Source organism: Stegostoma tigrinum, chromosome 13 (assembly GCF_030684315.1).
Source record: "Stegostoma tigrinum isolate sSteTig4 chromosome 13, sSteTig4.hap1, whole genome shotgun sequence".
NCBI classification, from domain to species: domain Eukaryota; kingdom Metazoa; phylum Chordata; class Chondrichthyes; order Orectolobiformes; family Stegostomatidae; genus Stegostoma; species Stegostoma tigrinum.
This window is the reverse complement of record NC_081366.1, coordinates 24,196,631-24,484,988: the sequence shown is the minus strand read 5'-3', so window position 1 is coordinate 24,484,988 and position 288,358 is coordinate 24,196,631.

Here is a 288,358-nt window from a genome sequence, read left to right as displayed (position 1 = left end):
ACGCTGGTTCTACTAATTTTTTTTTAAATGTTGCTACGAAAATTTGTTTGGTATTGTTCCTATAAAGCGTCTTGCAATATTTCACTTTCAGAAAGGCATTACGTAAATACAATTGCTGTCGTTTGGTAATTTTTAAAAAAATTCTCTTCTTAAAAGGTGTTTGATTCACCTTTATGATACATTGCTCAACGTACTTGAATGGACTGGTGGGATGTCCGTCTTCATATTGTTGTTTTCACACGGCACGTGATGATATATTTTAGACAGCAACTTCTGCCTGGCAGTGTTTCACTGCACTCTTCTGCAGTTGCTGTGAGCTTTCAGCAGAAATCATTACAGTTATTTTTACAATCAACTCTCTCCCAGTGATTGCCTTAAGCCATTATACACTTAACAGGTGTTCTGTCTATTTTCAGTATTGTCAAGGATTTGCTTAGTCTGTAAAACAAATGTGAACAAACTATCTGACCATCCTCTACCGTTACTAGGTAGCAAACCTTTTGAACCAACTGTTATTATTCTTTTGTGCAGCTTGGATGTTACTTGCATTTAATACTCATCCCTAATTGCCCTTGAACTGGGGTCTTATTAGATCATTACAGAGGGCAGTTAAGAATCAGCCCCATTACCGTGGATCTGGAATATGGGTCTGACCAAACAAGGATAACAGATTTCCTCATTAAAAGAACATTGGTGTAGCAGATGTATTCATTCAATAGCAAAGGTGGTCACCAATGAAACTCACTTTCAGTTCTAAATTTTAAGAATTAACTTTAAATTCCACAAGTTTCCACAATCTAATCTAAACCCATGTCCCCAGAGCATTAGCCAAGACCAATGAATTATTTGTCCACTGACATTATCACTATACCACCATTTCCCACTCTGAAACACCATCTCCCAACATAAGTCTAGCATCTTTAATTTTCTTCAGCTTTTGATACAAGCATTCAGTTCAATAATGATTACTTTATTTTATACATAGTTTTGCTAGTTATTGCCTAGCTTAGTTTATTATTCTCTTGATTTCTGGTGTTACAGTCCAATCCCTGGCCAGTGGCCATTCTCCCATTTCCATAATGTAATTGAATGATAGAATAGGCTTGAAGGGCTGAATAGTTTTTTCTTGTCTGTCCTGACTCAACTTCCAATTCCATTCCATAACAAGTTACAAACAAATTGAAGACTGTCCTTGAACGGCTAACTTCTAATTTCCCCTTCCTATCTTAGCAGGTGTTCTTTGGCTGCTCTCAGTCAGATTAACAGAAATCAAGCATTCAACACAAATGAAGGAACTTGTATCCAATCGTGTCATTTCTTTGTCTTGAGATATATTGTTGCATAACTGCTTTAAATCAAAAGCACTTTCCTTTGATTAAGTCTAAAATACATGTCGAGATTGAATTTCCTTTTAGCGTATAATTCGTTATCTGACAAATGATGATCAAGTTTATGTCAATTATGAAAAAAGTTTTTGTTCTGACCTGAATTTCCATTTAAAATGTATTTGCATATCATTGAACACAAAGTTAAACCTAAATTCAACATGACTCAACAGTACTTTAATATACCATTTTCAAAAAAAAAATTTCTCCTGTTTTAAAAGGTGTAAGTTGGTGCAGTAAGAATAAGTTATGCAAAGGTATCATTAGGGAGCAGGAGTAGACCTTTTGGGCCATACCTGCCACGATATTCAATATGATCATGATCATGACACACTCCAACATCCAACAATAACTTTCACTTCCTCACTTAGCTTGAATCTATCTAGCTCTGCCTATAAAGTATTCAAGGATTCTGCTTCCACCACTTTCCGAACAAGAGAATTCTAAAGACTCACTAACCTCTCTGGCTTAACTGGGTGATGCTTTATTTTTAAACAGTGCTTGCAAGTTCTATATTGACCCATAAGTATTCAAGATGTGGTATCACCAATGCCCTGTATAACCGAAAAATCTTCTCACCTTTGTATTCAATTTACTTCAAAGTAATAACATTCTCTCAGCTTTCCTAATTGCTTGTGCTATTTTCATATTGGCATTTACAATTCCTGAAACTGCACACCCAGACCCCTCTACATCTGAGAGTTCTACAATTACTCAACATTGGGACATAGAACATAAAACAGTACAGCACAGTACAGGCCCTTTGGCCCACGATGTTGGGCCGAACCTTTACCCTAATCCAAAGGTCTAGCTAACCTCCACCCCTACCTTATACTATCATCCATATGTCTATCTAATAGCCGTTTAAATTCCCCTAATGAGGCTGACTCCACTATCCTCTCCGGAAATGCAATCCACACCCCTACTAATCTCTGAGTAAAGAACCTATCTCTGACATCTCCCCTATATTTACCTCCACTCACTTTAAAACTATGCCCCCTCGTAATAGCTACCTCCACCTTAGGAAAAAGTCTCTGGCTGTCTACTCTATCTATACCTCTGATCATTTTGTACAGTTCTATCAAGTCACCTCTCATCCTTTGTCATTCTAAAGAGAAAAGCCCTAGCTCTCTCAACCTTTCCTCATAAGACCTTCCCTCCATTCCAGGCAACATCCTGGTAAATCTCCTCAGCAACTTTTCAAACGATTCCACATTTTTGCTGTAATGAGGCAACCAGAACGGAACACAATACTTCAGATGTAGCCAAGCCAGGCTTTTGTATAGCTGGAGCATAACTTCATGGCTCTTGAACTCAAACCCTCTATTGATGAAAGCTAACACATCATTCACCTTCTTAACAACTCTACCCACCTGGGTGGCAGCTTTCAGGGAACTGTGGACATGAACCCCAAGATCCCTCCGCTCCTCCATACTGCCAAGAATCTCTCCGTTAATTTGCTTTCAAATTTGTCCTTTCAAAATGAATCACCTCACACTTTTCAGGGTTAAACTCCATCTGCGACTTCTTAGCCCAGCTCTACATCTTATCAATGTCCCTTTATAACCTCGAACAGCTCTCTGCACTATCTGCAATTTGACCCACCTTTGTATCTGCTGAAAATTTACTAATTCACCCTTCCACTCCTACAGTCAAATAATTTACAAAAATCACAATTAGAAGAGGATCCAGAACAAATCCTAGTAGTACACCACTCATAACTGAGTACCATGTAGAATGCTTTCCATCCACTATCACCCTTTTACTTCTAAGGGTCAGCCAATTCTGAATCCAATCTGCCACGTTTCCCCCTACCCCATGCCTCCTTACTTTCTGTATGAGCCTACCATGGGGAACCTTAGCAAACACCTTACTTAAATCTATGTACACCACATCCACTGCTCTACCTTCATCCACGTGTTTGGTCACCTCTTCAAAGAATTAAGTAAGGTTTGTGAAGCATGGCCTATCCCTCACAAATCAAACTGTGCCTATCTAATTGATCATAAATCCTGTCTCTTAGAGCCCTTTCCAATAATTTGCCCATCACTGACATAAAACTAACTGGGCTGTAATTTCTGAAGGTTTCCTTATTCCCTTTTTGAACAAGGGAATGATGTTTACCTCTCTCCAATCTTCTGGCACTATTCCCATGGACAGTGAGGACAAAAGGTCATTGCCAAAGGCCCTTCGATCTCTTCCCTCTCCTATTTCTTTAGGCTCCGTGCACAAATTCCGCTTACAATCTTTGATTGGCCCTACCCTTTCTCTGGTCATTCTCTTATTCCTCACGTATGTGTAAAAAGCCTTGGAGTTTTCCTTGATCCTACCTGCCAAAATTTTCTCATTCCCCCTTATAGCTCTCCTAAGCCTTTTCTTCCGCTCCTTCCTGGCTAACTTGTATCCCTCTGGAGCCGTTTCTGATCCTTGTTTCCTAAACCTTATATAAGCATCCTTCTTCCTCTTAACCAACCTCTCTTGAAAACCAAGGCTCCCTCACTCGACCGTATCTTCCCTGCTAGCTAGGGACAAACATATCGAGCACGCACGGCATGCATTCATTAAACAATCTCCACATTTCTATAATGCTCTTCCCTGACAGCATCTGTTCCCATTTTATGTTTCCCGGTTCTTGCCTAACAGAATAGTGATTACCTTTCTCTCTATTATGAACCTTACCCTGCTGTATGTACCTATCCTTTTCCATGATGATTCTAAAGAAACAGAGTTATGATCACTACTGCCAAAATGCTCTCCTACACATGGCGCCATTCATTGCTAAGCACCAAACCCAAAGTGGCCTCTCCTCGTGTTGGTCTATCTCCATACTGTGTCAGGAATCCTTCCTGAATGCATTGGATAAAATCTGCTCCGTCCAAACAATTACAACTAAAATGTTTCCAATCAATATTTGGAAAGTTGAAGCCACCCACAACTACAACCCTGTGACTTCTGCACCTTTCCAGAGTCTGTCTCCCAATCCACTCCTCCACTTGTCTACAACTATTAGAGGATCTGTAATATAACCCCAACAAAGTGACTGCTCCTTTCTTATTCTGGACCTCAACCCAAACTGATTCTGTAGACATATCATTCACGAACTGCCTTTAAGTCACTGCTATACTAGCCCTGACTAGCAATTTCATCCCCTGTCTCTTTTACATCCCTCCTTATTTCTTTTAAAGCATCTAAACCCCAGAATTTCCAACAGCCATTCTTGTCCCTGAGTTACCCAAGTTTCTGTAATGGCCACAGCATTGTAGTTGCAAGTACTGACCCATGCTCTAAATTCATCCGCCTTATTTCCAATAATTCTAGCATTGAAGTATACACACCTCAAACCAACCCTGTGTCCGCAATTACGCTCCATCAACCGGATTTCTTTATTAACAACCTCATTCCCTGTTGTGTCTGTTGGAAAGCTGAATACCTCATCCTCTGAATTACAAATCCGGTTCCCCACCCCCTACCAATCTAGTTTAAACCGTCCCCTATAGCTCGAGCAAACCTCCATCACAGGATATTTGTGCCCTTCTGGTTCAGTGCAACCTGTCCTTCCTGTACAGGTCCCACTTTCCCCAGAATGTGCTCCAATTATCCACATAATGGAAGCCCTCCGTCCTACACCACAATATGATGCTTCTTTTTAATTCTTCCTGTCAAAATGGACAATATTTCACTATCCCGCTTAATACTCCTCTGGCTAGATTTTGGCACATTAATTTAACCTTTCTACATTCCTTTGAAACCTTATATACTCTTCACAACTCACTTTCCAACCTAACTGTATACCATCAGCAAATTTAATGATGATACGTTCAATCCCTTCATTCAGTCATTTATAATAATTGAGGCTCCCAGCACTGATCTTTGTGGCACAGATCTTGCCAATCTGAAAAGCCATTTATGTCTACTCCCTGCATCCTGTTCATGAGCCAATCTTCTTCCCATGCCAATAAGTAATTTTCTACACCATTAGTTTTAATTTTCTCAATGAAATTCGTTTTTGTTACCTGCTTTAGTTTCAAATATCTGTAGAAAATTACTACTAATTTTGATATTTATCACTAGTTTTTCCTCGTTTTCTAATTTTTCACCACCTTCTCAAGTTTTTTTTTCAGGGCTGACTTTTATCAGAAATTGCCTAAACATCAATATTGCCAAATTTCGTGGAGAGTTTCTATCTCTGCGTATTAGTGAAACTTCTCATGCAAACTCCCCAAACTTGTCCCTTAACTTATGCTCCCTGTCTATATGGCACTCTGCTCAGGGTATCCTCCCTCTTACCACAGACAGAGCACTCATCACTACCAGGAATAATCTTGTAAGGCCTCTGCACCGTTTACTCACTAACTCGGGGCACCTTTTACTCAACTCCACCAGCATTGACAATTTTGCAGGTCACTTTTAGCTGACCTAATCTCTCCCCTTGTTCCGAATCGTGGAGAAATCTGAGACGGATGGTGGAATGCCCAATGTTTGACTCCTCACCCCTTTAGAGGAGAGATCATGGTCCTGACTATTCATCTGATCCCAAAACATCCATGTACAAGAAAGAATTATTGTCTGTAGCTGTGCTACTCTCCCATTAACTTGACTGCAAATGTAACACAAATGCAACACAAAGTGAAACACATACTTCATATACTCCAGGCGCTGAGGCAGCCATTTTCACCAGGAGACAGCCAGGAGGAGACAGCCACACTGAGCCCTGCCGCATCTTCACCATCCCCCCAGACCTTCCACTGACTGAGGACGAACGGTCAGTCCTTAGTAAGGGGCTCACCTTTGTCCCCCTACAACCACACATCAACGAATACCAGTCACGGTTGGACATAGAGATAATGGGAACTGCAGATGCTGGAGAATCCAAGACAACAAAATGTGAGGCTGGATGAACACAGCAGGCCAAGCAGCATCTCAGGAGCACAAAAGCTGACGTTTCGGGCCTAGACCCTCTGATGAAGGGTCTAGGCCCGAAACGTCAGCTTTTGTGCTCCTGAGATGCTGCTTGGCCTGCTGTGTTCATCCAGCCTCACATTTTGTTGTCACGGTTGGACATAGAGCAGTTTTTCCGCCGTCTTCGCCTCCATGCCTACTTCTTCAACCGGGAACCTAGCCCTCCCTCCACTGACCCCTTCAACCGCTTCCAACACAAGTCCTCCTCCTGGACACCACCCCCAGGCCTCCTACCCTCCCTCGGCCTCTTCATCTCCAACTGCCGTCGAGACATTAACCGCCTCAACCTCTCCACCCCTCTCACCCACTCCAACCTCTCCCCCGCAGAACGGGCAGCCCTACGCTCCCTCCACTCCAACCCCAACCTCACCATCAAACCTGCAGACAAGGTTGGCGCAGTGGTAGTATGGCGCACTGACCTCTACATCGCTGAGGCCAGACGCCAACTCTCTGACACCACCTCCTACCGCCCCCTCGATCATGACCCCACACCCGAGCACCAAACCATCATCTCCAACACCATTCATGACCTCATCACCTCAGGGGACCTCCCACCCACAGCCTCCAACCTCAATGTTCCCCAACCCCGCACGGCCCGTTTCTATCTCCTTCCCAAAATCCACAAACCTGCCTGCCCTGGTTGACCCATCGTCTCAGCCTGCTCCTGCCCCACCGAACTCATCTCCACCTATCTGGACTCCATTTTCTCCCCTTTGGTCCAGGAACTCCCCACCTACATCCGTGACACCACCCACGCCCTCCACCTCCTCCAGGACTTCCAATTCCCTGGCCCCCAACACCTCATATTCACCATGGACGTCCAGTCCCTATACACCTGCATTCCACATGCAGATGGCCTCAAGGCCCTCCGCTTCTTCCTGTCCCGCAGGCCCGACCAGTCCCCCTCCACCGACACCCTCATCCGTCTAGCTGAACTCGTCCTCACCATCAACAACTTCTCTTTTGATTCCACCCACTTCCTACAGGCGAAGGGGGTGGCCATGGGCACCCGCATGGGCCCCAGCTATGCCTGCCTCTTTGTAGGTTACGTGGAACAGTCCCTCTTCCGCACCAACACAGGCCCCAAACCCCATCTCTTCCTCCGGTACATTGATGACTGTATCGGCGCCGCCTCTTGCTCCCCAGAGGAGCTCAAACAGTTCAGCCACTTCACCAACACCTTCCACCCCAACCTTCAGTTCAGCTGGGCCATCTCCAGCACATCCCTCACCTTCCTGGACCTCTCAGTCTCCATCTCAGGCAACCAGCTTGTAACTGATGTCCATTTCAAGCCCACCGACTCCCACAGCTACCTAGAATACACCTCCTCCCACCCAGCCTCCTGCAAAAATTCCATCCTCTATTCCCAATTCCTCCGCCTCCGCCGCATTTGCTCCCACGATAAGACATTCCACTCCCGCGCATCCCAGATGTCCAAGTTCTCGAAGGACCGCAACTTTCCCCCCACAGTGATCGAGAACGCCCTTGACCGCGTCTCCCGTATTTCCCGCAACACATCCCTCACACCCCGCCCCCGCCACAACCGCCCTAAGAGGATCCCCCTCGTTCTCACACACCACCCTACCAACCTCCGGATACAACGCATCATCCTCCGACACTTCCGCCATTTACAATCCGACCCCACCACCCAAGACATTTTTCCATCCCCACCCCTGTCTGCTTTCCGGAGAGACCACTCTCTCCATGACTCCCTTGTTCGCTCCACACTGCCCTCCAACCCCACCACACCCGGCACCTTCCCCTGCAACCGCAGGAAATGCTACACTTGCCCCCACACCTCCTCCCTCACCGCTATCCCAGGCCCCAAGATGACATTCCACATTAAGCAGAGGTTCACCTGCACATCTACCAATGTGGTATACTGCATCCACTGTACCCGGTGTGGCCTCCTCTACATTGGGGAAACCAAGCAGAGGCTTGGGGACCGCTTTGCAGAACACCTCCGCTCAGTTTGCAACAAACAACTGCACCTCTCTGTCGCAAACCATTTCCACTCCCCCTCCCATTCTCTAGATGACATGCCCATCATGGGCCTCCTGCAGTGCCACAATGATGCCACCCGAAGGTTGCAGGAACAGCAACTCATATTCCGCCTGCGAACCATGCAGCCTAATGGTATCAATGTGGACTTCACCAGTTTCAGAATCTCCCCTTCCCCTACTGCATCCCTAAACCAGCCCAGTTCGTCCCCTCCCCCCACTGCACCACACAACCAGCCCAGCTCTTCCCCCCCACCCACTGCATCCCAAAACCAGTCCAACCTGTCTCTGCCTCCCTAACCAGTACTTCCTCTCACCCATCCCTTCCTCCCACCCCAAGCCGCACCCCCATCTACCTACTAATCTCACCCCTCCTCCTTGACCTGTCCGTCTTCCCTGGACTGACCTATCCCCTCCCTACCTCCCCACCTACACTCTCTCCACCTATCTTCTTTACTCTCCATCTTCGGTCCACCTCCCCCTCTCTCCCTATTTATTCCAGTTCCCTCTGCCCATCCCTGTCTCTGATGAAGGGTCTAGGCCCGAAACGTCAGCTTTTGTGCTCCTGAGATGCTGCTTGGCCTGCTGTGTTCATCCAGCCTCACATTTTAGTATCTTGGAATTCTCTAGCATCTGCAGTTCCCATTATCTCTGATACCATTTTCACCATTGATCTGTTTCTACTGGTATCACGATGGGAGGAAACAGTGATTGTTCCTCACCCAGTGAGTCATGTAGTCAGCCTCTCAATCTAGATGACACCGCTCCCTTCAAAGCATCATGCTCCCTTCTTGCCAACTGCATCTGTCAACCCCATCAGCTTTGATCCTTGTCTCTTTTCCACCCAACCCATTTCTTCAACAGTTAGTCTCCAAACCTTGACTTCTGAGCCTCAAGCTCATCAGCTTGTCATGCCATGCATTTCAATGCATCAATCCTCCATTAAACTGGCAAACATTCCAATTTACCCTTCCCCAGCATGCTGTATTGTCTCCCTCCTTATATGCCCCTCCCCCTCTGTGGTGCTTATAACAAGGTCAGCCAGATGGGCATCGTAGAAAATGATTTCTCTGGAGCTTTTAGTACGTTCTAACTGGGGCCCCTGGCTGACAGATACAAACAGGAGTGTCAGACATCCTTTTTACCTGAGAGCTGGCTCAAATGGACTGGCTCAGTGTCAAGCAATCTCCAAGTGTCAACAAAAGGTAACTTGGTGACAGGATACTGGCCCCTGTGGAGCTATTTCACCCTCCACTGTTTTAATTGTCGTTCCTTGAATCCCGGTTCACTGCCTCTTATCCCCAAAATTGAGCTCCCAGCTTGCCTCTTGAAACAGTGGTCCCTGATAGATCCTCTGACATTTTGCGAACAGTGCTCCCATCACTGACTGTGATGCACTCACCTAATCAGCCCCTTCACAAACCTGGGCCGGCAAGTCTGACTGTGATTTTGAGACATGGCCATTTGGTTAATGCACATGTAATGTGTTTGCTGCATAGACTGTTGGCATATGGTTCGGGTGTGAGCTTGACTTAGCACAATGACTTTGAGCAACATGTCCACCCCCTTGACTTCACACCGCTGGCAATTACGACAAGCTGTCTGGCTTTGTGTCTACACTAAACAACAAGGTAAGGCAGATGTACTGTGAGCCCTTACATTCTGAATGAGCAGAAAATATGAAAAGGCAAAGCAGCAATGCTGTGAGTGCCTTAGTAGGCCCAAAGTGAATGACCGCTTAAAAAAAAACAATTGAGGAGCCCTGAGATGAACCCTAATTTGATCCATGAGCTCAATGCCCGACCCACCTTGAAAATCGTCCTGGCAACTTCATTGTATTGGAAGATGCCGATACCCCCCAAAGTGCAGCATTAAGGTTCACAGTCATTCTGTAAGCTGGCTAGAGATGTGCTGTGAGAATGTGGTGAGGTTAGTATGTGTCTGATGTCAATATCTATGGGTGGCGTGGGGTAGGGTACATGAAGTTGCTGCCTACAAGGCATGCTCCAAGACACCGGTGACTGATGTCCACCATGGTGGTCCGGAAGAGCAAAGAGAGAGGTGGAGTTAGCAGGTAACCGCCCTGGCTTCCATGTTGGTAAATGTTGATGTCTCAATGCTATCCAGCAGGAAGGAGAATGAGAAACTGCATATAAATGAGCTGAGATTAACTAATAATCAGAAGTAAATTCATGCAAATCAATGCCAATGATTTTCTCACCAGTCATTAATGAGATTTGACTTCTGTAGTTCAACACTTAATTGGGAAATTTGACTTAGACTCTTGACCTCAAGAATTTCCTGACCGCCAATCTTATCCTATTTTCCCAAATTTCTTACCAAGGCCCATTCAGTTGATGCAATGATTCGACGCTTAGTCACTCCTTGTTTTTGTTTACATGTTCTGTCCAATGTAATGATCTGCCATTCATTTTTGTACAATTGTGTATTTTTTTTAAATTAACATTGATAATGCCATATACTATTTTAGTCATCACAGATGGTCAACTCTCTCTGTTTGGAATGTACACACTCTGTAGACTCTGAAATATCTCCTAAAATGTCTTCCACTGCACCTGTGTTGTCCTATCCCATAGCTAAATTTGTGAGTTCACTTTAGCTAACTCTGTCTTCATGTGCTTGTAATTCACACATTTTTTTGAAAATGCTCGTCTTCACTTACATTCAATTTGAACAAGAGAAGGGTAAAATTCAAACATATTCTGATTGCTGTTTCCGAGAAGCACCTTTATTATGAGGTTATGCATTAATCTGGCCTTATTGTACAATACCAGGTCCAGCATAGCCTGCTCATTGGCTGGCTCCACAAAATACACTTCAAAAACATTTCTTGAAAACATTTCCTGAACTTTTCACCTAGGCTACCTTTGTCCTTCTGATCTTTCAGATTAAAATTCCCCATGTTTATTACTATGCTTTTCTGACAAGTTTCCATTGTTTCTTCCCTTATACTCAACGTTACCTACCATGTGCTTAGAGAACTTGTACACCACTCCCATAAATGGCTTCTTGCCTTTACCATTTCTTATCTCTACTCAAACAATGATTACATACTTGTTTCCTGAATTTTTGTCCTCTCTCTGTAATATTAATAACATTTTCCAGGCTTCCTGTTCTTCTTAAGTATTGATATTCAGATTTCAATCTATATCATCTAAGTCTCTGTAATGACCATCAAATCATATTTATTTTTGTTTGTATTACCATTCAATCTGTGTTGTTCTCAACACTATGTGCATTATACACAGACCCTATAGTTATTTTTACTTTAATTATTCTTGTAAACTTTGCTTTGTCTGTTAATGTACTCTTAGATTTGTACTCTCCATTTTCTGCTTCATGATCTGTTTATTATTTCCTGTTTAAAATGTTTTTTATGAAGCTTGGATTCTGCTCTTTGACCACATGTCCTAATTTGCCAGGTCTGAGGAAGGATCACCTGACCCGAAAAGTGAATTCTGTTTTCTCCTCCACAGATGCTGCCAGACCAGCTGAGCTTTTCAGCAACTTTGTTTTCATTCCTGATTTACAGCATCCGCAGTTCTTTTGGTTTTTATTTCCGAAATTGCTCCCTTGTTCCCGCTATTTTGTTTAAAGCCCTCTACCTCCCAGGTTATTTAGCACACCAAAATACTAGTCTTAGCACTAGCATCTGTGGTAGACCATTCTAATGGTACAACCTCCATTTGCCCCAGTCCTGCCACCAGTGCCCCATTCAACAGAACCCACTTGTACTGCACTAGTTTGTAGAGCCACAGAGTCATACAGCATGGAAACAGCAAACAAATAGATGTATATTCATTACATGAAAAAGATATTTCAGTCACAGTACCAATCCAATATTTGTGAACAACTTAATTGTAGGTCACTGCAATTACCTTATTAAATCTATGCAAAACTATTTCCTTATTAATTTGGGATGCAGTAGTCAGTTACCTGGTAAGTTGAAACATGTTTCAAACATATCTTCTAGGGCCCTCACAGTCAAAAAATCCAGCTTAAGATTTAAAGCCAAAAGGGTCTGCAGGCAAGCACAATTAACAGGAGCTCCCAATGATAATCAATTCATCCTAGGGCTGTTAACAATTGTATGGCTCAAGCCTGCTTCCAGCACAGCTTATTTACAGCAGACATAAAAACACTGCAGAAACAGAAAATTGTGCTCGACACCAATTGCACATAAAATTGTACACTATTTAATCATGAACTGTTGATTTTCACAGAACAGCACGGCAAAGACCAGAGCAATCAAACAGAAGCTCTGGGCCATATGTGCTCGAATGAGTGTAGAACATCTAAGTATCAGAGGGCACAACTTAATCTTAATTGGTTATTGATGAATAATTTGGCATAATATTGACCAAAGATAGGGTAGCAGCACCACAAAGTAATTCTAAAGGAATTATTATTTTCTCTTGACCTAACAGAAGAAGGTCCCGCCATGGACAGGACCAGTGTCATCTACAAAGATCCCCCGCAGAAACTGTGAGAAACACTACTTCGGACAAACAGTCAGGAAACTAACAAGAGTACATGAACACCAACTTGCTACAAAAAGACACGACCAATAGTGACTCATCTCAATCCACATGGACAAGGAGAACCACCATTTCAACTGGGACACCACCAAGATCCTGGGACAGGCTAGGCAGAGACAAGCATGAGAATTCCTGGAAGCATGGTACTCCATAAAGCATGTCATTAGCAAACACATAGAACTCGATCCCATATACATTCTACTACGGAGGAAGCCCGGAAGTGAGGCAATCCATCACAATGGACCCGAGAGTTTAAAAGCCAGGTGGGAAAACACACCGACGCCTCATCAGAGGCTGCACTGAGGATGTTACCAAGCATGGTAACGAAACGTCTACGGAACAACAAACCAGCTCGGCAAGCCAACCAACCCCAAGAAGAAGGTAAAATAGGAAAACCTAACTCTGTGGATGTTAACTATTGGAACATCATTGTTCTGATGGATTTATCAGCCATGATTGAATAGCAGAGCAGATTCCAAATTCCGAATGGCCTAATTTCTGCTCCTATGTCTTAAGGTCTTAACAAGCATTACCCGAACATCACCAGAGAAGAACTACCATACTTTCATAATTCTGCTTTTCAATTGCTAGGAAGAGATTTTCTGCCTGGCCTTTAAACATATCCATGCAGAAGCTCAATATGTAATAAATCATTGACATTCACTTAGCGACAGGCCTGCTGATGTTTTTAGCAGATGGTGTATGAATCAGCAGGATATGTTGTCAATCAAAAAAGCAGGCAGAATAAATTCTGTGCTGAAACGTTAATTTTAGAATTTATATTTTGTGAAGGAACAGAGATTAGAGGAGAGCTTTTACACAGCAGGTGAGCTACAGCCAAGTGACAGAGGGCACAACAGGTCAGGTTCTTAGGTGACGTTAACTTTGTTTACACAGTGTTGGGATCCATGCAGTACTGCAGAATCTCATAGGAGATAATAGGAAAAATAGTTACAAACCTGACAAATATGAGCAAAATGATACTAAGAGATGAATTGACCATAAAAAAAGTTCATTTTAAAGGGCTACAGCATGAGCAACAGTGCATAAACTTTAAATAGAACAGCAGGAATGGAATTTTCTTTTATTTTGGTTGTCACTGAAAGCACTGCCGTCAAATAGCTTTTTCATAATGAATGATATGTGAAAGAAAACTCAACTTTGAACTTCCTCACAAGGTGAGGTAAAGGCAAAGATTAATTCCACAATTTACATAAGCCTTTTGGTTAACTTATAAAAAACAATATGATCTTGAGATGTCACCTGAACTCTTAGCAACTTAGTAGTAGAAATTCTACTTTTTGAACACTGGTGCTTTAGGCATTGTAAGTTATTTTATAATATAGCAGGGGGTCCAAGAGGAAGACATGGATACAGCTGTGCATTATGTACACCAATGGTAAATCTACCCCACCAGATGCAACTGATGGGGAACACTAGTGTGTGAGGAGCTTTGGAATCAAGAGGAGGCTATGACAAAGATATGCTATCTAACCCATGATGATGCTAATGGGCAGTTAAGTATTGCCACACCCACAGTCCCAAAGTACAATAGTTTAGTTGTTTCCAAAAGCAACCACCCATCTCTGCAGTCAACAGGTCGTGCCTGGGATGGAGAGAGATAATGGGAACTGCAGATGCTGGAGAATCCAAGATAATAAAGTGTGAAGCTGGATGAGCACAGCAGGCCAAGCAGCATCTCAGGAGCACAAAAGCTGATGTTTCGGGCCTAGACCCTTCATCTGATGAAGGGTCTAGGCCCGAAACGTCAGCTTTTGTGCTCCTGAGATGCTGCTTGGCCTGCTGTGCTCATCCAGCTTCACACTTTATTATCTTGTGCCTGGGATGGAATTCACTTTCGCATTGAGCATCATCAGGTGAGACTGCAGAGGGTTAGAAGAGAAAGTGACTGCCCCTTTTGCAATGGGCACAGTTGAATAGCATTGGTCTGAAGTTGACTTGCATTTATTTTCAGAGCATTTAAACAAGTTAGGCTTGTATTCATTAGAATTTGGAAGAATAAGGGATGATCTTATTAAAACGTACAACAAATTTCTCTATCTCCAAAATCACACATTGCGAATTCAACTAACATGCCAAGAAAGGAGTAAAAACAAATTCAACAGCCACTGGCAAAAGTTTTGTATTTGTGATTTTCAACCTATTTTTAATGAGTTCCATGCTTACAAATTTCACAATTGGCAGGCGTACTCAGGAACAGAACCCTTGCAACTACAGAGGAATAACTGTGCAACATTTTGAGGTGATTTGAAAGGGTAAATCTTGAGATGCTTTCACCAATAAGTGGATCTCAAATTAAGGAACAAACTTACAGAATAAAGGAACACTCATTTAAAATTGAGATGGAAAGGCATTTCTTCTCCTAGAGGGTATTGAGTGTTTGGAATTCTCTATCACCAAGCAATGTGGAGACAAAAATCACTGAAAATATTTAAAAAGGAGACATATGGATTTTTGAAAGTTTTTTTTAAGAGAATGGAGTCATGGAGTTGTATATCACAGAAACAGATCTTTCAGTCCAACTCATCAACTTGGATATTCCTTCTCTTTTGCATAACCTTTCACCGACAAACCACTTCAACTCTCTTGATAGACAACTTTTCTCCAGAAATAATGGCCAGTTATTTACTGCCAGTCACAATTCTTGTGATTAGATGGCTCAGGATAATTCTGTTTCAGTTCATTGCTCCCCCAGCAAATAATATCAGTTAGCCTCTGTTCACTGCCTCCCTAAATAGTATGTCCTTTGATCAAAAACTAGTAATTGGAATGTGTATTGTATGACTATCATCCTGCTGCTTTGTGTGCCTGTGCTTATTTCAAAATTTTGTTCCTGTCAATCATTGCAATGCCAGACTAGAATTATTAAACTTGCTGATCACTGTTTGTCACAAATCCAATTTAGGTCTGAACCTCTAAGTCTGATAGTTATTTGGTTTCTTAATTCTGTACATTGCTAATATTCCATGGTGTTTCTGCAACAAGCTGAGGCAAGGAGAGGTATGCTGGGGCCGTTAGGAAGGTCATTAAACATGGCAAAATCTCCCATTGGGTGAGTCAAGCATATTTACGTACAAAAATAACTTGAATCATATGTTTACTATCATATAAACTGACAAAGAGATGACGAACCCCAAATCAATTCATGGATTTCATAAAACATCAATGTACCCAAAAACTGAAGATCTGAAAGGAAACAAAGAGATTTGTCTTGACAGCTGCCGGATATTAAAGAGAACTGATGTAGGCAATTCTCTAACACAGTTACTGAGGGAATTGAGAAGACTTGGCAGTATAGATAAGAAAACAGACATAACTATCTGCCACAGACAGAGATGGATCACAAGCAGGCATGTTTAGAGCTGATATTGATGCAAAAAGTTAACTTAGTGGTTTCCTGCTTGGTAGGAGCTTGGCGGGGGCCAGTTAAAATAGAATAGGGCCTTACCCACGATGCCTTCACATCAGTTCACTTGAGGTGACAAGGATGGCCCTTTTTATAAAATGTGTGGGTCAGGCTCTAATTATGTTACTAAGGCCTTGGTTCTCTTTTTTCCTGAGAACTAAACTGGTAAACATTAGTTTTTTTACCGGCAAGTCAAAGGTGCAGTTCTGAAGTAGAGTTATGGACTTAAAATGTTAACTCTGCTTTCTACCCACAGGTACAGCCAGACCTGCTGAGTTTCTCTTGTAATGTCTGTTTTTGTTAGTTTCAAAGGTGTTGGTGTTGCATGTGGCTTTGAATGGATGTCCAGAGGTTTAAAGAAAAAGCACAGTTAAAAATTCTAATACTTGGAAATGGACACATTGGTAATCTTGGACCTCCAAACTGAAGTGAATAGAACTGGTCAGACCATTGTATGTCATTTGAAAATTTTATTAGATTTCCCTATGGGTCTGTAAAGGTTAATAATGAGGAGCGTCATAAGTACCACCCATTCTAATGATGGTGTATGGATTTATGGGGAGAAAAGCTTAGCATCTGAAAGGGGTGAGACTTATCATTTAGTCCTCCTCTTGGACTCTCTGAAAATGGGCCGACATACCAGGGAAAAACCTGCCCTGCAGCCATTATGTACATCTGTCTTTCTCTGGGGTGGGTATCCCAGCCCCTGGAGCTGGTGGCCTATCTGATTGGTGGGCTGCTCCAACTATTCCTGCAGCACCAGAAGTCATAGTGGTTGCTGCTGGCAGTGCAAGCAGGCCGCAAAGGGGGTTCAGTAAATTACTGAGTGAGTTAAGTCAAGGGTATTAGAGGAATGTGTTTCCTTTTCACATTAGGAAAGGAGGTGAGAGGGTTGAACTGCTGGAATTTGAAGTATTGGTAGTTCAGAAAGAAGGAGGATTCTATCTTCTTGGAGTGTCACAATGGGCAAAGGGTGCCCTCTAAAGAAAGTACCTCCCCCTCTTTCCTTCTGTTGCAAAAGCATCAGGTTGAGTGCTCCCGGTTGGCTGCCATCTATATTATGACATGGTTGTGGTAACACTGGGGCCAATTGATGTTTCTACGAGCTTAATTGACACTTAATATTTATTTATATTTTGTGCTTGGACTGCTGATTACAGTGCCTGACCCATATTATGCGTGAGCTCAGGCTGGTTAGGAAAACAGTGGTCTAGCCACATGGTCTGTTTCACATTTTCACATTGAAAACTCACCAAAAACAGGGTTTCTTAAAATCTAGCCGAATGTTTATCAGATGTAACCTACAATTAGTTGCTAACATTTAATAAAGTAGATCTTGTCAACTATTAGAGACCCTCTTAGTTAGACCAGAATGTGGTTTTGCTTGATCACACTATACCAAACAGGCTTTGTAGTTTTCTACATTTAAATTTTGACAGCCAACTCCAGGATGAATATCAACTCATACAATGCAGGGTTAGAATGGGCCACGAAAGAGATGGTAGCTGTGGTCTTAGAAAACCTTAAAGTAATTGGGAAATATCAGCATGCGTCAGTTCAAAGAGAATTTGTGCTTAACCAATTGGAATTATTTGAAGGAATAGTGTGTGCTGTGGATAAATTGAATGAGAACATAAATTCTTCTAAATGGTTAATTTGGGAAACATGAAGTTGTTTACTCTGTCCAGAAGAATGAAAAAGCATATTATTACTTAAATGGAGAACAACCGCAGAATTCCAATGCGCAGAGGAAATAAGTGTAAGGGGACATGAATCATAAAAGGTTACTGCCAAGGTAACAACAATTAATCAAGAATGTGGAATAAGATGCTATCCTGTATAACAAGAGGGATTGAACAAAAAGGGATGTTATTTTTCAGACACACAGGGCATTGGTGAGACTACATCTGAAATATCGTGTCCAGTTTTGGTCTCCTTACATACAGAAAGATGTGAATATGTTGGAGGTTGTTCAGAGGAAGCTTACAAGATTAATGATTAGGATAAATGGGATTTTTAAAAATTCATTCACAGGATGAGTGTGTCAATGGTTAGTTCAGCATTTATTGTCAATTCCTAACTGTCCAGAAGGCAATTAAGAGTCAGCCGCATTGTTTTGCGTCTGGAGTCACATGTAGGCCAGAACAGGCAAAGATGGCAATTCCCTTCCCTAAAGGACATTAGGGAACTAAATGAGTTTTTCCAACAATGGACAATGGGTTCATGGTCATCATTTCAAGTTTTAATGTCATATTTATTGAATTAAAATTCCACCATCTACCATGGTGAGACTTGAACCCAGGATCCCAGAACACTACCTGAGTCTCTGGGTTAACAGCCCAGCATTAATACATCTAGGCCATTGCCTCCCCATCATTGTCCAATGAGAATAGGTTGGATAGGTTTGGTTTATTTTCACTTAAATTTAGAAGACCAAGTGATGACTTGATTGAAGTGTCTAAGATCTGAATGGTGTTAATGAGGTAAATCTGGAAAGATATTTTCTCTTGTGGTTCAGCCTAGAAATAGGGAGCATCGCTTTATAATAAGAATTGCCCCTTTCAGGTTCGATATGAGGAAACATTGTTGCTGCCTGGGAATTGTTTAACTTTGAAACTCTGCATCACAGAATATAGTGGAGACATGGGCCATTGAACATTTTAAAGAAAGAGGTGGATACATTCTTGTTTGGTAAGTGAAACAAGTGTTATGGGAGCAGACAGGAATGTGGAAACATAACCAGATTTACCATAATCTTATTGAATGACAGGGAAGGCTTAAGGGCAAAGTAGTTTATTTCTGCCTTTATTCTGTACGCTTATAAACACATGAAACATGTAATATAGATTTGATATGCCTGTACATGGTGCAGAGTGAGCAGCAACATGAGATTTTCAGACTCAGTTTGAAGTGACCTTCTCAGACGCCAAAATCCAAAGCAGGGAAGAGATGAAGATTTAAGAAGAAAACTTCATGGCAATCTTCGACAAGGAAGAGTACTCTATTGAATTGTGAAAGCACTTCAGACCTGATACAAAATGCTTTGCAACAGACCCAATGCCCACTAATTCAAGCTACCACAAAGAAGAAAATGTCTTTCAGCTGGAAAGCTGTCCATTACAAAGGAAATACAAAAATTAAAGGTTCTCTATTTTAAAGAAACCTGTGAACCTCAATTATCAGAGAGCATAATACTCAATGTTCTTTTAACCCAGAACGCTCTCAGTCTTCCAAGTCTGAAGGAAGCACCTGCTGAGTGAATGGTGAAACCTTCAAATCACCTGAATTTGTAAATTCAGAGAGTTGGGGTTGAGGGTGGAGATGTGATAGTAACAAATGTAAGTATGTATACAAATGTGCAACAATGAGGAAAACAACAGCTTGGAGCAAGATATTGCAACTGAACCATAAAGACACTAGAGGTTTAATGCTCAGGAGTGCCATAAGCACCGCCTATTATGTTGATACTATTTGGACTTGTAGGGAAAATAGCCTAGGACCCTAAAAGACTGGACTTAACAAGTGGTTCTTGAAATTAGTACAACAATATCTACTATTACAATGTAACCTGTAACTAAGTGCTAACATACAGTAAACTAATTGTGTTCTCTACTCGGTAGACCAAAAAGTTGTTTTATCTCTCCAACACTAGATCAAGCAGGTCCTGTAGTTTCTTAGAGAATATGCGTTTTAAAAAAGGTGAGGAAAGCAACCTTTATCATTAGCAGCAGCTTATTAGCAGCACAGTGAGCAGGCATGTTCACTCAATAGCCTGGAGCTGCATTGAAGGTAAGAAATGGTCCAACATTAATCTTTAACATTTATTTAAAGTCTCCTTGTGGGCCAAGAGTAATAGAAATTGCTTTCTCTCCTCTATATCCCCTCTGATCCACATAATATCCCTTGTTCCAGAATTGGAAGTCTTAGCTGTGACTTCCAAGAAACCCAATTTTAATGACCAGGAATCCGTTTCCAACCAGCAGCTCAAGTTTTTTTTTGTGAAGTTGGCAAGTGGTCTGCTAATGACGCTCAGCTTTTAAAATCAACTGACCCTCCTGGCAAAATCAGCTGAGCCCCCCCGCTATCACTGACATCTCATTAGACTGGTTCCCACCTGCGAGAGAAAATCAACGACAAACATTACAAATCTTGTGAATAAACTCTGATAGATACCAATCAATAAACATTAGAACATTATAGGTAATAGCAAAAACCTGAAAAAGTTCAGTTAACTAAAGCAAACATTCCTGTAATAATTAAAAGCTGCTTGTTAAATTTCATAAAGCATATCCTATTCAATTCCTTATTAAAAATAAAGCAATGTTATTATTCTGATTGCTTCCTTGTTTTCCATGCCATCAGGCCATTATACAGCATGTTTTTGCTGTTCATTCCAATGACATGCTTTAATTTTTAGAAAAGAAACATAATCAGTTTGCTGAAAAAAATAAATCATTGACATAGCTATTGAAAAATGCCTAGTTCACATATTCCACGAATCCCTTTACTGGCAGCACATGGTTCCTTTCAAATTGTTCTTCTTAGAGCAGAGATTTATTGGGCTTATGCAAAATTTCGACATGTTTGATAGAATAAATATAGTGTAACTATTTCGGGAAGGTCAGTCATGAGAAGATGCAGATTGAAGATAATTGGCCACACAATTAGAGGGACAAAAAAAAGAATTATTTTAACAGCAAGATGTTATGAATGGGATCTGAGAACTTAACCTGAAACAATGGTGAAAGTAAATTCAGTAATATTCAAAACAGAATTGAAAATAGTCTGTAAAATGTAAAAATTCGGAGCTATAAGGAAATAATGGAGAGACAGGGACTAATTGTATCACAATTTGAAAGCATCAGAACAGCCACACTGGCCTGTTTCTGAGCTGTATGATTCTTTGTCTCGATGATAAAACAGTCGCAAGCCATTCAGTTCCACTGGCTGGTAGGCAACTCACTGAGTCAAGTACTGCTCCTTACTTATCTGCTGCTTCCCCACAGTACACTGCTGTAATCTTCATCCAAGACAGGTTGTACACTATTTTCCATGAACCTTAGCACATTTCTGTTTTTTTAAAAATCTGGGTTTTATGCCAATCATAATTCTAATAGATATGCAATTGAATACTCCATCAAATTCTGATGCAAATAAATTCTACTCCTTCAGCCAATGTAGTCTATTTTCCACTGGAGTAAAAGCACGGTAAAGCCCCTTGAAATTTTGTGGCCATGACTTTGAATCTCACAATAATCTAATCACACATTGTAGTTTTTGAATGATCAAAATGGAACTCCTGCAAGAGAGTACAAAGCGGGACAAGGTGTAAAAATCTTTTTTGGCTCCAATCCATTGATTTAATGGAACTGTTCATCTTAATGCAAAGAACTATATTGTGATATTCAATTTCCTTGGTTTAAAGGAATAGTTGAAAGAGCACTGTAAATTGCCACATAATTCTTAGTACTTCAAAGCAACTTATCTGTGCAGTTTAATTGTGTTTCTCAATTTCCTAATACTTAGAGTTGATGTTTTGAGGCGACCTAGAACACTCCTGTCTGCATGAGGTTTGCTTTTCCATCCATGAGTGATAGATAGAGACATAAAAGATTTTCTAGTAAGTGATCGAGCAGAGGGGTGAAGGAATTGAGAAACGAATGAGACATTATGGAAATGAATGATCGATCAAAATTTATCAGATTAAAAGTCTCACAACCTTTCTTGCTGCTAAGAAGTCCACAGTGCATTTAACTATAAATTGATTTCACTGGCCATCATGATTTCCTGAGTCCAAAGAAAATACCTCATATTTTCTCCTAAAATCGAAGGAAATTTCAACACTCACTTTTAATGCAATGCATTTATTTTATATTACCTGAAGTTAGGTTATCAGAGGCAACACTTACTGATGAAGAAAGGAAAAAATCTAAATAACTGTACAAGACCGTCAATAAATATCTACAGGTAATCAAGAATATAGCCTGAAATCAATCCTGTAAATGAAAAACATATGCCTGTTTATTGCTTGGCACAAAGGAAGATGGTTGTTTTTATTGGAGATCAGTCACCTCAGCTCCTGGAGCTCATTCTATCCTAGGCCTACCTTCAGTAGGTCAAAGGTCACCTTTATTTTAAGGTCAGAATTGAAAACGTTTGCTGATGGCTGCAGAATACTCAAGACCATTCATGATTCCTCGGATGCTGAAGGAGTCCATGTCCAAATGCAGCAAGAACTAGGCAATAGGTCAACTCGACCAGGACTGACAAATAACAAATAGCATTCATATCTAACAAGTGCCAGGTAATCTTCAGGAATAGAGAATCCATTTTTGACATTGAATGGTATCACCTTCACTAAATCTCATCCTCAGTGTTACCATTGATCTGAAATTGAACTGGACTAGCCATTTAAACACTGTGACCACAAACACAAAACTGGGAATCCTATTTCCTGACTCCTGAAAACAATGCCCACTATCTCAAGGCACAAGTCAAGAGTGTAGTTGAGTACTGCTATTTGCCCAGATAAGGGCAGTGCTAAACCAGCCTTGACAGCATTCAGGTCAAAGCAAGCAACTTGATTGGTAACACATCCACAAACATTTAATGACACATGACACTCAGTAGCAGCAGTGTGTACCATCTACAAGATGCTTGACAAACAATCACCAAGGGCCCTTATAAGATAACAAAATTTGAAGCTGGATGAACACAGCAGGCAAATCAGCATCTCAGGAGCACAAAAGCTGACGTTTCGGCCCTAGACCCTTCATCAGAGACGGGGATGGGGAGAGGGTTCTGGAATAAATAGGGAGAGAGGGGGAGGCGGACCGAAGATGGGGAGAAAAGAAGATAGGTGGAGAGGAGAGTATAAGTGGGGAGGTAGGGAGGGGATAGGTCAGTCCGTGGAGGACGGAGAGGTCAAGGAGGCGGGATGAGGTGGTAGGTAGGAAATGGAGGTGCGGCTTTAGGTGGGAGGAAGGGATGGGTGAGAGGAAGAACAGGTTAGGGAGGCAGGGGCAGACTGGGCTGGTTGTGGAATGCAGTGGTGGGATGGAATGAGCTGGGTTGGTTTTGGGATGCCATGGGGGAAGGGGAGATTTTGAAGATTGTGAAGTCCACATTTACACCATTGGGCTGCAGGGTTCCCAAGCAGAATATGAGTTGCTGTTCCTGCAACCTTCGGATGACATCATTGTGGCACTGCAGGAGGTCCATGATGGACATGTTGTCTAAGGAATGGGAGGGGGAGTTAAAATGGTCTGCGACTGGGAGGTGCCGTTGTTTATTGTGAACCGAGCGGAGGTGTTCTGCAAAGCGGTCCCCAAGCCTCCGCTTGGTTACCCCAATGTAGAGGAAGCTACACCAGGTACAGTGGATACAGTATACCACATTGGCAGATGTGCAGGTGAACATCTGCTTAATATGGAAAGTTATCTTGGGGCCTGGGATAGGGGTGAGGGAGGAGGTGTGGGGGCAAGTGTAGCATTTCCTGCGGTTGCAGGGGAAGGTGCCGGGTGTGGTGGGGTTGGAGGGCAGTGTGGAGCGAACAAGGGAGTCACGGAGACAGTGGACTCTCCGGAAGGCAGACAGGTGTGGGGATGGAAAAATATCTTGGGTGGTAGAGTCGGATTGTAGATGGCGGAAGTGTCGGAGGATGATGCGTTGTATCCAGAGGTTGGTGGGGTGGTATGTGAGAACGAGGGGAATCCTCTTAGGGCGGTTGTGGCGGGGGCAGGGTGTGAGGGATGTGTTGCGGGAAATGCGGGAGACACGGTCAAGGGCGTTCTTGACCACTGCGGGGGGAAATTTGCGGTCCTTGAAGAACGCGGACATCTGGGATGTGCGGGAGTGGAATGCCTCCCAAAAACCCACAAACCCGCCTGCCCTGGTCGACCTATTGTCTCAGTTGCTCCTGACCACCGAACTCATCTCCACCTATCTGGACTCCATTTTCTCCCTTTTGGTCCAGGAAATCCCCACGTACGTCCGTGACACTACCCACGCCCTCCACCTCCTCCAGAACTTCCAATTTCCTGATCCCCAACACCTCATTTTCACCATGGACATCCAGTCCCTCTACACCTCTATTCTTCATGCAGATGGCCTCAAGGCCCTCCACTTCGTCCTGTCCCACAGGCCTGACCAGTCACCCTCCACCAACGCCCTCATCTGCCTAGCCGAACCCATCCTCACACTCAACAACTTCTCTTTCACTTCCTGCCACTTCCTACAGACAAAGAGGGAGGCCATGTGTACCCGCATGGGCCCAAGCTACGCCTGCCTCTTTGTAGGTTACGTGGAGCAGTCCCTCTTCTGCACCTACACAGGCCCCAAACCCCACCACTTCCTCCGTTACATTGATGACTGTATCGGCGCCGCCTCTTGCTCCCCAGAGGAGCTCGAGCAGTTCACCCACTTCATCAACACCTTCCACCCCAACCTCAAGTTCACCTGGGCCATCTCCAACACATCCCTCACCTTCCTAGACCTCTCTGTCTCCATCTCAGGTAACCAGCTAGAAACTGATGTCCATTTCAAGCCCACCGACTCCCACAGCTACCTAGAATACACCTCCTCCCACCCACCCTCCTGCAAAAATTCCATCCCCTATTCCCAATTCCTCTGCCTCCGCCGCATCTGCTCCCACGATGAGGCATTCCACTCCCGCACATCCCAGATGTCCACGTTCTTCAAGGACCGCAACTTTCCCCCCGCAGTAGTCGAGAACGCCCTTGATCGCGTCTCCCGCATGTCCTGCAACACATCCCTCACCCGCCACAACTGCCCTAAGAGGATTCCCCCTTGTTCTCACGTACCACCCCACTAACCTCCGGATACAACGCATCATCCTCCGACACTTCTACCATTTACAATCTGACCCCACCACCCAAGCCATTTTTCCAACCCCACCCTTGTCTGCCTTCCGGAGAGACCACTCTCTCCGTGACTCCCTTGTCCGCTCCACACTCCCCTCCAAGCCCACCACTCCCGGCACCTTCACCTGCAACCGCAGGAAGTGCTACACTTGCCCCCATGCCTCCTCCCTCACTCCCATCCCAGGCCCCAAGATAGCTTTCCATATTAAGCAGATGTTCACCTGCACATCTCCCAATGTGGTATACTGTATCCACTGTACCTGGTGTCGCTTCCTCGACATTGGGGAAATCAAGCGGAGGCTTGGGGACCGCTTTGCAGAACACCTCCGCTCGGTTCGCAACAAACAACTGCACCTCCCAGTCGCAAACCATTTTAACTCCCCTTCCCATTCCTTAGACGACATGTCCATCATGGGCCTCCTGCAGTGCCACAATGATGCCACCCAAAGGTTGCAGGAACAGCAACTCATTTTCTGCTTGGGAACCCTGCAGCCCAATGGTATCAATATGGACTTCACAAGCTTCAAAATCGCCCCTTCCCCTACTGCATCCCAAAACCAGCCCAGCTCGTCCACTTCCCCCCATTGCATCCCAAAACCAGCCCAACCTGTCTCTGCCTCCCTAACCTGTTCTTCCTCTCACTCATCCCTTCCTCCGACCCCAAGCCGCACCTCCATCTCCTACCTACTAACCTCATCCCACCTCCTTGACCTGCCCGTCTTCCCTGGACTGACCTATCCCCTCCCTACCTCCCCACCTATACTCTCCTCTCCACCTATCTTCTTTACTCTCCATCTTCAGTCTGCCTCCCCGTCTCTCCCTATTTATTCCAGAACCCTCTCCCCATCCCCCTCTCTGATGAAGGGTCTAGGCCCGAAACGTCAGCTTTTGTGCTCCTGAGATGCTGCTTGGCCTGCTGTGTTCATCCAGCTCCACACTTTGTTATCTTGGATTCTCCAGCATCTGCAGTTCCCATTATCTCTGATCACCAAGGGCCCTTAGACAGCTCCTCCCTAACACATGACCACTGCCATCAAGAATGATAAGGTCATGTTACATGGGAACATCACCACTTGTAAGTTTCCCTAATTATCCAGACTTGGAAGCCATTCCTTCAGTGTTTCTGGATAGTTCCCTCCTTTCTTAATAACACTGTGGATCTACCTACAAAAAGTGAACATTAGCTCACTACCTCCTTCTCAACAGTTTCGAGGGATGGTCAATAAATGATGGTCCAGCTAGCAACACCGAAATAATATAAAAAAACAAATTTTTAAAACAATGTATATCTGTGCAAGAAAGCAAAATTGAAAACTAACCAGAAAGATAGGCAAGGCGCAGAGCTAGATAGAATAGAAGATAGAAGATTGAAGAAAAAGAGGGGAAAAAAAGAGAGTGGAAATAAAGAATGACCATGGACCGGAAAGCAAAGACACGAAAAAGAGAATTGAAAACAATGATGACAATAAAATGATGCGACTATACTCACTGGAGTTTAGAAGGATAGGTCTTGTTTGAGTATTGAAACATGTAAGATTTGAAAGGGATCTGACAGAGTAGATGCTGGAGGGGATGATGCCTTTCGTGGGGAATCTAAAACAAGGAGGTCCAGTTTCAAAATAAGATAAAGATTTGAAACATACGAGATAGAAGATATTTTCTTTGAGATTGTTATTCTTTGGAATTTTCTACCTTATAGAGTAGTAAGGTTTTGGCCTTTAAATATATTCATGGCCAAATTAGATAGATTTTAGATCTGCAAAGAGGTGAAATTTATAGGTACAAGGAAGAAAGTTGAGTCAAGGGCACAATCAGATCACTCCTGAACTCCCCGTCTACATTGTGGAGATAGGCATATCCTAGACTGCAGAATTGTCATGTTTTAAAATATTGAGGCTCATGGTACCTCAGGAATATAGTATTCCATAGTCTGCATGAGTGAACCATGAAAGGTAGGTGTAAAATGTCATACCCATGCCCATCATGCCAGGCTCTGCACCTACAAAAAAAAAATCCCTTTGCTCCTTTTGCCTTATTCAGTATTCTTGGCTGAGAGGTCAGGAATCCATTACAGTGTTAAATCATTTGGATCTTGCTTGCTTGAAGTCTCTGACTGTTATTTCCTATCAATTTCACAATATAAGTGCTTGCACATTCTGCAATTGGCGCTTTGAAGGATCTAAATATTTGACACATTTGTAGGGCAGTAGTGAAAAGCAGCTTCTTTTATCAACATGAAAAATAATGAATTAATTCATTTTTTTACATATATTACTATCACTCACATTCTTTGCTTCTATAAATAGGCATGGAAATTCTATTGCTTAAAATGGAGGATCTGAGGGTTGAAGGGAGATGTCTCTGGGACACTGCCAGGCATGAGAGGGGCGGCACATGGGGTGGAAAAGATGAGCAGTAGACAGTGCATGGACAGTGGCAGCTGAGAGATAGAGAATATTTATGCTTCAGAGCAAAATCCAAAATGGCACCCAACAACCTCTGTGGATACCTTTGAACTTTTTCCCAGGTCAACTGCCCCAATTGCAGCTACTCTCTCAGACACAAAAATTACATCTGTGTAGGCATTTACCTCCAAGGTAGGTGGACTGATCCAAGAATTTTTCTGACTCTCACTGCTTGCCTCGAGGATTAAAATCCAGGACAAAAAATCTACAATGATATCTCACTAGGTTAAGTAGTGTGCAAAAGTAATGACAGATAATATGGGATCATGTGAATATGTCCTCTTTTAAAGAAAGAATAGAAAAGCCCAATTTTACTAAAATAGAGTCAGATTACAACACAGAGGGATCAGGGTGTCCTGGTACATGATTCACAACACTTCAGTAGAAAGAAATTATTTTTAAAAATTGAATGTTGGTAGTTAGTACAAGAAGAGTGGAATATGAAAAGTTTTGCTACAAGGATATAGAAGATTTGTGAGATCTCATTTAGAGTACTCTATATGACTTTTGTTAACTTTCTTGAGAAAGAATGCAATAGCACGAAAGACAGAATTCAGAAAAGCTTCGTTCAATTGATTCCTGCAATGAAGAAAGTTTTGTATAAGGAAAGTTCAAATAGAATGGTGCTGTATACATGAATAATCCCTTATAAATTAGAAGTTAAGAGATATATTTTCACTCAGCGGGTCCTTGAAATTCTCTTCACCAGAGAGCAGTGGAACCAAGATCACAGAATACTTTTAAGACTAAATTTAACAGATTCTCTTTGACAAAAGAATTAAAGGGTTTAGGAGGCAAATTGGAATGAAGAGTTAAAACCACCAATGGATTAGTCATGATCTTAATCTCATGAGCATGTGGGCAAACATATAATATGTGCAGTATACCATGGCTAAATGTGAAATTATTTCAGAGTAAAAGGCAGAGTATTATTTAAATGGTGATACAGCAGGAAATGTGGAGAGGTGAAGTGTTCAGTGTGTCCTTCCACGCCAGTCAATGAAAGTAGACAGAAAGGTACAGCAGGCAATTTAGAAGGCAATGGTATATTGGCCTTCATTGCAAGTGGATTTGAGTTTCAAGGTAGGGATATCTTAATGCAGTTACACATGGCCCTGTGACACCACATCTGGATTATTTTGTGCAGGTTTGGTCTCCCTAACTAAGAAAAGATATGCTTGCCATAGAGGGATAGCAGCAAAGCTTCATTAGGCTGATACTGGGAATGGCAAGACTCAAGGTGAGGTTGGTTTGATTGAGTCTGCATTCATTAGAATTTAGAACAACAAAAGGGGACCTCATTTAACCATATCAAATTCTAACAGGGCTGAATAGACTAGATGTAGGAAGAATGTTTCAGGATCATAATCTCAGGATACAGGGTAGGCTATTTAGGACTGAATGAGGAAACATTTCTTCACTCAAAGGATAGTCAACAGTGGAGTCCACTGCCATAGAGTACTGTTGAGGTCACTAAGTATATTCAAAAAAGAGATTGATTTCTTTCAGGTATTAAAGGCATCAAGATGTATGAGGAGAAAGCAAGAATATAGTTTGGAGTTAGAGGATCTGATGTGATCATATTGAACGGCACAGCAAGTTTGAAGGACTGAGTGGCCTACTTCTGATATTTGTTCCTATGTTAACGAATGATGAAGCTGGCTCGAGGCACCAAAGGCCCTCTCCAGCTGCTAATTCATATGTTTGTATGTATGCTCATGCAACATTCGTCACTGTCATAGAACCAGAGCTCTGGACTTCGAAGAGGTAATTTACACAAAAATCAACTAATGCTTAAAAAAAATTCTTCACAACAAGAGTGGATAGCTGGTAGAATTATTGTTGAATCATGGTCTAAGATAACTTTCAAAGAGGTTTAGCTGGATTCTTCAAAACAGTCAATTTGGAGAATTGAGAGCACAAAGAGTGAGATTAGATTACATGGCTCAGACAGAGAAAGTGTTTTGTTATGATCCCAGACCAGACTGCAAAACTTAAGTTGTGTTCTGGCTATGAACAATAATTTATATTTTGAAAGCAGACAAAATGTGAAATCCAGGAGTCTGACTGACAGAATAGAATCAAAGATGTCATGATTCTAAACAAACAATAATAAACTTGATTACACAACTTTAGAATGGGAATACAATCTACAACACAAATGCAACTTATTTCTAACAGTCAGAATTGATATGTGAGAAATATGAGTAACACACTGTGATCAAATACCCAACACCATTCATCGAGCTGTGAATACAAACAAGGAAAATCCCACAAATTTTTTTTCAGCAATTCCCACTAGACGTTGGGGACACACTTGGAGTACTGTGTACAGTTTTTTGTCTCCTTACTTGAGAAGAGATATACTAGCACTGGAGGGGATGCAAAGGAGATTCACTCAGTTGATTCCAGAGTTAAGAGGGTTGGATTATGAGGAGAAACTGAGAAAACTGGAATTATACTCATTGGAATTCAGAAGAATGAGGGGAGATCTTATAGAAACATATAAGCTTATGAAGGGAATAGATAAGGTGGAGGCAGGGAGGTTGTTTCCGCTAGCAGGTAAAATTAGGACTAGGGGGCTTCACCTCAAAATAAAAGGAAGCAGATGTAGGACTGGGATCAGAGGAACTTCTTTACCCAAAGGGTTGTGCATCTGTGAAATTCCCTGCCCAGAGAAGCTACCTTGCTGAATGTTTTTAAAGCAAGGCTAGATAAATTTTTGAACAGTAAAGGAATTAAGGGTTATGGTGAGCGGGCAGGTAATTGGAGCTGAGTCTCAAAGATCAGTCATGATCCTATTAAATGGCGGGGCAGGCTTGAGGGGGCCAGATGGCCTACTCCTGCTCCTAGTTCTTATGTTCCAATATTAAAGTCATGGTTGGTCATCAAAAACTCATTAAACTTCAGAATGAATCACAATTATTCATTTTTACCAATCTAGTGTTGAAATGCTCTCTCAAGAGCTGCTCCATCATGGTCAGATTCAATGATTGCATCCAATCAGGTTGATCACCCTTGTTTCCTGAGCCTAATTTCCCCTGGACTGAGAAACAGCATTGCAACCCTCAGTAATAAATATAACTCCTGCTCCTCAGCTTCACTGTAATCTTGCTACATAGCATTTAAAAATACCTCATGAGCTTGTCAATCCCTACTCTCTTTAGCTGTGTTAAGATGTTAGTGCTTACTGGCTTTCTCTGCCCCCTCATGGATTCCCCCAACACAGACCATGTGGCCTTCCCATTTCACTACATCTCTAGACTCCTTCTGATTCTGACACTTATCTGGTAAACAATTTCCAGAAATTTTTCTGAGTTTCAAGAACATATAGTCATCCAATTGACTCTCCATCACATCAACTACACAGAATCTGATTAGTTCATTTGCCGTGCCAACACTACAGTCAACTGCAGCAAAATAACATAGAGTTATGTCTCTCTTTCTTTCATCCTCACTCACTGTAATTTTTCTTTTCCTCTTAAGTGACCCTGAATTCACCTGAGTGATCTGTTGAAACCTTGCAACACCCATGCCCGCTCAGCCTGCCCCCATTATTGCTGGACAGAACTGAATTTGCCACCTAGCAATTCCTGAGAGTGAGTGCACTTTGCAATTCACAGACAGCTGGCCTCCCAAGTATAATTGGATTCAGCAGGAGCTGTATTTGTCACAACTTGCACAGACATAATATATTCATTGATTTATTTTTGCACAATAATGTTCAATATTCCTATCCTTCTTTAGTCCTGATTTGATTTTGTATTGAGACTACTGACTAGCACTGGGTACTTTTCAAACAAAGTAATGTAGAGCCCGGGAGTAATTGGTATTTTCCAACAGAGAGTGTGAGACAGATGCTGCTTCGTGACAACTACCAGATTCTACAATGTTTCAGTTGTTGAATCTATTCCGTAGAGATGGAAGATTGAAAGAGTTGAACACCATAATTGAAACTGTTGCCAATTTTGGCCTGATATAGTATCTTAAGCTATACCATTTGCATTAGAAAATTTATTTTACATGTTTATACAACTAAAAATAAAATTTTCTTGATCTCATCTCTTGCAATTATTATGTCATCCACATTTTGGAAATCTGACTCAAAAGGGTGACCATTCAATAATGCATTTAATGTAGCAGCGTAGTAATCCTTCTATATTGAAACTATTCTTGATAAATACCAGCGGTTAAAATGCTGATTAAGTAGCGTCCAGTCAAATACCTCTTGAATCATAGAGTCTTATAGCACTGAAGATGCTCTATGGCCCATTGAGTCTCATTGTATTTTCAGGTCATAGTTTTACTTCTGGTTCGCACAAAGCACAAACTCCAAACCACTGATTACTTATTCCCCTAACACCCAGTAAAGTGCTCACCCATGCATCCTTTAAATGCCATTTAATTATCAACAGTTCCCTACTTACTTTTTGTTCCAGACATCCCTGCTAGAGCATGCTGGATGTTAACAATTATGCCCTCAATTTGGGCAGAATACTCAGTTTTTCAGTCTAAGCTCATCTTCAGGCGAGCATCATGTCTGCTCAGGGACAGATTGGCTTCTCCTGCACAATTATGTGGTTCCTAGCTCATTGCATAGTGCAAGTAGCTAAAAAGATCTTGTGGTCAAGACGGGAGGGAAGTCCTTCTCCTCACCACTGTCGCTCAGGTTTGAATGTTCTGCCGCCACATTTAAAAGGCCAGAAATCCATTCACCCAGTCTAAAGTAAGAGCGTGAGTTCAGCCTATGTTACTTGCACTGTATCCCCAGTCCCACAGGTAAAAGAAGTGGCCCCCACTTTTCAATGATGCTTCACTGCAGCAAAGCTAGCAGAAGTGCAGCAATCACTTGTCCCAGCTTCATTTTACACTCGAGGTAAGAGTTATGAAGAACTGACAGGGATCAACCTTTTCAGCACCTTCTTTGCATCTCTCTCCATTCCTGATGCAGACAACAACAGATCCCTTCCCTGCGGCTGCTATCATTGCTGGGATCTCAAAGTCCTGAAACCTTTAAGTCATGCAGTATAATGGCTGAGGATGGTTCTCACGCGCTGCGTTTAGTACAATATGGGTCTTTAGATGGTCAATTGGGCACTTACACTGACTCCTCCTACACACAAATACATTCCTAAATCGATTGATCCTTATTGGTTAGAAACTTCTCTGAGCTCGAAAAGGTAAAATTATGAACATCATAGTAAGAAGAAAATCCTCTGCCTGCTTCCCAACCCTGGCACCCACCAACTTCATTCTATTATTCGCGACTGGCACTGTATTAATATCAAGCTCCTTTCTGTCAGCCTTGAGCCTCCCATCCCCATTATACTGGACCCATACAATGGTCATCCACATCCCCGACCAGCCTACTGAATCCAAAACCATCATCATTTCTGTGCCCGTCCTGACTCTTAGCCCACCCGTTATGAATGCCATTTTCTCCTTCACGTTCAGAAACTTTCCCATCTGGAAACAACCATATTCTTACCTGGCATCCTGAAACTCCCACCCTGCTGTGCCCCAGTCTACTCTAATAATGTTACTATTCCAACTACTTCCCAGTGCTCTCAAATTAATCCCCAGATTCCACTTTTGGTAATACCAGCCTGACTCTTTAGGAGCAATATTTGACACAACTCTGCTGATGATATCATTTCCAGCTGAAATGTATCCTCATATATCTCTTCCACCTTCTCTGGTGAGGATTTCATCCTTAGCCAGTCTTATTCTCTCAAACCCATTTCACTTCAGCCTCCCTACATTGTTCAGCTTTTGTGTTCTGACCAACTTAAACTATTATTATCAATCACCAACAATCAAGGCATGGTCATGGATAAACGCTCCCTGGAGAGTTCAAAGCAGCAGTTACTCACTCCAAAGTCCTGGAAGATTACTATCTCTTATGGTGCACGTTTCAGCTACATAGTTGTGAACATGTAGGCCGATAATTCTAGTTTATGCAGAACTAAATTTGGAAAGGGAAACTAATTTCGGCATGTTGACCTTTCAAGGAACATGCATGAAATGCAAATGCAGGTAAAAGGCCTCCCATACACTTGCCATTGGTAAGCCTGACAAAGCATTAAAATTCCAAGAATTTAAATTCATTCTAGTAACCAGATCGTGAATTTTGGCTGCCTGAATAATAACCCCACCTCAACCTGCCCTCTTTGATACCTGAATGAGAGCAGCACAAGACTACGCTCCTTGACCTAATTGGTCACTTGATCACTTTGTCTACATATAGTGTTCAAACCGTGCCTATCTATCCTCCCTTCAATATGATTTCTCTAACAACTGCTGGAGGAGCCCACTCCTTCCTTGCTTTGAAAATTTTATATTTATGATCCTGTACTATCAGATTTTATGTGCTTCAGCTTTCTATACTTCTATATGTGACCATATTTTCTTGGATCATCAATAAATTCTGAAAGAAAATGACTCTTTGCTAGATGCTAAAGGTGAATACTCCAGAGGCAAATTCATTTAAAAAAAAGGAATACACAGTATCTATGGCATGTACCTGATATAAACAAGCTGTTGTTCCATCCAGGGACCTCTTGTTAGAAAAAAGTTGCTTGCAAAGCATTGTAAGAAAATTGACCATCAGTCATTTCTTTTTTCTGCCTCTTCCAGTGATGTTTTATTCGATCACTTTGTTTTAAACACTTCCTGCCAAGAATACCTTCAGGGAAACTGACCTCACTAGCTCAACTGTAAATGTCTTTGAGAGCGAAACAAATAGCAGTTCATATCATCAATAAGCCAGAATACCTCAACTTTAATTGTGTTTATGCTGAAATGATGTGTCAAAGACAATAACAGTAACTCAGAAAGCTCTATAAGGGAGAAAAGTGGATTTGGTCCTGAGTAAAGTTGAGAATGACGAAAGGCACAATCAAAGTGAGAGCTATTTGAATCAAGGAGAAAGGCAGCAATGCACAATTAATTAATTGATTGATTAATTAATTAAGTAGTTTCCATAAGTTAGATAGATATGGAATAAATTGGTTTGATGTGTTGGAGTAGAAGGAACACAAAACTGGTGTACCCAAGTACTTACGGACAAACTTACAAATTATAAACATGATAATGCCTTTTGGCCTATTCTGGCATTCAATAGGATCATGGCCGATCTGATTGCAGCATTAATTCCATTTTCCTTACTATAGGCCATTACTGTTAACTTCCTTACTATTCAAAGATCCAGCAAATAGCCAATTACCCTCCCTCTACTACAGGCTGGTGAAGAGAGCTCCAAAAACTCAAGACCATTTTCGAGGAAGAAATGGTCCTTATCTTCAGCTTAAATAGGTCACCCCTTGGTTTTAAACTGTGTCCCTATGTTCTAGGCACCCCCACAAAATGAAGCATCCTTTTAGAATCTACCCACTCAAGTCCCCTCAGGTTGTATTATATTTCTATAAAATCACCACTAATTATTTTAAATTTCCAATGGATGCATACCAAACTAACCAACCTTTCTTTGGGAATTATAGCCAGACCATTCAGGAAAAATAAGATGAAGCATTTCTACAGAAAAGGATGGTAGATGTTTGAAAATCTTTTTCAAAATAGCAATGGATGCAGAATCAGTTGTTGGTTTTAAATCTAAGACAGATTTTTTTTTGTAATCAAAGGCAATACGAGATATGGGCCAAAGGCAGGCATATGGAGTTATGCCACAAGTTAGTCATGATCTCACTGGATGGTGGAACAGTTTCCAGGGCTAAGTGGCCTGCTCCTGTTCCTATATTCCTATGAGATCAAAACTGTACACAGCATTCCAGTTGTGACCTCAACAACACTTAATTCAAGAGTACAAAATATTCCTACTTTTACATTCAATTTCCTTTGCAATAAATAATAACAAGTAGATTTCTAAAGATCTGGTGGATAATAGAGGACTGTGAAATGGGAGGATTTAATTTGATTCCTGTAGCACATGAAACATGTGATGCAGAAATCATGGGTGCCTTTGGAAATGAACTTCACCCCAAAATCGTGGACTGGCTGAAATTACCAAAAAGAATTTTCCTACATATCAAACTGAATGGCAGAAACTTATTGGAGCCTAAGAGCCTGTGAGCTGTAGTGCAGTTAGTAGCAGAATAGAGTAAGAAGTCTGCTGAGACTTAGTTCAATGTCAGGACCAGCCCATTACACTTTTTATATATTTGCTGACCAGCAAAGCGAGCTTCCAATTGCACATTTACCACTTAATTTGATTTGATTTGCTGTTGTCATGTGCACCTGAGTACAGTGAAAAGCTTTGTTTGTGAGCAGTGAGGCATACAGGTGACACTGCACAGGAGTTGTGCGAAGCACAATCAACATTAACATGATCAACATTATTTGAAGTTTAAGAGCCATTCATCAGTCTAATAACAGCAGGGAAGAAACTGTTCTTGAACCCGTTGGCACATATGTTCAAGCCTCTGTATCTTCCTGATGTAAGAGGTTGTGGGAGAACATTATCGAGGTGGGAGGGTCCTTTGATAATGTTGGCAGCCTTTTGGCGGCAATTAGAAAAGTAAATAGAGTTCAATGGATGGGAGGTTGGCTTCCATGATGATCTGGGCTGTGCACTCAACCTTCTGTGGTTTCTTATGGTCCTGGGCAGAGCAGTTGTCATACCAGGCTGTTACGCACCTGGATAGGATGCTTTCTATGGATCACATGGAAAAGCAGGTGGGCATCCTTATGGACATTCTGAAATTCCTGAACCTCCTGAGGAAGAAGAGGCATACTGTGCCTTCTTGACCATTGCATCCACGTGTGAAGTCCAGGGCAGGTTGTCAGTTATCGTCACTCCTCGGAGTTTAATGGTCTCAATCCTCTCAGCTGCCACTTCATTAATGTAAATGTGGGCTATTTAAAGAGGATTACAACTTGTTAAACGGCATTTCAATTCTGCAATTCACCTTATAATATTCAGCTTCTATCTTACTGAATGTGCCAAATAAGTTTGAAATCAACAATTCTTGACATGGAAGACATCATGCTGCATGGAACACTCAGATATCAACAACACCTTCAGCCAGTGCCAGAAACCTGTGCAGCAATCATCCTGCACATTTACCCAACTAAATGGGCATGCTGTCTGTCAGGATACTACAAAACTGTCAACCGCATGCAGAGTTCAGGGAGTTGGCCACAGTCAATTGACCGCTTAGGCCACTGATGGTCAGGAATCAGTTTGAATACTGTCTGGGCAGTGCACAATGGTTAATCCATAGAGCCAACAACAACAGTCCAGTTGGAGAGCTGTGAACACTGCAGTCAGAGGCCTTGGTAGTCATGTCTCAATGCTACTTATTGAGGTCAACGGTCTGGGGCATACATATTCTTGGAGTCTATCCATGGATTATTAAGCAGGGTTGGGGGTTTGGGTTCACTGCCACAAGTCATGTGGGAGTCAAGGCTGGAGGGAGAAAGCAGAAGTATTTGCAGAATGAAAACTATAACAGTGATGTTAGGAAGCTAAAAGTGCATAGGGAGTAAGCAGAACAGTATTAGATGACAGAGTAAGATTTGGGAGGTGGGATTATTGTCATTGACAAGCACCATGGCCTTCGCATAGATGACCAGAGTGTGCACCATTAAAATAAAATGTTAGGGCTCAAAATATGGAGAGATGGTTGGAGGCAATGTTCAATGTGGTGAGTCACGACATAAGGGAAAAGGGTGGAATAGATTGTTGAGGTAATGCTGAGTAAAAAGACACATGGAGGCTCACAGCAATTACCTTGTAACTAGGCAGAGCGCAGTAATGATGGTGCCGACTGTGACTAGCATTCCCTGCCATCATTTGTCATTTCTTAGATGTGAAATGTGACAGGAAAATGGCTGGTAAATCAGTCAGGTGGGCAGACTGAAAGCACAGAATCCATATATGCTGGATATTAGGGCATTGAAGGGGCAAATGCAAGAAGCATGAGTTTACAATCTCCATCTGCATTTAATTTGCAATCATTTCATCACCCGTTTGCATTGCATACAGAGTGAACACACTCAGAGCTTCAAATGCTGGTCAAAGATGATTTTTTTTCAATGCGAGTCGTCCTTGCAAATTGAACATAGCCGTTCTATTGTTACAGGAGTTAGCAACAATGACTTAAAAGAGTAGAATGCTGCTCAAAGGTGACTCATCACTTTTGTAACTTCCAACTGTGCTGAGGAAGGCAGTGAACATTGCTTCATCAACTGTTATTTTAAGTTTAATGATGGTTAGTACTGAATGCAATGAAAAGTTGAATGGTTGATGTGTGTCTGGGTTGGAAAGGGGGTCAGAGCACAGTAGCCATTCCCTTTATGATGTGATGGATTGGGGCACTACATGCTTCATTACATCAAGGAGTGTGTATAGCCTTCACCTGTAGAGTGTGCCACCACTGATTCTTCTGAGACCTAAAACCTCTTTTGTTGCTACTGTGCCATTACATCACAAACAAAGAGTGATATCAGATTATCAATACTTGTCTGGGGACATAGCAATCTTTCAAAGTCAGCACTAGGGACAAAAATGCTGGTCTTTCTGCCGATATTAGATGAGTGGCAATTTGTTCTGTGAATGGCATGAGGTAAAGTGGGGATTAAATCTGACTTGGGGGATACCATGGGCACAGAATACATAGTTAATAAAGAATGTTTGAAATACCAATTGAGAAAGGTCTCGTTGATAGGTCTCGCTGTGAAGAAGACTCCACGAACCTCAACATAATTCAAAATTAGCCAAAAAAATTTAAGAACCAACCCAGTGGGTCTCATCCATTTCCCAATGGTATGAGCATTTCCTTTATCAAAGCATCAAGAAGTTGTTCCACAGTCTGTTAATTTTCTGTGGTACACCTCCAAACATCAAATCTAATTACAATGATACTTGCTATTCTGCATCTCTGTTTGCAAGCATGTTCATTAATCTAATTTACAAAGCTATGAAATCCCTGAGAGTTATTATTTCCAGATTTTTATAGAAGTCTGCTTACTTTCATTAAGTCTTCAACAATGCTTTAATATTCAGTTATTGGCAATTTGATGAATCTCCTGTGACTTTGTATAAATGATCTTTTCTGTTGTACCCAGACATTGACGATGAGAAAAAAATTAAAATATACTTATGCCAGAACATTTGAGATTTGGCCCAATACACAATGTCAAGTTGTTTGAGATAACAAGGTGTAAAGCTGGATGGGCACAGCAGGCCAAGCAGCATCAGAGGAGCAGGAAAGCTAACATTTTGCATCTAGACCCTTCTTCAGAAATGGGGGAGGAGAAGGGGATTCTGAAATAAATAGGATGAGAGGGGGAGGTGGATAGAAGATGGATAGAGGAGAAGGTAGGTGGAGAGGAGACAGACAGGTTAAAGAGGTGGAGATGGAGCCAGTCAAGGTGAGTGTAGGTGGAGAGTTAGGGGGGAATGGGTCAGTCCAGGGAGGATGGACAGGTCAAAGGGGTGGGATAAGGTTAGTAGGTAGGAGATGGCGGTGGGGTTTGAGGTGGGAGGAGGAGGTAGGTGGGAGGAAGGACAGGTTAGGGAGGCGGGGACAAGCTGAGCTGGTTTGGGATGCGGTCAGGGGAGGGGAGATTTTGAAGCTTGTGCAGTCCACATTGCAGCCCAATGTGGTCAATGAATAGTATCTGAATAACTTCAGATGAGTTTGGTGATCTTGGGTGGAGATGATTGGGAGACCCCGATGAGGGGCTCTGAGACATGGGGAGTCTGGCTAGAGGGGCCAGAGGGAAGGAATAAAGGAAGTGCACCATCTTGATAGAACTCCCTCGAGGGGCACAAAGGGCTAAAGGTGATACCTCCATCTTCCTACCCATAAATGCTTATGCAATGAAAGCTGCCAGCTGTTCTCCATGACACCACCTTCCCCCACGGACTGAAAAATTGCAGAGAAGAAAAATATGAGCCCAATAAGTTCCTTAAAGGTGTGAATAGGTCTGAGAGCAGATGAGTTGCTTTACTTGACCCTCATTATTTGGACCGAGAATTGTCATAATGTATAAGAGCTTTTCTTCAGTTCTTTAAATGTGTTATTTGCACCACTACAAATGGCTTATTGCGATGACCTATAAGCGTCTATTTTAAATGTAGTAATGTCTAAGGAATTTGGTGCCACATTCATAGAATTAAAAAAGCAGTGTCCCACATATTGAATAATGATTGATTTTTCAATTTCATCCCCATTTTCACCGCCTCTATCAAAGAATTGAGTAATTGTGTCTTACAGCTTTAGTCTTCCAGCTAATGTTTCCTGTCTTGCCTATATGGTTGTGTTCGATGTACGAATCGGACAGTGAGCATCAGAAGTCTATTCAACCACTAAAAGTCCATCACAAGCAATGATCCATTACAGTCTATGTAGGCTGTGTAGCATCACTTGAAAAGACATTATCTAACAAATCACTACCTCTCATGTACAATGTCTTAATGATTAAAAAGTCCCAGCAGAAAAGCCTTTGATATAAAAGTAACAATGAGGCTATCCATGCTCATTGCTACTTTCAAACAACTTCGGCAGTAACTTCTAGCAGCCACACGTGTGCAATTAAACATAGAAATCTAGCAGTTACTGCATCATATACCCTGCATGCAAGCCATCTAACTCACCACTCAGATGTGTATTGGGTAGTGTGTAGTTCATACACTTAGCTCATGGGTGCATTTACTATAAATTATATATTATTATCATATTGATTTTAGCGATATACTATGCTTGCCTTTTTCACACAAATCCCAGATGCCCAGTAGAGGACAGCACACTTTTTGAGTGACTGGGTGACAGAAACTTGCCATGCAAGACGTCAAAGAAAGTCTATGAGCAAACATAAGTGTAATGAATGTCACAGCTAACACATTTCTTCCTCAGAATAAAAAAGGTCATGATGTCACAATTGTATTCAAGGAACCAACAATTTATTTAATCAGAAATGCCTGTCCAACTATTTGCACTACAGCGAGATTGGATTTTCATGTCAGCTTTTATTGGTGTTTTACCCATTTCTAATTAATAGTTAGAACTTAGACCTATCAGTTAAACTGACTTAATCCAATATAACATCTGTAATGCAACTGTAGTTCAGCTTGCTGCAGGAATTTTGTCTGCAACTCTTCTTTGTGGGAGAGATCTAATTGAAAAGGAAAATCTGCCAGTTTCATCTTACAAGTACAATTCTGCTCAGCATGTTTGTATTTCTTTTAGTCAAGCTCCAAAATTGAATTAAGTAGCACAACTGCAAGCAAGAATTCAATATCCTGTGGACTTAGGATCTTTCTTTGGTTTCTAAATTATAAAATGTGATTGTTTGCGACGCCTGTACAGAAATTCAATCCAACTCTCATTGTTGACACATGAACATCCTGAGACCACTAAGTAGACAAATATTCTGTGCTTTTGGACAAGGAGTCAGATAAATTTCTTCCAAACCCTGTCAAAATTTTACGAGTCTTCAGTAGGTCACCAAAGAATGAAATGTCCATTTAACTAATATTCCATCTAAATCCTTGAGTTAGCAATTATCATCACACACTCCATCCGTTGAACTTAGTGAGTAATTTTGTAATTCTTATATTCATTTATGGGATGTGGCTGTCATTGGCTAGACCAGCAATTATCATCCATTCCTAAATGTCCAGACACACATTGCTGTAGGTCTGGATTCACAAGTAGGCCCAGAGGACAGCAGTTCTTTCTCTCAAGGACATTAACGGCTAAAACCTTTACTTACTTTAGACAATGACGGTGTTAACTTCTAAAAATATGACACAAATACCTATTATGTTCTTGATGTGGAGGTGCTGGTATATGAGGGAGAGATTAATGTGTGTGAATATATGTGGGGGTAGAGAGAGAGAGTGAGTGAGTGTGTGTGAGAGTGAGTTTGTGTGTGTGTGTGTGTGTGTGTGTGTGTGTGTGCCCCCCACAATTACACAGACACTCACTCACTCTCTCTCTCTCTTTCTCCCTCACACACACCTCCACACAGACACACACACACAGACACACACACACACACACACACACAGAGACACACACACATAACCCCTCTCCTACCCACACAGACACAAACACACACTCTCTCTCCCACACACACACACACACACACACACACACACACATGAAAATCTATTGGGTTAATTTGTACACAGAACATAGAAAAATACAGCGCAGAACAGGCCCTTCAGCCCTCGAAGTTGTGCCGACCTGTGAACTAATCTAAGCCCGTGCCCCTACACCATCCGAACATCATCCATCTGCTTATCCAACGACTGTTTAAATGTCCCTAATGTGGCTGAGTTAACTACATTGGCAGGCAGGGCGTTCCACGCCCTTACCACTCTCTGAGTAAAGAACCTGCCTCTTACATCTGTCTTAAATCTATCACCCCTCAATTTGTAGCTATGCCCCCTTGTACAAGCTGACGTCATCATCCTCGGAAAAAGACTCTCACTGTCCACCCTATCTAATCCTCTGATCATCTTGTATGTCTCTATTAAATCCCCTCTTAGACTTCTTCTCTCCAATGAGAACAGACCCAAGCCCCTCAGCCTTTCTTCATAAGACCTTCGCTCCACACCAGGTAACACCCTGGTAAATCTTGTCTGCACCTTTTCCAATGCTTCCACATCATTCCTGTAATGGGACGACCAGAACTGCTCACAATATTCCAAGTGAGGCTGCACTAGCGTTTTGCACAGTTGTAGCATGGCATCACGGCTCCGGAACTCAATCCGTCTACCAATAAAACCTAACACACCGTAAGTCTTCTTAACAGCACTATCAACCTGAGTGGCAACTTTCAGGGATTTATGTACATGGACACCAAGATCCCTCTGCACATCCACACTACCAAGAATCTTTCCATTGACCCAGTATTCTGCCTTTCTATTATTCCTCCCAAAGTGAATTACCTCACATTTTTCCGCATTGAACTCCATTTGCCACCTTTCAGCCCAATTCTGCGGTTTATCCAAGTCTCCCTGCAACCTGCAACATTCTTCCACACTGTCCACTACTCCATTGACTTTAGTGTCATCTGCAAACTTACTAACCCATCCACCTATGCCTGCGTCCAAGTCACTTATAAAAATGACAAACAGCAGTGTTCCCAAAACAGATCCTTGAGGCACACCACTAGTAACTGGACTCCAGGCTGAATATTTTCCATCAACCACCACTCGTTGCCTTCTTACAGAAAGTCAGTTTCTAATCCAAACTGCTAAATCTCCCTCAATCCCATGCCTCCGTATTTTCTCCAATTTGCAGATATGTTCTATTTTGTTCAAAAAGCACACACAAAATTTATGGACAGTCAGTCAATGTGCCATTTTATAAATTCCTTTAGAAATAAAACTGGTCTCACTCCAAACCAAAACACAGATTCTAAACAAGGCATCACATCTAATGTGCGTTGTCTGACCTGAAATGTCACACCTTTTTTACACTGATAAAACCTTTTCTGTTCTAGGACTGTGAATTCAAAGGAATTTGGGGATTTACATATACACATTAATCAATTAAAACATTCTAACTGGAGAAAGATTTTACAGCATCTTACCTTTGTTAAGTACATTGTCATCAGTGGTCTGACCCTTTGATTGTTTACTTCTAAATTCTGTTCCTGTTACTACCTCTTTCACTAACACCTGAAGAAGGAACAAAACTCCAAAAACTTGTGTTTTCCAGTAAACCTGTTGGACTATAATGTGGTAACAAAGTGTGAAGCTGGATGAACACAGCAGGCCAAGCAGCATCTCAGGAGCACAAAAGCTGATGTTTCGGGCCTAGACACTTCATCAGAGAGGGGGATGGGGAGAGGGTTCTGGAATAAATAGGGAGAGAGGGGGAGGCGGACAGAAGATGGAGAGAAGAGAAGATAGGTAGAGAGGAGAGTATAGGTGAGGAGGTAGGGAGGGGATATTTCAGTGCAGGGAAGACGGACAGGTCAAGGAGGCGGGATGAGGTGGTAGGTAGGAAATAGAGGTGCAGCTTCAGGTGGGAGGAAGGAATGGGTGAGAGGAAGAACAGGTTGGGACCACTGTCAGCCTTTTACTATATAACGCAACAGGATCATTTTAATCCCACCCTTTGGAAATGGTGGGAGAGATGGGATAGCAGTCAGCATATGTAGGAGACCTAACCAGAAGCATCTTGCCCCAGCCCTACTGACAGCAAAAAATTCACACAATAGTGTGAATACAACTGAGAGAAGCTGATAAGTTCCCTGTGCACAAATGTTGATCAGCTTGAGTAATGCAATCTGTCTAATGGTAATAGTAACCCGCAGGTCTTCGTGGTGAAGTTGTAGTGACTTTATTGTCATATCAACAATGTTGGAAAGTGACTCCAGTACCTAATTTATTGTTTACTTTTAATATGTAATGGGGGGGGGGGAGCGGTGTATTCCTCAGTTGGCTGGAGGCAGTTTGCCATACAAAGTGAAGCAATCAGCAGAGTTCAATTTGCGCACTGGCTGTGCTTATCATGAAGTAGTCTTCTTCTCAACTTCTCCCTTTAGCTGAGGAGTAGCGACCCTCAGGGTAAACCGCCACTAGTTGTCTGTCTCTAATGGTAGAAAATTTGATCTCTTGATTTAAGAAGGGAGATCTTTTCTTGAAGGTGACAATATGATTTGTTTTCACTCTCTCCAAAGTAACTCATTGTGCTTGCCATTATTCTCGCCAGGTCAGACAAGGAAAATGTATGCCACGTGTTCATCATCGACAAGACATAATGGCACTCACCTACCCCTCCCTCTCGCTTCCAGTTTTCCCCAAACCTGCGACCCCAGTCGAATCTCTGTATTGTCATCTTTGGCTGACCCATTTCTGGTCAAATCTGGTTTATACATTCCTGTGTTTCCCTCATCTGCAATTCCAGTCCGACTACCCCAATTTTCTTCAATCACCCCACAATCTCTCTCAGTTTAGGATCCACGCCTCCTTACAGTTTCACCAAAGTTGGAGCAGAGCAGCTCATATTGTTGAAGGTCAAAAGCAATAGGAGTTGAATGGCACTCTCAGCTGATGTGGGGATTCCCTCTGGGGGTCAGCTCAGCCAGTGGGAGGCAGTTAAATGGTGGAACAGGTGAGGTGGTAAGCCAGTGGTACCAGTAGGGTTATGTGACGGGTGGTAGAGAGGGGAAGATGAGCCACACAGGAGATGCGAGGGATGTGATGAGTGGTACTGAGGACTTTGGGGATGAGGGGACAGGAATGAAAAGCTGCTCAAAAATCAGCATGAAAACAATTAGAGATAATGGGAACTGCAGATGCTGGAGAATCCGAGATAAGAGCAGGCCAAGCCACATCTTAGGAGCACAAAAGCTGACGTTTCGGGCCTCGGCCCTTCATGAGAAAGGGGGGTTGGGGAAAGAGTTCTGAAATAAATAGGGAGAGAGGGGGAGGCGGACGGAAGATGGACAGAGGAAAAGATAGGTGAGGAAGTAGGGTGGGGATAGCTCAGTCCGAGGAGGACGGACAGGTCAAGGGGGCGGGATGAGGTTAGTAGCTAGGAAATAGAGGTACGACTTGAGGTGGGAGGAGGGGATAGGTGAGAGGAAGAACAGGTTAGGGAGGCAGGAAAGAGCTGGACTGGTTTTTGGAGGCAGTGGGGGGACGGGAGCTCGAACAGTTCATCCACTTCACCAACACCTTCCACTCTAACCTCAAGTTCACCTGGACCATCTCCAACACACCCCTCACCTTCCTGGACCTCCCTGTCCCCATCTCAGGCAACCACCTCGAAACCGATGTCCATTTCAAGCCCACTAACTCCCACAGCTACCTCGAATACACCTCCTTCCACCCACCTTCCTGCAAAAATTCCATCCCCTATTCTTAATTCCTTCGCCTCCGCCGCATCTGCTCCCAGGATGAGTCGTTTTGCTCCTGCACATCCCAGATGTCCTCGTTCTTCAAGGACCACAACTTCCCACCCATATTGGTCGAGAACTCCCTCGACTGAGTCCCCGCATTTCCCACAACTCATCCCTCACACCCTGCCCTTGCAATAACAGCCCAAAGAGGATCCCCCTGGTCCTCACATACCACCCCACCAACCTCCGGATACAACGCATCATCCTCCAACCCCTCCACCATCTACAATCCGACCCCACTACCAAAGACACTTTTCCATCCTCACCCTTGTCTGCCTTCTAGAGAGATCACGCTGTCCGTGACTCCCTTGTCCATTCCACACACCCCTCCAACCGCACCACACCCAGCACTTTCCCCTACAACCGCAGGAAGTGCTACATTTGCCCCCACACCTCCTCCCTCACTCCCATCCCAGGCTGCAAGATGATTTTCCACATCAAGCAGATGTTCACCTGCATATCTGCCAATGTGGTACACTGCATCCACTGTACCCGTTGTGGCTTCCTCTACATTGGCGAAACCAAGCGGAGGCTTGGGGACTGCTTTGCAGAACACCTTCACTCGGTTCACAATAAACAACTGCAACTCCCAGTCGCATACCATTTTAACTCCCCCTCCCATTCCTCAGACGAAATGCCCATCCTGGGCCTCCTGCAGTGCCATAATGATGCCACCCGAAGGTTGCAGGAACAGCAACTCATATTCCGCTTGGGAACCCTGCAGCCCAATGGTATCAATGTGGAATTCACAAGCTTCAAAATCTCCCCTCCCCCCAGAGCATCCCAAAACCAGCCCAGGTCGTCCCCGCCACCCTAACCTGTTCTCCCTCTCACCTATCCCCTCCTCCCACCTCAAGCCGCACCTCCATTTCCTACCTACAAATCTCATCCAGACCCCTTGACCTGTCCGTCCTCCCCAGTCTGATCTATCCCCATCCTACCTCCCCACCTACACTCTCCTCTCCACCATCTTTGGTCCACCTCCCCCTCTCTCCCTATTTCTTTCAGAACCCTCTCCCCATCCCCCTTTTCTGATGAAGGATCTAGGCCCAAAACGTCAGCTTTTGTACTCCTAAAGATGCTGCTTGGCCTGCTGTGTTCATCCAGCCCCACACTTTGTTATCTTGAAAACAATTGGAATCTTGAACTAGTCAGACCTCAAGTGGAATGCACACAATTCATGGTTTCACTGTAACTTTGCCATTCGGCTTCACATTTCTCCACATCAACTAATCCATGATGCAGTCAAGAACTTAAGTTCCCACTTCATTGATGAAAAAGTTAAGAATGCATAGACACAATGCTGTTCAGTCTGTACCATCAAAGACAAGAAGGTCCAGGCCATTATTTTGTAAATTTGAGCAACTACAGCTGTGAGTACACAGTACTAAGCTCTCTCACTCCGACATCAGAATCTGACTGATGTTAATGAATTGAAATATATTATCTTCAGCTGAATCTAAGAGAAATAATTTTTAGAAGTTTCAGTTTCATTTTTTTTGTAACTATGGATTCAAAGCGCAGAGCTGCTCAAAATTCAACACAGCTTTGTCATGTCAGTCAGAAGGACCACAACTTGGAACTAAAAATGCCGTGCAGGTGTACTATAAGGCACCCTCCTGTGGACACAGAGGGGAGAGAAATTGCCTGGAATTAATTTGCGCGCTACCTGAACTGTTAGTGTTCCTGCAGCACTGGCTACAAAATTGGACAAAAAGATAATCAACTTCATTGGATATCCTTCTTCATTCAGGACAATTTGCTAGACAGGAAGCAACGATAATGGTGACTGCCACTAAGAATTAATGAAATCTGATTCATCACTACGATCCAATATTACAGAGTTTCAATTATGTAGAGATGACATGGCGCCAAACTGGAATCCTGAAGAATGAAAAGGAGGGAATAATTGCCTACAGCTAGTGAAATAAACTGTTTCTTTCCTTTGTGACAAGGGCCGGAACAAAAGTTAGAAAGGAAGAAATATATTACAGTGAATTAGGTTCTCCTTTTTGTCTACCATATATTTGGTGGAAAACATTTGGAAAAACAGCACAAATGGCATTAGCAGGTATTTCCCAAGCAATGATCAGCTCTTCAGTGAAATCATAGCAAATAATTTGAAGAATTCCCATAACATTTCTCCCAAGTGTTCTTTTGACACAAAATTTCTCCTAAAATAATTATCTTAATCCCAACACTAAATAGAAAGAAAATGAATTTGTTCTCGTCGGTTTTGTAGCACCCTTGATCCAGCATATAAAGTATCAATGTAATAGTTCTTAACTGGAAAAGAATAGATTGCTTCACTACAGGCTATGATGACTAAGATAAGATTAGAATTTGCTGCGTATGACGAGAGAACATCAACATCTGTCATACATTTACATAGTTTTGTGCATTTATACAATAACTGTCACCGGACTACTGGTTTAAAATTGAAATGAAGACTGGCAATTAACTGTCAATCATCATTTATTCTCCATTCTCAATGCCAAAACCTCTATCAGTCAGAGGATAAATGTTGGTTGTCTTCTTAAATGGGTTTACTTGCAAAATGTTCTGACATGTATGGAACAAGCCGCTACAGGAAGTGGCAGAGACTGGTACAGTAACAACATTTAAAAGACATCTGGATGGGTATATAAATAGGAAGGATTTAGAGAGATATGGGACAAATGTTGGAAAATGGGACTTGGCCAGATTGGCATGTTGGGTTGGCTAGGACAGGTTAAACCGAAGGGTCTTTTCCCATCTTGTACAATTTTATCAGAGATAATGGGAACTGCAGATGCTGGAGAATCCAAAGATAACAAAGTGTGGAGCTGGATGAACACAGCAGGCCAAGCAGCATCTCAGGAGCACAAAAGCTGACATTTCGGGCCTAGCCCCTTCATCAGAGATTCCTGCTTGGCCTCCTGTGTTCATCCAGCTTCACACTTTGTTATCATGCACAAATTTATGACTCTTTGAAAAGCTCAAAATGTATCTATTTTCAGCAATAGTCAATTTCTGCACTAACAAATGTTTATTCTTCTGTTTCTTCTCCCACTCCGAAGATGAATCCGAAATCTACAGCGATTCAGGTAAACAAATAATAAAGAGATTTTTCTTCAATGTATAAGTAAGGTGTTACAGGGAGTTTCATTGAAAAATAATATATTGTACAAAGCGAATTATTCAAGTTATTACATTGAAGTACAAGAACAACTCTGGATTTCAAAAATAAATTAGTAGCAAAAATGTTCAGTCAATGATTAATGACATTTTGCAATACTCTATGAAGCATAGTGTAAAGACCACTTTTCATTTTTCCTTTGTTCTGGATTGTGGCATGAAGTAGGAAAAGGAACTGTTTTCACTACAAATACCATGGAAAGCATTCGAGTTGTAGAGTCATAGAAACATACAGTACACAAACACATCCTTCAGTCCAACTCATCTATACTGAGCAGATATCCTAAAAAATCTATTCGCCTTTGCTAGCATTTGGCCCTTATCCCTCTAAACTCCTCCTATTGATATACCCATCCAGATGCCTTTTAAATGCTATTATTCCACTAACCTCCACCACATCCTCAGGCAACTCATTCCACACGCACACTATCGTCTGTGTGAAAAAGTTGCTCTCTAGGCCCCTTTTAAATCTTTCCCCTCTCACCTTAAACCTGTGCCCTCTATTTTAGGACTCATCCACTACAGAGAAAAGACCTTGCCTATTTACCCTACCCATGTCCCTCATGATTTTATAAACCTCTATAAATCACTCCTCAGCCTCCATCACTCCAGGGAAAATAGCCCCAGTCTAATCAGCCTCTCCCTAAAGCTCAAACCTTCCAACATTGGCAATATCCTCAAAGATCTTTAATGAATTCTTTCAAGTTCCGCAACATCCTTCCTATAGCAGGCAGATCAAAACTGATTGCAATATTCTAACAGTGACCAAATCGATATCCTGCTCAGCCGCAACATGATCTCCCAACTCCAATGCTCAATGTACTGACCAATAAAGGCAAGCGTACCAAATATCTTCACTTGCCTATCTATCTGTGACTCTACTTTCAAGGAACTATGAACCTGCATCCTAAGGACTCTTTGTTCAGCAACACTCCCCAGGACCTTACCATTAAGTATATTAAGTACTCTGATTTGCCTTTCCAAAATACAGCACCTCATATTCATCTAAATTAAACTCTATCTCCCACTGCTTGCCCCGTTGACCCATCTGATCAAGGCCCAGTTGTACTCTGAGGAGTTGCTGCACTTTAAAAGTTACAGGAAATCATATAAGTTGTGTTTGCATTGCTACCTTGCAAGCAGTTCAATCAGAGAGACAAAGAGACCACAGCACCTGGGTATGTGTGCAGAATGAAATTCACCCAGCAGCAGATTGCTGAATGGTTTGTGCAATTGTAACCGGTTATGGATGCCGGAAGTGACCATCTTGGGATCATCTCGCTGATTGGCTCCTGAGTAGGTGAATGCTTAGGTGTTTACAATAAAGGGAAGAAGCATGTGGAATACTGAAGGAGTAAGTTCTGTGCGTCTATCTCTGCACAAATGAAAACAAAGGAAGGCTGAAGAAATGTGATACTTTCTCCTACAAGTTACTGTGGCCTTTAACCAGAAACTGAGAGACTTTTTGATAGTGTATCAAGCACCTTGTGGCTCTTGCAAAGTAGTGAAAGGGAACTGGAGAACAGAGGTTCTGAGGAATCAAAAGGAAAATCTGATCAAGTCTGTAGACTGCTGCGATTGAATTGCTTCCCCGATGGTTTCTCCTTCCACCCATAACACTAATGTGTTTTGTTTTGTCTGTTTCTGTCTGTAAAAGGTTTAAATAGGGATTAAAGTTTCGATGAGTAGAGTTACATATTAATACTTAATTGTTTTGTTTACAAAATCATAAATTGCTGGAAACACTCAGCAAGTCAAGTAGCATCCGTGGAGAGAACGCAGATTTAGCATTTCAGGTCATGTGACCTCTCTTCAAAACTGTTAGGTTTCTTTATCTGTGGTTAGAAATTGTTTATTTGTAACAGTTCTTGCTAAGTTTTCTGTCAGCCTGATTCCATTAGTCAATAAAATTGCAGGCTTTGCAAATTTGGTTAAATAATGAACTTTTAAGGTGACTCCAGGAGTGGTGTAACTCGAGAATCAGTGCACCAGGAGAGGGTTAGTGTTGTGACTGATGAAGTAAGAGGCCATCCTATCCTAGTGGTTGTCAAGGTGACAGCTGTATTGATTTTTTATTTGACAAGGAGTCACGGGGGTCTTGTGTGAGATCAATCAATCATCCACAACTGTATCAAAGTTGCTACTGCTGCCATTTGTGCCAGATCATAACATGTCATCTCATTTCTCTGTGACAAAGTCAGTGCTGTAGTCTTAACAGACGCATTCAAAACATACTGACTTCCCTTAAATGCAGAGCATGATAGGCTGTGTACACGTCACATAAAGAGGGCCACATCGTAACATGAATTCATCAATAGAAAAAGGTTCCATTCCATCAGTGATTATCAATATCACATCTTAGAAGTTTGCATCAGGTACCAGGGAGCTGCCACGATGTCTATATCTTTGAACTCTCATGTTCCTGTTGTGTTGGAGAGTCCAGGCGCCTTGAAAAATGGTTATTGTAGAGCAAAGATTCTGTGGCCATGGCTAATGACTCCTTTACACAAGCCCCTGATTGAGGAGGTACACAGATAACATGCAGCTCACTCTTCAATTTCAGCCAGCTTGGAGCAGACAATAGGCCTCTTGAAGGTGGGAGACCTTGGGTACACTCCAGACAGAATGTACCATAAAATCCCAGCATACTGTGCCCTGCACATTGGGAGCAGGCATAGAGGAGGTGTGTTAAATGCTGGGAGAGCAGGAGCATCTTCCCAGGAGAAAGATGAGGACGTTGAAGAGAAGGAACTTCAGCAATATAGATTAGAGCAGTATTGTGTGCTACAAGCCAGGCGTGACAGAAATGGCATTCAGTTCCTATAGATGAGAGCTGGGTGCAGTGATTATTCATTGGCAATAAAACTGTCCATTAACAACATGCAAGCAGTTTGTTTCTGTACCCAGTGGCAGATGCAGCTTCAGTGTATTTGATTTCCATCTCTTTTTGCTGGTAGTGAATAAAGTTGAATATTTGAAACTGTTTGGAAACCTCCCTGTTTGTAATGATCTCATATTGAACATTGAGAAGTTGCTAGGCTACAGTGGGCACTGGGGAAAGAGTAATAGAGGCATAGAGAGTTGTAAGAGGTGATGTGGCTTAAGGACAGGTAGTTGTATGGCTTGGTCATTAAACTGTGATTGGTATATACACATACATACATACATACACACACAGAAGCATAAGCAGTGCCACTTCTGTGCCATGAGATACTCCAGAACATCAGCATTAGGACAGGTGCATGGCTGGGAATCAAAGATACCCTTAGTGCCTGGGCTTCTGGGATATCCCAGTAATGATGAGTATTTGTACCAATGCCCAGTGGAAGAATTGGCTGAGGTGTGTGATGCCTACTTAAAGAGACAAGTTTAAATGATCATGCAAGAAAACTCACTAGGCCTGATGAAGTCAAACTATCCATGAGCCTCGACAAAACTGAAACTTAGCCAATTACTAAATAAAAGTGGTTGAGTTGATTGGGGTTACTTGTTAACCTTTGGAAAAACACTTTGGGCATTCATATCATATTCACAAAATAACATGCAACAATTAGGGGCCAATTGTTTAACCTGGGCAAGCAATCATTTGTGGCAGAAAGAGAGACTGGATATTAATTGCAGGAAATTAAATCTGTTGATGCAATTCACATTTTTGTTGTTTCTTCATTGTTTGTAAGCATCACAGATGACTTGTAAAGAGTGTTATTCTTGATCCGATGCCAAATTAGAGCAGGCCAGCTCTTGAAAGCCCATAAAAATGGGCAGCTGCCAGCAAGGTGAAAAGTAAGTACTGTCTCTTCTCCATTAACTGACTGCAAAACTCAGAAATAGATAAATATATTCAAAAATTGATTGCGCCATTAATAGACTGGAATTATCAATTAGCCTATTTTGTTCAGTACGCTGAAAATCTGTATGGACACATAAGAAATTTAAATGCACTAACTGCATCTGCAAGAATCAAACTCAAAGAATACAGCTTTAATATTTGTACAGAAAATAGAGTTCGATGCATTGATGTTGAACTTTATTATGTTTTTCAACATTTCATCAGTGAACAGATAGCACTCCAGTCCTGCCTTTCATAGGCAGCAAACATTCTGAGCTCTCACAAATGTAAGTTCTTTGATAAAAGTGTTTTACCACCTTTCTCTCTACAGCATATTGTTAACCCTGTTACAATCTTGTTCCGTAAAATTTCAGAGAAAGTTAAGGCCAGCCAAATACCTTAAGCCTTCATAATGTATGTTTCCTTTCCTTTGCTGCTCAGCAAAAAGAATTGCAATAATCTGTCTCATAGATTTGTTAATTGCAGATTTGCAGTTGAGACACAATTGCTCGAAGATCAAAATAAAGTGCACCAGACTCGCAATCACTTATAATTGCAAGTGCAAGGAGGAAACAGATGCAATCGAAGAAAAGCTGATTTTTGTTTGTTCTTTAAATAGATAGGAGGTTTCATCCAGCCTTGTGACATTTTAAGGCAGAGATTGAGTGTGTCATAATGGAAATAGGGAAGAGGAAATGTCTTAATTGAATATCAAGTAGAGCTTCCTATAATAAATTACAGATTATTTCTCTTTGAATCTGCAGCAATAATGTCACATTAGTTAATTCTCTTGTGTATTCATCACACCGGTGTCTTTGACTACATTATTTTAATGCTGAAATCAACAATTAAAGAATTATCTTCTCAGTTGAAAAATGAACATTTATAGAATTGAATGGCAGTTCAGTAACAGCTACAAATAGTGCTAGCTTAATTTTTCTGGTTTATTAATATCTGAAGGCTTTGTTTAAATAACAACCCACATTACACACACACACACACACACACACACACACACACACACACACACACACACACACACACACACACACACACACACCTTACTGCTTTGATGACCCAGAGGAAGATTTTGATGCAAAAATGTAAAACTTTGATAATAACAAGTTGTATGGAAAATTAGGTCATTAGTTTCATGCAAAGCACAGGGAAAAAAGTACACAGTAGTCCCATATAATCCTAATGCATCTTTATTTATTTAAGTATCTTGCTGCCATACTACCAGCCTTCCATGCCTCATCTCACAGTAAGACATGAAGGAAATATTAGGCTAAAATTTGATGAATTGTCATGGATCTTAGCTATCAGCTGGAGAGCAAGCAAGAAACTTTTGCTACCTCTGATAAGGATGGTCTACATAATCACATTGCCTTTGATCTTTGATAGAAGGAGTGACCACGGTCACTTCTCAAACCACTGGAAAGTCGTTTGCAGGCTTCAGCCATTGTATTGCTGCATTGATTGCTGTGGCACTCCACTAGTTATGGGTTGCCATCATGAAAACGCTCCCTTTATCGCAAAGTTCTGTTTTCTATTAGTTAACCAATCTTCTATTCATGTTAATAGACTTCTTCCAATATCATAAGCTCATATCTCCTTAATCTGTGGTATGTTATCAAATGCCTTCTGAAAGTCCAAATATATCCATTGCTTCTACTTTATTGAGTCTCCTCATTACTTTGTCGGTGAATTCTAATACATTTGTCAGACATGATTTCCATTTTGTGAAGATGTGCTGGCTCTGGCTGATTACCATATATGTTTATAAATGTTTTTCTATTACATCCTTTAGAACAGGCTTTAATATTTTCCTAGTAGCTGCCAACTACTTGACAATTATAATAAATCCACTGTATCGGCGAAATCAATGTCTGTAGGTAAAATTCACGTATCCGCAATATTTAACCTAATCTTAATGAAATCCGCACTCTCAAATTTTATCATTCATGGTAGTTCTCAGGAATAGAACCCTTGTGGAGACAGAGGAACGACAATACCTGTTTCTTGGCTCCTTCCATTTTAAAATAAAGATATTACACTGACAGTTTTCCAGTCACCTGAGATTTTCTCAATATCTAAGGATTCCTGGAAAATTACTACCAGCCCATCTATTATTTCTGCAGCTACTCCATTTATTATCTTAGGTACATCCCATCGGGTCCAAGGAATGTATTGGCCCTTAGCCCCATTATTTTAATTAGCACGTTTTCTCTGGTGATGGTTACAGATTTTTTTTAACTCCCCTCTTTTTGCTCCTTGATGACTTGGTAATTTTGGAAAACTGATAGTTTCTTCTACTGTGAAGACTGACGGAAAAGTATTTAACTCCTCTGTCTTTTCATTGTTCTTCATTAGTGTTCCCCAAACCTCATTATTGAAGGATCTGTGATAATGGGAACCGCAGATGCTGGAGAATCCGCGATAACAAGGTGTGGAGCTGGATGAACACAGCAGGTCAAGCAGCATCTTAGGAGCACAAGGGCCTAGGCCTGAAACGTCAGCTTTTGTGCTCCTGAGATGCTGCTTGATCTGCTGTGTTCATCCAGCTCCACACTTTGTTATCTAAGGATCTGTGTTGATTATAGCCTCTCTCTTCCGTTTTGTATATTTAAAGAATCTCTTACGATCTGCCTTGACATTTTTTGCAAGTTTACCCTCAAAGTTTATCTTCTCCCTCATTTATGTCTGGTTATCTTTTATTGGTTTTTAAAACTTTCCAAATCCTCTGGCTTACCATGAATCTTTGGCACATTGTGTATTTCTTTTTCATTCAACTTTTATGCTAGCCTGAACATCTCTAGTTAACTATGGCTGGCTTATCCCCTCCTAGAATTCTTCTGTCTCAATGGAATATATCTTTGCTGTGAACAATGAACTAGTTCATAAATATTTGCCATTTTTCTCAACTGTCTTTGCTGCTAAGCTGTTTTCCCAGTCCACTCCACCCAAGTTTGACCTCATTCCTTTTCGATGCATCTATTTAAGTGAAGCAATTGTTTCCAACCCAAGTTCCTCCGTCTCAAATGAATGCTAAATAATTCCCTGTTATGGTCACTATTTCCTAGGAGGTTGCACAGAGAGACGGGTAATATGGGCTCCAAATCGCTGGAGGGCAATGTCACACACTGGTTCTGCTGCAAAGGATTCAGGTGAGGAATTCACGATGTCAGGCTTCAATAAGAAGCTAATACGTTTGCATGACCAAATGTTTGGTGCAATGGAAATCCTACCTGAAAACCTATGCTTAATACTGGACTCTAACACAAGCTTGACTCAGAATTTTTACACAACTTGGAATCCATCCTTCTCAACTTGGGAGACTAATCACCTGCATAAACACAACTGTAGACTATGACATGATGCATGCTTGTGGTAGTTGAGATTACTCATAACTCTTGAATTACTTGACAATCTATGCCCTTCACAAATAACTCTTAAAATTACAGCATAGTATTAGCTTCATGCTGCTCTTTTCCATTTTTTCCCTCTTTCCTCCTTCACTATCAACGTCCATGGACTAGAGACTTAACTGGACCAGTCATATAAACAATGTTATTACAGTCCCCACAAAGACAGATTTTCTTCAAAGAGATATCTGAATCTGCAGTGTTTCAGAGATGGTAGGAACTGCAGATGCTGGAGAATCTGAGATAACAAGGTGTAGAGCTAGATGAACACAGCAGGTCAAGCAGCATCATAGGAGCAGGAAAGCTTGACGTTTCAAGGTCATTTCTGCAGAAGGGCCAAAGCCCAAAACTTTAAGCTTTCCTGCTCCTATGAGGCTGCTTGGCCTGCTGTGTTCATCCAGCTTCACACCATGTTATCTCTGAATCTGCAGTGACTGACTTCTAAAAACTGCATGACATGCAATTGAGTTTTAAGATTTTTTTTATGTAACAAAGAAATTAAATGTCACATAAGCTGAACATTACTTTGTAGGCAACTAATACATTACACCAGAGAAATGATAACATCTATTGACTTCTTAATGTGACAAATATGCCATGCTGCATATACAGTATGATTTTCATAGCATTAGTCTTTAAGAAACATCCCATGATTACTTCCAGTTTCCTGTGAGATCACATCTCCAAGTCATCAAGTCATAACATTATGTCAGTGTTGAAAGGTATTTTCCTAAATTTGGGAGAATTCCCAAACTGACAATCAGTAGAAACTTCCACCTGACAATTCCATCTCCCAACCACTGCAGTATTAATTTTCCAGTGTATTTAAATAAACATGGGATGTATTTCTTCAATGAGATACTCCCTTCTGGGATTGAAGTATAAAAGTAGGGAAATCTTATTGCAACTGTACAAGGTGATTGTGAGGCCACATCTGGAGTACTGTCAGTAGCCTTTGTCCCCTTATTTAAGGAAAGATATCATTTCATTGGAGACAGTTCAGAGAAGGTTTACTAAGGTGATCTTTGGTATGGAGATTGTCTTGTGAGCAAAGGCTAAACAGGTTGGGATTCTACTCACAATAGTTCAGAAGAATGAGAGATGATCTCTTTGAAACATACAGGATTCTTAAGGAATTTGACAGATAAATATTGAGAGGATGTTTGCACTCATGGAAGAGCCTAAGACCAGAGGGTATAGATGAGAATAAAGGAGTTGAGATGAGGAAGGATTACTCACCTCAGAGTGTTGAGAGTCTTTGGAACTCCTTGCCATAGAGAGCTTTGGGAGATAAAGTACTTGTGTATATTTGTGGCTAGTTACAGAGGTAGTTAGATTCTTGACCACTAGGGGAATCAAGAGTTCCAGGGAAAATGCAAACCAATGAACATCAAGAATACAAAGTGTGAAGTCAAGAATGCCAGGTTAGCCATGATTCTATTGAATGGCAGAGCAAGATCAAGGGGTTAGACTGGGAGAGAGTATACTCTATTCCTATTTCTCACGGTCATAGATTCTGACAGGCTGATCACTATTGACTATATCATCCCTGAATCCTTTTGTCTCTGAGGCCATTCTCTCACTATCCAAAAACTCAGACGGAAGGTTTATCAACATTCAGCACTCACTTTTGTCTTCCATGTGAACATTTTGCACCATGCTAAATGTAACTTCCAATCTGGTCTCTGTGATAATTGACCTGCAGATGCTTGTTAATAGGTGGAATACTTAGTAAATTAAATGATACTCAATTTTATATTTTAAAGATGGTTTAAAATGTAACCATCTTGCCTTTGTGACTCTCTGGCTACAAGAGTAGATCAAAGGCTGAGAATTCCTGTGATAACTAACTCACCTCATGGTTTCCAAATCCTGTTCACCATCCACAAGGTACAAGTCAGGAATATGAGGACATATTCTCCATTTCACTGGATGAGGGCAGTTCCAATAGCACTCCAGAAGCTTAACGCTATGCTGGACAAAGCAGTCTATTCAATTTGGCGCCCTTAGCACCATCTTGCTCACTGAGTCCCTCCTCTACTGGTATCAAATATGTACCGCATACAAAATGCTCTGTCATTACTTACCAAGTTTTCTTTGACAGTACCTTCTAAATTCACAACTTCTATTATCTGGAAAAGCAAAAACAATAGGTGCATGGGAATGTAACTGCATTCAGGTTCCTGCCGGAGTTACATGCCATTCTGACTTGGAACTATATTATTGGTTCTTCATCGTTGCTTGGTAAAAAACATAAAAGTTTCTCTCTGATAGCAGTGCAAGTACATCTGCCCCCAAATGGACTACAGAGGAACAAGAAGGAAGTTCAGCACAATCTTCTGAAGAGCAGTAGACCCTGCATCCAGGAAAACCTAAATTAAGAATGTGCGACAAATGATGAGCTGTTAGCATTGCTCACAATACAAGAATAAATAAAACCAAAATTACCACTAAAAAGGCAATGGTAAGTTTGCTACAGGCACAACAACTCACCAGGAATTATGATCTGTTGCTCACGATAAACGTTGCTGATATCATCCTGTTTCATGTAGGAAACAATAGAGCCTGCTTGGCCTCATGTGGGAGAGGAAAACCACATTGTTTTTGCCTCATTTGAAGTAATGTACTGGAAATCAAGCCCCACTTGACAGCAATAGTTAAAGGTTTTATTAAAGTTACCAAAAATTCCCTGACGAACTTGTTTATTTAGATCAACAAACAGAAAGATCTGACCAAGTTTCTGTACTCAGAAAGAGTTACTATTCATTACAAATTAAAAACTTCTCACTGCAGGTGAATGGTTATGAACTGTTAGTATATAACTCTACTCAGTTAAATCTCTAACACGCTTAGGAATCCACCCTCCCACACACATACACAGTCAGAAATGTTGAGACAAAAGAAAAGGCGTTAACAGGCAAGGGAAAAACGTAATGTTAAGGTAACTCAATGGCTCATATCCACCGGATTCACTGAGATCATCCTTTTGCTTGCCAGGATTTGTTGTTCTCAATCTCTCATCTCGAGGTAGTTTTCTCTTCCTTGCAGAAGTGCAAGGTAACTGGCTTACAAATGAAAGTCTCTGAATTGTGGGTAAAAACAACTGCTTACAGAAACTAGTAAGAGAAATGGTTGCCTTACTTTAGGCTTCAGATTGCATTTTCATGTGGGAAGAAACATATCATCTCTTCTTCTAGAAGTCCAACAGCTTTTGGCCATTTGTTCTCGAACCATTCAGCTAACTAGGAGCGACCCATATAGTTGCATCCAGAGCTGTTCACAACTCCACAAATCAGATACTTATTACCAGCTGCCCTCTTTGTAAGCCCCTGATGCCAGGCCATCTGCAACAAACACCCTTCATTTGTTAAACAAAGATTAAAACAAAGTGGTGTAAACACCACCTACAATGAGTTTGGCAAATTGCTTTTAAAGTGTCCAGTATTTCATTCCATAATTCTTGATTTTAAAACTTTTTTTGTCATTTCAGTCCACAAAGGAAAATATAGAAAAATCAAATGATATGGTCTTTACTTTGGTCAGAAGTCACACTTACAGTTAATCAATTTAGTTTATTACATGTTGGTAACTAGCCATACGTTACAATGATATACATTGTTACAGAGGCTTTGAGGAGGGCTGAAAATAAGACCTCACTGCTTTGAGTTCCTAAGCTGTGCTGACCACAAGTCTGGAACATCATTATAATGGGTAAGCCTTATTGGACTCTGCAGTAGTAATCCTTTCAGATACATATACAACACTGAATAGTGATATGAGTAAAGGTTAGCTCTTGGTAATGGCAAGGTTGTGCAGCAGACAGAAAGCTAACACAAATCTTGATACCTGCTCAACATTTTGTGGTGAGGTACTTCCAGAATGAATCGGTCAACATGATGCTGAAAGTACACTGTATAATATTTCTTGCAGCAGAATGGTTCTCATTTTAGGCTTCACATTTATATGTCAAGGAAGGTTGACAGAGCTTACACAGAGTTCATATAAAGCAATGAGTATGGTGTCAGTAGACCCTTTCCATATTAAGCAGAGGTTCACCTGCACATCTGCCAATGTGGTATACTGTATCCATTGTACCCAGTGAGGCTTCCTCTACATTGGGGAAACCAAGCGGAGGCTTGGGGACCGCTTTGCAGAACACCTCCGCTTGGTTCGCAATAAAAAACTGCACCTCCCAGTCACGAACCATTTCAAATCCCCCTCCCATTCTTTAGATGACATGCCCATCATGGGCCTCCTGCAGTGCCACAGTGATGCCACCTGAAGGTTGCAAGAACAGCAACTCATATTCCGCTTGGGAACCCTGCAGCCCAATGGTATCAATGTGGACTTCACCAGCTTCAAAATCTCCCCTTCCCCCACTGCATCCCATAACCAGCCCAGTTCATCCCCTCCCCCCACTGCATCACACATCCAGCCCAGCTCTTCCCCTCCACCCACTGCATCCCAAAACCAGCCCAGCCTGTCTCTGCCTCCCTAACCTGTTCTTCCTCTCACCCATCCCTTCCTCCCACCCCAAGCCACACCTCCATCTCCTACCTGCTAACCTCATCCCACCTCCTTGACCTGTCCGTCTTCCCTGGACTGACCTATCCCCCCACCCTCCCCATCTAAGCTCTCCTCTCCACCTATCTTCTTTTCTCTCCATCTTCTGTCCGCCTCCCCCATCTCCCTATTTATTCCAGAACATTCACCCCATCCCCCTCTCTGATGAAGGGTCTAGGCCCGAAACGTCAGCTTTTGTGCTCCTGAGATGCTGCTTGGCCTGCTGTGTTCATCCAGCTTCACACTTTATTATCCAGGAAAACCTAAATTTCCAAGTATACCCTTGTGCCTGCTATCTCTACTTCATAGAATCCCTACAGTGTGGAAACAGACCCTTTGGCCCAACAAATCCACACTGACTCTCAGAGCATCCCATTATCCCTCAGCACAATGGGCAAATTTTTGCAGCCAATCCACCTAACCTGCAAATTTTTGGACTGTGTGAGGAAACCAGAGTACCGGAAGGAAGCCCACACAGACACAGGGAGAATGTTCACATAGACAGTTGCCCAAGGGTGGAATTGAACCTGGGTTCCTGGCGCTGTGAGGCAGCAGTGCTGAGCCACTTAGCCACTGAGCCACCCCCTTGTCTCAGAAAAGAGGGAATGAGATGAAGATGTATTTTTTCAGAGATTCAGTGACCTCTATTATACTGTGTACTGAAAATAACTCTGATACGTCAATTAAATCTCCAGCAGCAGTGTGGAAGGAGTCAGAAATATAAAGATTCAGAACCATAGACATCTTGACAACGAAGTTGGAATTGCGTCAGTAACAGTTGGCATATTCCAGTCACAGCCTCTTTGGTGAAGTGCAGACAACTGAAACATTGGCTCCTCTTGAAGCTGAGGTGAGATAGTGTTCTGCACTGACTCTCCATGGATATGTTTTCCTTCTGAGAGGCCTTTACAACCCCTGCCTCCCATCTTTCCAAGCAAATTAACTTGATCTGTCTTTCAAAGCAATAGAGTTTATGCCTGGGACTTTATACCACCAAATCATTTCTCAACACCAATCATATAACTCCTTGTAAGCTATTTTTAAATCAACTTGGAAAGAATTCTGAAAGACGCAGCATGACACCCAACATTCAAAAGAAATAACCTAGCCACTAATCCGGACATAGTTCATGATTTCATTCAATATTATGCTCAACGGCACAAAGTTGACGAAGAGGGTTTTCTGGAGCATGGATCTCCAATGGAAATACTGGCATCAAATTCATTGTAAGGGGAATTTGTGCATGGAGCCTAATGAGATAAGAGAGGTCCTTAATGAATACTTTTCTTTGGTATTCACAACTGAGAGAGACCTAGTTGTAGGGGAGGACAGTGTGAAACAGGTTGGTCAGCCAAAGGAGATCGATGTTAGTAAGGAAGATGTGCTAGGAATTTTGAGAAAGTTGAAGATAGATAAGTCCTTCGGGCCTGATGGGGTTTATCCAAAGGATTCTGTGGGAAGCGAAAGAAGAGATTGCAGGGCCGATGGCAATGATCTTTACACCCTCACTGTCTATAGGTATAGTGCTGGAAGATTGGAGAGATGCAAATGTCATTCCCTTGTTCAAAAAAGGGAATAGGGATAACACCAGATATTACAGCCCAGTTAGTCTTACATCAGTGATGGGCAAATTATTGGAAAGGGCTCTGAGAGACAGGATTTATGATCACTTGGAAAGGCACAGTTTGATTTGTGATAGTCAGCATGGATTTGAGAGGGGTAGATTATGCCTCACAAACCTTATTGAATTCTTTGAAGAGGTGACCATACACGTGGATTAATGTAGAACAGTGGATGTGGTATACATGGATTTAAGAAAGGCGTTTGATAAGGTTCCCCATGGTAGGCTCACACAGAAGGTAAAGAGGCATGGGATAGGGGGAAATGTGGCAGATCGGATTCAGAATTGGCTGACCCTTAGAAGGCAAAGGGTGATAGTGAATGGAAAATATTCAACATGGTGCTCAGTTACGAGTGGTGTTCCACAAGAATCTGTTCTGGTCCCTCTTCTATTTGCAATTTTTGTAAATGATTTGGATGAAGGAGTGGAAGGGTGGGATATTAAGTTCATAGACGATATAAGGTGGGTTTCCTTGTGAACAGTGTAGAGGGCTGTCCTAGGTTACAAAGGGACATTAATAAGATGCAGAGCTGGGCTGAGAAGTGGCAGATGGAGTTTAACCCTGAAAAGTGTGAGGTGATTCATTTTAGAAGGACAAACTTGAAAGCAGAATACAGGGTTAACGGAAAGATTCTTGGCAGTGTGCAGGAGCAGAGGGATCTTGGGATTCATGTCCACAGTTCCCTGAAAGCTGCCACCCAGGTGGATAGAGTTGTTAAGAAGGCATATGATGTGTTAGCTTTCATTAATAGAGAGATTGAGTTCAAAAGCCATGAAGTTATGCTCCAGCTATACAAAACCCTGTTTCGGCCACATCTGGAGTATTGTGTCCAGTTCTGGTCACTTCGTTACAGCAAAGATGTGAAGGCATTGGAAAAGGTGCAGAGGAGATTTACCAGGATGTTGCCTGGAATGGAGGGAAGGTCTTATGAGGAAAGGTAGAGAGAGCTAGGGCTTTTCTCTTTAGAATGAGGAAAGATGAGAAGTGACTTGGTAGAGGTGCACAAGATAATCAGAGCTATAGTTATAGTAGACAGCCAGAGACTTTTTCCTATGGTGGAGGCAGCTATTACAAGGGGGCATAGATTTAAAGTGAGTGGAGGTAGGTACAAGTGAGGCATCAGAGGTAAGTTCCTTACTCCGAGAGTAGTAGGGGCATGGAATGCATTGCTGGAGAGGGTGGTGGAGTCGGCCTCATTGGGGCATGTAAGCGGCTATTAGATAGGCATATGGATGATAGTATAAGGTAGGGGTGGATAGATTAGGATTAGGGTAAAAGTTTGGCACAACATCATGGGCCAAAGGGCCTGTACCATGCTGTACTGTTCTATGTTCTATGCTCAATATTTTTACTAATTGAAAAGCATATGCTGTGGTTGTTTAAAGCACAATCCTGAATAAATAAGACACTTGGCACTAGTATTGTCATTGCATTCATATTGTCATTGCATTCATATTGCATCGCATTCATATTGTCATTGCATTCATATTGTCTATGTGATTTACAAATCTCAGGAGGTGCTTCTCACAGCACCCATTGGAAAAAATTTCCCTTTGCTACGTTTGTTGGCAGTTTTTACTTTAACATCCTATGCAGTGATATTGACATGATTACATAATTCAAAATTGTAGTAATTCAAATTATTTAGTGCCAGTAAACAGTGGATTTGGTTCTAAAATAATGCAAATTGGTAACCTCTGACTTGCTTATTTCGTAAGCGGAAACTTATAATATTTGAGTCACAGAGGCAACTCACTCCCAGTGATCCATTATTTATAAGGTAAAGATAAATTTCCCTCGGTCCAACTGGTATAAGAATCTGCTCTGACATTAGAAAGAGATGACTGGTGGTGGTTTAACCAGATGGCCACATCTTGTGAGATGTTCAGAAGGAGAGCCCTTCATGGTAATTTTAGCTATTGATGGAATTGAATTCATATCGTTGGCATTACATGACTGCAAACCACCCAATCCAGCCAACTGAGCTAACTGACCACTATTTCACAAATAAACCAAATGTACACACTAATTCCTCACCCTATCTTCCAATCCACAGGTGATTTATTTGCTTCTACTATTTGTAATGTGTGATGGTCAAGTGCAAAGTGACAGAGAAGGAGAATTGAAGGGAATTTAAATTCCAAATCAACCATAATTTAACCATTCTATATTTAGTTGAATCTTCAACATCTGAGAAATTTGAAGCTTTGAACAACTTATATATGATATCATCTCAAGTCAGAAATTTGGCACTTTAACAATTTATGAAAATAAAGTTATACGTTACACATTTGCATGTCATTGCATGTACCTCTACAGATCCATTTTTTTGTGGTTTAGCAGATTCTTTATTTACAACTCCACAGAGAGCAAGGGGGCTCCTAATGTTTCTAATATGGCTTGTAATCAGACACAGACTTTATGACATATTGGATTTTACTAACTTTGGTCACTTACATTTTTATTTTATTCTCACGGTAAAATTGTCTGAACAGTCAGCTGTAGTACTCAGAAAAGATTATTGCCAAAAATACAGAATGAGAATTTAATGGACCAGGAGCTGAGCTACTTTCTCCAAAAGTATCCAAGCACTATTATTATTACAGCCATTGTCTTGATATGGTTGATTACGTTAATCTACTGGTCAATGATGACTGCTAAGATACTGTGTTGAAGGATATCATGGAGGCAGTGCCATTCTTATTTGAGGATTATTTTGTTTTCCCTTATTTGAGCTTGCGATTGCCTAACCAAAATGTCACCTATTTGTTATCCACATGAATTTGGATATTATCCAAGTCTTGCTCCAGACAGATATGGCCTATTTCACTTTTTAGAGGAATTCATAGTGTGGGGTTATTATTGCACAAACATTTATGATAAATTAAGCCACAGAAGCTATTAGACCAAAATGTCTTAAGTTGATGAGAACAAAGACAATTTGGTTTCTTTCTTTATTTTAATTCCTTCCTCAGCCTATGCAAGCCCATTCTAGCAGGTAAATATCTCCAACAATGGACAAGTTTCATTAAACACTATTAATGTTGTACCTTCAAACAATAACATGTATGGTTTCCATAAGGATTCTTAGCTTATCAATTGATAGCTGACCTTGTTTAACCTTACGTCACAAGACTACATAGAGTATGAAGTCAAAGTTGAAGGGTGCCCATTACACAAGGTGTTACTGCTCCTTGGGTGATGTAACTGATTAATTCCTCCTTTCATTAGTTCTATGTTGCTTCTGCGTCAATTTCAATGTAACAGTAGCAGACAAAGGCAGTTGGTAAATCAATCTTCTGTAGTCCTGTTTCCAACTTCTTTAAGCATGGATAGTGTGTGCTGCACTTAAGTATGTACCTCACGTTGGATGCAATGTAATTTCCAGACCATTTGATGCTGAGTTGTTGGCTTTTTCTGGGCATTTTTTATACTTGTGTAATTGTTTTATGTTCTTATATGAATCTAAAATCAATGAGATGCTCATAATTTTTCCCAATCCATCCCAGGCAACCTATTAACATTTACAATATAGGCCATGAAAATACTGATTTAATTTAATTTACCATAATTTGATTCCATTTCATTTTATGAAGATAATTTGAAGAACGAAAAAAAACAGTTGTACATTTACTTTTTTTTGTGCTGCCACACATTGTCATCATTGTCAATTTGCCCTAAAGGTCAGAGTTGTGGATGCCACGGAATTTCAAATTGCCAAAGTTAGCATTAATATTTTTGGAGTTTTGATTAATAAATGAATGTTTCTTCGATTACAATATTATGAATAAACAAAAATTATAACAGAATTTGTCATTGCAAATGTTTAAAACATTTCTTCCTGCAAGTAATATACTGTACTGAAAGGTCATGGTTCAACACCTCAGAATATCTAGTTAAAATCATTGACTCATTTATCAGGTGCAGATCTGGATAAACACAGCAGGCCAAGCAGCATCAGAGGAGCAGGAAGGCTAACATTTATGAAGAAGAGACTAGGCCTGAAACGTCAGCCTTCCTGCTCCTCTGATGCTGCTTGGCCTGCTATGTTCATCCAGCTCTACGCCTTGTACATCTCAGATTCTCCAGCATCTGCAGTTCCTACTATCTCTGACTCATTCATCATCATCTGTTTTCACAGCTGACATGCCTGGTAAGCCTGTTAAAGAAACACCAATGAACAAACACTTTGAGGACAGCATGATGATACTTATCACAAAATCTATGCACACACTTCATCGGAATTGAAAAGCCACTTGTGTGTATATTAACAGCATTTGTGTTTAAGGTATGGAATAGCAGGGAAAACATTTCAAACATTTTCTCTGTAACTAGTCACCAAGACGCATAGAACATAGAACTGTGCAATATAGGAACAGGCCCTTCGGCCCATGATGTTATGCTGAATATGATGCCAAAGGAAACTAATTCCTTCTGCGTGCCTTTGGTCCATACCACTCCATTCCTTGCATATTCATGTGTTTATCTAAAAATCTCATAAATCTTCCTATTGTATCTGCCTGCACCACTATCCCTGACAGTGTGTTTGAGGCTCCTACCACTTTTGGTGTAAAAAAAACTTGCCCCTCACTTCTCCTTTGAACTTTCCCTCTCTAACCTTAAATGCATACTCCCTCGTATTAGACATTTCAAATCTGGAAAAGAGAATATGATCGTCAGTCTTATCTATATATCTCATAATTTTATCGACTTCTATCAAGTCTCCCCTCAGCCTGCGCTGCTCAAGAGAAAACAATCTGAGTTTTTCTGGCCTCTCCTTATAGCTCATACTCTCTAATCCATGCAGCATCTCAACACAGCAAAGTTCCCAGTACAGATCCTAGTGGAATACCGCTAGTCATGGGCCTCCAGCCTGAAAAACATTCTTCCACCAATAGCCAGTTCTGAAGAAGGGTCCCGACCTGAAACATCAACTTTCCTGCTCCTTTGATGCTGCCTGGCCTTCTGTGTTCCTCCAGCTCTACACTGTGTTATCTTCCACCAATACCCTCTGTCCTCTATGGGAAAACCAATTCTGAATCCACGCGGCCAAGTCACCATGGTTCCCATGCATCTTAGTCTTCTGGATAAGCCTACCCTGAGGGACCTTGTCAAAAGCTTTACTAAAATCCATGTAAACAACATCCACTGGTCTACCCTTACTGATCTCCTTTATTGCCTCCTTGAAAAAAATTCAATCCAGTCAGTAAGACATCTCAGGATTGCAACCAGTGCCATGTGCTAGTCAGAGTAGAAATGAAGAATAAGCAGGATAAATGACTGGCTTGAGAGATGGTGCGGAAGGGAGGTGCTCAGATTTGATAATGTCTGATAGTGTTCCCCATGGTAGGCTGATGGAGAAAGTGAAGTTGAGTCGGATCCAGGGTGTGTTAGCTAGATAGATAGAGAACTGGCTAGGCAACAGGAAACAGAGAGCTGTAGTGGAAGGGAGTTTCTCAAAATGGAGAACTGTGGCCAGTCATGTTCCACAGGGTTCGTGTTGGGGTCATTGTTGTTTATGATATACATAAATGATCTGGAAGAAGGTATAGATGGTCTGCTTAGCAAGTTTGCCATGATACTAAGATTGGTGGAGCAGGAGGTAGTGAAAGGGACTGTTGGAGAATGCAGCAGAATATAGATAGATTAGAGAGGTGGGCAGAGAAATGGCAGATGGAGTTCAATCTGGGCAAATTCGAGGTGATGCATTTTGAAAGATCCAATTCAAGAGCGAAATATATGGTAAATGGAAAAGCACTGAGGAAAACTGATGAACAGAGAAATCTGGGTGTTCAGGTCCATTGTACCCTGAAGGTGGCAAAGCAGGTCAATAGAGTGGTCAAGGAGAAATACGGCATGCTTTCATTCATCGGACGGGGTATTGAGTACATGAGTTTTTAGGTCATATTACAGTTGTATAGGACCTTCATTCGACTACATTTGGATTATTGCGTACATTTCTGGTCGCCACATTACCAAAAGTATGTGGATGCTTTGGAGAGGGTGCAGAGCAGGTTCACCAGGATGTTGCCTGGTATGGAGGGCACTAGCTATGAAAAGAGGTTGAGTAGATTAGGGTTATTTACATTAGAAATACAAAGGTTGAGGGGGCACCTGATTGGGGTCCACAAAATCATGAGAGGTATAGACAGGGTGAATAGCAAGATGCTTTTTACCAGAGTGGGGTCTCAACTACTAGGGGTCACGATTTCAAGGTGAGAAGGGAAAAGTTTAAAGGAGATATGCGTGGAAAGTTCAATACACAGAGGATGGTGGGTGCCTGGAACACGTTGCCAGTGGAGGTGGTAGAGGCAGACACGTTAGATGTATCTAGACAGATACATGAATGGGCAGGGAGCAGAGGGATACAGATCCCTGGAAGATAAGTGACAGGTTTAGATAGAGGATCTGGATCAGTGCAGACTTGGAGGGCCAAAGGGCCTGTTCCTGTGCTGTAATTTTCTTTCAGAGATAGTAGGAACTGCAGATGCTGGAGAATCTGAGATAACAAAGGTGTAGAGCTAGATGAACACAGCAAGCCAAGCAGCATCTTAGGAGCAGGAAAGCTTGACGTTTCAGGGCCATTTCTGCAGAAGGGTCTAGGCCTGAAACATCAAGCTTTCCTGATCCTATAATGCTGCTTGGCTTGCTGTGTTCAACCAGCTCTATGCCTTGTTATCTTTGTAATTTTCTTTATTCTTTGATTTTGTATGACCTACCCTGCACAAAGCCATGAAAAAAAAAGTTGCTAGAAAAGCTCAACAGATCTGGCAGCATCTGTGAAGAGAAAATTTCGAGTTAACGTTTTGGGTCTGGTGACCCTTCGAGGGTCTGCATAGAGCCATGCTTACTGTCCCAAATTAGGCGATGCTTTTCCAATGTGCATAAATCTTATCCTCAAGAATTCTCTCCAATAGCTTCCTAACTACTGATGTGAGACTCGCTGGCCTGTAGCTTCCAGGATTATCTCTATTTCCCTTGAACAGAGGAACAGCATCAGCTGCTTGCCAGTCCTCTGGGACCTCTCCAGTGGCTAGTGAGGATACAAAGATCTTGGTCAAGGCCCCAGTAATCTCTTCTCTTGCCTCTCTCAGTAACTTGGAGTAAATACCATCATACCCCTGGGGACTTAGCCATCTTAATGCTTTTCAAGAGATCCTACACAAATTATTTCTTGATCTTAAAAGCCCTAGCACAAATCTCACTGTCCTCTATCTACTTTTCCTGGGTGAAAGCCGATGCAAAGTATTAATTTAGGATCTCAACCACATTCTTTACATCCACGCACAAGTTCCCTCCTTTACCTTTGAGTGGTCCTACATTCTCACCAGTTATCCTCTTGTTTTGATGTATGTATAGAATGCCTTGGGATTCTTTTTAACATTACTTGCCAAGGCCATTTCATGAAGAAGGGTCACCAGATCTGAAACATTAACTCTGTTTTCTCCCCCACAGATGCTGCCAGACTTGCTGAGCTTTTCCAGCAACCTCGTTTTGTTCATGGCCTCCTTCTTACTCTCCAAATTCCCAGCGAGTACTTTCTTTACATTCCTCACAAGCCCTGTCTGATTTTAGTTTCCTAAACCTTACATATGCTTCTTTTTTCCCCTTTTGACTAAATTCACAATCCCTCTTAATATCCAAGGGTCCGTTACATTGCCATCCTTACCCTTCCTCTTTACAGGAACATGCTGGCCTTGAACACTCCCCAGCAGGTCTTTAAACAGTTCCCATAAGTCAAATGTGGACTTACCTGCTAACAACTCCTCCCTATTAACACTTCCTAGCCCCCGCCTATTACCAATGTAATTTGCCTTCCCTCAGTTTAATACCTTCCCACTAGGTCCTGACCTATCCTTGTTCTTAGCTATCTTAAAATTTAAGGAGTTGTGATCACCATTACCAAAATGCTCATCAGCGGAAAGATCAGTCATGTGGCCAGGAGCATTAGCCAATATGAGGTCCCTCCTCTAGTTGGACTATTCACATACTGTTTTAAGAAAGCCTCCAGAGTGCACTTAACAAATTCTGCCCTACCTAAGCCTCTTGCTCTAAGGAAGTCCCAGACACTAACAAGGAAAGTAAATTCACCCACGATGCCCACTCCGTTTGTGTTGCACATTTTCACAATCTGCCTACATATTTGTTCCTCAATCTCTTGGTAGCTGTTGGGAAGCCTCTCGTGTAATCCAATCAGTGTGATTGCACCCATTTTATATTTGAACTCTATCCATATTGCCTCAATGGATGAGCCTTACAGCATGTTCTCTCTGAGTGCAGATGTAACATTCTCCATGATTAGCAATGCAACTCCTCCACCTCTTTTACCTCCCTCTCTGTCTCATCTAAAACAATGAAACTCTGCAACATTGAGCAGCCAGTCCTGTCCCTGTCTCAACCAGATCTCTGTAATGGCCACAACAACATGCTCCCATGTACTCAACCAGGCTCTAAGCTCATCTGTCTTACCTTTAATACACCTTGTGTGAAATAAACACCCTTTAGCCTATTAGTGTACATTAACGTGCCTCTGCCTGTCCTTTCTTTCTGACTTACTGTTCCTAACATCTACCTTCCCCTCAATTCCCCTAGAATTTACACTATATGTAAATCTAATTAATTTGAATGTGATCCTTCTACAGTTGCCACTGCCAAATATAATTTCATTAATGCTCATTGACATCTCAGGGCTGGTTGTACAGTCACTTCTAATGCCATATTAAAAATATTAAGGGGAAGTATTTACTTTCAAATGACAACCAGGAAAAAAAAATAGAGGCTGGTCGTTACATGGATCCACGGGTCTTCCTTTTGGCAGGGGCTGGTGGTGGGATGGGGTCAGGTGCAATGTATGTCGGGTAGCTATCTCACCACCTTCCAACTCAGCCCCAAGCTCTTCCCCATAACAGAGGGTGGGAAGGTGCAGAATTTTGCAGCCTGCTCACCATATGTAAATAAATAATGAAGGGTCAATTGAGCTTGTTAAAAGCTCAACAGACCCCAATATAACCTGCCCAAGCAATTAAATGATTTGTACAGCCAATCATCTTTATTACTATTCAAAACAGTGGGATGTGGAGGTAAGGGTGGTAGACTCTTCTCCCCATGGGGACACTCTCCAAGTTGATAATATCTCCTTCCTTCATACCTACCTATTCAACAAAACCCAACTCCTTGCCACATACCTGGTTTCCAAAATCTCCATGCCCAAATACCTCCAACCTGCTCACTCCAGAATCCATTGGGCTTCCTTTGTAGGTTTTCGTACAAATATTTCAAGATGGCAGTAGAGTTGGGGGACTGTGCTTGGACCTCATCCTCTCCCATTGGCTTTCTTTTTATTCTTCTTTTTACTATTGGTCTTTTTCTTTATTTTTCTTTTTTCTTCGTTTTATTTTAAACCTGGAGAGTAGTGGGTGAAGGAGTTGGAAGGTGGTGAGATAGCCACCTGACATACATTGCATGCCACCCCATTCCAGCACCACCATCAGCCCCTGGCCAAAAGGAAACCCCATGGAGCCGTGTAACATCAAGACTCTAATTTCTTTTTCTGGCTGTCAGATGAAAGTGAACTCATCCACTTAGTGGCAGTGGCAGCAAAATGCCAGGATGAGCCAAACACAGCTCTGTGCAGCCCAGCATCTCCTGGCAAGCGAGGAAAAGGTCCCAGACTAACTCACCCAGCTCAAAACTGCAGGTTCACACCCAGTTGCCTGTAGGAAGGGAAAGACAGCATCTGCCCAGTGTGGTGGTCTCCCTGTGTGGTGATCTCCCGGTGTTGTGGCCTTATCCTCAGCATGGTGGCCTTGTCCTGGCATGAAGGACCAGTCCTAGCGTGGAGGCCATCTTCATCTTTGGCATCCAGATATTCTAAAGGCCCAGCAAGTGGCCTCATCCAGGAGTGGTGGTCTAGACCTGTCATGGCAGTCTTCTTTCGTGGATGCTTCTGACCCAATGTTTCAGCAGCTCAGTGGGGCAGTCTTATACCAGCTGTGTTTTCAGGATATTCCACAATTCTTTAATTGGTTTTCTCCACGCCCAGGAGCCATTAATTGAACTGTGATGAACTTTGTCGTAGTGTTACTTTGTTTTTATTATTATACATGACTTCTGTCATTGACGTAGATGCATGGTGGGGAGACCTATAAAGATTTTTACTGTATTTTTCGTGTAAAAGTAGACATGAAAATAAATTTCTGTTCTATTCTTTATTCTTTTCGATTCTATACTCTATTCTATTCTACACTTTATACCATTCTGCCTGCAATCTCAATAGCATTCACTGCAGATGTCTGTCACCATGGGGTTCAAGGAGCTGTTGGTCACTCAAATTGACTGGCAGCTTTAAAGGTCTGGACTTACTCACACTGAAGGTTGCAAGTCCCATTATCTATCAGTTTTGTCTGACTGCAGGACATTATGCATGCTGACCTTCCTTCCCAAACCCCAAGCCCCTGTAATTTTCTGCCACAGATCACAAAATGTAATCATAAGACCACTTTTCTTTTACAATCACAAGAACATAAGAAATAAGACTCATGGTCCTTGGAGCCTGATTCTCCACTCTATAAGGTTATGATTTATAATGAATGCACTTACCCGTCCTTTCTATTTCTCCTAAAGTTAAATGTCTGAAAATCCACTAATCTCATGCCTGAATATGTTTAACAACTGAGTTTCTACAGTTCCCTGCTGTAGAGAATTCCAAAGATTCGCCACACGCTGGATGAATGATACTCTCCACCTCGCAGTTTTAAATAACTATCCCTTTGCCCTTTAACACAAATCACAATGAATCCCAGTGATTTGTTTTTAAAAGGGTGCAATTCCTTGAAAAGTCTCTGGATTACAGTGGCCCTTTTCCATTTTGTTCCAGAGTCCAGAATAACAAAAATTAAAATGACGTAGTTTTTACCTCACAAAGAATCTTTTTTGAAAAAAAAAGTCCGAGCTGAAAGCATTGCTTCAGATATATTTTAAAATCCTACAATTCTTAATGCCATACTAAGAAGAGAATGTTGAATTCTTTGGTAGTTATAGAAATTACAGAATAGAACGCTACAACAAAAAAAAGCCACTCTATTCGCTGTTGCAATGTGAGAGATGTGCTGAAATTCAAATTCACTTTTCCAAAAGCTGTACCAAAAGCATAAACATTTGCAAAAATAGCCTTTTTTTTCTCTTTATTACAATTAACAAAAGAAAACTTTCACAAAGATTTTCCAATAAAGTCAAATGTAATTCATTTATCTGACACAATTTTATCACATAAGCACTCAAAGGCCAAATTCAGTATCAAATAAGCCAATATTTAGGAGTGAACTGTATTCCCTTAATCCCAAATACACGTATATATTCATATGCAAACAAAACAAGAGGACACAACTTTTCACAGTAATGAGGAGTACAAAAAAAGGGGAAAATCCTTCTCAATCAAGAGTCCAAAAAGAGTAGCATGAGGTGGCTTTCATAGGTACTTTGCTTTCTTATCGAAGTGATCATGTTGTTATCAATCACAGGGCAATGGAATAGCCACAGGTGGGGTGTCAGGTCAGTTAGACATAGACATCATGATTGAAGTAATAATTTGGCTTTCAGAGATTATGGATAAATCTGAGATGTTGATTTCGAGAGCTTCCTCTGATTCTCAGGAAATATCTCGCTGAGATTTTTCTTCAATTTATTTTCTTTGAGGATTATATTTCACTCATTGAGAGAGAGGAGGGGGTAAAGATGTTTTCCCAGCTGCCAGGCTATTCCCAACTGCCCATAGCTTCCACGTCAGTGGCAATACTTACTGCTTTAGTCCAGTCCCAGTTGCTAGGCAACATTCAGCATTAGGCCTCTTCCAAAGCACAGTCTGTTAGCTAGCAATTAAGGTCATAAAGCAGTCTGTTATTTTTCATTTAAATGCTTTTCTTCCCCAAAGTCACTCAATAGTTTTTTTGAACAGATGACTTTTGTGTTTCAAAAAGTTACATGGTAATGCTTTGCAATGCAGGAGTGGCCCAAATCTTCCATTATCCAATTCTCATAATCCACGAATAGATGTTTGTTCACAACACTATTTTGCCTATTTATCAAATGACTGGCAATCAACAATTAATCTGGATAAGGTAGCAGATGGCTGTATTATGAGAATAATAACGTAGGGTCCTAGATTAGCAGTGCAGAGTCAAAAGTTCAAATTTCATTATTGCACATGTGCATTTAAATTCAATAATCAAATAAATCACAAAGAGATACATTTTCATTGGAAATGTTAACCCTCAAAATATTAGATTGTCATAGAACATAGAACATAGAACATTACAGCACAGTACAGGCCCTTCGGCCCTCGATGTTGTGCCGACCTGTCATACCGATCTCAAGCCCATCTAACCTACACTATTCCATGAATGCAATGCAGTGCTATTGATGTATAACTGCCCTCTAAAACAGTCAAACTATTCCCTATAATATCAAATTGCTTTTAAAATGATATTAGAAGAATAAATCACACAGTATCAGCTGAGACAACAGATTCTGAAATGATAAAGTAAAACTAAGCCTACTCCTCTAACATCCCAGGATTTGTGATAAAGTTATGAGGGCTGCCCTCGTGTCAATGTAGCTCAGTTAGATGGATGGCTGACAAGGTGAGACTCTCAGTGTGAATTGTATTCTTGTATTAGCTGAGATCACCATGAAGGACCTGCCTTTCATCTTCATTCCAGGTGTGATGATCTTCAGATTAAACTCATCACCAGTTGTTGATCTTTAATGGGTGAGCAGTCTATTGTCCTCTTGGGCTATAGTGACTTTCATTTATATTTGCAACACAACGACTTTCAGAATTTTATCCTTGGTCAATGTTCCAGCCTCCTCCATCACTGGATGTTTCCTTTTCGATTCACTGGAGTGATGTGTGTACAGTGGCATGATTGGCCCTGTGACTTATCAAGTCATAGAGTCATACAGCATGGAAACATACCCTTTGATTCAAATTGCCCACGTAGACAAGTTTCTCAAACAAAACCAGTCCCATTTGCCTGCATTTGGCTCACATCCTTATGAATTTTTCCTATTCAGTTACCTGTCCGAATACCTTTTAAATGTTGTAACTTTACCTGCATCTGCCACTTCTTCTGGCAGTTCATTCCACATATGAACCACCCTCTCTGCCCTTCAGTTCCCTTTTAAATCTTCCTTCTCTCAACTTAAAAATATGCCTTCTAGTTTTGAATTCCCCTACCCTAGGGAAAAGACCCTTGCTATTCACCATAACTATTCCTATAATGATTTTGTAAACCTCTCTAAAGCCATTCCTCAACCTCCTATGTTCCAGTGAAAAAACATCCCAGACTATCCAGCCTCTCCCTGTAATTCGAGCTCTCCAGTCCCAGTAACATCTTCGTAAATCTTTTCCGCACCCTCTCCAATGGAATAATATCTTTCCGATAGATGGGTAACCAGAACTGTACATGGTACCTGAGTAGTGGCTCTTCAATGTCCAGCGCAATCACAACATTACATCTCAGCTTCTATACTCCACGATCTGAGCAGTGCCAGCAAGTATACTAAATGTCTTCTTGACCACCCTGTATACTTGTGGTATAACTTTCAAAGAATGATGTACCGGAACCTTTAGGTCTCTCTGTTTGACAACACTTCCCAGTGCCTTACCATTAACTGTGTAAGTCCTGCCTTTGTTGCTTTACCAACTTCTCAACATTAACTCTGGATTTGATGAAGTTTTATGGCACAAGGTAAAACACTTTAAAGCACTTTAGGTATGGACAGATAGACAGCATGCCCCATATAACAAGTAACAACTTGCAAATGGAACCTATTTTCTACCAAATGGTTTCATGTCCAGACAATCAGAATGGATCAGAGTGTTAGTTGTCAGGAATGTGCGAGAACTGGAGGGGAATGCATATCTTTATTGCAATCTTTCCAAGTACAATAATTCTATTTTGTTAGAACTGTAAATCGAAGCAACCAAATGATTAGGTTCAGAGCCAAGTTTCACTAACTCACCTTGAATAGTAATCAGAGAAACTGTTTTGAATAAGTTTGAGAGCATTCAATGAAGGAGATGATTTTGTGGAGATTGTAAAATGTAACAAGGGATTATAAACTGAACCACAGAAGAGCACTTGAAAGGTCAGGAAATAAAACGAATTGATTTGTATAAGATGATTCATTCATTTGAAGACAGCAGACAGAAGTGCCATTGAATATTGTGAATGTCTGAAGCCTCTAAAAAACTAAAGAAGAAAGCCAAAAAAAGCAAAATGAGACCATTTTGAATTATTATTCAAATCAAAGTGCTTTCTAAAGTTTAATATTTGCCTTCAGTTAGTCACCATGCCAATAAAGCTAATTGTATAAAAGATTTTTTTTATGGTATCTGTTTCAAGAAGGCATATTGACCAGAGCATCAGGGGAATTCTCTGATCTTTTAAGTGTCAGGAATCTTTTCATGTGCAGCTGAACTACTGGTAGAGACAGAAATTCATACATCTAAAGTTTAGATGTTGTGAATTAACAATTAAAGCCAGGACAATGTGACAAAGACCAAACTAAAACAAAGCAGTCACGCTATAAATTATCCTGTAAATGTTTGTGATAATCTGAATAATTACAAGTAGTGTAGCAATATTTTCACAACTTAAAGAGAAGCCATCAAAGAGACAAGAAAAATATTTTAGCAAGAGTTGCAGCTGACTGACTCTAACTATGACACAAATAACTCAACTGAAAATCAGATCCAGCAAGATTAGAATAATTTGTACACCAGGGAGACCATTTCATAACATCTTAAATAATTATAAACTAACAACATTTCAGGTTTGCATTCTTCTAAATTCCTGAACCTCACACAATGCACAGCTGACTAGACGCAGTAACGTCAGCCCACTGGTTCTTTATAATCCTTTAATGTCCACCATGGAAAGTTTTGGTAGCTAATATAGACATTTTAATCAATTTATCTAAAAGCTTTCCACTCTCCATGTTTGCAACAAGACGGTTTTATTGAAGTAATAATGTGTACCAAAATAAACAACATTATGGATTTGAGTAGGGCAGGAATGGATGTCACCCTGAAAATGCATAGCTGTCTGCCAAAGACCACTTAAAATTAGCTGAAATAAAAACCAAAAGAACTGCGGATGTTGTAAATCAGGAACAAAAACAAAGTTGCTGAAAAAGCTCAGCAGGTCTGGCAGAGTTAACGTTTCGGGTCTGGTGACCCTTCCTAAAATTAGCCTCTTTTGTTTGTAGGTGGCACACTGTAAATTATATTCAATTAAGGCCTTATTCATCTGATTCTGATGTTGATCTCAGCAACAGGGTAAGCTCATAGGATCAGAGGAGGTAGATAACAGCAGAAAATGCTGAACATACGCAGTAGATCAAGCGGAGAGTCAATACAGAGAGAAACCTATTTCAGGCCAGAGACCTTTATTCAGATCTGGAAATGTTAGAGATGCGATAGACTTTTGAACTAAAAGTGAGTGAGACGAAGACAAATGGAAGGTAAGAAATATTGTTAAAGAAACAAGAGCGTATGAATAACAGTTAGTTCTCCAGGAACAAGGGGAATAGGGATAGAACAGAAAAACAAAGAAACAAAAGATGTTCTGACAGGAGGTATGCTGCTGACTGAAAGACAAAAGTAAGACAAAAACTGAAAGAGACTAAATAGAAACAGGTCAGAATTTGGAATTATTGAACTCAATGTTAAGTCTAGAAGACTGTAAAATGGCTATTTGAAAGTTGAGATGCTGTCCAGCTTACGCTAAACCTCAGTGGAACAGTTCAATAGGTCAAGAAAACCTAAGAACAAGATAAAACTAAAGAAATAGAAACAGTCAATGGGGAACTTCAAACCAGCGTCTACAGGAAAACAACACATACGGACCAAATACTGAACTACAGGAGCAACCATCCCAACACCCACAAACGAAGCTGCATTAGAACATTATTCCAATGAGCCACCACACACTGCAGCGCAGAGGAACTACGCAGAGCAGAAGAAAATCACCTATACAGCGTATTCAAAAAGAATGGGTACCCTATGAACACAGTCCGCCGATTTCTCAGCAACAAACCCAAACAAACAGACAAAACTGGCCCAGAAACCATAACCACTCTCCCCTACATCAAAGACATTTCCGAAATGACTGCCAGACTACTCGGACCTCTTGGCATCAGGGTAGTCCACAAACCCACCAACACACTAAAAACAGCAGCTAATGAACTTAAAAGACCCTTTACAGACAACAAATAAAACGAACGTCATCTACAAAATAACTTGCAAGAACTGTGACAAACACTACATTGGACAAACTGGCAGAAAGCCAGCCACCAGGATACATGAACATCAACTAGCCACAAAACGACATGACCCACTATCACTCGTATCCTTACATACAGATAAGGAAGGACACCACTTTGATTGGGAAACACATCCATCCTAGGACAAGCCAAACAGAGACACGCACGAGAATTCCTAGAAGCATGGCATTCCATCCAGAACTCCATCAACAAACACATTGATTTGCAGCCAATCTACCATCCTCTGAGAAAAAGAGCAGGAAATGACATCACCAACGCAGGAAATGACATCACCAACCCAAGGAAACCTAAACAGATAAATAGAAAGTAGGACATAACACCAATGCTTCACTGGAGGCTCACTGATGATGTTACCAAGAATGGTGACGAAACGTCTGAAAACTAACCTTCCAGCTCAGCAAGCAAACTCACATCCAGAAACTCAACCTGAGCTACAAATCTTCTCAAAACTCACTAAAGAAACAGCCACAAAAGCTCTGGATCATCTTACCTAGGGATATGATAGCAACTGTCGTTGGCGTCAAGCTTCTCTCTAACCTGAGTGACCAGGCAGCCATGCAGCCCCTGGGAAGATCCATACACACTGTTCATCATACTGCAGCAGGAAGTCTGCTTCTGGAAGCTGCTACCGTGCGGAGACCTCGGAGATCTGCACAGCAGGCTGAAAGATTCAGGGGAACATTAGTTGATAACAAAACTGTGTTTGACCAAGTGTGGTAGTGAGTATCAAGAGGAAAACTTTCCTCTTGTGGGAGTCATACATGACACACAGAAAGACGGTTGTGAGTGTTAGAGGTCAGTCTTCTCTGCACAATTGGGGATGTTTGTTGATGATTATACAATAATCAGCACCTTTTAGGACTTCTCAGCTACTGAAGCAGTCCATGTTCAAACACAGTGCCACTTAAATGTTATCCAGGCTTGGGCTGAAAAGTGGCAAGTGACATTGATGCTACACAAATGCCAGGCAATGACCATCTCCAATAAGACAGGACCTAACAATTGACGCTTGAAATTCAATTGCATTACCACTATTGAATCCCCCACTATCAACATCTTGAGGTTAACCACTGACCAGAATCTGAACTGGACCAGCCAAATAAATAATGTAGTTTCAAGACAAAGTCTAAGGCTGTTGCAATGACCTCTGACGGCTCAAAGTCTCCCCACCATCTACAAAGCACAAGTCAGGAATGTATTGGAATTCTCGTTATTTCCAAGATGAGTGCAGTTCCAACACTCAAGAAGCTTGAGACCATCTAGGGCAAAGCAGACCTACTTGACTGTACCACATCTACAAACGTTCATTCCCTCTACCAGTGATACACATGAGCAGCAGTGTGTACCATCTGGAAATGCACTGCACATATTCTCCAAAGATCCTTAGACAGCAGTTTTCAAATCTACAATTACTTCCTTTGTGAAGGACAAGGAGCAGCAGATACATAGGAATATCACCAACTGCAAGTTCTCCTCAAAATCACTCAGCATATTGACTTAGAAATATATCACAGTTTTTTTCATTGTTGCTGGGTCAATATCCTGCAATCCCTCCATCACAGCATTGAGTGTACCCACGCCATATGGACTGCAGTGGTTCAAGAAAGCAGCTCACCACCATATACTCAAGGGGAACTAGGAATGGTAGTGAATGCTGGCCCAGCCACAACATCCACATCCCTTGAATGAATGTTTATAAATTGCTGACACACTGATTGGAAGTGATCTGCAATTAAATCTCAGAATGGTACTACGGGGTGAAAATGGGGTGTTGAGGGTGACTGAGGAGCAGAGCTGGACAACACTGATGGATCAGTCTCCTCAAAAATTGAAAAGGAGGGGAATGATGTACTTGGAAGTGGCATCAGATTGAAGGTGGCAGGAAGGCTGGTGGGGTGGAAGGTGAGGACAAGACTAACTTATAATGATTCGGAGAAGAAGGGAAAGGGATCAGCGCAGATTCGGGATACCATCTAGACTACACCTTCTCTCACCAACCTTCCTGCAAGAATGCAATCGCCTATTCCCAATTCCTCCATCTCTGCCATATCTGTTCCCAAGATGAGGCGTTCCACTCCCAAACATCCCAGATGCCCTTGTGTTTCAAGGTCCGCAACTTTCTCCTTTCAGTGGTCAAAAACATTCTCGACCGCATCTCTTGCATTTCCCACAATTCTGCCTTCACACTCCTTCCCTGCAACAAAAACAAAGACAGATTCCCCCCTTGTCCTCAGGTGTCACCCCACTAACCTCCGGATTCAATGCATCGTTCTCTGCCACCTACAATCTGACCCCACAATGAGGGATATATTTCCCTCCCCACCCCATCGGCCTTCCAAAGGGGCAGCTGTTTTTTTGACTTCCTCGTCCACTCCACACTCCCCACTAATCCCACCACCCCTGGCACCTTTCCCTGCAACAGCAGGAAGTGCTACATCTGCCCCTACGCTTCACCCCTCACCTCCAACCCAGGTCCCATAAAGACCTTCCACATCAGGCAGATGTTCATTTGCACATCTGTTAATGGGGTTTATTGCATCCGCTGTTCCCGATGTGGCCTCCTCTATATCAGTGAGACCAAGAGGATGCTCGAAAACTACTTTGTAGAGCACCTGCACTTGGCTCATGACAAAAGACAACACCTTCCAGTCGTGAATCACTTCAGCTCCCCCTCCCAGTCTCTGGATGACATGCCCACCCTGGGCCTCTTCCAGTGTCACAATGACACCACCTGGAAGCTGGAGGGGCAGCATCTCATATTCTACCTTAGGAGCTTACAACCCAATGGTCTCAATGGGGATTTTACTATCTTCAAAATCTCCCCACCTCCCCGGCTGCATCCTATGACCAAACCTCCCTCTCATTCCCGCTTCCTTGACCTGTCCGTCTTCTTTCCCACCTATTCACTCCTCCCACCTCAGTGACCAATCTCCACCACTGCCTACCTGTACTCACTCATCACCACCCCACCTACCTTGACCAGACCCAACCCTCCTCTCTCCATTTATTTCAGAGCCCCCTCCCCCCTCCTCCATTTCTGAAGAAGGGTCCCGACCCGACATGTCAGTTTTCCTGCTCCTCCAATGCTGCCTGGCCTGCTGTGTTCCTGCAGCTCCATTCTGTGTTATCTTACTGCAGAGTCTGGGATGTGGAATGAACAGTGTTGAGGGCCCTGCCAACAACATTGGTTGAGAGATGGGTTGGATGGAATCTTTGACTAAGGAAGGAAGAAGGGATCTCGGAAATGGTGTTGTAGAAGATTGCATGATCAGAACAGGTGTGAAGGAAATGAGAGAACTTGAAGCAGGGAATTTTTTTAAAAATTGATTAATCATCCACTCCTGCTCTAAATTCTTGTGTTTCATTCTCCATTGATTTTGTCTATGTGATATTTCAACTTTTTTTTCACATTTCTACCATCTGCAGCATTTTACAATTTTGGGTATTGCAGGGCGATGGGTTATATGATGGTCAGGAAAGGATGAAGTCAACAGAAGATCTCAGTACTTTCGGTGAGCACTCTACGGAGACAAAGTTCATATCTTTACCAGTGACATTCCAAGGACTAAATTGCTTGAGATTTGATCAACTGGGCAGAATGTGCACAAGTTTGGACTTCAGACAATTAACCAGGACCTTGACTGAATGTCCTAAAACTGTCATTAGCACCTTGATTAGTTTATTCAATACGTCCAAAATGCAATGTTCCTTTATTGCCCCAGAGTCTTGAAAGTCATTAATTTCCAATTGGGCAGTCAACATACTAACACAGAGCAGCTAGTGTATTTCTAGTGTTTGTCCTTTCAGGTGTTGTCCAAATGCTAAACGAACACAATGAGGTCCAAATTCTCCCAACTATGTTCATTAAGATTTATTGATAGAAATACAATATTCTGATCTACTAGATTTCCCAATTCCATTCTTGGTGATTTCCTCTGAAATTTGCAACTCTTCAATTTCACTGTCCCTTGTTCTTTCTCAGAATATTCAAATACATTTTCACAAGTTAATAAACATGGTTTTACCTATGTATACAAACTCAAATTTAAGAAGCCTTGTGGCACAGTGGTAAAATTCCTGTCTCTGGGCCAGAATGTCTGTGTTCAATTCCTCATCTGCTCCAGAGTATTGTCATAACTGGTTGATTAAAAATATCTGTGCTAGCACTTTTGCTACTTTGCAAAGAGTTGCTGATAAGCCATTTTAAGAGATGCATTACCCTTCAGTCTAACAGCTAAACCGAATTTAGGGACAATGCAGAACATTCTGAATACTTTTAAAAATCAGGTACTAATATGCCTAACAGTTGATTCTAGGCTTTTATACCACAACATCAAGGAATGCAGGAATGCATTTATTTTTAATTATCAGCAGCTTTATAAATCACGGGGATGAAAGTCAATATCAGTGAGACACAAGGCAAGCATGATCAAATTGACAGCTCATTACATGCTCTATCCAATTTTTCAATTTATATACTTCAATTCAAAGGAAATAAGGTAGAGTGTATAAAGGGCAGCCAACTTATTAGTGACAACACCATGACCCTACCAAATTAGAATTTCACCCTATGATTTTTAAAGCTTGGTTTTAGATCAATGAAATAGATTTTTTATATGAACTCAAATAAAAAGTAATATCTCCCAACAGACAACAGTCTGAATTTGGAGGTTAAATCACTAAAGTTCTAATGATTCTAATTATAATAGCTAGCTGTTAAAGAAATGGAGCTGAAATCATACTATCAGGATATGCTTAAAACAATGACCTATCAAGAAATGTGACGATACGGATGAAAGATATGAAGCAACGTGGTTATCAGATTTTAACAAACATTACCAGATCATAAGTAATAATTGCATGAAACAGACTTCCTTTAGGCATAACTAACAAGTGTAACATAACACTGTTATTTTATTGAGTCTTTTTCAAATCTCACTTATCCAGTTGTTCCATTCTCTTGTTTGCTGATCAGTGGATTTCATTGTGATGTACGCTGGGACACCAAAGTGGAATGCAGTTCAAGAAAGACTGCAGCCCTGATCCAAACAGTGTTAACAGACTAAATGTTTGTGTCTTGTCAAAGGTCAATACTCAGTCTAACACAACAGGATGCATTTGAAACTTAGTCTCCCCACATGGCCATTCAATCGCAATTCCTAAACAAGAATCATAACCTTAGACCAAGAAGTAAATATCCCAATACTCAAAGTAGAGTGTGAGGCTAAAGTTCTATAAAGATCGAAATTATTAGTGACATGGTATTAACCTACCTCTCATGGCAAGTATGTTGATTGGATTTTCAGAGATCTGGTTTTCCCTAGAATATCTAGGAACTAAAATCCTTAAGCAGCAGTTGGTTCAATGAACATAATGAGCAGATTCAGACCGTGTTGGATGAAAAGTACCAGCTACTTAGAACGTACTAAAACAATTAATTCATAAAAAAGAAGCCTTCCTGAGAACATGGACCAAGCCATTCGGGCCTTTGAGTCTGCTCTGCCATTCAATAAGATCATGGCTGATCTTTTCATGGAGCCAGATCTGGCTCAGAGGCAGGTCTACTCAACCCAATGGTGAATGCCTCACATGATTATTGCATTTGGTGCTCCATGCAGCTGATCAATGTTTTCATTGTATGAATTTATCACCATAAAGACCTTCAGTATTGTGCTATTTCAGCAGAAAACCTCATGATAGAACTTGCGCAATGCAGCTGGAACACCATAGTGAATTCATAAATCAATTCATTTCCTAACTATGCTTGGAACGGACCGTCAACAAAGAATAATGAGGTGATTGGCTGCTTGGCCAAACTGAAGTCAACATGTTGCTGATATCCCTAACATAGCTGAGACATTGGAAAAAGTCAGTCTGCTGTCAAGTTGCTAGTTACCATGGTCAGATGCAGTACTAGATAAAGCATTCAAGACAGGAGGAACAATATTCACTGACAAACTCATCAAAGTGTTCCAGATAATGTGGAACCTGGGTGCCCATCTTCAGAAAGTCAAACATGCATCAACTATCCACCTGTACAAAAGGAAGGGAAATTACAACAACCATTGAGGACTCCCCCTTGCATTACTGGGAAAATACATGAAAGAACCCAGTTAAACCACGCAACACTGTATTTCTGATAGGATCTTCAACTAGAGAGTCTACGTAACTTCAGTAAAGCTGTGGTACAGTGGGCAGATGAGCTTCAGCAATGTCAAAAACAGAACTGTTATTCATACTGATTATTTATTGATCTGATGAAAGACTTTGACATTTTAGTTGGGAGGAACTATGAACAGACATGACAAAATTTAGAAGTTCAGGAAAATTGATGCTTTGTACATCACTATGGTGTTCCAGCTGCATTGTGTAAGTTCTATCATGATGTATTCTGCTGAAATAGTACAATACTGAAGGTCTTTATGGTGATAACTTCATACAGTGAAAACATTGATCAGCTGCATGGAGCACCAAATGCAATAATCATGTGAGGCATTCATCATTGGGTTGAGTAGACCTGCCTCTGAGCCAGATCTGAGTCCATGCAACGATCAGCCATGATCTTATTGAATGGCAGAGCAGGCTCAAAGGGCTGAATGGCCTGGTCCATGTTCTCAAGTTCTCACATAGAAGCAGGCCAAGCTGCATCAGAGGAGCAGGAAGGCTGACATTTTGGGCCTAGACCTTTCTTTAGAAATTCTTCTTCGGAAGAAGAGCCTAGGTCTGAAACGTCAGCCTTTCTGCTCCTCTGATGCTGCTTGGTCTGCTGTGTTCATCCAGCTCTAAACCTTGTATATCTCAGATTCTCCAGCATCTGCAGTTCCTAATATCTCCGAGCCAGAAGATCTAGGTTCAATTCGGCCTCCAAAATTTGTACACAATGTTAGGGCCACAAACCTAATAATCTTATTAACATTCCCTGGTATTTTCCAACCAAAAAGAAAAAGGTTTACATGAACAAACCCAGTGGACTGCAGACCATGAAAGCCACCGCCAATATAAGGTGGCACAGCCAGCACTGTGGTTCAGCAGTTTCCACTGTTGTCTCACAGCAACAGGGGCCTGCATTCGATTCCATCCTTGGGTAACTGTCTGTGTGGAGTTTGTACATTCTCCCCGTGTTTGTGTGGGTTCCCTCTGGGTGCTTCGGTTTCCTCACACAGTCCAAAGATGTGCAGGCTAGGTGGATTGACCATGGTAATTTGCCTGTAGTGTACTGGGATGTGTAGATTAGGCAGGTTATAGTGGGATGGTCTGGGTGGGATGCTGTAAGGGTCAGTGCCGACTTGTTAGGTCATAGGGCCTGTTTCCACACTGTAGCAATTCTATGAAAAAAAAAGGCTGATATCTTAGACATGGGTGTTCATTGCCCTACTGATCTGCCTCAAAGAATTATTCACCTGTCCTAAAAGAGGTCTGTTAGGCCACAAGAAAAATAATGGTGAATGAGGACATAGAAGTGACGATGTCTCTCAAAGAGCTTTCACTGCCTAATTACTTGTAGGTTGAGTCGGTGATTGAGAAAGCGAATGTAATGTTGTCATTTATCTCAAGTGGGTTGGAATATAAAAGCAGCAATGTGCTTCTGAGACTTTATAAAGCTCTAGTTAGGCCCCATTTAGAATACTGTGTACAATTTTGGGCCCCACACCGCAGGAAGGACATACTGGCACTGGAGCATGTCCAGCGGAGATTCACATGGATGGTCCCGGGAATGGAAAGCCTAACATACGATGAACGGCTGAGCTTCCTGGGATTGTATTCATTACAGCTTAGAAGGTTGAGGGGAGATCTAACAGAAACTTACAAGATAATGCATGGCTTAGAAGGAGTGGGCGCTGGGAAGTTGTTTCTGTTAGGCGGGGAGTCGAGGAACCGTGGGCACAGCCTTAGAATTAGAGGGGGTCAATTTAGAATGGAAATGAGGAGACATTTCTCCAGCCAGAGAGTGGTGAGCCTGTGGAATTCATTGCCACAGTGCGCAGTGGAGGCTGGGACGTTACATGTCTTCAAGGCAGAGATTGATAAGTTCTTGATCTCACAAGGAATTAAGGGCTACGAGGAGAGTGCGGGTAAGTGGAGCTGAAATGCTCATTAGCCATGATTAAATGGCAGAGTGGACTTGATGGGCCGAATGGCCTTACTTCCACTCCTATGTTTTATGGTCTTATTGTTTATTGCCCCTTAGTCAGAGCCCCACGTATTGCCTCAGGGGCCTTAGGAGGGACCTCACAAGCCCCAAGCTCAGACAAAGTATGCAACAGCATCTTAGCTGTACTCAACCTGGCTGAAAAGCCAGCAAGAACCTGCACATATACACACAACATGCCTACCATGAGAATCGTACTGACACAAGAAACATCAGGCAGCGCACATTTGAGGTCTTACCAGAAGGGTTCTACTGCTTGAATCGCTGATCAAGTAGCATGATTTGAAGCAGTCTGCTGCAAGACAGGAAATGGAGGAACAGGAAGAGCAAGGGAAGCTACAATGTAAAAAAAAGTCCTTCTGTCTTTGCTCAAGTGATCAAATAATTGAGTGACAAAGGTAAAGTCAACATAGTCCTACCAACTATTAGACAGAGACCACTGGTGGTGGTTTAACATGAAGGTCACCCACCATAGTCATGGGGAGAAGTTGAGAAGTATAATCTTTCATGGTAACCTCAGTGGTACAGGTATTGAATCCACATTGCTGGCATCACTCTGTATCATATCAGAATAACAACACTGCAAGGTAGTTTTGCTTTGCATTGAAAGATTGCACTTTTTAAAAAAATTCCGTTGTCTTGCTTAATCAAAATATTTATGAGACATCCAAGCAAAATTGCTGAAAGGCCCCACAGGTGTGTTACTAATAGGCATCTGTCTGCATATTCCTAAGGTTTTTCTTGAAACTTCAGTCCGTGCAGGCTGCTTCAACCAACCTTAATAGCCCATCCCGTTTTAGATTAAATTCATGGTTGGAAGCACATCAGGATCATTCAAGAGCTGGGTATTCTATTTTCAAGAAATAATTAGAGAAAAAACTGTGAAAATTTGCATGTTTCAGAAAGTGACTCCATCTGTAATACTTTTCTGTTTTCTTTAAGTTTAAGGATGTGAAGTTTGAATTGCAAAATTTATTCAGCTGACAATATATCTGGTAGCTTGTCAGCGACAGGTATTTTGAACCATGAAGAATGATATCATCTAGAAGAATGGTTTAGTTTTACACCAGTTGGTTTAGTCATGATATAAATCAATGTATGGATGTACTCAGCTTCTCTACATGGCAGGTGCTGAGCTCACAACAGAGTTAATTTCAAAACTGCTGAGGCCTTTAGCACCACACCCTTCTCTACATATAATGACACTTGGCCTTCCACCATTATACATTAAAACTTACTTCAACAGTGGTCATGGAAAGCATGGTATGATGACAAGGGAGGAAAGCAAGGAGATGCAGATGGCAAGACTCCAGGAGCTTCAATCTTTGGATTAAACAATAGGTTTGAGGTTCATTCTGCTGTTTTGGATGAGAGTGAGGGCCACATTTTGTTGAGCTAGATGACCATATCATCACGGTATAGAAGGCCATTCAGATAGAGTGCGCAGTAATGAACGTAATGTTAATAAAGGACTGCATAATGAGGAGGATAGAAGGTATACTGTACAATGAAGGGTATGAGTCTAGATTATCCTGTTGCCAACTCTGTGACAGGGTTCAGATGTCAGCTCTGGGCTAGGCAGGAATTTGGAGAAGGAGCCAGTTGCGTTTGCCCACATTGGCACCAATAGCATAGGTAGAATATGGAAAATAATTCTGTTTAGGCAGAATGAGGAGCTAGGGACAGTAAGAGTAACTAGCACATCAAGGGGAACCTGTAGTCAAGGTGCGACATAAAAGGTTATTGCACAAAATCGGAACTCATGGCACCAGGGCTAACTTATGAAGTTGGATAGAAGATTGCCTGACTGATGGAAAACAAAGAATGCATAAATGAGTCTTTTTTGATTAGCAGGATGTGATAAGTGGAATCATACATGTGTCTGTGCTAGTCTTCAGCTTTTGAGAATTTATATCAATGTCTTCAATGAGAGGGAATAAAGGCCTAGCACCTTACTTTGCATATGACACGTAAATAATGCTACAAAGTTGGGTAAAGAAGCTGTGAGGTGGATGGCAAGAAACTAAAATATGTGGTTCCTTTAAGAGATTTGTGCTTTATCTGTATTTAAAAATTCTATGCCCATCAGCAATAGTTGAAGTTGCCAGCACAGATAGCGTCAATAAGTGAAACCAATGTATTAAAAAGAAACAATACCTTACAGGTGGCAGGCAAAACAGCAATCTTGTTTTGATGCTGCGGCAATGGTTTGAATTCTGCCAATTAATTTAAGCAAAGCACCTAGAAACAGCCAATTGAATTTAAATCTCATGTAGAAGCAGGTCAAGCAGCATCAGAGGAGCAGGAAGGCTGACATTTCGGACCTAGACCTTTCTTTAGAAATTCTTCTTCGGAAGTAGGGTCTAGGTCTGAAACGTCAGCCTTCCTGCTCCTCTGATGCTGCTTGGTCTGCTGTGTTCATCCAGCTCTAAGCCTTATATATCTCAGATTCTCGAGCATCTGCAGTTCCTAATATCTCTGAGCCATAAGATCTGGGTTCAAATCGGCCTCCAAAATTTGTACACAATGTTAGGGCTACAAACCTAATAATCTTATTAACATTCCCTGGTATTTTCCAACCAAAAAGAAAAAGGCTTACATGAACAAACCCAGTGAACAACCAGAAACCAATCACACTATAAGAATTTGATTATGTCATTATGGATATATAAGATATGAACATTTGAAGAATGAGAGAGGGTTACCTGTCATTGGTCAGATAAAGTGTATCTAATTAAATCAAAGGTACCATGGTATTTTAGTTCAAAGTTCTTACAGGAGAAATTATTGCAGAATTAACAAAAGAAAGGTGTTTGTGAAGAGAATGGAGATGACGGAAAAATCCAGAAGACAGTCGATGTGAACTTGGAGAGATTAAGTTATAATTTATTGCCTCTTATTAATTAGGTTTATATTAATGAGTCTTGCCTTTATTTAAACAGCATTCCAGTACAACATAGATCTGTTAGAGAGTAGTTAGTAGTACAAGGGGGAATTGTTTGTTTGTAATTTTGTTAATTTATTCATTGTTGGGCTAATAAATAGATGTTTGTTTCTTTCTTGTAAAAGGGAATTTAGAATTTTTTTCTAACCATCCTTCTAACAGACTGAGGGAAAAAGTGATCTTTCCTGGGTGTTCTGGAGATAATTATGAGAAGGGAAACTTCAAATCCCATCATAGCAGGTTGGAGATAACAAAGTGTGGAGCTGGATGAACACAGCAGGCCCAGCAGCATCTCAGGAGCACAAAAGCTGATGTTTCGGGCCTAGACCCTTCATCAGAGAGGGGGATGGGGAGAGGGAACTGGAATAAATAGGGAGAGAGGGGGAGGCAGACCGAAGATGGAGAGAAAAGAAGATAGATAGAGAGGAGAGTATAGGTGAGGAGGTAGGGAGGGGATAGGTCAGTCCAGGGAAGACGGACAGGTCAAGGAGGCGGGATGAGGTGGTAGGTAGGAAATGGAGGTGCAGCTTCAGGTGGGAGGAAGGGATGGGTGAGAGGAAGAACAGGTTAGGGAAGCGGAGACAGGCTGGGCTGGTTTTGGGATGCAGTGGGTGGAGGGGATGAGCTGGGCTGGCTTTATGATGCACTGGGTGGAGGGGAAGTACTGGGCTGGTTTTGGGATGCAGTGGTGGAAGGGGAGATTTTGAAGCTGGTGAAGTCCACATTGATACAATTGGGCTGCAGGGTTCCCAAGTGGAATATGAGTTGCTGTTCTTGCAACCTTCGGGTGGCATCATTTTGGCACTGCAGGAGGCCCATGATGGGCATGTCGTCTGAGGAATGGGAGGGGGAGTTAAAATGGTTCGCAACTGGGAGGTGCAGTTGTTTGTTGCGAACCGAGTGGAGGTGTTCTGCAAAGCGGTCCCCAAGCCTCCGCTTGGTTTCCCCAATGTAGGGAAAGCCACAACCGGTACAATGGATACAGTATGCCACATTGGCAGATGTGCAGGTGAACATCTGCTTGACATGGAAGGTCATCTTGGGGCCTGGGGTGGGGGTGAGGCAGGAGGTGTGGGGGCAAGTGTAGCACTTCCTGTGGTTGCAGGGGAAGGTGCCGGGTGTGGTGGGGTTGGAGGGGAGTGTGGAGCAAACAAGGGCGTCGTAGAGAGATTGGTCTCTCCGGAAGGCAGACAAAGGTGGGGATGGAAAAATAGCTTGGGTGGTGGGGTCGGATTGTAGATGGCAGAAGTGTCGGAGAACGATACGTTGTATCTGGAGGTTGGTGGGGTGGTATGTGGGAACGAGGGGGATCCTCTTGGGGCGGTTGTGGCGGGGCGGGGTGTGAGGGATGTGTTGCAGGAAATGCGGGAGACGCGATCAAGGGCGTTCTCGTCCACTGCGGGGGGAAAGTTGCGGTCCTTGAAGAACGTGGACATCTGGGATGTGCGGGAGTGGAATGCCTCATCCTGGGAGCAGATGCGGCTGAGTCGGAGGAATTGGGAATAGGGGATGGAATTTTTGCAGGAGGGTGAGTGGGAGGAGGTGTATTCTAGGTAGCTGTGGGAGTCAGTGGGCTTGAAATGGACATCAGTTTCTAGCTGGTTACCTGAGATGGAGACTGAGAGGTCCAGGAAGGTGAGGGATGTGTTGGAGATGGCCCAGGTGAACTTGAGGTTGGGGTGGAAGGTGTTGGTGAAGTGGATGAACTGTTCGAGTTCCTCTGGGGGGCAAGAGGCGGAGCCGATACAGTCATCAATGTAACGGAGGAAGAGGTGGGGAAACCAAGCGGAGGCTTGGGGACCGCTTTGCAGAACACCTCCGCTCGGTTCGCAACAAACAACTGCACCTCCCAGTTGCAAATCATTTTAACTCCCCCTCCCATTCTTCAGACAACATGTCCATCATGGGCCTCCTGCAGTGCCATAATGATGCCACCCGAAGGTTGCAAGAACAGCAACTCATATTCTGGTTGGGAACCCTGCAGCCCAATCGTATCAGAGTGGACTTCACAAGCTTCAAAATCTCCCCTTCCACCACTGCATCCCAAAACCAGCCCTGCCTGTCTCCGCTTCCCTAACCTGTTCTTCCTCTCACCCATCCCTTCCTCCCACCTCAAGCCGCATCTCCATTTCCTACCTACCATCTCATCCCGCCTCCTTGACCTGTCCGTCTTCCCTGGACTCACCTATCCCCTCCCTACCTCCTCACCTATACTCTCCTCTCCACCTATCTTCTTTTCTCTCCATCTTCGGTCCGCCTCCTCCTCTCTCCCTATTTATTCCAATTCCCTCTCCCCATCCCCCTCTCTGATGAAGGGTCTAGGCCGGAAAAGTCAGCTGTTGTGCTCCTGAGATGCTGCTTGGCCTGCTGTGTTCATCCAGCTCCACACTTTGTTCTCTTGGATTCTCCAGCATTTGCAGTTCCCATTATCACTGATAGCAGGTTGTGGCTTATGTTTCAGTTTGATAATTAGTTGGGTTTGGCCATTTCCTGTTGCAACAGTTGGAAAATTCCTTTGCAGAGGACATAGGAAACTTGAAGACCAACAGATTGAATGGCATACAGAACATAATACAGCCACATATGAAGTTACTCACACAAGCAAGAAGATTTTATTTTAAAATAGGCAAGGTATTACTTGAGAACAACTGCAGAATTTTGAGATGCAGCATGATAAGTGTGTTCTTGTGCAGAAATCCCAAAAGATTAGCATGAAGGTATAACATTCAGTTAAGGAAATTCCTAATTTCCTTTTGTCAGGGGGAGTTTTGCCTTAAAAATTAATGTTATTTTTGTTTTACTTATTTGAGTAGTATGAGACCACATCTTGAATACTATGTTTAGTTTTTGCTTCCTTTGCCTATGTAATGATCTAAATATGTTAGAAATGATTCAGAGGTTAATGAGGTTGAAACCTGGAATGTGCAGGTTGTCTTATGAAGAAAACTTGGAAGCCATCTTGATTTTGCTGGAGGTTAGTGAAGAGTGATTTGATTCAAGTGTATAAGATCCTGAACAGTTTTTTTTAAACAAAGTGGGCTTGAAAAGGGTCTTTCTTCTTATTGAAGTACAGAATTAGAAGTTGCACTTCTACTTTTTACCGTCTAGGAGGATTGTGCAACTTCAGTATTCTCTACCTCAAGATGGTTGAGTCATTTAATATTTTGAAGGCAGATAGAAAAGGAGTCAAAATGTTCTGGTCAGTGGAAACTGAGCATTCAAAAAGCAGATTCTCTAATATTAGAGGACAGAACAAGCTCAAGGGGCTGAATATTGTTTCTACGCTCTTAATTTGAATGTGTTTGTGTTCACAACAGCTGGGACTCCCCTAACTGCCCCAACCTTCCCACTGAACAAACACAATAATCTCATACCTGCACCTACCTACTCACCCTCCCTCTTTCCTTCCAGTCTCCCGTCCTCAACCCTAACAAAGGGTTTTGACCTGAAATGTTGACTTTCCTGATCCCCTGATGCTGTACAACCTACTGTGCTTTTCCTGCTCAACATTCATTGACATGGGCCTCGATGGACTAGAAATTAGCATTCTAAATATTTTATCATATTATGCAGCAAATAATATAACTGCACTATTTAGAAAGGATAAAGAGGCACACCTGGGAACCATCGACCTGTATTTGTAACATTTTGCCATTGGGATTATCCTACTAAGGTATTTAAATTGAACAAACATTTGGTTAAATGTGACATACTGAAATTTTCAGCATGTTCTCAACAAAAGGAGGCCAAATTTAATTAGCGCACTTGGGCTTTTTTTGGTAAAGCTTTCAGATGTAACAAGGCCACACAGTTACTGTTACACAGTTGGATATTCTTAAAGTTTGTGAAACAATTTGCAATTAGAAGATAAAATATTGCACTGAGCAAGTTATTTAAGCCATCAAATTGCAAGTTGTTAACCAGATTTTTTTAATTGTAACAAGGGTAGTTCATGTGTGGTGTTAACTTCTGAGGAAGTGGTGGATATGGGCACAGTTGTGATCTTTAAAAGACACCGGCAAATACATGAAAGGTTTGGAAGAATGTGGGTCAGGAGCAGGTAGGGGGGCTAGTCTAGTTTGGGATTATGTTTGGCATGGACTGGTTGGAGCAAAGTCTGTTTCTGTGCGAGTCGACACTCTAAGAGCCTCAAATCTCCACACTGGAATTTGCCCAGTTTCAAGTGATCTTGTTGCCAAGCAATCTGCCTGATAGGCTATTCTCAGTGCAGGAGCTGGTGGGCATGGATGGTCAGAGCCTGATCAAGGAACCAGACGTACAGCAAGTGGTGCCCCCTAGGGATTCTTCACCCCTCTTCCTGTGAATGCCAGCACCAGAAACCCCACAACAATATTTGTAGCCCATAGTCTTCAATTGATAAGCTAACAGGCTAAATAATAGGATACAATGTAACCAAGTTGAGTTTATCCCACACTCAATGAATCTATATTGTGCCATTTTAAAAATGATGATTCTAAGAGTTTTTAAAGCCTTTATTTGCTGAAATCTTGTCTCTCTCGCGAGAGAGAGAGAGCCATTTCTTCCATTGAGTCCTGTGGAATTGGGTACTTGAACAATGTTTTGCAATTGAGTCCATATGATAAATAAAGCCAAGGTTCATATTAATTATACACATCTCCTACCTGAATTAGGCTCACCAGTGAGAAGCTGCTGTCAGCAGGCACAGAAAATAGCATACAGATCATGGTGACAGCTCTCATACACTGTAGCCGTTACTTAAAGTTAATTTATGCTTGTCAAAGCTAGAAATAGTTGGCCATGGCCTGCACTTCTTGCACAAACAGCTCCAAAGAAGTGCAGCAAAGAAAAGGTGGCTTGCTTGAGATTTCAGGCCATCATTAACCACAAATGTTCCATCCATTTTTCTTTTATGATCAGAAGATCCAGTCATGCAAGAGTTAATGCATAATCTGTTTAGCAACCTGAGATGCTAGCCAGTATGACATTTTGTCACATGACCAAGACAATTTTTAAGAAAAGTTGATCAGAAATGAGATGAAGGGTCCACATGGTAGTGAGAGCACAGGCGCAACGAGACTTTGATCCACCCCTCACTGAAGTGAAGGTCCAGCTGTCTGGTGTTGCCAGCTGACCTGACTGTTTGGTATCTGTGCAGTCTCAGTAGTGGACAGTGTTAGGACTGCAGACAGGACCATGGACAGCTAAGGATCCTTCAGTGAGTTTCATCTGGGATATTGGGTGAGGAAGGCTTGGCAATCTTACAAAGGATATAGGGTGAGGGAGAGGAGTTGGAATGTGTTTGGGAGAGTAGGTGATTAAGAAGGAAGTGAGCTACTACATTCAGGGGTGGCACTCCCAAACAGCATAAAAAGCTCTTCTCATGATTCAAAAGCCTTTTATGAAAACAGGTTGCCCATGCTAGCCATAGTTGAGCATGTGCAGTGTATTACCCAAGACAGGTAAGCTTTTAACAAGCTTCATTCGCTGCAAATTCTGCTGATTTCAAGGCCTATATCCCCTCTGCTGTACAGGGATGAGGTGTGGCAGCCCAGCATTATGGGATGAAAGTGCCATGCAGATCAGGACAGTGCCTTAAAGAGGAAAAGATATTAGCAAACTAGGTTGTTGTGCATGAGTAGCAGAACCTTCGATGGTGATGTACAGGGCCTGAAATAAAATTGGTGTAGGTGTGAAGATGGGGGTGCTAGCCACACTGTCTATTTTCCTTGTCCACCATCCAAATCCATACTTGGCAAAGGAGGGGAGACAATAACCTCGTGGTGTTATCCCTGGACTGTTAATCCAGATCTCCAGATAACATTCTGGGCACCTGGGTTTGAATCCCGCCATGGCAGATGGTGGAATTTGAATTCAATAAGTATGTCTTGAATTAAAAAGCTAGTGATGACCATGAATCCATTGTCAATTGCTGGAAAAACCTGTCTGGTTCACTGATTTCCTTTAGGGAAGGGAACTGTCATCCTTATCTCATCTGGCCTGGATGTGACTCCAGACCCACAGCGATGTGGTTGACTCTTAACTGTCTTCTGGGCAATTAAGGATGGACAATAAACGCTGCTCTAGCCAGCAGTGTCCTCACCTCGCGAATGAATAAAAAAAATTAGTAAAACACAGAAGATAGCTAGTCAGCCCATGATACTGATGTTGATTCCCAAAACTGCAATTCTGATTCTCTTGTCCTTTTCTCATTAGTCTTCCCTGAAAGAGAGATCAGGGGTGACTTACTTTCTTTTCATCCAGTTGGGAAAATCCCTGGCCATACAAGAAACATCTGTAGCCCATAGTTAGCAAACAATAACCTAACAGGAATACTAAAATAATGGGAAGTAATGTAAAATAATGGGGAACAATACTCTTGTTTCTTTTCATTTTCTTTATGTATTTATTTATATCCTCCTTTAAAAGCTGCAATGTTTTCTGCTTCCAAAACATTTCTATTCAGTTATCCCACGTCCCACAGCATGAAAACCATGATATTTGTACCTCTTATGGCTTGTATTTACAGGAGGTAACCATTTGAGTATATTGTTTCTTACTGTCATAACTGCATTAGTTTGAATTGTGAATACTACTGCACAGAAATAGCCTGTTTCATCCTCAAATCTGTGTCACTGTTTTTCTCTATGTGAGCCACATTTGCTTTCTTAAATATCTTTTAATATTTCCCTTTTTCAAGCAATTATCCAGTTCCACTTTTAAAGAACTTGTATTCAACATAACAATTGTCCAGAGTTCTACCATGGGATGGCCAAGTTGCCTGCCTATTTCCAGTGATATGTCCTATTGACATGCAAATTGGGATCTTACGAAATAATGGAATATCACTTGCCAACAAGGAGAACTGTACAGCTTCTGACCACGATCATTGGTGGTAAAACTGACGAGTCATTTTCATCAAAAGTCATTGTCATCTTAAACCACTTTGAGAAGACTCATGCCTCCTCCCACAATTTCCTGGGCTGTTGAGTGCACTGGGATCTTCCACCAGTGACTCCCTCGCATGTTTTCACTAAAGGGCTTAATTTACTACAAGTCTAGCTAATATTGCACCAGCCATAAACTGATGAGTTGCATCAAGTTGCTTGTTAGGCTGTGATAATTCCCTGATGCATTCAGGGAACATCTGCCTCAAAATGGCTCTGTTTGTTTCATATTTTGAATCTTAAAATCAATCTACTTTACTGCAGGTCTGGTACATCACCATTGAAGGGTCTGCAGCTCATGCATAGCAATCTAGTTTTCTAAAATCCTTTTTCCTCTTTGAGACACCCTCCTGATATGCATGGCACTTTTAGCCCTTATAATGCTGGGCTGCCACAAGTCAGTAGATATTTAGCATACATGACGAAATAGATCTGATTCTAGAAAATGGGTGGACTTGAAGTGAAATATTTTTAAGCTAATAAAAAGGAGCTGCAAAACTAGTACTGAATGTTAAGTTAAAAGTCACCAATGTACTGTGAGTCTGTCGCAATGATTCCATTTATTTCAAAGGAACATACTCACCCCGAACACTCTGGTCAGTTCTCCAAATGCCCACTACCCTTTCAAACAAAAACCTTTACATGCAAGCACAGACAATATGAAACCTGTTCTTTTGCCTATTCACGTTTCACCACCCCAAACATATTTTATAGGTGGAAGTGTGCATTCTTTGTACTTTCAATTTTACCTCCTGTGTTCATTGCAGATTGCGTGATCATTTTGCCATGTACTTCCATGCATTCTGTAAACATGACCTTGAATATCTGTTTACCTGCCATTTTAGCTCTTTGTTCCACTCTAACAATTACTTCTCTGTCCTTGGTCTTGAATGTTTCAATGAAGCTTAATGGAAATATGAGAAACTGCATTTTGCCTTTCAGTTAGGAACTTTACAACCTTCTGTCTATATTCTGGACTTAGCCCTTTTTTGTAATTTAATCACTCTTGCTTCCACCATATCACAAACTTTGCATTTCACCATTGCTTACCATCTCCCTCTTCTTAGCTATTGTATTTCTAACTTATTCCAGTTCTCATGACAGATTATTGACCTGAAAAAAATGATGCTGCTTGATCAAATATTTCCAAGATTTTTTCTCTTTTCATATTTGTCCTAATGTTCAGCAAAATTCAGAGTTCAATTTTATTTGTCTTTTGTACATTTTGCTTTTGAATATGTTGACTGTCAACAAAGATCCATAATTAGTGATCTGTGCTGAGATATTAGGCTGGAACATGACATTTCCTGCTCTCCCTTGAATCTTGCAGTTCCTTAAAGGTTTATCCATCTCTAACACAAGGTGTTTTCTCAAACTGGCAAGATTAAGGATGTAGCAGACTTTGTGGAATAACTTCATCTGGAAAGTATGAATATTTCATATCACATGTCTAGAAGCAGACAATCTACTGTTTTTCATTATTCTAATTTCTCAATTTAAGAGAAGATCATAATTCTGCTGGTTATGACTTTGGGAGGTTGAATCCCATGCACACAGTTATTAGGTCACCTTTATCATCTCATCTGTCAGTTACAACTCTAAAGATTACCTTCGTAGAACCGTGCATCTTTTTTATATTATGCTTTCAAAACACCTTCTACAGCTGTGTAATTTTTGTTGGATTCAGAAGGCACTGCCCCACTTTTGTGTCAATAGTTTCCAGTTAACTAGCTTGATCTAAATTTTAATTCTTTACTGTGTTCACAACTTTTAGAATACAATTAATTTCACAGAAGTCTTGTAACTATGGTTTCCTGGCTGTTGCTGTTGTGTAAATATCAATTGTCTAGACTTTTCTCTATTAATCTGGCTTCAACCAGATGTTTTTTATGTATGCCTTCTCCTATGTTCAATGAAACCGTATATAAGAGATTTGTATCTGAGGAAACTTGATTTCAAAATCCATTACAAATAAATCAATACTCCCTCCTTCAGCTTAATATCTCTCAGACATTTTTAACAGGAGTCTTTCATAACATTCTTCTGAGATGAAAAATATTCTTCAACATAGTCTATTAGTATTTTTATTTTCCATCTATTCTCCATCACTGTATGCACATATTGGACTGAATATTTGTTCATGTGGCACAGATTCAAAGTAATGCTACATAGATTATGTCAAATCCCCCTGGCAGAAGTGCCACCAGCTGATGGCTGACAAGCATTTGTTGGTTTCATTGTCATTACTAATGGAAAAGTTCTCTTCGGTTGCATAGGTGTAAGCCAATGGTATTGCCTGCTTTGGGGGAATTGATATAGTTGATGTAGCATTGCATGAATATTTAGCCCATTGTCATCTCTACTAGTTCCTCACATACTGCTCTGTATTTTGGACTAGTGTTCTCTACATCAAAACAAGATCCAAGTTGTAACTAGGTTTAAACAATTTACAAGTAGAGAAAAGAAAATGTTTGAAGCCTCAGCAGGTCTGGTAGCACCTGTGGAGAAGCCAACACTTAAAACGTTAAGTCCAATGTGACCCTTCTTCAGAATATTGCTACTCCATAGTATTTTGATTTTATCTTGCAAGCCTCCCTGGCAACCACCTAACACATGCTTGAGTCCCTGAAATATGTAAATAATAGATCGATTCTGTGTTCAGGCCCCCTCATCAAATTTGATTTGGTCAGCCTTCAACATTCACCGTGCCCTTAGCATATCTTTAAGTAACTGAGAAGTAGTTATGAACCATGAGCACAGTGTGAAGCCTGCATATATCAAGTTTACTACAAGATTGACCTCAATATCCAGAACAAAAGGAATATTTACCCAATGGCAACCATAGACAGAAATGTGTTTTTTCTGAAACAGCTCACTACATGCCTTAGACATTAAGACAAGCACCGACACTCTCAAATTCCCTTTAGACTGTATGTGAAATTCATTGTTTTCGCTAAGTAGATGGTATTCGATAGATACACTGCAATTAGTGTGTTCTGTTTACTGAACTCCTTGAGGGTTGTTTTATATGTACAGCACATTGTTGATATTGTGAAAGTTGATTGAAGTTGTGTCTGAAGGGAATTTGGTGGTTAGAACGAAACATGTGGTATGTTTGGCAGAACTCCTAAATAATCACACAAGGGTTTGCTTTTAATCAAAGTGTGTAATTGTGTTTAAGATGATGGCAAGTATGATCCAACAAGAAAGCAGACAAAGTTTGATTAGGTTAAAAAGAATGGGCTAATCTCTGCTTACAAGTTGTACTGATTTTATTGTTAACCATTTTTTATATTTACTAGATCCTTAAACGTTGATTCATAGTTCAATTTTGTTATTTTCTACATAGACGAACTGTTCCACTTAGTATATCGCTGCCTATGGAATCCTTGCCATCATCCTGAAATCCTATGGAGTTATCCTGACCTACCTTCATAACTTCACAACTGTTGGAAATCATATGTACCAATTCCATAGAGGTAACCAAACTAAAGAGCTTGTGGATAGTGGACATATCTGGAAGAGGAAAGATGAGCGCAAAAGCTTGCTGAAAGGAGAAATCTTGGTCGTCTTGGGCTGGCCTGCAATTCTCAGTGAGCCTTTATTCACAGCCTCCAGAGAAAGGGCAGCTATGAATATGTGGGCACTGGCATGCCAGTCTGTCTGGTTGTGGTGCTCCGGTATCTAATGATTTGAAATCCTCAAATTTTCCAGCAATATGGCTCAGGACAACAAGACAACCTGCATCAACCCCAGACATCCACAGTTAGCCATGTGCAACTATGAGGAGCTCAACAAGCTGCAGGGAGGACCGCCCATCGCTCTGGAGTGGTGCTCAAGAAAATCGCCATTGGTAGCATGACTAAAGTGAACAAGAATCAGTAACACTGAATTAACTGCATTGCAAAGACATTTTCACTTTTCTGCACTCCTGAACCATGATCATGCTATTTCTGAACTCTACATGTGGCAAAAACCAGCTGACCATTTCTGTCGCAGAATCTAGAAATACTACAAAAACAGTCTTGATCTACCACAACATATAGCATAAATGTACGTAAGTATTTTGTGCTGTGCTGAAACAGCTGTACTTTTTAATACTTCCAGATGGTCTTGAAACCAGCTCAAAATGTCCTGATTTAGTGGCAATTTGTGAAGCTTGAATTGTGGAAACCAAGGATGAGCTAACAACACCACTAGGGGAAGTATTTAGGGATTTCGTAGAAAAGAAAGAGCTTGAGAATGAAAAATGTACCTCCCTTATTAAAAAAAGAAGCAGGGAGATCCAAATAACTATAGACCAATTAGTCTGACAGCAGTACGAAATAAAATTCTGTAATTAATTTATGATTAAGAAACAGAGGATCATTAAGAGAGATATAATCGAATTGGCAAGAGTCACAATGATTTATAAAAGGCAATTATTATCAGAATAGCTCAACAGAAATATAAACAAAGTTCATAAAAATGAAATGAGTGCACCTACATCTTTTTCAATGTACTTGCTTTTTAAGTAAGGTATCTGATCATCTATGTTATAGAAAAGTAGTATGAAGTCAACAGACTTGGGATTGTGGGATCACGGCGATAATTGATCATTGGCTAAGAGTTGGAAGATAATAATGGTGACTGCCAGATGGAAAATAGATAAGCGGAAAATTAAATGGCCTCTGGGGTTTGGTCTGTCCTAATCCTTGCTTTAACTTGGCTTTCTGGGGAGGCCAGAAGAACACCTGTCAAAATCCAAGAGAATTTTGTTTAAAATATGCAGATGGGGTTCCAAGAACATTGAGTATCTAAGTGCCATTTTAATTAGAGATCTCTGAAGGGAAACTATAGTGACCAATGTGGTGGAAAGAGGAGTGAAGCCAGAAAGAGCCCAGGCTATGTATATGCTCAAACTGTCTCCCAATTACTTCTGGATTATTGGAAGATGTTGCGCCAGGTATCTGATAACTCACCTGTTGTCAAACTCTATACTGTTCACCCAACCTGTAGGCTGCTGTTTCCCATTGAGTTTAGACAAGACATTCCATGAAACCCTAGTTTGAAATATTGAAGCCTATTCCATATCATATGTATCTAATAATTAGGACATAAATCATTGAAATAACCAAGAAAAACTATGCAGATAGTTTACATTATTTCATAGGCTTTGCGCTATTCCATTTCTATGAGAGTCACAGATTAAATGCACGCTGAAAGCTTTATTTTTGTTAAGGCACCAGAGAGTAAAGAGCCACCTATACAGCAAGACTTAAGGAATAGCAGGGAAAATGGGGAACGTCATTGATGATAATGAGTAATGCTGATGCTTGAGTAGTAAAAATTTGGCAGATTGTAGATGGTGCAAAATATCATGCAAAATCAAGATTTTCAGGATGTGTCCTAAGGATGATGGGAGGGTGGGTGCAATGAAAAAATGCATTGAAGAAGCAGGAAGTGTGATGACTTTTAATTCCATCAGAGTGATCTGGCACTCTAGCTGTAGTCAAAGTGCATTTATAACCTAGGAAAATTAAGAACAGCATTTCAGAGGAATACCAGCTGTAGCAATACTGATTAAGTAGAGAAAAACAAAAATGTTGAAGGCTGAAAGCAATAGAGTTGATGATAAATTGCCAAACCTTTTCTCATCTCCTGTGTGAGGGAGGAGGAAGGTGTTAATAGAAATTCACTTTATGTTCCTGTTGATTTTGCTCCTGAAAATGAGAGAAGGTGAAATGTAAAACTGGTTCAGTACTTTAAGTAGAGTATCTAAACTTGTTAAAGAATATTTTCATTATTCATGTTCCATTATTTTATAATTTTATGGTTGTACTCAGTTACCACAGCATTAAGAGTGCCTTAGCAAGAATATCTCCTGGGATTTAGTACTACCTCAGACTGACAAAAGTTCTTAGCTCCCACTTGTGATTTGAGTGAGGGTGATCTCAACATGTAAGCAATATTTGTAAACGATGTTTCATAATTATTACAAACACTTCAAATTTAGCTCTTAATTCAGTTTGTGCAGGAAGCTATTTACTGAAATTGAAATTCAAAGCAATTATTCACTGCACAAAACTGAATTAAATGTGTAAATGGATTACATTTGAACAGGCTGGAATTCAGGCTAAAATATGACAAAGATTCACCATGGGAGCAAAATACTCAGAGTTGAATATTTGGTCACCCTCAGTTGATTTAGAATGTCACAAGGTCAGCGCAGGACTACTCCTTCTGAATGTCTGCAGTGTCCCATTGCAGCACACAAAATACACTGCAATGCAGAATCATTAATGTATTCCTCAGTTGGAGCTGAACTTACCACGCTACTTCTGCCATTATAACTGACAGCTAAAGGGCCACATATCACTACCAGCTGCAGACCTATATAATGACATATAACCCAAATAAAAAGAACTTTCAACTCTCTGATTCCTAAATGATTGAGAATATACAGTAACCTATCTGAGTATGCAGTTCGTTCTATGCAATTTCTCAGTGGACTCCTTGACTCATAACCCTTGGAATAAAGCATTGACCTTTGGGGCCAATTTTTATCTTCCATCTAATGTCAGAAAGATTGGAATATTTGGGCCTAAAGCATAAATCAAGTAAGCCACAGTGTTTCATTACAGCAACAGGCAATCTATCACACACAGTCATGGCTAAAAATCAGAAGTCACTGGTAAAAGATAGGAGGGGTGCTACAGCAGAGGATCACAGTATTCTGAGAGGACCATTCCCTTCTCTCACTCCTCCAAAATGACAGAATTTTTGTTTTGCATTGCTGCTACCAATCCCGCTAATGCCTGCTGATTAAGTCAGTCTCCTCCTGATTTAAATGGTGGAAAATACATGGTGGAAGCTCCAACTACGGATAGCTGAAAATCTCCCATGGTGTAGATTTCTGGTTTCCAAGTGCAAGTCTGCCTGTTTCATTTAGACATCTATAGTAATGGGCTTGCATGGGCCTTGGAAATTAAAAGGGAAACCAAGGAGCCCAATCTTTTACTTTAATTTGATGAAGAGATAGTCAACAATTAAATTTATCATTGAGGTTATTCAAGCTAAGCCCATTCCAGAGATTAAGAGATATCAATCAGTATCCAATTTTGAAGCCCATTATGTGCTTAAACATTGATCAGGGATTGAAAAAGTGAAATGTTCCTTGTCTATATGGTTAGCAACTATTTGAATAAACTTGCAGAGCACTGGGAGAGCACCAACACTCAGTTTATAACGCAGGTCGACAAGTTTCACTTCTGCTTAGATACATGCATTGAAAAAAATGGCACTAAAAATTGGGAATGATAAAAAATGTGAAAGGGCCATAAATTGAGTATATAACCAATGTGTTTAAAATAATGTAGAAATTTCATGAGGCTTTAATTCCTTATTTATTACAAATGTTACTAATAGAAAGCAATTGTTAAATTAACATATTAAAAGTATAAGAAGAATTACTTAGAAACAATGAAGGTATTCACTACAGAAGTTGTTCAGAGCAATATCACCACTAGTATGTTTGTCCCAGTAATAGGAATTCTTGTTTTATTGCCTGAAGCTGCATTGCTGAATGAGCAATCTGGAGACTTATGCTCGACAATAAAACCAGTACTCCACAATCTTATCACAGCAGCTGAGGAATTTAAATTCACATAATGAAATAAATCTTGATCTTTTTTAAAAGTGCTAATATGAGTGAAGGTGACCATGGGCAGGATTTTACCAAAAAATGACTGAGTGATAATATCAAGAGGATTTCCCTAGTGTGAACCCTAGGAAGATCTCTCACTCAGTTTTACACTGGTAAATTATTATTATGTCTGCAATATGTCGTAATGCCACCTCACACAAGATATTGTGTGCCAAACCACAGCAGCAGTTTTGCCACTGCCAGGATCCTCCATGATTTTCCATTCTGGAGCCATTTTAAAGCCCAGCTGTACGCCAGGTCAAGCACTAATCTTCCTGAATAGCCCTTTACAGTACACATACTGGGAGGGAAATGAAAAAGAAAATCTTTTGAGAGTACGTATGAGGTACAGGTGATGCTTCACTGCCAACATAAACGTGTTCCTAAATGTATTGATATTTTACATCATCACCAGTCAGAAGAACTGTCACTAATTTAGCAGTTTAAATAATCAAATTGCACAGATATCCATTCTGAACAACGTATCATGTTGGAACCCTATCTAAGTGCTACTCTCACCCTAATGTCCAGTCTAACAGAACACCTTCTTGATGCTCAATGAGGAAACAGCACATGCTGAAAAGTTTCAACCAGTTGAAAACATTAACTGTGAAAAACAGCAAAAGTGAAGAGAAATGAAAGAAAAATGAGCTGCATTTATTTCTGGAAAAAAATAATAATCACATACCTCTTGAACAACAACAAATTTAAATAGAGAATGATCACTGCACCCAGCTCACATCTAATGGAACCAGGTGTCAGTCAAGACTTGTCTGTCTTGTTGTGCCTGAGGCTGCAGCATTTTACCATGCTGATTGTGATATTCTTCCTTATCTTCCTCTTCAGATGACTTCTGCCTCACTTCCAGGTCTTTGGCATCAACCATATTCCCTCAATGCCTGCTCCAGTTGCGCAGAACAGAGCAAGCTAAGACTAAACTGTGCACTTTGTCAGGAGTATATTCAACTAATCCAAACATTGGAAACTCATGTTCCGAAGGCTTACCTCTGTTCTATGATAATCCTGGTCGATGAATGAGCTGCATTGATTCTAATCTTGGCTTCAGTCAGGGGATTACGTAATGCAATCACCAGCCCTGGACACAGAAGGTAGACCCAGTCAACAAGTAATCATCCTTAAAATGAATCAGGAACACAAGAGTAACTCAAGAATTTAGTCATTAAGACACCTTTCAGTGTATTTGTGCAGATTTTAAAGACAGTACTGATGATGCATACATTTCTTGAATGGAAGTTTTTTGTTGATGAAGTTGGCAAGGTTATCATATGTTACTGTAATGTGTGCATTATCTGTAGTGCCCTGGACCTGGGAGAAACCCACAATGTTGCCATAGCCTAGTGCATAGGTTATTGCACAGCATTTGACACACGGTAACAAGATATAAGTGGTGAGATCTGACACAAAATGTGACGGGGAATTGGTGCATTTGTGGACTGAGGGTTGAGAAATCACATGCAGATCCCAGTAGATCCTTGGAAGCAGCCAGTTCCATTTGAATTCAGCAGAGTTTCACCATCCTTTCAGGTAGCATGACAGTAAATGACATCATTCTGTGACAGTGGACTGAATTTTACCAGTAATCTGCTTCGTGTTGAATCTGGCTTCATGGAAGGCTTCTCTTTGAATGACAGAACAACATTCCTCATGTTATTTTCTGAAACTTGCCTCACTAGCTATACACCATAGCTCTATGGTACCACAGGCATCCTATCTTTCCGCACACCACGGGCAGAATACTCAACACTGCTGGAATCGCCTGTGATTCCTGACAAAATTGTTAAAGCCCATCAGTGCACCATGCCAAATACTGTCAACCAGGAGCTGCTCTTCACCATGCACAGATTGGGAGAAGAATAAAAAGAAACAAATAATTCTTGGGCACATAGGTGGCATTGCTGATACTTGTTACTGCATTACAAGCTTCACTGCTTATTGCCATCCCATCTTAGAACATCTGATTCACCTAATGTGTTTTAGAGAGGGAAGCCTCCTATCCTTAAATGATATGGGCTTAAATGCAACTTCACAGCAACAGTATTACTAGTTTTCTGTGAAAAAAAGCAGATCAATGAGTTCATATGAAGTTTCTCTGTGCACCATTTATTCTTAACTCACCTAATATATTTTTGCCCCAGTAATAAGTTTACTTTTATTGTCAAGAGTTAGTTCAGTTTAACATCATAATTGAATTGTGAAAATCAATTTCTTTTACTGCTTTTTATTTATTTGTAAAAGTGATTCCAATCTGAAGGGACATGATTTTAAATACAAATCATGTAGAAAATTTTAATCAACAAAAGTTATAAAACAACAAATAAAACTAGCAGCTCATGCCCAGCCATTCAGGATTAAAACTGTACCATGATTATCAGTTTGAAATGAAAATGTAGGAATATATGTTTTAATATATGAATATTAATAAAGAATCTATTATCCCTAATCTAGCATAAATCTTGGTGTATAATCACCCCAAAGTAAAACACAACACCATTTTGTCAGTGCCAGACATTACGTTTAGGTCAATATTCAGCATAAAACTACCTAAAAGATGCATAGCAGAATTTTCCCAAGGCTCGTCAGACAAACACCTTCCATATCCAATACCATCTAGAAGGACAAGGGCAGCAAATGTATGGGAAGACCACCGCCTGCTAATTCCTCTCAATGCTACTCATCATACTGCCTTGGAAATATATTCCTGTTCCTTCACCTCCCTAACAGCTTTATGAATTTACATGCATGATATGGAATACAGTGGTTCAAAAAGGCTGTTCAACTCTATCTTCTCAAAAGCAATGAGGGATGGGCAATAAATGCTGAATACCCTGAATTATAAAAAGAGCCACCCCACTTTCTGTTAAAAAAGACATTGTACTTGAACTCCATTTGGAGTCAACCATAATTGTTCTCATCAGAAATGTATGTTCTGCTCATTAGATGGTACTTGGAATGAGGAAGCTGATATCAGCAGTGTTACAAAGAAGATATGCAAGAGTTTAACAGATGGCTGACGAAAACTGGGTCTTTCAGCAAAATGAACAAAGTATGAAGTTATAAGTTGTAAGATTTGCTAACTTACATGATAAAAGTGCTCAAATGAGAAAATTCTGTGTTTTTGAAAATCTTGTGTGAGAATTCAGAGAGAAGGAATCCACCTTGAAGAAAATACCAAAAACTAAACGTGCCATCAGAACAGGGATTAATTTTGAAGAACCAAAACAGGTGCGGTCAACACAAGCACATACCCAAAGTTAGATATGTCACATTGACCCAAAACTGGAAAATACAGTTTGACAGAAAATTGTCCAAACTAAATTAAACAGCAGCCAGCCACAATGGGCTACAGAAAACAGTGGAAATCAAGGTTAAAGATGTCCCAAAGTTTAACGGGGAACCAATTACAACAAGCCCAATGGTAATGTATCAATCAGACTTTCTGGTACCTTGACTTCTGGCCCGTTAAGGGTGCTGGACCAATCCCATTGGATGCTTTGAACTTAGCTCATGACCCTATTAGTCAAAGGACACAGAACATTCTGGTAGGTCCAGGGCAAGGGGGAATAAGAACACACACCTGAAAACCACCCCCTCAATGAAGACTTTCAGCAATATTCATGGCAGAGGACCATGTGGCAACCCAAGAAGAACCAGGAGAAGATATACCCTGACCTCTGATACTCACCTTCATAAAGAGTCACCCCTACATCAGGGAGGAAGGAGATTTCATCCACACAGCTCAAACACATGGATCACTGTGGGTGATATCCCTTCTCAAAGGTGTAGTGCTCGATAGTAGGCAAATATTATGAGAATTTGGGAAATAATCACTTTTTTTAATAAAGAATATATTGTTAAAAAAATCAAGTTGAAACACAAATTGAATTGAGTCCATCTGTCCACCTTACCAACAAGATCACTTGCGTAAAGTATTCTTAACGCATAAACTAATTGAAGTGTCCAAAGCACAGACCACATAAGTCATCTAACCAGCCCATCTGTGCATTCACACTGCTCATATCCTTCAGCACAACACAGGAACCGCACCATGAACCCAACCCCAGTTTGAAATGCAAACATGGCATTTGCAGTCACACATGGATTGGGTGTGCTTAAGACTTCAAGACATAAAAATACATAGGTTTTGTTACCTATACCCACAGGCAGACTTGGTACAATAAGTGACTAGGCTCTGTTGAAGACAAAAGACAAACATTTGGGAGCTAACAATTAGGACTGATAAATTTAATGGTTGAAAGATCATTCACAATTTAGATAAAGAAATTATGCCAATGCAGGGCATAGAATGAACTACTTTGAGTAATGCTGCTCTGAATTACCTGATTTCTGTTGAATTAGCAAGAAGGCCGTGTCTCCTTCTCTGTCAAGATATTAAAATATCTTTGAAGTCTGCGTAATATCACAGGCCTTGAAGTAATCTGTATTAATGACTCACCTGCTTGTGCCAGATGAGCATCCCTGACCCATAAAAGAATCTGATTGAGGGCAAAGGGTATTTATTGAGTAGGAATGTCATATCATGTATTTGTGTCAGAGATAATGGGAACTGCAGATGCTGGAGATTCCAAGATAATAAAATGTGAGGCTGGATGAACACAGCAGGCCAAGCAGCATCTCTCTGATGAAGGGTCTAGGCCCGAAACGTCAGCTTTTGTGCTCCTGAGATGCTGCTTGGCCTGCTGTGTTCATCCAGCCTCACATTTTATTATCATGTATTTGTGTGGCTATTTTGGAGTAATGTCCATTACCACCCCGTGGAATTTCTTTAAATTGATATAAGAGCACAAGTAAGGGCTAGGCAAAAATTAAAAACTCAAGTTTACAAAACTGTGGTCAATTGACAGTTGTATTATTTATCTCAAAGAAGACAGCCTATTCTACTTTATTGAGACTTGGACTGAAACCAGAATCAAATAGTCCATGAATACGTTCAACTATGAAATGACCTTATCAGTGTGCCTCTGCTACAATGGTCAGAGGGCTTTGTATGAATTTGTAAACATTTCCAATAATTTAGTTCTTTCATGGAGTGATATTATTGACCCCCCAGAATCTAGCTCATTAGATTTTGATAAATTAAGTTTATTGTGGCAATTAGATTGTGGCCAATCACATTGGTCATTAATTCTGGTTCACAATAAATCCAATAAAGATTAGTGTTATCATTCTCCCAGTGGGTCATCAAATTATATATAGATGTACAATAAATTCAGAACAGCCATGTATTTCATTTGATTAAATGCAACTAAACTCAACTGCAAAGTCCCCTCCTTTCCATTTATATGTACAATTAATTTTACAAAGTTATCTAAATCTCTCAATAGTTAATACTTCAATTTCTGGAAGCCTTCAATAAGAATGAGTATTCCTACGTATGGTACTTTACCCCAGAATAAAAATAAAATCCAGTTTGTGTCAGTGTGCAAGTAAGTTATTCACTCCATTCCAACAATAAAATCCAGATAATGAGATTTTGAATACCAGTTATAGAGTGATGATGGGATAATAATTTTTAACACTGAAGCACATATATTTCTAATGACCTTTTTTTCCCATTTTCCCACAGTAAAAATGTCACTTACCAGAGGCTTACTAGATTTAAACAAAAAAGGATGTGAGAGGCAAGCTTTTTTATTTACACAGAGGACGATAAGTGCCTGGAATGTGTGCCAGTGGAGGTGGTAGAAACAGATACAATAGCAACATTTAAGAGGTGTCTTGACAGATGTATGAATAGACAAGAACAGAGAGATACACATCACGTAGAGGCAAAAGATTTTAGCTTAGAAGAGCATCGTATCAGCATTGACGCTACGGGCCAAAGGCCCTGTTCTTGTGCAGCACAGCTCTTTGTTCTGTGAATAGAATTTCCTCAGTATTGTTGATGCACAACATTGTGGGTTTCTACAAGAAAATTAGCATTAATGCTGTTTTTGCTCTGAATTCACACTACATGCAAATATCCTCTTTCATACGCAAATTTGATGAGTTACATCAAGAGAATTCTCACCTTGTTTGTTAAAATTTCCTTGCTTCCAATCAAATGACCAGAAAATGCACAAGTCCTAAAAATATACTTTTCTGAATAGGTGAGATTTTCACCTCAAGTGTTTGCGTATAATAGAATGTCAAGTCACTATTTCTAGTGTGTTATTGTATTTACAGATAACCTTTTAAAATTATTGTTCACTTTGAGATCCATATTGTATTTTCTTTAACTTTGATTCTTTTTATGGCATCCAATTTAGTTGCATTAGAAAGAGAAGCCTTTCCACATCTGCAATATTGTGCTTATTTTATCCTGATACTTACATTCAAGCATCTGTCTTTCAGGAAAATTAGCATAAATTAGTCTTGGTAAGATTGGTATAGAAACCAGATTAAATTGTTGTATATACTAAATTAAAGGAATTAATCCCTAATTTAGTCTCATTAATGAAGATTATAAAATTACATAATTGTTATGAACTTGTAGTCAACTAAAAGTATGTACATCAATATTTGCACTCACACACGTATAAATGATGTTAGACAGTGATCTCCTTTAGAAGAACCGTGGTAATGGTTATATTCAGCAGAAATTCTATAACAACAATTTTTAGCAACAAGATGAATGATCAGTTAATCTCTGTGCTAACATTGTTTGAGACATACTTCTGCTCAAACTTCAGATATTGCTATCAGCTGTTTAAGCACTGGAAAAGACACGCAAGATCTTGTTTAAAGTTTCATCTGCAGAAGCACCTACACAATGCAGTACTAATATAAAACTGTAATGGACTGTCAGGCAGATGAGATTAAAAGTTCAATTCTCCTCATGGTCTTGAACGACTTAAATGACTTTCTACACATTAGAGGTAGATGAGATAGACAAAGCATATACTTTCAACTGTTTTTATCACTTGCTTTGCTAAACTGAAGACAGTGGCTTGAAGATTTACCATCCTCATTAAGCATGGATGACAAGGATTCTCTTCTACTCTGACTACCTGACTTATACATATTGACAAGATTTTCAGTTTGGTGGGATTATGAACACACCTTCCTCAGCCATCAACTCCTGGGACCCAGACCTTTTAGTTAAAGGTTATGACGCTCCAACATAAGACATGCCATTGGGAATGCATCCCACTCATTAATTAACTTTTTTGTGACAGTAGGCCATCAACTGGAGATCATCACTGAATGCATAAGGGAGGTTTGATTTAAGTTATCTATTAGTCCTTGGGAACATCTGTGCCCAAGGGAAAATATGTTTGATTTTGATTTATAGCTTTATTTTCCTTAGATCTATTCATAAAATTTGCAATGTTTGTACATGACCAAAGTGTTAAGTGTTTGCTGCTTCTGCTATTGGTAACTCAACAGTTCAGTTGACTGACAATTCCATGGGTCGGCAGTAAAAGCAATTGGAGAACGTTATGAATGTATGAAATATTTTCACATATAACATGGATACTACCGTGTTTGTAGGTTCTGTTCAAAGTACATATGGGATGAATGAGTATGGAAGTGCCATAGCCATAGAGTTGGGTAAAGGGGGATAGGCTAGAATAGAGGGATGTGAAGAGCCATTGGGTGAGTAGAGGAGCATTGCTTGGCATTGAGAGAAATAAGGAGCTATAAGGTAAGTGGTGGGGCATAGATTAACATTGAGGTAACAAGTATCTATGGGGAGAATGATGTTGTATAGATTGGCATGGGAGGCACAAAAAATCCTTCTGAAAATTTTGTTCAAAAAGTTCCTTCACCCAGACAATGGTTCATGACAATTCTGAAATGACATGGATCATCATCCTGTGAAACATTGGCCTGACTCTATAAAAATTGTCAAGGGGCTAGGCGATGCCTACTCTGAAATGTAGCCTAGCAATAATGGAACTTAGGATATACATGGGATAATAAATAAATAATCTCCATGTCAGAAACCATAACAGCTTCCCATTTCAATCGCTGCTGTGATATATCAATAGGCTTAATTACTGTCACATATCAGTATACGTTGACACAGCATGTGATCTTCACCAGCTGCTGAAGCTACAGCTGGGAATCTCCAGTTTGATGACAGCCTGTTGGGCAGATTCCACTTTATAATTTCAGATAGCACGGCTTGGCTTCCTTTGCAGAAGTCCATCTGTATTGACTGTACTAAAGGGAGCTTCACATGAGTAGATCCAGCTTTTAGAACCATCTGCAGAGATTAAGTAAGCAGCCAATACAGATAGATCTGTTTATGCAAGGAAAACTGCACTGAATAATTGTACATGCTCACACAGCTGAAGTGATCATTTGTCACACCACTTATCTTCAGCCTGACTGATGGCTCATTGGCACAGAGCTGATTCTATGTAAGTTAAACGGACAACTTTAGTGAGAATAGCAAACATTTTAATTTCTACTACCTGTAGGAAAATTGGGGTGTTGGGGTGGGGGGACATGGTAGAATCTTTCTAAGATTCATTGTCCATGGTGAGAAAATTTCCTCATATCCCAGTCTTACATGACTGCTTCACATGAGATCATTCTGCATAATCTCTTCTCATAGGCTAGAGCTCACATCCCACAATCAATCCAGCGTATCTTCACTGCTCTCCCCAAAACAAGTATACCCCTCTGAAGATAAGGAATCCAAAACTATACAGATCACTCAGCTGATGTCTCATCAAAGACCTATACAATTCAAACAAGTTTTTCTTTATACTTCATTTTATACTTCAACATTCTTACAATAATTGTTAAAATTTGCCTTTTTTTGTTTTAAGTACTTATTAATTTCCTTAATTCCTGTGGAAGGATATCTAATTCCCACAGCATACCAATAATTACTGGTCCTTCACCTTCTGCAACTCCTCTGTTTATAACCTGCCATCTATGTTATTCTGGTTCTCTGTTTACTATCTATTAACTAAGTGTCAGTCCATTCCAACACATTGTCCTCAAACCCTTGGGCTCTAATCTTGTAACTGAATTAATGTTTCTTGATTTACTTTGGTTCTTTAATATGATGGTGCAAGTGTTTCTTTGAATTTTTCAACTAGTTTCTTTACATTTTTTGAAATGTTGTCAATAGTTGTAACATCATCTTTTTAATGGCTGCACCCATGGGGGAGATGATGGCCTAGTGGTATAGTCGCTAGACTGTTAATCCCAAAAGCTAGATAATGTTCTGGGGATCTGGGTTCGAATCCCACCATGGTGGGTAGTGGAATTTTGATTCAGTAAAAAATATCTGGAATTAAGAATCTAATGTTGACCCTGAATCTGTTGTTGGGGAAAACCCCATCTGGCTCACTAATCTCCTTTAGGGAAGGAAACTGGCTTCCTTACCTGATCTGGCCTACATGTGACTCCAGACCCACAGCAATGTGGTTGACTCTGAATTGCTCTCTGGGCAATTAGGGATGGGCAATAAATGCCGCCTCATCAGCGATACCCTCAACTCATAAATGAAGAAAGGACCCATTGTCGTCCTCCACAAGAGTATTTGATTTATTGAAGGAAATTTTGATCGCTCCCAGCAACAGAACAAGAATGGCAGATACAACAATGGCATTTACCTTTGCATTTCAAGATGCTTTGTTCTTCTTTCTTTTTTTAATGCAAGTGGCCTCAAAATTCAGCCAATTGATGTTCCATTACAAATCTGCTTTATTCTAACAGGTAGATTGGCATAACCAGTTTGTGCCATTTCTGAAAGCAAACTGAGTTCAAGGAGCTTCCTTATGGTAAACTGGATAGGTCTAATTCACACTTCAACATTAAGACTCATTTGTCTGAGACACACATGCCAGGGACATTTATTTAATGTTCCTGAAAGTTTGGGGTGTTTTATTTATGCCTATTGCAGACCCCTTTGGTAGGATCCGGAAATGGGGCAGCACACATGATGGGAGCCAGCAACTTGGAGACAGCGTGTTGATCAAGTAGTAAAGTGTGCAGTGAATGGGAGAGTAGGAGTAATCAGCAGAGGACTAATCAGGAGACATCTGACCTGAGCGCTGGAACATTCTTTGATTTTGCTATGGAACCAGAAGAAAGTCATCAATTGTTGTCTTTCCGTTTCTTTCACTCTCTCAACCCGCCCTCTTTTTCTCTTAATAGCTGGCCCCTCTCTCTCCTGATGATAACTTCCTCTTCTTTTGGTTTGGTTATGTGTGAGCAATTGTGGCCTTTCAGACGCTATAACATAGCAATGGTTAATTGCTTTTGTTTGCTAAGGCCCTTGGGTCTTTCCATTTTTTTTAAGCTAACAGGCTACTGGAATTTACTACTGATACAGAATTGCGTTTTGTTATGAGACTTTTGCAACATCTGTCGACGTTCAGGCTTCCCAGTAGGAATAACCACTAAGAAAATCAATAATACTTAGAAAGGAACATATTGGCTACATTGTTTCAGAGATAGTAGGAACTGCAGACGCTGGAGAATCTGAGATAACAAGGTGTAGAGCTGGATGAATACAGCAGGCCAAGCAGCATCAGAAGAGCAGGAGGCTGACATTTCAGGCCTCGACCCTTCTTCAGAAGTGGGCATTTCTGAAGAAGACTCCAGGCCCGAAACATCAGTCTTCCTGCTCCTCTGATGTTGCTTGGCCTGCTGTGTTCATCCAGCTCTACACCTTGTTATCTCATATTGGCCACATTGAAGCTCCATTCTGAAGAAGATAAGATGAGTCAGACTGATATTCTTTCTTATTCACTTGTTGGATATGGGCATCGCTAGCTAGCAACATTTATTACCTATCCCTCCTTGGCCTTGAGAAGGTGGTGGTGAGATACCTCCTTAATCTGTTGCAATGTAACCTATTGTAGCTTGATCTGCAATGCCCTTCTGGAGGGAAATCCAAGATTTTGACCCAATGACAGTGAAGAAACTGCAATATGTTTTCAAATCAGGATAGTGAGTGGTTTGGAGGGGAGCTTACCAGTGATAGTGTTTCCATATAGCTGCTGCCCTTGTACGTCTAAATGGAAATGGTCATGGGTTTGGAAGATGTTGTTTGAGGATCGTTGATGAACTTCTGCAGTGAATTTGTCTCATTCATCTGTATTAGTGGGATTTGCTATTGTGTTCCTTTCTTACTGCAAGTTTTTGTTACTTAACTTCAAGTTAAAAGGAGTTTTATACTGGTTACATTCCCCATCCTAAATGTTTCCTTTACAGGGTAGAATTTTTTTAAAATGTTCCACAATTGTTAAGAAAAGAGATGGATCTTTTTGCAGGTAGTTCATGATCTGCAGTGTGGAGAAAAATACAATGCTCCACTTTTCCAGTTGGATGCTCCTCACAGCTTCCAGGAGATTTGGCTTTAATTTCAGGGAGTTATTGAGTGCTCCTGGAGAGTTAGCGGTATGAGAAGGGGTAAAATTGCTCTGACAAAAGTTCTGCAACCAAATTCAGCTTTTACAATTTGCAGGCCCTGGCAAAACTATATACCAGTTGTTTGTTTGCATTTCCTCGTCTATGTTCCAACTTGTTTATTATTTTTCTGTTTAGTTTCAGAGGAAGAAATTTTTGCTCCTGATTTAATTCAGCAATATTATTGCTGTCTGAATTAAGTAACTGTTTAAAAATGGCCGCTTGGAGCAGAGGTTGTGTCTGAGGCTAGCGGTGGGCCATCATTTCAATCCACATCAAGCAGTGTTTCAGTGATTTGTCCTTTGATTTGTGTTTTTAAACTTCCCTCTATCCTGGATGTGAACTAATAACTGTTTTTAATATGCAGATCACTCAGATTTCTGAGAGGTGAAGTTATTAAATTATATAAGATAAAAGAGATGCAGGTTCAAACTAGCAAAATCTAGTTCAGGAGGAGGCTTGAAATTCCTTGAAATAGAATGTGCAGTGGTGATCTAATTGAGGTGCTGTGATCAGACAGATAGAAGAAAACTATTGCTGTCTAATGTTTGCATTGGGATGTACAACTACTTTACAGTAGTTTACTACACTCACATATCCCTCAAAGTTTCAGAATGCACGTATTTCAGAATTCCTCCATTTCCCCAGAATGTGTTCTCTTTAGAATTGGAGGATTATTAAGTCTTAGCCTGAGGGAGCTAGAATTTGATTGTAATCTTGACCTTGACTGGTCTGTGAGCCATTATCATCATCATGTTCCCATTGGGCTCATCACAATAAACACCTTAGTAGATGATTGCTCCTCAATTAAATTAGGTTCATATGCTTCTTCCTACATCTCTCTTAAATGTACAGAAAACATCTGATTATTGTTGGTCTGCGAATTGTTGAACTAACATACCATGTCTTTTGAAGTCCCTTCACCATGCCCATTGCCTTTAGCTGAGTTGTGGTAACTGTGCTCAGTGATGTCTATTACAGTGAGTAGCCTACAGCTCCCGATAAGACTGTTCGTGGTTACAAACATTTTTACAATTCATAGACTCAATTATGAGGACCAATAATTTAATGAGACTGTATGAATGTTTGTCTTTTTCTACAACGGAGATCTGATCATTTGGACTCCATGCCCAGTATTGCTATTTGACTATGGAGGTCTTGCCAAGCTGGTTATCTGTTCAGAACTGGCTATAGGACTCTTTGCAAACTGATTTTATGTGCAGTGAACATTAAGACCCTGAGACTACTTCTGTTGTGGTGTCATATAACTTTTTTTGCTTCTATCTGACGTGAAAAAGTGTTGACAGCAAGAAGATAAGGCCATCTGTCAAACATTAAGTAGACTGTTTCTCACATGTTTCTCACATGAGTCAGGACATCTGTAGAAGTCAGTATGTCCTTGATCTTCTCGAAAGTATCTTTCTGATGTGAATTGCAGCGCCATCCTTATGTTTCTTTAAGAAGCTGCTTCAAAGGTTTTGCCAAGTGAGGAAAAAAATTGGCTACTTAGGTCATCATGTCCAGAAATATTTCCGAGTTATGAACCACTTATACACTTGGAAACTCTTCAGCTGCCTTTGCCTTCTGAGGATACAGCTTTACGCCATCTAGATCAATAATGTACCCAAAGAAGCAAACAGATTCATTGGAGAATTCATACTTCTTATTAATAGTACACAGCCCTGTATTTTGTAGGCATTTGACATTACATGGTCTGTCCAATTATGTTTTTTAATTGTGTCCACAAGATGCCACCCATGTGGCAGATGGCCCCTTCCAAATTTTGGAATATATGGAAACAGTACATCGCAAAATCTCTGGTGCTAAAGCAATTCCAAATGACTGTCTGCTGGAACAATATCTCCCAAATGGAATGTTAAAAGGGGTAAGCAGTTTGCACCTCCCAGTCGCAAACCATTTCAATTTCCCCTCCCATTCCGCAGACGACATGTCCATCCTGGGCCTCCTGCAGTGCCACAATGATGCTACCTGAAGGTTGCAGGAGCAGCACCTCATATTCCGCTTGGGAACCTTACAGCCCAATGGTATCAATGTGGACTTCACAAGCTTCAAAATCTCCCCTCCCCCACTGCATCCCAAACCAGCCCAGCTCGTCCCTGCCTCCTTAACCTGTCCTTCCTCCCACATATCCCCTCCTCCTACCTCAAGCCCCACCCCCATCTCCTACCTACTAACGTCATCACGCCTCCTTAACCTGTCCGTCCTCCCTGGACTGACCTATCTCCTCCCTACCTCCCCACCTACACTGACTCCATCCCTGCCTCTTTGACCTGTCTGTTTCCTCTCAACCTATCTGCTCCTCTATCCATCTTCTATCCACCTCCCCCTCTCTCCCTATTTATTTCAGAGCCCCCTTCCCATCCCCAATTTCTGAAGAAGGGTCTCGGCCCAAAACATCAGCTTTTCTGCTCCTCTGATGCTGCTTGGCCTGTTGTGTTCATCCAGCTCTACATCTTGTTATCTCAGATTCTCCAGCATCTGCAGTTCCTACTATCTCTGCAGCAGTCTTGACTTGTTGTTAAATGGCACTTGCTGTCACTCCTTGTTGGTATCAACCTTGGTAAAAATTCTTCTTCTAAACAATTTGATTAAACTCTTGTTGTGTGTAGACATGTGTTGCATTTCCCTCAATGCTGGCTTTATTGGGCTGCAAAAGATCAACACTTAGCCTGATGGAAAAGTTATGATAATAGTAAAAATAGACTACCGTTTTTTTTGATTTAGTGTGATGAACTCTTAACTATCCTCTAAAATGGCTTATCAAACTGCTTAGTTAAATGTCGACAACTACAGGGTCTAAAGAAGGGAATGAACCTCTGCCCTCGAAATGTCACCCAGCACAGTTGACAGTGTGGAGTCCCCCTTACTAAAATGTGGGGGCTTTTGTCAAATTTGGGAGAACTGTCCACAAGCTACTCTAATGATGGCCTGACATAGAGAAAATGTCTCAAAACAACATTATTGTCATTCTTGGTCTCTCCTGTCGCTCTGGCACATCAGACTCAGCAGAGGTGACTGGTACACTTGAGGCAGAATTGATCTGGAAGTCCTCAACATTGACTCTGGATACTATGAGGTTTCTTGGCATCAGATCAAATATAGGGAAGAAAAGCCTCCTGCTGATTGCAACAGAGTGCTCCCACACGTCTGACGAATCAGTACTCCCTCATATTAAACATCCTTTGCAGAAAGAATTGAGGGCACCAAGGGCACTTGATCTTGTCAGCACTAGTCTATGTTTTACAGAAAAATTTGTTAAAGTATCAGTAGGAGTGACCACCACACAGCCATTGTGGAGACAAAGTCTCCTTTTCACATTCAGGATATCTTCCCCATGGCAGTCTGTGGAGAAAGTGAAGTCGTATGGGGTCCAGGGTATGTTAGCTAGATGGATAAATGGCTGGCTAGGCAACAGGAGACAGCGAGTAGCAACGGAAGGAGATTTCTTAAACTGAAGGCCTGTGACCAGTGGTGTTCCAGAGGGATCTGTGCTGGGATCACTGTTGTTTGTGATATACTTAAATGATTTGGAGGAAGGTATAGATGGTCTGATTAGCAAGTATGCAGATGATACGAAGATTGGTGGAGTAGCAGATAGTGTAGGGGACTGTCAGAGATTACAGCAGATTATAGATAGATTGGAGAATTGGGCAGATAAATGGCAGATGGAGTTCAATCCGGGCAAATGCGAGGTGATGCATTTTGAAGATCCAATTCAAGAGCGAACTATACAGTAAATGGAAAAATCCTGGGGAAAATTGATATACAGAGAGATCTGAGTGTTCAGGTCCATTGTTCCTTGAAGGTGGCAACGCAGGCCTATAGAGTGGTCAAGAAGGCATATGGCGTGCTTTCCTTCATTGGACAAGGTATTGAGTACAAGAGTTGGCAGGTCATGTTACAGTTGTGCAAGACTTTTGTTCGGCCACATTTAGAGTACTGCGTACGGTTCTGGTCGCCACATTACCAAAAGGATATGGATGCTTTGGAGAGGGTGCAGGGGAGGTTCAACAGATGTTGCCTGGTATGGAGGGTGCTAGCTATGAAGAAATGTTGAGTAGATTAGGATTATTTTCAGTAGAAAGACAGAGATTGAGGGTGGACCTGATAGAGGTCTACAAAATCATGAGGGGTATAGGCAAAGTGAATAGCAAGAAGCTTTTTCCCAGAGCGGGGGATTCAATTACTAGAGGTCGTGAGTTCAAAGTGAGAGGAGGAACGTTTATAGGAGATATGCGTGGAAAGTTCTTTACACAGAGGGTGGTGTTTTCCTGGAACGCGTTGCCAGCGGAGGTGGTAGACGCAGATACGATAGTGTCTTTTAGGTTGTATCTGGACAAGTACATGGATGGGCAGGGAGCAAAGGGATACGGACCCTTAGAAAATAAATGACGGGTTTAGACAGAGGATCTCGATCGGCGCAGGCTTGGAGGGCTGAAGGGCCTGTTCCTGTGCTGTAATTTTCTTTTGTCCTTTGTTCTCCCACATTGTGTGGCATTGTCACTATGCTAAATAGGACAGGATTTTAACAGATCAATGACTCCAAACTAGGCATCCATGAGGTGATGTGGGCCATTAAGAGCAGCAGCATTGTATTCAGCCTGAAATAATAACCTCTTGGCCCAGCATACCTCCCATTCTACCATTACTGTCAAGTCAGGGGATCAACTCTGGTTCAAGGAAAGAGTGCAGCAGGTTACGTCAGAAGAAGCATCAGGCTTGCCTAAAAATGAGGTGTTAACCTAGAAGCTACAAAACAAGACTGCATGCAAATTAAGCAGCGGAAGCAGCATGCAATTAGCTCGAGGAGCAGCCTTTACAAATATCCCCATCTTCAATACTGGGGGAGGCAGGTGCACAAATGCAAAATAAAAGACTGAAGTCTTTGGATGCATTTTAAGCCAGAAGGGAGTGGAACTATCTTTCTAATAGCATTGTGGATGTATCTACACCCCAAGGGCTGTGGCAATTCAAGAAGGCGATGGCCTATTCCAGGGCAATGAAGGATGGGAAATAAATGCAAGCCTAACCAGCAATGTAAATATTCTGTGGCTAAATGAGAAAATCCTCTAATTCATAACACCAGGGACCTTTCATGGTCAAACGTTGATTATAAAGACAAATCACTAACTGAAGGTGACCACAGTGATCACGTTTCCACAGGTGGAGCTAGTTCATGAACACTTATCACTGAAGTGACTGACTCAGTCACTGGGATCTTCATCTCCCATTCTATTCACAGCTCTCTAGAAGTTTTACGTATTGGGCTGAATGCTGACTGCAGACCATCCAGCTCAGTCAAAAATAATATGCCAGAAGTGGAAAGTCATATGACATTCCTGGAACAGATATTCAAATTTATCTTGTTGGTGGCCAGTAATTTTTGGTTTTAGAAAATGTGTGACCCATTCATTTACTCAGAGATGGTTTTGAACAAACAACAATAATATTTATTATACATGATAGAACAATCTACAATACACATAGGACTTATTTTTGACACCCAGAATTAATGAAGGGCAAACATGGGTAACAAGGGGAATTGATGGCCTAGTGGTATTACCAGTAGACTATTAATCCAGAAACCAGATAATGTTCTGGGGACCTGGAATTGAATCGTGCCATGGCAGATGATGGAATTTGAATTTAATAAAAACCTAGAATTAGGAGTCTGATAATGACCATGGAACCATTATTGGCAGGTGGGAAAACCCATCTAGTTCACTAATGTCCTTTAGGGAAGGAAACAGTCATCTTTACCTGGTTTGGCCTACATTTGACTCCAGACCCACATCAATGGTTGACTCTTAACTGCCCTCTGGGCAAATAGGGATGGACAATAAATTCTGCTCTAGCCAGTGACAGCCTCATCCAGTGAATGAATAAATAAAAGACAGCGATCAAACACCCCAAAGTGCACACCACATAGTGATTGCAATCAAGACAGATCCTACTGATTACTCAGCAATCCACCCCAAACATCCATATGTTCTCAAATCTCACTGAACATCACAGGAGATTATAATTCTCCCCTTTTGCTGATATGCCCTTAAAACTTCCTTGCAAGAGGTGCTTCATCAGGGACTGCCTCAGTGACTGCCCCCATTCTGCTCAATCACCCTTCTTTCAATGGGTTAAGTTTTCCTTGACTCTGAAACTGCATTCCCATCTTCATTCATAAGCTTAATTCTGGCTCTAGTTTTCACTGACTCTGTCCTGCCCTATGTTTTCCCCTGAGTTCCCGTCTTGGGAGCTAACTTCAATCAAATATTGTTTGTGAGCTTTTTGACTCCCACTCTCTCAGCTCCATTTAACTATTAATGCTAACAGTCTTCTGCTGAGCTTATCATGGCTTCCCTGACACAATCTCAGTGTGCACTTTCTCAGCTCCTGTATAACACTTATGGAATTTGTTCTAAAAGCACAGAACCTACAGCCCAATGGCCTGAACATAGAATTCACTGGTTTCAAAATCTCCCTACCACCCGGCCTCATACCATGACCAACACTCCCTCTCATCCCTGTTTTCTTGACCTGACACAACCTGTCCATCTTCTTCCCCACCTATCCATTCCACTCTTTCCACTGACTTATCCCCACTACCCATTGCCTGCATCCACATACCACCATCCCACCTACCTGACTCCGGCCCTGCCCTCCTTCGTCTATTTATTTCACTGCTCCCTTCCCAGTCCTGATGAAGGGTCTCGAAATGTTGACTTTCCTGCTCCTTAAATGCTGTGCGACCTACTGTGTTCCTCCAGCTCCACACTGTGTTGTCTCTGACTCCAGCATTTGCTGTTCTTGCTATCTCTGACTACTCTTCGCTCTTCACTGAGTTCCCTACACATAGCCCATGTACATCAGTTGTACAGTAAACTGCTTCTATCTTCACACAGATTCTATTTCTCTACTTTCTCCAACAGGAGGAATTGTAATTCACAAATAGTTTTTGGGCATTGCAGAAAGATTGATGATGTTTTGTCCTGTTAGAATTTTATAAGTTTCTATGATCCTCTCTCAATCTTCTAAACTTCAGTGAATATAGTCCCAGTAAATCCAGGCTATTTTCATGAGTCCTGCCATTCCAGGAATCATTCTGGTAAACATTTATTGCACTCCCTCCATAGCCAGGTTGTCTATCCTCAGTTAAGGAGGCTAAAACTGCACACAATACTCCACGTGTGGTCTCGTCAAGGCACTGCCCATTGCTGCAAGACATCACTGCTCCTGTACTTGAATCCTCTCATTATGAAGGCAAACTTATCATTTGCATTCTTCAGTGCGTCCTGCACCTACAGGCTTCCCTTCAATGAGTGGTGTACAAAGATACCTGCATCTTGTTGCACCTTCTCCTTTTCCAATCTACCGTCATTCACATAATAATCTGCCTTCCTGTTTTTATTGCCAAAATGAATGACCTCACATTTATCCACATTATACTTAATCTGCCATGTATTTGCCCACCCATTCAACTTGTCCAAATCACACTGAAACATTTCTGCATCATTCTCAGAGCTCATCTACATAGCATTGTGCCATCTTCAAATTTGGAGGTGTTACGTTGATTTCCCTCATCTAAATAATTAACACATATCGTAAATAGCAGGGGTCCAACTACTGATCCCCGTGCTCCTCCACTAGTCACCATCTGTCTCTTAGAAAATGACCTGTTTATTTCTTCTATCTCCAGCATCTGCAGTTCCCATTATCTCTGATACTATTTTAACCTCACTGCGAAGCCTCTGCCAGGGATGCCTAACCTGAAGAAGTTACCCTCCTCCCTCCGGACCAACCTCAGGGAATCTCTCTCCCATTGCAACTCTCTTGTAATCTCTTCGGCCTTGAAACTGCTCGACCATGTCCTGAAGCAAACCAGGTACCACAGCCACATCACCTTTCTCAGCACCTGCCTACGGAACCAGATCATCCCCAAGGGACTACAGTCCACATTTCAGCCTTCCCAATTTGGCCCCAACCGTGACCACCTCTACACCCAGAATATTCAGACCCTTCAGAAGCGGTTCTCCCTGCGAGTCCTGAAACAGACACTCGCGGCCATGCGCCGGCACCTCCAGGCACTGCAATCCAGCCTGCCCCAGCTCAGAGCCTCCCTCTCCCAGACCTGCAAGGGACCCCTGCTGTTTTTTATCCTCCGCAGGATCCACAGACTGAACACCCAGTTCCACTCAGCTTTACTGGACACCAAAAATCGTAAGTACAACCAACTCACTGGCCCCTGCCACCCACAAGAGGATTCCTGCGCCTCCCAAATCCCGACTCTGTCCCTGCCCCTCCCCCACCATGCACCCGCCGCCATTGACCATGAGGACACGGCCGGAGACCCCACCGATGACGTCACATCGGCCTCCGCCGGCCACAGAACTTCCGGAACCGCTGCTGCAGTCACCACCTCCACGTCCAGGTACTACAGCCCACACACCACCCTCACCTCAGCTGCTGCCGCCCACCCCGATCCTCCCACCGCCGACGGAACCCCGCCCACGGCCGACGCCGACGGAACCCCGCCCACGGCCGACGCCGACGGAACCCCGCCCACGGCCGACGCCGACGGAACCCCGCCCACGGCCGACGCCGACGGAACCCCGCCCACGGCCGACGCCGACGGAACCCCGCCCACGGCCGACGGAACCCCGCCCACGGCCGACGACATCATCGCTCCGCCCACAACCTCCACAGCCTGCAACCCCAGAGGAGACAGCCACCCTGAGCCCTGCCGAATCTTCACCATCCCCCCAGACCTCCCACTGACTGAGGACGAACGGTCAGTCCTGAGCAAGGGGCTCACCTTTGTCCCCCTACAACCACACATCAACGAATACCAGTCACGGTCGGACATAGAGCAGTTTTTCCGCCGTCTTCGCCTGCATGCCTACTTCTTCAACCGGGAACCCAACCCTCCTTCCACTGACCCCTTCACCCGCTTCCAACACAAGTCCTCCTCCTGGACACCACCCCCAGGCCTCCTACCCTCCCTCGACCTCTTCATCTCCAACTGCCGTCGAGACATTAACCGCCTCAAACTCTCCACCCCTCTCACCCACTCCAACCTCTCCCCCGCAGAACGGGCAGCCCTCCGCTCCCTCCGCTCCAACCCCAACCTCACCATCAAACCCGCAGACAAGGGTGGCGCAGTGGTAGTATGGCGTACTGACCTCTACATCGCCGAGGCCAGACGCCAACTCTCCGACACCACCTCCTACCGCCTCCTCGATCATGACCCCACACCCGAGCACCAAACCATCATCTCCAACACCATTCATGACCTCATCACCTCAGGGGACCTCCCACCCACAGCCTCCAACCTCATTGTTCCCCAACCCCGCACAGCCCGTTTCTATCTCCTTCCCAAAATCCACAAACCTGCCTGCCCTGGTCGACCCATCGTCTCAGCCTGCTCCTGCCCCACCGAACTCATCTCCACCTATCTGGACTCCATTTTCTCCCCTTTGGTCCAGGAACTCCCCACCTATGTCCGTGACACCACCCACGCCCTCCACCTCCTCCAGGACTTCCAATTCCCTGGCCCCCAACACCTCATATTCACCATGGACGTCCAGTCCCTGTACACCTGCATTCCGCATGGAGATGGCCTCAAGGCCCTCCGCTTCTTCCTGTCCCGCAGGCCCGACCAGGCCCCCTCCACCGACACTCTCATCCGCCTAGCGGAACTCGTCCTCACACTCAACAACTTCTCTTTTGACTCCTCCCACTTCCTACAGACTAAGGGGGTGGCCATGGGCACCCGCATGGGCCCCAGCTATGCCTGCCTCTTTGTAGGTTACGTGGAACAGTCCATCTTCCGCACCTACACAGGCCCCAAACCCCACCTCTTCCTCCGGTACATTGATGACTGTATCGGCGCCACCTCTTGCTCCCCAGAGGAGCTCGAACAGTTCATCCACTTCACCAACACCTTCCACCCCAACCTTCAGTTCACCTGGGCCATCTCCAGCACATCCCTCACCTTCCTGGACCTCTCAGTCTCCATCTCAGGCAACCAGCTTGTAACTGATGTCCATTTCAAGCCCACCGACTCCCACAGCTACCTAGAATACACCTCCTCCCACCCACCCTCCTGCAAAAACTCCATCCCCTATTCCCAATTCCTCCGCCTCCGCCGCATCTGCTCCCACGATAAGACATTCCACTCCCGCACATCCCAGATGTCCAAGTTCTTTAAGGACCGCAACTTCCCCCCCACGGTGATTGAGAACGCCCTTGACCGCGTCTCCCGCATTTCCCGCGACACATCCCTCACACCCCGCCCCCGCCACAACCGCCCCAAGAGGATCCCCCTCGTTCTCACACACCACCCTACCAACCTCCGGATACAACGCATTATCCTCCGACACTTCCGCCATTTACAATCCGACCCCACCACCCAAGACATTTTTCCATCCCCACCCCTGTCTGCTTTCCGGAGAGACCACTCTCTCCGTGACTCCCTTGTTCGCTCCACACTGCCCTCCAACCCCACCACACCCGGCACCTTCCCCTGCAACCGCAGGAAATGCTACACTTGTCCCCACACCTCCTCCCTCACCCCCATCCCAGGCCCCAAGATGACATTCCACATTAAGCAGAGGTTCACCTGCACATCTGCCAATGTGGTATACTGCATCCACTGTACCCGGTGCGGCTTTCTCTACATTGGGGAAACCAAGCGGAGGCTTGGGGACCGCTTTGCAGAACACCTCCGCTCAGTTCGCAACAAACAACTGCACCTCCCAGTCGCAAACCATTTCCACTCCCCCTCCCATTCTCTTGATGACATGTCCATCATGGGCCTCCTGCACTGCCACAATGATGCCACCCGAAGGTTGCAGGAACAGCAACTCATATTCCGCCTGGGAACCCTGCAGCCATATGGTATCAATGTGGACTTCACCAGTTTCAAAATCTCCCCTTCCCCCACTGCATCCCTAAACCAGCCCAGTTCATCCCCTCCCCCCACTGCACCACACAACCAGCCCAGCTCTTCCCCCCCACCCACTGCATCCCAAAACCATTCCAACCTGTCTCTGCCTCCCTAACCGGTTCTTCCTCTCACCCATCCCTTCCTCCCACCCCCAGCCGCACCCCCAGCTACCTACTAACCTCATCCCACCTCCTTGACCTGTCCGTCTTCCCTGGACTGACCTATCCCCTCCCTACCTCCCCACCTACACCCTCTCCACCTATCTTCTTTGCTCTCCATCTTCGGTCCGCCTCCCCCTCTCTCCCTATTTATTCCAGTTCCCTCCCCCCATCCCCCTCTCTGATGAAGGGTCTAGGCCCGAAACGTCAGCTTTTGTGCTCCTGAGATGCTGCTTGGCCTGCTGTGTTCATCCAGCCTCACATTTTATTATCTTGGAATCTCCAGCATCTGCAGTTCCCATTATCTCTGTTTATTTCTTCTCTTTGTTTCCTGTCTGCCAACCAGTTCTGTATCTATGTCAGTAAACTAACCCAATCCCATTCACTTTTTTTTATGCTAACCTCTTCTGTGATGCCTTATCAAAAGCCTTCAGAAAGTGGAGTGAACTACATTCACTGGCTTCCCCTCATCATCTCTACCTGTAATATCTTCTAAAAATTTCAGGAGATTTTTTAAACTTTCAGAAGTCCACACTGACTCTATTCAATCCTGTCACCATTTTCAAAGTGTTCAGTTGCTAAATCTATAGCATTTTTCCTATGACTGATGTCAAGCAAATTAGTCTATAATTCCATATTTTTGTCTACCTTCATTTTTTAAGATTTTCCAATCCATAAGAGCTGTTCAAAGAATCAATAAAATCTTAAAAGGTGACCACTATAATTTCTAGATTAGATTAGATTTCCTACAGTGTGGAAACAGGCCCTTCAGCCCAACAAGTCCACACTGCCCCTTGAAGCATCCCACCCAGACCCATCCCCCTACAAACCACACACCCCTGAAAACTACGGACAATTTAGTACGGCCAATCTACCTAACCTGCACATCTTTGGACTGTGGGAGGAAACCGGAGCACCCGGAGGAAACCCACGCAGACACAGGGAGAATGTGCAAACTCCACACAGACAATGGTCCGAGGCGGGAATTGAACCCGGGTCCCTGGCGCTGTGAGGCTGCAGTGCTAACCACTGAGTCCCCGTGCCACCCCTAATAATGTCTGGGAACTTTTTCTTAAGTATTATGGAATGTAGATTATCGAGACTTTGGGCATTTATTGGTCTTCAGTCCAATGAATCCCATTAATTTTCCAACACAATTTCCCTAGTAATTGATAACTATTACTTAAAAAAATCTGTAGGACTTTCTAAAACTTGTTGTTTAAACACTGTGTGTCCTGGAGTTACCACTATTTCAAAATTCTTCCATTTTCTTTTGTCTGACTTTGTCTTCTAAATCTTTTAAATAGTCTTTTTGTTGGTTTAAATCTACCACTTTCCTGATGCTGAGGCTTTGGCAAGGGTTAATTTAATGGCGCATAACTTCACTGCCATAGAGTACATTCACTATGATGCTTTCCCTTGCTGTGAGTGGAAAGAAGTCCTTTTCATCCTTTTTCCCTCCAAGCCTCATTCTTGGCACCATTAATTTAACATTGTTTCTTTTTCCTTTGTCAACGAGGATTTTCAATTTTGTTAGTGGACCTCCAAAATGATTAGTTCAAGACTGAACCTTGATTGTGGTCTTCTCCTACAGACCCATCTTCTTTTAAGACTTTGTCACTATCAAGTATAACTAGTCTTTTTATTTTGTTCCTAATCAACACTGTCTTTCGATCAGCTCTTAGCAGTCCTGAGTTGAAGGTTCTTGTCTCTCAGAACTGCTTTGCCCTTCTGCGTCTATCATGAATTCTGCTGACTGCTTCTCTGCTCAGTCATTTCTACACTATCCTTAAAATGGTCAAAGAATTTGCATTAAACATGTTTTCTTTGGGATTCAATGAATTCTTTCCATCTATCCCCCAGCTGATCATCATACCGTAAATCATGCTATAAATGTAAACCATTAGTACCTCAACAAAATGTGATTTATTAGACTCCCTACAATGTGGAAGCAGGCATTCAGCCCACCAGGTCTACAAGGACCCCTCGAAGAGTATACCACCACCCCCACCCTAAACCTATTGCCCTGCATTTCACATGGCTAATCTACTTAATCTACGTATCCCTGAACAGTATAGGCAATTTAGCATGGTCAATCCACCTAACCAGCACATCTCTGGACTTTGGCAGGAAACCCACTCAGACACAGTGGCAACGTGCAAACTCCACATTGACAGTTACCCAAAGGTGGAATTGAACCTGGGTCCCTGGCACTGTGAGGCAACAGTGCTAACCACCGTGTTGCCCCAAATTCTACCAGTTGCCATGGTGACATTTAAACAAATGCACTAACGGCAACAGCCTGGACCTTAGGTTTACTAATCCAGTTATGCCACCAAACCCACCCAGTACATATCTGTGGAATCAACCATTAAGCAAATAATAGATGGGATATTCTGACATCAATCTCCCTTTCTGTACTTTGTCTAAGGGTCTGTTAGTTATTAGTGGCACAGGATGAGCCACTAATGTGGCTTATGAAATAAGACGCTTGTTTTAACAACAGGCAGTTTATTGTGATGGGAACAAGTTACATTAGTTAGTTAAACATAATCACTAAATCTATAAGGAAGCAAAGATAACATATCAACTCAACTGGGATTTCCAGCTGAACTCCTCAACTTCCTCTGAGGGGAAACCCAGAACAATGGGACGTAACCTTAAAATTAGAACTAAACTATTCAGGGATGATGCCAGGGAGCACTGCTTCACACGAAGGACAGCAAAAACACATAATCTCTCTTAAAAACTGAAAAGAACATTTGAGAATTTCAAAACAGAGATTGAAAGATAAAAGTGCTAAGGTTCACAGAATCAAGGTAGGTGGATGAACTATAAAATACAGATTAACTTTGATCTCTTTGGAGGAAAAGACTCAAAAGACAGAATGATCTCTCTATACGGAGATGTTACAATATTCCTATTTGCAAGTTCTTCAAACAAAGCCGGATTAAAACACAGAACTGACTTCTGGATAAAATAAACAACAGTGAATAACATTTTGAAATCAGTTGAGATACAAGTTAATGCTGAGACATGAAGACTTAAGAATCTTTCTGAAAGGTAGAACTAAGATGGGTCAATGACTTTACTCCTCTATAATTTTAGTTGCCTTATGATATTGTTTCTGACATTAATATAATGGGGTTGATCATTCAACAACTAAAGAGGTATGAACGCTAATGATGATAAGTGACTGCTATTGAATCCAAAGTGTGTTTGGATGTCCTAAGACTTGATGAGCTGTCTTGTTATTTAACCTGCATTCCTTAGTTCTTCATAAATGAAGCTAAATGGTTCTTGACATTGACTAGATTCTAAACAGAGAGTATGAATTTAATTTCCTGTATTTCCAGTCCCTAATTAGATGCTTCTTATCCTATAGATTGCAATACCCCCTAGCTTATGATTAACTAACACCTTCATAAGCTTGGTTGGAACACTTCAGCCAAGATCAATTCTATGAGTTGAAGAATCCCTTGCCCAGAATGTACTGTCAAATTATTTTAACTTCCCTTTCTAAGATTCTTCGTGTAACATTTTTAAAGATTTTATTAGGAATTATTAAGAAGGACTGAATAAATCATATTTATGGGATACGGATTGGTGTTGTATTTCCTCACATCTTTCAGAAGTTTATTGTTAAGGGAAAACTTCAATAATTAATCATCATTTTATGTTATCTTGACTGAAATACATCTGTGCTTATCAAAGTGTAGAGCTGGATGAATACAGCAGGCCAAGCAGCATCTTAGGAGCGGAAAAGCTGACGTTTCGGGCCTAGACCCTCTACACTTTGCTATCTCGGATTCTCCAGTGTCTGCAGTTCCTATTATTTCTGATACATCTGTGCTTAACTTAGTCATGTAAACTTTAATGAAAATTTAAACAAACACACAGATGGAAGTCAAATATTCAGTTCAACCCAATAAAAATTGTCACACTGCAGCTCTTAAGCTACCAAAGGGCTGTTTATAAAGTTTACATTATAGAATATTTATAAAGTGACTTTCTAAAATAAATTATAAACCTATTGTGATCATGAATTATGTCTTTAAGCAACTTTTCCTGTTATAACGTCTTGCCTCACCTTCAAATGTATTTGAATGTTACGCATCGGTGAAATTCTTTCTTTCCATGTCGAAATATTGCAGTTCTTGTTCACTACTTGTAAGCTCAGCATCTTATAAGATTGTGTAATGTAGTAAACGCTCCAAAGGTTTTCCAGAATTGCATTATCAGGCAAAAACTATCACTGAACCACAAAATCATACTCAAACAGGCAAAGACTTGGTTCATGGGTTAGATCTTAGGCTGTCCTGAAGGAGGAAAAAAGGGAAAAGAGGCAGGAAGGCTTAAAGAGAAACTCCAAAGCTTTTGGACCCAGGCAACTGATAGCATGGCTGGTAAAGATGGCATGATGGCAATCGGGAATGCGTAAGAAGCCAACACTTATTTATCTCAAGAGGGTTGGAATATAAAAACAGCGATGTGCTTCTGAGGCTTTATAAGGCTCTAGTTAGGCCCCATTTAGAATACTGTGTCCAATTTTGGGCCCCACACCTCAGGAAGGACATACTAGCCCTGGAGCTTGTCCAGCGGAGATTCACACAGATGATCCCTGGAATGGTAGCTTTAACGTATGATGAACGGCTAAGGATCCTGGGATTGTACTCATTAGAGTTCAGAAGGTTGAAGGGAGATCTAATAGAAACTTATAAGATAATGTATGGTTTAGAAGGGGTGGACGCTAGGAAGTTGTTTCTGTGGAATTCATTGCCGCAGAATGCAGTGGAGGCCGGGACGTTGGATGCCTTCGAGGCAGAGATCGACAAATTCTTGATCTCAATCGGAATCAAGGGCTACAGGGAGACAGCAGGGAAGTGGTGTTGAAATGCCCATCAGCCATGATTTAAATGGCGGAGTGGACTTGATGGGCCACATGGCCTTACTTCCACTCCTGTGTCTTATGGTCTTATGGCCTAAAGGCAAAAATCTCAGACAGCTAATGTAAAATTTATTCTCTCGAGTAGGAGAAAGACGACAACAATGGCCAGCAACAAAAACCAGCTCATGTTGAAAGCCTATCCTGGTAAAAACATAAGCTACTTGCAAAAGAATATTCTAACAAGAATGAGGGCACAGTCAACATGCAAGGAACTTATCTTGCCAGCCAGTTCAGCTGTCAAGTTCACACTCTCAGATACCAACTCATTGCCAACAGACACAACAAAACATACAGCAGAGTCATCTCCCCATGTGAAATATAGTCATTTTGCTTGATTTTGCTGAAGGCCAACAGGAAAATAAGATTTTGTTTTCTTTTTTAAGTGCTCATAGATATTTGGTAACAAGCAAATCACTTTCCCACTCCCAATGTCTGTCCACCAAGCACGGGCACAAGTCAGGAGTACAATGCAATTCTTTGATCTTGTCTGGTTGGATGCAAATTAAACAATCTCTAAGAAGCTCAAAACCATCCAAAGTAGTCCCCTTGATTACATCTAATCTACTATCTCCACTATCAGAGCACAGTGGCAGCAGCATATACCACCTGCAGGATGCATTGACAAGCCATGTTCTAAATTCACAATCTCTACTATCGAGAAGAACAAGGGCAGCAGATGTATAGAAACACTACCAGCTGCAAATTCCCCTCCAAGTCACACTCCATGCTGATGTAGAACTATTTTGCTTTTCCTGTAATGCTATTGGGTTTAAAAAACAGCTGGATCAGTCTTCCAAACAGCACTGTGATGTGCCTATGTTAGGGCTTGAAGCAATTCTAAAAGCTGGCTCCCCATCTACTTCCCAAGAAAAATTAGCAATGAGCAACAAAAGCTGGCCTTGCTAGTGTTACTTGCATCCCATGAATAAATAAAAGAATCTCCAAGGGCCAGCAAATAAGCAAATTTAGCAAAACTTGCCAATGATGATTAATTCACTCAGGGATATAGTTTCTAATATGATGCCTTTAAAACCAGCACTAAGGATGTGGAAACGCTCTTTACCCTGAATGCAATTATTTAAATTCCCAAAAGTTTTTTTTTCATTTATATTGATTTTGGATGACTGGGACCACAACAAACAACATGGCTAAGCTAAAACTCCTGGCTTACACTTCTCAAATCTCCAGCAATTAAAACAAAGCATGAGACTCAATACATGTAATTGTTAAACTTCAGTGCCAGGGAGGTTGCTTAGCAATAAGTAATATGAAGAAAGTTGTTAAAAGCACACTTAACCCCCAATGGCTAGACATAAATTGTTGTGGTGAGTTTAGTCTGGTGACTACTGCTCAAATATTTTGCATCTTACAATTCATGAGGCAGACAATCAGGTACAAATTCCTTGAACCTATGGCAGACAGGGCGCTGTTACTGTCAATTTTTGGCTTCCCATATTTAACTAAATATTGACCATTAGCCTGAAGTCACTGTACCATTTGTCTTAAATAACACAAAGTACCATTCGAGTCATCATTACTATGAAAGCAAATTATGGGCGAAGTTGCAATATGTGTCAATTATTTATCGGGTTTCTATTCCAGCAAGCACCATCTTGCCTTCCTGACAGCAACAGTCCAATCTTTGGGCCTCACGATAAGTGCGTAAACGGTTACAAGGCACTTAATTTGCCAGGGAGATGGTGTATAGAATTCCAGAAGCTATCCCACCTCCACCAGAATTGGATTCTGCACAGTGAGGTCCACAGCCAATTGTCTCAGCTTGCTACTCATTGAGACCCTCCAGTTGACAATTGATAAGCACTACAGTCCTCAACCTTTTGCTGCTGGGATTGACCCAGCTACAATGTAGTCTGCCAATAGATGTCTGTCTCAGAGAGGAAACCCATGTGCAGACTGCTTATCAGATTGAGCAGGAGGCCAAGAGAGGATGGATTGTGATCATGGGGTAGCTGTTTAGAGCAAATCCATGACCCCACTGTACAACCACTCTCACACAACCCTCGTTTCCTATCCAATCATACCCCATTCCCTGCAAGCCCCATTCATAGAAACCACCAATCCCTAAACTCCCACCCTTCCTTTACAAACCACCCACCTTTGCACTGGTCCATTGGACTCTGCGGTAGCACTCCTGGCAATAGGGATGGTCCTCTTGGCTGCCACATTTAAGAGCTATCATTGCTGATTGGCTGGTAGCTGGAGACCCCTGAACTACCCAGCTTGCAGAGGAATTGGCGGGTCTTCATCAGAAAACATAGTATGGTCTCTTGTAGCTCATAGATGAGACCCTTGCTGCTATGGAAAGATTGCATCCTAAAATTTCGTCGAGGTGTAAGAAAGGATAAATAAAGGCTGAAAATAATCATCAACCAGCTTTTACCTGTCAGGACTACCAAATAAAACTTGTTAGAAAATGGAATTCTAAATCAGGAGCTTCAGCAACTTATTAATTTCATCACTTTGACATTAATTGCACTATTTTAAGAGATGGTAGAGAATCGACTTTTTACAGGCAATAGCTACAGGCTTGGAACAGAGTGAAATAGAAAACTAATTCTGATGGACACCATGCTCTGGATTTGCACCAAGAATAGAGAATCTAGACCAATGTTTACTATTGTATTTGTTCCTATTAAATTGCTGAATAAGTTTATTAGTTGGGTTTTGATACAGGTTTGAAAATGACCCCATGCCATCTTTAGCTTGGAGAAATTCTGCTATAAACATAATCCCTATTCCAGCAGCTTAACCCCCAATGGGGGTTAAGTGTGCTTTGTCAGGATTCAAACCTGCATGGATCCAATATTTCACTTCAAATTCAGATTCTAATTGCAGGCTTTGCCAAGTTCGGATTTTGAGGTTGCAGTTCTCTTAAAAATTTGTGGAGTGTAATTGATTTGTGAGCAATTAAACTCCATTTTAATGACTGGAAAATCTGTTCCAAGAGTTTTCTCGCTGAACTGGGGTTATTTTATTCACATCAAAACATTGGCAGTACTGACAATGCAAATCAGACTGTAACCATGTAATCAGCATTATAAACTGGAAAAGTGACATAGTAAAGCAGAGGACAATTGAAAATTGAGAAGTTTTCTTTAAGTTAACTCACTGCATGGTTTTAAATGGAAAAAGAATAACATCTTGTTCATACCTACATTTGCACATCTTTGCATGCATAAGCAAATATCATTGCATCAGTTGAAGAAAACCTATTTGGTAAAATATGTTCGTACATCAACTGATGAATTGTATCTATTTTAAGTAAATAATTATATGCATTCGTAAAGGCAAGATTTCCTTGCTGAAAATAACACGTAAACACAGTTACGAAGGGTATTTTTATGAGTTTATTAAATAAACCCAGTGTAAATCCTTCCCTCATATATATGTGCGCATACCTGAAAATAATTAACTGCATGTACAAATACAAACATATAAAATCTTTATGGTTTATAATTTAATTTTTTTTATAGTTTGAAGTGATGGTTGTTATACCAAGGCAGAAACACTATTATTTTTGTTATTGTCGTTAAATAGAAGAAACTACTTCTGAAAACACTGCAGTCACATTTTTCACAATTTATGTAAGTAATAAAAGCCTCAATGAAAAAGGAAATACAAACCATATTACCTTTGTGTGTGGTTATTATTCATCATTTACCCCCTATGGATGAATTTTTTGTTCTTTTAGAAACTCTCCCAACTATTCCTTTAAAACAAATTATTAAAATTAGAAACATTTGAACAAACATAAGTTAAACCCTGGAAATTTTGTTTGTTGGGAGGTGGTGTGGTAGGGTGGGCTTCCAGGCAACAAATGTAACTTTGAACTTGACAATACTTTTATAAAATCAAAGCATAGTAAAAATGGGTTGTGAAATCATATTAGATGTGAGCCTAGATAATTATATACCCACAAGGGGAAGAGAAATAAAAAGCATTACTACAAAGTTATTCGAAAACAGAACATTACTAGACTGTTGGAAAATGAACAACAGTGACTCGTAACTTTCTCTTCAAGATTTTGGAATACCTTATTGTTCCAAACATGCAAGAAAGTAGTACATGTGAATGTCTATGGAATTATTGTCTGCTACGTGGGAGAAGGAATATTATACTCTTGCACTTTGTAACTACGTATTAGGACTGATATATCAGGACTTGAAAATAATAAACAAACTGGCCAGTTGGGGACTAAAGCATGAACGTAGAAATAGTGTGAACGAGTTAAGCTTAATTTAGGTATTAAAAACAGAACATTCAGGAAATACTTAATACATTTGGCAGCCTCTGTGGGGAAGGAAGCAGAGTTAATGTTTTACGGCAAATATGATTCTTTTTCAGAAGGAAGGAAAGTAGAGATGTGACGGGACTGAGACTGTTCAAGGGAGGGGAGATGGAGGAAGAATATAAGAGAAGGGTTGTGATTGAGAAGATGGCAGGAGAGATTAAATGACAAAGTGTAACAGAATGAAAGGTTATGGTAATGGATATAGTAAAACAAAAAATCATATTTTGTATCTGTTACTGGCAGAATATTGGTAGGTCCACATACCATGGGGAAGGGAAGAAGCATTGAGGTGATAGATGAATGAACTAGGTGTCGCAAACACAGTGATGTCTTCAGCACGACAGGAGTGAGTAGAGGAAGCTGTGTTTGATGGTGGCATCCTGCTAGAGGTGGCAAAGGATGGTTCTTCAAATGCCGAATTTGGTGTGGTAGAAAAATGAGGGTAAGGGCAATCCTTATTGTACTTCTGGAAGACAGGGGAAAGGATGAGAACAGAAATGGGCCAGAAACAGTTGAAGGGCTACAATGGGGTAACGGTTAAATATGCCTCAGTGCTGCTACACTTTCATCCAGCATAGAAACAGGCCCATCAGCCCAGTGTGCCTATACTACCTAACAAACACCAAACTACACAAGATGCACTGCAGAAATTCACCAAAGATCCTCAGACGGCACTTTCTAAACCCATGACTACTTCCATCTAGAAGGACAAGGGCAGCAGTCATATGGGAACACCACTACCTTCAGGCTCCATCCAAGCCACTCACATCCTGACTTGGAAATATATTGCTCTTCCTTCACTGTCACTAGGTCAAAATCCTGGAATTCCCTCCATAATGGCATTGTGGGTCAACTAGTAGCAGTGGGCTTCAGCAGCTCAAGAAGGCAGCTCACCACCACCATCTCGAGGGCAACTGGGGATGGGTAAGAAATACTACCAGCCAGCCAGCGATGCCCACATCCTACAAAGGAGTAGAAATTCCATTAGTAGGGCCATAACCTACTATGCTTTGACAATTTAACTGCTAATCCAGATGGCCCCTAAATGTTGTGAGATTATTTACATTTACCACCCTCTCGGTCAGCATGTTCCATATTTCTACCACCTTCTGGGTGAAACAAATCTTTCTCAGATCCTGTCTAAACCACTTAATCCTCACCTTAAACTTATGCCATCTGGTTTTAGACATATGTACCATGGAAAGAGATTCATACAATCAATTCTGGCCCTATGCCTCACAATTTTCTATACCTCAACTGGGTTCCCCCTCAGCCTCCTCTACTCCAGGGAAAACAAATCAGGTTATCCAGTCTCTCCTGAAAATTGAAAAGTTCCATCCCAGCAATATCCTGGAGAAACTCCTGTGCACCCTTTCCAGTGCAATCACTGTTGGATTAGTGTCGATCAGAACTGCACATGGTATTCCATCTGTGGCCCAGACCAATCTTTTATAAAGTTGCACCAAGATATTCTACATCCCTATTAATGAAAGCAAGCATCCTGTATGTCTTCCTCACCACCCTGTCTACCTGTGCTGACACCCTCAAGGATCTACGCACTTGTACACCTCGGTCTCTGCTTCTCCATGCTCCCTAGGGACCTACTTTTATTATATATGCTCTTCCCTTATTAGATCTCCCGAAATGCATCACCTTTCACTTTTTGGATTTAAGTTCCATTTGTCATTGCTCCGCTCAATTTACCAGCGGATCAAGATCAGCTTGTCACCTGAGGGCATCCTCCTCAGTATCAATAACATCAAAAATATTCATGTCATCTGTAAACTTATTAGTTATACTTTCTGCATTCACATTCAAGTTGTGTATCATCTACTTACATCTTCCTCCACTGCTTGCAAAGCAACAGTATAAGGATGGCATTCAATGAATTTGAGTAACTTGTTCTTAAAAAGTAAAGCAATTCATTCCTCAATCCTTTATTGTGAAATAATCCTTTCCTCAATTCATTCCTCAAAAGGAAAGTAAATTTTTTTTTAAAAATGCAGCCTTTTTTACAGGACTTCATTTAATCCTACCAGTTTCTCCACTTCTATTGCATCTATTGCAATGAGGTTACTGCCTATAACATGACTTCTGATCTGTCATAGGTAGTAAGGACTGCAGATGCTGGAGTCAGAGATAACACAGTGTGGAGTTGGAGGAATACAGCAGGCCAGGCTGCACCAGAGGAACAGCAAAGTTGACGTTTCGGGGTCCCGACCCAAAACGTCAGCTTTCCTGCTCCTCTGCTGCTGCCTGGTCTGCTTCATTCCTCCAGCTCCATGCTGTGTTATGCCTGATCTGCCATCCTGTTTTCTCAACTGGAACAAGAAGCACATTTTACGTGGGGTCCAGGATGTTCAAAGAACCAAGAAATCTTTCTTCATGTTTATGGGAAAGGAAGAAAAAGCTGTTGGAAACAAATTTATGAAGATTTGTGTCATTTTAATTTGCATGCTTTATTTATTATTCTATGCACTTTTATGTTATAAATATCAGACTTGCGTGGGGAATCAATATAAATGTCCTCTTTTCCATTTCTCTGTCCATGCTTTCTAAGCAATTCAACTGTAACATCTTCCAATCCCACATAAGTGTCATAGACACAAAACATTAATTTAATCTGTGTTTTCTTTCTTCCTGGGTATTGCCTGACCGGCAGAATCTATCCAACAATTTCCTTTTTTAAAAATTATTTTTCTGTTGGTGAAGGCTTTCGAATCTTAACTCCATCAACAGTAAGCTATTGTCATGGTGATGAGCTGCAGGCTAGGACTAGAGAAAATAAAGCATGTTTTTGAAAATTGCAAGAGATGTTCTTTGCATTTTTAAACATATTTATGCTCTGAATAGATTACCTAGAGAATCATCTAAATGTCAAAATTCAGCTACAGCGCAGCATATTTCAGAGAGAAAAGATAATTTTTCGTAACATCTAGTTCTAGATTTCTTGTTCTTTATGGTTGAATAACCATAAACCTAAAGATCACTTCCAAGTTATTAAATCCACTTGTCAAGAGCTAGTGTTATAATGTTCGTTCAATTTGTTGCACCTATGTGAGGCATTTTGGGCAAATTTCAATACATTATTTATGGTTTTGATTCTTGTGTATGGAAACTTTCAGTTATTCAACAAAATCCTTTGTCAGGAAACCTTCAAATCCTCAATGCTGAAATTGCAGTACTTTGAGCGGACTGTATTATTTACCTTTAGGGCAGGATAAATGCATTACAACTTACTGTTTCAGCGTCAATGCCGGTGCATTTGTACAGTGTGGCAAAAATTATGCCAATAATGTTGCAGTATCAGTATAGATTCAAGATAGTGCTTCAATAATTTTAAAATGGATACTGACTAGACACTGAGTAGCTTTGTACTCTTATGCATTGGCATATAATTTGCTTTCCAGTACTGTACATTTTGGCATTACCCTCGATTCACATTACAAAATAATCAATGGCCCTGAATTGGTCTCTTCCAATGTGCACTGCGCATGCTGGTTATTATAGCAAGACCCATTCTGAAGGAAAGGTTCAGAAGTTTAGGTTTCAACTCAGTCTAAGCCAAATATTAGATATAATAAAGAAAAATAAAACTCAAATTATTTTTAGGAAATAAAAGTGCAGGTCATGATCTAATTTAATGTCATATTAAGTACAGAGTGATTGTATTTTTTAAACCATCGAGAGATGAACACAAGTTTTATCAACAGCCACTGACTCTTCAGTTCATCTATTTAACTTTCAATAGCCTAAGATAAAAATGTTTAATACTCAGATGTGTACTCCACAATTTATTTTATGCACTGTGTCATCAATGCCTTGGCTGTTAGTATTGCAATTCTGAATTAAAGGATCATTGGCTCAATTTCTGTTCCAGGATTTCAAGTTGGCCCTTCAGCACAGAACAGAGACTTTGAAATCAGAGCTATGCTGACTTCCAAATGACATCGTAAACTGAGGTCCAATCTTCATTCTCAGGTTGGCATAAAAAAGATTCCTTGTTGCTATTTCAGGATAAGGCAGTTGTGCTTAATGCCCTAGCCAATATTTTCCCACAATCAGCAGCATGAAAACCAATGACATGGTCATGATCACATGACTATTTCTGAGAGTTTGCTACAAAATGTTTAATCTTGCAACAAAACAATATACTTTTTCATGTGTACTTCCCTAGATGTAAAGTGCTTTGGACTTTCTGGTGCCCATAAAAGATGCCATAAGAATCCAAATCTCTGTCTCTTTTTATATGGACACTCAGAATGATTTTGAAAATAATAGCCAATTTTTATCAAATGGATTAAGAGAATTCAGGTATGTACTTAATGTTGGCTTTACAAATATCTGAATCTTAATATCATGTCTACCAATGGAAACTTTTGACACATATATAACATAAGGATTTAAGAAGCCACCTGAAACAGTCGTTGCCATCTCTCCATGTTATATCAACAAAACAATTAAAAACTTGTTGTTGTGGCATTATTTCCACATGGATATGTTGAGATCAGTATATTTATTATTTTGTTAATTTCATACAAGTGAATAAATATTAAAGTTATAGAATTATATATGGAATTAAAAATAAGCATATTGTCATTCAATTGATAATTTATTAATATTACTTTGTGATCCGCAAATTCCAACATTAACTGGTCATAATCACATCAAACAGAGTAGCCTTTCAGGTGCTTGAACCGGTTCCAAATTTCAGGTGGATCATGGCATTTCTGTGCCTTTACTCCATGTATTCATTTCCATTCTATCAGCTTTAATGTCTTTTCTTGACCAAAAAATAATAATTTCAGTTCTGATATTTTTCATTGACTTAATAGCAGTAAATTTTTGGAGGACAAGCTTTAGTTTTACAATACCTTTTGTGTGAAAAAGGGTTTCGTGACACCACTCCTGAATGGATCAGCTCCATTTTTTGGGTTCTGTCCTTGTTATTATCAGGTTGTTATCATTATTATCATTTTAGCAAAGTATGCATGGTTACCTGCTGTTATAGATAAAAATGCTGCTGGAATATGAATATTAGTCCATGATGATGACACAAAACAGAAACAAAATCATTTTTGACTTCCGACAGAGAATTTTTTTCTATCCACCCTATCAATTCCTTTAACCATCTTAAAGATCTCAATTTGATCGCCTCTTGATTTTTGTGTACACATGGGATGACAACATGTCCTCATCATGTAACTTTTTTTCCTCAGGCACATAGAACATAGATCATATCACATTACAGCGCCCTTCGGCCCTCGATGTTGCGCCGACCTGTGAAACCAATCTGAAGCCCACCTAACCTACACTATTCCATTATTATCCATATGTTCATCCAATGACCACTTGAATGCCATTAAAGTTGGCGAGTCTACTACTGTTGCAGGCAGGGCATTCCAAGCCCATACTACTCAGAGTAAAGAACCTACCTCTGACTTCTGTCCTGTATCTATCACCCATCAATTTAAACCTATGCCCCCTTGTGCTAGCCATCACAATCCAAGGAAAAAGGCTCTCACTGTCCACCCTATCTAATCCTCAGATCACCTTGTATGTCTCTATTAAGTCGCCTCTTAACCTTCCTCTCTCTAACAAAAACAGCCTCAAATCCCTCAGCCTTTCCTCATAAGACCTTCCCTCCATACCAGGCAACATCCTGGTAAATCTCCTCTACACCCTTTCCAATGCTTCCCCATCCTTTGTAAAATGCAGTGACCAGAACTATACGCAATACTCCCAGTGCGGCTGCACCAGAGTTTTGTACAGCTGCTACATGACCTCATGGCTCCCAACTCAATCCCTCTGCCAATAAAACCTAACACACCATACGCCTTCTTAACAACCCTATCAACCTGGGTGGCAAATTTTAAGGATCTCTGCACATGAACGTCGAGATCTCTCTGCTCATACACACTACTGAGAATCTTACCATTAGTCTGGTACTCTGTATTCCTGTTACTCCTTCATAAGTGAATCACCTCACACGTTTCTGCATTAAGCTGCATTTGCCACCTGTCAGCCCAGCTCTGCAGCTTATCTATGTCCCTTTCTAACTTGCAACATCCTTCTGCATTATCCACAACTCCACCAGCTTAAGTACCATCCGCAAATTTACTAACCCATCTTTCTACACCCTCATCCAGGTCATTTATAAAAATGACAAACAGCAGCAGCCCCAAAACAGGTCCTAGAGGTACGCCACTAGTAACTGAACTCCAGGATGAACATTTCCCATCAACCACCACCCTCTGTCTTCTAACAGCTAGCCAATTTCTGATCCAAACCACTAAATCACCGTCAATCCCATGCCTCCATATTTTCTGCAATTGTCTACCGTGGGGAACCTTATCAAACGGTTTACTGAAATCCACATACACCACTTACCCTCATCCACCTGTTTGTTCACCTTCTCAAAATAACTCAATAAGGTTTGTGAGGCATGAACTACCCTTCACAAAACCATGTTGACTGTTCCTCATCAAATTATTCCCTTCTAGATGATTATAAATCCTATCTCTTCTAATCCTCTCCAACACTTTACCCGCAAGTAAGGCTCACTGGTCTATAATTACCAGGGTTGTCTCTACTCCCCTTCTTGAACATGGGGTAAACATTTGCTATCCTCTTGGTATCTGCTGGAGTGCATGATGAAAGGAAGTTCTGTGTCTCTCCTTAATTATTAAGCTATAAAAATAAACTTGCATATATAGGAGTCTCATGTAATATCTCAAAAATGATCCAAAGCACTTCAGTGCAACGATTATGTTTATGAAGAGCTGAAAGAGCTAAATACATTTGTAGGTCAAGGAAAAATCCAAAAAATGACATGTGCAACATTGTACTGGAATGTGAGCTTACATTATATGCTCAAACTATGGATTGAGGGTTTGACCCTTGTGGATCAACTGAGCATATTTATGATTATAAAAGAAACTTGAATATGAATATGAACTTGAATATCTGTAAATAGGACACAGATCATTGACAATCTAAGGAAAAAAAGTGAGTACAAATATTTTAACTGCCCCATTACTCAGCAGTTAATAAGTAGAAGTGATGCCTTACAAGTTGCCATATAATATGTAGTTAATAGTTCATGCAAAACACATTGGTACATTAGCAGCATATGTCCACAGTTTAAGATACTGGTTCACAATACAAAGCTGAATTACACAATTATTGAAATGGTTAGCAGCACCCTCTGCTGGATTTACTGTTGGGAAGATCAAAACAAATTGGAAATGGCGACGGGGTGGAGGGATGATGAATGAATAGTTTTTTTTGTACAGAAGTACCTAACATTACAGATCATCAAGCTTACAGAACATAGTAAACATACTAGAAGATTTAACAGAATGTGGAAATAGATGTTTTGAGCTTTATTCTTGTCAGTATTTATCTCTTAAAGAACACAGATTTAATGAATTAGAAGTGAGGATTAGTGGGAAGTGAAAATCATTTCATCCAGAGACTAGGGGCTAGAAGCAGAAAATTTGATTATGTTTAAAAGGTATAAGAATATGTTTTTGAAATGCCATAATCTAATACTACAAACTAAGATTTGGAAAGTGGAATTAGGCTGGATATATCTTCTTTTGGTCTGTAAACCTGTAATGAACCAAATGTCTCCCTTCTAAGCCATAAATTTCCATGATTACATTATAGCGGCTCATTTATAAAATGTTTGAACTGAGAAAGGGAAGATTGATCCACAAATGTAAGGTTTTGTGTTAATCACTGTGATCAATCAAGGGTGTTGGAACACAAAATTTAGTCTTATCAGGCTGAAGCCTCAAGGTGTTGTCTGAATATCAGCTCAATAAAAGACCTTGTACTTGCTTTAGATTAGAAACAAATTGGGCAAGATTAGCAATGTTGAGTCAAGATTGAAAACTAACATCATAGATCAGTGCAACTATTGTAGGTCTTATCTGCATTTGATAAAAATACAAAATACCCTGTTAAGGCTGCACTGATTCATTAAGGAGAAAAAGTTACATTCAAGTACACGGCAGAAGCTCTGAAATAAAAGGATCACCTGGAGGATGGGGAACAATTCAGGTTGTGCTTAGCCGATTGCTGCCCCCTCCAGCTAAATGAGAATTTGTCTCCTTTCAGCAAACGTTTGGGATTATCACTGGTTACTTCATCCTGGTCTGCTCCTTATAAATGTGGATAGAAGTGGGTCTTAGGTCATTAGTGGAAATCATTCCCACAAATTCAAGAACAGTTTCTTCCTTGCTGTTATCAGACTTTTGAACAGACCTCTCAAATTTAAATTATGATCTATTTCTCTGCACTTTCTTTGTAACATGGTACTCTGCTCTACTACCCTGATGTACTTCATATGGTGTGGTCTTCCTGTCTCGGTGTCACTGGAAATGGTGACAGTGTACACTTATCACTATACTCATGTACTTCTCTACTTGAGTACACATGACAATAAAATCTAATTTTAATTCTAATTCAATAATATGAAAAACAACACTTTTTACTGTATCTCGATACATGTGACAACAATAAATCCATCAATCTATAATCTGCCTCTTCACCGGAGCTCCAAACCATTCAAGTATAATATTGTAATGATCCCTGGAAAGCTAGTGTAAAAGTCCTGAAATCTCCGCTGCCTCTTCTGCTGTAGATTAAATCTAGCATTTAAATTGAGGAGTGAAAGATATAGGACAGACGTCAGAGGTAGTTTCTTTACTCAGAGAGTAGTAAGGGAATGGAATGCTTTGCCTGCAACGGTAGTAGATTCGTCAACTTTAAGTACATTTAAGTCGTCATTGGACAAGCATATGGACGTACATGGAATAGTGTAGTTTAGGTGGGCTTGAGATCGGTATGACAAGTCGGCACTACATCGAGGGCCGAAGGGCCTGTACTGTGCTGTAATGTTCTATGTTCTATGTTCTATAAGACTTACATTGAAGCCATCTTTGGTATCCTTTGGCCCATTTAAGGTCCTTTGATGCATTTTTAGGTTCTGCAACACCATCATCCTGCATGTGTAAATCCAGTAGTGTTGCAGAATGAGGCAGAATGGGAAGATTGTTCCTTTCTGTCTGACCAAACACAGATACATTGTATTGGAAACTTAAGTCCTTCATGTGCTATGATTGTGAAGAACAGAAAAAGACGGCTTGTTTGTATTTGCTTATGGGATGTGCGTGTCACCGGTGAGCCAGCATTAATTGCCCATCCTTAGTTGTCCTTGAGAAATTAGAGGTTTTATTTTGAACTGTTTCCATTTGGTAGAGGCAGACTCATGATGCATTAGGGTGACAGCTCCAAGATTTTGACACCTTAATGTAGAAGGAACAGTGATATGTTTCCAATTCAGGATGATGTGTGGCTTTCAGTGGATCTTGCAGGTGATGTCATTCCCATGAATCTGCTGTTCTTGCCCTTCTAAATGGTAGTGGTCATGACTTTGGAAGGCGTTGCCTAAGAACACAATGAATTGGTTCTGCCCATCTTGCAAATGGTACATACTACTGCAACCAAGCATGGGTGATTGAGGGAGTGACTATTGAAGGTGGTGGATAGGGATACTAATCATTTAGTCTGCTTTTTCCTGGATAGTGTCAAGCTTTTGGAATGTTGTAGGAATCATCGTCATCCAAGCAAGTGAAGAATATTCCATCCTACTCCTGAACTGAGCCTTATTGATGGTGGACATGCTTTGGGAAGTCAAGAGATGAGGTGCTTGCATGTTTACATTCAATTCTCTCAACACAGCAGCTTGGATCATTGCAGACCTGTTTATTTCCTTCTGGTTCACTTAATAAATAAAGGTTCGTAAGTCCTGTCAATGGATTCACACCAGCCTATTGCAGCAGCAGTAAGTTTCTTGAGGGACAGACAAACCTTTGTCATGAAGAAAATGAAGGTGATAGAAGCAGTCACATTTCGGGAGTTACCTACTAGAGCCTGACTTGGAAACATTTTGGAAAACATACAACAAAGCTGCCTCAGCAAAGCAATGCTTACCACAGCACATTACCTAAGTAAAGGTGAAAAAAATGATCCCTGGTACTAATTGCCTACAAACACAATCCAAATTAATCTGCACTTAAAATAACCTAGAGCTTTTTGTTTTATTTATTTGGCAATATTCACTGCCAAAAAAACGTTGCAGCAGCAGTTGACACTGAGCCATATGATCCGTTTTCTTCTCAAGTCCCTTTTACAGTTATCCTTGCAAATACATTTGTCAAAACTATGATATATACTGCTGTCATCTGCATTGTTGACCACAATAAATATTGTAAAATTAAATTGTTTAGAATTATTGATTTGATAGTGTGCTTATTATATGTAATATTGTGTTTTTAAGTTTTGGAATACTGAAAAATTAGTTTAATTATATGGAGAAAAAACATCCTTATTATGTTCCTAGATAACTAATATAGTAACAGCTGTTTAGATAAGATTAGATGTAAATTGAGATTTTGCATGATCAAAGAGCACCTTGATTGATGTTAAGTTGTACCATCTAAAGTTTCCTAGTTCTTTTTTGTAGTGAGCAAGCAGTGTAAACTTAGAAAAACGTGCAGCGTCTCAATTAATTCTTACCAGTTCACAAAAGACTATTCACCTGTCCATTTTAGTAATTCCATGTTGAAAAATATTCATCATTCCTGGAGTCCTCAAGCTTTCCTTCCTGGTCTTGGCGTTCCTGTTGGTAAGTATTTGATCAATTATCAGAGACTATGCTTCTGTTCATTTTTAATGGCTCAGTAGCTGACCATGAGAGATAACAATTACAGCCCCAAAGATCTTGGGATCAGGGATGGTTCTGTGAAAAAGCAACAATGTCAGTGGGTTCTGAAATTTGGGATATTTTGCAAATTTGTCAGGGTACTATTCCCTTTTAGCCTTCTTGCTTATTATGGCACATTAGCAGACACTGACACGCACTGACGTGAAAACAAAAGCCCACAGTGAAGTGTCTTTTTGTGGTTAGGTATGTGCCCAGTTACACTGGAAACATCCAGAACAGTACAAAGTTGCACTCAATTCCAAATTCACCTACACCCCTCCACACAATCACATTCATACACTCACTTCTCTTCCATTACATTTCCCCCTGCTGCACACCAAATTCTGTCCCCCTTCTCCTCCCATAAATGTGGCAGCCTTGACCTTTTATTACTTACTTTAATTCAGGGAAACAAATAGCAGCTCTTATTTAGTGATTCAATCTAAGTACTTAATTTGTTATCTTCATTTGTTAACTCAAATTCAATTATTATATCCACTTGTGATGGATTAACTATCAGTGGGCATACCAGTTAACAAATGTGCTGCTCCCTTTTATTTTCCAGTCAGTGTTCAGGCACAGGTTGGTGAACACACTCTGCAGCTGTATTTTGGTAGCTAATGTCAAGACATAAATTGAGATCCTTAAGAACAGATATAAGTGTAGCCTTCTGCAAGACTTGCTAAGAGATATGTGTTTATGCATGAGATGCAAATAGATTTTCTTTGTCTTTTTCCTGTATCTTCACATTTCCTCATCATCTATCACTGTAATCAGCAAACTTTGTAGAAGTTTCAAACCCTGCTCACCCTCCATATAAAAGGCTATTGAATACCGTGAAGAAAAGCCCTGCAAAAATATTCCTTGTTTTTCAGAAGTAACCAATTAAAGTAGAGAATAAAAAGTCATTTCTAATCTCCTCAGATAATAATCATCCTTTTAGTTCATGCTATAAATATGCATCTTTAACCTTCATTTCTCAAGCAGATACTTGACATGCTATTCTTCATTTATGTGTCTCCTTATCATCTGACAACTCATACAAATGAAATTAAAAAGATGACTACGGATTATCTTGTGTTTGGGAGTAGATATCCAGCTACTCTCACAAGTATGCTCTCTGTTGTATAAAGCGTTAGAATCCGAGGAATGCATTCATCCCACATCATGATATCATTTGAACTTGAGTAAAGGCCATCTCTGCTTTTCAAATAAGATAAATCCATCATCTAGATTTCTCTCATTATCTTTGAAGAAATGTTTACCATGCCAACGTAACTCATACCTGACTGTTACCTTGCAATAAGCCGCACCATGATTAACACAAAAGCATCTTCTTATTAGGCTATCAAGTTAGACAAATCAGAGCCTGTGGATCCCATCCTAAAATAAGGATGGTGACAGTAAATATATTTCCTGATGACCAAGAGCCCAGGTAGTTCAGAGAAAATGGTTAGCACTGGCATGGAAGTCAAGAAACTCAGAAGAATTTGTCAGACACAGCTTTAAGAGGGCTGCTCATGCAGACAGTTAGCAACTGCAAGAGCTGAACATTCCAGGAGGCTACAGAAGAAAACTTATCAAAATTCTACAAGGCAGAATCTACAGATAAGGGCAAAAAGCATTTCAGACCCGAAGTGGAGCTGTTGGCATTGGGTTGGGATGGAGAAGGTCAGAAGTCACATGACACCAGGTTACAGTCCAAAAGGTTTATTTGAAATCATACACTTTCAGAGAGTAGCGTCTTTGTCAGGTGAAGTGAGAGATAAGCACACAGGCACAGAATTTATACACAGAGAGATCAAGGGCAGAGAGATCAAATGAACATATAAATATTGTGAGTGGAGTGTCGAATTATATGTCTCTGCAGGTAATCAAAAGTTTCAAATGGTGTGAGTAAAGTGCCAGCATCTGAATAATATACAAAGGGATAACCTATAATCTGATTAAATGAGGCAGAGAGATAATAACAAAAAACTAAAAGTAAGGTGGTGCTGGATACAAACCAGATGACTGGAATAATGTGATAGATATAAGAGTCATGTACCAAGGGTCCAACTGAAGTAATAAGTAATCCAAAACTGTACAAACTAATTAAGATAGAGAGAACATAACAATTTATCCAGGCGATGGTGTCAAACAGGACTGTAAGGAAAATATTACAGATACAGAACAGTGTGGCGGGTTCACATGTAGCACAACATGAACCCAAGATCATGACTGAAGCCATCTTCGTGTGTACCAAAATTGGCTATCAGTTTCTGCTCAGTGATTCTGCGTTGTTGTGTATCTCAAAGGCTGTCTTTGAAGATGTTTACCCAATGATCAGAGGCTGAACATCCTTTACTGCTGAAGTGTTCCCCACCTGGGCGGGAACATTCCTATCAGGTGATTATTGTGTGGTATCTATTCATTTGTTGCAGGAGCTGAAGGACCTGGATAAATGTCAAGGACTTCCGACTTGTAAACAAAGGGAAACTTGGTGACAGGATACCGGCCTCTGTGAAGTTATTTCAGAAAGTATTACATTTAATTCCACATGCAAATTATTGATATAGATTATGAATAGTAGTGGCCCAAACACTGACCTCTGCAGTACCTCAATGGTCACAGCCTGCCAATCTGAGAATTACTCATTTATTCCTTTTTAAAAATGTATTTATTGGAAGTGAATGTCATTGGCTAGAACTAGTATTTATTGCTCATCCCTAATTGTCACTTCAACTGACTTATTTCCTGAGATAATTGCAGAGGGCAGTTAAAAGTCAACCATGTTCCTGATGCCCTGGAATTACATGTCAGACACCAGATTTCCTTCCTTAAAGGTCACAAATGGACCAGATGAGTTTCTACAACAATCAGCAATGATTCCCTGGTCACTATTAGACTAATGTTTGTATCCAATTTTCTTTGATTCAAACTTCCCATCTGCCATACTAAGATTTGAATCTCTATCCCCAGAACACTGACTGGAGTCTACTGATCACTGGTCAAGTAACAATACCACTATACAATTACCTCCCCACATAGGTCCTATACTGTGCTTTCTGCCTGTTAGCCAATGTGGGTGTTTTAATTATGTTTACAACCTCTTGTGTTGTATTTTATCAAAAGCCTTCTGACAGTGCGTATATGCCAAATCCACCAGTTCTCATTGTCAACAGTAACAGCAAATTTTGTTAAAAAGACTACACCAAATTTTTCAAAGATACCAAGAACTGCAGGTATGGAGTCAGAGTCAACACAGTGTGGAGCTGGAGGAGCACAGCAGGTCAGGCAGCATCAGAGGCTTAGGAAACATCGACTTTCCTATTCCTCTGATCCTGCCTGACCTGCTGTATTCCTCCAGCTCCACACTTTGTTGAATCAAATCTTTCAAACATGATTTCCCCTTCATAAATCCACATTGACTGCTCAATCGGACAACTATTTTCAAAATATTCAATAATCACCTTTTATAGTAGATTTTAGTGTTTTCCTTACTTTGACATCAGGCTAACAGGGCTGAAGTTCATTGTTTTTTCTTCCCCTCCGTTCTCAAATGGTGGGGTTACATTTGTAACCACGTCAACTGAAAGCACAAGATAACAAAGTGTGGAGGTGGATGAACACAGCAAGCCAAGCAGCATCTCAGGAGCACAAAAGCTGGTGAGCTTTTGTGCTCCTGAGATGCTGCTTGGCCTGCTGTGTTCATCCAGCTCCACGCTTTGTTATCTTGGATTCTCCAGCATCTGCAGTTCCCATTATCTCTTATAACCGAAAGCACAATGCAGATTTAATCAAATTTTACAAGATGATCAATAATGAATCTGTTATCTCTGGATCCATCTCTTTCTGCACTCATGGCAAAGATCATTGGGTCCTAGGGATCTATCAACTTCCCATTAATTTCTCCAAACCTACTTTCCTCTAAAGACTAAATCCTTTCAGTTTCACCTTCTCAGTAGACTTGTGGACCGCATTTCTTTCAAGGACACTACTTCATTCTTATTCTGTGAAGACAGATGCAAAGTGTTTATTTAGCTTCTCTGGCATTTATGTATTTCCGATTATAAATTCTCCTGTCTCTGCCTGTAATGTTTCCAAATTTGTTTTTGCATAATCTTTTCACTTTCCGTAACTATAGAAACAGTTATGATCTATTTTTCTGTTTCTTGTTGTTTCACATTCATATTCTGCTGTTTTATTATTAACTTCTTGGCCCCCTTTTGCCAATTTCTACAACTCTCCCAGTCCTCAAGCTTACACCTTTTTTTGACAACTTATATAAACTGCCTCCTTTGATAAAATGTTATTTTCAGCTTCCTTAGTTAGCCTTGCTGCTTTCCCATTTCCACTGGGGAAGTTTCGCCTTGAAGGATTTATTTTGCTGATGTTTTTAACTTACAGTTTCAAATCATAACTTTTTTTAAAATGGCTGTAGATCAAAATTAAGTGGCTGCCTGGGAAAAGCAATCCAGGAATGTTACACTTTAATATGCAAAGCAAACTTCAAATAACAAAAGTTCAAATGGGAAAGAGGCAAGTCATAGTAAGCTGGATTGTGATTTCTTGTATCTACAAAGGTAGTGAAGGGTTGACAACCCACTGCTCAAAAGTAAGCTACATCCTTCAGGTTATGGCCCAAGCTGCAAATACATTTTGGCATTACTTCTTGAAACAATAGACACAAGCCAGGGGTTAAAAATCCAGTTGGAACTCTATGAGAGTATGCAAGTGAGTCTGACGTTCTTGTGTGTGTCAGCTGGATAAGGTACCCATGAGTAATAACCTGGGTTTGAACATTAATGTGGTTTGAAGGTCACAGGCAAGAATTATCTACTAGTTACACCTGTTTTTCAGGTAAAGGGATTCTGCCACCTTGCGTGCAAGAAACCAGATAGCTACCAAGCCATACAAAATAAAATAGAACAGCAAAGAAATTTGCAATCTCCATGAAATGCTGGAATTCAGTCACCCTTGAATGAAATCAGAACATCACAATCTCAATCTACTAAACTAAGAACCTTGAAATTGACTTCTGAACAACTAATGGCAATGCTACAGGTACCTTTCATTGCAATCACTGCAACATTCAATTATCCCATCTTTTTGAACAATTCAGAGGCTAATCTGTATATCTGGATTATCTATGTTATTATAGGGCATAGATTTAATGCAAGGGTAGAGATGTTGTGAGGCAATTTGTCTTCAGTCAGTTAGTACAGGTAATCTGGAACTCATTGTTAGTGATCGTTAATTAGTGTACTGATAATGTGTGATTATTAGCACAGAAAATACAGGTAATTGCCAGGTTCACTGAAATTTAACTACATTAATCACACGCTGTGATTGCATACTGTCTGAACAGTCATTGTCCAGTTCAATCAATACATTCCATTGCTACAAAAGCTCAGGCAATGCTTTCATCTTCTAGTCATTCAAAAATGCAACATTGTTTAAGGATGGAAAAGAAAGATATGTGTTCTAATTGAGGTATTACAAATAATTAAAAGAATTAGTAGGGTATCTAGAAATAAATGACTTCCTTTGATGGGTGCATTCAGGACAAGATACAATACCGTTATAACAATAATAATGTCCTAACATAGATCACATTTAACATAGTAAAATTAAACAACACAGTTCACTATAGTTTGGCATTGAACCACATGGTACATTAGCACAAATATCTTGAACTTTAGGTGAAGTAGTAAGACTTTAGGAACTTCTTATAGGAGGAGAGAGAAATGTGGATAGAGGAGCAGAGAGATTTGGAAAGACAACTCCAGAACTAAGGACAAAGCAGTAAAATTCAGGACGCTAAGAAAAACAAATTGGAGAAACACAAAGATCTTTGAGTGATATATGGCTGGAGGAAATCATAATGAAAAGGAGGGATAAGGTCATGGATGAATTTGAAAATGATGCGAAAAATTTTGAAATCAAGGCACTGTCTGAGGGTATCAAATGTAGATCAGCAAGCGTACTGGAATGGATGGACAGGAGTGTGAGTTACAGTGAATTACGACACAGATACCAGTTCAAGTTTACCGAGGGTGACAGATGGGAGGCTGGCAAAGCAATATTAGAATTGTTACTATCAGATGAGGAGGGACAAAACAACTCCCTAGCATTTTGCCTTCTCCTTGTTTGATCAAAATATATTTACTTTGTTTGAAGGATATAACTACCAATAAAGTGAATAATTAATATGCTGTGATCAGAAAAAAACCAAGAAGACAGGTTTTCTTGTGTTTAACAAAGAAAGAAGTGAATTTTTTTATATTTGCCCAATCTAACAAAAACAAAATAGAGATAGAGACTTTCACACAAATACAGAAAGTTCACACACACACACACACACACACACACACACACACACACACACACACACACACACACACACACACACACACACACACACACACACACACGTTGGAAGCCTCCTGCCTTTTCCATCTCCCACCAGTGAGAGCTGGACGTTTTACCCATAAACTGTAATAAGCGTACACATCTTGCAGAAATCTGTCAGCATCCAATTTCATACGAAATTCAGAGTCAAACCCCAGTTCCTTTCCTTCAATAAGACTGCCTGAATCATTACTACACTTGCAGGATAGTGATTCCTCCATACACTATGAAGTTGACTACACACATTAGTAAATGATTACTAAAGCTATCATGATCACAAGGCATTCTTTTGTATGTGAGACGATAAAAATCTGGATTTAGTTTCTATGCAAATAAGTCAGGGGTATCTCTCACGTTTTAATGAAGGCTCAATTTATTCTGCTTTTCCTGTTTTTGCTATCCAAATGTTCAATTATTTGACAGAAGTGCTCCACACGCCAGTGGATCTAACTGGGGTGACAGAATATCAAGTCTTGGATCTGTGACAGGGAGCTTAATGAAGTGTTTCTTGCAGGTCTTTGAAATAAAGCTAAATAAATGTGTATTAATAGGTTTCATTGTCATTTGCATCTGTCTGAAATAGGCCAGTGTCTTGATATTTTAAGCAACATTGACTAGAGGACACAAAGGGAAGGATGTACCCAATTTACAATTTCTTGCCATATTTCCTCTTTTGGACTGCGTAAGATCCAGTGTCGTTTTCATAAATAGAATAGAATGACAGTGTAGTAGGATTAGGGCTTCTAATTTAAGAATTAGAGCTTGCCATGAATTTAGCAAGCATATTGACATATAAAATGTCCCAGGAGTTTGAAATGCTCTTCCACAAATGGAATTGATAATAGATCAGTAATGCATTTGAATTCTGAAATACACAGATTTTTGGTGCCCAAAGATATTAAGGACTACAGGGAAAAGGCAAATATGTGAAGTTAGATCATACATCAGTCATGTTCTCATTGAATGGTGGATCTGGCTTAAGGGGCAAAATAACCTCCGCCTGGTCCTAATTTAAATTATATGTGTATAGATTCATCCCACACGGTCCCTTGTCCTATCCAATATATACCCCTTGAATAAAATTCATTTGTATCATTTTACATTAATTTTATATCAGTAAATTACTTCTAGTTTATGAAACAGTGCAAGGAAAGGGGATAAAAATTGAGACAGAAATTGAGATATCAGAAATATAGGTAAATGTAATTAGATTTAGATTATGATGAAAAGAAAACTTGACAACTTGGAATAAATAAAGTTAAATGTTTTGTTTAGATCTACATATAAAAGTCTTTCAAAATTAGCAAGCAAACTGGATCACTTCCATAAAGTTCACTTATATACATCCATTATTGTTGCAAAATCCTTTGCTCGGTTTTTTGCACTTTTATGCCAACAGACTAACGGCTTTTGCTTAAACTTCTATGCCATGCAGAGACTGATAAACTTTCAGTTTCTGAAATTAAAAGTGCAAGTAATAGATCACAATATTATTCGAGAAATAGTACTAAAAGAAAACCAAGCAGTGGGAACAAAACATTGTTGACGCACATTATCAAAAGGGTGTAGTAGCAGTTAGTGAGCTCCTGACTTGACCATCAAGGGTCAGGTTTAGCATACAAGCAACCTGTATGCTGGCTAAGTTATAGCCTTATAAAAGACTTACGGCATGATCATTGCTCTCAAACAGGGATACAGAAAGTAGGACTTGTCTTGAAATAGAACAATTATGCACAAAATAATGTTTAATTAATATGTATTTGAGTAGAAAAATGTATTTTAAGTTGTGGAAATATTTAGGAAGTCCCATATAACTTCCCTAATTAAAAAAAATCAGTTTAAAACTGAGATAACAAAGTGTGGAGTTGGATAAACACAGCAGGCCAAGCAGCATCTTAGGAGCACAAAAGTTGACGTATCAGGCCGAGATCCTTCATCAGAAAAGCTTTTCTGATGAAGGGTCTCGGCCCGAAAGGTCAGCTTTTGTGCTCCTAAGATGCTGCTTGGCCTGCTGTGTTCATCCAGCTCCACACTTTGTTATCCTGGATTCTTCAGCATCTGCAGTTCCCATTATCTCTGATCACGAATTAAAAACTGAAACAGGTAGATAAAATGATATTTCTTCATCTGTAACTATATTTGAGAATAATATGGATTCTGGTTCAAGATATAGCAATTAATTTTAATTATGTTTGTTTTTGACCTGTTGCCCGTGATGGATCAAAATCAATGACATCAAAATGCCATTGCCCTTTTTCTTAATGTGTATCATTCAGTATTAAAGGCATACTGTAAAGATGACTAGTTGACTCACTGTTACTTTTAGGAGGCCAAATTGTCAGGGTTTCTTCAAATTTCAATTGGAAGACAACCTCAGCTTTCGTTCTTGTTTAGAGAAGTTTGCCACCTTTCTTTTCTAATACATGACGGACTCGAAAATTGGGAGAAAATGCAGCTAGCCATTTTACATTATTACAGGTAATCAAAATGACCACTCTTACACAAGAAAGCATTTTCTAAAGCCAGCCTTAAAATTATAATTTGCTAACTTGAATCTGTGACATCGTGTTCACCCACATAAAGATAGATTTCAACTGCTGGGCAGTTGACCACCAGAGCTCACTGGTAAGTTGCTGACATCAAAACTGTAAACCACCCCATGATATTAAAATACAGGCATTGTGTAACCTTGGCAAATAAGCTACAGGGTTTAATCTAGTCAGACTGATTCCTGATTTTAGAAGTACAGCTGTTGTCCAGGAAATAGTGCAGGCGAAAATATGCTTAGAGGGTAGGGTCGTGGATAAGCAGCAAGTTGGATTTCTTTTTGCAATAATTGCAAGTGCCATTATGCTAATCTGAAGCTCAAAAACATTGCTTAACATTCACCTCTCAAAAACTTTTTCATTTCCAATAGAACTGATGAAAGCCTACACTGTGCAGGCTGTAATTAGTTTCCACCTAAAGTGTCAATCAGTTTCCTGTTTATGACATAGGATCCTGAATTCCTTATTAACAGGGCACTATTTGATTGTGTTGAGTTTTAGAAGCCAATGGTAGGCTCCTTTTAAACTGGAACTAGTTATTATCAGTGTTGATGAGATTGTGAGTCACCCAATCCCATCTTGAGGCTAATAACAGCAGGTGACAGCATTCATTACTGAGCCCACCAATTGTTCCATTCTTACACTGATATTCTATAGCTCTAGAGTTTTGAGAAGATTTGTAGCTCGGGTTGAGGTTCTGGATGTGAGTTTGCTCGCTGAGCTGCAAGGTTCGTTTTCAGACGTTTCTTTTTTTTTATTTGAAAAAATATACTTTATTCGTAAGATGTACAAAAAATAAAACATAATTACACACCTACCCAGTCATGCAAGCCGCTCCGGGTTACCCGGGGGGTACATACACCAACTAAAGGTAAAAAACAAAGAAGGCAAAAAAAAAGCAAAGAAAACACCCCGGCAGTCGTCACCCCACACAGTCCCCGTTGGCCCCCTGACCAGTTGCGGAAGGCGCCAGCTGGGCCCAGTTAACAGATAGGGCCCTTTTTCTATTCTGGACGAGGGGGTTCATACGGTGGTCTTTCCCCACCGCGCCTTGGCGGCGGCTGCCCCAAGCTTTAGCGCGTCCCTCTGCACGTAGTCCTGGACCTTGGAGTGCGCCAGTCTGCAACACTCGGTCGGGGTCAGTTCTTTCAGCTGGCAGACCAGCAAGTTTCGGGCAGACCAAAGAGCGTCTTTCACCGCAGTGATGGTCCTCCAGGCGCAATTGATGTTGGTCTCAGTGTGCGTCCCCGGAAACAGCCCGTGGAGCACGGAGTCCCGCATCACGGAGCTGCTCGGGACGAACCTCGACAAATACCACTGCATCCCCCTCCAGACCTCCTGCGCATAGGCACACTCCAGAAGGAGGTGATCGACAGTCTCGTTCCCCCCGCAGCCACCTCGAGGGCAGCGTGCGGTGGTGCAGAGATTCTGGGCATGCATAAAGGATCTCACTGGCAGAGCCCCTCTCACCGCCAGCCAAGCAATGTCCTTGTGCTTGTTTGAAAGTTCTGGCGATGAGGCATTCTGCCAAACGACTTTGGCAGTCTGCGTGGGGAACCACACGACGGGATCCACCCTCTCCTTTTCCCGAAGGGTCCCGAGGATACTACGTGCTGACCACTGCCTGACGGCCTTGTGGTCAAAGGTGTTTCTTTTCAAAAATTTCTCCACGAAGGACAGGTGGTACGGAACGGTCCAACTACTCGGAGCGTTCCACGGCAATGAGGCCAGGCCCATCCTTCGCAACACTGAGGACAGGTAGAACCTCAGTAAGTAGTGACACTTGGTGTTTGCGTACTGAGGATCTACGCACAGCTTGATGCAGCCGCACACAAAGGTAGCCGTCAGGGCGAGGGTGGCGTTCGGTACGCCCTTTCCCCCCATTTTCCAGGTCTTTGTGCATGGTGTCCCTGCGGACCCGGTCCATCATCGACCCCCAAATGAAGTGGAAGATGGCCCGGGTGACTGCAGCAGAGCAGGCCCAGGGAATAGGCCAGGCCTGCGCCACACACAACAGTACCGAAAGCCCCTCGCACCTGACAACCAGGTTCTTACCCGCGATGGAGAAGGACCGGATCGTCCACCTGCCCAGCTTCTGCTTCAATTTGGTGATACACTCCTCCCAAGTCTTAGTGCACGCCCCAGCTCCACCAAACCAAACACCCAGCACCTTCAGGTAGTCTGTCCTGACGGTGAAGGGGATGAAGGAGCGGTCGTCCCAGTTCCCGAAGAACATGGCCTCGCTCTTACCCCTATTGACTTTGGCACCCAAGGCCAGTTCAAACTGGCCGCAGATGTCCAATAGTCTACTCACCGACCGATGATCGGTGCAGAAGACGGCGACATTGTCCATGTACAGGGAGGTCTTGACCTGAAGGCCTCCGCTGCCTGGGATAGTAACGCCCTTCAGGCTCAAGTCCTTCCTGATGGATGCGGCGAAGGACTCCACGCAGCACACGAACAAGGCAGAAGAGAGCGGGCAGCTCTGCCTGACTCCAGATCTATCAGGAAAACTGTCTGATTCCCGCCCATTGATCGAGACTGCGCTAACGATGTTGGCGTAGAGCAGCCGGATCCAATTGCGGATGCCCTCCCTGAACCCCAATTTGGAGTGGACGTCCCTCATGTAAGCATGAGAGACCCTGTCGAAGGCCTTCTCCTGGTCCAGGCTGACGAGGCAGGTGTCCACCCGCCTGTCCTGTACGTAGGCGATCGTATCCCTGATGAGCGCGAGGCTCTCAGCGATCTTCCTGCCCGGCACAGCACAGGTTTGGTCAGGGTGAATCACCGACTCCAGGACAGACCTGACCCGGTTGGCAATGACCTTGGCCAGGATTTTGTAGTCCACGTTCAAAAGTGAAATGGGACGCCAATTCTTAATTTCTTCCCTCTCCCCCTTCCTCTTGTAAATGAGGGTGATGATGCCCTTCCTCATGGACTTGCACATTTCCCCTGCCCGAAGTGCACTATCGTACACCTCCAGCAGGTCCTGGCCGACCAGGCCCCACAGAGCAGAATACAGCTCGACTGGTAAGCCATCGCTTCCGGGAGTCCTATTCCTCTGCAAGGACATGAGGGCTCTGGTCAGCTCGTCCAGGGATATCGGCCGGTCCAGCCACTCCCTCGTGCCGTCGTCTAAGACCTCCGTGATAGACGACAGGAACGACTCGCAGGCCGTGCTGTCCGTGGGCTTCGTGTCGTACAGTCCGGCATAGAAGGATCTGCTGATCCTCAAAACGTCGGGCCGAGACGACGTCACCGAGCCGTCGTCCTCCTTCAGCCGGCTAAGCACAGAGCTCTCTTTGTGCACCTTCTGAAAGAAGAAACGCGAGCACGTCTCGTCCTGCTCCACAGAGCGGACCCTGGACCGGAAGATTATCCTGGAGGCCTCCGCGGCGAAGAGCGAGGCTTGCTGGCCCCTCACCTCGCGGAGGTCCTCCGTGACATCGACCCCCATCAACTGCAGAAGGAGCAGGTTCTGCACCCTTTTCTGGAGTCGCGACAGCTTTCCCCGCCTCTCTCTTGCCTTCTGAACACCCTTGAGGACAAAGAACCTCTTGATGTTCTCCTTCACCGTCTCCCACCAGTCGCCTGGAGACTCAAAGAGGGGTTTCACGGTTCTCCAACCGGTGTACTCCCTCTTAAGCTCCTCGACATTCTCTGGGGTCAACAGAGTCGTGTTGAGCTTCCACGTCCCCTTGCCGGCCGGCTGGTCGTCCTGTAAGTGACAGTCGGCCAACAGGAGGCAGTGGTCAGAGAAGAACACCGGCTCGACACCAGTGGATCTGACCGAGAACGTCCGTGACACAAACAGGAAGTCTATCCTTGAGCGGATAGACCCGTCTGGCCGCGACCAGGTGTACCTCTGCTGCGCTCCGTCTGCAGGGGTGCTGAAGACGTCGAGCAGCTTGGCGTCCTTCACCGTGCCCATCAGGAATCTGGACGTGACGTCCAGTTGACTCCCCCCACCCGCTGTCCCCACGCCGGATCTTCCATCTGCATCAATGATGCAGTTGAAGTCTCCGCCTAGGATGACCGGCCTGGACGTAGCCAGCAGGGGTGGAAGCCGCTGCAGGACGTCCAACCGTTCACTCCGTACCACTGGGGCGTACACGTTGATCAGCCTCAGGGGAGCGTTCCTGTAGGTGATGTCAGCCACTAGGAGGCGCCCCCCCACCGCCTCCTGAACTTGAGAGATGGTGAAGTTGTGCCCCCGCAGCAGAATAGCCAGGCCCGAGGAGCGACAGTCGTTACCCCCCGACCAGATCGAAGGCCCACAGGTCCAGGCGCCGGACCATTTCCCGTACCTGCCGAGGTGCGGTATCCCGCACTCCTGCAGAAACAGGAGGTCCGCCTTGATGGTGGTCAGGTAGGCCAACGTGGACACACATCTCGCGGTTGACTTGACGCTGCGCACATTAATGCTCGCAATTCGTATCCCCATTGTGGGCAGTGACCGCAGTACCCTCCCCAAGTCCAAGGTCCAGCCCCTCCATCTGTCCCTTCATGCCCATTGCCCGGGCTAACTGCTGGACGCTCTCTGGGCTCAGGAAACCGTCTGTGCTGCCTTCCGGGTGGCATCCCCCCGTCAGGGGTGCGGAGGCAGGAGGGTCCGGCTCCAGATCAGGCTGGGGACGTGCTGTTTCCTCCTTCCCGCCTGGAAGTTCCGGGGGGCCCTCCAGTGCTCCAGCGGCACTTGACTGGGTGTCGGAGAGAGCCTCAGGACGCCTCCCGTCACCTGGAAGTGGGGTGCTGCTTTCCTTCCCCCTCGAGACCTTTAACTTCTGCTTCGGGTGGGCCCTCTCCGAATCCTCCTCGTCAGAGGAGCTCTTATAGCCCCCCTGTAGCTGTCTCTTCCCTCCTGATTGTTGCGGTTCCTGGGCCCGTCGACGCACCTTCCTCCTCGCTTTCCGGACTGTAGTCCACTCCCCTGGGTCGCCTGTCGCCGCCTCCATTGGCTCCGGGTTGTCGGGGGGGATTGGAGCCTGCAGAGGTGCTTTGCTGGCCTCGGGCCCATCCTGCAGGGCTGGGCCCTCCTGCACGGCCTGGCCCTCCTGCACATTAGTGGGGTCCTTGCTGGGCCCTGGTGCCTTCCTCTCCTCCGGGGGGGCTGGTCCCGCATTTCCCCTGCCGGCGACCTGGGCGTAGGTGGTACCCCGCCGCGGGCATGCCCTATCGAAGTGGCCCGCTTCCCCGCAAAGGTTGCAGCTTCTCTCTCGTGGGCAATCCTTTGCAAGGTGTCCCTCCTCCCTGCAGTTCCTGCAGATGGTGACTTTGCAGTCGGCCGCCATGTGACCTGACCTACCACAGGCATGGCAGACTTTAGGTTGCCCTGCATAGGTCAGGTAGCCCCTGCTCCCGCCGATCGCGAAGCTGGACGGTGGGTGTGCGACATTCCCGTCTGCGCCCATCCTCAGCGTCACCTTGACCTGCCTCTTACTCGTCCAGATGCCAAAGGGGTCCACCATGTCAGTTAGGTCCCCTTCCACCTTCACATACCTTCCGAGGAAGGTCAGGACATCAACTGCTGGCACATGTGGGTTGTACATGTGTACAGTCACCATACGGCTCCTCTGTGCTGGCATCACAAACAGTGGGACAGCGGTCAATACAGAGAGGGGGCCCTCACCTCCTTTCTCCTTGAAAACCTCCAGGAAGCGCTCGCAAAGCTTGGCACTCCGGAAGGTCACATCGTAAAAACCCCCTCCGGGGAAATCCTGCAGGCAGTAAATGTCCGCAGCAGCGAACCCGCAACAGTCCAACAGGACCCTCTTCACGAAGAAGGTGCGGTCCACAGGTGCACCTTCATCCACCTTCTTTACGGAAACACGGATGGTGTTCCGGACCCCCTGACCTGGGGCACGAGCACTTGCCGCAGCCATCGTTGCAGGTTGGCTGCTCCCCTGAACCAGCGTTAGGCCGAAGCCAGCATTAAGACCCACTGGTCGCAAGGGTGCACAGCCAACCCGACGTCCTCCTTTCACCTCCAAGACAGCACTCTCGTCCTCTCAGTCCACAAGAGAGTGGGTCTTTATTGTGTTCGAGATGTAAGCTGGTTCACTGAGCTGTAAGGTTTGTCCCCAGATATTTCGTCACCATTCTAGGTAACATCATCAGTGAGCCTCCGACAAAGCGCTGGTGTTATGTCCCGCTTTCTATTTATCTGGTTAGGTTTCCTTGGGTTGGTGATGTCATTTCCTGTGTTGGTGATGTCATTTCCACCAACGCAGGAAAATGACATCACCAACCCAAGGAAACCTAACCAGATAAATAGAAAGCGGGACATAACCCCAGCACTTCGTCGGAGGCTCACTGTTGATGTTACCTAGAATGGTGACGAAATATCTGGGGACAAACCTTACAGCTCAGTGAACCAGCTTACATCTCGAACACAATAAAGACCCACTCTCTTGTGGACTGAGAGGACGAGAGTGCTGTCTTGGAGGTGAAAGGAGGACGTCGGGTTGGCTGTGCACCCTTGCGACCAGTGGATCTTAATGCTGGCTTCGGCCTAACGCTGGTTCAGGGGAGCAGCCAACCTGCAACGATGGCTGCGGCAAGTGCTCGTGCCCCAGGTCAGGGGGTCCGGAACACCATCCGTGTTTCTGTAAAGAAGATGGATGAAGGTGCACCTGTGGACCGCACCTTCTTCGTGAAGAGGGTCCTGTTGGACTGTTGTGGGTTTGCTGCTGCGGACATTTACTGCCTGCAGGATTTCCCCGGAGGGGGTTTTTACGATGTGACCTTCCGGAGTGCCAAGCTTTGCGAGCGCTTCCTGGAGGTTTTCAAGGAGAAAGGAGGTGAGGGCCCCCTCTCTGTATTGACCGCTGTCCCACTGTTTGTGATGCCAGCACAGAGGAGCCGTATGGTGACTGTACACACGTACAACCCGCATGTGCCAGCAGTTGATGTCCTGACCTTCCTCAGAAGGTATGTGAAGGTGGAAGGGGACCTAACTGACATCGTGGACCGCTTTGGCATCTGGACAAGTAAGAGGCAGGTCAAGGTGACGCTGAGGATGGGCGCAGACGGGAATGTCGCACACCCACCGTCCAGCTTCGCGATCGGCGGGAGCAGGGGCTACCTGACCTATGCAGGGCAACCTAAAGTCTGCCATGCCTGTGGTAAGTCAGGTCACGTGGCGGCCGACTGCAAAGTCACCATCTGCAGGAATTGCAGGGAGGAGGGACACCTTGCAAAGGATTGCCCACGAGAGAGAAGCTGCAACCTTTGCGGGGAAGCGGGCCACTTCGATAGGGCATGCCCGCGGCGGGGTACCACCTACGCCCAGGTCGCCGGCAGGGGAAATGCGGGGCCAGCACCCCCCGGAGGAGAGGAAGGCACCAGGGCCCAGCAAGGACCCCACTAATGTGCAGGAGGGCCAGGCCGTGCAGGAGGGCCCAGCCCTGCAGGATGGGCCCGAGGCCAGCAAAGCACCCCTGCAGGCTCCGATCCCCCCCGACAACCCGGAGCCAATGGAGGCGGCGACAGGCGACCCAGGGGAGTGGACTACAGTCCGGAAAGCGAGGAGGAAGGTGCGTCGACGGGCCCAGGAACCGCAACAATCAGGAGGGAAGAGACAGCTACAGGGGGGCTATAAGAGCTCCTCTGACGAGGAGGATTCGGAGAGGGCCCACCCGAAGCCGAAGTTAAAGGTCTCGAGGGGGAAGGAAAGCAGCACCCCGCTTCCAGGTGACGGGAGGCGTCCTGAGGCTCCCTCCGACACCCAGTCAAGTGCCGCTGGAGCACTGGAGGGCCCCCCGGAACTTCCAGGCGGGAAGGAGGAAACAGCACGTCCCCAGCCTGATCCGGAGCCGGACCCTCCTGCCTCCGCACCCCTGACGGGGGGATGCCACCCGGAAGGCAGCACAGACGGTTTCCTGAGCCCAGAGAGCGTCCAGCAGTTAGATGGGCAATGGGCATGAAGGGACAGATGGAGGGGCTGGACCTTGGACTTGGGGAGGGTACTGCGGTCACTGCCCACAATGGGGGTACGAGTTGCGAGCATTAATGTGCGCAGCGTCAAGTCAACCGCGAGATGTGTGTCCACATTGGCCGACCTGACCACCATCAGGGCGTACCTCCTGTTTCTGCAGGAGTGCAGGATACCGCACCTCGGCAGGTACGGGAAATGGTCCGGCGCCTGGACCTGTGGGCCTTCGATCTGGTCGGGGGGTAACGACTGTCGCTCCTCGGGCCTGGCTATTCTGCTGCGGGGGCACAACTTCACCATCTCTCAAGTTCAGGAGGTGGTGGGGGGGCGCCTCCTAGTGGCTGACATCACCTACAGGAACGCTCCCCTGAGGCTGATCAACGTGTACGTCCCAGTGGTACGGAGTGAGCGGTTGGCCGTACTGCAGCGGCTTCCACCCCTGCTGGCTACGTCCAGGCCGGTCATCCTAGGCGGAGACTTCAACTGCATCATTGATGCAGATGGAAGATCCGGCGTGGGGACAGCGGGTGGGGGGATTCAACTGGACGTCACGTCCAGATTCCTGATGGGCACGGTGAAGGACGCCAAGCTGCTCGACGTCTTCAGCACCCCTGCAGACGGAGCGCAGCAGAGGTACACCTGGTCGCGGCCAGACGGGTCTATCCGCTCAAGGATAGACTTCCTGTTTGTGTCACGGACGTTCTCGGTCAGATCCACTGGTGTCGAGCCGGTGTTCTTCTCTGACCACTGCCTCCTGTTGGCCGACTGTCACTTACAGGACGACCAGCCGGCCGGCAAGGGGACGTGGAAGCTCAACACGACTCTGTTGACCCCAGAGAACGTCGAGGAGCTTAAGAGGGAGTACACCGGTTGGAGGACCGTGAAACCCCTCTTTGAGTCTCCAGGCGACTGGTGGGAGACGGTGAAGGAGAACATCAAGAGGTTCTTTGTCCTCAAGGGTGTTCAGAAGGCAAGAGAGAGGCGGGGAAAGCTGTTGCGACTCCAGAAAAGGGTGCAGAACCTGCTCCTTCTGCAGTTGCTGGGGGTCGATGTCACGGAGGACCTCCGCGAGGTGAGGGGCCAGCAAGCCTCGCTCTTCGCCGCAGAGGCCTCCAGGATAATCTTCCGGTCCAGGGTCCGCTCTGTGGAGCAGGACGAGACGTGCTCGCGTTTCTTCTTTCAGAAGGTGCACAAAGAGAGCTCTGTGCTTAGCCGGCTGAAGGAGGACGACGGCTCGGTGACGTCGTCTCGGCCCGACGTTTTGAGGATCAGCAGATCCTTCTATGCCGGACTGTACGACACGAAGCCCACGGACAGCACGGCCTCCGAGTCGTTCCTGTCGTCTATCACGGAGGTCTTAGACGACGGCACGAGGGAGTGGCTGGACCGGCAAATATCCCTGGACGAGCTGGCCAGAGCCCTCAAGTCCTTGCAGAGGAATAGGACTCCCGGAAGTGATGGCTTACCGGTCGAGCTGTATTCTGCTCTGTGGGGCCTGGTCGGCCAGGACCTGCTGGAGGTGTACGATAGTGCGCTTCGGGCAGGGGAAATGTGCAAGTCCATGAGGAAGGGCATCATCACCCTCATTTACAAGAGGAAGGGGGAGAGGGAAGAAATTAAGAATTGGCGTCCCATTTCACTTTTGAACGTGGACTACAAAATCCTGGCCAAGGTCATTGCCAACCGGGTCAGGTCTGTCCTGGAGTCGGTGATTCACCCTGACCAAACCTGTGCTCTGCCGGGCAGGAAGATCGCTGAGAGCCTCGCGCTCATCAGGGATACGATCGCCTACATACAGGACAGGCGGGTGGACACCTGCCTCGTCAGCCTGGACCAGGAGAAGGCCTTTGACAGGGTCTCTCATGCTTACATGAGGGACGTCCTCTCCAAATTGGGGTTCGGGGAGGGCATCCGCAATTGGATCCGGCTGCTCTACGCCAACATCGTTAGCGCAGTCTCGATCAACGGGTGGGAATCAGACAGTTTTCCTGTTAGATCTGGAGTCAGGCAGGGCTGCCCGCTCTCTCCTGCCTTGTTCGTTTGCTGTGTGGAGCCCTTCGCCGCCTCCATCAGGAAGGACGTGAGCCTGAAGGGCGTGACTATCCCAAGCAGCGGAGGCCTTCAGGTCAAGACCTCCCTGTACATGGATGATGTCGCCGTCTTCTGCACCGATCGTCGGTCGGTGAGTAGGCTGTTGGACATCTGCAGCCAGTTTGAACTGGCCTCGGGTGCCAAAGTCAATAGGGGTAAGAGCGAGGTCATGTTCTTCGGGAACTGGGACGACCGCTCCTTCATCCCCTTCACCGTCAGGACAGACTACCTGAAGGTGCTGGGTGTTTGGTTTGGTGGAGCTGGGGCATGCACTAAGACTTGGGAGGAGCGTATCTCCAAATTTAAGCAGAAGCTGGGCAGGTGGACGCTCCGGTCCCTCTCCATCGCGGGTAAGAACCTGGTTGTCAGGTGCGAGGGGTTTTCGGTACTGTTGTATGTGGCGCAGGCCTGGCCTATTATCTGGACCTGCGCCGCTGCGGTCACCCGGGCCATCTTCCACTTCATTTGGGGGTCGAGGATGGACCGGGTCCGCAGAGATACCATGTACAAAGACCTGGGAAATGGGGGAAAGGGCGTACCGAACGCCACCCTCGCCCTGACGGCTGCCTTTGTGTGTGGCTGCATCAAGCTGTGCGTAGATCCTCAGTACGCAAACACCAAGTGTCACTACTTACTGAGGTTCTACCTGTCCCCGGTGTTGCGAAGGATGGGCCTGGCCTCGTTGCCGCGGAACGCTCCGAGTAGTTGGACCGTTCCGTACCACCTGTCCTTCGTGGAGAAATTTTTGAAAGGAAACACCTTTGACCACAAGGCCGTCAGGCAGTGGTCAGCACGTAGTATCCTTAGGACCCTTCGGGAAAAGGAGAGGGTGGATCCCGTCGTGTGGTTCCCCATGCAGACTGCCAAAGTCGTTTGGCAGAATGCCTCATCACCAGAACTTTCAAACAAGCACAAGGACATTGCTTGGCTGGCGGTGAGAGGGGCTCTGCCAGTGAGATCCTTTATGCATGCCCGGAATCTCTGCACCACCGCACGCTGCCCTCGAGGTGGCTGCGGGGGGGACGAGACTGTTGATCACCTCCTTCTGGAGTGTGCCTATGCGCAGGAGGTCTGGAGGGGGATGCAGTGGTATTTGTCGAGGTTCGTCCCGAGCAGCTCCGTGATGCGGGACTCCGTGCTCTACGGGCTGTTTCCGGGGACGCACACCGAGACCAACATCAACTGCGCCTGGAGGACCATCAATGCGGTGAAAGACGCTCTTTGGTCTGCCCGCAACTTGCTGGTCTGCCAGCTGAAAGAACTGACCCCGACCGAGTGTTGCAGACTGGCGCACTCCAAGGTCCAGGGCTACGTGCTGAGGGACGCGCTAAAGCTTGGGGCAGCCGCCGCCAAGGCGCGGTGGGGAAAGACCACCGTATGAACCCCCTCGTCCAAAAAAGGGAAAAGAATCCTATCTGGTAACTGGGCCCAGCTGGCGCCTTCCCCAACTGGTCAGGGGGCCAACTGGGACTGTGCGGGGTGACGACTGCCGGGGCGGTTTCTTTGCTTTGTTTTTTTTTCTCTGTTTTGTTTTTTTTTCCCTTTAGTTGGTGTACGTACCCCCGGGTAACCCGGAGTGGCTTGCATGACTGGGTAGGTGTATAAATGTTTTATTTTTTGTACATTCTATGAATAAAGTATATTTTTTCAAATAAAAAAAAGGTGACAAAACGTCTGAAAACGAACCTTGCAGCTCAGCGAGCAAACTCACATCCATAGCTCTAGAGTAACACGTTAAAATTCTAGGGCAGAGCATAAAGCTCCCTTGGGTGGCAATTTTACTAATGGGTGGGTGGTATTTGATTAGGTGTAATGTCATTGGCATACCTGTCTGTTCCCTGTGGCGCTCATGGACAGGCTTAATGTAGCCCACTCTCCTTTCAAACCATTGAGACCTCTAAATCACTACTTCCTGTCTGTATTGTTAATTTTGCCTTGCCAGTGAAGGCTGGTACCCCCACCAAAGGCTCATCAGACGCGTTCCCAAAATCTTCCTCACCTCTGGCTTTCCCTATCAGTTCTGTTTATTGCAGCCTGGACTCCATCACCCTCACTCTCCTTGTCAAAGTCCTGTCAATTGGCCCTGCTAAACTCCCCCTTCTTCACAAATTACATCCCATCTGGTTCCAGCAGACATGACTACCAGGGTCTGGATGCAGACTCATCAATGTCCACTGATCAAAATAGCAATAGTGGGACTAAAGAACTGTCAGCAATTTGATTCGTTGGAAAATTTCATCGATTAGGCTTCCTGTCCAGACAGGGGTGGAAGCCCTGAACTGAGCCAAATGTCAAATGGCAACAGAGCAATTTGCCAAGCCACATGGCTTTTCGTGGAAGAAGTGTGAATTCTGCTCCTCCTTTGTCAACTGAAAAGTTTAAATTTCTTCAGTCATTTCACATAGTCCAGGCCCCTGGCAATGGGGTTTTGGTCTGAAATATTTGGTAAGTTTAATGTTAAGCTTTTAATAATGACAATAAGTTAGTATGAAGAAAAACTGAAGTTAGTTTTATTGTAATGTGTCGACTTCTCAAAAGTCTAAATACTTAGAAGTCAACGTTTCAATAACATAGTGACTTTCTTAAAATAATCCTGTTGAAGTAAAGATTGAGAAAAGCATTTGTTGTTTCTTTCTCTTTAAATGTTCTAAAAATGATTAAATGTACAATGGAACTTGTCCATAATGGCATCCCTTCTGATCCAATATTCAGTGTTTACTTCTATAAGCTGAGATAAAAGAACAATAATGATTCGAACATGTAAAGCCACAGCACAAATACGAGAATTGATTTCAATATCTTCACATTTATTTCAGTTCCAATTAACAGTGAAGTACATTCTGTTTTCACAAAAAAACCCATTTTCCGCCCAAATAATCCACAAACGGTTTGAATTATAGAAACATATGGCATTTGTCATTGAAAAAGCAAGAATGACGGTGAGTATATTACATACTAATCACTCAAATTGACCGAGGCTATGGCTGCTCATACTTAAGTAAACAAATTGTGCAGTCACTGTCACATCTAACCACAAAATCTAGATATGTAATAAAGTATCTATTAGCCTTCAATGACCAACCTGATACGAATCCAGATATGTTTCTGCCACTAAGAACCTTTCAGACATCTTCCTTTAAGTTGAAATCAGCAATGATTTGATGATCCGTCGTTGCAGCCTTAGCATTGTATACCTCAGTGGGTGATATAAAATAAGTGCCTTGTTCAGGAAGATTGAAGAGCTGCACTCACAGTTGTGACTGTGAGGTAATGGTCAAAACTGAGAGTGACATACCGAAATAAGCTCGTATCACTTGAATTGCTCCAGTTGGCGAGTAAATATTTATACTGCTGATGAATGCTTTGCTTTTTTTCAGGGCTTGGGGAGATGTCAACAGACCCATAAAAATCTAATATCTTTGGGCATTCTTTTTACCTATGGGTACAATGCCAATTCTCTCAATCATGCATTTGGACACTGAGCAGTCAGCACACACTCAAAATGCATTGACTGTAATAACATAGATCTCTGTTCATGGAAATGGACAGGACTGCTCTTTAGGGACCTATAAGGAATAATCTGGACCATGGACAGAGTAGAAGCCCAACTCCATGATTACATTGTAGGAAATACTTTTTAAAAAATTCTTTCTAATCATTTTGGATGTCACTGGAAAGGCCAAATTTATTGCACATCTCTAATTGTCCTTGTGATTAACCAGGGAACATCTGAGGGCAGTTAAGAGACAACCATATTGCTGTGGGTCTGGAGTCAGGCAAAGGCCAAGTAAGAATGCCCAATGTCATTCCCTGAAAGGCTTTAAAGAACCACACATAATAAAGTGTGAAGCTGGATGAACACAGCAGGCCAAGCAGCATCTCAGGAGCACAACTCCTAAAATGCTGCTTGGCCTGCTGTGTTCATCCACCTTCACACTTTATTATCTTGGATTCTCCAGTATCTGCTGTTCCCATTATCTTTAAAGAATCACATATGTTTTACAATAATTGATGATAAATTCATTTTCTTTCATTCTTTAATGGGATGAAGGCATCACTGGCGAGGCAGCAACTATTGCCCCCCTCCCAATTGCCCAGAGGTTGGTTCAGAATCAATCATTTTGCTGTGGGTCTGCAGTCACACGTAGGCCAGACCAGATAAGGATGGCAGTTTCAACCCCTAAGTGACATTAGTGAACCAGATGAGTTTTTCCTGATAATCAATTTGTGGTCACCATTAGATTTTTAATTCTAGCTATTTTATTGAATTCAAATTCCACCATCTGCCATGGTGGGATTCGAACGTGGGTCCCCAGAACATTATCTGGGTCTCTGGATTAACCGTCTAGTGATAATGCCACTAGGCAATTGCCTCCCCTTAAAATATATAGAACACTTCATGAATTTGCATATCATAACCATTACAGATCAGATTAAAAATAATTTATGAGCTAGGATAAACAGAAAGCAGAGAGACAAGATAAATGGGCTGTTTTCTAGTTGATAAGACTCAGAGGATGCCACAGGGTTTGGTCCTTGGATGCAAGCTATTTACATTCCATTTTAACTTGAAAGGTCATGGACTCACAGATTAAATACCACAAGCCATGGATGACACGTTTATCATCATTAAACGCACCAAGTTGGAAGAGAAACACCAACTCATCAAGACTGCTTTTCAATGGGATCAAATTTATGAGAGAAGAGGAAGACAACCATTTCTAGATGCCAAGTTGGAACTAATGCCCAATGGAGCGTTCCAAAGCACAGTAAATAGGAAGGCAACTGACATTGACTAAACCCCCAACTTCCACAGCAATCACCCCAATGTCCACAAACAAAGCTGTATTAGGACACTATTCAAATGGGTCACAACTCACTGCAACTTGCCATAACTACACAGGAAGGAGGAAGAGCACCTGTACAAGGGCTTTACTAACCACGGATATCCCAATAACTTCATCCGCAGCTGCCTACTGGATAGATGATGCCAATACACTGGCCACACTACCATATATCAAGAATATATCAGAACTGACAACAAGTCTCCACAACCACTAGGGATCAACGGTAGCACACAAACCCACAGCCGTAGTGCAACAAACACTCATAAGGACCATACCCATGACATAGAGGACCAGTGTAGTTTACAAAATACCTTGCAATGACTGCAACAAACATTACATCGGCAAGATCAGAAGGAAACTAGCCATCAGGATACATGAATACCAGCTGGCAGCAAAACAGCATGATGAACATACCCTCATCTCATTACACTCAGCCAATGAATTGATTTAATTGGGACAACATAACCAAATTAGCTCAAGCCAACCACAGACACGCAAATGAATTCCTAGAGGCCTGGTTTTCAACCCATAATGCCATCAACAAACATGTGGAAGTATACCCTATATATAACCCCATGCAGAACAGAATCGCACATGACACAACCCAACTTAACAGACTGGATCATGTAAATACCAAGTGGAATAGAACAACATTGCTTCATCAAAGTCCGCACACTGATGATGTTACCTAAGATGGTGACGAAGCAACTATACAATAACCAGCCAGCTCAGTGAGCAAGCTAACAGCCTCATTTTATTGTGATGAGTAACTTGGGGCAAATTCATAACTTTGCAAAGAAAAAAGTGTAAGTACAACAGGATGATGGTTTGAAGTGTATGTGGAATCAACGTTCTGAGTTTGGTGTGAATACAAATACATTCCTACAAAGAAGGAAATATTAATTAGCAGTCATATAGTAAAGAGGTGACATTAACCTAGGGTCATTATTGGAAAATAGCTGGAGACACTCACTAGTAGTCTGATTTTCTTGCATTCAGATTTAGGTATTGATCAATATCAGCAAGTAAATTAATGCCAATTTATATTCACACATTATCTTTGGAATAGTTTAAATGGCTTACATGATAAAAAGTCAAATTGAAATATCAGAACCCGAGGGAGTGAAGAGATTATAAAAATTTTCTGCTCTCTCGTTGAATTTCCACCTGCCATCATGAAAGCTGATCCATACCAATGTTCATAAATAACAGTTTTCAACATCTATGTTCTAGTTACTAGACTCTATGAATGTTAGAAAAATAATTGAAGTTGAGGAGATTGTCACATTCCTTTCCAATTATGATCCTGAAATAATGTTAATGCACAAAATTTTATGTTTGATGCTCATCATATAAAAAAGTTTCTAAATTTATACCTCCAGGTAATGATTTATCTCAGCTCTTCAGGGTGGCATCCCTTTAATTCTCCAACCTCCTAATAATATTCTGTATTGCTAATGATCGAACTGCAAGTTATTCTTTGACATAGCATATAATTTGCTCTTTTCCCTTGCCAATTATTATTCTACAATTTTCCATGACCATACATGATAAAGAAATGCTACCCAATCTCTGATGAAGGGTCTAGGCCCGAAACGTCAGCTTTTGTGCTCCTGAGATGCTGCTGGGCCTGCTGTGTTCATCCAGCCTCACATTTTATTATCTTGGATCCTCCAGCATCTGCAGTTCCCATTATCACTCACACACCCAATTCTTATTGCTGGTTTTATTTACTGACAACTCAAACCAACCATGGCCCAACTCAAAACCTTCACAACAAAGCATACCGGGCCTTGTAAAGTGCTTTACCATCCATACCTACAAGAGCATGTCAGGAAGAAAGAGCAACTCACTATAATCCCCAAATTAAATTCTCTCTGTGGTGGAAGGAGGAGGGATTTTCCCTTTGACTTCAATGAGAGGTCTCTGGTTCCTCAACCCCAGCTAAGGATTTATACCGATCTTTGCTTCTGCATTCTCATTTCCCAAATACATAATTTTCCTCTACCAATTTCTTTCTCTTGTCCCTCTCCTTTCTTAATGCAAATTATTTTTCTCTCTCCCTACAGTGGGCTGAGCAACAAAATTCATGAAATAGGGGGAAAAAAAGCCTTTCTATAAACATAAATATTTGCTTATCATTCAAGCCATATTTGCCTTTAAGGAAAACTGGAAGCGATACTACCAAACACAAATGTACCAAGAGATGACAACAGACAGCAGTTAGGAACTGTTTGCCTGCCTGAAATATTGGTGATTACGCAGAAAGTGAGAACTGCCTCCCAAAGAAGTGAAAAATCCAATTAATGTCATGTACTGTTCAATTAGAAATGGCTGCAGCCAATGGCTGATAAGGCTGGCATTTTGTTCTTTTATTTTTAGATTATTTCTCTGCACTCAAGCATTTCTGCAGTAATCACTTTCTGTCTGTATTATAAAATCCTACTCATCATTAATTTACCACTAGCTATGACCCAGCTCAGACACAAGCAATCATTTCTGCTCTTCTGAGTCACCTCAGCCTGAGTGTCAATCATTGGCAGGCCCACAGTTAGAAATTGTTAACTGTGACTTTTCAGGCTCATTATCATTTATTTCTTTGCATGCCCTTCCACAGATATTTAACCCTATGTAGCACATGCATCTGAGCACATTCAGATACAACAAAGAAAGGAAAATGAAGCCAAGCTTTTAGACTTTTAACAACTGAGTTCTTTGTGTGAAATATAAAGACAATTAAAGCACTCTAAGAGCATACAGATTAGAACCTATTTTTTGTTCTAGTCAAATTTCTGCAGGATTATTCTGAAGCAAAACGGAATAAAATATGTGATTGAAAATAATCAAAGAATGAATCAGAGATAACAAGGTGTAGAGTTGGATGAACACAGCAGGCCAAGCAGCATCAGAGGAGCAGGAAGGCTGACGTTTCGGGCCTAGGCTACATATAACTCCAAACTCTCAGCTATGAGGTCGAATCATAATTATTCTCCAGTGATTTGTGACGAGACTAATGCCAGAATGATATTGATACTCACATTCCTTAAATGAATTTTTAAAAAACAATCTAAGTTTTGTTTGCCTGTTACATCAGAGATGATATTAATATTTACATTTAGTAACATCTTTATCAAATATTTTCTTCAGTTAGTGAACAGAGAAGTTTATAATTATAGAATGTTTATGTCATTTCTTGCTACTAGCCGAAAAAATAAATGAAAGTTGGTACACCTCAAAACTTTGCGACACTTCAGATTTATTCCATCATAGCCCAAACATTCTTCAAGATTTCACTTACATTGTGTCTGTGGAGATTGTCATCTGACTAAATGAACATTTTTGATGGTTACCTACATAGGCCACATTTAATTACTGGAAAATTAAAAACTGATTTAGCGAGGTTATTGAATTATGTTGGTCTCATGGTCTGCGTTCAGTGATAGAGTTTCATAGCGTCACATAGTACAGAAGGAAATAATTCAGTTTGTGGTGCTTGTACTAAGTCTTTGAAAAAATATCCATTTAGTTCCAAACCTAGCTTCACCTCAGTAGTTCTGCTATAGATTCTTTTATAATTTTCTTCCAATTCTGTTTTGAAAGTTCAATCCAGATCATAACAATTCACTGTGTAAAATTTTCCCCCAACCATCCTCCTGGATTCTTTTACTAATTATCTTCAATGTGTGTCCTTGAATTCCCAATCCTCCTGCTAGTAGATCCACCTTTTCCTTATTCACTCTGTTAAAACCTTTCTGATCAGTGTCAAATCTATCTCTGAATGAGAATCAACTTCCATTAAAGAAAAACAAATTTTTACATCAGTTTTATTTCCCCTAACAACAAGTTAGAAGGGTAAAGCGATGGATGGGAGTCCCAGAAGTTACTAATTAAAAATCAACCTTCAGGAACGTCTCACAGGTGGTAAGGCCTCAGACCATTGTGCACAGGAGCTGTATTTTTCCATATAGGAAGAATATTTCTAAATCATAAAATCCCTACAGTGTAGAAGCAGGCCATTCAGCCCATCAACCCTCTGAAGACTATCCCATCCAGGCCCAACCCCTACCCAATGCCTGCATTTCCCATAGCTAACCCACTTAGCCTGCTCTTCTTTGGGCTGTAAACTCCATACAGTCACCCAAGGGTGGAATCAAACCAGGTGCCTGTTGCTGTGAGGCAGCAATGTTAACTGCTGAGCCATTGCATTTTTGTTTCCCTACGTTGGCTTAGCATCCAAAAATGTTGACTTTCACAAACTAATGATAGGATGAAGAACAAGGAAGAAGATTATCCTGTCTAAGCTTCAATTGCCTGAAATCTCAGGAGAAATTTTCAAATCAGCACTCTTAGATGATCTGGATTCATTGCCTGTCTGCTTATTCTTTGAATAAAAAATACAGAGACTTCATGAATGAAAAAGGGGTTGGTTCTTAAAAATGTATATCTCCACCCCCTAATATTTACATATTTGGGAGTTCAGGTTGGGAATACTGGTAACCTGTCATCAGGTCAATTTCGAAGCTGTAACAACATAGAGTCACATAGCATAGAATCAGATGCTTCGGTCCAACTTGTCCATGCCGACCAGATATCCTAAAGTGATCTAGTCCCATTTGGACCATATTTCTCGAAACCTTCCCTATTCATGTACCCATCTAAATAAATGTTGTAATTGTACCAGCCTCCACTACGTCTTCTAGCAGCTCGTTCCACACCCCCTCTGCATTGAAAAGGTTGCCCCTCATGTCCGTTTTACATCTTTCCCCTCTCACTTTACACCTATGCCCTCTAGTTTTGGACTCCCCAATGCTGGGAAGAAGACCTTGGTTGTTCACCCTATCCATGGCTGCCATGATTTTATAAACCTCTATAAGCCTCCGACACTCCAGGGACAAAAGCCCCAGTCTATTCAGCTTTTCCTTATAACCCAACCCGCCAACTCCAGTAACATTTTACATCCTTTTACATTTAACAACATCTTCCCTACAGCAGGGAGACCAGAATTGAACATAGTATTCAAAAAGTGGCCTCACCAATGCCTGGTACAGTCACAACATGACATCTCAACTCCCACACTGAATTTAATGACCAATGAAGTCAAGTATTTTCCTATAGAACCTGCAACATATTAAAATTTTCTAAGGGGTTTTACAGCAGCATTATCACACAAAATGTGACACCAAGCCAAATAATGAGATATTAAGACAGACACACAAAAGCTCAGCTAATGAATTAGATCATAAGAGGCATGTTAAAAGAAGAGGTAAACACACAGATATTTAAGGAGGTAATTCCAGAATTTAATGCCTCAATTCCTCAAGACATAGCTACCTATGGTATAGCAATTAAACTTGTGAAAGCACAAGATGTCAAAATTATAGAATCATAGAATTTTACAGTACGGGCAGAGACCATTCAACCCATCCTGTCTCTACCAGCTCCCAAAAGAGCTACACAGCTCATAGCCCTCTAACATCATCCCTTTCAATGCATTTCCAGCTGTCTTTTGAAACTCCATTGAATTGACTCCACCACTCTCTCAGGCAGTACATTCCAAATACTAAAAGCTCTCTGAGTAAAGAAATTTCTCCTTATTTCACTCCTAGCTCTCTTGTGGATAATCTTGAAGTTGTGATGCCTAGTTACTGAATATTAACTATAATAAATACTAGAAATAGAATATCCTTCTTTACCCTGGCAAAACCTTTTGTAATTTTGAATACCTCAATAAAGGTCGCTTCTTGATCTTCTCTGCTCCAATTTGCAGGAGTTGCTGTTATCTTGGATGATAGTAGGAATGGAAGAGTTACAAAGATAGAGAGGACCAAGGTAATACAGGATTTAAGCATAACACTGAGTTATAATGAATTTGTTTGTTAGGATTGTTTATCTATTACGAGAAAGTGAAATTAACATTTGAACCTGCAAAAATCAAAGGAAATTACACTCGACATCATTATTGGAGTCGGTGGGGAAATGTTGTGGGGAGGTCTTGTTGCACAGTAAGTAATACCATTTTCTCTCAACCAGAACCCATGGGTTTGATGAGCAATAAAGGTGAGCTCACAATTCAGCCAAAAAGATTTATTATCAAATGGGAAAAATTTCCAACACACACCACTGGCAGACAGAATGGGAGGAATTCCTAGTCAGCATCACGATGCAAAGAAGTTTGGAACCTCGACCATCCATAGTTCCAAGCCACAACATGTAGGTAAAAAACCAGGTTGCCATAGAACATCCTGACTTAGAATTATACCACCACAGTTCCTTCACTATCACTGGATCAAATCCTAGAACTCCTTTCTTCACAGAACTACAAGTGTACTTAAAGCCCAGAACTGCAGTGCTTCAAGAAGGCAGCTCACCACAACCTTCCTTAGTGTAATAAAGGCTGGGCTTATCAGTGATGGCCACATTCAGCAGTAAATATTTTAAGAACTTGTCACCAAATCTGTACTTGGTGGTGAGAGCAAATTAAAGCAGCTTCTCCACCACACTGACAAATTCACTGGCTAATTATAATCGATCACATGCAGGTGATGAGAAAAGGTGTGCCTGTATCGTTGCAAAGTGAGATTTTTATTCAGCTTTTAATAATTCCGCTTTTCTCCACACAATGCTAGGATCCTTTTGAATGTTGAACTAGAATGTTATAAATTGATAAAAGCTGACATTGCCTGCAATGTTTTTTTTTAATTATTTGCTTCATCTTATTTATTAGCTTCAATTATTTTGAAATAGGTATGCTGTTCAACCCATAGGTTTTCAGTAACAATAAAGACTGAGTTATAAGGAATCATTGTCTTGGGTGTGCTCTCTTCAAAACAAAAACATTAGGATTCTGAAGGGACTAGATTGTGTCCTATGATTAGCTCATTAATTTTGTCCATCGCAGGAGAATTGTGCCACACAGCCTGTGAATTAGAGAAAATCGCAGGATTGTAGAAATGCTTAACATTCAGCCCATCATGTCAGCACCAGACACATTGGCTACCAGTTTGAACCACAGACCACAATACTACAGCCAATACAATCTCTTAATCATGAATGGCTGAACAGGGATTCAGTAGAAGGAAAGATTTCCCCCGCATCACTATTTACAGGTAAGTTCTTAATTATTTTCTACTGGCTCTTGCTGACTTTGTAGAAGTCTTAAACATTATCTAGAACATAGAGCATTAAACATAGAACAGTACAGGCTCTTTCGCCCACAATGTTGTACCAAACTTTTACCCGAAACCTAAGGTCCATCTAACCTCGATAATAAAGATGACAAGGTGTGGAGCTGGATGAACACATCAGGCCAAGCAGCATCTTAAGAGCAGGAAAACTGATGTTTCGGGCCTAGACATCGCCACCACTACCTTATACTATCACCCATATGCCTATCTAATAGCCGTTTAAATGCCCCAATGAGCCGACTCCACTACCCTTTCCAGCAAAACATTCCACGCCCTTACCACTCACTCTAGTAAAGAACCTACCTCTGATGTCTCACCTGTATCTACCTCCACTCGCTTTAAAACTATACCTCCTCATAATAGCTACCTCCACCTTAGGAAAAAGCCTCCAGTTGTCTACTTTATATATACTTCTGATTATTTTGTACACCTCTATCAAGTCACCACTCATCCTTCATCGTTCTAAAGAGAAAAGCCCTAGCTCTCTCAACCTTTCCTCGTAAGACCTTCCCTCCATTCCAGGCAACATCTTGTAAATCTCCTCTGCACCATTTCCAATGCTTCCACATCTTTCCTGTAAGGAGGTGATCAGAACTGGACACAATACTCCAGATGTGGCAAAACCAGGCTTTTTTACAGAAAATTATCTAGAGTGATGAAAGTCGATGATACTGTTAAGGAATAATGCCTCAGTTGGGGAGGGCATCGGGAAGTCCTCTGACATGATTCCTCAGATCATTTGCTGTAGTTTCCCTTTGCCCTGCTGATTAGGCAAAAGGATGAGGGTCAAGCAGTATAGAATGGGACTAGCTGCTCACTAAGGGAGAAGGAGTGGGAAAAATAGTTTTAGCAGAAGGCTAAAGTCTCCCAGGAGCATTTTTCTGACCTCTATCTAAATCAGAATCTATGCATCCAACATCTGTGTTTTGTCAAGGAGATGCTTAAAGAAATTTGTCTCCTCCTGAAACTAAGCTGTGATTCAGCTGGTAGCTCTCTTGCTTTTGAATCACAGGGTTCTGGGCTAATCGTCTATTCTAGGACTTATGCATAAACGTTCAGACTCACCCATTAGCGTAGTATGGGTAAATGTTGGACAAACTGTTGTTGGATCTTAAGTTAAAGCTAGCCATGTCTGTCTTCCCTAGTGAATGTAAGAAGCCCATGGCTTTATTTTGAAGGACTGGGAATTTATCACAGAGATATTGATCAATACTTATCCTACAATCAATTTCACAGTTTATCTATGATTATAATATTGCTGTCTGTGGGAGTTTGCTGTGTGCAAGTTGGTTACTTTGTTCACCACATTTCAACGCTTGAAAAATACCAACAGGTTATAAAATACTTTGATCCTTCTCTCAGACTTGAAAAGTGCTCTCAATGTCATCAATCCTCCTTCTCCTTATGCCAGTCTTTCTCCCTCTCTTGCTTTTCCATTTTCTCCAATTTTCTTCTTTTCTTCCTTTTTTTCTTTACCTTCTGCATGAGCCATTGTTACCTAAAGTTAAATTTTGAAAAGTTCAAAGCCAGTATTTTTGGCCAATCCTGACACAACATTCACACCAATTCAATTCCTCCTCCTGGTCACTCCAGGCTGAACTATATTGTTTCAATTGAACCACAAGCTGACATTAATCCCATATACATTCCATCACAAAAAAATAAAATTACTTTGACATTCATAATGTCACTTGTCTCATTTCTGGCCTCAGGGAAAAATCTTCATATATGTTATAGTAAAGGATTCAACTACTGCAATGTTTTATTCATTGGGTTCTCATTTTCCCCAATCCTGTATTCACACCACCACTCATGGTACTTTGTACCTTCAGCCATGTAGGCTGCATGTATGGAAATTCTATTCCTAAGTCTTTGTTGTATAAGATTCCTAAAAAAAATGCTGAAGTTGCATTACCTGCCCCCATTCTGATGAAGTAACACAGTCTTTGAATGGAGAATTGGGGAGTCTTACATGATGTCCTGATGGAGACAAATGTCATCTCTGCCACTTTGTAGTTTTAATTCTGCCAAAATATTCAATGTTGTTTGTATCTATTCATATCATGAAATAAACTGCACCTTGTTATGTAAAGCAAGGTCCTCTTCTTGTTAAGATTCCCTTGTGGTTGTTCCTCTACAATTAATAATTATACAATTAGATTCAACATTGAAAGGATGGTTCATTCTTGTGCTGTGCCTATTGGAGAGCATGTACCTCTGCTGTTAACTGAGGATAAAGTTAACTTATTCAACTTAGGAGAGCAGAAAGGAAAATAAATGTATTTTTTTTCAGTTGTCAGGGCCAATTCTTTTATACAATAACAAGGCCTATGATGGCTGCTGCTGGGGTTAATTAGTTCCTTTGCTCTGCCTGAAGCCTGTGACCCGCTGCTTAGTCTCCATGGAAAAGAAATGGACAAAGGAAGTTATAACATTCAATTTTCACTATGGGAGAGGAGATTCTGTATGCCATTGTTAGAAGGAAGAAAATCACTGGTAGAGAAAAGAAAGCATCAAGGAATTTTGCTGCAAAAGTAGAGATGATGCATTTTGTACAAAGGATTGTGACTGTACTTTAGAGGCGAGGGAAAAAAGAAGGTCTGCAAACCCTGTTTGAGTTCAGCTCCATCAGATGGATCTATTCTTTGGCTGTCTCACGAGAGAATAAAACATCACACTCTGCCCCTTCTTAGACCACTAACAACACCTTCTTTCTTCTTTGAAACACTTGAGAAGTACCACTCTGGCTTGTGGACAGTCTTCTTCTCTCACTCCTCAATAGCCTTACACCAGCCTCTTTCTATTTTTAAAAATGAAAACCAATTATTCCTGTTTTCATGTTGGATGTCCCTGAACTATAACATTATCCGCAACATTTAGAAATTATAGTTAAAGGGCTGACATAGTACAATGTAGGAAATAGGCTTTTCCATCTGCACCATTAAGACTAATGCATCAGCAGCTGCCTCTTCAACTCTTGTTGTTCCATTTGATCCCATCACATTTCTTCCTAATAATGAGAGAAGAGATTAAAACCTATGTCCACTCTAATTAGACAAGTGTAAAGGCCATGGCTAGATTTGACTGCCACTCAGGCATCACTGTAGCCTGAAAAATGCATGGGAAATCTGCCTTGAGATCATGGAGGTGATGCATCTGACATTGGAAAAGGGGTGCCCATGGCTGGGACATTTCTCTCAATAACATTGTATAGAGGGCCACTTTGTTAAATGCCCCATCCTTCATTCCATCTGAGCTCCTTTCCCAAATTTGCCAACTGGGAATGATAAGGTCAAGTGCCATGTTAAACACTCTCAGTCTGTCAAAGGCCAGCTTACACCATATTTACTCTTCCCAGTGTGAGATACATATTGACCTGTACTGGGAAAAGGCTATGGAAGGAGTCATTCACCATGACATGATGGGGAGGTCTATTGGGCCTTTTGAATGGTGAACAAAATGTGGTGCCTTGCCTGTAAGTAAGAACCTTCTTCTTTTCCATCACAGACCTGGGGTGTACACAACAGTCCCAAGCAATCACATTTTATGTAGATTAACTCAGAGTCCCAAACCCAAAACCTGTAATTTTTGATGCCTCCAGGACCCTCTTTGGGCTGTGTATATATTCATTGTAATAGATTACAGCTCGTGTTTTGTAATTGAAAGAGGAGGCTATTGTTGAATTAATTGCACTTCAACCTTGACCAGGCTGTTCTCCTCACTTCCATTGTCACGTTCACATCCAAGCATTCTTGGAGAGGGAGCACAATGTCCAATTGCAGTTTTCAGTCCATCCATGACTGATGGGCACCGCAGGGATTGGAGTGCATCATCACCCTGTAAAATATTTCTTTTGCAATTTTGGTTTTAAAGACAATGTCCTTTGGCCACTACTTTTGTTCAATTTGGCTATATTAAGACATAAAAAAGGAGGATTGGTGACAATGAACTATTCCAACCACAAGCCACCAGTTATTGGTAACCTAGAGCTCAGTACAATAATCTTCACAATTTTCTGTAAGAGTCTTCTTAATCCCATTTCTTGACCATATTTTTGGTGATTGCTGTAAGAAATATCCGCAGATTAGAGCCGGTTCTGCTGGGTTCTTCTTTAGCTTGACTGGATGCCCCAAAACCTCCTTCAAATAATAGTCTATGGGCCTTAGTGGTATCAAGTGGTGAAGGATAGACCACTAATAGGTCTTTGGCAGGGATTAAGACAGATTAACTACATTAACACTAGGAAAGAGACATCATTATCTCCTAAGAGATAGTAACTAAGAGTATCTTACATCGCTGGAGATTGTAGAACAAACAACTTAGCATTGACAATGTAGAATAGTTTACCAGCTCCCCCCAGAGACAGACATTTATAAATCAGTGTACAGAGCCATTTCAAAGCTGCTGCGTTAACTCTTTTGGTCCAAAGACTTCTACAACTGTAATCTCCTCCTTTGGCTTGGTATTTTCTGTTATTATGCCATTATAAAGTGCCTTGAGGTATTTTTCTATCTTAATGAAGCTACGTAAAGGCAAGTCATCCTTGTTTTGTTTGGAATTACCTGCACATTAACTACTGTGTGATATTTGGCAGTGTTCAGGGAGTGAGTTGGAATCTGCTGCAGTTGGCTTTGTGCCCATCACATTTATGTACACTTCACTCTGTCAAAGTTTTCAAGGTCAGATTTAATTATATATCACAGTGAATATCTAGCAACATTGGGAGATCGTTATTTGAAAGTGAGATACCTGACAAGGTTATATGCCTTTGAAGAGCTGCAACCACGTTTTTGGAGGACATTCATTTTCCATGAATTGGGCATTTTGATGTTAAAAATCATATCCACACTGGGGCAGAGTTGACGTAAACCAAATAGGTCACTAATGAAAGAAGCTACAATGAGTCTGCTTCTAAGCATTGACTTATAAGTGCTAGTCCTGAACATGTTGTTTCCATCATGCAGAAGACCAAGTTGGAGATGACGATTTCTGCAAAGCAGTCAAGGTAAGGCAACACCAAATAATTGCATATCAATAAGCATTGCAATTAAAATGCTCCCTTGCGAGTATGGTAAAATCCAGTATGACTTTTTCTTGTTATGCCATCTCCAAGTGTCACAAATCTGTGAAATTCATTATCCCAGAGTGCTGTGGATGCTGGGACATTCTGTAACCTTAAGGTTGAGATAGGAAGATTTTTAATGAGTAATGGATTGAAGGGTTGTGGAGACCAGGCAGAAAAATAGAATTAAGGAAGAGATGAGATCAACCGTGAACGCAGCAAATGGTGGAGCCGGCTCAAGGAACTGAATTGCTTACTTTTGCTTCTAGTTCTTTTGTTCTTGTGTGAATGTAAATTTGCTCTGAAAGAGCAGTTGCTACCTTTAAAAATTTTCATAGCAGAACTAGGAGTGCTTGATGTTTCGGGCAGTTCAAAATCAGAAAGTGTGAATCTAACAGATGATAAAGCTAATCACATCAAGCCTAAGGAAAAAACTGCTGATTGGTCTGTTCCATTTTACTATGTGTCTCATTCTTCATCAAGATGCATATTTCTGGCGATAGCTTATTCTTGTATAACTACCTCATTAGCTCTCTTAAAAGAATAGTACATAAAAAAGTATCTTGAACAAAAATTAATCTGAAAGATACTTGTATACATAGGGGAGGGCCTAGCAGTATCATCACTAGACTATTAATCCAGATACCTGGGTAATGTTCTGGGTACCTGGATTCAAATACTGCCATGGCAGATAGTGGAATTTAAATATATAAAAATCTAAAATTAAGAGTTTAATAATGATGACAATGAAATAATTGTAAAGGAGAAACCTATCTGGTTCACTAATGCTCTTTAGAGAAAGAAACTGACATCCTTAGTTGTTTTGGTATACATGTGATTCAAACAGTGTGGTTGACTCTAATTAAGGATGGGCAGTAAATGCTGGGCAGCCATGTCCGCAATTTGTGCATGAACAAAACGTGCATGCAGGCACAGTACATTGCAGCACTTCGACACTTGGTACACATTTTACCCCACAGGTCTGCTTTCAGTTCATGGTGGAATGACAAACAACAGGTAGAAATAGAGATAAGGGAAAGTCTCTATAAATTGCAGGGTTCTTTTGATTATATGAAGTATGGAAGCTACTGACGTTCCTGAAAGTGCATTCATTCTTAGGGTAAGATAACAATGTGTAGAGCTGGATGAACACAGCAGGCCAAGCGGCATCGAGGAGCAGGAAGGCTGACATTTCAGGCCTAGACCCTTCTTCAGAAATGGGGGAGGGGAACGGGGTTCTGAAATAAATAGGGAGAGAGGGGGAGGCAGATCGCAGATGGATAAAGGAGAAGATAGGTGGAGACGAGACAGACAGGTCAAAGAGGCAGGATGGAGCCAGTAAAGGGGAGCGTAGGTGGGGAGTTAGGGAGGGGATAGATCAGCCCAGGGAGGATGGACAGGTCAAGGGGGTGAAATGAGGCTAGTAGGTGGGAGATGGGGGAAAGGCTTGAGGTGGGAGGAGGGGATAGGTAGGAGGAAGGACAGGTTAGGGAGGTGGGGACAAGCTGGGCTCATTTTGGGATGTGGTGGGGGAGGGGAGATTTTGAAGCTTGTGAAGTCCACATTGATATCATTGGGCTGCAGGGTTCCCAAGCAGAATATGAGGTGCTGTTCCTGTAACCTTAGGGTGGCATCATTGTGGCACTGCAGGAGGCCCAATATGGACATGTCATCTAAGGAATGGGAGGCGGAGTTGAAATGGTTCACGACTGGGAGGTGCAGTTGTTTAGTGCGAGCCAAGCATAAGTGTTCTGCAAAGTGGTCTCCAAGCCTCCTCTTGGTTTCCCCAATGTAGAAGAGGCCACAACAGGAACAGTGGATGCAGTATTCCACGTTAGCAGTTGTGCGGGTGAACATCTGCTTGATGTGGAAAGTCTTTTTGGGGCCTGGGATGAAGGTGAGTGAGGAAGTGTAGAGCAGGTGTAGCACTTCCTGTGGTTGCAGGGAAAAGTGCTGGGCGTGATGGGGCTGGAGTGGAGTGTGGAGCATAGAAGGGAGTCACGGAGAGAATGGTCTCTCCAGAAAGCAGATAAGGATGGGGAGGAAAAAATGTCTTGGATGGTCGGGTCGGATTGCAGATGGCAGACATGTCGCAGGATGATACGTTGGATCCGGAGGTTGGTGAGGTGGTATTTGAGGATGAGGGGGATTCTGTTTTAGTTGTTATTGCGGGGAAGGGGTGCTTGGGATGAGTTGTGGGAAATGCAGGAGACACGGTTGAGGGCTTTCTCGACCACCAAGGAGGCGATGTTGCAGTCCTTGAAAAAACCGGACATCTCGAAAACCAGCCCAGATCGTCTCCGCCTCCCTAACCTGTCCTTCCTCCCACCTATTCCCTCCTCCCACCTCAAGCACCACCCCCATCTTCTACCTACTAACCTCATCCCGCCCCCTTGACCTGTCTGTCCTCCCTGGACTGATCTATGTCCTCCCTAACTCCCCATCTACACTCACCTTTACTGGCTCCATCCTTGCCTCTTTGATCTATCCATCTCCTCTTCAGCTACGTTCTCCTCTATCCATCTTCTATCTGCCCCCCCCACCTTCCTATTTATTTCAGAACCCCCTTCCCTTCCCCCATTTCTGAAGAAGGGTCTAGGCCCGAAACGTCAGCCTTCCTGCTCCTCTGATAGTGCTTGGCCTGCTGTGTTCATCCAGCTCTACACCTTGTTATCTCAGATTCTCCAGCACCTGCAGTTCTTATTATCTCTGAAACCATTCATTCTTAGGGTCATTCTTTTTATCCTAGTCACTTCCTCTCAATACATTAAGCACAATACCACGTGATACAATATTTGAGCAAGTCTCCAATACTTTAAGTGATATCATGAAGTCAATGCTGCAACCAGTTGTTTCTTTCTATATAAACATTAAATAAGAGCTGCAAGTCACAGTGATATTCAGGAGATCAGCATCTGTTATGCTCAATTAGCCCCGTCAGAGCAATCATCAACACAGCAATAGCCTCCTGCAGGATATGGGTTAAAGGCTATTTGTTAATTGCTAGACTGTATCACAAGTGATGTCAGATGATCCTGGATTACATGGAACTGGAGCCTGAGTATGGAAGATTCTAGAGATGTCCTGCTTAGCCTCTTTTGCATGGAACATAAAAAGTAAATAAAAGGTTGTTAGTTTTCACAAACGTGGTTACGGTTTTTTTTTTCTGTCAAGACACAAGCATCATTCCTGATATTACAACAGTACATGGGGATTTAGTGTCAGTTTGAGAAGTGTGCACTAAGTGAAGTTACAAGCACAGTTAGTGGGCAGAAGCAAAATGCTACTGAGGAGAGGACAAATGTGTTCTTTCTCAATGTCAGAGCTCTGATTTTTAAGCCATTTGTGTGTATGCAGCTGTTCCACTGAATTTACAGAAACCCTCACCCATGCCTTTGCTACCTCTTGATTTGACTATTCTAACTCACCCTTTACTGACATCCCAGCTTCCGCCTTCTATAAACTTAAAGAACATCCACAACACTGCTGTCACCGTCCTAACTTGCACCCGGGCTCATTCACTTAGCATCTTGTACAAGCTGACCTACCATAGTTCTCCAATAATGTCTCAATGTTAAAGTTCCCAACATTTGATTTCATACTCCTCTTTGATCGCAACGCTATCCATTTCTCTCCTATAAGCTTTAGGAAACCTCACACTTTTCCAGTTTTGGTCTCTTGAATACTCTGAATTTAATTATTAACCACTATACATTCAGCTAGCTCTAGAGACTACGCCTTAAATCTCTCCACCTCCCTTTCCTCCTATAAAGATGATCCTTTAAAACTTAATTCTTTTAACTAAGCTTTTAATTACCTGCCATATTTCCAATATAGCTCAGTCATACTTTGTGCTATATTTTGTGAAGCATCTTTAAGATGTTTAACAATCTTAAAAGTACAATATACATGCATCTTATGGCTACCAAGTGAGAGAAGCCATGTGAAGCTTCATCCTATTCATGCAGTGAATCAGCCAAGGGCTATTATTAATGTTCCATGTCTTTTATAGTGCAGTAACATACAAAGAGACACTCCTTCACAGTGAATACTTGGTTCCTCTCCCTCTCTCACAGAAAATCATGGATCTCCTTTCCCAAGCGCAGTCAGTTGATTTATCCGTGAGAATTCTATTCACAGTTGCTGCAGAACATCTCCTTAAATATCCTCAGTGTATATTTGAAACATGCACCACACCTGCAGGCATTTGAGAAGCTACAAAATGAGAAGCTAATCTTTCAATCCATTTTATACTCATCAAAGCTGACATAAAACTGACTTACTGTAAAGAGATGCATTTAAATAAGAATTGAGTCACATCCAAGACCTACAATGTATCTGTGTTCAGCAATGATGGAATTGCTGAAATGTAGGACTCTGAAACTTGTCAATTATATATGAAAAGGCTGGGGTAGAATGATAAAAATAGTTCCCACTAATTATGTTTTTCTGTATCATTTAAACCAAAGAACTTGAAATAAAAATAACGTTAGAAAATCTGTTTTTACTTTATCTAAGGTTTGATTAGATTTGATTCCCTACAGTGTGGGAACAAGCCCTTCAGCCCAGCAAGTCCACACCGCCACTTGAAGCATCCCACCCAAACCCACCCACATACCCCTGAACACTATGGGCAATTTAACATTGCCAATCCACTTAGCCTGTACATCTTTGGACTGTGGGAGGAAACTGGAGCACCTGGAGGAAACCCACACAAACACAGGGAGAATGTGCAAACTCCACACAGACAGTCACCTAAAGCTGGAATTGAACGCAGGTCCCTGGCCCTGTGAGGCTGTAGTGCTAACCACTGAGCCACCGTGCTGCTCTGTTCGCATTATTTATGCCAAGCATTAGATCATTTGCTACATTTCAGAAATGAGTTACTGCATCAATGCAATATTTCCAATTACCACTTTGCTATTGCCTCTTCTGAATCAGACTGAAAATGTAATGCAATTTTTTTCCAAATTATGGCATAGTTTGGCCAACTAAAGTGCTTTGAAATTGCCTCAAATCTGTTTCACCTGGCCCCATTACAATGAATAAAAAACAGATTGGATCAATTAGTTCATCAGTGTGACTGACTTGAACTTCAATCTGAGAGGATAATCATTCAGTACACAAAAAATTGTTATTATTATTTAGGAATCTGGGTTCTAAACCAGACTGAACTATTGTATGCATGATGTACCATGTTTGATTTATATTTTGTTATTATGTATGTTAAAAAGGAGAAAAATGATTTTAATTTCAGTCTGGAGTTCTGAGTGGCACTAAGTTTGCTTAAATTTAGTTATGTGCTTTGAAATGACATCTTAGATTTGTGTGATGTGAATTTTATTTATAAAAAAAGGGGAAATAATGAGTTGTTATCTGGCAACAAGGTGTTCTAGGACACAGGGAGGAAGAAACAAGTTATTAAGAAAGACAGAACTATCTAGAAGTTCACTAAGTGTGTATATTTCTTTTGGTGAGAAAGAAACAGATCATTCAGTGAGCAAATGAGCTGTTAAGGTCAGCTGTACTCTTTAGCATTCTCTAAAACTGTCAGGGCATAAGAAAAGACATCTCAAGTGGCTTAATCTTAGTAAGAGAATAACTCCTGAAAGAAAAGGCTGTGGAATAGGAGTTTCAGGAACAAACCCATGTTAATAAATAAGCAAGCTATATTGGCAGTTAATTTAAAGACTTCAGGAACAGACATTAATTAAGAAATCAGTATTGATTAACTGAAGCAATTTGCTGAAAAGAAACAAATTATAATCATGCTAACTGAACAAGTGACCTTCAAATGGAAACAGATTGACCCTTCACTGAGTTTTGAGTATCTATAATATTGCAGTTGAGGGTTAAGGAGTTAAATCTTTACTTCTGATATTTGTATAAGACTATTTCAAATAATTATATTTTAATATAGTTTGTTCATTTTGTGTCATAAAATTTGATGTTCTTTTGTGGAAAGCACTTTGGCAGCCTCTTGTGAATATGTTCACTGACAGACAATGGTAAACAAATTGCATAATTAAAATTTATGATCTATTTTCTTTATTCGCTCAAGGAATGTGGTGGTTGCTGGATGAGCCAACATTTATTACTCATCCCTAGTTGCCCTTGAAAAGGTTCTGTTGAGCTGCCTTCTTGACCAGCTGCAATCCATGTGCTAAATTTAAACCCATGATGTTGGTAAGGATGGAGTTTTAGTATTTTGACTCAATGGCACTGAAGGAATGGATGGTGAGTAGCTTGGAGGAAATTGTAGGTGGAATTTGTCCTTCTGGATGGAAGTAGTTCTGGGTGGGCTACTATTTAAACAGCTTTGGTGAATTTCTGCCATGCATCCTATAGATGGTACACACTATTTCTACTGGTATTGGTGGTGGACCACATTCCTTTGTGCTAGGATGATTCCAACAACCAGAGAGTTAAACCAGGTTTCACTCTGTGATCTGAGTTGCCTAGTATTACAATCAACTGAGATTGTAACAATCTAAGAATTTTATTTTGAAAAGCATTGTGTGGAAGAGGATTGCTAACTTATGGTTTGGTTATCAGGAATAAGAACAGATCAGCTGCTGACAAGCAGCCAAATATTATACTGTCCAACTGGAATCGATAACATTGTGCCCATATTAAATCGCTGAAGGATGTAAAAGCATTCTCCTCCCCTTCTCAACAGTCAGGCACAATTTATTCTGTATTGGATTGCTAAAAAACAACCTTGTTTTTTTTTAAGTTATTAAAGCATTGCAGTATTGTATAACATGATCAGAAATATATTTTACAGATTGAAGAAAGTGCATGTACAGATCTAGAAGGAGCAAAATTATACTTGTATTTGTACTTTTTAGTATGTGATATGATAGGCGATTGGCATTTTGTCTGTTTGAAGACAGCAAACATGCACGTTTAGCATTCATTATAACAAAATCTACTGCAGCTCAGGGTTTATGGCTCCTATTTTAATAAAGAAACCGTTGTAAATGCACTCTGTCTAAAATGATTCACAATATAACAGCTATGGTTTATGCATCTCTATCATCAAAAAGATCTATGCATGAAACTTGAACTGTAATAATAGATTGTTACACCATACAGCTGGTTGGACTTGATTGATGCTCAATCTTTTCATAGTGCTGTGCAGATATTTTTTTGTAAGGGGCATTGGAATCCACATAAAAATGATGTTTGCATCTATAAAGACTTTTCATTCAAGTCATGAAGACTGATATTCTACATTTTTTCTTGGTGAATTCAAATTAGGGGATATTAATCCTTATGAATGACCTTTCTTCAGCAGGTAATATCAGGACCAAACACCTTGAGGTTGATCACAACTTAAATATGGTGCAGAGACTTCCGTTTATTCAGACCTTTTGTCTTAGCATTACATGCAGATAAGCAGCAGCTATGTCAGGATGAATATTATCATTTGCACATCAAGGACAAGTTTCCATTATTGTTCTAACCACCAGAAATTTAGTTCAGGTAAGGGGAAATTATGACGAGCCATCCTGTTGTCTTTCTGAAAAAATAGATTGATTGAGTTTATTAATTTGCTTGCTGTCACCTTCAGAAGAACCAGTTTAGTGGGCTATACAAGTTACACAATGGATTGAAACTGCCTAAATAGACAGCAGGGAGTCAGTCATGGTTGCATTGTTAAAGTACCAGGGAGCATGAAAGAGTGTATCTGAGATGGGCACATGGAATTTAACAACAAAGAAGAAGTTACATGGGCCTTTCAGAGATCAATGCAGCAGGCCACTGTCTGTCCAGGCAGATGATCACTGAGATTTGTACTGTCATTGAGGAAGACCTTAGACCTTTAACTTCTTCATTCTATGAAGCAACTGCAGCCATTGATGATATCTTGCAACCAGCAGCAAACCATAACATCTTGGAGCTCACTGACAACTATATGTGAGAGCTGACCTATAAATTCAAAAAGATGGAGACTTGAACGCGCAGGCAGCAGTGAGAACAGGATGCAGAGCTGGGCAAAGAAGTGGCAGATGGAATTCAACCTAGAAAAGTGTAAAGTGATTCATTTTGAAGGTTGAGTTTGAATGCAGAATACAGGGTTAATGGCAGGATTCTCCAGCAGTGTGGAGGAACAGAGGGATCTTGGGATCAAGATCCATAGATCCCTCGCAGTTGATCAGGTTGAAGAGAAGGCATTTGGTGTGTTGGCTTTCATTGGCAAGGGAATTGAGTTTAAGAGCCGGGAGGTTATGCTGCAGCTCTATAAAACTCTGGTTCGACCACACTTGGAATATTGTGTTCAGTTCTGGTCACCTCGTTATAGTATTGATTATGGAAGCTTCAGAGACGGTGCAGAGGAGATTTACCAGGATGCTGCCTGGGCTGGAGGGTAGGTCTTATTGGGGAAAGGTTGTGGGAGCTAGGGCACTTTTCTTTGGAGCAAAGAAGGATGAAAGGTGACTTCATAGAGGTGAACAAGATGAGAGGCATAGATAGAGTGGATAGTCCGAGACTTTTTTCCCAGGACAGAAATGACTATTATGAGGGGCCATAATTTCAAGGTGATTGAAGGAAGATACAAGAGAGATGTCAAAGGTTGGCTCTTTACATAGAGTGGTGGCCATTTGGAATGCACTGGCAGTGATAGTGAAGTCCGATGCTTTAGAGACATTTAAGCAACTCTTGGATAAGCACGTGGAAGACAGTAAAATGTAAGGTATGCAAAGTAGTTTGATCTTAGTGGGATAATAGGTCGGCACAACATTGTGGGCCGAAAGGCCTATACTGTGCTGTACTGTTCTATGAGATTTACCTCTGTTGTCTGATTCTGACAGATACAGTCTGTTAACAATAGCATTCATGTGTCATCAAAGTGATGGGTTAGTGCTCAATGAGATTCAACCACAGAAAAGCCTTCCACTTCCAATAAAAGCTTCAGGCATGTGTTGGTTCCTTATTTTGTTTGTTGCCTCCATCTACTGCTTATCCAGTGTTTTACTGCTCTTCGTGTCACTTCTGAAACTCTGTCTTTTAGGGGACAAGGCATATCACCGGAAGATAGGAGTAGTCATCCCTTATTGTGAAGAGAATGAAAATAAGGAAAAGGAGATGCAAGGCAAAGAGGCGCCTATGCTGAGTGAGAAAGTGGCTGATGCTGTGTCAGAATAAAATGAACGCCGGGACATATTTTAATTTAGTCAAATCTCCCCCCGAGTCTTTCTTACTGAGCTGACTATATGCTCTGAAATTCACTTTGATATGTCTGTGAAAATACATTTTAAAAACTTACAAACGTATGAATTAGAAGCAGGAGTAAGTCATTTTAGCTCTTGAAACCTGGCCTGTCATTTTTTTAAGGGTACGTCTAATTTGATTGGGGCTACACTCCATTTCCTGCAATCTTCAATCGTGTAATCTTAAATGGACCCGCTCTCAAAATCAGTGCAAGACGATCACCTGATCAGTAGATAATGGGAACTGCAGGTGCTGGAGAATCCGAGATAACAAAGTGCAGAGGTGGATGAACACAGCAGGCCTAGTAGCATCTTAAGAGCACAAAAGCTGATATTTTGGGCCTAGACCCTTCATCAGAAAAGGGTTATGATGAAGTGTCTAGACCTGAAATATCAGCTTCTGTGCTCCAAGATGCTACTAGGCCTGCTGTGTTCATCCACCTCTGCACTTTGGAAGAGTACTGATCAGGTGAGATAACAATGATGAGGAAATCTGTATTTGAGGGTTTGCACTGCATGCCTTCAAGGAACTGACTGAAAACTGCAAGTTCTGGCACAACCAGAGCTCTAGTGCAGGTAGAGTAAGTGGTTAAGAGGAGATAAACTGCTCATGCATGAAATATGCCTTGAAGCATATGACATCTGACCTCCTTGATGCGTTAAAGTATAGCTAGCTGGGGCTCTGCTGCTCATCCCCCTCTTCCTGTGCATGACCCCTCTCTGCCATTCTGTTCATTCTTCTCCTTCAAGTTGAAAAGAGAGACAATTAGAGAAATAAGACATTGCTGGTCTCTCTCACCAATTCTAACACCTCATTTAAATAAGAGCTTCATGTGTTCATGTGTTAATTTTGTCATGTCCTGAGGAGGCCTGGAGCTATAGGCATTGCTGAGAGGTCAGTAATTATCCTGGGCACTTATCTGCTGTGTTTAGGAGCTACATGTGCTCTTAGGTTACTCAGTTGGCACCTGTTGGTGCCCTGAGACCTGATGGTCTGAACTGAACATTGCAGTTTCCTTGCTAAGGTACAAAAGTTCATTAAATCTCTTGCGGCATTGCAGCCAATCCTGCTTCCACCCTTCCACTATGTACGATTTTTGCCACCTTCTGTCAGGCCTGATTTGGTTTGATTCTTTTCTTTTGTCACCTCAAATACGAGACAACTTGCCTCGCACTCACTGAGAAAGCATTCCTGGCAGACATACACTGCGATTGCCAGGCCTTCTCCTGTCCTTGTGAAGAATTTGGGGTTCCTTACTAAATTAAGAAACAGTTGTCACTGGTGGTAACTAGCCAGCTTATAATTGGCCTTGCATTTTACAAGTTACTCCTCAATCGTGCTCCAAAAGGGTCAGCAAGACTACCCTCCAGGCAATTAGCAGCTGACACTGAGGAAAATTGCAAGCTGTTACATCCCATCTTGCACAGATTTGGGGCCCAGAAATAGCTCGAATTTGAGCTATACTGCTGCAGTTTCTCATTATGCTCTTTTTCTTTGAATGCAAATTCATTGTTAGATATGTTGCTAACTAAGCTCATTGTATTTAGAATCAGGAAGCTTTTTTTTGTTAGCTTCATTTACAATATAATTTATAGATAGCAAAGCTTGTGATATTAATAGGAAACTTTGTCTTACTTATGCATTTAAAATCTATTTCAGCATGACACATCCGTTGTCCCTCATACGATATTGTATTGTTTACATTTTAGATAAAGGAAGATTGAGTAAATCAGTAATTGACTATGTATATCTCTATCTGAGAGAGAATATAGTCATAGAGATATAAAGCATGGAAACAGGGCCATCGGTCCAACTCATCCATGCAAATCAGATATCCTAAATTAATCTAGTCTCATTTGGCCCATATCCCTCCAAATACTTCCACTTCATATTCCCCACTGTCAACATCCTGGAAGTTATCATTGATCAGAAACCCAACTGGACATAGCACATAAATGCAATGGCTAAAAGTGTAGGTCAGAAGCTAGGGATACAATGGCAAGTAACTCACCTCCTAACTCCCCAGAGCCTGTCCACCACCTACAAGGCACAAGTCAGGAGTGCGACGGAGTACTCACCACTTGCCTGGATGGGTATAGCCCCAACAACACTCCAGAATTTTGACAAAGTTCAGGACAAATAAGCCCATTTGATTGGTATTGCATCCACAAACATCCACTCCATCCACCAGCAATGGTCACTACCCTAAATATATTTTAAAAAGCCATCACCTACAGACAAGCCTTATACACCCACGCAGGATCTGTTCAGACGAGGAAGAATGTGACAGACACCTGAAGGAGTTGAAGGATGCCTTGACAAGATCTTCCCTATGCCTCCACTTCTCACCTTCAAACAACCGCCAAACTTAGCAGATCATCGTTCGCAGCAAAATGCCTAGCCTTCAGGACAACATCAATGACAATACTATACGATCCTGTCATGGCAAATTCTGCAAGACATTTCAGATCATCATCATGGACACTACTATCACACATGGGAACACCACCCAGCATGTGCACGGCAGATACTTGTGTGACTTGGCCCACATTGTCTATCTCATACATGGCAAGAAATGATGACCTGAAACATGGTCTATTGGTGAAACCATGCAGACACTATGACAGCGGATGAATGGATACCTTGCAACAATCACAAGACCGGGAGATTCCTTCTCTCACACAGGTGCACATGCATATCAATCTATGGGGTGAATTTGCATTTGCACATTTGTAATTGCAGGTAGATTCTATTTTGTTTAAAAAGCAATGTGGCATTTTTATTAATTCCAACTTTGGAAATAAAACCAGTCTGACTACAAGTTAAAACAGGGACAAATTCTAAACAAGGCCTGACACCTAAAATGCATTGTCTGACCTGAGATGACACCTCTAGTATACTGTTAAAACCTTTAATTATTTCCAGGCAGTGACCTGAAAGAAATTCTGGGATTTACATTTCAATCGAACTTTGCATTTCCTTCTTAAACAATAAAAAAATTAACAGATATCTTAATTTTGTTCCATATAATTGCATCAGTCTATGACCCTTTAATCTTTTGCTTATAAATTCTGATTCTGATGCTATCTCTTTCACTATAATCCGAAGAAGGAGCAAGACTCCAAAAGCTGGTGTTTTCTATTAAACCTGTTAGTTTTGTGTGAATTTTGACCTTGCCAACCCTAGTCTAACACCAGCACCTACATGTTAATGCTCAGTAGCAGCAGTGTGTACTATCTACAAGAGCACTGCACAAATTCACCAAAGATCCTCAGACAGCACCTTCCAAACCCACAACCACTTCCATCTAGAAGGACAAAGGCAGCAGATATATGGGAACACCACCACCTTCACGTTCCCCTCCAAGCCAGTCAGCATCCTGACTTGGAAATATGTCACTGTTCCTTCACTGTTTCTGGTTCAAAATCTTGGAATTCCCTCCCCAATGTCATGGTGGATTATCCACAGTAGGTGGACTACAGCAGTTCAAGAGAGCAGCTCACCACCACCTTCTCAAGAGCAACTAGGGATAGGCAATAAATACTGGCCAGCCAGCAACACCCACATCCCGCAAAATGAATTTTTTAAAAAATTGAGATGCCTTTTGTATGTTGTAATTGTACCAGCCTTCACCACTTCCTCTAACAGCTCCTTCCTTACACGCACCACCGCCTGTGAGAACAAGTTTCCTTTTAGGTCCCTTTTAAATCTTTCCTCTCTTACTTAAATCTGTCCCCTCTAGTTTTGGACTCACCCATTGTGGGGAAAGGACCTTGTCTACTTACCCTACCCATGCCTGTCATGATTTTATAAATCTGTATAATGTCATCCCTCAGCCTCCGAAAGTCCAGGGAAAGTAGCCCCAATCTATTCAGTCTCTCCCTTAGGCTCAAACCCTCCAATCCTGGCAACACCCTTATAAATCTTTTCAGAACACTTTCAGGTGTCATATTAATCTTTCTTTCAAATATTCTTTCTAACATAGTGATGGAAAATTCCTGGAAGGCTTATTATAGTGTGCTCCATTTCTGAATTATTGGATTCTCTTTTTTGCAACCCACTGCAACAGATATACAATCCTTGTGTTGCTATTACAGCTAGGACTAATTAGCTGTGCAAAAATAATTACAGCAAACATACAGTGAACACCAAAATAACCATTCCACTGTAAGTGCTAAGCATGCAGTGATATCACTTCAGATAGGATGATTATAACCTGCTATGCACATCATGCATTCTGCCTCTTTAGATCTAATTTTAAAATGAGGTTCTGTTAAAGACAAACATTCATGAGAGTTTTTATAGTGACCAAGCCAATTTGTTTTTCATAAACAGCACTGTTAGTAAAGATTAAATGATTACTTATCTCATCCACTGTTTGTGCTTAAATTGGCCTGCTGCACTTTCCCATAAAACAGCCTTGATTTCATTGCAAAAATAGTTAGCTGTGAAGTGCTTCGGGATTCTTTGTGAAGGTACCACACAAATACAACTTCTTTCTGTCTTTATATTATTGAGATTTGACTTGATATATTTTATCTGATATTTCAACAGTTTCAAGTGATTTGAAAGCAAAGATCCAAGGACTGCATGATCATTTAGAACAAAAATCGTTCACATCCTCACAATGGCCTAGACCACTTCACAACCATTTGTCACTTTTGTAGCTGAGGCTGTTGTTAAGTCATTAAGTCATTCTTATTGCAATGTCTCTGCTGGCCTTTCTTAAAATTAGGTAATTAAAATGATAATTTCCATTCATATAGCACTCTTAGCGTAAAGGCAAGTCGTAAGAGCATGGGACTTAGGAACAGGAGTATGAACATGATCTAACATTTGAGAAGATTTTGATCGATCTGGTGGTGGTCTCAACTCCACTTCCTTGTCTGCCACCATAACCATAAGATGTGTAAGCCAATCAGTCTACTGAATCTGCACTGTTACTCAATGAGAAATGTGGTTGTTCTGATAATTCTCAACTCCATTTTCCTGCCCTTTCCCTATAACTCTTGATTACCTTATGGATTAATCATCTGTAATCTTTGACTCCCTTACACGTTAAAACCTAATTCTGACATGAATCAGCGTCTAAGATAATAAAATGTGAGGCTGGATGAACACAGCAGGCCAAGCAGCATCTCAGGAGCACAAAAGCTGACGTTTCGGGCCTAGACCCTTCATCAGAGAGGGGCCTCTCTGATGAAGGGTCTAGGCCCGAAACGTCAGCTTTTGTGCTCTGAGATGCTGCTTGGCCTGCTGTGTTCATCCAGCCTCACATTTTATTATCTTGGAATTCTCCAGCATCTGCAGTTCCCATTATCTCTTATCTATGAATCAGCATCTACTGTTTTCTGGGGAAGAGAGAGATCCACAGACTAATGGTTATCTGAGAGAAAACAATTCTCCTCCTCTCTACCTTAAGGAGGGTGCTCATGGTCTTAAGGTGTGTCCACTCATTTAAACTCCCCCACAAGAAGAAAAAGCCCTATCAAGTCCCTTTAGGATCATATATGTTTCATTGAAATCACCTCTCATTCTTTTAATGGTATAAGTTCAATCTATTTAAACTTTCTTCGTAGAATAAGGTCTTAATTCCAGTAATGAGGTGAGTGAACTTGCTCTGAGCTGCTTCTTATACTATTATATCTTTATTATTCAAATGAGACCAAAATTGTATATAAGACTCAGGGTGAAATCTCATCAAACCCTCTTCAGCCACAGTAAAATTCTTCTATTTTTATATTCCATTCACCTTACAGTAAAATTCACTCCAGTCATCTTTCCAGCACTTTTTCCTTGATGATTGTAATTGTTTTAAATATCTCCCTCCTGTTCACCTCTTGATTTTTAAGTTATCTTTGCATTGATAAGTTGATAAGTCAAGGGAGGTGATGACCTTGTGGTATAATCACTAGACTATAAATCCAGAGACCCAGGGATTGTTCTGGGGGCCCAGGTTCAAATTCTACCATGGTGAAATTTGAATTCAATTAAATTCAGTGTTTAAGAATCTAACAATGACCATGAAATGGCTGCCAACTTTTAGAAAAATCCATGAGGTTCACTAATGTCTTTTAGAGAAGTAAACCTGTCAGGTCGACGTGTGGCTTCAGGCCCATAGCAATATGGTTTGCTGTCAACTCTCATTTGGGTAATTAGGGATGGGCAATTAACAATGGCCTGGCAGTGGTAGCCATATCCCATGAATGTGTTTTTTTAAAAACGCAGATAAATAAGAAAAAAGTTTGTGCAGTTACAAAAATGGAAAGATTACAATTAACCCCTGAAAACTTGGTTAAGCACATCATTCTATCTCTTGGAGTAATCTCCAAGTATTTGTAAACGCATGCAAGGAACTTTATTTTTGATTCAATTCACTAATTTTTGCTCCAGTTTCTTCAGTTATATTCTGTTTAAATGAAATAACCAATACATATTTATATTATACATTAATGATTAACATTGAGCATTTAAAACTTAGAATTTTGAGAAAGGGCCTAACCTTTCTTTGATCCACTCAACCCAATTCTTTTAACTAATTTTATTTATCACCTTTTCCTGATGTAATATAAAAATCTCAATTTCAGTGAAACAGGTGAAATTGAATCAGCCACTACTGTTGATCCAAATCTCTTTCACAGGTCGGGCAACACAACAGGTCCTATTCCACCCCAGCTGGATCAATGATTGAACCCTATGCTGTTGGCATTAATCTGATGCATACGGGCTGGCCAGTTAATTGAGCTGTGATAATGGGAACTGCAGATGCTGGAGAATCCAAGATAATGAAATGTGAGGCTGGATGAACACAGCAGGCCCCGCAGCATCTCAGGAGCACAAAAGCTGATGTTTCGGGCCTAGACCCTTCATCAGAGAGGGGGATGGGGTGAGGGTTCTGGAATAAATAGGGAGAGAGGGGGAGGCGGACCGAAGATGGAGAGAAAAGAAGATAGGTGGGGAGGTAGGGAGGGGATAGGTCAGTCCAGGGAAGACGGACAGGTCAAGGAGGTGGGATGAGATTAGTAGGTAGGAGATGGAGGTGCGGCTTGGGGTGGGAGGAAGGGATGGGTGACAGGAAGAACAGGTTAGGGAGGCAGAGACAGGTTGGACTGGTTTTGGGATGCAGTGGGTGGAGGGGAAGAGCTGGGCTAGTTGTGTGGTGCAGTGGGGGGAGGGGACAAACTGAGCTGGTTTTGGGATGCGGTGGGAGAAGGGGAGATTTTGAAGCTGGTGAAGTCCACATTGATACCATTGGGCTGCAGGGTTCCCAAGCGGAATATGAGTTGCTGTGCCTGCAACCTTTGGGTGGCATCATTGTGGCACTGCAGGAGGCCCATGATGGACATGTCATCTAAAGAATGGGAGGGGGAGTGGAAATGGTTTGCGACTGGGAGGTGCAGTTGTTTATTGCGAACCGAGCGGAAATGCTACACTTGCCCCCACACCTCCTCCCTCACCCCTATCCCAGGCCCCAAGATGACTTTCCATATTAAGCAGAGGTTCACCTGCACATCTGCCAATGTGGTATACTGCATCCACTGTACCCGGTGTGGCTTCCTCTACATTGGGGAAACCAAGCGGAGGTTTGGAGACCGCTTTGCAGAACACCTCTGCTTGGTTCGCAAGAAACAACTGCACCTCCCAGTCGCAAACCATTTCCACTCCCCCTCCCACTCTTTAGATGGCATGTCCATCATGGGCCTCCTGCAGTGCCACAATGATGCCACCCGAAGGTTGCAGGAACAGCAACTCATATTCCGCTTGGGAACCCTGCAGCCCAATGGTATCAATGTGGACTTCACAGCTTCACAGCTTCAAAATCTCCCCTTCCCCCACCGCATCCCAAAACCAGCCCAGTTCGTCCCCTCCCCCCACTGCACCATACAACCAGCCCAGCTCTTCCCCTCCACCCACTGCATCCCAAAACCAGTCCAACCTGTCTCTGCCTCCCTAACCTGTTCTTCCTCTCATCCCTTCCTCCCACCCCAAGCCGCACCTCCATCTCCTACCTACTAACCTCATCCCACCTCCTTGACCTGTCCGTCTTCCCTGGACTGACCTATCCCCTCCCTACCTCCCCACCTATACTCTCCTCTCCACCTATCTTTTTTTCTCTCCATCTTCGGTCCGCCTCCCCCTCTCTCCCTATTTATTCCAGAACCCTCACCCCATCCCCCTCTCTGATGAAGGGTCTAGGCCCGAAACATCAGCTTTTGTGCTCCTGAGATGCTGCTGGGCCTGCTGTGTTCATCCAGCCTCACATTTCATTATCTCAGTTAATTGAGCTAACTGGTTCCCAAGGAATCAGCATTATTATGCTAACGTATGCTTGCATTTGCATGTTGTGTCCTCAAAATGATGCTTGATCACGAATCATTAGTAAATGAAATCCCTTCGCTTCATGTCTATCATTGTCAGAATATTTGCAAAAACAAGGCAGGTCATCGTGCAATGTCCTTACATTATTTCTGATGTCTTTACTCTATGATAGTCCCTTCTATCACTACATTTAAACATCTATTAAAAGCAAACACTGGTTGGTTGCCGAGCACAGCCCTCAGTATGCAACTCATACTTGAATGCAACATGCTTACATCAAAATAGGAAACATGTTTTTGGGAAGGAGTTCGATACAGCTCTTTGTGGATAAAGGGATCAAGGGATATGGGGGTGTGTGGGAAGAGCATAATTAGCATATTAGATTTCCTACAGTGTGGAAACAGGCCCTTCGGCCCAACAAGTCCACACTGCCCATTGAAGCATCCCACCCAGACCCATCCCCCTATAACCCGCACACCCCTGAACACTACAGGCAATTTAGCACGGCCAATCCACCTAACCTGCACATCTTTGGACTGTGGGAGGAAACCGGAGCACCCGGAGGAAACCCACACAGACACGGGGAGAACGTGCAAACTCCACACAGACAGTTGCCCGAGGTGGGAATCGAACCCGGGTCCCTGGCGCTGTGAGGCTGCAGTGCTAACCACTGAGCCACCGTGCTGCCCTAAAAGGTATTGAGCTCAATGATCAGTTGTGATCATACTGAATGGCAAAACAGGCTTGAGAGATCAAATGGCCCAGTCTTGGTCCTATCTTCTTCTACGCCATAGTCTGGACAAACCTAACATATAAATATTCACGACTGTGGTTACTTTCACAGCAGCGAACAGGGTTCGATAGAGCATGGATCAAGGTTTGTGGTGATCTGCTGAATGTTGCACAACATTCACATCATGAGACTGCAGCTTGTTTCACCAGTTAGATAGAAGTTAGGTAAGAAGCAGGAGGAAGGGAAAGAAAAAAAAGATGCAAAAGAAGGGAGATGTGCTCTAAAATTGACCATTCTTATCAAATTGTCTACAACTGACCCACTCAATTATTTTTATTCATCCACAGGATGAAAGGGTCACTACCCAAGCTAGCATTTATTGCCCATCTCTATGCACTTAGAATGCAGTTAAGAGTCAACCACATTCCTGTGGGTCTGGGGTCATATGTAGGCCAGACTGGCCAAAGATGGCAGCTTACTTCCCCAAAGGACATTAGTGAAATAGGTGGGCTTTCCCAACAAATGATAATGGATTCATGGTTGTAGTTAGACTCGCAATTCCGGCTGTTTTCTATTGAATTCAAATTCCATCACTTGTCATGGTGGGATTAGAAACAGGGTCCCTAGAACACTACCTGGGTCCCTCAATTAACAGTTCAATGATAATGCCACTGGGACATCACCTCCCCAGTTATGATTTCAGAAACCCAATGCAATTCGTCATTGAACAATAGCCCCCATCTCATCTTCAAGAATTACTGACCATCAAAGTACCTGCTTGACCTTAATGCAAATAAAACTCAACACAAAATAAACATTTGCGGCCGTAAGCACAAATCAAACCACAATGCAGTTAAACTAATCAATTGTTTATTCCCTAAGTACCAATCTTCTCCATAGTGCTCCAATGAGTACTCCTCTGTCAACTGTAGCACAATTAATGGAAGGTTGCCGTCGTTTCATTGGGAAGACTATAGATGAATGATTTCCAACAACTCTGCCTTTAGACAACCTTCAGACTATAACAAGTAAGGCAATATTCTAATCTGATTGATTGACAGTTAATTGGATGAGCACTGGTCAGTTGTTGCAAGTACAGATTGGCAAATGCTGCCAACCTGAAAGACAACTTCAGGCATAGGCTCCAGGAAGCCATTGCCATTCCCCTGAGGCAACGCCTCAAACTTATCAACCATTGGAGCACAGATTACTGGCTTGCTGAAACACTCTGTTGCAAACCCTTTTTAAACATTGAAACCTGCAAACATGACAGCAGCAATCAAAATTACCAAAACAACAATCTCAGCTTCTATGGCAACAAGCTCACCTTAGATGTCTTCAGTCTGAGATTCCATTGCACCAGCCAGAAGAAGAGTAGCTTCTGCTCATGCTGCAGTCAGAGCTGAAACATCAGGTGCTGCAGAATTGTTACTGAAATAACTCCACAAATGATGGCATCTCATTACCAAATCACCCTTTATTTACATGTGGCACGTCCTTAATACTGATCCAGCTTCCTCTGAGCCAGCTCTCAAGAGTGAGCAGAAACTCTGACATTCCTGTTGAAATCAGGGGCCCCCTGACTGGGCCAATCAAGGAACTCAGATTCTATGTGGTCCACTTGCCTAACCTTACCATAATCATGACATACAATCGCTACAATCACTAATTATAAAAATAATCTGGACCCTAACATTTTATTTTTTAGAAGATAAGTGTATGGCGTTGCATTCCAGATGCAATTCAATTGGTCAAACTGCTCGACATTAAGCAAAACACACTTTATTTTTATAGTACAGCTAAGATACAGATAAAATAAAAAGAAAAGAATTGGCTGGACTGTAACTTAGTTGAAATGTTTAACAAAATAATAGACATATTAATTATTACAAATTAACTACTCCAGTATGGTAACATCCCATAAATACATGTTTGGCAAAGGCAATTCAGTAAAAAGAAAATGTCACAAGATGTCAGTATCTAACTTGTTGGCTATGTACATGAGACGTAGCCTTTTTCTTTAATTTGTATCTTCATATTAATCTACCTTGTTCTCTCCCCAACACTGTTTGGTTCGGTTATAGTTCTTCGAAATCTGGAAAGAGAAGGGCACAAGTGTAGAGTTGTGATGAGGGGAGGTCCTCAAGGGCTGTGGGGGCAGGAATGGGGAAGAAAAAATGAAATGCATACTAATATTACCTGTAAAATGTGTGTCATGAGAGATTATAGCATAAGAGGAATTCAAATGTGAGAGAAAGATCAGTTATAGCTGAACACGTCATCCTTGATGGTTCTAGCCCCATTACTTGTCATAGACTCACTCGTGAATATGAGTACTGTCTTCCCTGCAGTACACACTTGCGATTGTACCCGCCTCTTACATGTTAGCTTCTGTTGCTTCCATTTGTTTTTCCAAGTTCTCCTGCAAGGGAGAGGGAATTGTGTCAGTGGGCATGATACAGTAGATCTGGTAATGTTGTTATCATGTTTGAATATCTGGCAGTATCTGCAAGCTGGGCGATGTCAGTGTGGGGCTTGCAATTGTGCTCAGTGTGTGAGGATGGAATGAAGCTGTGAACATTTGGTAGGAATGCTATTGATAGGGATTGTGGAGACATAAGGAATGGAGATGTGGGTCATTGAATTTTGTCTGATGCTAGTGGAAGCTCATAGTATTTGAAAATACATTCACTGGCCTTTGCCACTCATGTGAGGTCTTCTGTGTTAAATTTGAGGCACTTACCAGTGCTGCCTTTGTGAATTTTGGCTGCAAGGTCCTCTGGCCCCATTTGGTTAAACAGCTTCTCTCCTTCTCTAATTCCTGTATCAAATCTCCCCATTCAGCATCAGAGAATCGTGGAGACATTTTCAACTTATGACTGCCCCCCCCTTCCAGAAAGAGTTTCCAGAGGAAGAAAAGAATACAGGCTGGCTTTAAGTAGTGCTAGCCTCGAACAAATATAGGCCCCACTGAGCGGTAGTCCATTTAGCATCAAGTGCATGCAGCAATCAGGCAAATGAGCAAGCAGCAGGAAACTGGCATGGTGCCTGCATCACAAGGGATGTGTTTAGGTTAAATGCATGTGTTAATCCCACGCCTGGTCTCAGATGCAGTCCAAGTCAGCTCCTTTTCTTGGTTGCCTGAGTCTTTCAAAGTAAGCACTGCGTTTTTCATTTTTATTTTCCTGAGTGTGTTCTTAAAAGCTCACAATGAGGTCTGAAGCAGTTGTCATAAGATATTTCTTAGCAATACCATTCTTACAACGATATGCAAACCATTAATTATATTCTTGTGAAATTAAGTATCTTGAATCTGTCCAAAAGGGAAAGCAAAAGGAATTCATTTGTAAAATACAAATTAAAAATATGAATTCTGCTAGAAATAAGTTATTTTACAAACAACCTTATTAATCTAATTTAATATTTGATTTCAGAAATAAAAGCAGAATAATAGAAAATATATTTAAGAGAATGAGAGAAAGATAACTGCTGTAATGATATGGTTAAACAAAATTTTTAGATGGCCACCATTGGCACCATTTTGTAGGATATAGCTGGGCTATTAATCACTCTAAACTAGATTTGCTGCCACCATCCTCCTTTTAGATTGTGTTTTATAGGGCCAGCTTTATCTAGTGTGATCGAGGAAACTACTAGTTAGTGAAAGGAGATGAGTCTCTTTACTTCAACATGACGCAGTTAAATGCATGCTAGCAAGTTGTGCAGATGCAAAAGTCATGGTTAGAAAGACTTTGAAGAGATCTAAATTGGTAGGTCTTCCTCCTTTGACATGCAGATTTTTTCTATCTTTTCCCATACAAGTCCTTATACCGTCATCAGATTGGTTAGGACCTGATGCGGTTTTCATCACTAACACCTGCAGAAATATTGCCTTATGCAACAATAATGTGCATGATTTTGCAACTGTAATTCCATGGCTCCATGGTACATTAGATACTGAGCAGATGTTAATTGCTGCTCTGCTGCAAATTTAATGTGTGGTGTGACGGTGACATTGGTCAGTGCCTGGAATGGATCACCTGTCAAGACTGAATTGCATAGGAATATCAACTGTGGACATTGCTGTGCTGAAGAAGCACAGTGAAACAATACCTTGCAGTCAGTGAATTTATTGTATGCTTTGATCCTCAGCTGATGTCGCAGCTTGGACCCTGGTTGCAGAACTATAAGATTGATAATATTGACCTACAAATGGACATGTCTCTCTGGAATAAATACAGTGAGGTTAACACATAATGAAATATTTTATTAATGCAAATTTCAGAGCAATATAATAGATTATTGTAGTGATGAAGCAGACAGTCCTTATTCCTGAACCACACTTCAAAGACATAAATAATGATTTTAAAAAAACATTTGTGTGGGTGGTGAGTGCCCTCCCAAAGACCTGTATTGAAAGAGCTAAACAATTTGATGGGCTGGGGATTATAAACTTCAACTATCAAATAAACTAGGTTGCTCAAAATTGTGCGGGCCAAGGAGTCTGGAGACCAAAGTTGAGCCATTCTGGAGCCTAGTCAGATGAAATCCAAAATGATCTTTTTAAAAATGTTTCCTTACGTTTCACGAGAAAGCCACAAGACAATCCATATAATGTTTAGAGATGACATGATTGAAATCAATAAGCTATGAAATATAAAAAGTTGGTTATTCCATTTGACCTCTCTGAAGATACCATAAAATGTGTTCTACAATGAATACGAGACAAATACTTTCAATCTATCAAAGCAGACAATTGAGCATAAGTCAGTTAAAACTGAAATGCTCTCTGATTCTGAAAAGTAAAAAAAATGTAAAAGCTCCAGGAGATCACTCTAACCCAATAATTATTAATACTGTCTTAATATTTCAATTGCTCCACTTGAGTAAGGAACATAGTGTTCCATTCATTGTTTAATCATATGTCAATCTCATTGCGACAAACGATTATCCAATTTTAGGTTTCCACTGGACATCTACTATGTGTATTTTTATTCTCTGAAACTTCACAATTACAGGTTCCATGTTCTTGAGTTTTACAAAGCCAGTCTAAGATAAAAAAGGAGGGAATTGCCAGAGATAGGACATTTTGTACTTCTCTCCAAAAAGGATGCATTATGATATGGCCTAATTATTATAATTCATATTCTCTTTAGATATATTGGTCAAGAAATTTAATGTATCACTCAAGTATGAAAGCTTTTGAATGGATTGAACACCATTATAACCCCTTTCTGCCTTCCCAAAATTCATAAACAGTTCTGTCTTTCCACACCCAACACTCCATTCTGTTCCTGACCCATTGAACTTATTTCTTCCTATTTTGACTCTATCTTCCTAACTTGTCCAATCTCTTCCCACTCACATTTATGATTCTTCTAACACATTATGTTGGTTTCACAATTTCCAGATATCTGGTCCTACACATGTCCTCCTTGTTATGGATGTGTTAACCCACTATACATCTATTCAGCACCAGGGTGATCTTTTAAAAGGAGCCTGCACACTTTCTATCCACTACAACTTTTTTCTGTCAAGTCAAGCTTGTCCTCACTTTGAACAACTTCTCCTTTAACTCATCTCATTTTATCTTAGTCAAAGGTATGGTCTTGGGTACCTTGATGGGTCCCAGTTATGCCTGGCCCTTTGTTGGCCATTTGGAATATTTCTTGTTTCAATCTACTCAGGCCAGTCTTTCTTCAATTCATCAATGATATATTTTGTAAATTCTTGCTCTTATTTGGAATTGGAGAATGAGTAACTTCCAATTTCCATCCTTCTCTCAACCTCAATGGTCCATCTCTGACTCTTCCCTTCTTTGAAATCACTGTATCCATTTCTGAGGATAGGCTGTCCACCAATATCCATTACAAGGGCACTAGCTCCCAAAGTTACCTTGACTACACCTTCTCAGACCTAGCATCCTGAAAGGTCTTCATTCATTTTCCCAGTCACTCCATTTCCATCTAATCCGAAAGTGTCACCTTCTGCCAGTTTGCCTCAAAATAACCTCAGTTATCCTCAGCCAAGGATTTCCTCTTCATTGTGGTCGATTGGGCCTTCAGCTGTGTGCAACCCATCGCCCACATTTTTGCAATATTCCAGTGAAGCACAATGGAAGCTGGAGGGACACCTAATTTTCCAATTAGACACTTTACCACCTTAACGTTTAAATATTGAATGTCATAACTTCAGTAACTGACTGTTCTCCATTTTTCTTTCATTCATTCCCCCCTCACCTCTCCCCACAACCCATTCTCCAAGCCTTGTCAAGATTCTGTCTTGTTTACTTTGTTCTTATTAGACAGGAACCATTCTCTCACTTTTGCAACATAAATTACACTCATTTTACATCTTTAGGGTGGCACAGTCGCTCAGTGGTCAGCACTGCTTCCTCACAGCGCTATAGACCAGGTCCAATTCCATACTCCCATCTGGTAATCCAACAAAATCAGGAGCTCATCTGGGCTTACAACAATTGCTGCAAAAAATAAAAGATATTTATGGATTTGAGAATTATTCAATTTGAGCATAGAAAAAATGAAGATTTAGACAATTTCTGTGTTAGAAAGGATTTTGGGAGGAAAGCTTTTAAAAGGGAGATAAGATATTGTCTAACAATTAAGATTGTAAAACACACAGACCGAATTTTTGAAGGTGTCTCGTGCTAATGGTTGCCTAGCAACAGCTTGTATACATTTGGTTTCTCCTTTGCCACAGAGTTGAGAGCTGCTCACTTATGGATACTCTGGCAAGGATTCATTCTACTTCTCTCTCTCTATCTGTGAGAGACAATATAATCCTTAAACAAGATCACTTGAAGAAATTTCTGAATTAAGTATTTCCTGCAAATCAAAGAACAATCCTAGGAATTAATTTCTCCAATCTCCTTATTAACTCTGTAAACTGAACTGTTAACACAATCAGAAGGCCTATATCCAACTGATCTGCTTGCTGGTGTGAAGGCTTTTATCACCTTGCTGCTGCCGACATGATCTTATTGACAACAAACCAAAGAAACTGTGAGAAATTCATCTCATTCTACCCTGATAAAATTTGACTCTTGATCAACGAGTTTTTTGGCACTGTTTCCCGTGTAATAGCCCTGCTGGAGTGTATTTCTCATCAGGTTTGTGTATGGCTACATCAGTATGTATTAAGGGGGATATGGTTTGCTAACTATTTTACCGCATGTTTAAAATGTAAGTTTGTTTCTAATAAACATGTTAGTTTGCTTTTGTTAAGAGAGCTGGTATAAATCATTTTGTTGTGGATAACAATCGTAAAGCAAAACAATTCAAACAAAATATTTACTCGTTTGGTGCAGCTCATGAAATAGTGGCACTTGACCTCTAATGCTTGGATGATGAGCCCATAAATACAATTACTTTGTTACCATACTCTGATATCATCCTTCAGAATCCTTGCATTGGATATATAATTGTTATTATTTTCTTTCTATTACTGGAAATAATATATTTAGTCCAAATATACCAGTCTTTCAATATATTTAGTGAGATGCAAAAGAACTCTGCACCTCTCAGAAGATGCACTGAATATCAGGTACTAGCTAGGAATGTTTAAACTTTAATTGACATTGCCCAATCTAAAATCTAATTCTAAAAAATGGACTCCAAGTCTGAGCTATAGTTAGGGCTTTAGGCAATACCAGCTCACGCACCTGGATAGTTAAGGAGGAAAGGTTGCGGGATTGAAACCTGCTTTTACTCCTGGCCTGGAATAGCGTGTCAACCTACTGGCTTGGCATAGCCGCCTCTCTGCCTATTGGAGCAGCCTCCCAGCATGACAGTCTGAAGCAATATCTCAGCCCTACAACTCCTAAGGTGAGGCTGGTACAGCCTAGAGGCAGAGCCCAGTGCAGACTGGAAGCTAGGTGCCAGCAAGGCCTGTTGCTTTGAATTTTTATTTCTGCAATGTTGGACATTTTATTTCTCTATTGTCTAAGATCTTGTAACTAAAGAAACTGCAACTGGGTATCTTTTCCCTCAGTTGGCACTGTAAGTGGTGATGTATAATCTTTTCACTATACTCATTGCGTACATGTGGCAATAAGTTATAATTCTAATGATATTCCTATGCTTCCAAACATTTACTCAGACTCCATCAGTCTCACACACTGAAACACCGATTAATCAGTCGTACTGAATCGCTGATTATTTCCCAGACAGCAAATCCTATAAGACCATGAGCAGAATTAGACCAATCAGCCCATCGAGTCTGCTTTGTCATTTGATCATGGCTAATGTGTTTCACAACCCCACTCTCCTTCCTTCTTCTTCCTATAACCCTTGTTCCCCATTCTAAACAAGAACATATCTATCTGTCTTAAATATGCTTCATGACTTGATCTCAACGGCTTTCTGTGGCAATGGGCTCCACAGTTTAACCAGTCTCTGGAGGTAACAAACTCCTCCTGATCTCAGTTCTAAAGGGTCAGGCCTTCACTGAGACTGAGCTCTCCAGTCCTAGTCCTAGCTTGGACATATGATGACCCCATCTAACAGCAAGTTCCTATGGCTCCAACACTTGATCCCCCGGTAACCCAACAACTGAACCCAATTCAGATCCCCAATTCCTCCAGGCTGAGCTTACTTGAACTCAACATCAGACTTGCACTCTGTCCTGATGCCTGTCTGCTACCTTTGCCCTCATCCATCTATCCACCACTTTACAGTCACCCATAAAACCTGCCATCCTTACCCTTCACCCACCTGCAAACCATTCAGGCAGCATCAGAATGGACCTTTGCAGAAAACAGTCTTCCAGTAATTAAATACATTTGAAGTTCCCAAAGCCTCTTTGAAAACTACTGAGAAAAGGCTAAGTGTGTAGCGTAATTTGGAGAAAGAGTTTGCAAGGGTAATGTGACAAGGAAACAGGTGAAGCAGTTAGTGCGAGACAGTTGAAAGGCAGTTGAGTTGAAAAAGTGTATTAGCGGGCGGTAAGAAGGTGCAGTGGTAGGTGAGCAAGAGTGTAGGGTACCAGGTTGGCGATGAGTCCCCTGAACTGTAAAGGTTATTTGTTCGTGGAGAAGATGGTGATTTATGCTGAGCTCAGGTGAGCATTGTTTCATTGTAACCGCATTACTGAGAACTGTTCAAAGAAAATATTTAAATACCATATATACAGGAGTGATACATTGTAAGGTCTATCAACACAGTGCTACAGGAGAGGGAATCAATGGGTTGTGAATACTTCACTCTATTTCTTAATCTAAAAAAAAATTGGAGAAAGAGTTTGCAAGGGTAATGTGACAAGTGAACGGGTGAAGCAGTTAGTTAGTGAGGCATTAGATGCCAGGAGTACAGAGGAGTAGGATTACAAGCAGATTAGTGACAGTGTAAGGTGGCATCTGGGCAAAAGGTGGTGAGTGGGTTAGGGTATGTGGTGACAAATGGATGAGGGTTATTGTGACAGTTAGACAACATAGTCCAAGAGAGAATTTGGGGTTGCTCAGGTAATGAGGGGGCCAAGTCAAGGGTTTGGTGTTCACATGACTTGAAAATTGGTTGTTTATCTGCAAGAAAGTGGTGAAAAATTTACAGGATGTCCTGCATAAGGAGAGATCAGTCAGTGTGAGTGATTGTGAATGTTCCTCTATCTTATTATTATGTAGGAGTTAGAGAAAGTTTTATTTCTTTTAACCCCTCCTAGCTAATTATTTGTGATAATATATTGGAACTTTCCAAAGCCTCTGAATCAAACTTACACTGCGGAATTTCCTCCAGGAGGTTTCCAAGCACTAGATAATTCTAACTCAGAGCTTAAACCTCCCTCATAGATAGTGTGTTGGGAGTCCTAAAAAATCCTAATGCACATCTTCCAAAGTACGCCAGTTCTCTAACTACCTGGGGTTTGCTTTTTAAATTATCTGCTTAACATGAGTGATGCACTCTAACTACATGTATACAGATAAATATTTTTAAATATAATTAACTACGTCCTTTTCACTTTCAGTTGTATTTTCTTAGCTTTCTTACTTTATTTCTATTTTTTTAGATTAAGAAGTAGAGTGAGGTATTCACAACCCATTGATTCCCTCTCCTGTAGCACTGTGTTGATAGACCTCAGGATGTATCACTCCTGTATAAATGGTATTTAAACATTTTCTTCGAACAGTTCTCAGTAATGCGGTTACAATGAAACAATGCTCACCTGAGCTCAGCATAAATCACCATCTTCTCCTCGAACAAATAACCTTTACAGTTCAGGGGACTCATCACCAAAGTAGCATTCACTTGAAACTAGCAATATTTGTATTAAATAATGCTCTGCTGAGTGAAGCTGTGTTAATTTTGCTGAATATGACTCATTCACAAAATATAGTGTAATTGGTTAACAGACAAGTACTTATGGCATTTGATACGAATAGTACTGCTTTTAAATTTGTAAATCCTTCATAGCTGGAATCAATCCTCACTCAACAACAGTGCTGTCTCTGGAGCAATTCTATAGAAACTTGAGCCCAAATTGAGGTACAGAAATATGTTATTTTGTTATTAAGGATTTTTTTTAAAGAGATGCCAAACAATTAAAACAAGCTGCTAAGATTATTGGAGAAAACAAATCTTTTTAGTTTCCTTTGTAGGAAACAATTTTGTTTCAACTGTGTAAGTCCTTTGTTAAATAGACTCTGTGAACAATGATAAAAGGAAGGAGGTTGATGTGGAGTTAACTGTTTCAGGGTGTATCTCATATTCAAGACATTTAATTCACGTATGTATTTGTAGGCAGGCATTTGCAACAATCTAGAATCAGAATTGCATGCTGGTAGAGTAGCTCTCAAAGTGACAAGTCAACTATTGAATTTGTAAGGCCATAAAAGTACAACAAGGACAGCATTAGTAGATTAAAATTTTTGGAACAAGTATGCATTTAAACCTAGAGTCAGAGCTGCAAAAACATATTCTGTGGGACCCAAGAATTCCAATCTGCATTGTGGTACCCAGCTCTGATTGAAGCAGAGATAATGGGAACTGTAGATGCTGGAGAATCCAAGATAACAAAGTGTGGAGCTGGATGAACACAGCAGGCCAAGCAGCGTCTCAGGAACACAAAAGCTTTTGTGCTCCTGAGATGCTGCTTGGCCTGCTGTGTTCATCCAGCTCCACACTTTATTCTGCTTGAAGCAGGACTGGGCAAGTAAAGGATGTAGCCAAGATGGGGTAAAATATGCATGTCAATGATGAAGAATGTGAGCGGGTGTGCAATTAGAAGCAAAGCACGTAGAGATAAATTTACTGACCATACTACTGTTGTGGTGATTATTCCAAGATTCCTTGATAATTTTTTTCTTGCAGATATTTTCATCATGATGAGATAAAATATGGATTCCATCATCTAATTTTAATACCTGCAATTTCATGGACTGAAATGGTTTTAAAAATGGAACAAAATAACTGTCTTAAAGTGGCCATAGCAATCACCTGGCAACACAAGTTAGTGAAGCTTCATGAAATCAATTGTTGTAAACATAATGTCTCAATTGAAATTAACGTTTTGAGAGAAGACAGAAACTAGTTCACCCAGTCAGGCATGAAAAGGCCCTGAACTCCTATTTTGATTTGCATCTATACAATCGCTTTCACAAATTGGAGATGAAAGGCATCACCTGCAATTATCAACCTTGAAAACAGTGTGTTCAGACACGGAAATACACAAAGCAGAAGGAAAGTTTTTTGCAAAGAAAAGAGAATTTTTTTTATTATTAATTGGAGCCAGCTGGAGAACATACTCATTCAGTCTCTCAACCAGGGGTAAAAACTGGTGATAGAACTGATTACAAAGAAACAGAACACTGAGAACTGAATGGGTAACTGAAATTTTTGCTATTGATGGTGATTCAAGGACCCAATTAAATAATAAATAAAACTTTACACCTTAAGGACAACCTGGGGACTTTAAATTATTTATTCATTTTGCCGATTTTCTATACAGGACACATATTTCTTTTTAAATTTTTACCTGTGTATGAGTGTTTGATGCAGCATGTTTATTTTTTCTCAGTGTAAGAAGATTAGGAAATTACTTTCTTTCATCAGAAATCATCAGTAATTGGCTTGTGAGCCTTTTATTAAAATGGTAACTACATTTTCATTAGAAAAATGTATACTCTCATGCCTAAAAGAGCACAATTTTTTGCTGTGGCTAACGTTGGAGGTCCATAAAAGGAGGGAGACAATTCAGTTTCTCTCCTGGTCAGGGGAACTTATATTGGCTTTGGCACTCAATAATTTAAAAGCTAGCATGACTCTTTATAATAGACACTTTATAGCCAATTATTTTAAATCACGGATAACAATATGTCTTGACATTTTGCTTCATATCAAGTTCCTTCTGAGCATCATAGCAGAAGAAGCACTCATGGCCTTGATTTATTCACTTCTGATCTTCTCATTTAGTTTGTGTGTACTCTCTAAGTTGCATCAGAGCGGGAGGCAAACTGCATGAAAATCAATGTTTAAAGATTTTGATGGAAGTCAAATAGTGTGGTTTTCAATTGTCCCGGATTTATAAGTGGACAAAATTCTGAATAATTGTCAAACTGTTATCAGCTTCGAGCACAGTTTCATGTTCCTAGATTGCAATAAAAGGAAAATAGCTCAAACATTAATTTGACAAATTTGAACAAGGAAAATAGCTTAAAAGATAGGAAGTAGAAAATTAGTCACAGACACTTAAGGAGACATTTCCTAACTCACAGTCAAGATTTGCACTGAGAAAGAAAGGTTCTGAAAATAATGCAAATCTACGAACAAATAAGAAAGCCAAGGATATGACAAAATTGAAGGAAACGGACTATACTGCAAAGGTTAGTGAGAGGTCAGAGAATGGATAGTTTTTATGATCTTGCAACAGAATGACTGAGTAAAATGAGGGAGATTTTGGAGTGCAAGAGAAAGCTAGCTAGAAATATGACAGAAGAGATAACAAGAGTTTCTATATGGAATGAAAAAGGAATAGAGTTACTAAAGTTGACATTGATTGCTCGGAGGTTAACAAAGGGAAATTAAAATAGGGAAACAAAGAAATTGTAGAAGTTTTGAGCTGGTATTTTATCATCGCTGCAGAAGTGTCATAAGGAAGTCGGAAGAATATTGAAAACCAGGACGTAAAGAACATACAGGAACCTAAAACAATCAAAAGGGAAGAGATATTGTGAAAACTAGTAGAACCAAAAGACTGACATGTCCACTGGACCTGATAACCTGTTTCCTAGGATCTTAAAATAATGTGGTTGCAGAGACACTAAATGCATTGGTTATGGTCTTTCAAAAAACCTCTAGATTGTAGCAATGTCCCAAGTGATTGAAAAAATGTCTTCAAGAAGGTCAGAAAGTAGAAACTATAGACCAGTTAGCTTAACATTTTGTTATTAAGAAAATGCTATCACCTGGGATTAAAAAGCTAGGAACAGGACTTTTAAAGAAAACCATGCTATAATTAGATAGAACCAGCATGGTTTCATGAAAGGAAAATCATGTTTGATTAAGTTATTGGAGCTCTTGGAGGAAGTAACCACCATGATTGGTTAAAGGAAACATGTAGCTGTGGGGACTATGGATTTCTAAAAGACATTCAGTAAGGCTCAGCATTAAACATAGCTGGACAAAATAAGAGTTCATGATTTGGATCACAACATAGATAAAGGCTCTCTGATGAAGGGTCTAGGCCCGAAACGTCAGCTTTTGTGCTCCTGAGATGCTGCTTGGCCTGCTGTGTTCATCCAGCCTCACATTTTATTATCATAGATAAAGGGGTTGCTGGACTCGAACTGTTACCTTATTTAAATCTCCTTATAGATGCTGCCAGACCTGCTGAGTTTTGTTTCAGGTTTCAAGCATCTACAGTTCTTTGTTTTGAGACAAGATGATGGCTTGGATAGTGAAGATATTAATCCAAACAATAACCACACATCAACAGCAAATGATACATATTCATTTGTGACAATAAATCATCTGTTATTGTTTGGTTTGATGCCACACTATGAGTTTAGATTCAAGACAGACTGTTCAAAGAATAGTCCTCAAGCAAAATAACACTATAATACATTAACATTAAAGACTGCTACACATTGTAATTATAGGTCTACAAATCTCTGACTTAAAGTTACATTAGGTAAGAACTAATCACTCTTCTTTATGTGTTCATGACCATATGTTCAGGTGAGTGTTCCAATGAAAGATTGTTCTAACTCCACCCACACTGTGCTATTTATATTCAGTGGCATGCAATTCAGTAACATGATTTCAAAGTTGCTCCAGAACCCTGAAACCGTAATACAACTAATAGCACATCACAGAGTGAAGCTACACTATCAATTTGTGCTAACTAGATGAATTCCAGACCGGTCTGTGTCATACTTCCATTAAAGCAGTATCTGAACATACAGACACAACATGTCTATAATGTATTCTTGCAGTTGTTCAGCAAAAATGACTCCCAATCTATAAAGATAAAATTGGGGATGTATTATAACATATGTTATAGACCAGTCAGGCCTATTTATTTCAGACAGTTACATGATACTGAAACATGTGACCATTTGGTATAAAGTTACCTGCTTTGCCTTCAGCCACTCTCTCTGTGACATGGAGTCAGTGTGGCCGGTCAGCTGTATATAACTAATATACGAACATTTCTGTAATCGGCTACATGTGTAATTCTGTGACATTGTAACCACTGAAGTAATTTATGGTGTAAATGAACTTCAAGTCATATGTCCTTCAAGAACATAAATCTTCATGATATAGTTTAGCTGGGCTAACATATGGAATCCAAAAGTGTATCCGTGGAGGAACCTAAAACTAGAGACATAGTTTAAAGGCTAAGATAAATTGAGGACTTCTTTTGAAGTTGCTAAGTAAGGGAATATTCCAAGAGAACTTAAAGTCAAATACATGAAGACTGTGTGTAGAAACATTTATGGCCTGTACTGGAGATAGCATTAGAAATAAAACACTCGGAATAAGAAACATGTACAAGCTTTCAACAATAGTGGTGTCAGCAAGTTTTATTTTGCAAACAATGGGAAATTTATGGACTGCAAAGAATCAGACCTTTATGGTAGTTTGGATGATAATATTCAAGCTTTTACTCTTATTTCATTTTATCTTTAAGGTCACTTGAGCCTCATTTTGCCTCAGAGAGTTGCTGGAAATTGGATATTAACCACATCCTTATTATAATTTAGCATGAATGCCTCAGTCTTTTAGAAAGTTTTGATTAAAGCTTCCATAGAAGGCTTCCTTAAAACCACAATTCACCACAGGTAGTTTTACATGTTTGAAACAAATTCAAGCATTCTTTCCCAATAAATAACCATAATGAAAATATTAAAAGCTAAAAATTCACCTTCCCCTAATTTGGGACAGAGGTTTGCCATTTGTCATCTGCCCACATCTGTTCCCTTTTTATCAGATAGCAGGAAAACCTTTCTCATTACATATAGCCCGTTACGGCTCACCCTCCTGTATACTCAAAAGAGTTCAAACAACATGTTCAACCAGCTATTTAAGCTGGCCCTCAAGTTCCAGTTATTCTCCAACTCTTAAAGACATCTGACCCTCTCATCAGAAAGCTATATGAAATCACAGGAAGTCGTCCCTGAATATCATTGCTGCAATTCCAAACACAGAAATGAAATACCAGAGCAAAGAGAGTAACATAGGAATGGAGGCTGTAGACATTCAATGGACAGGAGTGGGGATGCAGTGGGATGAATATACTTTCATAGGGGTGTCAGGTGGTCCTCAATGTGGAGTTTTTAAGGGTAGTTGGAACAAAGAAGTTTACTGAGCCAAGTCTAGCCTAGAGGCATGAAAATGTAAAAGAACATATTTGATGAATTCACATTTAGTCAGCTGTGGTTGTTTCATTTGATAAGTCAAGCTCTTGCTTATTATCGTAAAAAAAAGTATTACATTAAATTCATATTTGAACAACGCCCACTGTCCTTTTGTCATTTAATTGCTGCTGCGATTATAATTGCAGTTGAGCAGTTCATTGTCTTCAGACTTTTGTCTCATCCTATTAAAATTAACCTGACCAAAATCTAGAATCTTGCTATGTTAGGTTTCTTTTTTCAAACCAGTCATTAAAAGATGATTAAATAAAAAAACAAAAGAACTGCAGATGCTGTAAATCAGGAACAAAAACAAAGTTGCTGGAAAAGCTCAGCAGATCTGGCAGCATCTGTGGAGGAGAAAACAGAGTTAATGTTTCAGGTGCGGTGATCCTGCCTCAGAGCTGATGGTGACTGGGAAACATCAGTTTATATGCTGACGTATAAACTGACATTTTCCCAGCCGCCATCAGTTCTGAGCAAAGGTCACTGGACCCAAAATGTTAACTCTGTTTTCTCCTCCATTGAAGTGTGGAGCTGGAGGAACACAGCAGGCCAGGCAGCATCCTAGGAGCACATTGGCCTGCTGCGTTCATCCAGCTCCACACTTTGTTATCTCTTGTGTCTTCAAATAAATCTGTTAGATTAAAAGCCAGTGTTGGTGCTTTTTGATCTTGTTGGAGAAGTGTAAGAAAGAACAGCTACTGACAAGGAGACACAGGTACATTCAAAGCTGTGAACTGCCACCAAAGAAAAATGAGAACAAAGAAGCAAGCCACAGTTAAATAAAAACTGGTTAAGAGAAAGTACCTGTAGCTTTTCCCCTACTAACTCTTGTTCAAATGGCAGAAATATTCAGCATAACTGGAATCTCCTCCATACACAATGGCAGAATTATGAAGTAGTGGAAGATTCATCACGCACACCATAACAGTTATAGACTGTTCCAGTTTTATCACTATTTCAAGATGTATTCCACTCGTAACTGTCTCTGAAAACCACACAGCAGAAATTTTAAAATTTTAAAGGCTTTACAGGCACACTTTAACCCCTAAGCCCCAAATTCTCAAGGGCAATTTGGGATGTGAAATAAATGCTGGCCAGCCAGCATGCCCACGTCCCAAATGTGAATTTAAAACAAAAGTAAACTCTTCATAAGAATAGTTTGTGTTCAATATTAGGGGCAAGATGAAATTGAGGCCTTTGATCAATGCATGATGTCATTAACTCAACTCTCAGAAATCTGTGAATTTGTGCAATTAAAGGAAGACCTAAGAAATTACATAATTGGGTTATATTTAAGGCACTCAGAAGTGAAAGCATGCCTACTCAAAGAAGGTATACCTCCACTCAGGAGAAACATTTACAGGTGCAGAAATGCTGAGGTTGTGAATCACCAGCCTGAGCATTCTCATGACAAACAAATCAGTCTTGCGGTATGGTGACAGATACTCCAGGTATACAGGGCAGAATAATCGTAGACAAAGGGCAGAATGTAAATACTGTAGAGGATATCACGCAAATGAGAAGGAAGTGTGTCAAGTGTGGGGAAACCAGTGTTCTCAATGAAAAAGCTGAATTATTTTTGAACATGGCAATGTGGCTATAAATAAACGCAATATGCAAATACAAATGACCACTGGAGAACTATCGGCTGAAGTTTGTGACAAATCATTCTACGCCATGCACAGGCTAATGCAATCAAGGCAATTGGTGATATATGATTTGTGACAATTGGAATAATAAATGTAAAAGGGGAACATCAAGTCGACATAAACTGCCAGATAGGCACTGATACATCAGGCTTAAAAACCTTCACAGATCTGTGAATCGAAGAGAATCCAAAAATAAAGCTCTCAAAAATAATGTTAAGGATATATGACAACCCTGGCACAGAGAAGACAGATTAAACTGCAAGCTTATTGCAACACAAGATGAATGAGGGATCAGGAGTTCCAGATCAGAGACGGACAGCAATACTATCTATTTCAGCCAAGACAAGTTTAAGGTTTGGTCTGGTAACCCTCAACATGTGATTTGCAATATGTTTCAATACACTAAATTATTGACCATGAAACTAATCCAAATTTGGATTGTCATGTTGAGCTGCTTTGCAAAGGTGTATGAATGTCATGATGTTGCATGATGCACTAGTGTTTACCTGATATGTAGTTACACGGATAACATGGCTTTCAGGAGAATATAATCTCAAAGTAGATGAGGATGCAATATCAATTCAGTATGTAGTGAGCAAAGGTCCAGCTTCCTTCAAGGCTAATCTGAAAGACAAGCCAAGAAGAGCTAAGAAAAGGAGATGACATCATGATCACAGGGAGCAATCAGGAAAGCTGGGAGAATGCATAAACTCAAAATATCTGCATAAAGCTGTGAAGAGATCACACCATCCTATGCCAACCATTAGACAATTTTTGCCACAACTTGAAAAAAATTCACCACCCTTGATGAAAAGGATTGTAACTGACAAGTGGAACTTGATGAAATTGACAGTTTTCTCACGACATTCTGGACATTCTTGAGGTGAGATTAATGGTATGCATGCTGGATGGCATTTCCACTGCTCCTAAATGTATCAACACGACCAACAAGATATAGATAACAACATCCCTGAAGTGGAAGCTATACTGGATAATCTGTTTGTTTATGAATACAGAGACCAGGTGGAAGAAGCCATTGCTAACCCCAATTAACATCAATTGTGCCTGCTCGATTGTCTCATCAAACTGAAACTGAACAAGACAAAATATTACAAAAGATGCCTGAAGCCAAATGTATAGTCCACGTAGATATCTTCACCCTGATCCAGAAAAGGCAAGAACTTTAAAAACAATGCTGCAACCAACAGGTGTAAAATTAATACAATGATCTGTTGAATTCAAAAAAACTATTTTCCAAATGTCTTGCCCAATTTATCAATGTAAAATATCATGTTAACTTACTGCGAAGAATTTGCAATGGTAACAGGACATGAAAAAAAAAGCAGCATTCACTAAAATCAAGCAATTGTGGCTGAAACACCAGCATTGAAATACTGTGATGGAAATGATTAAATCACCCTGCAATGTGACACCAAGTGAGACAGGACCTGGAAAATCATCAGTTCAACAAGGACAATTGGTTGTATTTGTATTAGGGGCTTCAATGCAAATTGATTGAGCAACACTACACTCAGATTGTTGAAAAATATATGGTCGTTGTCTTTGTTTGTGAACATTTTTGACAATAACTACTTGGAAGATACAAAATGATAGTCAAGTCAGACCACAAGAGTTGTGTTTAACATTCCAAAAAACCTATGGGCGAAGTTGAGAGTAAATCTCTTCAAATTTACAGGGGCTGATTATTTTGTCACAGTTGCCTCAGTTCTGACTACTGGGAGGTGAACCAGCTGACTTCAGTGATTACTGCTGAGGTTAGTGAATGCCTGTTGTTATCCATCCTCTGGATATTTTATCTATTAAAAACACCTTATCCCGTGGCACTTGTCAGCGAAGCAGACAAAGGGACACCGAACATGGTTTGTGTTTGACTTACTTTAATTAACAAATTATTCCTTCTTATAAACACCAAGTGAGTATTTCCCAAATTTCCACAATATTTACTCTCTATCTAGCTTCATCCATCTGAGAAAGGATATTATGTGCAGCAATCCAAGTGTTTGAGCTGGGCCTCCGTAATCTCCTTCCTCTGCAATGTGGGGCTGGTTCTCTTCCACAAAGATGATCTTCTCCTAGATCTCCTTGGATTACCACATGGTCTTCCACCACAATTCTTGTCACAACTCTTTGCTAAGAGCATGGCTTCTATGCGTGTGTCTTTAACTCCTCACCCCAGACATTCCAGAATGTTCTCTGACCTTTGGCCAATGGGGTCATGAGTGGGATTCAAAGCATCAAATGGAGCTGCACCAACACCTTTCATTGTTGCCACATCCTCAGGCTGGAAGTCAAGGTGCCAGAAAGTCTGATTGATACTTCTCCAATACACAACCCTCGAGCTGGTCATAAATGGCTCCCCTGAATCTTTGTAGCCTCTTTGATCTTGGTTTCCACTGTTCTCTCCAGTAGGTAGTTGCTGGCTGCTGTTTTATTTAGTTTGGTCAATTGCCAGTCAGGTCCAATTTCTCCAGCTGTTGCTTGATTTAGAATGTCTAATTTTGGGTCCATGATTGCTTGACCATACTATTCAAACATTACAACATTCCCTATACTGTCATAAGTAACAATGACGCTGGGTGTTCATTTGTGGATCGTTCAGTCACTTCATAAACTGTTGAGAAATTCAATACCATATATCATTTACACACCATTTCCAGTCAAATGGAAAAGCTGTGGTAGCTGTGAAAATCATCAATAGAATCATAAGCAAATTAAACAAATCTTGCACAGATGTATACAAAGCAACGCTTGAGTTGAGAAACACATCTACTGAAGACGTGGATAACAGACTAGTAAAAAGACTAATGTCAAACCACACACAAATCTTTCTTCTGAAAGCAAAAAAGTTACAGAAGCTGGAAGAAGTAATATTTGAGAGTGACATAATCAAGGTGAAACATCAGCAAACTAAATGTTATGCATTTACTTTGTACGTAAAGGGCAAATGGTTATCTTAGTTTTCCATTGTTATTTAACCTCTACAAAGAAGCATACACACTGCAGGAAGACATTTTACATTCATTTCAATAAAGACCTCACATTGAACACAGTAATTCTCTGCGTATAAGAAACATTTGTTAAAAATGTCAAAACAATTATTTATCATTAAAATTGGTATGACCTGCCATTATTTTTGCCAAACAAAATTTGGTTAACTTCATGTTTTGAATTCTGAACTGACAAAACTTCTTTGTCTTTTCAAGTATAGAGCTCCATATATCTCAAGGCCTTTAGGGCCACATTCCTTCATCATCTTTGAACTGCCCAGCTCTATTTCGAAGATACTGCTCCTTTGTTCTACGCTCACATAATATCATTTTTATTCCAATTCTTCTGAGAATACTAATTTTTGTTGCCCTCCCATTCATTTTTAGAACTTTGTAGACTTGGTTAACAATCCTTTATCATCTTGATAAACCTGAAACCTTCTCCCAAGCTTCTGAAACCAACAAAAAGGTTTCAGTATATGAAAGCAAAACACAGTAGCTGTTACCCACTCATTGGTCTCCTCATAAAGAATTTCTATCTTATTGATTCGCACCCAAGAATCTCACCAAGATCAGAAACTTACCACACGATGACATTTTCTTTGTCCTATCACTTCACGATATCACTCAATAAACAAATTACCTCAGTGGGTGACCTGATCTTGTCATGTACTTTTGTTTTTCAGACAACTGTGATAAGTGCAGATGTTGACATTGTGTTAATGTACAGATTAGTCTGATATTGACGCAAGAAGGTTGTTAACCTTTACCAACAGTCATCTTAATTGTCTTAAAATATCGTTCAGGAGATTGGGTTCTTGACAGGTGATCAATGAATGAGCGATGAATGTTCACAATATATCAGTACTCAGAGTCAAACTGAGATCTGTACCGAGAGCGTGAAAACAAGATCTGGTAAGTGAGTAGCAAAACCCTTTCTAGACAACTAGAAAATTTGTATATATGTCCTTGTGAAGATGCATGGTGTCAGATAAATAGGTGCATATTATCTAGGTACATAACGGCCTGGTACAACAACTGCTCTGCCCAGGATCACAAGAAACTACAGAAAGCTGTGTGCACAGCCCAGACCATCATGGAAGCCAGCCACCCATCCATGGACTCCATTCACCCTTCATTTTGCCACAGGAATATTGTTAACATCATCAAAAGCCCTCCTGCCCCAGTAGTGCTCTTGTACTACCTCTTCCATCAAGCAAAAATGAAGCATAAGTACTTTAAAAAGGAGTTTGATCACATTCATTGAAAGGTTCAAGAACAGCTTCTTCCCTGCCACTACTAGACTGATGTATGGACTCCCTAACTTCAAATAATGGTGATCTTGCTAATGTTAATTCTGCTTTGCACACTGCCAGTGCAGTGCAACCTGCATACCTCGGTCTGTCTAAGCACCCTATGATATGTATGTCCTTGTTTACGATTATCTGCCTGTACTGCCCACATGACAAATCTTATCACGCACTTAGATACATGTGACCACAATACATCAAATCAAATCAAGATGGATTTCAAACCGGCAATATTAAAAGAAAACAGAGGCAATTGACCACGTCACATCAATCTGCTAGGGAGCTAAACCCAAGAGGCACTAGCTTTCATTTCATCTGTTATCACTTCATCAAAATGATGTTTTATATAGAGCTGATTTCCCTTGAGCTATGATATATGCCTAATTGACCAACAACTGCTTGCATAGTACGTAGGACTACCCAAAGATTTGCTCCATATGATTATATTTGCTGAACTAACTCTTGCCTGGATTGATGCACCAAATCAGCACACATACCTTGGATCCATTCCTCATGCATCTGATATAGTAAGTAGATGATCCTGTAAAATGGCTGAGTACTTCAGGTCATGTATTTGAACGTGATACAGAACACTTTATAAGGCTCCATGCTGTAAAACTGGCATTACTAGACAAAATTAATGAAAGCTGACCAAAAATATATTTTAAAAATCTGACAACTGATAAACAGCCCTAAGTGAAAATAAAGAATTGATTTGAAATTGTTGCAAATAAATCATGGAACATTACAACATAAAAACAGGTTATTTTGTCATTAATTCTCAGCTGACCTTCTCCACAAATAACTCTCCTGCTCAATTTACTTTGAATTTCTTTTAAAATTAAATATCGAACTGCCTTTTTAAAGTACATATGCTTCAATGTTGGCCTGTTTGTAAAGATGCCACATTCAAAACTTAATCATTAAAGACAATACAGCAAATATATTTAATCCGTCCTAGAGGATCCTTTTGGCCTTGTAGGATTTTCTTTTCCACTCCTGCATTAGAAGATCTGGGACACAAAGAGTTGAAGCTGACATCTCCTGTTTCCTGACACGATGGAATAGAGGAGAATGTTTCACACCAGACCATCCTTTGATATATTTAAAAGGAAACTATTGTTTAAGGCAAGGTTCTGGCGTGGTTAAAGTTGTTGTTACATTGGCTCCATCTGTTCTTGATGTCTCAAGCAGTCTGATATTGGTCTAGACCCGAAATGTCAGCTTTCTTGCTCCTCTGATGCTGCTTGGCCTGCATTGTTCATCCAGCTCTACACCTAGTTATCTCAGATTCTCTAGCATCTGCAGTTCCTACAGTCTCTGAGATAGAGACCAGGAGCTTTTGGAGGGAACAGTTGTATCTGTAACAGCTTCCTAAGGCCCTAGTAAATATACCTGATTATATGTGTTGCTACTTATTGCTGTAATAGCTTTCCTGTTATCTAAGAACAGTGTCCTTTCTGTAGGTACTCTCAGATAGTGTCTCCTCTACCATTAATCACTAGATATGCTTAAGGCAAAGTAAAGTCAGAAGATTGGTAGCAGAAAACTACCTCAAACAATGCCTACCCAGCACCACATAAATGCAGCGATCGATAAATTCCACAAGGTACCATCGCTTGAGAAAATCCCTTCGGCGTTATAGAAGCACTCAGGTGGAAAGAATCGATGAAAATTTCATAAAGTTGTATGATGTATTGGATGATGGTCATGTGGATTATAAACACTAGAAAAGAACAGGAAAGGCTAAGTGGCCTGTTTCTGTGCTGTAAGTACTTTGTGTCATGCCCTCGAGAAGAAATGTACCAGCTTCTTAAATTTACCTTTCTGATAAAGTTATACTTATATTGCTTACCATGTTTATTATTAGCCTTAAAATGCTCAAATCTCTCTATTCGTCTGTGGAACCTTTGCATTAAATACAAGTATTTTTGCTTTTACTTGACTTATGCCTCAGTCTTTTAAAATATAGCCTAATATTTGTTCTTAATTATAAATTTCTAGTTAATGAGAATCCCAGCAAGACATGATCTTAATGTGACAAAAAACATGAATCTGTCTCCTGAGCCAAATTTTCCTATCAGAATCTGAAGCTATACCTGAAATCAGATCACTTATATTGCAGAAAAATAAAATTTCATGTGCGGAGAGATCAACATGTGAAATGGGAAATGAATTAGACTATTAGACCCCTCGCGTCTGCACTCCCACTTAATAAGATCATAGCTCATCTGTTTGAGCTTTGAATTTCATATTGACTCCCTTTGTCTAACCAGAAGATATCTCCCTCTGCCCTAAAAATATTTAATATCCCCACATGCACCACCTTTGAGGCAGAGCTCCAAAGTCACACAACCCTCTGAGAGAACAGATTCTCTACAGAGATAGTAGGAACTTTTCTGAAGAAGAGTCTAGGCCCGAAACATCAGCTTTCCTGCTGCTATGATGCTGCCTGGTCTGCTGTGTTCATCGAGATTCTATAGACCTCTGTTCTAAAACTGTGACCTCAATTTTAAAATAGTGGCCAGGATTCCGCCTCAAAAGGAAACATTCTTTTCATGTACTTCTTGTCAAGACCATTCAGGATCCTGTACTCTTCAATCAAGTCACCTCTCGCTCTTCTAAACCCCAGTGAAAGTAAACCTTGCCTGAACAATTTATCCTTGTAAGACAATTCTCTCATGCCAGTCATCAATCTAATAAACCTCCTCCGAAATACTTCCAGTGCATTTGTATTCCTTATATAATACCAAAACTACGCATAGTATTTGAGATGTCATCTCACTAATGATCTTTCATAACTAGAGTATAATATCTTTTTATATTCAATTCCTGTTGTTATGGAGGATAGCACCCATTAGCCTTCTTGATCATGTGCAGTAACAATACCAAATATTTGTGACTTATACATTGGAACATTTAACACAGAATTGCGTAGTTGTTCTCTAACTAAATAATTCTCTGCTTTTTCATAATTCCTCCCTAATTGAACAACTTCACATTTTCCCACATTAAACTTGATTTGCCAGACTTTTGTCCACTTGGTCAAGCAATGTTATGTCTTCTTCACAATATACTTTCTTAACTAACGTAATGTTGCGTGAAAATTTAGCTAACAAGCCTTCACTCACCTCATTTAAACAATTGATGTAAATTGTAAAAATAAGACCCCAGGAGAGAACCTTGTGGGCCCCAGTAAGAACAGTACCAGCTGTAGCACGCATTTGACGGAAGATCGTCTTTAGCTACTGGCATGGTACTAGAGGACTTCAAACATACTTTCTTTGAAAAAGTAAGAAGGGATAACTGAAGTAATTATTACTGAATTATAAGAGATTCCAGCCCAGACAAGCAGCATACATTTAAGATGTTTGATATCACAACATGTGACATCTGGTAAAAAGTTTCATGTCTTGCCTTCAGCCATTCTCTGCAATGGAGCTACATGGCGTCTTTAGTCAGCTGCCTACCTGATGTACCTAATATCAATAAGAACAGAATCTGGACTCTCTTCTTACAAATCTGTGATATCGTACTCATGTAAACAATGTTAATAGACTTAAGAATTGTGTCTCAACAAGAACACAACTCTTTGTGATGTATTTTACACACATAGACATAGAGAATTAGAAAATATATCTGGAAAATGTAGTCATAGGTAAATAGGATAGTGAGTGTGGCCTTTTGGTATGCTTGCTTTTATTAGTCAGTGCATTGAGTTATAGGAGTTGGGAGTTCATGTTACAGCTGCACAGGACATTGCTTAGGCCACTTTTGGAATACTGGTTGCAGTTTTGGTCTCCCTGCTATGGGAAAGATGTTCTGAGACTTGAAAGACCTCTGAAAAAGATTAAAGAGGATGTTGCAGCATTGGAGGGTTGGAGCAATAGGGAGAGGCTGAATAGGCTGGGGCTATTTTCCCTAGAGCATTGGAGGCTAAAGGGTTGCCTTATAGAGGTTTATAAGATCATGAGGGGCATGGATAGGATAAATAGACAAAGTCTTTTCTTTGGGTTGGGGGTGGGGTCTAAAAATAGAGACCATAGGTTTACGGCAAAGGATAAAGATTTAAAAGGGAGCTAAGATGCAATATTTTCATGCAGAAGGCATTGCGTGTATGGAATGAGCTACCAGAGGAAGTGGTTGAGGCTGATAGAGTTACAACATTTAAGAGGACTCTGGATGGGTGCATGAATAGAAAGTGTTTAGAGGGATATGGGCCAAATGCTGTCAAACGGGACTAGATTAATTTAAGATATCTGGTCAGCAGGGACAAGTTAGGCCAAAGGGTTTGTTTCCATGATGTACATATCTATGACTATGACTTCACTCTGTATTTGGTTGATTATAGCAAATTTAGAAATTTTTTGAAGGAAAGTATGAACAGAAGTTTGTGGGGTTCAAGCTCTATAATTTTGGTGGCAGAAAACTACCTACTAGTTTTGCTTCATCCTCCAGATTGCTACAAGAGGATTGTGTCATTACCGTTATTACTCTTTGAATCAGATATTAAACTGTCAGACTAGATATTAAAAATATCAGAGTACTGTTTGAAGAAGATAGCAGATTAGAGAGATTTCATGGTTCTCTGTCTGTTTAAAATTCCTTTTGTGCTAACATTATGAAACATTAATTTGTTTATTACTTTGTACTAATTGACAACTCTTATTTGAGATTCAGTGCCTTCTAGTATTCTTTCCTGTAACACCGTAACAATTTCGTTCAGTTATTTACTTGATAGCCATTTCCCAATTTCTTCAATCATCTCTTTCAACAGTTTCTCTTGTGTGTAAACATTCTACAGGATATACTCCTGGCCTCTTTGAAAATTACAGATTTCATCTCAAAGTGGTTTCTAAAGCTAATAAAATCTATCTATACCTTTCTTTAGAATGTGTACTCACCCTTCCCCCCCGACTGCATCCCAAAACCAGCCCAGCCTGTCTCTGCCTCCCTAACCTGTTCTTCCTCTCACCCATCCCTTCCTCCCACCTCAAGCTGCACTTCCATTTCCTACCTACTGACCTCATCCCACCGCTTGACCTGTCTGTCTTCCCTGGACTGACCTATCCCCTCCCTACCTCCCCACCTATACTGTCCTCTCCACCTATCTTCTTTTCTCTCCATCTTCAGTCTGCCTCCCCCTCTCTCCCTATTTATTCCAGAACCCTCACCCCATCCCCCTCTCTGATGAAGGGTCTAGGCCCAAAACGTCAGCTTTTGTGCTCCTGAGATGCTGCTTGGCCTGCTGTGTTCATCCAGCTCCACACTTTGTTATTTTGGATTCTCCAGCATTTGCAATTCCCATTATCAGTGGAACATAGAGGTTGGTTTGTGGAGTTTGTTCTGTTTGAGCTGGCAACTAATCTTTTATACAAGGCCTTGTTCACTGGTTTTCTTCGTGAGGCATCCTGTTGCATTTTTCTTTTTTGTTACGTGTGGCCTCTTCTAATCTTTCTCCTTGTAGATGCAGGAATTTGAATTGTTCATCTCAAATGTTGTAATTTACAAGCTTCTTCCTTTGAGGACTTCAAACTAATTTTATTCTTCCCTTATCAAATGACCTTGTCCTTCGGCTGAACCCTGTTGTGGCATTGAGACTATGCCTGCTGGAGAGAGTATCAAATTACCTCTCTTCATGAAGGCCCACTGAACCACACACCAATCATGCAGTGGTGAGGCCACAAGGGAGGCTTCCCTGGAATGAAGACGCCAGCGGCAGAATGGCTCAGCACTGCTGCCTCACAGCACCAGGGACCCAGATTTGATTCCACACTCAGGCGACTGTGTGGAGTTTGCACATTCTCCTCATGTCTGCATGGGTTTCCTCCAAGCACTCTGGTTTCCTCCCACAGTCCAAAAGATTTGCAGACTAGGTGGATTGGTCATGCTAAATTGCCTGTAGTGTTCAGGGATGCGTCTGGGTGGGATACTCTTAGAGTCGATGTGGGCTTGTTGTGCTGAAGGGCCTGTTTCCACACTGTAGGGATTCTGTGAGAAGCACTCCTAGCCAGCAAAAGCTACCAGCCAATCAGAGGCCAGAAGCTCCTGTGCTCAGCAAGAACATTGAGGAGACTATGATTGCTGCCAGAAGGACATCCCTTAGAGTTCCAGGATTATGGAGGAAGCAAGTCACAGGTAAGTTACATGATGTGTGGATTTGAGGGGTGGAAGTCCTTGGAAAGTCAATGATTTGCCAAAAGCAACTATCTCTCATTAGCCCTCCCCCTTTCCAGTGTTCAGTAATGCAATTGTGTACTGACTGTCTTTATCAGGGGACACTCCTCTCCTGAAGGTGACAAATACCTTGTTTGGTTCCACCTGTCGTGCATGTCCCATGTTGACAGGTTCACTCGCAGCTGAGTTAATCCCAGCAGTGGGATCAGACCTTCAAATTGTAATGTTTGGCCACTTAAGCACCTCAGTTCTCAGGTGGTCAGAACAGAATTTAATGCTGGTGGAGGTGGCAAAGGTGGGAGGGTTAAAGCTATTATCACTCTGCCTAATTAAATGTCCTTGTCACCTCTAAACTTGGCAACATTGTGAGTAGAAGATTCCACTCCATGTCTCCAGCTGTCATGACCCACTGCTAGAAAGATATTTTTCAGCAATGTTGTTTTATCAGGTTCTTGACTTTGAGCGGCCATTCTTGCAGGCTCATCTATGAATTCCCCAGTCCTTCTCTGTGTGGGAATCATGCAATTAACAGCATGAGTGCACAAATATTCAAAATTCAGCAGGAGTCTAGTAGCTTTGAAGAGAGAGGTTTCACCGTGGATCCGCATTGATATTAAATTCCGACTGCTGACAAAGCACATGCTGGATCTGACTTTCAATGCAAAAATGAGAATGATTTGAAAAATATGCAACACCTGTTCCATAGAAATGGAACAGTTTCTGTCATCATCATTATCCCTGGACTACCTTTTCATCAATTAGATCCATGAGATAGCAACATTAATAAAGAATAATAGTTACACATTATCCTGTATTTTACAAATTAAAAATGTATCTTTTTATGAAGTCAGGTCACTAATCCAACTTTCATACATCTGAAGATTTCTATAAAGCAGACAGGAAAAGTATAAATCAAAAACAACGCTTATAGTCTTTGGCAGATGAATTCTTTAACTGGATTATTGCTACCCTTCACTGAGAGATATCTGCTGTAATTTATATTAACCATTTAAAATTCCATGGTTGTTCTATGTTAACAATCACAGAGCTCTTTAGTCCACATTTGGATAAAAGAAATGAATTCTGGCTCTGCGTGCCAGTTGAGCAAGTACTGTTTGATATTGTTGTCAATGACTCCTTTCTTCCTTTTACTCATCAGTGAGACTAGATTGACAAATGGTAGATGAACCAATTGAATTTGTCCTGCTTTTCACGGACAGAGTACAACTGGGCAATTTTCCAAGTTGTTTGCCAAATGCCAACCCTAGCTGTGCTGGATGACATTATCTCGAATCCAGATCTGGATCACAAGTCTAAGTACATCTGCTGCAATTTGATAGGCTGGGAGCCTGATGTTTACAGTGCCTTTGGCAATTTTCTGATACCACATGTGCTGACAGTTTACCGCCCCTCCAAGACTGATATGGTAGGTGGGAAAGCAGAATAAAATTTTGTGCTATGCCAGCTGCTGCCCCCTTTCCTGGCACCTAACCATGCATCACTACTCTACTGCAATTTTATCAGTGGTGGGGACGAGGCCACCTGGTTGTTGACCAACAGAGGCTAATAATTGGTTAAGTTATGGTTATTTAAAAAAGCCTTTCCACTCCCACTAGAATTCTACTCAAGGTGAGAAAAGTCTATGTTGTTCTGCAGACCATTCAGTAAAACCCAGACAATATTGGTGCCAAGATACAGAAATCGTCTCTTACAATCCACTCTTGTATGTTCTAACAATATCTCGCTTTGTCAGGACCATCCAACCCGGAGGGAGAAAGACACTCGACCTACAGTCCAGGCTCAATCAAAGCTCACTTCCCTCTGTGAATCACTGCAGTCCCAGCAGGAGCGACTGACTATTCCCAGGAGTGACATGTGAGCTGCTGACTTCAATCTTCCATCAGCTCTGAATTGGCACTTCTTTTTAGTGAGAGACAGATGACTCATCTCAAGCCAATTTTACAGGTTATTGTCTACTTAATGGTTATCTTCAGCTGCTACATGGAGGCAGGCTTAGCCCTGAATTTTATCATGGAGACAGGAACCCAGTCCCCAATATGAAATTTAGCCTGCTTGGGATCTCCTGAGATGCTGCTTGGCCTGCTGTGTTCATCCAGCTTCACACTTTATTATCTGGGATCGTTATCAACTCCTTTGTCTACCCCACTGCTCTTTGTTCTCTTTTGTTTCTATCCTTTAACCCAATGTTTCCTCCCTACCCCATTCCCCTCTCTACTTTCTGCAGATAAACCAACATTTTCAGTTCTGAGGAAGGGTTACCGGATCTGAAACATTAATTCTGAATTTTTCTTCACAGATGCTGCCAGACCTGCTGAGCTTTTCCAGCAACTCTGTTTATGTTCTTGATTTGCAGCATCCACAGTTCGTATGGTTCCCATTTTTAAATGAATTGAATTAGTTGAAGACTAGCATCTGTGATGCTGGGAACCTCAGAAGAAGGCTGAGATGGATAACCCATCATTACTTGTAGTTGGAGATGCTTCAGAATGCTTGGGCCTTGCCTTAAGCACAGATGTACGAGGCTTCCTCATCATTGAGGTTGGAGATATTTATGGAGCTGCCTCCTCCAGTGAGTTATTTAATTGTCCACGACTAATCATGTGTGAATGCGTCAGAACACATTCAACAACTGAACACTCACAATTCTCTGTATTGAAAAATTCCAAAGATTGACAACTTCTTGAATGGCCAGCCTCTATTCAATTTTATATATGTGATTAGAGTCCACCCCATCAGTAAAGTAACATGCATTCCTCACTAATCATTTTTGTAATTAGCACCCACGCATCTCAACAAAACAAACTAATTTGGAACAATTGTTACTTTAATGAACGCTATCAAAAGCCTAATTTAAACATCACTTTGCAGCCTGGAGACAAGCTCCACGTATTTCTTAATCCATCTTCTCCAAACTTTCCATCTGTTCTTTCCTCAATCCCTCAGTCCTTCCTCTGTTATCTGTTCTACCTATCTCTTCTCTGCTGCCTCTTCTGTCCTCATTCCTCTCTTTCTCTTCAATCTTTTTCTCTATTGCCTTTTCTTTCTATTTCCTCCCTACTCTTATTAATTCCCTGTCACTCAACCTTCTTACAGCTCCATCGACAGAAACATACGCATGGGAATGCAAAAGGAGTTTTATCTGACGAATTAACAGAAACAATGCATCTCCTTCCTGAGTTAATCCATTTCTCAATTAAACCAGTACTAAATGATTAGATGGGCTTGTGTTGCTGGGCAAATAGAAGCAAGATTATTGATAGATTAGCCAAACAGTACAGAGCTTAGACTTCACAATTCAGTACATGTTTGGAAATGATTATTGCCTTTGCAGTATTGTTTTGTCTGGCATTCTTTTCATTTAATTATTTGAATTCATAAGCTATTTGAATAATAATAGGACTTTATGTGATATTTATATTTGAATCAATTTTCTTTTTGTTTGGCTATCTACACTTCACCACTGTTGCAATAATGCAGGTGTACTTACTCTCACTTTTGACCTTCCACCCTCTCCTAGAACTGCACAGTTCAAGACACAGGGCACTACCAAATTTATGCACAGTTAGTGATGAGCAATAAATATCAGCCTTGCCAGTGATGTCCACATTCTATAAACAAAAAAAAAGCTTAATTCAAGAGTCCCTGCTCTCCATATGTGCTGCTATAATGTCTTAGGCTTTGACACTCTGAATATAACACCTTGGAATATAAAGGAGAAAACAGTGTATATTCTAAATAATGAGAAGCTATAAATTCTGAAGAATCAGAAAGAATTGGGGAGGGTCCATGTGCATGGATCATTAAAATGCTGCAAACGCGTGCAGAAAATACTCAAAAAAGTGAATGAAGCGATTGGTATTAAAACCAAAGAACTAGACTACAAGGACTATAAGATTTACTTCAATAATCAGTGATTGCAGACCACAACTGGTGAACCATGAATAGTCTAAGCATTCGATCTCAGAAATATTTGGTCTTGGAGGAATTGCAGTGAATATTTAGAAGGATCGCATCTGGACTCCAAGGGCTAAGTTATAAGTGATTACACAGATCAGGATTCTAATTGCAGAAATTTAGGTGGCTAAGGGATTCTGATTAAAGTTTACAAGATATTAAATGAAACAGATAAGTCAGGTGGAGGAAAAACAACTTCCGCTGGGTCAAGGACTCACATGAAAACTAGAGCCAAGAGCGCAGGTGTGAACTTTGGAGCCACTCCACACAGAAAATGGCCTTGTTTTGTTGCTATGTTAATTTGCTGTGATCACAGCAAATATTGCTCAGTCTGGTATTTGAATGGGATTAAATAATTTTATAAATGTCAAACACATTAGATGGGCCCAAGAGTACATCTAGACAGAGGTTGACATGTTCCGAAACAAGTTGCAGAAATTTTACACTGGACTTTTACAAGTGAGCAAGTGCTTCAAACTCAACACTTATAAATGATGGTTAATAAATTGCAATCAATGCATAATAAACAAACTCTATCTTAATAAATTATCTTACTTCTCAGTGCAAGGTCTATAATTCATCAAAAGAAATGAATCTTGATCTTAAAGGCTGTTTTATGGATGTCTCCTTTTTGGATTTTGAATTTCCATCAATTCCTTGGAATTCCAGTATTTTCATAAAAGTTTTCATTCATTTCTGTAGGCGATGATGAGGTTATCCTGTAGTAAATAATACAAAAGCAAAGTATTGTGGGTGCTGGAAATCTGAAATAGATTATGACAGAACATATTGGAAATGCTCTGCAGTCAGTAGAGAAACAGTAAATGTTTCAGTTTGATGGCTACTATCCTAACAAAATGAAGTTTGACTTGAAACATTTACTCTGTTTCTTTCTTCCGATATTGTTTGACCTACTGAGTACTTCTAGTGTGAGTCAATATGCTCTCACAATTCCCCATTCCCCATATTGCCACTAACTTGTTTCATTGATGTTAAGATAGAAGTGACAAGATGGCCAGGGACCTCTCCAACAAATGAGTAAGAAGACAACATTGTGTAATTTCTGTATATCTTTCAACAGTGGGCAGTGTCTGATTTCTGGGATTTAATCCCCAGCTTTTCCTTCAAAGGAGAAAAGAATGAGGAATTAATTGTGAGCAGTCTGACTGTAATATTGAATCAGGGTTCAATAAACTATAGAAAAGTAACCAATTATTCTGTTGCTTAACCACATCACATTTAATCATTCCATCAAATGGTCAATGAAGCAAGAACAATGAAAAACATTTTCACTGTGGTTAAAAGTTAAATTTATACAGAAGAGAAACTAATCCAGTGATGTGCATTATAAATGTATATTTTAATTCAGCTTAAGAGGGCCCTCTAATGGGAGCAGGCATATTATATCAACTTCATTCCAGGGTTTCTCTTAAATTGAATGTTCAGTCAGCAGAGAATTTTCCAGGGACTCTAAAATGAACGCATCTTTTACATTACCACATTTGCTTGAGTGTTTATCTGGTATAATATTAGATTTCGCTGCTTTATCTCAAGATACACTTACCTTTAAGCTTTGTATTTTCACCACAATTAGAGTTCAACTGGAGTCCAAATACAAAATGTCATCTGCAAAACAGCATCATCACACTCCTCTAATGTGTCAAATTAGGCAATACACTTAATCCTCTGAAGTCCACACGTTCTACTGTAGGGTTGAGAGTGATACCATGAAATCATTGTTGACATGGGGAAATAGCAGGACAATTGCGTTAAGCCATAATGATTAAAATGAGACAATGGGCTGAACGGCCTCCATTTGCACTGTAGCACATCTGTGATTCGGCAACACTTTTAAATGAAACATATTGACTGAAATTTGTGATCATACGGTGAAGAAAAGTGCTTAACACCTGATTCAAAATAACATCAATAGTGCAGTTTCAATTCTGATTCCAGATGAAGTAAACCTCGGAACTCTGTCCTCAATCTACCTCTGAAAGTGGAAGGCAATAGCAAACCACTACGGGAAAAAGCTGCCAAGAAAAGGAGAGAGATAACAAAGTATAGAGCTGGATGAACACAGCGGACCAAGCAGGATCTTAGGAGGACAAAAGCTGACATTTTGGACCTAGAAGGATCTAGGCCCGAAATGTCAGCTTTTGTGCTCCTAAATGCTGCTTGGCCTGCTGTGTTCATCCAGTTCTATACTTTGTTATCTCGGATTCTCTAGCATCTGCCCAGAAAAGAATGAAGCTTTAGCAGCCAATGAGGTAAGAACCTGTCTTCAGACAAAGCATACATGAATGGATGATAACAATGAAATTGTCAATACAGTTATATGGATTTTTTTGGGCGATGCAATTTATAACTTTCCTTTCTTGGCTGGATTTATTTAAAAAGGAAACTCACATCTTTCACAGACAATTACGTTTTTTTAAATAGAAACTGCCAGCCTGAATGGTCCACTGCAAATTACACAGTTCTGCAATCTACCAGATGGAATGAAAACAAAAGAAGCATGAAAGACCGTATGTCGTATTGAATCGTACGCCACCTCTAGAATCTTTCAATTCGTAATGAGATGAGATATCAAAACCGGTCTTGAAGCAGCAACTGCTGTAGACATGAACTAATAGAATCTCTCGGGAATATACCAATGTACAGCGTAATTCAATGGCCTGACTAAATAGAAGAGATTAAGAATGCTGTACTAAGACAGGCAGAGAAGCTATCTACTTGTGTGTCTCTCTTTCCAAGGATGCCCCTTTCTGCAGTGGTCACCCTCCATGCAAACTGCATATTTTTAAATTATGGAAATCTGCTCTGTAAAACCCCATTCAGAAGAACAGCCAAACTAAAAAAACTGCAGCTTTGAATAGATTGCATTAAGACGAGTTATTGAGCAGTATATTGCGTATACTCGTGTATTTTAAATTTCTGAGACTGAAAAAGCCTTGGAAGTCTACCCTCTCACTTTGTGAATGATACATGTGATGGACGGGTCCAAATGATTTTGTGTGACCGTATGAAAGATGTTGCATAATCCACTCTTTCTTCACTCAGGAAGCATTTATCGGTTTGAATCTTACATTTTTTGCTGAAGCCCAAGTTGTGTCAAGTTTTTGAATGACTTGTCACTGCAAAATCTAACAATTGCTACCAGGCGTGGAGAGACAGTTTTATGAGGACATGTTGAGAAGCTTGTGTCCATACTCATTGTAATGTTGAAGAATGAGAGGTAACCTTGTTGAAACATCAGATTCTTCAAGAACCTGACAAGGTAGATGCAGAAATGTTGTGTCCCCTTGTGGAAGAGTCTAGAACCAGAAGGAATAATCTAAGGATAATTGGTCGCACATTTAAGACAGGTATGAGGAAGAATTTCTTCTCTCAGAGCGTTGTGAAACTATGGAATTCTTTACCACAGAGGGCTGTTGAGGTTGGATCATTTCAGATATTTAAGGTTTAGTTGGGCAGACTTTTAATCAGGAAGGGAATCACGGGTAGTGGAGAAAGGGCAAGAAAGTGAAGTTGAGGATTGTCAGTCCAGTCATTGTCTCATTGAAGGGTGGAGCAATCTTTAAGGGCTGAATGGCCTTTTTCTGCTCCTAGGCCTTATAGTCCTGTGAATCCAGTGCAAGGCAACCCTTTTGATGGCATACATTTGATCAACATCTTCAACATTCAATCTCTTCAGCACCAATGCAATTTGGCAGCAGTGTGTACCATCTCACAAATAATCACCACGCAGAGGACATCTCAAAATTCATTGGCACCCTTGGCACCCACAATATTTTTAAAAGCCTGTTGTGTGTACATATAATATATGTCCAGAACTGTGCTGCACATGTCCTGAATTTTGCCTCAAATGTAGCAGATAGGGGAAAGCATTGCTCCACTTTGCAGGCAGGAACTAAGAGGTCCTGTGGGATGGGATGGAACAGTAACAAGATTTCCACTTTCCTCAGGACCAATAGCAGAGGCCATGACACCAGACCATACCAGCCTGGTCTGTTATTGCCTTCCAGGTTTGAGCAGTCCTAGCCATTTGGAAAAATGCCCAGCACTGTTGGAAGAAAGTTGATGCACTTTTCCATTCTACCAGGGTAAGTGCCATTATTGTCCCACTGATTCCTCATACTCACTCTATCTCAGTAGTATATCCACCTCCCACCAAGGCTCATGATCAACTGCCAATATTATTGCTTGCAAAATCTTCATCACATGCTCTCACCCACTCAATCCATGATACTTTTGACCCTGCTACCCTCTGCACTGCCTGATCACTCGCTTGGGACATCTCTTCATCTGCATCAAGAGTAATGGCCAGGCCACACACTTTACATCCTGTAATACCTGCCTCCTTCTCATCCCATAAGGAAAACAGCCCACAGTAGGGCAGAAAGTGTTAAGTCAGGCAGTGAGCTGCCCATCTAGCACCTGACCCCTTACCTGGAGGCCATGTTAACTCTGATGACTCTAAGCCGGCTTGGATCATTAACAGTGACTGCCCTTGGCTGACTGTGCTAGGAACTGCTGAGTGAAGGCAATACCCCTTATTGAAGACTGCAGTAATATAAGTCTGGTGTCTATGGAAGGAGGAAAGCACCAAAAGGAAAGGGAGCGCAAGAGAGAGATGCTGTGAGCATCCAGGTAGTGTCAGAGTGAGTGAGCACTATGAGAGCAAGCATAGTGCCCAGAGATACAAGACAACCAAGTGTGGAGCTGGATGAACACACCAGGCCAAGCAGCATCCCAGGAGCACAAAAGCTGATGTTTTGGGCCTAGACCCTTCATCAGGGAGGGCCTCTGATGAAGGGCCTAGGCCCAAAATGTCAGCTTTTGTGCTCCTAAGATGCTGCTTGGCCTGCTGTGTTCATCCAGCTTCACACTTGTCTGTCTTGGATTCTCCAGCATCTGCAGTTCCCATTATCTCTGCCCAGAGATACAGTCTGGTCCACTCCATGGGCTGGATGTATGTACCTGATGGCACAGTGTCTTTACAGCATTATGACAATGATAGTTGCAGGTGCAGCTGAAGGTGTAACATTGAAGTACAGAGGTGTCATGTACGTGAGTTGGAGATCAGCTAAGTGAGTTCCTCAAGGCTGACATATGCTGGATGCCAATGCCTATGAGGTGGGGTGCCTATGGCCAATGCCAATGGACTGTGTCCTGAAATGTGGGTACATGGCTTTTGGTTTTCTGCTTTTCTGAGTGCAATTTCTTCAGTTGAACTGACTTATCAGTAAACCTGATGAATTTGTTGTTGCTAGAGACCACAGCAGGGGAAGAACTGAAATGTATCACATGAAAAATTTGTCAGTCCTGTTCTTCATTGATCTGTGAGCTTGTGTTGCGTGGAGACATTATCAGTGAAGAACAAGAACATTTAATGAGAATTTAGACTTTATACAATTCAATGTGTTTTATTGGGAATACTGCTGCTACAAGCTTTGTGCAAATAACGCTTTTCTTTTTCTGAATAAACCATACAACAACCTGTCCTGGGGGCATCCAAGAATAGGGCAATGACACCATCTGGATTTGATCGTCACCAAATGTGACTCTCTGAACAATATTCTCAACATACACAGCTACAACAGCAATAGCAGTAATACAGATCATTCCCTGGCGTACACCATACTTAGAATGTAACCCTTGAAATGTTACTGTTCAAAGCAGAAATGATGTCCTTGTAACAACATGGGCTGTATTTCTGACACAGATTAGAAAACAAGTCCCTTCACTCAACTAAACGAGCATTCTCCAGCATTCCTACACAAATTGCAGACATAAAATTAAACACGTATCAAAACCCCACCTACAATCCACACTCAACATATGGGAAGGAAAAACAGGAAAATTCTAAAGGATTCAATGTTAACACCACTGTCTTTATAGATAGATGGTAAAGTGTGAAGCTGGATGAACACAGCAGGCCAAGCAGCATCTCAGGAGCACAAAAGCTGACGTTTCGGGCCAAGACCCTTCATCAGAGAGCATCTCCAGCATCTGCAGTTCCCATTATCTCATTTTAGCTAGATGGTCCTGTTTGCAACAATGGTGAGAGATATCCAAACAAGATGATTCTAATTCCATTAAGAGCTGCTTGTAGTAAAGGTGAACAGACTGCTAGGTAATGTGCAATGGCTATTGGTTATAAATTTGCAAGAAGATCTATTTTCCTTCAACACATGGAATGTGAGAGACATACACACAAGTATCAAAAAGGCAAATAGGTCTATCAGCAAAGAAATTGTCTCCACTGTTATGTCCCGCTTTCTATTTATCTGTTTAGGTTTCCTTGGGTTGGTGATGTCATTTCCTGTTCTTTTTCTCAGGGGATGGTAGATTGGCTCCAAATCAATGTGTTTGTTGATGGAGTTCCGGTTGGAATGCCATGCTTCTAGGAATTCTCATGCATGTCTCTGCTTGGCTTGTCCTAGGATGGATGTGTTGTTCCAATCAAAGTGGTGTCCTTCCTCATCTGTATGTAAGGATACGAGTGATAGTGGATCATGTCGTTTTGTGGCTAGTTGATGTTCATTTATCCTGGTGGCTAGCTTTCTGCCAGTTTGTCCAATGTAGTGTTTGTCACAGTTCTTGCAAGGTATTTTGTAGATGACGTTCGTTTTATTTGTTGCCTGTATAGGATAGAAGACAGAAGAGTGTGAAATAATGGTCTCCTTGACGTAACAGCCCTGTTCACATCCATCAACATCAACCTGGCCAAAGAAACACTGATGACACTATTAGAAGAACAGAAGACACATACACCAGACACCACCAACCTCATCAGCAAGGACAACATCATCAAGCTAGTGGACCTATGCCTCACCACCCACTTCACTTTCAATAACAAAACCTACAGACAAACCAACAGTACACCCATGGGATCTCCGATATCAGGGTTCTTAGCAGAGGCAGTAATGCAGAGACTCAAACTAACAGCTCTGCCAATCATCCAACCCAAACTTTGGGTCCGCTATGTGGATGACACCTTTGTCATCACTAAACAAAACAAATTAGAGGAAACCTTCAAGACCATCAATAATACCCTTACTGGCATAACATTCACAAAAGAGGAGGAAAACAACAATAAACTGCCATTCCTAGATGTCACAGTAGAGCGAACAGCCAATGGGGAACTTCAAACCAGCGTCTACAGGAAAACAACACATACGGACCAAATACTGAATTACAGGAGCAACCATCCCAACACCCACAAACGAAGCTGCATTAGAACATTATTCCAACCAGCCACCACACACTGCAGCACAGAGGAACTATGCAGAGCAGAGGAAAATCACCTATACAGCGTATTCAAAAAGAATGGGTACCCTATGAACACAGTCCGCCGATTTCTCAGCAACAAACCCAAACAAACAGACAAAACTGGCCCAGAAACCATAACCACTCTCCCCTACATCAAAGACATTTCCGAAATGACTGCCAGACTACTCGGACCTCTTGGCATCAGGGTAGCCCACAAACCCACCAACACACTAAAACAGCAGCTAATGAACTTAAAAGACCCTTTACAGACAACAAATAAAATGAACGTCATCTACAAAATAACTTGCAAGAACTGTGACAAACACTACATTGGACAAACAGGCAGGAAGCTAGCCACCAGGATATATGAACATCAACTAGCCACAAAACGACATGACCCACTATCACTCGTATCCTTACATACAGATGAGGAAGGACACCACTTTGATTGGGACAACACATCCATCCTAGAACAAGCCAAGCAGAGACATGCACGAGAATTCCTAGAAGCATGGCATTCCAACCAGAATTCCATCAACAAACACATTGACTTGGAGCCAATCTACCATCCCCTGAGAAAAAGAACAGGAAATGACATCACCAACCCAAGGAAACCTAATCAGATAAATAGAAAGTGGGACATAACACCAGCGCTTCGTCGGAGGCTCACTGATGATGTTACCTAGAATGGTGACGAAACGTCTGAAAACTAATCTTCCAGCTCAGCGAGCAAACTCACATCCAGAACCTCAACCTGAGCTACAAATCTTCTCAAAATTCGCTATCTGTAAAATTTCTTTGTTACTGATGGAAGGGAACAGTTCCCCAGAATATTCATGATGCAAATTTGCATCCCTATACAAGAATATGTGCAGCCTCCACTATTGCAGCAAATGTCAAGACATCTCCCTTCTGACAAAAGTGTGTTGCCTTTGTCATACTTCAGATCTTGATTGAATGTATCTACCCCAAATGCTCATGTGATTTCAGAACTGAAAGGCTTACAATTGACATGATCTTATCAAGAAATATTTGATTGGTCATAGGGAAAGAGGACAAAGTGGACCTAAATGGATAGAACTGCACAAGCACATAATGGGCCAAATAGCCTCCTTCTGCAAAAGCAAAATACTTCAGAGACTGGGAACCTGATATAAAAACAGAGAGGCCATCCTAGCAGGTCTAACATAATCTGTGGAGAGAAAAAGAGAGTTTGCATTTCTAGTTTAATATGACTTTTCTTCAGAACTGAAAAGTTTGGAGGAGTTGAAGAACAGAACTGAAGAGCCCTGAAGAAGTCTCTGTTAATTCTGTTTCTCTCTCCACAGATGCCACCAGAACTGTTGAGTAACTCAAGAAATTTCTGTTATTCTTTCTGACCTCCTTCTGTGTTGGAACTCTATTATTATATAATCAGCAAAGAAAATAAAAAGAGCATGTTTTAGTTGCTTTACTTAGATATAACTAAGTTGTTCCTATTTTTCATTGTATCAGAATGTTAGAACAAACTCTATAAATCAGGATTTACTTTAATGCAAAAACTGCTGAATAAATACCAGAGTTAATTGTTGCTGCCAATTCACAAAAGCAGGAAAGGTTTGTATTATTGTTGGCACAATGGCTTGCAAGTCCTAAGACACCATTTTACTCTGCATGCTTGCAAATGGAAAATTATTTCTAAACACTATCTGCTTAATTTATTGCTTATCTCTATCATGTCAGAGTAAAACCTACTGTAATCTGCTATTTGCTTTTGTACTTTGTTCATGCAGATTATTACAGTTGGAACACTGTTACAGTTCACCAGTTCCTACACATGCAGATTTGTTTACCATTGAATAAATTGAAATCAGTTGGCCATGTACTCAGGAAGCGAAGTATTGCTGTTGTGGTTCAGCTGATAGCAGAAACAGCCTGTTCTGAGATGCGTGTCAATTACTATCATTGATCAGCAACAGTTGGGTGTGACAAGGCTCGGCAAGGACTAGCAGCGCATAATGTCCTAGTCTACTTAATCTAGATGTAGAGCAGGTGCAACGGAATCAACAGCTGAATTTTAGCCATTTGCACAAATTTGAATGGTAGTCTGCAGATACAATCGGACATCCAGATTTTTACAAAACCACTCTTGACTCAAAACATTACAATCTGCAATTTTACATGAAACCATTGCTACCAATTTCCAAAATGCTCAGAAGTCATTTGTAATTATTACACTCCATGCAGTTGATGTATGAGGGTTTAACAATTGTGATGCATTCACAGCATTTTAATCAAGCGCTAATTTACAACTGATCACCAGAAAATAACAGCATCAATATAAATTATAGAGGGCTATTGGCAGTTACATAGCCTGTCAAGAGAAGCATTTGTAGTCAACCTTCAAAAATTGTGAAATGTTGAAAAAAAAATCAAATGCAGATTGGTCAGATGTGCATAATTTGGTTCTATACTTACAGCTAAAATCCATTATTATTTTGATCTTTAAACAGATTGATTGCAACCACAATATACTGATGTCAATACAACAGATTTGCTATAATGTTTTCAGATTATTTTTCTAATAACTTCTGCTAATGTCATTTTTATTTTTTGGTTTTGGTTTCTTTCTTCCACTGCCTGCATCAGTATCCACTGTTGCATTGAGCTAATTGAAAATGGAAACTATAATACAATCAGCCAGAATCACTGAAAGGTTACAGCACAGATGGAGGCCATTCAGCCCATTGTGTTAGCACCAGCTTTGCAAGTAAGTATCATGACTCACACCACTCTCCTGCCTTTTTCCACACCCTTACACACAGTATCTATTCAGAGAATCATCCAGTGTCCTCTTGAACATCTTAATTGTACCTACGACCACCACACCTACAGTCAGTTCATTCTAGAATTAGCCATTCTCTCTCCATGGAGAATAGTGCCAAACTTTCCATTATATCCTGAAAATTGAAGTTCCTCATTTCCAGAACCATTCTGGTAAATTCTCTTCTGCATTCTCTCCAATGTGTTCACATCATTCTTGTAGTCTGGCATGCAGAACTGTACAAATTATTTCAGCAGAGGACCAAAAAGTGTCTTATACAGGTTCAACATCACCTCTTTGCTCTTGTAATCTAAGCCCCTAATATTAAAGCCTAGGAAGCTGTATGCTTTATTAGCTGCTCTCTCCACCTATCCTGCCACCTTCAAATATTTGACTACATATGCACCTAGAGCTTTGTGCTTCTACACCCCCTTTCGAATTTTACTCTACATTTTATATTGTCTCTTCGTGCTAAAATGCAACATTTTAGATTTCTCTGCATTGAACTTCATCTGCCATTTATCTGCCAACTCTACAACTTCTACAACGCTTTTTCAATACTGACCTCTTGCCTGTTTCTCTTGCAGTGTTATGTTGATTGATGTGAATACGGCGGGAATGTCAAATGACACCATGGTCTTGTCATCGTCTATTCTTATGTCCTTGAGGGACTTGAAGAACTACTGGGCTGAGTGGATTGAGTGGGGTGACTTGGCTAACCTAAGTGTTGGTGTGCCTGGGGGGGAAGACTATGCATCTGAGAAACACTAGCAACAGTGCTAAAAAACATGACCTGAGTGACAGGCAACATGCTGAAACTACTGGACCTGTGCCTCACAACCCACTTTACCTTCCCTGGCCAAATCTACAAACAGATCAACAGGACACCCACGGAGTCACCTATCTCCGGACTAATAGAAGAAGTAGTGATGCAGAGACTCGAAAGCGTGGCCCTTCGGCAAATCCAATACAAACTAAGGATCCACTATGTGGGTGACACTTTCTTCATCATCAAATGGACTAAACTGGAGGAGACACACCAACTAATAAACAACAATCTCACCAGGGCCAAATTCACCAGGATAGAGGAAAAGAACGAACAGTTCCCATTCCTGGTTGTCATGGTAGAATGAAATGCCAACAGGGAATTCCTGACAAACATACACAGAAAGGCCACACACATGGATCACGTCCTGAATTTCAATAGCAACCAGCCAACACCCACAAATAAAGTTCCATGTAAATGCAATTTAAGTGAGCAACAGCACACTGTAGCAACCCGGACCTACACCAAAATTAAGAAGAGTACCTGCACCAGGCGTTAAAGGATGATGGATACCTAAACAACTGGATCTGACAATGCCTATCACACAAACAACAAGGAGATACTACATGTCTTAACACACTCATCGGGCTACCATACATCAAGAACCTATCCAAACTGACCACGAGACTCCTATGACCATTGAGCATCAGAATAGCTCACAAACCATTGTCAATTCTACGCCAGCTGCTAACTGGAAGCAAAGACCCCTTATCCACTATGGGCAGAACCAACGTCATATACAAAATTCTATGCAGAGTCTGAGACAAACATTACATTGGACAGACAAAAAGAAAATTGGCCACAAGACTACATGAACACCAACTAGCAATAAAAAGACACAACTGATACTCACTCATCTCCATTCACACTGATAAAGAGAGCCACCAACTTTATTGGGACAATAACAGGATCCTCGGACAGGCCAAACAGAGACAAGCATGGGAATTCCTACAGGCCTGGTTCTCCACAAAAAAGGCAATCAACAAACACATAGAATTAGACCCAATATTTACACCACTGTGAATGAAAACCAGAAACAAGGTAATCATAGCCAACGGACTCCAGGTTTTAAATATCAGGCAGGAAAGTACACCAGTGCTTCATCGGAGGCTGCACTGATGATGCTACCCAGCAGCATAATGAAATGTCTGCAAGCTAATGAACCAGCTTGGTGAGTGAACCGACCACAGCAGAGAAATGTGCTGTTGTTCTTCCCAGCAGATGCTACCTGTTGTCTGCAGTTGAAAAAAAAGTCTAGGTTTAAACTTAAAGTAAACTAGTTACATTTCCTGCAGCAGTTGCTGTGATCATTGAATTTTGAATTGGTAGTTAGAGACATTTTACAAGTTGATCATTCACTCTGTACTTCTTATAAGCCAGTGGAAGCTTCCAGAGAAAGACAACTGAACATTAAGGGCTTGGCTAGCCAAAGATAGATCATCTGTACATTGGAATTGGGAAGCAAAGGCCACTGAACTGACTTTCCAACCTTTCTTTACCCATGTGTGTGTGTGTGTGTGTGTGTGGAGTTTATGAGGGGTTTAGTTCATGGCAATATATGCCCATGATACATTTTAGTTACTTGTAGCTATAGTCCAATACCTTAAGATAACTAGTCATTTTTGATTGGTAAAGAAATCTGGTCCATGCTGTCTATCAATTTTGGCCTGGAAGTCAAGTAAATTGGGGGACTGTATACTTTAAATAAAAAATAACAATACACACAACTTTGGGAATAGCAGTTCTTGATTTATAGCATGCTACCCAAATGGGTTATTTTACAAGTTGATCATTCACTCTGTATTTGGAGACACACAGATTTATCGGGAATAGTCAGTGTATTTTGTTAAGAGAAGGTTATGTTTGGCAAATCTGATTTGAATTTTTTGAGGACGTGACCACGAGTGTTGATGAAGGTAGTGCATTTGATGTGGGCTACATGGACTTTAGCAAGGCTTTTGAAAAGTTACCTTATAGTGGGCCACAGCATAACCACTTCCATCTAGAAAGACATGAACAGCAGATGTATGGGAACACCACCTGGAAGATCCCCTCAAGCCACTCATCTACCTGACTTGGAAATATATTGCTGTCCCACCAGTGTTGCAGAGTTAAAATCAGGGAATTCTCTCCCTATTGGTATTGTGGGTCAACTTTTAACATGTGGACTGCAACAGTCCAAATAGGTAGCTCATCACCACGTTCTCAAGAGCAACTAGGGACAGGCAATAAATGTTGACCAGCCTGCAATGTCCATATCCTTCAGATGAATTTTAAAAAGTAGGTTGGTCAAGAAAGTAAGAAATTCAAGGGAGACAGGCAAGGAAAACTGGCATGATTGATCTAAAACTGGCTGAGAGGCAGGAAGCAGAGGTTGATGGGAAAGAGATGTCATGTGTCTGTTTCTTGCAGGGTTCCACAGGGCTCACTACTGTACCCCTTGCTATTTATCATGTACATTCATGCTTTGGACTTCAGTGTAGGTGATATGATCAAGATGTTCATGGATAACACAAAAAAATGATAGCCAGGAGGATATCAATGGATTAGTCAGCTGTGAGGAGCAGTAGCAGACATAATTCATTTCAGGAAAAAAAAACAGCATAATGCATCCAGGGAAGGCTAACAAATGAAGAGCTTAACTTTAAATATTACGATCCTAGAAAGTAAAAAGATCAGAGATATCTTGGTGTGCAAGTCCATAGGACCCTGAAGGTGGCAGGCCAAGTTGACAGGATGGTTCAGAAGGCCATAAGGGATTTTTGTCTTTACTGGCGAAAGCAAAGAATAAAAAGTATAGAGGTTATGCTAGAAATATATAAAACACTCGTTAGGCCATAACTGGAATACTGTGAGTAGTTCTAGTCACCACATTATAGGAAGGATGTGGTAGCATAAGAGAGGACACAAAGGAAATTTATCATCATGCTACCTTGGGTGAAGGGTCCATGTTATGTGGAAAGATTGGCTAGGCTAGGGTTGTTTTCATTAAGGTATTGAAAGTTGAAAGCTGTCCAAGCTCCTTTGACTTATAAAGTTGAAAGAGAATCCATGGTGGGAAAGTGGTGAATTGATTGCTTGAGTCATTTGGAGATAGCAAGAACTGCAGATGCTGGAGTCGGAGTCAATACTGTATGAAGCTGGAGGAATACAGCAAGTCAAGCAGCATCAGAGAATGATGAAAGTTTCGGGTTTACACCCTTCATCAGGACTGGAGAGGGGGAAGCCGGCTCAGAAATATATAGAAGGAGGGGGTTTGGGGTTGGGAGAAGGTACATTTCAGTTTGATTTGATAATTTTACATTTTAAGTGCCAATCCTCAAACTTGCTTTCCTTGTGATCTAACTGAATGACACTGTGAATTTTATTAAATTCTGCTGAATATGGCCTGTTAGATGTTAACATTCATCAAGTGAGTCATGAGCATGTAAATTAATTTCACTACAGTTCTTACAGTAGGCAGTGACTGTGCTCTCATTGCATTTCTCCAGGATGTATTTAAACTCCAGTTCCAAAGGTGAAACAATAACACATTAACCCATATTCTGCACTTATTCAATTTCTATTAATTTGAATACTTTGCAGTAAAGTGAAGGAGTTGTGTTTGATTTATCCAACAGCTGCACTAAACTACATTGTTCCCCTTCAATATTTATTGTAGCTAAATGCAAGGTGAAGTAGATTTTGACAGTAAGAATTTAAGATGGGAATCAGCAATGTGGTTTGTGCCTGAACTCATTTTTATTTCCATTCTGTTATTAACCATTCCAACAAAAGGTCAAAATAAGTCAATAGGGTGAGACAAAGTAAGGTTGGAGGAGGTCTGTGAACCATAAACCTGTTGGACCAAAAGCTTACTTACATGCATTTCACTCTATGGGTTCAACTTTCCCCTCCCTGCACATGGCAAGAATGGTGAATAACAGGGTAAGTTTGGCCTGGAACGATTCTTACCCTCCACGACAAGTATTGCATGAGGAGGTTTATTGGGGAATTACTTAGGGGCCCCAATTCACTACCTCCATGATTGCTTGCATTTCCCAGCAGGCGTCAGAAGTGAATAGATTCCCAGCTGGACAACGATCGCAACTTGCCTCATTGGTGTGCGGTTACTTCTGTGTGCCCCAATCTGGTGCAATTAGAGACAATGATGAAGGTTCTGAAAGCCACCCTCGTTCATCTGCCTCTGACCTCTTTGACACCTTCCTCCAATCAATGCCCACCCTGTTAGAAGCAAAAGAAATCAACCTACCTTCTCAGCGTTCGATCCCCTGAAGAGTATTCCTTGACTGACAGTCTTTACGACAACTGTCCCATGATTAGCTAGCAGTTCTGGTAATCCAGGATATGATTGCTCAAGAATGGCCGCTGGATTCAAAGCATAAATTTTGCTTTTTCTACACAAATATTGCTAGATCTAATGAGCTTCTCCATCAATTTTAGTTTTTATTGTGGAGACCTGTGACAGACAGAGAAGCTGATCAAAGCTTTCAAGTCAGCTATTAACATATGCAATTTGATAGGTTTCCTTGGTGGTGCAGGGAGCAAGTTAGTCAAAATCTAGCACCAAATTACTGCAGATGCTGGAATCTGTACTGATAACAACCAATGCTGGAGATTGTGGCGAGTCACACAGTATCGATGGAGAGACAACAAGATAACATTGCAAAGCTTGATGACTCTTCATCAAAGCTCTGATGAAAACTCATTTAGACTCGAAACGTTAGCTTGCTCTCTCCCTATGGATGCCATCTGACCCGTTGTGAACTGCGGCATTTACTGTTTTTAATCGACATCGACATGCCTAGCCCCACACTTAGTCTCAAAAATGGAATATTACTACTTACCCAATTTAATACATGCTGGCTAATCCACCTATAAGCATCAATTGTGATCACTCATCAATCTGCACTTCATATGGATGCTTTCAAACATATAAAAAATAGCACTTTTCTGACTGCATGCCCGAAGACAATACCAACTGCTTCATAACAAGTAATGATTGCATGAGGAAAGTTGATGTGTATGGGATGACTTAAATAAGGAACACAGAGCAAATATGGGTAATGTTTTAAGTTTACAATGTGGGAAGAGATTATAAAATAGCCAACTGCAACAGAATTCATAACTGCTCATTTTTGCTGTGTTGGATCGAGCTGTTGAATGCTGTAATGCAGCCTCAGCAAAATTAAGATAGGGCAAAACAAGTGCAATTTCTGTACAACAAATTTGTGAACTTCAAATTAATGACCAGTACTATTCACTAAAAAACATTAAATGCTTCATTAAAATTTGTTTTAAAATTTCCAATACATCCATTATTAATTTTATAAATCAGAGACAGATAATTCCCACACAAACATTTTCTGGCAAGGTAGATTTTGGGCATGGTTTTAGTTGCTAGCCAGAATATCCTTATAAAAATGACCAAATAAGGTTTGTTGGCTAGATTGACAAGCTCAGGTCACAGATGAATTCAATCATTATATGATATTTGGCCCAGTTTGACTTATGAGCAAGAGTGAATGAGACAAATTCTTTCCTTGTCTTAATGTTTATCTCTGAAACTTTATTTCCAGCTTCTCTTTTAACTCTCAGGTACAGGCATCTCCAATGGAATTGATTCTGGGTGCAAAGAAGCTCTGGAAATTGACAGTAACATTACAATGATTGTAAAATTAGCGAGTTTTGAGAAGATTTGTAGCTCAGGTTGAGGTTCTGGATGTCAGTTTGCTCGCTGAGCTGGAAGGTTCGTTTTCAGACGTTTCTCTTCATAACTGTACATTGTTTGCAATAGGATTTTTGGTTCAATGTGAATACTGTTGGACCAATTATCCACCATGTAAAACTATTGGAAAGTCTCATGATGAAGCTGGTAGTGTCCCTTAATCTGAGCTAGAAGCAATGGCTCAAGTCTCACTCCTGGTCTTGATAGTCAAAGAAGATGTATTCATAAAATGATCGAATAGGATAAGTGGTAATCTGCACAAGTATCCAAAATATGCCAATTGCAGGGTGCAAGAGAAATCCCTGACACCCATGTGCTACCATCCCAGCTGATTTAATTTTAAGATCCCAGCCTGCAGCCTGGCTTAATAGACTCAAACTCTAGGCCAGAGCTTGGACCTGGCATGGTGATTTCTTGGCTCAGCATGGTGATCTCTTAGCATGGCGTGGTAATCCCCCGGCCGCGGTGGTGATCTCTTGGCTCAGCATTGTGATCTCTTGGCTCAGTGTGGTGATCATTTGGTTCAGCATGGTGATCTCTCAGACCAGCATGGTGATCTGTTGGCCCAGCATGGTGATTTCTCAGCTCAGAATGGTGATCTAAAATGAAAATAAACTGTATCACTGATTATGATCAGGAAGCTGCAAGATCATTGTTAAAACAAATCTGATTCACTGAGATAATGGGAACTGCAGATGCTGCAGAATCTTAGGAGCACAAAAACTGACATTTCGAGAAGGGTCTAGGCCTTCAAACGTCAGCTTTTGTGCTCCTAGGATGCTGCATGGCCTGATGTGTTCATCCAGCTCCACACTTTGTTATTCCTGGTTCACTGATGTCATTTAAGCAAGGAAACCTGATGTCATCACTTTAGTTGAATAAACTAGGGATGAAGAAAGTTTGGTCTTTTTGGTGCTCCCCACATATTGAAAAAAATTTGAAAAATTTCTTAAAGTGCAGTCAAAGGTTTATTCCTTCCAGCTTTTGGCTGTGTGGACTTTATTGAAGATTGTATTATTCCAGCCTTTTATATAATCCCAACAACAATATAAGTTTCTGTTTAGGTTTCAGCTTTAGCATAATAAAATATTCCAAGGCACTTGAAAAGAGCATTGTAAATCAAAATATGAAATCCAGCCACATAAGAAGGTATTAGATCAGATTATCAAAAGCTTGGTCAAAGGTTTTACGTAGAGTCTTAATGGTGGAACATAGAACATAGAGCATAGAACAGTACAGGACAGTGCTGGCCCTTCGGCCGATGATGTTGTGCCGACCTATTATCCTACAAAGAACAAACTACCCTGCATACCCTACATCATATTGTCATCCATTTGCCTGTCCAAGAGTCACTTAGATGTCTCTGACTCCACTTCTACCGCCGGCAGTGCATTCCACATACCCACTACTCTCTGTGTAAACAACCAACTTCTAACATCTCCCCTTTACCTTCCTCCAATTACCTTAGAATTATCCCCCCTTGTAATAGTTATTTCTGCCCTGGGAAAAAGTCTCTGGCTATTCACTGTATCTATGCTTCTCATCATCTTGTACACCTATAAAAGTCACCTCTAATCCTTCTTTGCCCCAATGAAAAATGCCCTAGCTCCCTCAACCTTTCATCATTAAACCTGCCCTTCAGTCCAGACAGCATCACAGTTAATCTCCTCTGCACTCCACACCTTCCCTATACTGAGGTGACCAGAACTGAACACAATATTCCAAGTGTGGTCTAACCAGGGTTTTATAGAGCTACAGCATACCCTCATGACTCATAAACTCAATTCCCCTGCCAATGAAAATCAACACACCATACGCCTTCTTTACAACCTTATCTATGCGGCTAGCAACTTTGAGGTATCTCTCTGTTCCTACACACGGCCAAGTATCCTGCCATTAATCCTGTATTCTAGATTCAATTTCAACTTTCCAAGATGAATCACTTCACACTTTTCTGGGTTGAATTCCATCTGCCACTTCTTTGCCCCGCTCTGCGTCCTGTCAATGTCCGTTTGCAACCTAAAACAAGCCCTCCACGCTATCCACAACTCCACCAACCTTTGTGTCATTGGCAAACCGACTAACCTACCCTTCCACTTCCTCATCCTAGTCATTTGTAAAGATCACAAAGTCCCAGAACAGATCCCTGCGGAACACCACTGGTCACCAAGCTCTAGGTTGAATATTTTCCATCTACTACCACTCTCTATCTTCTATTGGGCAGCCAGTTTTGTATCCAGACAGCCAAATTTCCCTGAATCCCATATGTCCATACTCTCTGAATGAGGCTACCATGGGGATCCTTATCAAATGCCTTTCTGAAATCCATATATACCACATCCACTGCTCTGCCTTTATTGATATGTTTTGTCACATCCTCAAAGAATTCAGTAAGGCTTGTGAGGCATGGCCTGCCCCTCACAAAGCCATACTGACTATTTCTCATCAAACTGTGCTTTTCCAAATAACTATAAATACTATCTCTCAGAATCCTCTCCAATAATTTGCCCATCACAGAAGTAAGACTGACTGGTCTGTAATTTCCAGGATTATCCCTATTCCCTTTCTTAAACGAGGGAATGACATTTGCCACCCTCCATTGTGAGGAATTATGAGATAATTAGAGGCAGAGAGATGAAGCAAGGAAATTTTTCCCAGGAATTCCATCAAAAAGGCTAACCAAATTTAAGTATGATCAACAAAGCTAGTGTGATTAAGTTCGGGAATAACCAGAGGCCCAAATTTAAATGGCATGAATCTGTTAGAGGTTTGAATGGCTGGAGGAGATTACAGAGATAAGAAGGTGTAAAACTGTGGAGGGATTTGAAAATTAGGATGAGAATTTTAAAATCAGAATGTGCTTGACCAGAAGTCATAGTGACAATGGGCACAGAGGTAATGGACAGCCAGGGCTCAATTTAAATGAAATCACGGATAGCAGAGATTTGGATTGCATGGTGTTTATGGGTGGCAGAATGCAGGAGACCAGCCCAAAGTGTGCACCAAAATACAATTAAAATTTTAATAATTATTTGACAAACATATGACAGCACTGAATACTGACCTGGCAGTGAAACACAACATAGGTAAGTATATAATATTATCATGGCATTAAGTAAAGAATAATTAGGAAAATGTACTGCAACAGGTTCAGTCGAAGAAAAAGAAACGGACCTAAGCTTTTCAAATTATATTATGAGTTCATTAAGTTATTGATACGTTGACTGTGAGCAGAAACAGAAATAAGGGGTTTCGATCAAACCCTAGCATGAATTGCCTGTAGTATTGATGCTGTTTAGTCCACAATGTAGTATGCACACCGAATGCTGTAGTACAGCACACACACTGCTTTTGGTATTGTGATCATGATGTTTGCACATGGTAATTTTATTTCCAGTGCAAACAATATGGAGGTTTCTGAAGGCAAGTTCAATAATCATGAGAGATTCATTCTTATCAACTGACCAAACCAAAGAATTGATTTAAATTAGCTTTAATTAAAATTTTATTTTCCTGTAGCTTTCTTATTCCACACTCTTTCTCCTGCCATCTTTTCTTTTCTCTTTATTTTCCTTATCACAGATCACTTCCACCACTCCCAAACCCCCAAACCAACCCCCACGCTGCACCCCCCACCCCCAACCCCAATTTAAGCTATGGTAAACATGTTTCATCCTGCTCGATTTTAATCCTTCTGCCTTACACCACTCAATTAATTTTTTTGCCTCCTGGTTTCATCTCCCAGATCCAGTGTGTAACTTTAAATTAAGTAACCTGCTGGGAAACTGACATATAGGGATTGGATGCACAATTTGCATCTGCACTAACTTACTCTTGGTTGAATTCACTGGAAAGTGAAATTTCATGATGCATAATTGAGTATCAATCTGACCTTTTTAACATATGCATGGGCTATTTCCTTACACTCAGGACATATTTAAATTCTGCCCAGGACCAGAAAATGGATGGACATCCTGCTTCTCTTGGGCTGCACAAATCTTCTTAGGAAACACTTCCATTGTAAGTGAGAAGTGGAAGCTGATTGACTCAGTACAAGGTGTTAAGACATGCTTCAATGTTAAAGAAGGTTTAATGATTTTGCAGAGTTGCCATGGTCAGAGCCCTTTCACCTAGCAAACCTTTGATCATTTTACCCATCAAATATTTTATTTTAAATTTTGTCTGAATTAAGCACAATATATTTTACAAAAAAATGAAATATTTCTATGTTAGACAGATTATTAATGAAAACTAGAATAAATTCATATGTGTGAATAAGAATACAGCGACAAGACAGTGGGAAACTGAAATAATAGCACAACTGGTGAAAATAGCCAACAGATTAGAGACCCTCTGTGGGAAGAGAAAGAAACTTAAATCAAAAATAAGCAAAAATGGCAGAAGTAATCATATGTGTAATTCTTAAGCCCTGCCAACCCCTACCACAAGCCCCTACAACACACTCCCCCCACAAGACCCTTACTGCCTGTCACACTGTGAACATAGAAACTCACATTTTCACTGTGTGCACAAAAGAGATCAAGCCAGCTTTTGCACATGTACAGAGGCAGCTGACTGTTTAAGCAATCAGCTGCCTCCTCTGAAATGAAATTTTGGAAAAACTGTACCATGGAATTTACTGTGTGTGCATTAGGCCTACAGGTAACATCTCTGAATTTTGTAGACTTGCTTGGATATCCAGGTGTCCCACTGCAGTGGTAATGCATCCCTTGTATCTAGTCAAAGGACATGTGTTGGGAAGTGGGGGAAGTTGCTCAGTTGCCCTTGTGGATGATCAGATACCCTTTGAGATGGTTCAAAATCTGCAAGAATGTGCCTAGGAAGTGCATAAGCACACTGGATCCGGCAAACTTTCAAGCTGTCAAAGGATCTATATGCAGAAGAAACTTATTTCATGAGAATGGGTACAGTAGCATCAGATGGTGTGGGAGGAATAAGGTGGCTTGAGTTAGAATGGATAGGGCATAAAGAATGTGTGCATAAAGGCAGGAGTGAGAGAGGTGAGGGCTGGTGTCGTGTTTTAGGCTAATCAGTTTATTTTTTTCAACTTCACATCATGTTGGTACAAATAGAGCTGGCCTAATAGCCAGCCTGCATCCACAGTTGGCAGTACCTATCCTCATCCAAAGTCACCCAGCCTACCTCCCCAAGGAAATCCAGCACCACTGAATGAAAACTCAGTCTCCCAGGGGAACATTGCCGAGGTCATAGAACCGGGAAATGTCCCATCTCTGCACTCCCAACCATAGAGTGAAAGTAGGATTCTTAATGTTTCACATCTAAAGATTGCAGGAAAGGGTATAGAACTGAAACATTTCGTCTGATGTTCTTAATCCTGGGGTGCTGCACTTGGAGGCAGGTGAACTGGGAAAGTGAAAGGGATGTGCATCAGGACAGCTCCCTGATACAATCCAGCAGCTGCGAAATTTCCCCATTTTCATCACTGAACAGGAATCTGCTGTTTGTTGAATGGAGGCAGGTTGTTTAAACAATTAAAGTCCTATTAAGGGCCATTTTAGCAGGCCATCAGCATGTTATCAACAGTAGAACTGCTTATGGTGGTCTTTAGTTCAAAAAAAAGTTTTACAAATGGCGATTTTGGTGGTGGAAAGGTGCCCCTTTATGTGTGATGACACTTCTGGGTAGGGAAAAAGAACAAATACAAAGAAAAAGAAACAGTAGAACCGCTCAGCTGTGTGGGACTGTGCTTGCTTCCTGGAGGCAGCCTTCCAACAACACCTCAAAGGGGAACATAGGAACTGATGCATCTATTCCCCATACAGGGAATCTAAGGCAAGGAGGGCCTGCTTCCATTACCCAGCTGGCCTGCATAAACTCTAATATTTATTTGTTTACCTAGGTATCTGAGAGATCCTCAAGCTGGAGGTACCCTCTTGATGCCAGCAATGTCCTATTCTCTCAGCTGGGCTGCTGAGACTTCAGCATTCCCAACACTTTGATTAGTTAAGATCGGAGTTCCACACGTGTGAGCGTGAAGGGGCCCAATAAAAGGGCAGTCTCCAGTTAAAATCAGTAAGCACATCGCACTATCAACACGTGCAGTCTTGGGATATCTGTTTGTTCTTGGTTTGGAGTCTGGAGAAGCCTGTCATAGAATACAGTCCATTGTCTGTCCAATGGTGTTGCCAACATTATCAGCTTTTATTTAATAAAATCACAAAGCTGTACCAAAATGGTTCCACTAACTGATAGTCATGAACTGGGTAAATTCCACTTTTGAAATTATGTTTAGTTTTAATTCTGCCCATTGCATTGAGTTACATTTCCATTATTACAACTTTCTCTACGTCTCTTAAATGATTTTGGCTCTGGAATCCTGCTGGCTCAATAGACATGCATAAAAATAGCATGCTTTCAATTTCTAGTCTTGTTTAAGTCTTGTCAATTTTCATACACATTTAATCCTGTGATCACAATTCAAATTAAATAATCTGCTTAAATCTACATTATCCCAGCTTTCAACATTTTAAAGGCCTGCATCATGTCCTCCCTTAATTGTCTTTTCTGCTGTGAGGACAATTTTGTTCTGTCAGCCTTTCCTCACAATATAGATTACACTTCTATCGTATTTGGTTCACTTTCCCTTAGCACAAGGCACATTAAGCAGACAAGGCATGTGCTTATGTCCATCTCCTTGGCTATGTTTCCTGGAGCAGGCAGCCAACCTATGGCCCAAGGGACAACTCTCTGCTTCAAGCATGGCTGACCAGGAGATTCTCCTGCTCCTACTGCCCGCTATAAATGTACTGGAAGGACTTACAATTAATCTCTTTGGCTGCATTATGAACACGCATTCAGCAACCATCAAATTCTGGAATGGGACTTAAAACAACAGATTCTAGCTCCAATGCACTTTACCATCCCCTAATAATTATACTGCGGCTAAAGAAACTCACTTTCTATTGTTGCTACATAGTCGCTAGAATTATTTGCTAAATTGACTCACAAGGTAAGTGAAATAACCACCATTTTTCAGTGCACCAATTTATTTTAACTTGTCCAACAGAACTTATAATCCCTAAATCAAGCCAGGTAATTTTCAAGTTGGACCCGCTTCACAGGTATTCATTTGTCTCCATAAATATTACTGAAAACAAATGATACATTCAGAAATCTGTTAATGCTCTCTGAATACAATGAATTCTGCCTGAACCATTGTGATTTGCAGCACTTTTTGTTTTCATACAGATTCCAACATCTGCAGTAATTTGCTTCTACTCTCTGAATACCGCATTGTTCAAATCAAAGTATGTGCATTTCTAAACAAGATAAAGTGATCAAGCTTCTGAAGGAAGTGCATACTGCTAATAGTTCAAGACATCTGAGAATAGGAGTCAAAAAGACCTTGATATATCTGAGCAAAATTAGAGCTAAAGGAAATACCCAGGATCTGATATAGCTTGATGAAGCTAACTGTCAATAAGCCTTTAAAGTTGTTCATGTGAGCAAGCCCAGTTCTTGGAGTCTGCAGAACATAAACCAATGAAAAGAGGGTGGTGACCAGAATGAGAGCAGTTCTTGAGGCTCTCTATGATGAAATGGCTGTTGAGAAGAAGATTCAAGAGCAAATCATCAAAAGTGAAGAACCATAATCCATTTTGAAAATTAATGAGATTTGAAGGCCTAAACACCCTTGTTGTCAAGAGAAAATTGCTGATAAACCTATGGGAATCGTTTTGATTGCATTTGCTATTTCATGAGCACAACAGAATGTTCGATCATGGTCTATTACCTATATTTGCTGCATGTTAATTCTAACCCCCAAGTTATTAATGGTAAAGATTCAGTCGTAAGAATGACATTGAAAATAAGGAGATTGGGAAGATTTTTTCTTGTCGAAGGTGATCTTCACATTTCACATACATATTCTTAATTTAATTTACCATGGTTGCTGGCCAGGTCTTATTCCCGTCAGTTATTGCCTTGACTGCTTCTATATCTGAGTGTTTGCAAATTCTAGCGAACAGTATGACAACTGAGCTTTCAGTTCTAGTAGCAACATGGAAAATAACTGTTTCCAATCATTAAAGTTCTATTGTATATATGTTTCTGTGCATGTGCATATGTCTCTCACACTCATGCTCCCAGTAAGCTCTGGATTTGTTGGCAACTGATGTAGTCCCAGCAATACCAAAACTCACAGTGGACACAGCTAGGACTCTGAGCAGTCACATGATGAAAACAACATGGACACTGTGCTAAGACAAGTCTTTTTTTTTTGGATGAGTGGGATCAGCACCAAAGTAAAGAGTGGGGGGTAGTTAAGGGATTAGGTTTTGGAGGCGAAAGAAAAGGCCAAAGCACAAATGTGGGCTTCCATCTTGTTTTTGTGTTTACTTGTGGGACATGAATGTTGTTGATTGGGTCAGCATTTATTTCTCCTCTCTAATTGCCTTTGAGAAGGTAGTGGTGAGCTGTCTTCTGGAAATGTTATAGTCAGTATCCATCTTCGGATATGATGCCTCAAAATTATAGGTCTAGTTCACTGTCCACTGACACTGCCAACATAGCAGTTTCTCCGGCATTGTGTTTCTTTCAGATTTCCAACATCCACAGTATTTTGCTTTCATTCAGGGAATGGGATTAATTGGACTGCTCTTTGAAAGACTTCTTTGTCAGCTGTATCATTAAAACCACTCTTTGAAATATATTCATACAGACCTTGAGGTATGTTAAGTAGTCAGGCTGATTAATAGTCAAATTCTTCAGTACTCGTTTTCAGTAATATGCAATACAAGTGGAAGGGCAGAAACAATTTACCAAGAAGATTTTTCAGGCCTCAGTAGAAATACTAAAATCCCTTCAATTTCATGTTTGTTGTGCTTGATCCTTAGTCCTTAATGTGCTGTCATCATTATAATAAGTGTCTATTGGTTTGAGCTGTGATGAGAACTCATTGTAACAGATTGGTTTTTATAATCCTGTCCTATCCCTTGATGTGCAATTTAAAAACTAATGAAAATCTGTTTCATTCTTAATTACTGCCCTTCATGTTTTTCACTCTGTCCATCCTAATCTGATAAAGGTTTCTTTTTGCGAGGATTACTATGTTAAAATCCCTGCAAAAACTGCTGCTTGGAGAGCATTTTATCTCATCTAATAATACAGGAAGAAATGCACATGTTGTATGAATTGCAGAATTCTGCTATGATAGAAATAAAATGAAAAAAAAACGCATTACATATGAGTATTAGTGAATTAGCTTTGACACTAACAATTTAATGATAGTAACAGTTCATAGCTTTCCAATATCTTTAATCTTAAGAAAGATGGAAAGAAACCCGAAGACAAAAATGGCTACACTTAGCTACAGTGCTGAATGTGGTTGGACAGAAATGTAAATCAAAGCCCTGATTCTATGCTTAATACTTATGATCTTATAAAATCGAGTTGATCCTTACAAAGACAAATATTAGAAGAGATCAAACCACAATAAGTATAACACTAATAAGGTGATTATGGGTAGAAGTAAAGAAAGTCAAAATAAATATTTTATTTGTGTTAGCCAGAAGCATGTGAAACACTGTATAGTCATTTATGAGATGAGCTGAATCAATAATATGACAATGATACTTAATAGCTGCCACAGAAACATCCATCCAAGGTAAATGTCACTCAACGATGGCAATAAGCCAGTACACTAAATACAATCACATTTCTCCAAATATTCCGTTTTCAACCAAAAAATGCACACATTGTCATTTTTTTAGTTTCAAAGTACACAAGTTACCCAATATATGTGGTGACAAATTGTAGCTCCAGTGTACAGGAGGTTGAGAATAGTGAGGTAATGAATTAGGTATCAAGGTCGCAGTGGTGTGCTGGCAGGCAGGAAGGTGGTTTGAAGTGTGTCTACTTCAACACCAGGAGTGTCCGGAATAAGGTGGGTGAAGTTGCAGCATGGGTTAGTACCTGGGACTTCGATGTTGTGGCCATTTCGGAGACATGGATAGAGCAGGGACAGGAATGGTTGTTGCAGGTTCCGGGATTCAGATGTTTCAGTAAGAACAGAGAACATGGTAAAAGAGGGGGAGGTGTGGTATTGTTGGTCAAGGACAGTATTACAGTTGCAGAAAGGATGTTTGGGGACTCGTCAACTGAGGTAGTATTGGCTGAGGTGAGAAACAGGAAAGGAGGTCACCCTGTTGGGAGTTTTCTATAGGCCTCTGAATAGTTCCAGAGATGTAGAGGAAAGGATTACAAAGACGATTCTGGGCAGGAGCAAAAGGAACAGGGTAGTTGTTATGGGGTCTTTAACTTTCCAAATATTGACTGGAAACACGATAGTTTGAGTACTATAGATGGGTCAGTTTTTGTCCAGTGTGTGCAGGAAAGTTTCCTGACACAGTATGTAGATAGGCCAACAAGAGGCGAGGTCACATTGGATTTGCTACTGGGTAATGAACCAGGCGTTAGATTTGGAGGTAGGTGAGCACTTTGATGATAGAGACCACAATTCAGTTGTGTTTATATTAGCGATGGAAAGGGATACATGTGTACTGCAGGGCAAGAAGTATAGCTGGGGAAAAGACAATTATGAGGCAATTAGGCAAAATTTAGGATGCACAGAACGGAGAAGGAAATTGCAAGGGCTGGGCACAATTCAAATGTGGAGCTTGTTCAAGGAACAGCTACTGCATGACCTTGATAAATATATACCTGTCAGGCAGGGAGGAAGTGGTCGAGCAAGGGAACCATGGTTTACTAAAGAAGTTGAATCTCTTGTCAAGAGGAAGAAAGAGGCTTATGTAAAGATGAGGCGTGAAGGCTCAGCTAGGGCGCTTGAGAGTTACAATTTAACCAGGAAGGATCTAAAGAGAGAGCTAAGAAGAGCCAAGAGGGGACATGAGAAGTCTTTGACAGGTAGGATCAAGGAAAACCCTAATGTTTTCTATAGGTATGTCAGGAATAAAAGAATGACTAGAATAAGATTAGGGCCAGTCAAGGACAGCAGTGGGAAGTGGTGCGTGGTGTCCGAAGGGATAGGAGAGGTGCTAAATTAATATTTTTTGTCGGTATTTACACAGGAAAAAGACAATGTTGTTGAGGAGACTACTGAGATACAGGCTATTGGACTAAACAGGATTTAGGCTCAGAAGCAGGAGGTGTTAGCAATTCTGGAAAGTGTGAAAATAGATAAGTCCACTGGGCCAGATGTGATTTATCCTAGGATTCTCTGGGAAGAAAGGGGGGAGATTGCAGAGCCTTTGGCTTTGAACTTTATGTCGTCATTGTTTACAGGAATAGTGCCATATTGGAGGACAGCAAATGTTGTCCCTTTGTTCAAAAAGGGGAGTAGAGACAACCTTGGTAATTATAGACCAGTGAGCCTTACTGCGGGTTGTGGGTAAGGTGTTGGAGAGGATTATAATAGATGGGATTTATAATCATCTGGAAAGGGATAATTTGATTAGGGATAGTCAACACGGTTTTGTGAAGGGTTGGTCATGCCTCACAAATCTTATTGAGTTATTTGAGAAGGTGACCAAAGAGGTGGGTAGAAGAATAGGTTAGTAAATTTGCAGATTACATTAAAGTCGGTGGAGTTGTGAATAGTGAGGATGATGTTGCAGGTTACAGAGGGACATAGAGAAGCGGCAGAGCTGGGCTGAGAGGTGGAAAATGGAGTTTAATGCCGAAAAGTGTGAGGTGATTCACTTTGGAAGGAGTAATAGGAATACAGAGTACTGGGCTAATGGTAAGATTATTGGTAGTGTAGATAAGCAGAGAGATCTCAGTGTCCATGTACACAGATCCCTGAAAGTTGCCATCCTGGTTGATAGGATTGTTAAGAGGCATATGGTGTGTTGGGTTTTATTGGTAGAGGGATTGAGTTTCAGAGCATGGTTCCATTGTTTAAAAAGAGCACAAAGGAAATGCCAAACATAGCCAATCAGCCTCACTTCGATGGTGGGCGAATTGTTAAAATCAATCTTGAATGATCAGATAAATTGACATTTAGAGGTCATGTTGCAGCTGTACAAAACTCTGGTGCGGCCACACTTGGAGTATTGCATAAAGTTCTGGTCGCCGCATTATAGGAATGATGTGGAAGCATTGGAAATGGTGCAGAAGAGATTTACCAGGATGTTGCCTGGTATGGAGGGAAAGTCTTATGTGGAACGGCTGTGGGACTTGAGGTTGTTTTCATTAGAGAGAAGAAGGTCAAGAGGCGACTTAATAGAGACATACAAGATGATCAGAGGATTAGATAGGTTGGACAATGGGAGCCTTTTTCCCCAGATGGTGATGGCTAGCATGAGGGGGCATAGCTTTAAATTGAGGGGTGATAGATATAGGACAAATGTCAGAGGTAGGTTCTTTACTCAGAGAGTAGTAAGGGCGTGGAATGCCCTGCCTGCAACAGTAGTAGACTTGCCAACTTTAAGGGCATTTAAATGGTCATTGGATAAATATAAGGATGATAATGGAATAGTATAGGTTAGATGGGCTTCAGTTTGGTTTCACAGGTTGGTGCAACATCGAGGGCCAAAGGGCCTGTACTGCTCTGTAATGTTCTATGTACTATGGTCTATAATCATTAATTAACCACACAGTGTGTTAACCCTAGTCCATTCTATTTTTACCTCTCTCTGTGCATGCATTGTATGCATTGTTTTTAAATCATGCTCATTTCCTCATGATATGCGAGCACATTGTTGGCTATTCCTTTCATAAGAATTTATTAATAGGGTGATGTTCATTCTGTAGCAAGTGCTGGTTCCAAAGATACTGTTGTGGCTGATTCGTGCCTGTTGCTGGGGAACAGCAGGCCTCTGGGGCCATAAGACCTTAAGCTGATGGTCACTCTGGACTCTGGGCAGGTGGTAAGATCATTTCTTCCTGATCTTCTGCCTGAAATAAAGGCACAATGTTTCCAGTTATACAATGAGTAAAAGGATAGTTAAGGAGAAAAATGGTACCTATCAGAGATGAAGAAAGGAGCGTCAGTGAAGATGCAGAGGATATGGGAATAATTTTAAATGATTTCTTTTGTCTCTGTATTCACACAAGAAAGGGATGGTATGGATATTTTAACGTAAAAGGAGCAGTGCAAAATGTTGGACGAAATAATCATACCAAGTGAGGAAGTACTAGAGGAGTTAGAATCAGTGAAAGTGGGTTAGTTGCCAGGACCAGATGGATTGTTCCCTAGGATTGTGAGAAGGTCAGGGAGGAAAAAAAATGTGCTCTGAGGATTATTTTACAATCTTCACTAGACACTGGTGAGGTGTTGGAGAACTGGAAGAATGCAAGCATGGTTCCATTGTTTAAAAAGAGCACAAAGGAAATGCCAAACATAGCCAATCAGCCTCACTTTGATGGTGGGCGAATTGTTAAAATCAATCTTGAATGATCAGATAAATTGACATTTAGAAAGGCATGGGCTAGTCAGGGATATTCAGCATGGTTTTGTTAAGGGAAGTTCATGCTTTACAAATTTGATTAAATTCTTCAAGGAAGTGACAAGGAAGATTGTTGAGGGTAATCCAATGGATGTTGTCTGCATGGATTTTAGTGAGGCCTTTGACAAGGTCTCGGTGACAGACAGGTCAAAAAAGCAAAAGCCCATGGGATGCAGAGTAATATGTAGAAATGGATCCAAAGTTGGCTTAATAACAGGAAGCAAAAAGTAATGTTTGATGACTGCCCTTGCAAATGGAAAGCTGTTTCAAGTAATGTTCTGTAGGTCTCAGTGTTGGGACCCCTGATGTTTCTTTTATACATTAATGGTCTAGACTTAGAATCATAGAATTCATACAGTGTAGAAGCAGGCCATTCAGCCCATCAAGCCCACAGTCCAAAGAGCATCCCACCAGACCCAAGCCTTGACTCTAACCCTGCATTCCCTATGACCAATCCACCCAGCCTGCACATCTTTGGACTGTGGAAGAAAACAAGAGCACTGGGAAGAAACCCATGCAGACACAAGGTGAATATGCAAACTCCACACAGACTTTCACCCAAGAGTGGAATGAAACCAAAGCCCCTTGTACTGTGAGGGTATTGTGAAATGAATGTGGGGGTAACAATTGGGAAATTTGCAGACAGGACCTAAATTGGCCATGTATTAGATGGTGTAGAGGATAGCTGTAAGTTCCAAAATGATATAGATGGGTTAGGGAAGATGGCAAGAATGTGGCAGATGGAATTCAACTCTGATAAATGCGATGTAATGCATGTAGGCAGGTCAAACAATAAAAGGGAATACACAGTAAATGGGAATATACTGATGAAGTGAAAAATCTTGGCATGCCAGTGCACAGGTCCCTAAAGGTAGCACTACAGTTGGAGAAGGTTGTAAAGAAGTCTTACAGAATGTTCTCTTTTATTGGCAGAAGTATAGAATACTAGAGTAGGGAGATAATGATGAAATTGTATAAGACAGTGGTGAGGCCACAACTGGAGTATTATGTGTAGTTCTGATCACCACATTAAGGAAAGGATGCAACTCTAATGGAGTGAGTCCAGAGAATATTTACTAGAATGCTGCCAGGGTTAGAGAATTGTAGTTATAAGGACAAATTGGAGAGGTTGGAGTTGTTTTCCTTTGAGCAAAAAGGGCTGAGAGGTGACATGATTGAGGCATACCAAGTTGTGAGGGGTAGAGATAGACTAGGCAGTAGGAAGTTGTGTCCCTTAGAAGAAAGTTCAAAAACCATGGATCATATATTCAAGCTAAGTAGAAGGATTAGAAGGGATGTGAGAAAAATTTGTTTATGCAGAGGGTGGCAGGGTGGCTTGGATTTTCTGCCTGAGTTGGTGGAGGAAGCAGAGACCCTAAACTTTCTAATAAGTACCTGGATCTACATCTTAAATGCTATAAACTGCAGAGCTAAGGACCATGTGCAGGGAGATGGGATTAGAAAGGGCATCTGGGTGTCTTTGTGTCAGTATGGATAAGATGGGCTGAAAGGCCCCGTTCAGTGCTTTATCACTTCTCTGGTCCTAGAGTTCAAATGGCTGTCAGCCTGTGGACAAAGCCACTTACAACAGAGTTAGAGGTCACATGCCTAAACCAGCTAGGGCACAATTTATAATAGTATTTCTCCTAACAGACGTAGTCAGGGATTAGGGCAGAGACATAGAAAACAGAAACTAGAGTAAGCCATTCAGCCATTGTCACTGCCTGCCACTGGAAAAAGGACCACTCATTGCTAATCTTTGTTTCCTGTCTGCCAAACAGTTCTCTATCTTTCTCAGTATGCTACATCCAATTCCATATGCCTTCATTTCGAATTGAGTCAGTTAGGATAGTATTCATTGGAGTTCAGAAGCGTGAGGGGTATCTCGCAGTAACCTATAAAATTCTAGCAAGATTAGACAGGTTAGATGCAGGAAGGATGTTTCAAATGGTGGGGGACTCCAGAGTCAGATGTCATAGTTTAAGGATAAGGGATAAGGACCGAGATGAGGAGAAATTGCTTCACCCAGAGAATGGTGAACCTGAGGAATTCACTATCACAGAAAGGGCTTGAGGCCAAAACGTTACATGTTTTCAAGAAGGGGGTAGACGATGTTCTTGTGCTTAAAGTTTTTAGGGGGTATGGGCAGAGAACAGGGCCGGAGCATTGAACTCAATGATCAGTCATAATCATATTGAATGGCAGAGTAGCCTGAGGGGTTGAAAAGCCTATTCCTGATACTACCTTCTGTATTTCTATATTACATGTTAATCTGTTGTGAGGGACCTTATCAAAAGCCTTCTGAAAGTCCAAGTAAACCACCACTGATTTATCAACTCTACCAGTTATGTCTTTGAAACATTCCAGGAGATGTCTCAAGCTTGACTTCCTTTTTGTAAATCCATTCAGGATAAATTGTATCTGTTAAACGAAATATTTGTAGCAATTTTTCTGCATAAAAATGTATTTAAATGATATATTCAATTGTTTTGCCATAGGAGTCCTCAAGTATACTAGCAATGATGTATTTTGAATACACTCAAATGAAGTATCTGAGTGGCATCAAAGTTGGATGGCATCCTCTACAAAATATTCAGGGAACTGGCAAAGGAATAATATTTTTTGTTCATATCTTTGGAGTTCTGTAATTATGTGATCTATATCAAAGAAGGGGTGGTAATAGTGCATAATTTTCTTGTCTTGCTCCCGCATTTAAAAATGTAAGGAAGCTTAAACAAGGCATTAAAGTCCCATTGAAGCCTAACAACCAAAATGTGAAACATGGCTAAGAGCACAAATAATAAAGAAAAATTAGCACAAATTTAAAAGCAATAACTTAAGATTTAAAACCTTCAAGCAGTGAATAAAAACCGAAAGAACTGTGAATGCTGTTAATCAGAAACAAAAACAGAAATTGCTGCGAAAGCTCAGCAGGTCTGGCAGCATGTGTGAACAAAAATCAGTTAGTGCTTCTGATCCAGTGATTCCTCCTCAGTTCTGAGGAAAATTTCTGTTTTTGCTTTCCTTCAAGCAGTGAATTGAATATGACTGAAGGATTTCTATTTTGAGTTAAGCTCATAAGGATGTATATTCTTTGAATTTTTAGAAAACAGTGAACAATGTTTCATTATTTTACATTTTGAATGTCTAAGGCTCACAAAATTAATGTGGGAGGTTGGCAAGGTGAATGCAAAACAGACTGTAGCATCTGCAGACCATGCCACTTAACTGATTTGTCAGAAGTAATCAATTTTAAGGAAACAATTATTTAATGACTTAACAGAAAACTGAGAGGGTGTAATCTTACCAGGCTATGAGTACAGGTGGAATGACTGATAGTATTGGTTGAAATGTTTAGTGCAGCATATTTCAACATTGAGCTTGTTTTGTTGTATCAGTATGCTTTTTCTCCCCACGTGGCATGATGAAGCTCTTGATAGGGACCTCTGAGTTCCCAACTGAGACACTTTATAGATGGGCCGAAGGGTTAAAAGTTAATGATGATATTTGACAACTGCATGAAAAAATAGATTGTATAGAATGGAAAAATAGGCTGGGAAAGTTAATGATGATGCTCGACAAGCTGAATGACTTTAAATGAGACGAAGATGACACCTGCAGCTTGTTTTCCTGCAACTGTGTGTTCTGTACTAGCCAGCAGTTTTGTTTTCTGACTGCTGTTCTCTTTGCTGGCTGTTAGTTACACAGCTTAAGAGGGAGAGAATTTTGTTCCGAGTCACAGCACTTCACCTCGGACGAGGATCGAGAGTGGTACCAGAAACAACCTCAGCCTCCAGACCGGCCATCAATGGAGGGGTTCCCGGCAGGCAGAGGGGTATGAGGTTTATTGTTTTTCCTTCTTTTTATTTACACTATAAATGTCCTTGCTTTTTTGCATTTTTTAAAATTATTAGCCAATAAATATTTGTATTTAAGAAAATTACTGTTGTCGAGCCTTCTCTTAACTATATTCAACTGAATCCGAAAAGAACTGCTTGGATACACTCTGTGATCCAAGACATTTACTAAACATCTTGACCAACTCACCATGACTTGAGATCTTACCATACAAGCCATATAAACTAGTCATTGGGAAAACTCAACATGGAAACAAAACTAAGAAATATAGGACTAAAATCACGTGCCGAGCCAGGCTGCATCTCTGGATGGCTCTATTTCTGTCCTCTTGTGAGTTGCTTTGCTCATGAAATGTAGAGAAGCAGGTAATATGAAAGTAGATGGCGCAGTTATTATTGCTAGTATAGTCGGGGTATGAGTACTCACCAGGAAATTGGGCAGAGGGCTTTGCAACGCTGGTTTTGTCACAGGTTTGGGGTTGGTGAGGAAGATGTTGCAGTCATTAATGACAGCGATAGGGCACGCACCGTGGAGGGATTGAGTTGCAGTAACAGAGATATTAAGAGGGAGATATCAGAGAAAAATTGTGCCACTTCAACTGGTGGAGTGGAGAAAGACATTAACCTTCTTCCGACGACCATTCCTTCAGACAGCTGAGATTGCTCTAACCTGGATGGCCACCTTGAACCAGGCTGACATGGCCTAGGGTCATGGTCTCCACTGTTGGTCTGGAGGGGGGAGGAAGCTGCAGCTGGACACCAGCTTCAGGTCGATGCCCATAAAGCAGTCTGCCAATGTCCCCCTGTCGGCTATGCCTGGGGCAAACCGTGCAAGAGAATTCCAGACAAACAGTGCTTGTCCGGATACACAAGGACCTTTTAAATATGACACAGGCCACAGAGATGCTTGTCAATTCCAGATTCTGCAGTGAGTGGTGAGTTGTTTCTGGAATGATGCCTGGGAAAATGGGGCAGAAATCAGATCTGAGAGATACCCTCGGGCATGGTAGGCAATTAATGAATGAATCTGGTAAGATATAATGAGAAAACATGCTGGGGCGAGCAACAAAATAACCTCCAAAAAACTTGATGCATCTTGGATTTAGCCAAAAGAAAACAAAAGAGTTACTCCTATATTTCTCAGAGACAACAAAGTGTGGACTGGATGAACACAGCAGGCCAAGCAACATCTTAGGAGCACAAAAGCTGGCATTTCGGGCCTAGACCATTCTAGGCCTGAAACGTCAGCTTTTGTGCTCCTTAGATGCTGCTTGGCCTGCTGTGTTCATCCAGCTCCACACTTTGTTATCTCGGATTCTCCAGCATCCGCAGTTCCCATTATCTCTGTTCCCTATATTTCTCAGTTTTGTTTAGATAAACATGGTGAATATCTTACTTACAATAGGAACATAGGACTTAGGATCAAGAGTAAGCCATTTGGTCCTTCAAATCTTTAAGACTGACATTGTTGTGATCTAAACACCACCACCTTGTCTGCTGATATAGGACATCCTCCTCCCCAGGGCCAACAGCGCAAGCCACAACACCAGACCAGATCAGGCTAGTCTGACATTGACACTTGAGTTAGAACATTCTCAACTGTCTAAAGGAAATTATCGAGTAGAATGCAGTATCAGACTGAGGGAGATTTTTATCAGAGCGAGACTGAAGCAGAGTGAGTTGTTGGAAATTTGGAGGCATAGTGAAAATTCAGGATACAGGGAGAAAATAACTGTTTTTAACTAAAATTCACAGCAAGAAACAAAATGTTTGGAGTGCCAAGTGAATGGGAAAGGAAATAGGAACAGATCAAAAGGCCGAGCCGCACTGAAAACAGCAATAACCTTCCTTAATGAGTCCAGGGTGACAGCTGAATAATACAGATTAGCGAAATGCAGGTAGTGCAAGAGGCCCCTTTGCCATCCCTTCTCTGATTGATATACTGGCTTGGATACTTTTGAGGGGGACAACTTTTCAGGTATAACAGTGGAAGCCAAATCCTAGATACCATGGGTTGTTCTGGTGCAAAAGAGGAGTATAAGAAGGGTGGCATGGTTACAGTGATAGGGGATTTGATTATAAAAGGAACAGATAGGTGTTTCTGCTGCTGCAAAAGAGGTTCCAGGATAATATATTGCCTCCTGGGGCCACAGTCAAGGATGTCTCAAAACAACTGAAGAGCACTCTGAAGGGGAAGTGTGAACAGTCAGAAGTCATGATATACTTCAGTACCATTGACATGGGTTAAAAACAGGAAGGGGCCCTAATAGCAGACTACATGGAGTTATGATGTAAATTAAAACATAGGGCCTCAAAAGTAGAAACCTACAGATTACTGTCAATGCTGTATGCTAGTGAAATTTGAAATAATAAGATATACTCGGTGAATATGTGACTGGGCAAATGGTGTAGGAGGGAGGGATTCAGATTTCTGGGATTTTGGGACTGGCTCTGCAGAAGGTGGGACCTGTGTCAGAGGGACTTGTTGCATCTGGGATACTGAGACCAAGGGCTTTGAGAAGGTGAGGTGTTTTTTACTGCCTTGAAACAAGATTAAAATGTCAGGTGGATTGGAACCTCAGCAGATAGAGACAGGGGAGGGGGAGATAGGACAGAAACACATAACAGAAAAGTAAACAGGAAAAGTGGAAGGCAGAAAGATCATGGGATAGAACCAAATAGGACCATGGGGCAATATAAAGCTAAAATGACTAATCAAATTAATGCACAGTCTAAAGACTTGTGTCTTAACGTGTGGAGCCTTTGCAATATGATAGATGAATTAGCAATACAAATCAATATAAATAGTCATGGCTTCAGAGTAAGAGAGGATGGAAACTGAACATCCACTGGTATTCATTATTTAGGAAGGATAGATAGAAAGAGGATGGAAGTAAGGTAGCATTTTTAGGAAGGGAGTAAAACAATTCAACATTGAGGAGAGAAATTGGATCAGAAATTCATAATTTAGAATCCATTTAGGTGGAAGTAAGAAACATCAAGGAGGAATAAACATTATTGGGACACTGTAAAGGTCCAAAATATAAGTGGATATGTCAGGGAAGGCATTAAACAAGAAATCAGAGATAAATGCAGTAATGGTGCAACTGAAATCATGACTGACTTTAATTTACTTACAGATTAGACAAGCCAAATTAGCAATGGGACTGTGGAGGAGGATTTCCTGAACTGTATACATGATAACGTTTTTCATACTGAACAGAACCAATTTACGGGCAGGCTATTTTAGACTGAGTGAGGTATCATGAGAAAAGATTAATTAGTAATTTTGTTCTTCAGGATACCTTGGAGAAGGGCAACTAAGGTACGATGGAATTCTTCACTAAGGTGGAAAGGGAAGCAGTCAAAGCCAAAACTGGGATCCTGAATCTAAATAAAAGGAATTACATACATATGAGGCTTGAATTGGCAAGGATGGATTGGGGACCTTTACTAAAACGGTTGATAATGGATAAGCCCAAAAAAGAAGAAGGAAGATAGATCAAACTTGATTTCCAAAATCATTAAGGATAGCATTAGTTCCAAAGAAGAGGCATAAAGTTGCCTGTAAAAGTTGCCACCCTAAGGATTGGGTGCATTTTATCATTCAGCAAATTATGTCAAACAATTTGACAAGAGGGAGAAAGTAAAGTATAAATGGAAATTTTCAAAGAACACAAAAATTGACAATATTTTCCATAAATATGTGAGGACATAAAGATTGGGAAAGACAAATGTGCGTCCCTTATAACGAGCAATTGGTAAAGTTGTAATAGGAACAAAGAAATGGTAGAAAAATGCATACTTTAGTTCTGTCTACACAAAAAGAGCACAAATTACCTCCCAGAGATGTTAGCGAACAAAAGGGTCCTGTGAAAGGGTAGAATTGAAGTAATCTGCATTAGTAAGAACATAATGCAAGGAGAATTAATGCGATTAAAGGCTGATGAATCACAAGTGTCTGATAATTTATATCCCAGAATACTAAATAAGTAGCATTAGACTGGTGTCAGCAGCTGACATTCACATACTGGGCTAGGTACCGCTGAGTAAAGGTTATCCCCTGAGGTCTGGGGCCTGATTACAGCTATGGCAAGTTTCCTGGCTTTTTGTCTGCACAAAGGGGAGGTGATGGTATTATCATCGGACCAGGTAATGTTCTGGGAACCTGGGCTCAAACCCTGCCATGGCAGATAGTGGAATTTTAATTCAATAAATATCTGGAAATAAGATTGTTGGGGGAAACTCACCTGGTTCACTAATGTCCTTTAGGAAATGGAATCTGCTGTCCTTACCTGGTCTGGCCTACACAATACTCCAGGCCCACAGTAACATGATTGGCTCTTAACTGCCTTCTGTACAATTAAGAATGGGCAAAAAATGCTGACCCAGCTAGCAACACCCTCAGTCTATGAATGAACTGAAATAAAAACGACAAGTCAACAGTAAGAGCCTAGTCTCTCTGGCTGAGGGGCAAAGTACAAAAGGTTAAGGCAAAGCAGCTGGGATGCTGTTAGCATCTATGTAGACTCAGGGCGGATGAATGCTATGAAGGCAAGCAAAGGGCCCAGAATTGCAGTTTGGTCCAGTCCACTTACTACATGATTATAAAAAGTCCTTGCTGGGACATTACAGTGATAGTTACTGATGCAGCTTACGTTGAAATGCAAAAGCATCCTGTACTCGGATCATTGGTGAGCCCTGCGTCTTACTAGAAGCTGGAACGTGTCCGATGTCAATGGATATGGACATGGGATGCATGTGACTGGAGTCCATTGTGTGTGTCCTGTAATGTTCGTGCTCAATTTCCTGTATGGAGGTCTCTCAGAGCAATGGCGAGCTAAGTCCACCAGGTGCTCGCATTGTTTTCCTTACCGCATTCTGCCAATGTTGAGATTGTTTAACATGTTTGGGAAGTTAGGAGTGTGAATATTAAGGGGGCGAGTTGGCAAAAATTGACTAGAAATTGGCAGCTGGTCACTACCTAGGGAGAATCTCACTATGCTACCTGAGGAAAGCATAAGAAATGTCATGAATTGCTCCTGACATTGAGATGGACCTCACCACGCTGTTTGCCTTATTCTGCCACACTTGTTGCCATAACTCATGTCGCTCAGGCCCATATAGGATTCTGCCCAATGACTTTGTTCATGCAGGGAGCTGATTGACCAAAGCTAATCAAACAATTCTCTCTCCCAATCCCATTCTTCCCTTTTCAAAAACCCAGGCACTAATTAACAGTGATCATCTGTATTCTTACCTGAATTACTTGTTTTCTTAGCACCTATGTCCTGTGTTAACTTTGAAATAATGTCCTCCAGTACTATGCTCCTAGCTAAGATTGATGTATTGCCACCATCTATAACACACAATTCTGCATCATAGCTTAATTTTCACTGTTTTTGAACTCTCTCTGGTGCAATTTTCCAAAAACTTGTGCATAATGGTAGAATGTCGTTAAACAGCAGGATTGAATTTTGTTAACTCTGCAATTATATTGAAGAATTATATTGACTAACAACGTACAAATAAATACCTCGTTATCAGATATTACTATCTTCTGTTGCACCATAATCAACATCCTTTGATCATATTACCCATTGCAATATGCATTACCTTCCATTAAAGGCATCTGTTGATTTTACTACTAAAATTAATTAGATGATACTTTGAGTCCTGTTTAATTATTTTAATCAACCTTTCAGACATGTTATATCACAACTCCAGTGCAGGTGCGACCACAACTGGACCGATAACTCCGCCACAAGCTCTGAAACTTTGCCACAACTAAGCAAATGTTTTTCAAAACAGAAATGTTGAGGTTTCTGATGAACAACTGGCCAGTCAGAGGTTTATTTAGCGTGAGAGGTCATCTCTTAAAGTCTTCCTTTCTTTCCAATGTGCTGAAGATTGTCTAGGAAATGTGTTGCAGGCACCCCCCATGTCTTCAGATGTCTTCCTCAAAGTAGTTGCAGTAAAGGCAATGATAGCTAAGGTAGTTCTGTTTGCCTGCAATGTCAGGAGGATTATCAAACTCTCAACATCAGATAGGGACAAAAATTTCAAACATTGTTAATTTCACCTTCAGGATTCAAATATGGAGCAGGAAGCTTCACTCACTTACATTGGAGCAACAATAGGGAATGCTGCACTTCATTTATCTTTCTTTCTTCACAACACATGACTGAAGACCTCCATTCCAGCTCTCTTAATAATTACCTTAATTATTACACCAGTACTTCACTTCTCGTTCTGAAACAGACACTCAAATGGGACTCATTTTACCTTTTATTGTCAAACCATAAAAATAAAGGAAATCAGCAGCTGATTTTACAGCTCTCTTAAATTCTCTTTCCTAATGGAAAGTCATGTCCAGGTCTTCATTGATCTCTTCATGCCAACCATCATCATTTATCACTTACTAGCCTTGGCTCAGTAATCAATTTCTCTCAGGATTTCTTCCTTTCACAATTTGTTTCCCATTCCTCTCCTTGACTGCATCTAGATTCTATATTTCACATAACCTGCACAGAATTAATTTCAGAATATGCTGCTTATTCACTATATTTCTCTTTTTCTTGAAGCTTTATTTTTAATCATAAAGTTGCTTTGGCTGATGATTTTTTGGTGTATTGTGAAACATGTTCTTTTGCTGAATTTCGCATACACATCTCTAACCAGTCATTGATGTTGACTTAATTTTTTTTATTCTCTGACCAATTATCCAAAGATTCATTGTCCTCCATCAATTAATTTTCTCACTTTAATATACTAATTACCCTGATGTACAAATCTTTCTTAAATGGTAATTTAACCCTAGTGAAATTCGGCATTGTCCTAATTTGGATAGCTTCTATAACATGCCCTGACACATCATTCAAAACACCAATGTTAACCTTCATTATTCTCTGCCTCTTATCATAACTACATCAGCATTCGTTTCAGTCAGACTGTCTGGGCTGGCGTTCTTTTCAATTTAGAGAAAAACCAGGGAGAATAAAATGAAATCTTTTTCGCGACCTATTGATATTCCAAAGGTTATTCCTTTAATGAGAGGTTATTTCAGAATTGAAATAATTATGTTCTGCTGTGCACAACATCAACAATTATCTGTTAAGAAGTATAATGTTAAAAAAGATTTGTTCAAGATCATTAATAAATGAGAGAACTTGCATCAATTTCACAATAGGATGTTTAATATTCTCAGTCACACAAACCTAATTGTCCTTGGACAAGTATTAATCAACTCATATAAGCAAATGACTCTTTCACAAATGTGACCTCACAGTTAGAATGAAATCACTAATATAATGGTTTGCCACAAACCATTAAATGGTCCCAAACATTTTATATGAATTACTTTAAATATTGTCACTTATTGTTTTGATGAGTAGGATAGCCATGCTGCATTCAACAATGCTTCATGAACATCAGTAAGATGAAATAGAACATAGAACATAGAACAATACAGCGCAGAACAGGACCTTTGGCCCTCGATGTTGTGCCGCCCTGTGAACCAATCTAAGCCCCTCCCCCTACACTATACCATCATTATCCATATGCTTATCCAAGGACTGTTTAAATGCCCCTAACGTGTCTGAGTTAACTACATTGGCAGGCAGGGCATTCCACGCCCTTACCACTCTCTGAGTAAAGAACCTGCCTCTGACACCTGTCTTAAATCTATCACACCTCATTTTGTTGCTATGCCCCCTTGTACGAGCTGAAGTCATCATCCTCAGAAAAAGACTCTCACTGTCCACCCTACCTAAGCCTCTGATCATCTTGTATCTCTCTATTAAATCCCCTCTTAGCCTCCTTCTCTCCAATGAGAACAGACCCAAGTCCCTCAGCCTTTCTTCATAGGGCCTGTGCTCCAGATCAGACAACATAGAACATAGGACATAGAAAAGTACAGCCCAGTACAGTCCCTTCGGCCCACGATGTTATGCCGTGGAATAATCCTAATCCAAAACTAAAATAACCTAACCTACATTCCCCTCAATTCACTGCTGTCCATGTGCATGTCCAGCAGTCGCTTAAATGTCACTAATGACTCTGCTTCCACGACTACCACTGGTACACTATTCCATGTGCTCACAACTCTCTGAGTGAAGAACCTCCCTCTGACGTCTCCTCTATACCTTCCTCCTAACACTTTAAAACTATGACCCCTCGTGGCAGTCAATCCTGCCCTGGGGAAAGGTCTCTGGCTATCGACTCTATCCATGCCTCTCATTACCTTGTACACTTCAATCAGGTCACCTCTCTTCCTCCTTCTCTCCAGAGAGAAAAGTCCGAGCTCAGTCAACCTCTCCTCATAAGTCAAGCCCTCCAGTCCAGGCAGCATCCTGGTAAACCTCCTTTGCACCCTCTCCAAAGTGTCTACATCTTTCCTATAATAGGGCAAGCAGAACTGGACACAATATTCCAAGTGTGGTCTCACCAGGGTTTTGTAGAGCTGCAGCATAGCCTCGCGGCTCTTAAACTCGACCCCCCTGTTAATGAAAGCCAAAACACCATATGCTTTCTTAACAACCTTATCCACCTGGGTGGCAACTTTGAGGGAGCTATGCACTTGAACACCAAGATCCCACTGTTCCTCCACACTGCCGAGAATCCTGCCTTTAATCCTATATTCAGCATTTAAGTTCAACCTTCCAAAATGCATCACTTCACATTTATCTAGGTTGAACTCCATCTGCCATTTCTCAGCCCAGCTCTGCATTCTGTCAATGTCTTGCTGAAGCCTGCAATAGCCCTTGACACTATCAACGGCACCTCCAACCTTTGTGTCATCAGCAAACATACTAACCCACCCCTCAACCTCCTCATCCAAGTCATTTATAAAAACTACAAAGAGCAGAGGCCCAAGAACAGAGCCCTGCAGGACACCACTCAGCACTGACCTCCAGACAGAATACTTACCATCTACAAACACTCTCTGCCTCCTGTCAGCCAACCAATTCTGAATCCAGACAGCCAAATCACCCTGCATCCCATACTTCCTGACTTTATGAATGAGCCTGCTGTGGGGAACCTTATCAAATGCCTTGCTAACCATCCTGGTAAATCTCCTCTGCACCTTTTCCAATGCTTCCACATCCTTCCTGTAATGGGGCGACCAGAACTGCTCGCAATATTCCTTGTGAGGCCGTACTAGCATTTTGCACAGCTGCAGCATGACATAACGGCAGCGGAAGTCAGTCCCCTTACCAATAAAACCTAACACACCGTAAACCTTCTTAACAGCACTGTCAACCTGGGAGACAACTTTCAGGGATCTATGTACATGGTCACCAAGATCCCTCTGCACATCCATACTACCAAGAATCTTTCCATTGACCCGGTATTCTGCCTTCCTCTTATTCCCAAAGTGAATCGCCTCACATTAATGATTCTTATTGAGAAAATTATATGGACCGGTACATAACAATCACTGGATTCTTCTACAAATAATACCATGAGATCATTTCATGTGAACCACTGGAACACAACACAAATGAAAGTACAAACTGAAAAATCTTAGCAAGAGATTTACAAGCTTTGTCCATTTTGAAATCTTAATTATGATAACTTCAAATAAGCCATATAAATTTAGTTTCATATTGAGCCAATTTATGTCTTACCTTTCAGTATGTTTCTGTCTGCAATCTTTGGAAGAACTCTTTTTTTTGTACTTAAATTTCAATTTAAAATAGTGGAGTTATTGACATTTCATCATTAAGATGACACCAAAGCTATTGCACTAGCTGTGGGAATACAAACCAAGCAAATCCCCAAGGGTGAGTCCTGGTCCTGGACTGGTTAGTTAATTTCCCCTGAAATTATTGTGACATGATTACAATCAATCTCAGTGTCATTTCACAGGAGGGAAGAGATTGACGAATGTCCCTAATCTCGTCATAGAGTAGAGCCAAGCGATAACCATCCGCAAATACAAATATAAGGGTATTAAAGTAAAAGAAAGCTTTAATTTGAAAAGAAAAAATGCATTTTTGAGTACCATTCAAACACATAAAAACTGATATTCATGTGTAGGTCTGTACACAAGCATGCTTCAGTGGTACCAAGAGAGAACAGACTAGGGAAGAAAATAATCAGCAGACACCAGTATAGGGAAAGGTTACTAAAGTTAACCCTGATTGTTTTCTGCTGTTATGGGGCATTGTTTATTAGCTAAACATTTCTTATGGAAGACGCTCCAAAAACAAGGTCTATTAAGTGTAACTTCTGTGCGTTTCAACTTCCTAATGAGGCAGCTTTTTCTTTTCAAATAAATTCTTCATTAAGATCATGTGAAAGAAATGAATTAGAACAAGAAGGCTTATGATAATTGTAAGAATCATAGAGCAACAAAGAACACGTTTGCGTATAGAAATGCAAGGAAGAAATGAAAAAAATAAATTAGGAGGCATAAAGATAATATGTATGACAATATATGAGTTTTTCAAGTACCTCCAAGGGTTGCAATTTCACTTTCTGTGAGGAAGGGAGGTGTTTAATTGGAGCCATCCTAGGAATAGTTCAGAGTGAGAGACAAGGACCCCAGAGTGCTGAGCATGACTGGTTAAATTATCTGCCACAGTGCTCTGACCCTTAGTTCCAATAGTAACAAAAAGTGTAAAACAAGAAAACACATTCCCAATATACCATCAACACTAATTCATACCCCTCCACTCACCCTTCATGCTTCCTGATAACTACCATGCTAACCTATTCTACAATTGGAAATGGCTTAGGGTTAGGGTTGAACAATTGACCTTGTGTATGTGGATTTTTGAAAACTGTTTCTTGAAGTACTACGTAAATAGGCCTGCCCTTGAAACCCCTAAGAAACGTTAACTCTGCTTTCTCTCCACAAATGCTGTCAGACCTGTTGAGTTTTTCCAGTAATTTCTGTTTTGGTATCTGATATCCAGCATCCACAGTTTTTTTCTTTTAACATCTTTAAATGAAGCGAATGGAAAAGCAGCAGGATCACAAAGTTTATCAAGAAACCAACAAAGTCGCCAGCCCTCAGAAGCTATATACTCCTTTATCCTTATTGGACTGGTCAATCTATCCTCCCAACCTCTAACTTGTTTCTGTGATTGTGAAAGCCAAATGAATCTGTGTTAAAATCCGAGCATTTTTTGAGGTTTTACTTAGATAAGGTTGAGTACAATGGGACTACCCTCTTTCTTTATAAAGCTCAAAAAATCCAGCATCATTGTGCATTCTATCACTGCGTATGAACAGTTATGCACTGAAGTGAAAAGTGTCTTCTTCCAGAAAAACTTGTTGCAATCAAAGGAGGAGTGAGAACACAGGAGATATTGAATCCTTCTTCACCTGTCCATAATAGTAATGAGCTGACATCACAAACTGCTGCAGTCCATATGTCCAGTGCTGGTAAGGAAGGATATTTGATTTTTTTAAACCTGTGACAGTGGAGGAATGATGATATTGTTCTAATAGAGAGTGAATTCTTAAACTGGTGTAAGTGATCATCATCAAATCGGGTTGCTTTCTCTTTGATGATGTCAAGTTGCCTGAGTATTCTTGGAACTGCACTCATTCAGGCCAGTGGAGAGTATTCCATCATGATAATAAAATGTGAGGCTGGATGAACACAGCAGGCCAAGCAGCATCTCAGGAGCACAAAAGCTGACATATCGTGCCTAGACCCTTCATCAGAGAGGGGGATGGGGTGAGGGTTCCGGAATAAATAAGGAGAGAGGGGGAGGCGGACCGAAGATGGAGAGAAAAGAAGATAGGTGGAGAGAGTATAGGTGGGGAGGTAGGGAGGGGATAGGTCAGTCCAGGGAAGACGGACAGGTCAAGGAGGTGAGATGAGGTTAGTAGGTAGATGGGGGTGCGCCTTGGGGTGGGAGGAAGGGATGGGTGAGAGGAAGAACAGGTTAGGGAGGCAGAGACAGGTTGGACTGGTTTTGGGATGCAGTGGGTGGAGGGGAAGAGCTGGGCTGGTTGTGTGGTGCAGTGGGTGGTGGGGATGAACTTGGCTGGTTTAGGGATGCAGTTGGGGAAGGGGAGATTTTGAAACTGGTGAAGTCCACATTGATACCATTAGACTGCAGGGTTCCCAGGCGGAATATGAGTTGCTGTTCCTGCAACCTTCGCGTGGCATCATTGTGGCACTGCAGGAGGCCCATGATGGACATGTCATCTAAAGAATGGGAGGGGGAGTGGAAATAGTTTGCGACTGGGAGGTGCAGTTGTTTGTTGCAAACTGAGCGGAGGTGTTCTGCAAAGCGGTCTGCAAGCCTCCGCTTGGTTTCCCCAATGTAGAGGAAGCCACACCAGGTACAGTGGAAGCAGTATACCACATTGGCAGATGCGCAGGTGAACCTCTGTTTAATGTGGAATGTCATCTTGGGGCCTGGGATAGGGGTGAGGGAGGAGGTGTGGGGGCAAGTGTAGAATTTCCTGCGGTTGCAGGGGAAGGTGCCGGGTGTGGTGGGGTTAGAGGGCAGTGTGGAGCGAACAAGGGAGTCACGGAGAGAGTGGTCTCTCCGGAAAGCAGACAGGGGTGGGGATGGAAAAATGTCTTGGGTGGTGGGGTCGGATTGTAGATGGCGGAAGTGTCGGAGGATGATGCATTCTCACACACCACCCCACCAACCTCCGGATACAACGCATCATCCTCCGACACTTCCGCCATCTACAATCCGACCCCACCACCGAAGACATTTTTCCATCCCCACCCCTGTCTGCTTTCCGGAGAGACCACTCTCACCATGACTCCCTTGTTCACTCCACACTGCCCTCTAACCCCACCACACCCGGCACCTTCCCCTGCAACCGCAGGAAATGCTACACTTGCCCCCACACCTCCTCCCTCACCCCTATCCCAGGCCTCAAGATGACATTCCACATTAAGCAGAGGTTCACCTGCGCATCTGCCAATGTGGTATACTGCATCCACTGTACCCGGTGTGGCTTCCTCGACATTGGGGAAACCAGGCGGAGGCTTGCAGACCGCTTTGCAGAACACCTCCGCTCAGTTTGCAACAAACAACTGCACCTCCCAGTCGCAAACCATTTCCACTCCCCTCCCATTCTTTAGATGACATGTCCATCATGGGCCTCCTGCAGTGCCACAATGATGCCACGCGAAGGTTGCAGGAACAGCAACTCATATTCCGCCTGGGAACCCTGCAGCCTAATGGTATCAATGTGGACTTCACCAGTTTCAAAATCTCCCCTTCCCCAACTGCATCCCTAAACCAGCCCAGATCGTCCCCTCCCCCCACTGCACCACACAACCAGCCCAGCTCTTCCCCTCCACCCACTGCATCCCAAAACCAATCCAACCTGTCTCTGCCTCCCTAACCTGTTCTTCCTCTCACCCATCCCTTCCTCCCACCCCAAGCCGCACCCCCATCTACCTACTAACCTCATCCCACCTCCTTGACCTGTCCGTCTTCCCTGGACTGACCTATCCCCTCCCTACCTCCCCACCTATACTCTCTCCACCTATATTCTTTTCTCTCCATCTTCGGTCTGCCTCCCCCTCTCTCCCTATTTATTCCGGAACCCTCACCCCATCCCCCTCTCTGATGAAGGGTCTAGGCCCGAAACGTCAGCTTTTGTGCTCCTGAGATGCTGCTTGGCCTGCTGTGTTCATCCAGCCTCACATTTTATTGTCTTGGATTCTCCAGCATCTGCAGTTCCTATTATCTCCAGTATTCCATCATGCTCCTGATTTGTACTTTGCATATTGACCAGGCACTGGGAAAGCATAAGACGAATTACCAGCCTCTGACTTGATCTTGCCATCACTGTATTTATCTGGCTGGCCTCGTTATGTTTCTAGCCAATGCTAACTGTAAGGATATAGAGTGTCGTCAATTCAACATTAGTAATGCCAAGGAATGTCTAGTATCTCTCTTTTTGAAGATAATCATTGCCTGGCATTTATGAGATCCAAATATTTTTTGCTACTTATTAGCCAAAGATTAAATGCAGTCTTGTATGTGACTGTGGATTACAGTAATAACTCGTGAATGTTACTAGACTCTGCAATCGTCAGCAAATACTCCCTCTTCAGACTTCAAGATGGTAGAAAGGCCACTGAAAAAGTAGCTGAAGATGTTTGGCCCCAGGGCACTACATTGAGGAACTCCTACAACAATGTCCCAAGACCAAAATCATTTATCTTCAACAAATACACATTCACCTTCATGCTAAACATGATTTCAACTAATGCAGAGTCTTTCCTGACTCAATTGATTTAAATTTTCTAAGGCTTCTTGATGTCACATTCAGTTAATTATAATACAAAACTCCTCAGCCCTGGAGTTCAGCTTTTTCGTCCATATTTGCAACAAGGCTGTAATGAGGCTAGAAGGTGTGTGGTCATGGTAGAACCCACACTGAGCATCAGCGAGTAGGTTGTTGCTGTGTAATTGCCACTTAAGAGCGCTGTCAATGATATTTTCCATCACTGCTGACAATTGACAGCAGACTGATGGGGAAGTAATCAATTAGGTTAGATTTGTCCTGCAGTTATGGACAGAACACAACTGGAAAATTTTCCATGTTGTTCAAGAGATGTAAATACAAAAACAAATTTTGCAGAGGTGTAACCACATACTGTGGAGCTCGAGGAACACAGCAGGCCAGGCAGCATGAGAGGAACAGGAAAGTTGGCGTTTTAGGTAGCTAGTTTTGGACTAAGGCCTTGTTTAAATTACACATAGGTTCCTTAGTTCTATGAATAGAGGCATAAAATACAAAATCAAGGTCTATGCATTAAAATTTGGAGATTATTACTTAGATCTCAGACTGATGATTTTGATCAATTCTAAGCTCCACACTTCAGTAATGATGTCATGTCTCTAAGAGAGCTCAAAGGAGATTTTCCAGAATAGCTCAAAAGATGAGGGTCTTAAGTAATGTATGAAAATATGAAATGGTGAGATTGTTACCATAACAGCAGAAAATGTTAAGGTGTAATTTAATAAAAGTATTCAAAATCATAAAACATTTTGATAGCAATTATTTCCACTGGTAAGATTGGTGATCAGAAGGCAAAGAATTATGGTAGTATTCAAAAGATTCAGGAGTTAGACGAGGGTAAAAGATTTAATTTGATTATTGAAAAGACAGAGGAAACAAATTTAATCATAATTTTCAAAGTCATCATAGGCTAAATGGACTAGCCCATAAAGACTTTCCTATGGTTTTTATATTCTATGATCATGCGTGGAATCACAACAATACCTTTACTTAGAATTGTTGTTCGTAGTTGCTCAACACAAAGCTGATTATCCCCTGATCAATATGAATATGCTTTCATAAGAATGAAATATGCATTGCGTACTTTTGTTGTTAGCATTCCTTCCTGAAAATGGGTTTCTCTCGTTTGTTATTTTATTCAACCGTCAGCTCCTTGTATTTCAGTCAATTGAAATTGTAACTAGTTTCTAAGAATTTATTCAAAAGATGTGGGCATCACTGGCTACTCTAGCATTTTTTGCTAGTCCCTAATTGCCCTTTAGAAAGTGGTATTCTCTAGCATCCATTGCTCTTTTTTTTGTGTGGTTAAAGTTGCAGGTTTGGATGGTGCTACTGAGAGAGATTTGCTAAGTTGTTGCTGCGTATCTTAAAGATGATGCACTCTATTGCCATTGTGCATCAGTTGTCAGGAGAGTAAATGTTGAAGGTGGAGAATGGAGTGCCAGTCAGGTAAGCTGCTACATCCTGGGTTGTTTTTTAAATTTAACTCATCCAAAGGGATGTAGGTTTTGCTGTTGATTAGGCCAATATTTATTGCCTATCACTAACTGCCTTAGAAAAAGGTTGCGTTGAACTGCCTTTTCGAAGTATTGCAGTGCAGGTAGTGTTGGAACAGTCATAGTGCTATTAGATAGGGAGTTCCAGTATTTGACCTTGTGGCCAGGAAGGATTAGTGGTATAGTTCTATGCCAGGATGGTGTGCAGGCTGGAGCGGAATTCACAGATGAATGTGTTCTCATGTACCTATTATTCTTAACGTTCCATATGATAGCGGTCACAGATTTGGAAGGTGCTGTGTGAAAATCTTTGGTGAGTTGTTGCAGTGCATCTTGTAAATGGTAGACATTGGTGCCACTGAGCATTGGTGATGAATATTGAAGGTGCTAGATGTGAATTCTGTACTCGGCAGTTACTAGGCTCCACTCAGAACTAAAGAACATATAAACTTGGTGCTTATTGCAACCCAATACGGATACTTTATTCAATAGAGATAGCAAGAACTGCAGATGCTGGAGTCAGTGCCCACATGGTATGGAGCTGGAGGAACACAGCAGGCCAGGCAGCTTCAGAGAAAGCTCCCGACCTGAAACATTAACTTTCCTGCTCCTCTGGCGCTGCCTGGTTTGCTGTGTTCCTCCAGCTCCACGCAGTGTTGTCTCTATTTTATTCCATAGCTGTGGACTCTGTAAAAGCTCAATAGTAATCTTAACAAGTCTGCAAAACTGGCTGATGACTCAATGTGATCCACTAGTGCTCATGTGACTCACCTCTTAAGCAACACTGTCCCAACATAATATACACCAACTATAATACATAACACCCCTTTCCCCTTTCCCTTTAAACAAATAACCCCAGTACTTACATAGTTCGAAATATAAATTATATGTACAGCCAACAAGATTACATATATGGACATGATACATAATTTCCATTCGATAAAACAAATAGGAGACACTTATCAATAAGAGAATCTATTCAAGTGCCAGTTTCATGCTGGCTGATTTCATAATCTTTGTGTAGGATTCACATTAGGAAAGACAGTGTAATGGTTTAGAGACAGTGAAAAGGTGAAGAGAGATGGTAGCAAGGTAGAGCTGAGCCTCTTCACTTGTACCTATGGAATCTGAGACAATATTTTCTGATATTGCTGATGGATAGCATCAGAGATTGTAGAAGACCAATTCTTTAGGGATGTCAGAGGTAATAGTGCAAGAGTAACAAGTCAACCGACCGCAAGTGATAGCAAGAACTGCAGATGCTGGAGTCAGAGATAACATAGTGTGGAGCTGGAGGAGAACAACAGGCCAAACAACATCAGAGGAACAGGAAAGCTGACATTTCGGGTCAGGACCCTTCTTCGACCCTAAACATCAGTTTTCCTGTTTCTCTGATGCTACCCAGCCTGCTGTTTTCCTCCAGCTCCACACTTTGTTACCACTGCAAGTGATTCTCTAATTACAACTATTTAGATAAGAATGGGTCCAGGCAAGTGCAGTTGCATCTAACTGCATGACAGTGGAAAAGCCTCGGAGGAAGATGGTATGGTCAACTGTGCGAGAGGCTGAAGATGGATCAAGAAAGATGATATGGGATAGGTTTCCATCTCAGTCACATAGATACCAGTTTATGGCTTTTATAAGTGAAGCTTACATTGGAGGTATCTCTTGGGAAGTCTGATCACATCGATGCAATTATACCGCTTCAAAATTAAATACTAACAAAACATGGGCATTTAGTCACTGTTATACAATTACTATTACATTACGTGCCATTTTAAATTATAAATTTTGAAAAGTTCAGTTACAGAGAAGCTACAAACACATGGCACATTATAATTAATTGTAAAGGCATAGAACATCCCCTGGTAATAATTTAACTCATTACTTTATTATCATGTTCTACCTCAAAACATTAACTGTAATTATCCACTGCCTTCACTAGGCAGAGAACGGCCTTTGGCAGTTTACTGCTAATAGAAACTCTAAATAATAATCAGGAGAATTCTGTTTACATCAATTAAAATATACTAGATGGGCCACTGTTATACATTTAGATTTCTTGTAATTAAACCACATAGTCCTGACTGGTTGTTCTTAAGGTGGAAGGTTTATATAAGAACTTTTAAATATTAATGATAATGCAATTGGTGTTTGATGATATCCAAAGTACAATGGCCTTTGAGATTAGAACCATCACAAGAAATTATTAAAGGACAGTGCCTTACAAAGACAAGAATAAATGAGGTAAACCAATCTTTGACCTTTCCCTTGACTTCAGAAATCATTCTTACAACACATAAACTATTCTTCATTGATTATATCATCCGAATAGAGGGGTCCAATTAAACATTTGGTGTTATTAAGTATAATTCGACCTCCAGACAGAAAGGGTTAGGGTTTTCACTATCTGAGAGTTACACAACAATAGGATTTACAGGTGGCATCAATATCCTACTGAAATTCTGCCTGAATACGGATCAGTTGGAGGAAGATACGATCTGAAATTATGTGAGGGAAAAGTAATACACAATGGAGGTAGTGAGGCTTTCTAGAGGCATTGGATAATTATTTGGATAAAGATAATGTGCAAGGGTATGGTTAAAAACCAGGAGACTTGTGAGAGGTAATAATGCTCAATTAATGAGCCAACATAGCCATAATTGGACAAATGGCCTCTTCTTGCATTGAGTATCATTTCTATGATTCTGATTTTTGCGCGGAGAGCAGCGCGAGCCAGGCGGGCGTGAGGTCAGGGCAGAGAGGCAGTTGGGAAGGTAAGTGAGTGCTATTTAAGTACTTACCTCGAAGCCAGCGGGTCCTTTTTGCGCGGAGTGCTATTTAAGTAGTTGCGAGGGGGGACATAGAGTCAGGAGATGTAGAGTCAGTATGGATAGAGCTGAGAAATTCTAAGGGTAGAAAGACCCTAATGGGAGTTATCTACAGGCCCCCAAACAGTAGTCAGGAGGTAGGGTGCAGGTTGAATCAAGATTTGAAATTGGCCTGTCACAAAGGTATCACTACAGTTGTTATGGGAGATTTCAACATGCGGGTAGACTGGGAGAATCAGGATGGTACTGGACCCCAAGAAAGGGAGTTTGTAGAGTGCCTCCGAGATGGATTCTTGGAACAGCTTGTACTGGAGCCTACCAGGGAGGAAGCAATTCTGGATCTGGTGTTGTGCAATGAACTGGATTTGATCAGGGACCTCAAAGTAAAGGAGCCATTAGGAGGTCATGACCATAATATGATAAGTTTTAATCTGCAGTTTGAGAGGGAGAAGGGACAATCGGAAGTGTCAGTATTGCAGTTGAATAAAGGGAACTATGGAGCTATGAGGGAGGAGCTGGCCAAAGTTCAATGGTTCAATACCCTAGCAGGGATGGCAGTGGAACAACAATGGCAGGTATTTCTGGATATAATGCAGAAGGTGCAGGATCAGTTCATACCAAAGAGGAAGAAAGATCCGAAGGGGAGGCAGGGGCAGCCGTGGCTGATGAGGGAAGTTAAGGACTGTATAAAGAAAAAGAGAAGTATAACATAGCAAAGATGAGTGGGAGCCGGAGGACTGGGAAGCTTTTAAAGAGCAACAGCGGATAACTAAAAAGGCAATACACAGAGAAAAAATGAGCTATGAAGGAAAACTGGCCAAAAATATAAAGGAGGATAGTAAAAGCTTTTTTAGGTATGTGAAAAGAAAAAAAAAGGTTACGACTAACATTGGGCCCTTGAAGTCAGAAACGGGTGAATTTATTATGGGGAACAAGGAAATGGCAGATGAGTTGAATAGATACTTTGGATCTGCCTTCACTAGGGAAGACACAAGCAATCTCCCAGATGCAGTAGTGGCTGAAGGACCGAGGGTAATGGACGAATTGAAGGGTATTTATATTAGGCAGGAAATGGTGTTGGATAGACTGTTAGGTCTGAAGGCTGATAAGTCCCCTGGACCTGATGGCCTGCATCCCAGGGTACTTAAAGAGGTGGCTCTAGAAATTGTGGACGCATTGGTAATTATTTTCCAAGGTTCTATAGATTCAGGATCAGTTCCTGCAGATTGGAGGGTGGCAAATGTTGTCCCACTTTTCAAGAAAGAAGGGAGAGAGAAAACAGGAAATTACAGACCGGTTAGCCTGACGTCAGTGGTGGGAAAGATGCTGGAGTCAATTATAAAAGATGAAATTGCGACTCATTTGGATAGCAGTAACAGAATAGGTCAGAGTCAGCATGGATTTATGAAGGGGAAATTGTGCTTGACTATCTTCTGGAATTTTTTGAGGATGTATCTATGAAGATGGATAAGGGAGAGCCAGTGGATGTAGTGTACTTGGGCTTTCAGAAAGCCTTTGATTAAGTCCCTCATAGGAGATTGGTGAACAAAATTAGGGCACATGGTATTGGGGGCAAAATACTGAGTTGGATTGAAAATTGGCTGGCTGACAGGAAGCAAAGAGTAGTGATAAACGGGTCCCTTTCAGAATGGCAGGCAGTGACCAGTGGTGTACCACAAGGTTCGGTGCTGGAACCGCAGCTGTTTACAATATATATTAATGATATAGACGAAGGCATTAGAAGTAATATCAGCAAATTTGCTGATGACACAAAGTTGGGTGGCAGTGTGAAATGTGAGGAGGATGTTTTTAGAATACAGGGTGACTTGGACAGGCTCGGTGAGTGGGCAGATGCATGGCAGATGCAGTTTAATGTGGATAAATGTGTGGTTATACACTTTGGTGGCAAGAACAGGAAGGCAGATTACTATTTCAATGGAGTCAAGTTAGGTAAAGGGGAAGCACAACAAGATCTAGGTGTTCTTGTACTTCAGTCAATGAAAGCAAGCATGCAGGTACAGCAGGTAGTGAAGAAAGCTAATAGCATGCTGGCCTTCATCACAAGAGGAATTGAGTATAGGAGCAAAGAGGTCCTTTTGCAGCTGTACAGGGCCCTGGTGAGACCACACCTGGAGTATTGTGTGCAATTTGGGCTCCCAGTTTGAGGAAGGACATTCTTGCTATTGAGGGAGTGCAGCGTAGGTTCACAAGGTCAATTCCCGGAATGGCGGGACTATCATATGTTGAAAGATTGTAGCAACTGGGCTTGTATACTCCTGAGTTTAGAAGGATGAGAGGGGATCTGATTGAGACGTATAAGATTATTAAGGATTGGACACTGTGGAGGCAGAAAGCATGTTTCCGCTGATGGGTGAGTCCAGGACCAGAGGACACAGTTTAAAAATAAGGGGTAGGCCATTTAGAACAGAGTTGAGGAAAAACTTCTTCACCCAGAGAGTGGTGGATATATGGGATGCTCTGCCCCAGAAGGCAGTGGAGGCCAACTCTCTGGATGCTTTCAAGAAAGAGATAGACAGAGCTCTTAAAGATAGTGGAATCAAAGGTTATGGGGATAAGGCAGGAGCAGGACACTGATTGTGGATGATCAGCCATGATCATAATGAATGATGGTGCTGGCTCGAAGGGCTGAATGGCCTACTCCAGCACCTATTGTCTATTGTCTATTGATAGAAACACAAACCTGCAGGGAGAGTTTACTTCATCCTGTATTATACAATGTTGCATGCTT